The sequence below is a fragment of the Rhipicephalus microplus genome, chromosome 4 (genome assembly GCF_043290135.1).
Source record: "Rhipicephalus microplus isolate Deutch F79 chromosome 4, USDA_Rmic, whole genome shotgun sequence".
In the NCBI taxonomy this organism is placed as follows: domain Eukaryota; kingdom Metazoa; phylum Arthropoda; class Arachnida; order Ixodida; family Ixodidae; genus Rhipicephalus; species Rhipicephalus microplus.
This window is the reverse complement of record NC_134703.1, coordinates 8,358,152-8,646,509: the sequence shown is the minus strand read 5'-3', so window position 1 is coordinate 8,646,509 and position 288,358 is coordinate 8,358,152. Positions and strand designations below refer to the sequence as shown.

General features: G+C 47.0%; 3 protein-coding genes across 6 annotated transcripts in view; 2 read left to right on the top strand and 1 right to left on the bottom strand.

Annotated features, from left to right (window-relative positions):
* LOC119171628 (Hus1-like checkpoint clamp component) overlaps nt 1–92,332 on the top strand; it is a 93,850-nt gene extending 1,518 nt beyond the window's left edge. The window contains exons 5-8 of one of the 3 annotated variants that reach the window (XM_075892137.1): nt 16,153–16,227; nt 41,781–41,880; nt 63,519–63,626; nt 90,989–92,332. In XM_075892137.1, coding sequence (XP_075748252.1) covers nt 16,153–16,227; nt 41,781–41,880; nt 63,519–63,626; nt 90,989–91,014 — 309 coding nt within the window. In that variant the 3' untranslated portion in view covers nt 91,015–92,332. Of the gene's footprint in view, nt 1–16,152; nt 16,228–41,780; nt 41,881–63,518; nt 63,627–65,327; nt 65,953–90,988 lie in introns of those variants that run through there. The other 2 variants (XM_037422412.2, XM_075892138.1) reach the window with 2 other exon arrangements.
* A 341-nt stretch (nt 92,333–92,673) lies between these two features.
* LOC119171629 (SAGA associated factor 11kDa) lies at nt 92,674–106,795 on the bottom strand. 2 transcript variants are annotated; one of them, XM_037422414.2, is made up of 11 exons: nt 106,369–106,795; nt 105,985–106,100; nt 105,840–105,853; nt 105,578–105,746; nt 105,150–105,232; nt 104,252–104,308; nt 103,940–104,014; nt 103,797–103,822; nt 97,708–97,826; nt 95,921–96,078; nt 92,674–94,422 (listed from the first exon to the last, which is right to left on the bottom strand). In XM_037422414.2, the coding sequence occupies exons 1-11, from the start codon at nt 106,435–106,437 to the stop codon at nt 94,283–94,285; spliced, it is 1,026 nt and encodes a 341-aa protein (XP_037278311.2). In that variant the 5' UTR covers nt 106,438–106,795; the 3' UTR covers nt 92,674–94,282. The 2 variants fall into 2 exon arrangements, with proteins under 2 accessions (XP_037278311.2, XP_037278310.2); XM_037422413.2 differs by having other exon boundaries at nt 104,252–104,311; nt 106,369–106,794.
* Nucleotides 106,796–129,927: 23,132 nt separating this feature from the next.
* LOC142814121 (DC-STAMP domain-containing protein 2-like) lies at nt 129,928–280,515 on the top strand. Its single transcript, XM_075892050.1, has 14 exons — nt 129,928–130,211; nt 150,892–151,127; nt 165,748–165,918; nt 181,619–181,720; nt 206,974–207,171; nt 220,367–220,444; nt 221,823–222,036; nt 251,853–251,952; nt 257,917–258,139; nt 263,168–263,344; nt 273,111–273,342; nt 273,750–273,877; nt 276,525–276,624; nt 280,333–280,515. Exons 1-14 carry the CDS (start codon nt 129,928–129,930, stop codon nt 280,490–280,492), a joined length of 2,403 nt encoding a protein of 800 aa, XP_075748165.1. The 3' UTR covers nt 280,493–280,515.
* The last annotated feature ends 7,843 nt before the right edge of the window (nt 280,516–288,358 follow it).

The window sequence follows — 288,358 nt, the reverse complement described above, 5'->3', positions numbered from 1 at the left end:
TTTCAACTGTTGTCATTAAATGCCCAAAATATTGTAAAGAAAACAGAGAAGCTGCATGAAATTTTACTGGTTATAGTAAAAGTTACAGTACAGTCTGTATGTGTGCGTTGCCTGTCAAACTCGGTTGTGTAACAGGGTGCGTGATGATGAAATTGTTTTGCCAAGCTACCAGCTGTTTAGGAAAGATAGGTGCTCCTGAGGTGGTGGTGTTACTGTTGTTGCAAGTGTTGATGTAAGAGAGCTAGATCAGATTGGTAACTATGGAAGTTTGTTTATGAGTGTCATTATATGTAGCCTGTCATTCTATTATGTCTATCAAACACCAAATGCAGATGATCAGTATTTATTTCATCATACTGCAAGCCAAGGTTGCCGGCCCAAAGGAGGAAGGGTATACAGAAGAACAATAACGTGAACAAGTGTATCTAAAATGTACTCATTCATAAATAGGTTTAGTTCACAAACTAACAATTACTTGCATAAGCAGCACAAAAATAATGCTATCACATGTAAGTTATAAGTTGTGCGAAAAGCCAATACTGCAACGAAAACATCAGAAAACAAAACACTGGTATCAGATTCGCCGACAAATATTCTTCCAGACAGTGAGGGAAATCTTGTACCTAAATGACTAACTCTGGGCGCTTTTTCCATTCTGATATTGTTCTTGAAAAAAACTGTTGCTGAAAGCAACTGTACGAGCAAATATAGCCTTCAAAGTATGGGTCAATGTGTGATGCGTTCTTTTTGACGTCAGCTGCGCTAGAAAAAAAGGCCGCTTTATATTTACTCTTTTGTTCACCATGTTATGCAGAAAAGATAGATGGGCTATCTTTCAACGTTTTTTCAAGGGCATAATCTTTTTATTCTGCATTAGCTCTGAGATTGCCTCGTGTCTTCTATACTTTCCATTAATAAAACGAACCGCTTGCCTTTGAATACTCTCAAGCTGGTGCATGTCATTTTTGCATGTTGGTCCCAAAGCACACAAGTGTATTCGAGCTTTGGCCTTATTATTGTAGAATATGCCTAATGTTAATTTTAGAAGCTGTGTCTTTAAATTTACGTCTTAGAACACATCACTTTCGAAATGTTGAAGAACTGATATCGGTTATATGAGCTGTCCATGTTAAATATTTGGTCAGTGTGATGCCTAGATATCGATATTGCATAACCTGTAGAATCATTGGTTGCTATTTTCATGATGCTTGTTTGCTGTTTTCATGATTTCGGAGGAGAGCCGACCTTGAAGCATTTAATTGCATTTTAGAGTCCCGGCACGATTGATCTATTTTCTATAGCCATTTTTGAAGAATGTCATGGTCTGTAGTTGAATTCACTTCTTCGAATATGAAACAATCATCTGTAAATAACCTTATGCTAACTGATTTGGGTAGTATTTCTGTAATGTCATAAAAATAAAGAATAGTGATGGACCAAGTGATACTCCAGACAGAAGTGGATGATAAACAGCATAAACAGCCATTTATGTCTACGAATTGTGATCTGTTTCACAGATGTGCATTAATCCAGTTAATAAGATAGAGGAAGCCCAATAATACTTAGTTTACAAAGCAACTTCTCATGTGACACTTTCTCAAATGCTTTACAGAGTCTAGTAGCAGCACATCTACTTGTCCAGATCTATCTAATAGTCCTGCAAATTGATGGACTGTAGGTACGAGCTGAGTAACAGTGGACATATCTCACCTAAAATCATTTGGATGCTGAGACAGAATATTATTTTCTGGCATAAATGCAAGAATTTCACCAGCTACAATGTGCTCAAGAAACTTGCATGATGTAATAGACACTGGTCGATAGTTTCCTACCATGTATTTGTCACCTTTTTAGTGGATAGACACAACTCTTGCATTGTGCCAATCATCTGGTACATCCCCAGATTTTAATGACTCTTACAATATTCTCCTTATGTATTGGGAAATCTGATCTATATAATGCTTTAAAAATACATGAGAAAGACCAACTTGTCCAGCACTTTTTTAAATGTGGAGATTATGCAACATTTTCAGTACACCTTAGACCAACCCCTCAGGAACTCCTCAAAACAGAAGAATTTGGCACAGAGGCTGCTTGCTGTAGGGCCACTATCATTATTAAATATGCTCTGAAAATATTCATTAAAGCACTTAGATATTGTCGCCTCATCAGCCACTAGTTGTCCGTCAAGTTTAATTTCTTTTATGCAATCATTGCTGTTGGAAATAAAGCGCCAGAACTTCTGTGGATCGCTTAATGTGCTCTGGAAGTGTGGTCCTAAAAGAGTTGCTCTTTACTAGACCAATCTTAGTGGTTAGAAAATGCTTAAGTTTTTAAAAACTTTGATGATGCCGACAGCAAAATCCAGCTGACAGTGTACATATAATTGCTATTGCAGTAAAACAAAAAAAAAAAGACCTACATGATTCAATTGAAATGCGCGCCTGTGAAAAACATCTTCACTGCAACACAGCAATGACCCGCGGGCAGAATGTCGCCTGCCTCTCACTGCGTCTGTTGGAAAGAGATCAAAGACGAAGACGACGAAGTGTTCTGGCTTTTGAGTTCACGCACTGGAGTTGGGCTGCGGTTTATTGTAAATAAACCCCTTCTTCTACGCAATGGGAAGCTAGATTTTTTTCACGTGGTGCTGAAACTCGGGACAGCGAACCACGTCGATGAAGCCAAGGTAATCGGCTTCCCGCTTACAGATTCGACCGACCGACTTACAGCTGCTAAACGCTTCAACACTACATGAAAGCTCTCAAACTGAAGCGCAAATCTGAGAGAGTTCAGTTGACATGCATTATCAACGAGGCAGAGGCAACGCTCACTCAAGAAAACGCCACGGAAGAGGAGCTGTGCATCCTCAACAAACGCGTCAACCAGCTGCACGCCAAGATGAGGGCCACCGACTTCAACATTGTCCCTCTGCTATCAACCACAGAAGCGGAGGCAGAGTTTGACCAGGTTGTGGAATACAGCGATCGAGCCACAACCACGTCAGCGAAGCTGAAGTGCAGGCTAAGCCAACTTCAAGATTCGCGGAACTGTGCACTACCACCCGCAGCACCTACTGAACCCATGTCACGCATGCCCCAGCCCACCATCTAACTTCCAAAAATCGACCTCATGAAGTTCGATGGCCAACCTTCAATGTGGATGCCCTTTCAGGAACAGTTCAGTCAACTGATCCACAACAACGATGGGCTCATCAATGTAGACCAGTTGGCCTTACTACGTTCAGTTCTGACCGGTGACTGCGGTATCGGTTATCGGCGGACTTCGACCAACGGTAAGCTGCTATTCAGAAGCCCTAGAAATTTTGAAACAGCGCTTCGCCAAGACCTACGTCATCATTCGGGCTCACATGCAATGACTCGACACGTGACTGATCTTTGAAGAGTTGATGCCTTTATGGCACGCTCCAAACCCAGACTCGTGCCCTCAAGACTTTTGAAATACCGGAGGATGATTACTTCGCGATGTTCTACCCAATCCTGCTAAAGTCGCTTCCTCACGACTTCGTCCTCGACTTCAACAAGAACATCGCACGCCAGCGTACGGAGCACACGCACTAGCAAGGACAGGACACCCAGAAACAGAAGGTGAGGATTCAGTATTTACTGCTGTATATTCAGTCTTTACTGGAAAAAAGATTGACGAATAGTTCAGGCCTTCAGATCACACGCTGCAGCAGCAACCTACGGAATCAGGCTGCGGTTTATTCCAAATAAACCCATTTTCTGCGCAACGGGAGGCTCAATTTTCTACAGCGTCAGCAGGTCATGATGTGACCATTTGCCCATTATTTCTAGTAAAATGAAGAATTTAATAATGGCCAATGTGACGAAATTTGCGATGTGTTTTTGCTGGAAAACATGATCATTGAAGCTTTCGAACAGAGTTTTTGAAGTAGGTGTTGCAGGCAAGAACTCCGCCAGCAGTGCAAGTGGGAAAATTGCTAGAGCAACCAACACTCGGAGGTTCACATACGTCGCGAATTTCGTCGGACTGTCCTTTACTACTTTGTTTATATTCCCAGAAAGAATGGGTAAATCATGACGCGCTGCCGTATTGAGATGAATGCAATATACTATTCATGCATCCCGGCTGCGTTGCAGTGAAGCACATTTTGTTTTCCATAGGCACACATTTCAGTGGATCACACGATCGTTCTTGTTTTTTTTTTTCACGATTTTATTTTTTTAGCTGGAAGTATCAAGGTTAGCATGCCTCAGCTGCTACTCATTAGTATTGATACAGTACATTGCCTAGTGGCTCTTAAGGGCGGTCGTTTGCGCGGATTTGCGGCGAAATTGGGATCGGGAATTGGCACACTGCACCCAAAGTTTTCGAATTAACTGAACTGGTGCTAACCACTGCTTCAAATTATCCGCTCAACACTTACATTGCAAAATATGGGACCACAGAAATACTTCGAATCAAGGAAGACTTTCATATAACCGAGTTTGAATAATTGAGGTTTTACTGCACATTATTTGGGGAGATATTCTAGGGCATGTTTCATTTTAAAATTTTGTGCCAATAACTCCGCGCGTGACGTCAGACATTTCAAAACGTATTTTTGGTATCACATAGTATCGGCTCGATGAAATTTTGAGAAACTTCGAATGTTATGTCTATGGCACCAATTACTTCATCGATTGGAAGCTATGTAGGACCCAGTAGACGCCTTCAAAATTTGTTATGTCGCTGCTTTTGGTGCGGGAACCTCATGGCTACGTCGCCACCCATATTTTTATTTCTTGCTTACTAAGCATCGTGTCGCAGTAAGAGTGGTGTTTTCGGAATTGTGAAATTGCACTTTACTAACATGCAAAAAACCATTTTACTCCTTAGTGTCCCTATAATTCTAATGTCACCAACAAAAAAGACGAAATATCATATGTCAAACACCCTTTTCCAAGTTCTTTTTTTTTCTTGGGTTGCTTTTTTTTTCTCCCTGTCGTTTCCAATCTGTTCATTGCATGGAGGGGCTTTTAAATTTTGTGACAATGGTTGACTTCAATTATTAAGGAAAAAGCTTTATATGCTCACCATACACTAAATGTGACACTCGACATCAACTAATGATTTCACGGGAGTCTAAAAAATGCTCAAGTCTTCCTCTGGCTCTGTAGCTCTCCTGCATACAACGTTCTTAATTGTATTAGGCAAGGAAATAGTACGAATATCTTTTAGGAATACGAAAAAAATTTCTTGTGCAGCCTTAAGTTGCTAGCACAAGGTTTACAGGTCACCTGGGGGGGGGGGGGGCTGCATGTCAATACCCCTGCGTTATAATGTCTGATTGTCGACCTATTTATATTACAAGTACTGGCAGTAAATTAGTAGAGCACATTGTAACAACTTTTATTCGACAGTATTTGAGTGATTACAATGTGCTATCTTTTTTCAACATGGGTAAAGGAATTATCAACTATAGCTGAACATATGTCAGTTCATAAAATCTCTGAGGTGTTTGACTCGTGTGGACAAGTTGACATGCTAGTTTTTGATTTTAGTAAAGTGTTTGATAAGGTCCCTCACGGAAAATTAGTCTATAAACTCAAGCGCATTGGTTTTCCTTCAAATTATATATAATGGATTGAGGCATATCTTCAGAAAAGGCAGCAGTTTCTGGAAATCAAGAGATGCTCCTCCAGTGTGCGCCATGTAACCTCACAAGTGCTGCAGGCAGTGCATGGGGATCACTGTTATTCGTGATCTATGTAAATGATATACTAGAAAAAAATCTTTGATGATGTGCATGTGAATTTATCTGCAAATGACTTTTTGCAGATAAATAGCCATTTTTGAAGAATGTCATGGTCTGTAGTTGAATTCACTTCTTCGAATATGAAACAATCATCTGTAAATAACCTTATGCTAACTGATTTGGGTAGTATTTCTGTAATGTCATAAAAATAAAGAATAGTGATGGACCAAGTGATACTCCAGACAGAAGTGGATGATAAACAGCATAAACAGCCATTTATGTCTACGAATTGTGATCTGTTTCACAGATGTGCATTAATCCAGTTAATAAGATAGAGGAAGCCCAATAATACTTAGTTTACAAAGCAACTTCTCATGTGACACTTTCTCAAATGCTTTACAGAGTCTAGTAGCAGCACATCTACTTGTCCGGATCTATCTAATAGTCCTGCAAATTGATGGACTGTAGGTACGAGCTGAGTAACAGTGGACATATCTCACCTAAAATCATTTGGATGCTGAGACAGAATATTATTTTCTGGCATAAATGCAAGAATTTCACCAGCTACAATGTGCTCAAGAAACTTGCATGATGTAATAGACACTGGTCGATAGTTTCCTACCATGTATTTGTCACCTTTTTAGTGGATAGACACAACTCTTGCATTGTGCCAATCATCTGGTACATCCCCAGATTTTAATGACTCTTACAATATTCTCCTTATGTATTGGGAAATCTGATCTATATAATGCTTTAAAAATACATGAGAAAGACCAACTTGTCCAGCACTTTTTTAAATGTGGAGATTATGCAACATTTTCAGTACACCTTAGACCAACCCCTCAGGAACTCCTCAAAACAGAAGAATTTGGCACAGAGGCTGCTTGCTGTAGGGCCACTATCATTATTAAATATGCTCTGAAAATATTCATTAAAGCACTTAGATATTGTCGCCTCATCAGCCACTAGTTGTCCGTCAAGTTTAATTTCTTTTATGCAATCATTGCTGTTGGAAATAAAGCGCCAGAACTTCTGTGGATCGCTTAATGTGCTCTGGAAGTGTGGTCCTAAAAGAGTTGCTCTTTACTAGACCAATCTTAGTGGTTAGAAAATGCTTAAGTTTTTAAAAACTTTGATGATGCCGACAGCAAAATCCAGCTGACAGTGTACATATAATTGCTATTGCAGTAAAACAAAAAAAAAAGACCTACATGATTCAATTGAAATGCGCGCCTGTGAAAAACATCTTCACTGCAACACAGCAATGACCCGCGGGCAGAATGTCGCCTGCCTCTCACTGCGTCTGTTGGAAAGAGATCAAAGACGAAGACGACGAAGTGTTCTGGCTTTTGAGTTCACGCACTGGAGTTGGGCTGCGGTTTATTGTAAATAAACCCCTTCTTCTACGCAATGGGAAGCTAGATTTTTTTCACGTGGTGCTGAAACTCGGGACAGCGAACCACGTCGATGAAGCCAAGGTAATCGGCTTCCCGCTTACAGATTCGACCGACCGACTTACAGCTGCTAAACGCTTCAACACTACATGAAAGCTCTCAAACTGAAGCGCAAATCTGAGAGAGTTCAGTTGACATGCATTATCAACGAGGCAGAGGCAACGCTCACTCAAGAAAACGCCACGGAAGAGGAGCTGTGCATCCTCAACAAACGCGTCAACCAGCTGCACGCCAAGATGAGGGCCACCGACTTCAACATTGTCCCTCTGCTATCAACCACAGAAGCGGAGGCAGAGTTTGACCAGGTTGTGGAATACAGCGATCGAGCCACAACCACGTCAGCGAAGCTGAAGTGCAGGCTAAGCCAACTTCAAGATTCGCGAAACTGTGCACTACCACCCGCAGCACCTACTGAACCCATGTCACGCATGCCCCAGCCCACCATCTAACTTCCAAAAATCGACCTCATGAAGTTCGATGGCCAACCTTCAATGTGGATGCCCTTTCAGGAACAGTTCAGTCAACTGATCCACAACAACGATGGGCTCATCAATGTAGACCAGTTGGCCTTACTACGTTCAGTTCTGACCGGTGACTGCGGTATCGGTTATCGGCGGACTTTGACCAACGGTAAGCTGCTATTCAGAAGCCCTAGAAATTTTGAAACAGCGCTTCGCCAAGACCTACGTCATCATTCGGGCTCACATGCAATGACTCGACACGTGACTGATCTTTGAAGAGTTGATGCCTTTATGGCACGCTCCAAACCCAGACTCGTGCCCTCAAGACTTTTGAAATACCGGAGGATGATTACTTCGCGATGTTCTACCCAATCCTGCTAAAGTCGCTTCCTCACGACTTCGTCCTCGACTTCAACAAGAACATCGCACGCCAGCGTACGGAGCACACGCACTAGCAAGGACAGGACACCCAGAAACAGAAGGTGAGGATTCAGTATTTACTGCTGTATATTCAGTCTTTACTGGAAAAAAGATTGACGAATAGTTCAGGCCTTCAGATCACACGCTGCAGCAGCAACCTACGGAATCAGGCTGCGGTTTATTCCAAATAAACCCATTTTCTGCGCAACGGGAGGCTCAATTTTCTACAGCGTCAGCAGGTCATGATGTGACCATTTGCCCATTATTTCTAGTAAAATGAAGAATTTAATAATGGCCAATGTGACGAAATTTGCGATGTGTTTTTGCTGGAAAACATGATCATTGAAGCTTTCGAACAGAGTTTTTGAAGTAGGTGTTGCAGGCAAGAACTCCGCCAGCAGTGCAAGTGGGAAAATTGCTGGAGCAACCAACACTCGGAGGTTCACATACGTCGCGAATTTCGTCGGACTGTCCTTTACTACTTTGTTTATATTCCCAGAAAGAATGGGTAAATCATGACGCGCTGCCGTATTGAGATGAATGCAATATACTATTCATGCATCCCGGCTGCGTTGCAGTGAAGCACATTTTGTTTTCCATAGGCACACATTTCAGTGGATCACACGATCGTTCTTGTTTTTTTTTTCACGATTTTATTTTTTTAGCTGGAAGTATCAAGGTTAGCATGCCTCAGCTGCTACTCATTAGTATTGATACAGTACATTGCCTAGTGGCTCTTAAGGGCGGTCGTTTGCGCGGATTTGCGGCGAAATTGGGATCGGGAATTGGCACACTGCACCCAAAGTTTTCGAATTAACTGAACTGGTGCTAACCACTGCTTCAAATTATCCGCTCAACACTTACATTGCAAAATATGGGACCACAGAAATACTTCGAATCAAGGAAGACTTTCATATAACCGAGTTTGAATAATTGAGGTTTTACTGCACATTATTTGGGGAGATATTCTAGGGCATGTTTCATTTTAAAATTTTGTGCCAATAACTCCGCGCGTGACGTCAGACATTTCAAAACGTATTTTTGGTATCACATAGTATCGGCTCGATGAAATTTTGAGAAACTTCGAATGTTATGTCTATGGCACCAATTACTTCATCGATTGGAAGCTATGTAGGACCCAGTAGACGCCTTCAAAATTTGTTATGTCGCTGCTTTTGGTGCGGGAACCTCATGGCTACGTCGCCACCCATATTTTTATTTCTTGCTTACTAAGCATCGTGTCGCAGTAAGAGTGGTGTTTTCGGAATTGTGAAATTGCACTTTACTAACATGCAAAAAACCATTTTACTCCTTAGTGTCCCTATAATTCTAATGTCACCAACAAAAAAGACGAAATATCATATGTCAAACACCCTTTTCCAAGTTCTTTTTTTTTCTTGGGTTGCTTTTTTTTTCTCCCTGTCGTTTCCAATCTGTTCATTGCATGGAGGGGCTTTTAAATTTTGTGACAATGGTTGACTTCAATTATTAAGGAAAAAGCTTTATATGCTCACCATACACTAAATGTGACACTCGACATCAACTAATGATTTCACGGGAGTCTAAAAAATGCTCAAGTCTTCCTCTGGCTCTGTAGCTCTCCTGCATACAACGTTCTTAATTGTATTAGGCAAGGAAATAGTACGAATATCTTTTAGGAATACGAAAAAAATTTCTTGTGCAGCCTTAAGTTGCTAGCACAAGGTTTACAGGTCACCTGGGGGGGGGGGGGGGCTGCATGTCAATACCCCTGCGTTATAATGTCTGATTGTCGACCTATTTATATTACAAGTACTGGCAGTAAATTAGTAGAGCACATTGTAACAACTTTTATTCGACAGTATTTGAGTGATTACAATGTGCTATCTTTTTTCAACATGGGTAAAGGAATTATCAACTATAGCTGAACATATGTCAGTTCATAAAATCTCTGAGGTGTTTGACTCGTGTGGACAAGTTGACATGCTAGTTTTTGATTTTAGTAAAGTGTTTGATAAGGTCCCTCACGGAAAATTAGTCTATAAACTCAAGCGCATTGGTTTTCCTTCAAATTATATATAATGGATTGAGGCATATCTTCAGAAAAGGCAGCAGTTTCTGGAAATCAAGAGATGCTCCTCCAGTGTGCGCCATGTAACCTCACAAGTGCTGCAGGCAGTGCATGGGGATCACTGTTATTCGTGATCTATGTAAATGATATACTAGAAAAAAATCTTTGATGATGTGCATGTGAATTTATCTGCAAATGACTGTGCCATATTTAAAAGAGTAGCATCACAACATGATGATGAATGCTTGCAGAAATCGCTTAGCGATTTCCGGTTGGTCATTCTTGCTTCGAGTAACACAAAAAAGGAGCTTAGCTTATTCTTTTACGCTCTAAACAAATATTACAGACGTTCACAAATATTTCGGCATCACATTTAGTAATTGATTTACTTGGCCAGACCACACCTCCCTTACATCTTTGGCAGTCTTTCACAGATTATGGCTTTGAAAAAGAAAACCTAGAAAAGCACTATACGAAACTTTCAGCGTACAACATGACGACATTAGAATTCAATCAACCCAAAAACCAAGTAGGATGTCGGACATGCTACTCAACAAGAGACCTTATTCATGCTATCAGGGGTGCAACAGCTGTGCCAATTGTGCAGATTTTATACAATTTCCCACTTTTGTGCCGAGCTGCGCCAAAACCATGAAGTTTGGTGAAATCCCGCCGCGCTGCGCCGAATGCCCGACCTGCCTCAAAATTTTCTCAGTTGCACTAATTTCAGCAAGAAATGTAGGCCACGTTGCCCACCTGCAGTTTGAGTCGCCACTCAATCTAAGCGCGCAGATTCTAACCTTAAACCACGGTAACCTGACCACGCTAACCTTAATCCCATAAGGTCAAGGCGCTTGCGAGATGCGATCGCGAGATGCGATCGACCAGATAAAGTAACAAAGCCGTGTGCCCATCAGTCCGCTGATCGCAACGGACACCTATTGGCAAAACGATGCAACTTCAAGACAAAAATGCGGTGCCGTAGCCACGAACGCTTCGCAGGAATTATGAACTTTCTAGTCTGCAAAAGCGGCTATGGCATGTTAGCAACTAGATCTGGGAGCACATACCGTGTTTTCCACACCCAAAGAGAGTGAACATGCTGAGAACACTGGCATTTTCAACGACCACGTTAGTCGCCATAAAAGTGGCACATAAAACATTTTTCGTCTTGAAGTTGCATTAGTTGTGTTGTCCTGGCGATAGATATCCAGTGCTGTGGCCAGACCGATGAGCGTGAGCTGCTTTTACCTTATCTTGTAAAAGGCACGCGCCTTTCAAGTGAGCCGAAATGTTGTGCCCTTAAACCTAACCCCCATCTTAAAAAGAAGGAGGGGCGGGGGCGTGTAACGGTGTTTGAAAATTCCTTGGCCTTGTTCTAACCCGTGCAGAATGCTGCTTAAACCACCTTCGCCGCAATACACTGGTGCCCGGTGGAAAAGCGTATTAGGATTTGGAAGGGGATATCAGCACGACTCACGGGACAGCTAATTTCATTCAATTAATCATGCGTGCATACTACTGCATAATTGTGAATACTAGTATGATCACTGACTTCTGAAAAAAGTTACTGGCAGCCATTTGGAGCTGTGGATGATGACACTTCTGCCGCCCTAATCTCGTGAACTTCAAGGTCACCAGCTTGGCAGATCTACATTTTAATTCACGATTTTTGTCAAAGATTTGACGAACGCTGCAAGTACTAATGGGTACTTTATCATTGTTTGCACAGTGGGGTAGATCAAAATACTAGTTTTATTGAAACAGCAGCGCTTCTGTTCACTCTGCATGATTTAGGTGATGTTGAATGGCCTGCACATACCTTTTTTTCCCCCTCAATTTCAGCCTTCTTTGCTCCAAATTTGCTCTTTCATGATAAAAAATAGACATTTTATTTCCCGTAATCTGCTCGAAATTTGAATTTTATTGCTCCAAAAGTAAGATTCTTGCCGCCACCCCTGTATTATCAATCAGGTGACAGAGAAATGTGCAGAATACAACCAACCTCTATATACAGCCTTTGTAGATTATGAAAGACATTTGATTCAGTAGAGATATCTGCAGTCGTACAGGCACTGCAGAATCAGGGCATCGAAGAACCATGCATAAACATACCGGAAGAAATTTACAGCGTATCCACAGCCACCGTAATTCTTCATAAATAAAGCGACGGAATACCAATCAAGAAAGGTGTGGTGAGGAAACACTATTTCTCCAATGCTCTTCACCGCACATTTATGGGGTGGTTTTCAAGGCCCTAGACTTGAAAGTTTTAAGTAGAAAAGTCAATGAATAGTATCTTAGTTACCTGCCATTTACTAATGACATTACATTGATGAGTAACTCAAGGGACAAATCACAGCCCATGATTACTAAACTGAACACGGAAAGAGAAGAGTAGGTTCGAAAATTAATATGCATAAAACTAAAGTAATGTGCTTCAGACTCGGCAGAGAACAGCGCTTTGTGATAGGTGGTGAGGCACTGGAAGTTGTATAGGAATATGTCTACTTAGAACAGCTAGTAATCGTGGAGCCGAACCCTGAGAGTGGAATAACTAGAAGAGTAAGGATGGGGTGGGGCACATTCAGCAAACATTCTCGAATCATGCATGGTAATCTACCACTAGCCCTCAAGAAGAAGGTACATAACAGCTGCATCTTGCCAGTGCTTACCTACGAAGCAGAAAACTGGAGGCTTACAAAGAGGTTTCAGCTTAAATTGAGGACGACGCAGTGAGCGATGGAAAGGAAAATGATAGGTGTAACCTGAAAGGGCTTGGAAACAGGCTTCGACTTGTTTTTCTACACCCTGCAAACAAGCTTGCTAACTCGTACAGTAGACTGCGAGGATCACATTTTCCGAATATTAGAGTACTGTGCGGACTCTTCGTTTCTAAAAACAATCCCGCACCTGTTTTCTGTGCCTGACCAATTCTTGTCGTACGCGCATAGTGACTAAAGCTTGCCGATTAACAAGTTTACGTCCCACTGCGCTTGTTGATTGGTCCTTTGCTCTATGAAACTGCGCCTTGGCCTTGCAGTTGTGGCCGCGGAGTGTGCATATGTCTGTGCCGCCCTCCGTCGTTTTGTAGAGCCCTAGAATTTTAGGAGAAGCGGTATTGCCAAAACGAAATCTTCCGTCAGAAGGAGGCGTCTTACTTCTTTACCGCTAGGGGAGGGGTGCTCTTCGAGCTGCATTTTTGTCTCCCTGCACCGCTATGACACTTGTTCATGTCGGCGTTGCTCTGCTTGGTCGTTGGCTGCATGCTGATGACATATTGCTGACATCCTATGACATTGTCATAGTGGGCAAAGTCACCATGACGAGCTACGCCTTCGCCTCCCTATGGCAAAGAAGGGTGGCGAAGCTGTGTGAATATTCGAAACTCGCTGAAACGAATATTATAACTTCTGCAACTTTCTTATTATGTCGTGCACTCTAAAAATTTTTGTGACAGCATGTTCACATAGCAAAACAGTGCATATTTCTCTTCAAAGGATTTTTGGATCTCAGGGTTGTTTGCTGGCCTTTAAGAGGCGGGAAGAGAGCAGAGTTGGTCAAGGAACAAATATAATGTAGTTGAAATCGCGTAGCGCATCGGCGCGATAACCACTGGCTAGATTCTTAGAGAAGGCGAATGCGGGAGACAGAAAATTAGGTGGGCAGACGAGGTTAAGAAGTTTGCAAGTACAGCAGAAAGCACAGGAACGAGTGGCAGAACATGGGAGAGGCCCATGTCCTCAGTGGGCGTAGCCAGGCTGCTGATGCTAATGACTATCATTCGTTTGAAATGGGAATATGTGGCGATTGTCTGGGAACACCGCAATAAGAAGGACATTGTGAATTTAAGAAGTGTGCAATAAAGGTCGTGAGATTTATCTTTTTGAAATATAAGCGAGAATCGCCTGTATTGACTAATGCTTGCTTGAACGTAGACGTGAAATTATTCGACTTCAGTTTCTACATAGCATCATATAACAGAGTTCATGCAGGTTCTTGAAATCCTTGAAAACCCTTGAATTTGAAAAATGCGTTTTCAAGGCCCTTGAAAGTCCTGGAATTTTTTGCCATCCTTGAAAATCCTTGAATTTCCTGAGCAGTGCACTCTTGTATTAACATTGCGGCCTCCTAAGTGTGATACATCGGTGAAAAAAAATAGTTAGTTTGTGGCGAGGGTGGAGCAGTGAATGTGATAGCAAAAAATTAGAACCTCACACGAAGAAGGGCAAGGAACCCCATACATGCAGCACGTCGCTCAAGCAAAAAGGATGCACGTAAAGAAAGCGCACAGGACAAGTGCTGATGAACGACTGTCATAGCTTGACACTGGAAGCGTGCTGCTTAAACAAACCAAAAATGGTGCTAGAAAAAAACACATATGTATCCACAGGATGAGTGTAAATTAATCACTGTCACAATTGTTACTTCTTGGTTGTTGAGCAATGAGCTGCAAGTGTAAGCTTTGCACAAGACGGCACACTTGATGAAGTGGTGCCACCAAATTTCAAGGCTATAGCCAACACCTTGTGGGTTTAAAAATATATTTTAAGTCACTTCCCAGGTGTACCTAAATGCCCATTCTCCTAATCGAGGCCCATCGCGAGCGCGTCCAACGCTGACGTAGCTGTACAGGAAGGGCAACAAGAGTTCTTGTGACGTCACTCCAGTTTTGTATTCAGCTGAGTGACCTTGAATATCCCTTACATATCGGCAAAGCATCGCGGCTGCTGCAGGTAGTGGCGAGATTGTTTTGCAGGTGCTTGTGTGGCACATGTGTGCGAGAACTGACAATACTCAGCATGACGCGTGCAAAGCTTTGTGATCTCGTGACTAAGTCAGATACACTGCTATGTACCTGCACAACTCGGTCCCTATAAACAGGATCTGAAAATTGTCCATACCAAAAAGGCAACAAATTATATAGCGAGAATAAATGAATCTTGATGCGTGTATCGTGCTTATTAGAGCTATAATTAAAGCTTGCAGCAAGAGCACACAAGCCACGAATATTGTGGCACGACCGCTTTAAGGCCTGACTGCACATGCGCGTTGCAGCCCATCAGCGCATAACTTTCCGACATGACATCGTGCCCTCTCTCTATGGAGAGGGTGCGAGAAGTTATTAATACTATGCTTTTTTATTATTATTGTGATATCCATATATTGTAAGTGTAATGAAATTGGTCATTTTTGAAAATTTTTAGAGTGAAGGATTCCAATTTAGCATGCCGCTCTGAGTCCTTGAAAAACTTGCAACAGGTCCTGAAAAGTCCTTGAATATCCTTGAATTTTCGCTTTGGAAACCTGTATGAACCCTGTATAAGCTTTAATTACTGCATTATGTAACTCCTCTGAAAGCACGAACAATTAGACACTGACAGCTTTTTGCTTGCATCAACTTTTGCTAATCTCACATGAACAGTATCTATCCGCGCACCATGATTGAATGGAAGTCCCTGCCCATTCCTGTCAATAATTCTAAAAACTTTAAGAACAAGTTGGAAAACCATTTTCCAACTCCTTTGCAAAATTTAGAATAAATCTTGGGGAGTGCATTTTAATGGGAATGTTACACTTAGTGCCCTATTATTGATTGAAGAGCAGTTTCTTCTTATCAAATCGTTACTTAATGTGTGATTTGTGTTTTTCATTGTGTTTATTGTGCCACTTTTAAGTTCCTTAAGTTTTCTCAACATTTTTACACAAATTCTTTTCACAGAAATGTAATTTATTTTATTGTGCCAAGCAAGCGTTTTGTTTTGTGAAATATGGTTATTGCTTGCATCAATTTTATGTAGTGTGTACATTTATTTATTTTTTCTTGCATTGGCTCTAGTCCTTCATTACTTCGTCACTGTATCACCTCTCTGGCATCGGCGAACTCATTGGCCTGCAGTATGAAGAAGTAAATAAAAGAATAAAATGTGATGGCAGGGTTCAGAGCAAACAGTTGCTGCCTTCAAAAGTTCTGCAGTCGTTTTAAAAAGAAATGGAGACTGACGCAGCAGTCTGGTAATCTTCGTGTATTATCATTTTGTGCAGATTGTTACCCACATGCCATCGTTGAAAGTTATGAAAAATGTTGTGGACAAAATGAAGAACCTAAGTTCATATGCGGTAAGAACACTGACAGTTTCTAATAACTTTCTTTTTATGTCTACAGTATAAAAGATGTGTGTCCACTTTACGGTACACATTACGCATGTTTAAATTTGGTAGCTGTATGCAGCTTTGGTAAATGACAAGCATTATGTCAGGACAATGTCAATTATGATTACGCTATTGGCTAACCACTTTGATAACAATGAAATATGTACATCCTTGCATTTTTTTTTGACAATATCACGCAAGCACAAGATATGGTAGCTCTCATAGAGTAAAGAGATCTGCTGACGACGTGCAGGCGCACAAAACACCCAGAGTCTGATACGCTGTTTCTTTGAACAGATGTTGATCTAACAGCACTGTACGATGGTGCACATTGCAGAAATGCGTGCGCTCATTGTGTACTGCCAAATGCAAGTGTCCTCTACTGTGCTGTTCTGCTAGGCCCATTTATTTCCTGTGCTTCCTTTTCATTTTTAACACGAAAGTGGTTCATACCAGATTCCACCATGAGTATTTCAGTCACCGATATGACATTGTAAAATATAATCAACATTCTTGTAAAGAAAAAAAATAAGAGAAAAGTTGGGCATCAAACTTACCGCTTCTCACTAGTTAACCACGGAGCGTACGTTCTCCACCTTCCTAATGGTGAACATCATAGAGTTTCCTATTTATACTTTGTAACTTATATCATAGAGTTTCCTAAATATACACTAGAGGAAACCCTGGTGCTAGTATCTATGAGAGCTGCAACGCATGGTGCTTTAGCGAACATGTGAATTATGGGTAGTACATGGATTTGCCTAATCTTCTTACTATAAGTCCCGTTTGGTTCCGCATGGCTTGAAGCTGTTTTGTCACGAAACAGCTATCAGCAATAGCTTATCAGTTACATTTCACCACCTTAATCTTTTAAGCTCACCAATTCTTATCTGGTCATGAAGTTCAAAATGGCTTGTTTTTTTTATTCGAAACAAAAATGAAACACTGCAATAAACAAAGCCACAAGTGCGATTTGAGGCCCACATGTACGAAGACTAGGCAAATACATATACTACCCATAATTGCCATGGTCGCTGAACAATCGCAGTGCCAGAGTCCCCTCTAGTTAATTTTAGAAAACTTTATGATTTATATACCCCATGTTCCACTGGTGGTCTTCAGAGCTAAGTGATTTTATTGCGTTTTTGCATCACTAGCGAAATGGCACGAGAGCGAGCTCTGAAGGTCATTTCCCTGCGTGTTGTAAACCGTGCGCACCTTCATAGAGCATGGTCGTTTATGCACGTTGTGGGAATTGAGGCTAGCCCGCTGCCTTTGCGCGGGCTTTGCTGCCTTTTCTGCCGTTCTCATGTCTCGACATGACTCCCCTCCTCCTCCGCTGTCTGCCGCGCTAGGAGAGCAAGGAATGACGTTTAACCTCTGTCACCAGGTAGCGGATGTTGGCTGTGGCACCGCCCGCAAAGTCTCCCGGGAGGTCTCGCGCGTGCGTCGGGGAGTGAGAGAGACCTCTCGGTGGACGACATGGGGGTAAGCACGCTTTTCTTTTTCGTTCGTTGGCTCCCTTTGGGGCTCGTTCGGACTTCGCCAACGGTGCCTTGCTCCCGCGGTGAATGCTTACCTTATGTTGCCCCCCCCTCCCCTTCCGAATTCTGGGCCTAGGAACGAAGCGCTGTCCTAGTGCGTGGCAAGGCTGCGCCGACCCGTATCTCTCTGAAGCCAACGCGAGCGCCTTTGCCCTCGCTCGAGCAACCGGGCATTAGTCCCGGTGTCTCCGTGAATCACTTTTGTCATAGAGACGTGCTCGCGGCACCCCTATGTAGTAATTTTTGCCCGTGGGGGGATAAGCCCATTTGCCTTCCCGCTGCGCTTATGCAACAGGCTGTACTGCGTTTTTGGTGTTGCCGCAGGCAATAAAGTGTTGTGACTTTGAGCAGTATTGTGTTCTCGCCACGGCGATGGTTAACGCGTGCCTTGCGACTTGCTGAGGCCGGCCCCACGTTGGGCGCCACACTGCGCTTGCAAAGGGGCCATGACCTTTCCCCAACGGCAACAGACTCTTGGCGCCGCCTTTGCGGCTGCAACTGGCTGTGCGTGGGAGTTGAGCGATCGCGCTCTTGATCCCTTTACTACAGAACTTTTCTGCAGTAAAGCGTCCCTCCACACAGGGACGCTTTCCGACCCAACGTAATGTGGGAGGTGATGCTCGCAGAAACGTATGCTGCGATGACGTAGCGAGCCGATCACGACAACTAGAGGCTACTCCGTCTGGGAAAATAGACCGTGATGGAGTGCGCTGTTACCGCTGCCATTAACCAAGGCACATAGCAAGGGAGTGCACTGGATCCAGGCCTCCTGTAAGGCAGGGGAACGGGTTTGCGGGTCGTTGAATGCACGAGCGACCGAACCTTTGCTTCTTCTCTCTGCATGCAGGGCAAACACTTTTCTTGCTGATACGCATGCGTTGTTCATTCCAGTCACTATTGAAGGCCGTGAATTTTCGGCGTTGCTGGACATGGGCGCTAGCGCTTCTTTGTTTGGGAAACTAGTGTTGTTCCACTTGCAGCAGCACTCGGTGCACTTGCAGGACAGCCGAACGACATTCACCCTTGCGAAAGGGGTGGCCCATTCGGCAGGCGCTGCAAGGTTGACTGTCAGATGGGGAGGGCGAATGAGACGCTGCTGTCTTGTTCATCTTCCAGGGCTCAATGTTCCAGTGATTCTCGGTCGCGGCTTTGTCCTTAAAACAGGTATCGTTGTGGACATTGCGAATGGCAGCTATCGTGATGGCCCATTTTGCTAACTTAAGCCGTTCGCCCGCCGGCGCTTACCGTTGCCTTTGCCGCAGATGTGTCGGAAACGTGCCCTGTGCAGAGTTCGGGGCCAAGCCCCTGCTCAACGCATTTGCCCTCTCACAGTTCCCTTCGGGAACGAGAGGCGTGTCACGAACCATGTCGCGCGCCAACATCGGGGTCGTACCCTGGTGTTTCGGGCTCGTCGGCACGAAACCCCTATGTGGATTGACCGACACGACACGAAGAAGCATTGCAATCTTTGGTCGCTTGCACGACTCAGTTGGATGATGCACAGAAGGCTCGTCTGTCGAATTTGTGTGTGTGTGACACGTTAGTACGACAAGCTCTTCACCGATCACCCGGGCTGCACTGATTTAGTGAGCCATGTGATCGAAACTGGTACGGGCTTTCTTTAAAGTGTAACCCCAAGCCCGTCAGTCTCGCCAAAAGGCAGATCATTGATGGGTTGCTAGACGACATGCTTGCTGTTGCAGATGATTGCGGTCGCGCGACAACAAGCAGGAGAACCGAGGAGAAAGAAGAATGGCGAGGCTCGAGCTGTTGGAATAAAAGGGCGTTCTTGGTGTAAGGCTCAGGTCTTTAATACACGACCATTGCGGCTTGCAAAACCACATGGCGCGTTTTTGCCAACGTGCACGCAGCATCACTTGTAGTAAGTGCAACTGACGACACCTCACTATTCTCTGTGAATTGTTCACACTGGCAGCCCCAACCCGTACAAACGCGACGACAGTGCACCAGGACGGCCCGCGCATCGCCGGGCGATGCACTAACACGCCTTCAGTAACATCAGCCCCAAGCGTTCTTAGTGGAATCAACGCCGTTCTTCTTCAAACAGGACGAATCTGAGTCGAGTGCGGGTCCCGAAAGCGTCTCTTGCGCATTCTTTTTGACAGCGGCAGCCAGCGCACATTCATACGAGTGGATGTCTCAAAAGATTTCAGATGCCCGGTTATTAGAACAGAAGAACTTTCTTCGGTTACGTTCTGCCGCTTGAAGCCTCGCGAAGTAACAACCCCCTGCAGGGGCGCCTGTGTAAGCAGGCATTTGGTGTGTAGCGACACCACGGACCCGAACTAACGGGGGAGTTTTGACTCCCTTTCACGCTTAGCCGCGCGTGGCTTTGCCGTGTCCGGGGAAAAGGGGATCCTGGGGGTTGAGCCAATGCTGGGTGACTGGACCTTTAAGGCCCCCTAGCGGCCGCAACACACCCCTTTGGCCCCGGCTTCACGTAGACGGCACCCTGGGCTGACCCAACCAGGGGAAACCGGCAGTCGCCTTTTCCTGTCTCTCCCTCTCTTCATCTTTGTCTTTCCCTCTCACTTTCAATCTTTCCGGTTCTCTCCTCTCTTCAATTTACTTCTGTTTTTCCTGGCGGCAAGGGTTAACCTTGTGTGGCTATCCAAACTAGGGTAAACCATATTGGGTTATAGTAACTGCGTACTGCTGGCGTTGCGCAGACATGTCTGTAGCACTACATGTCCATATTATCTGCCATGTCCCCTTGTTGGACTCCGTGGTGGGTGGTAGGCGCCGTTACCGAAAAATCCAAAATTTTCCATGGGATCCTCGACCCCCTCTCTAACTGATCGTGCCTCGAAAAGGGTACGCATCGATGCAACTTCACTACTTTGGCCCAAAAACAGAGAAACTTTCCCAAAATACCATGTCTTCCACTGCGAACAATCATCGACAAAAGCTAGAGCAATCTCACCCTTTTTTGTGGCCAAGTGCTTGAGAGAGACCATTGGAACCGGTTATAAGGCCACGAAGATGGCAAGTGAAGATTTGCTTCTTAAATTAAAAGACAAGGAACAGTACAATAAACTCTCGCATCTTGTAGCCTTTGGTAACATCCCCGTCTCTGTGAGCGCACACCGTACCATGAATACAGTGAAGGGCGTGGTATCAGACAAAGATTTGATGACACTGAGTGAAGAAGAGCTTCTTGATGGATGGAAGGACCAAGGTGTAATACTTGTCCAGCGCATCAAAATCAGACGTAACAACAACGAAATAGCAACAAAGCACTTGATACTCACCTTCAGCTCAACCACTTTACCTGATACTCTCGAAACTGGCTATATAAAACTCCATGTCCGACCCTTCATTTCAAACCCGAGGCGTTGTTTCAAATGCCAGCGATTTGGTCATGCATCCCAGAGCTGCCGAGGGCAGCTGATGTGTGCTAAGTGTGGCACAACCGGCCACAGTGCTGATGAATGTAGTCATGACGAGGTCCTCTGTGCTAACTGCGAAGGTAGTCACCCCGCATACTCCAGAGCGTGCCCAGCCTGGAAAAAAGAAAAAAGAAATAATAACTATAAAAGTTAAGGAAAATATCACATTCAGGGAAGCAAGACAACGGATCTCGTTATCATTATCACTAAAAACGCCTTTCGCCGGAGTGGTGCAACGAGGGGCGGCACCACAAAGGCCCTTGGCAGTTGCCCGGACCGCGCCTAGCGTGCCGAGGTCAACGCCACAAGCCCCTACGGCGGGAGCAGCTAGCACTGCCCTGCTCGCATTCAGCCTGTCCACACAGTGACCTCTACAAGCTCTGGCAGCAGCCAGGGCAATCACGAGGCCAAGGGGGCTTCATCGACCCCCAGCTCGGTGAGGACAAAGACTTCGTCGATCGAGGCGAAGCCTAAGCGACGCACAGATCGCTCTGTAGAGCGGGCGTCCAGTGCCTCGCAAGAGGCTATTATGGACACCACTTCAAGCCAAACGGCGCAGGAAGCGCTGAAGGAGTGGCGAGCTTCTCTCGACCGCCCCAAAAAAGACAAAACGCCAATTACAGGGCCTGACAAAGGCCCTGTAAATTGAGCTAATCTCCGTCTTCTCTGCACACAGCACTTTTTCCTTTTTTTCCACTATGGACAAAATCATACAGTGGAACGTAAGGGGAATACTTAGAAATTTAGATGACGTCCAAGAGCTCCTGAGTAAGTTTAACGCGAAAGTGCTATGTGTGCAAGAAACGCACTTAACTCCTAAGCACAAGGACTTCTTACGGCAATATATTATTTTGCTAAAAGACCGGGAGGATGCTGTCGTACCATCTGGCGGTGTGGCCATAATAGCTTATCGAAGTATAGCATGCCAGCACTTGAAGCTCCAAACGGCCCTTGAGGCAGTGGCCATTCGAGCTGTACTTTTAATAAACTCATTACCATATGTACTGTGTACATACCACCGCATCAACAGCTACACAGATGTGATCTATAATCATTAATAGATAAACTTCCAGAGCTGTTTCTTGTTCTAGGTGATCTTAATGCTCACAATGTCCTGTGGGGCAATGCTCATTGTGATGCGCGAGGACGTCTCATTGAGCAGCTCCTTTTCTCTTCTAGTTTATGTCTTTTAAATATAAAGGAGCCTACGTATTTTAGCCTTGCAAACAACACGTACTCCTCCATAGATCTTAGCATTTCATCACCGTCCCTTTTACCTGTTTTTAAGTTGAACGTTTTTAAAAACCCTTATGGGAGGGACCACTTCCCAATCATCCTGAGTGCGCCGAACAATGATCAACTACCCCCGCAGGTTCCTCGATGGAAGATTGACTCAGCTGATTGGGAATGGTATAGAACTCTTACACACATGACATGGGCTGAGCTGTCTGCCCTGACCATAGATGACGCTGTCACGTATTTTACAGCTTTTATACTTGATGCCACATCTAAATGTATTGTCAAAACAAGCGGCATGTCTTCTAAACGGCGAGTCCCTTGGTGGAACAACGCATGCAGGAAAGCACGGACCACTCAGAACAAAGCATGGGCGTTGCTTCGCGATTCCCCAACAGCAGAAAACCTGGAAAATTTCAAGCGGGTCTAATCGCAGGCAAGGAGAACGCGTCGACAAGCTAGACGAGAGAGCTGGACAAAGTTTATATCGAGTATCAACTCATACACAGATGAGGGAAAAGTGTTGAATAAGGTAAAGAAAATTAAGGGCCAACAAACGTATTCCCTTGCACTAGTAAATAGCCTCGGGGAAAGCTTGGAGGATCAAGCCAACTTTCTTGGCACACATTTCGAACTCCTCACACTACTCCGAATCCTTCCAGAATTACAAAGCACGAATAAAAAAACAAAAGTTAGAAAGAAAATCCGCAAGAAATGAGGCATATAATGAACCATTCTGCTTAGCAGAACTGCGAACAGCACTCAGCTGCTGTAATAAATCTATCCCAGGTTCTGACAACGTAATGTACGCGATGCTGAAGGAACTACCTTCCGTAACTAAAAAAACCCTCCTCTCTCTTTATAATCGCATATGATTTTCAGGTGTGATCTCCTCCTCCTGGAAGGAGGCTGTTATAATTCCAATTTTGAATCGGGGAAAGGATCCCTCTACTGTATCAAGTTACAGACCTATAGCGTTAACAAGCTGCCTCTGCAAACTATTTGAAAAAATGATTAATTCCCGCTTACTCCACTACTTAGAAACAAATAAATTGCTCGACCCATACCAGTGCGGGTTTAGAGAGGGCCGATCTACCACCAACCATCTTATACGTATCGAGGCACACATACGTGAGGCTTGTGTTCATAACGAGATTTTCTATCTGTGTTCCTCGACATGGAGAAGGCCTACGATACTACGTGGAGGTTTGGAATATTGAGAGACCTCTCACACATAGGTATACACGGTAATATGTTCAGTGTCATTGAAAGCTATCTGTCTGATCGTACATTCCGCGTTGGAGTGAGCAATGTTCTGTCCCTAACATTTGTACAGGAAACCGGAGTGCCACAGGGTGGGGTGCTCAGCTGTACGCTCTTTATTATAAAAAGGAATTCTCTCCATCTGTACATCTTACGTAATATCTTTTATTCAACATATGTCGACGATGTGCAGATAGGCTTTCAATAGTGTTCTCTTGGGATCTGTGAGCGACAGGTTTAGCTTGCCCTTAACAAGGTATCCAAATGGGCTGATGAAAACGGGTTCAAACTGAACCATCAGAAAAGTGCCTGTGTCCTTTTTCACGAAAAAGAGGCTTGCACCCTGATCCTGAAGTGGTCATTAAGGGTGAGCGTCTACCCATAAACACAGAACATAAGTTCCTAGGTATAATTTTAGATGCGAAGTTAACCTTTGTATCACACATAAAACATCTTAAAAATAAATGCTTGAAAACAATGAATATCCTAAAGGTGCTGTCACGAACAACGTGGGGCAGCGACAGAAAACGCCTCATGAATCTCTATAGAAGCCTTATACGCTCACACCTTGAGTATGGGGCAATAGGCTATCACTCTGCCACACCAAGCGCTCTGAAAATGTTGGACCCTGTTCATCATCAAGGCATCCGCCTGTCCACAGGCGCCTTTAGAACAAGCCCAGTTGAAAGCCTTTATGTGGAATCGGACGAGTGGTCACTTAATCTGCAGAGAAGATATTCTTCCTTCATATATTTCCTTAAAGTAAATGCGAACAGTGAGCAACCTGCATATTCCACCATCAACGACCTGTCCAGCTCTCAACTTTTTTGCAATCGGCCCGCAATGGCACGCCCTTTCTCGCTGCGTGTTAGAGACCTAGCTGAAGAAACAGATGTCCCACTGCTTGAATACCAGCTCAGCCCGCCGCTCTGCGGCTCCCGCCATGGCAGTGGCAGGTTATAGGCTGTGACAAATCTTTCATAGCTGTCACAAAGCATGCCTCCCTCATACACATTCGGATGTATTTCTTAGAGCTGCAACATAAATATGACTGTCCAGAATATTATACTGATGCATCCAAGTCCCATACTGGTGTGTCCTATGCGGCGGTCGGCCCATCCTTCTCGGATGCCGGCGTTCTGTCCACCAGCACAAGCATTTTTACAGCCGAGGCTTACGCGTTATTCGTAGCCGTTAAACACATCAAAGAATTGAATTCGCCAATTGATTGATTGATATGTGGGGTTTAACGTCCCAAAACCACTATATGATTATGAGAGACACCGTAGTGGAGGGCTCCGGAAATTTCGACCACCTGGGGTTCTTTAACGTGCACCCAAATCTGAGCACACGGGCCTACAACATTTCTGCCTCCATCGGAAATGCAGCCGCCGCAGCCGGGAATCGAACCCGCGACCTGCGGGTCAGCAGCCGAGTGCCTTAGCCACTAGACCACCGCGGCGGGGCTTGAATACGCCAAGGGTAGTTATATACACAGACTCCGTGAGTGTCTTAAAAGCGTTGAAAAATCTTAAAAAACACAGAAACCCTATAATTATATCCCTCTATTCAATACTCTGTGCGGCCTATGCTTGCAAGCAACATATCGTCGTGTGCTGGGTGCCAGGACACCGCGAGATCGAAGGAAATGTGTTGGCTGACCAGCTCGCCACGTCAATCAACGGAAGCACTGCCAACTCTTCAGTTGCTGTCCCTATAATGGACCTAAAACCAAACATACGGAAAAAGCTCAGGGCTTACTGGCAGAAGTTATAGGATCTACAAACTCATAACAAGTTACACTTGATCAAACCATACCTCGGTAACTGGCCACCCACGTCGAAAACGCGCCGTGTAGAGGTCAGTCTCTGTCGGCTTAGAATAGGGTACACACACAGTACGCACACACACCTTTTGTCCGGTGGCGCCCCAATCAGCCGTCACTGATGTGGCCGTCCACTTACCGTACTCCACATACGCCTTGAATGCTCTGAGCTAGAGGCTTACAGGAAAAAACATTTTCCACTAGCGTACAAGAAACACATACCCCTTCACCCAGCTATGTTTATTGGCCGTGAACCTCTTTTTAAATATAATGCATTGAATGCATTCTTAAAGGAAGTAAATACTTTTCATGTTATCTACTCAAGTGATCGGTAGCACGGTCTCTGAAAGGAGGCTGCTGCTACGGATGCTACATCCAAAGAGAGCACCTGTCTCCCGGCCCTTGGAACCAAGGGCGCAGGCGAGGTATCGGTGCTAATATAACACTGCTATCCTATGGTGTCATGATAACTTGAGACTCATTCTCACCAGGCATGCTTCACTTCACTTTCATGATTTTAATAAATATATGTCATGCACCTTTAGAGTGCAGAATCTTAGGCTCTTTTACAGCCATTTAACATAACCATTGCTCCGATCCGATATCATTTCCTGGCGCTCTGTGGCCATCAATGGCCCTTGCGCCATTAAATATTATCATCATCGCGAAGTAACACACAGTCGACGGGTAGCTTTGACTCTACAAGGCCAACGTGGGGACATGGTAATAATCATGGAGGCCTTGGGAGTACCCGAAGTGTGTGTAGTTACAAGTCTACCGCTCAGTACTAATGTTTTGCAGCTTTTGTGCGACAAGAACTATGATGCTGCAGACAACTTTCATCCCAAGACCTGGCACCCGCAGGAAGTAAGCATTTTACTTGGTTCCGACGTCTACTAGAAGGTAACAACTGGAAGGATAAATCGCTTGTCCAGTGATCTTATGGCCATGAAAACCAAGTACGGCTGGACCATTCAGGGCACCATGGAACGCGAGAGAAGTTCAGCATACACAAGCGCTCTATTCCTGTACTGTAGCACGAAGTTTGTTCTTAACAGTCATCTTTCTGCAATGTGGGGTCTCGGCGTCATGAGGATCAAGGCACCTGCTGAGAAAAGGAGCAAGGCTCCATCAGAACTTGAGGCATCTGGACAGGGCATCATCAAGTTTGACGGCTGCTACAAGGTTCCGCTTAAACCACGAGTTTCGCGTAGAAATTCAGGCAGCGATCATCGAAGATCGAGAGAAGGCTATTAAAAAGTGCAATTGAACTGGTTCAAGAAACCTTCTGAACTGTATAGACACCATGGCAAGGCAATCACAGCGGCGTTTAGTGAAATATATAAAAGGCGATTGGAAATTCCACAGCCACAAGACGATGGCTATTATGCACCTCATCATGCAGTCATTCATGAAAATGCTGTCACACCAAGGCTTCGTGCTGTGTCTGACACCTCAACGCACGCGCTAGGTCATGCCTGCCACAACGATACTCTGCTGAAGGGCTCAAAGCTCAACGCTGATGTTATGCAGTTGCTGCTCGTCTTTCAGAGCCAACCAGTCGTCCAGCAGAAGTTTGCGGGAGATCTTTGGTGGGAATACCAGTCATACCGGATCGCCCGCTTGACAGGAGACACATCGAGACGGTAATTTGTGCTACAGCTTGAACGCTGAAGGCCTCGTTTTTCGGAGCGGCGAGGTCTGTTCCTGTGTTGACGGTAGCACACGATCAGTGCTACAATAGCTGAATGGGGTGGTCAGCCCACCCAGGAGAGAATGATATTGCGCACATGCTTTAGGGTGACTAGCTTCTGGAAAGGCAAGGAAAGCCACTGGTTCGCTTAGCATATATTCTGGAGGCAAGTCAGCCAGACAAGAGATCTGGACCAGTGAGACTCACTGGTCCAGATCACTTGTCTGTCGTGATCGTCTTGGCCCCTTGGGAGTATGTTGCGGATGATTGCGGCCGCGCAACAACAAGCAGGAGAAATGAGGAGAAAGAAGAATGCTGAGGCGCGATCTGTCGGAATAAAAGGACGTTCTTGGTGTAGGGCTCGGGTCTTGAATACGCGACACTTGCGGCTGGCATTATTCCCCGCTCATCTAGCTCCTGGGCATCTCCGATTGTGTTGGTGCCTAAGAAAGATGGCAGTCATCGCCTTTGCGTAGACTATCGCCGTCTGAATGGAGTGACTCGTAAGGATGCCTATCCGCTTCCCAGGATAAACTCTATCGTAGGAAACCTGGGTGATGCACGGTGCTTTACCACGCTTGATGCCTCTAAAGGTCCGGATGAGTAACCGTGACCAGTGTAAAACTGCGTTCACGTCCCACAGAGGGTTGTTCCGAGTTTACTCATATGCTCTTTGGTCTTTGCAATGCTCCTGCGACGTTTCAAAGACTCATGGACTGCGTCCTTGGGGAAGAAAAGTGGTCATATTCCATGTGCTACCTCGACGACATCATGATTTATTCACGAACCTTCGAAGAGCACTTGGCCCATGTTGCCGATGTACTCAAGAGGGTGAAGACTGCCGGGATGGCATTAAATTCTGCTAAGGTCCAATTAGCGCATAGCCATATTCAGTTACTCTGGTTTATGCTGGGCGAAGGCTCCGTAGAGCCGGATCGGGAGAAACTTCGAGTCATGCTCGATTTTCCTGCGCCCAAGGACGTACGTGGGGCCTTCATTGCTTTTTAAAAATGGTCAACTTTTACCGTTCCTTCATTCTGTCCTGTGCCAGACTGCAGGCGCCCTTGAGCAAGCTCTTGGGTGAGCCAGCTGAGTGGCAATGGGGACTTGGGCAGCAGGAGGTGTTTCGCCGACTGTCTAATGCCATAGCGGAGACAGCGCAGCTGAAGCTCTCCGGCCTGACCAGATCGTTCGTTGTACAAAATGATGTGAGCGATCTGGTTTTAGGAGCTGTTCTTCTATAGGATTACAATGGCGTATTGCAGCCGTTGGCCTTTGCCAGCCGCTCCTTGGTCCCTGCGGAGAAAAATTATTCCGTGACAGAAAAGGAGTGCTTCGTCATCGTGTTTGCACTGCGGAACGTCTATCTTGATGGGACGAAATTCGTGGCGGATCACAGTGCGCTCAGCTGGCTGATGCGGCTCCGTGAGCATGCCGGCAGGCTGGCGCACAGGCTCTCCTGATACCTTTTCAGTGCAGTATGGAAAGGGGAGCACCAACGTGGTAGCTGAGCCGCTATCTCGTGCCCCATTGTCTGCCGAGGACCTTGATCCCGGTGCAACAGCCGCTAGTGGTACCTTTGCACAAGCAAGCATCAGGGGCGAAACAGCAGCTTCGCCGCCACTCGGCGCAAGGGTGAGTCCCCATGCGGACAAACCTTGGCTGCTTATCCTGGACAAACCAGGTAAGCGGCGCACCGCGAAACAGCCGAGCGGGGGAGCTTTCCGAAGGCTACAATGCCGAGAGCAAACCCATGACGCCGACTCAAGCAGCTGTTGCTGCGGTCCTGATTGGTCGTGATACCAGACTCTCCCATTTTGGGAGAATGGGAATGGCTTTCCGAAGAGAAGAGCTTCTGAAGGCCCAGCAAAGTGATCCGATTTGTCGCGAAATGTGCGACGGTCCCAGAGAGATGGAGTGCCGTGAACGCTGCTTGTCCTGCAACGGGCGCCGATAGCGACTGTCTCGGCGAGACGGAGCGCTGTAACGCTGCTTGCCCTGCAGCGGGTGCGAATAGGGGGCGCGAATCGCGTGTGTCACTGAGTCCCCGGCGGATTCACATTTGGTGGACCATGACTGGCTCCTGCTGAAGTGTATAGCCACTGACGACAAGTCCATCGACCCGTTTAAGGTGGTTATGCCCAAAAGTCTGAGAGCCGCACTGTTGCGATCCTTTCATGACGAACCCATGGCCGCTCACCTGAGTGGCTCGAAAGTTTTTGCAAAACTGAACCGCGTTGTGACCTGGCCTGGCATGAAGCGTGACATCTTTCGCTATTGCCATTCTTGCCGCGTCTGTCAAATGGTAAAATTAAGGGGTGGCGAACCACCCGGTCTGATGAAACCGATTGTGAGTGAGCGTTCGTGGAGCGTACTAGCTGAAAGATTCCATTTTGGGAACAGTCAGCCGTGCCCACATCGCAGACCTGAAGCCCTTTGTCACGGGCTGACGAGCTCGCGCCAGCGCCCTGCGGCACTTCGCGGAAGAAACTGGGCATAGGGCGCCGGACTGCATTCGGACCCCGCATCACCCAGATATTGTATTTTTAACAGAAACGTGGCTACATGACGACGTCCGAGATTTCGAAATATGCCCTCCAGGATATAACGTGATCAGAAATGACCACAGTAGCAGGCGCAGTGGGGGGCATTGCTATCTTTCTGGAATGCAGTCTCAAATATATGGTCCTTTACAAATCGTTTGACATTGAAGCAATATGTTGCAAAATTCTTGGTCGCCCCGACTTGATTGTGGGATGCGTATATCGTGCTCCGGGAAGTACTGCCGCCAGTGTTAATGCCCTGAATAAGAAACTGCATGACTTACGCGTTCAGAACAAAAACGTTATCATAACCGGGGATTTTAGTGTTACATACGATGAATAGGATGAAATGGAAACGGGTACGCGAGACCCTGATGCAGGCGCAGCAATTATAGATATGTGCTTTTCACATGAGCTTACACAAGTAGTACGGGACTTTACTAGGGTCTGCGGTAATGAGCAAATCTCTTCTTGACCTCTTCTTTTTAAGCCATGGCATTGTATCGGGATACGATAGAGCTGATATTCTGCACGGGATCTCGGATCACTCGATTGCGAGATTGTCTTTAAATATAGGTTCCTTTTCAAGGGTCCCTAGACATGTTTCATATTACAGACAGTTCAACGAAGCTGATGATACTTCAATAATAGATAAACTGGCCTTTTGTTTTGAGGAGTTTGAAAAATTTAGTCAAGATGAATATGCGCATATCGATGAGTTGTGGTTAAACTTTAAGAGAACAGTTCACAAATGTATAAGCCGCTATGTTCCTCTCAAAAGTAAGTCAAAACGGGTGCAGAGGCCATGGATTACGAGAGAGATCATACAACTGGAAAGAAAAGTGGCAAGGTGTAGGGCACTTTATAAGCGTACATGCGATTCCGCTGTTTATGATGACATGTCAAGGTTAAGTAAACAGTTAAAATTAATGATGAAGGAATCTAAGGACAAGTATTGTAGTGTCACTATGGATACATTTCTACGCTAATCGCCTCAAAAGTTTTGGAGGCACCTGGCTCCAACTAAAATGGCAGTCACTAAAATATGTGCAGAACAAGAATCTATTGAGGATAAATGTGATAGCCTTCAGTGACTTTTTTGCTAGTGTCTTCACCAATAATGATGGAAAGCAGTCGAAATTTGAGGTACACCAACAGCTCCCAGTTGCAGAAGAATTACTGTTAACATATGAACGAGTATTAAATTTGCTGCTGAACCTAAATACAAAAAAAACGGCAGGTTCTGATGAGATACCAAATTTGTTTTTAAAGAGGTATGCTGAATGGACTGCGAAGTACCTCTTCATTATCTTCACGAAGTCACTACGGTCAGGTACACTTCCTGAAGAATGGAAAATGAGTAAAGTTATACCCGTATTTAAAGACAGTGACACCACGTCTACTGCCAATTATAGGCCCATTGCACTAATGTCAGGCTGCTGTAAGGTGTTAGAACACATTGTTTCCAAGTACACTCGGCTGTTTTTGTCACTAAAGAAAATTCTTAGTAACTATCAACATGGGTTTCGCGAGGGTTTGTCAACCGTTACTTAATTACTGGAAAGTGTTCAGAATTTTAGTAAACTTATTGATGGCAAGGAACTTATAGATCTGATCTTGCTCGACTTCAAGAAGGCCTTCGATAAGATTAATTATAGAAAACTGTTAAATTAAGTCTATTTTAGGAAATACAGATGTAGTCAAATGGGTGGAAGACTTTCTTACTGATCGCCGACAGTTTGTCAGTATTGATGAAAATAAGTCCGGGGTCTGTGATGTGAGATTAGGGGTGCCTCAAGGTTCAGTTCTTGGGCCTGTGTTGTTCCTGGTATACATTAACGACCTGATCGAAGAATCGGCCACAATTACAGCAAGGTTCTTTTCAGATGACTGTGTCATATATACAGAGGTGAAATCTATTAGTGACCAGATACTCTTAAATAACTTCCTAGGAAAAGTTCAACAATGGTGCGACATGTGTCAGATGTCTCTTAGCCTAGCAAAGACAGCATGTATTACCATCACACACAAACATGAACCTCTATCATTCACATACACTCTACAAGGAGAACCACTTCATCGCATAACAGAGTACAAATATCTCGGAATTTTAATAATATCTGACCTTAGTTGGACACCACACATTAAAAAAAGTAGTAGGGAAAGCCAACCAGAGATTAGGTTATATTCGACGTGTCCTTAAACTGGTTTCTTCAGCCATGAAATTGACTGCTTATAAAGTGCTTGTGCGCCCAATATTAGAATATGCATGTGAAGTGTGGGGTTCGTATTTGAAAAATTGAGTCAGAACTAGAGCAAGTTCAAAGACTTGCATTGCGGTTTATTTATTCCCGATACCGTCGTCAAGACACCGTAACACCACTTGGCGCGAGGGCAAACCTGCCCCTAGTTAATGTCAGGAGGAAGGGGAAACGAATTAAATTTTTCTATTTAATCATTAATGAGCTGCCACTTGCTGATAAGTCTCGCTACATGAATGAATCTAAGATCCGCATAGTGCGAAACAAACATGGCACGTTAAGGAAAGTAGATTTCACAAGAATTGCTATAAATGCTCATTCTTCCTTTCCACAGCACGTGACTGGAATTCTCTCCCTGCAAACATTGTAAACACAGGGACTCGTGATCAGTTTTCTGCACTTGTGTCCGAATATTTTCAACAATAGGGTGTATATCACTGTATCGCTGTATTCTATTGTTCCGTTGACTGCTTGCTGTGTGTTGATGTATTGTTACCACTCCTGTCTTGGTCCTGATGAGGACCGACAGTATTTGTAAATAAATGAATAAAATAAATGAAAGCAACGGAGCACACCTGGGACGGTGTACCGCATTCGGACCCTGCACTGGTATTAGCTGAGGAGGCGGTCACATTTGTGATTTCACGCCGCACGGCAGGCTTCTCCGCAACCGAAGGCCCTCAGTTTACTGTCCAGCCTCAGTATAGGTTAGCTTCTTTACGGCCTGTTCTTGTAAAGAAGTTGACCCCGCCCAGTTTGCTGCCAGTGTTTCATTTTAAGTGTTCATGTGTATTTTATGTTTCTTTTGTCTAATATTAAGTGTTCATTTGTATTTTATGTTTTATGTTCTTTTGGCCAGATATTGAGTGTCATTTTTGCTTTGTTTTACTTTTCCTTCCTTGTTTATTTCGTCTACCGGCAAAGGGAGTTGTGACCTTGAATGTTGGTGCTTATGCAAGCAGAAAGGGATGAAGGATGCTTTGCGCCTTTGCTCGCGCAGCCGTCGGCGGTTCCTGTGTGCGTGTGTAAGTGCGTGACGCTTCAGTAGGTGCCCGTAAAAAGTACGGGTTGTGGTTTAGATTCATTGACGTGGACACTAGAGTTGCGGGGGGCACTGACCTACTGACGCTCTGCTCTGCTCTCGGCCATCGCCGAGAAGCCCTGCTGCCTTATCCACCATGGCTCCTGTGTGAGGCCAGCTGACACAGCTATAGGCTGCCGGCCAACGCCAGGGCGCCTCGCAGCCAAGTCTGGTTCGGCCTCCCTGATCCCTGGAGAGGCCCGGCTTCCCGCAACGTCCCAGCTCCGTCATCGAGCCAGAAATGCGGGGCCTCCAAACCACAACCGAAGCGGCGTCCGTCGGACTCGCCGCTAATCATGAGTAGCAACGAGCCATCAGAGAGCCCCTTCGGTGCCTCTGACCTCGCTCTCGGGCATCGCAATCAGCGGACATTGTCACTCTCTTCCGCCCCCCCCCCCCCCGCACGGTGGACGCTATCCCGCTTTAGCACCACGAACACTACTCCTACTTTCCTGTGCTCCTTTTCGCAAACATGTTGTAGTGTCATGTGTTTATTTTGTTATTAATGTTTTTTTCTCCTTTGTCATCATTTTAGCAGCTGTTACAGGGCTGGACTGAGGTTAGGTGTCACTCATAGAAGTGTCATTTTAACTGCATGGGTGACGTTCCGCTGCCTTTTGCAGACTGGCAAAGGGCAAATTTAGGAGAGGGGGATGTGGGAATTGAGGCTAGCCCGCTGCCTTTGCACGGGCTTTGCCGCCTCTCTCTCTCTGTTCTCATGTCCCGACATGACTCCCCTCCTCCACTATTTGCCGCGCTGGGAGAGCGGAGTGGCGTTTAACCCCTCTCACCCGGTAGTGGATGTCGACTGTGGTGCCACGCGCAGAATCTCTTGAGAGGTTTTGCTCTTGCGCGCCGGGAGTGGAGAGACCTTTTCGGAGACAACATGGGAGTAAGCACGCTTTTCTTTTCCGTCTGTCAGCTCCCTTTGGGGCTTGTTCGGACTTCTTTAACAGTGCCTTGTGCCCGCGGCGAACGCTTACCTTGTGTTGCTCCCCCCCCCCCTTCCGAACGCTCGGCCGAAGGGCGGCACAGTGTCCTAGTGCGTGGCCAAGCTACGCCGACCCCTTTCCCTCCGAAGCTAACGCGAGCGCCTTTGCCCTCGCTCGAGCAACCGAGCCTTGCTCCCGGTGTCTCCTAGAATCACCTTTACCATGGATACGTGCTCGTAGCACCCTGTGTAGTTCTTTTTCGCTCGTGGCGTGGATAAGTCTATTTGCCTTCCGGCCGTGCCTTTGCAACGGGCTGTACTGCGTTTTTGGTGTTGCCGCAGGCAATAAAGTGTTGCGACTTTGAGCAGTAGCGTGTTCTCGCCACGGCGATGATTAACGCGTGCCCTGCGGCTCGCTGAGACCGGACCCACGCTAGTGGCCGTACTCCATCTGGATACGTGCTCACTACAACGTGTGCCTATCTCATAATTGCGCTGCTTTGTGCCTCTTTTGTTTCCTCCACAAGCTTTCGTTGAAGTCGATAGTGCACGAAGGTCACTTCGCGCACTGCAGCGGCTGTGTTTACAGATAGTGCTCGCTCCTCACACACGAAGAAGTAAGAATTGTGACTGTTGTTTGCACTCGTCCTGTGTATATTAGTGTGTTTGTTTCGTACGTTTTTTTTGTGTTTGAGCTGCACAGTAAGTGTTGAGCTGTGATGATTGTTAGTTCGCACTTGTTATGTGTATGCTCATTTTGTGCTGCTTTCTGCTTGATGTGTGCGCTGCAAGTTTCGAGCTACTTGCCGTTCTTCACATGACAATACTATTTGTCGCTGTAGCATTTATTTCCTCGTCCTTGCGGCAAAACAATGAAGAATAAATGTTGAACTATTTCTTTGAAGACATGTTTCACTTTCATGCTATGCCAATTCCGGTGACAGAGGGATCAGCCGTGTACCGTTAATGCCATACACAGGCATGTGCAAATCATCAGCTTTCTGATCAAAACACGCCCACATATTCCACTCTTTTTTTTTGAGGCACATTTTTGGGCTAGATAATGGTTTTGAGTGGATAAGAAAGGCACTGCATTGCACCGGCTGAAATTCTATGGAGGCATTGTGACCACAGCATGAGGTTGTAAATAATGTCCCCGTCATGCGAATTAGCAGTAGCCTTTACGTTGGATGCGCCTCCTCGAGTGTTTAAGAAAGAGAGCTGCAAGGGGTGACACGCATTGCAGAAATGTCTGATATAATCCTGCAGGCTGCAAGAAATTGTGGAGAAGACGCTGCCTTGTTTCCTAGTGCGAATCCTTTCACGACAGCTAGTCAGGCCAGAGATGCAGAGGGCCTCGATGTTAGCACAGAACTGGTGTGACAACAGCTTCTTCAAGCAGGTTTGTAGAATCCAAGTGCTACCAAAGCTGCTCCTTTTCAATGAGGCGAAGACGAAAAAACTTGTGTTTCCTCAAGTCCATCTTAAATAGTCTGCCAATAACTGCAAAATGTGTTTTTCATAGACAAGTCTACGTTTTGCACCCAGTGGTGTCAAAAGCAGACGGTCTACCAACCCAACGTCATAAGATGCGCAATACATTCGAATCGGTATGTAAATTTTTCAGTTTTTTTTTATCCCTCTCACTGTGTGTATCTAGTGGTCTGCCTTTTAAATGAGGTGTATAGACACAAGCATCGAAAAATGCTGCCATCCCGTATTGAATTGATTGCTGATATTTTTTAGCTATGGCCCCCTCTATGTTCAATAAGTGAGCATCAATGGACGCGAAAGCCGCAATGTGTTGGGCTAGGTAACAAAAGATGGTCTTGGATCTTTGCGATGGATTGAGGGACAAATGTGCCCTGAAGCATGCATAGAAATAATCAATCAAGTTCTCCGTCACTCTGTGCTGAATTGTCCTTTTTCAGCTAGATAATGCTGGCTTCAACATGTCTTGTCACCCATCCACATGTCGCGTGCCGTGCAAGCACACTTGGAAAAACTTGGCTCCACGAAACTAAATTGGTCATCATTAGGAGGAGGTATAGCACAGGACCGAGTTGACTGGTGGAACATGGGAGGGGCCGTTGTCCTGCAACCGACCGGATCGTAGTCAGGCTCATGATGATGATGATTAATATCATAGACGACATTTGGGGCATCATTAAATCTAATTTGTCATAGACAAATTGGATTGGTTCAACTGACAAATTGGGGTCAGTGGAGCGCCTTTTAGGGCCTAGCCCTGACAGCTGACCCTGACATTGTTCCAGTACTCTACGGCTCCCTGCCGTGCTGAGTTTTGTAGGTTGTCACACCTGACAGAGGTTTTTCATCATATTGAGTGCTCATACAGAGGGAAGCATTCGCTACATTTTTTAAAATAAACAGCGGGGTAAAGTATTATTTGCAGTGTTCTCCTTTATGAGTACTTCTTCGTGGCCTCAGTGACAAAAATAAAACACAAAAACAAAGCATATCTAAGAAATGAATTATAAGTGGGCGAAGCACTGGCATTGTTTTATGTTACTGTAAGTCACCCGTGACATTAATTACTCATGCATGTAAATGATTGCCATGTTTATTGGTCATAACTAGTATGTTGTGATGAGTTGTGAATTTTGTTTTGCCTTCATTATTATTGCGTTGTCGTATCGTATCTAACCTCAAGTTGACGAGGTCTAGGCACGTTTTCTTGGTAGTTGTGAGCTCCAGCTCCAGAGATAGTGGGTTCAAGAAGGAGGTCAAGCAACCCTGGGTGTTACCCTACAGTTTCCGGGGGAAGAGCAAAGAATGTGCGTCTTCTTTCTACCAAAAAAGCTTCTCCTCCCTTTCGGCCTGCCTCGTCCACTCGCATATGGCGCAGTCGACGTCCAAAATCTGCTACGGCCACTTTGCCGCCAAGTAAGTCGCCGTGGCTTGGACCAAACTTTGTTGAACACCAAATGAGCCCTAAGCCTAACCAGCCGGCGTGTCAACAACGATGTCGTTCATCAACTGGCGTGTTGCCACCACCTCGCCACCGTGAGTGTACATTTAATTCGAACAGAATTGCACCGCTACAGCCTCTCCACCACCGGCAAAAAAGAGGAACTCGTCGGCCGACTTTTATTTGATATCGGGAAAGATTCACCGCCAGCTCAGGAACCCGAGGCAAGCGCGCCTAACATTTCAATGCCGCTAGCGTCCACGCCAGCACTAATAGTGTCATTCCCAGCCATGCCCTCCTTCACGTCAGAAACAGCAGAGAACATGCAACGTATGGCGGCCTTTCTTCACGAGAATATGGCCGTGATGATGACAACGATGGCAAGTCATACGAACCAAGTGCATGTGACAACGCCACTGGATATATCAGCTTCGCTGCCTACCTTCAGCGGAAGTGGTACCCCGAGTTTCAAGCACTGGATAGAAGAGCTCGAGCACGTTCAACAGCTTGCACGATGGGAAGATGGGATCCTTCTCGCCACCACGCAAGGGAAGCTTCGTGGAGTCGTAGCAGGCTGGCATGCCTCAATAAGGCGTCGGCTTACCACCTGGACCATCTGGAAAGCAGGACTCTAAGAACGATTTGGCGAGCTACTTTCAGTCATACACTGGCAACAGAAGGTCTCAGCCCTCACATAGAAAGTAGGAGAGCCTGTAGCAGTATGCTTATGCAGAACTCAAAATCGTGTATCGCGGCCCAGTTCCCATTACTGACAAGGAACGTATCAAATACCTCGTTCAAGGCATTCGAGATGACCAGGTAGCCACATTCATCGCTGTTTAACGACCTCGTACTGTGGACAAATTTCTCAATATCGTAACAGAAGTAGATAGAACACTCGACCATGTACGCCTGATCTGATCTCCGCAGTCGACAGAGCAATTCGTAGGAAAGTCGAGACTGCCTTAGTATCGGAGTGCTATTCTTGGAACTGACAGAACTGTAGACACCCCATAGCATGCTCCACCATCTACGTTCCAGTATACCACATGTATGACGCAGCCTCCTTGCATTGCCAGCCTATCATCTGATGACCAAGAGTCAAAGTATGAAGCAATTTCAGCCAAGTATGGTTTCTCAGCATACAGTGGAAGACAAGACTTCAGAGACTCTGTTTGTTACAACTGCCAATAGAAGGGTCACCTTGCGAATAAATGTACTGCACCAAAGCACCCTTCTAACGACAATCTGACAGTCCCCAAAGCACCAACTGCATTTGTGGGCAGCGTCGACGACACTCTGTACGGATTGAAATTCTGATGTGCCATGGTTACTGTTGTAGTCAATGGAGTTGGAGAAATCAGTGCCTGTCCTGACAGTGGCTTTAATATTACAATTGTTGCAGCAAGTCTAGTATCAAACCATAAAATTTAGCCGTGGACCAAACCTCCTTTGCTCGTCGTCAGCGGAAACTCCGTTGTGCCTGAAGGTTCATCCTTTTTAAAAATACCATTGGACCACTATCTGCAATTGTCGAAGCAGCCATATTTAAACAGAACGCCCTTCCCCTTATTCTAGGGGAAAATTGGTTTTACACAGCTCAAGCCGAACTCCACTTCATACCTCCCAAGTTACCAGTCATCTGCCAGCCATCTACCAACGTTGTCGTGCAGTGCAAAGAACTATTGCCAAGGATGTCAAACGCAGTAATTTTGATGTCTGCATTGTCACGTTTTGACCCCTTGCGGTCAACAGCAGAGCCTCTCCAAGTCAAGTATGAGCCTAACGAGAACAAACCCCTCTGGAGCCAGCTCAACAAAACTGCCCTAGTTTATCTCTGAACATCATGTCCCACAAGCCCATTTCAGACAAGCTCTTCCAGCCTTCAGAGGTGCCATGTTCATCACCGCTCCAGAAAGCTGCGATCCCGGGAATACTACGCCTTTGCAAACCTTTGTGCACTAGCGAGCCCTCACAGCACAGCTACAGAAATTTGCTTGGACTGCATTCTAGCGAAGCATACGGCACAAACCTTGCCACTGAGGCCCGTGTGCTCAGACTTGGGTGCACGTTAAAGAACTCCAGGTGGTCTAAATTTCCGGAGCCCTCCACTACGGCGTCTCTCATAATCATATAGTGGTTTTGGGACGTTAAACCCCACATATCAATCAAACCTTGCCACTGACTATTCGCCATCTGAGAATGACGACAAAACGGACACTGTAGCTGCTGACCACTCTATGTACGACACGAAAAATACCCAAGAAAACAAAGCATTCGCACAAGCACTGCCATTAGCTGATCTTCCAACAGTATTTCAGAATGCAGAGGTGACCTGCCATGTGTCCGTCACCATTCCAAAGACGTTGCAGTCCTTAAAGGTCTGCGAAGAGTAGCTCAATGGCATCACTGTTGTGCAGCCTAGCAAATATGCTGCAGTGCAGCCAGACTGTTGCGCGACACCGACAGTGCCACAGCCAACGCGTGCCCCTGTGCACCCATCACTTGCAGTTCCTATCGCAGTTCCTGTCAATAAAACAATCAACTGCATACGTGCCACAGCAAGTTCCTTCCTCAACTTGATTCTTTGCATTTTGCGCACAAATGTCAAAGCCGACCCCTGGAAATGTGCCCCCCTAAGGTACATAAAGACTGCAGGAAGAAGAAGTGGTCTACACCGTCACCAAATGTCTTGCAGTCCACTTCCAAGGCTCACTTTTCGAACGGTGGTGAGACTACCTCGAAGTCCGAAAAGTGTGGCACAACATTGGGCTCTTCCAGCCGTAAGAAACCGTGCAAGAAGCACAAGCACAAAAAGGACTAAAAGATGCACAGTCCCAAGTATAGTTCTTAGAAAGAAAGCACACACACCTAAACTCCTGACAAGAAAGTGACGATTTCGAGCAATATGACAGCCAAGTCATCAGGACAGAGCAGCAAGGAAGACCAGTTCCCAAATGAGAGAAAACCTCCATTCTGTCTTGTCATGACACCTCCCCTAAACTCGGAGGAGTCCCCTTCAAAAGAACATGTCCCAGCTCATGATCCCGCTAATCTTGTTGACGCACATACCTTACGTTCATGCGCACATGAAGCCTCAGCCCAACATCCAAGTTGACAACCCCAGCATCATCGTACGCAACCTCGAAATCTGCAGGACTCTGACCTATCGACAAAAAATTAGTTTTTTCTTTTCTGAATAGACTTGGACTTCTGAAGGGAGGTGGGATGCCAGATAATTTTTTTTTTTTCCAAGTAGACTTGGATTTCTAGGTGGGGTGGGATGTGAGCTCAAGCTCCAGAGATAGTGGGTTCAAGAAGGAGCTCAAGCAACCCTGGGCGTCGCCCTGCAGTTTCCGGCGAAGAGCATCGAACGCGAGTATTCTTTCCACGATTAAAAGCTTTTCCACCCTTTCGGCCTGCCTCATCCGCTCACATTGTTTAGTCTTACAAAATGCATCGTAGAGCATATCGAGACGTCATGTACTGCACAAGCTTGTCATTGTCTGTGATCATCATCATGGCATATAGTAGGTACCTTGCATGTGCTGTGCCGTAATGACGGAAGGAGATTGTGTGATCTGAAACGCGCTTGTTCTTAATCGTCATCGGCTGGCTACGACAAAGGGGGGGTGCGGGGGGGACAAGCCTTTATCATAAGGAGCTTGGCCCCTAAAAGAAAATTGGGTACCTGGGAATGCACTGAATATGTTTTTAATAGCGTTGCCTTTGTATTCTTTGTATCGAGGAAGAAGCTTTTTTATGATGTTTTATCGCAGTATGACGTCACAGAGAGGCAGCAACTCCGAGCGTATTAGCAGCAAATCTTTCATCGGCACGTGATGCATGTAAACAACGATGAGTAAATGGCTGGCCAGTGATTACAACAGTGATAGCGGGTGCATAGGAAGTTCGTAGGCATTTCATGCACATAATTGCTCGTTGTTGAAAGCATGCTACCCATTACACAGACTAGCCATCTGTAAAAACTTCACTGTCACAAGATTACATTACAGTAATTCACAATTTAAACTTTTCGAGTAACATCACATAAAAAAAGTATGCACTACAGGGACAGCATATTGCTATGGCCTTCAACGCTTCAAAGCAAAGCTACCAATTCTTTTTCTGATCTGCTGTGTCATATCGCACTGTTTTCTTAACGATTACTTAATGAAATATCTGTTGAAGGAAACAGCGTATCAGACTGTGCTCACCGTTAAGGATGTTCTGTGCGCTCACACATCATTGGCAGACGTTGTTACTTTACCAGAATATTAAAAGCTACCATATCCTGAGCACTCTGCTCGCTTGGTATTGTAAAAAAAATTGCAAGTGTGTACTGCCATGCATACCAAACTAATATTTTTGTTGGCTGTGTTTCACTCTGTGTACCACAAGTGCATGTTTTTTGCATGTATGCTTTACTTACTTATTTATTCTGGCACTGAAATGTGGTTGCTGCTAAGAAGTCAGCTCACTGCTGAGAACCAAGCTGTTGTGCATTTTAAAGCTAATTCTCATAGACTTGCAAAAGTTCTCTAAATACTTTCCACCATTATGCTTGAATTTTCCTTTCAATCTTTACAGCTAGTGATCTACTGTAGGATAGTTTATGTGCAGAAATGCTTGTTTTATATATACTTGCCCTCGTGTTAGCTAGACATGTTTGTATTTTACTCCCTTGAATGTCTATAACCACAGTTATGGCTAACCTTAAACAAGAAGCACTTAAAATTGGTTGAGTGTCTTGTGCTGCAATAATAACTCAATAATTCAATTTTTTACTTCTTCGTACCAGACGTTAACCATCTCCAGGGATCATGGAATGACTCTGTCAGTGCAGACAGACATGGTCACTGTGACTACACATTTCAGAGGACTGCAGTTCCCTCTCTCTAGTAAGCATCTTGCAGAGCTTGTCTTTTCTGCTGTGTGTGAACAAATAACGAAACATGTATGTACTGCTGTGACGGTGTGATTTTTTGGTTCAGTTTAGCAATATAGTTGCCTCAGATTGCACAAGATATTGATACGAGAAGGAGACCGACTTGGAAGAGCAGACACAGATATATTTTCAGCCGCTTAAGCGAGCAGTGCCAGCGATACAGATCAGTTCGCGCCAGTCCTCCTCAGCTCCATGCCACTGGTACGTAGCATGACCCCCTGTGGTGGGGGCACCGTCCCAAAGCTTTAAAGGTTGTTATTTGACGCTCTCTTGTAGGGCTTGATCCGCGAGACGTGGACAATATCACTGGACTGCACAGCAGATGATGACAGATAGAAGGAGCTGATTTTATAGGTGACAGGTCTGTTTAAAAAGGTTTCCAGGAGACTGCCACAGTGAGTAAAAGTATAAAAAAAGAATGGAAACAAGGAACAGGTAGTACTTGAGAATTTTAGTTGAAAGAAAGCCGAAAGAAAAATTCCTAAGTGCACTACACCGGCGTTAGATGGGGTCCACCTCATTAATGAACTAAGACACAGAACTAAAGAAGCACTGCTGAAATCTGTAGAAAAGTGCTTACAGAAGGAAATACCAGACACTTGGCGCAAAAGCAGGATGAACCTACTCTATAAAGGCAAGGGAGAAAAGGTAAACATTCACTTCTATAGACTGCTAACCATTACATCTGTGCTATATAGGTGGATGATGCAAGCGGTAAAATTAAAAATAGAAATGTGGGCAGAGCAAAATAATATTTTAGGAGCACTTCGGAATGTCCAAATCGACAGGTTAAGGTTAGACGATAACCTGTTTGTTCTTATTTAGTCTATAGAAATATCTAAAATAGAAAAGAGGCCCTTATACATAGTTTATCTGGACATCACTGGGGCATATGACAACGTTAATCAGGAAATTTTGTGGGACATATTGAAGGAAGTGGGCATAGGTGACGACTGTATACAGTTTTGAGAGAAATATACCGAGAAAATACTGTTTGCATAGAAGGGGGTGGAATAAGTAGCAGTGACATCGTTGAAATTAGCAAGGGGCTGAGACAGGGATGTTCCTTGTCCCCGCTGTTACTCATGCTGTACATGGTGAGGATGAAAAAAGCGCTCGAAGGTAGCATCGTTGGGTTTTATCTGTCACATAAACAGGCTGACACAATGGTTGAGCAGAAGCTGCCAGGCCTATTTAAGCAGACGATATAGTTACACGATATAGCAGACGATATAGTGTCATGTCGAGAGGAAATATATCCGAAAGTCACATAGGCCAACGTGGTGACCCAGTCTCGATGATCTTGGGAGACGTACATCGAAAGCATCTCTGTGAGCGTGCGGTTGCGACGTTCAGTTAGGCCATTAATTTGTGGGTTGTAGGCAGTAAATAGCTTGTGGGCTGTGGCACACGATCGAAGGAGGTCGTCGACAACTTTGGACAAGCAAGCGCGGCTGCGGTCCGTAAGCAGCTGTCGGGGTGCACCGTGGTGTAAGATGACGTCCTGAAGAAGAAAATCCGCGACGTCAGTGGCGCAACTGGTTGGCATGGCCTTTGTTATCGCGTAACGGGTCACATATTCTGTGGCAATGGCGATCCATTTATTTCCCAGTGTTGTCGTTGGAAAAGGGCCAAGAATGTCGAGTCCCACGCGATGAAATGGTTCAGAGGGTACTTCAATTGGGTGAAGATATCCAGCTGGCAGCAAAAAAGGTCTTTTCCAGCGCTGGCAGAGGTTGCAAGGGGTGACATATCGACGCACGCTGCAGTACAGTCCTGGCCAGAAGAACCGACATCGCACGCAGTCGTATGTGCGGGATACACCAAGGTGTCCCTCCGTTGGTGTGTCGTGAAGTTGTTCAAGTATGGCAGGTTGTAGATGACAAGGAATGACAAGCAGAAGCTCAAGGCCTCCAGTGCTGACATTGCGGCGGTAGAAGACGCCATAATGCAGCACGAACATACGGGATTCAGCATCACGGCTGTCAGACTGGATAACGTCGATGATAGTGTGCACTGGCTCATCGTGTAGTTCGATGCGCATATCACTGATGTCAGTAAATGCCATTACGCTGCTCTCCAGGTCAGGTGCAACGGGATCAGGAGGATCCACCAGGTGACGAAAAAGAGTCTGCATCCTTCTGCAAACGGTCAGACTTGTAGCTGACGCCAAACGAAAATTCATGGAGTCTCGGAGCCCAGCGACCCAGACGTCCAGTGGGGTCCTTCAGAGAAGTCAGCCAGCAGAGGGCGTGATTGTCCGTTAAGACGGAGAGTATGTCGTACTCCTGGATGCGGAGTGCCCATCGCGCAAGGCGGCCAGAAGGGTCTTTCAGCGTGGAGAGCCAGCAAAGCGCGTGGTGATCAGTTACTAGATCGAACGGGCGGCCGTATAAGTACGGCCGGAACTTTCCAAGCGCCCACACCAGAGCCAAATACTCTTTTTCTGTCACGCTGTAATTAGTTTCGACTTTCGTCGGAGTGCGGCTAGCGTAGGCTACAACGTATTCCGAATAGCCGGGCTTTCGTTGAGCGAGGACAGCGCCTAGCCCGACGCCGCTGGCATCGGTGTGCACTTCGGTAGGAGCCGTCGGGTCAAAGTGGCGAAAAGAGGTGAGCAGACGGCGCAGAGTAGTGAAGGCAATGTCACATGCAGGGGAGCAGGAGGAGAGGTTCACGTGACCGCGAAAAAGCTGGGTTAATGGTGACATGATGGATGCAAAATTGTGAACAAAGCGCTGGAAATATGAGCATAGGCCTACAAAACTGCGAAGTTGCTTCATGGTCGTCGGCTTGGGAAATTCTGCGACTGCTCGAAGTTTTGCTGGGTCAGGTAATACGCCGTGCTTCGACACGATGTGGCCTAGGATGACGAGCTCGCAGGCAGCGAAGCGGCATTTTTTCAGGTTAAGCTGCAGGCCAGCGTTGGTCAGACAAGTCAAAACGTGCCTGAGGCGAAGGAGGTGCGTAGGAAAGTCATGCGAGAAAAGCATGACATCGTCGAGGTAGCAGAGACTTGAGGCCACATAGCGTATTATCCATAAGTCGTTCAAACGTGGTGGGCACGTTACAAAGCCCAAAGGGCGTGACGTTAAACTCGTATAGTCCGTCAGATGTAATAAATGCAGTTTTTTGGCGATCGGCTTCAGCCATTGGAACTTGCCAGTAGCCAGACCGCAAATCTAGCGACGAGAAGAATTCCGCTCCGTGAAGGGTGTCAATGGCGTCATCAATGCGCGGCAAAGGATAGACGTCCTTGCGGGTTATCTTATTCAAACGACGATAGTCCACGCAAAATCGGATAGATCCGTCTTTCTTACGCACCAGGACGACAGGAGACGCCCAGGGACTGTGAGATGGTCGAATGACGTCTCTACGAAGCATGTCTTCGACTTGATCGTTGATGACGCGGCACTCTTCAGCGGAGACATGGTATGGTCTTTGACGCAGTGGTTGGTGTAGGCCGGTGTCAACATGATGCTTGACTTGCGACGTGTGGCCTAGTTGAGGTTGCGACACATCGAAAGAATTCGGAAACTCATGCAGAAGATCAAGCAGGTCGGCATGTTCGGTGGGAGTAAGAGTGTCGGCGATGGCGCTGGAAAATGTATCCTTGGATGACTCCTCGAGGACCGACAGTGATTTTGGGTGGTCGCAGTAGTCATCCGGGACATCAACCAAAGACGAAGGGTCGAGATCCTGCACGCGGCCGAGACATTCCCCCGCAAGCAAAGTGACAGGTTTGGAAAGCGGGTTGAGTATGAACATATTGCTTCTTCCGGCGGCAAGGTCAATCGTTGCAAAAGGCAGCGGCAGAGCTCGTCGACTCATGAAGATATCGAAAGGCATAAAAAAGACTGTAGCGTCAGTGTAGGTGTTGCATGAAACTGGAACAAGTGCGAAATTTTCAGGTGGAATATCGGTATAATCATGCATGAACAACTTCGGCAGCTGATGAAGAGCGTCAAGTAATGGGACATCACAAAACGGTGAAAACTCAACTTCAGCGCGTGCGCAGTCGATGATGGCATTATTGCGGGATAGGAAGTCCCATCCGAGGATGACGTCATGCGAACAGACAGCGAGGACAATAAACTCCACAATGTAAACAATGCCTTCGATGGACACTCTTTCAGTGCAGGCTGTGAGAGGCGTTACTTGCTGTGCACTTGCAATGCGGAGTGACGGTCCCGAAAGCGGCGTCGTGACTTTACGTAATACACGGCAGACATTAGCAGCAATAACAGAAACAGCGGGGCCGGTGTCTACAAGGGTGAAAGTACAATAACCTTCAACAGTTACTGCGACCACGTTAGCAGGAGAGAGGCGAGGGATTAGACAGTTCAAAAATGGCGCAGTTCTTGCCTCTTGAACTGCAGTGCTTAGTTTTCCTGGTCAGAAGGTCTGGGCCGGCGACGCATGGGGGAGGGCGATCGCCGACGAGGAGAGGGTGCGTGCGGCGTCACGAAGTCGGGGTCGTTGGGAGGGGCATAGCGAGGTGACGAGACCGGCCCGTATTGTGCGAAGGGTTGGCTGCTGGGTTGCGACGATCGGACGTAGTCGCCGAACGTCTGAGGTCGACGGCGGCAGTAGCGGGCAACGTGTCCGGAAGGGAAGCAGGCGTAGCATATCGGTCGGTTATCGGGCGTCCTCCAAGGATTGGCGACTGGTGGTGCCGCCCAAGGTGCAGTATAAGCAGCCGGGTGTGCGGGCTGTGAGCGCGAGGTGTAGGGTGGTTGCGGAAGCCTACGCACAGCGTTTGCATATGTGAACGGCGCTGCTACAGGCTGCATCACTTGCGAACAGGCGACAGGAGCAGCCACAGGCTGCGCTGCATATGTTAGGGGTGCGGCCACAGGCTGCACAGATGGCGGATAGGCGACAGGAGGGTCTACTGGCTGCGCGACACGGTGGAAGTGAACACGGCTGGATAGAGGTGGCTCGTGGTGCGCAAGAGGAACAGCTTGGGCAACCTCTTCCGAAATAGCAGTGCGAAGTGGGGCAGGTAGACGGGTGATGGTCTCGTGAGTGAAGGGCACTAGGGAAAGTTGGCGGGCGACTTCCTCACGGACGAAGGCTCGAACTTGCTGAAGCAACGGTGAATTGTCAGGCAGGGTGTCGAAACTGGACAGTGACTCACCACCATGCTGAGGCTGCCGAGTCAGAGTGCGTTGCTTTTTCAACTCGTGGTAGCTCTGACACAAGCTGCGGACTTCGGAAACTGTGCTCGGATTTCTTGCTAAGAGCATTTGAAATGCGCCGTCGACGATGCCCTTCAGGATGTGTTTGACCTTGTCAGATTCGGGCATGGCGTCATTCGCACGTCGACAAAGGTCGACGACGTCCTCAATATAGCTGGTAAAGGTCTCGCCAGTCTGCTGAGAGCGGACGCGCAACCGCTGTTCTGCCCGCTGCTTGCGGACAGCCGGCCGACCGAACATTTCAGCACATGACGTCTTGAAGACGCTCCATGTGGGGATGTTGTGTTTGTGGTTGTTAAACCACAATTCGGCGATGCCAGTGAAATAAAATATGACGTGGCCCAGCTTGTCGGCTTCATCCCACTTATTGTTGGCGCTCACCAGTTCGTAGAGCTCGAGCCAGTCTTCGACGTCGGTCCCATCCGCACTGCTGAAGACCTTCGGGTCCCGTAGCCTAGGATGGCCAGGGCAGTTGAACTGGGGCGAAGTCGTCGATGTTGTGGCGTTGTCAGTCATAAAAGGCGGTTTACGTGCGGCTTCGCAGCTCCAGGGTGCAGCAACGGGAATTAACAGCACCTCCACCAAATGTGAGGAGGTTTATTAGCCGTTAAAGACAGCGACGAGACAGCGTGAAGAACCGTCCAGCGATCGGCGTAGCAACGAACCAAAGCACGAGCCGAGAGAGCCGGGCGTTGGGGATGCTGCTTGCTGCAGGCACATCTTCTTCTTCACAGAAGGATTAAAGTGGGCGAATATGGGGGGCGTAGTTAAGTAGCCGATGAGAGCCGTGAACGCTTGAGCCTGCTCAGGAACCCATGAGAACGGGGTATTCTTCAGCAAATCTGTGAGTGGCCTGGCTACGTCGGCGAAGTTTTTCACAAAATGATGAAAGTACGAAGATAAGCCGATGAAGCTCCAGACGACAGATGTAAAATGGGGCACCGGAAAGCTGCAAATGGCGCGGATCTCTTCGGGATCTGGTTGGACACCATCGGCGTTTACAAGATGGCCCAGAAGGGCAATCTGACGGCGGCCAAATTGACATTTCTTGGAATTAAGTTGTAGCCCAGCTGTTCTGAAGACTGCAAGAATTGCAGTGAGAGAGGTCAGGTGGCTCTCGAAAGTAGATGAAAAGACTATCACATTATCTAGGTAACAGAGACAAGTAGACCACTTATAGCTGCGCAGGAAAGAGTCCATCATTCGTTCGAATCTTGCAGGGTCGTTACATAGTCCAAAAGGCATGACCTTAAACTGGGGTAAACCATCCGGTGTAATGAAGGCTGTCTTCTCGCGGTCGATTTCGACAGAAATCTGCCAGTAGCTGAACCGAAGATCAATAGACGAGATGTATGTAGCGCCGTACAGGCAGTCTAACGCGTCATCAATGTGTGGTAATGGGTATACGTCTTTTGTAATGGGTATATGTGTTGAGGTGGCAATAGTCAACACAGAAGCGCCAGGTACCGTCCTTTTTCTTCACAAGGACAACAGGGGAGGCCCAAAGACTATTTGATGGTTCTGCGATATCTTTGTTGAGCATTTTGTCAACTTCAGTTTGGATAACTCTGCGCTCAGTGTGGGAGACACAATAGGGGTGTCGGCGAATAGGACTGGCGTCACCAGTGTTTATACGGTGCTGAACGGCGGATATTTGCTTTAGAGGTCTATCGTCGAAATAAAAAATGTCGGTATACGACTCGAGAAGGCGATGGACGTCGTTGGATTGCGCAGGGTTGAGGTCGTGTGCAATCATCTTTGAGAAACGGTCCGGCGGAGAACAAGTGCTGTTAGCTACAGGAGACTGAAGTAAATCAATCTCGGTGGTGAGAGCCACTATTTCAAATTCGTGAGCATTAGAGATATTGGCCAAGAACATGCCACGAGGAAGCACTTGAGAGCACAAGCTGAAATAGAGAAGTGGGAGCGAGGTACAGTTGTCAGTGACAGTCACAAGCGTGTGGGGAATGGCGATGTTACGGCTCAAAAGGACGTCGGCGAGAGGAAGGAGGACATATTGACCATCAGGAACCTGTGACTGTGCGGTCAAAACGGCGTAGGTGGCTTTCTGAGGTGACAGTCACACATCCTAAAGAGAGCACATGTACGGCGGAGCAGTGTGGGTTTCAGTAACTATCTGAGGCAGCACTAGCTGAAGGACGCCGGTAGCACAATCGATAAGAGCAGAATGATTCGACAAGAAGTCCAGGCCTAGGATAACGTCATAAAGGCAGTGGTCAATCATGGCTAATATGACAGAAGTAGTGTGGTCGTTTATACTTAAGCGGACAGAGCACAGACCGAGAACCATCGGCGTGCCGCCATCGGCCACACGGAGAGTTTGTGCAGCTGCTGGTGTCATAACTTTCTTTAAACGTGTGCGTAGGCTTGAACTCATGACCGAAATGTTTGCTCCGGTGTCAACACCGGCTTGTACTGGTACGCCGTCTTCTTCAATGTCTATTACACTTGGTCTGATGGGAACGGTGAAAGGACTTGCTGCGGAAGTCGTCAATGCAGCACCACTTCTGGGGGCTGCATTTCGCAGTTTTCCGAGTCGGTGCGGTCGGAAGTTACGGGGGACGAAAAGCGCCGTGGCTGCGGTGAATGGGATGATGGGCAACGTGTTTGTGGCGAACGAGACTGGTGCCCACGTGGTGAAGGCGAGCGGCTGTACAAAGTGTTCCGAGAATGGTGAACAGCATTGGACTCATGGGCAGATGAAAAGGTGCGGGCGGTACCATCAAAACTGGCCATATTGGTTGTTGCACAAGGTGCCGAGGACCATGTGTTGTGGCAGTAACCTGTCCAATGCGGTGGCAGTTGAAATATATAGGGCGTTCACCTGCACATCTCCACTCGGGTTGCAAGTACGTCGAGAAAACCGTCGGTTGGAGGAGGGCATCGCGAAAGGGCATTCGCTGACTCTGGGCGTGGTAACATGGCACACAGAATGCACTCCGATGTTTTCAAGCTCTTGGCGCATGATGGCTTAAACAAGAGGAACAGTAACAGGAGTGGCATCGACGCTGCACGAATAGAACGCTGAGGGCGTCATTGCTTCCAGTTCGCGATGAACAATGCATGTCAGGTCTCCCGGTGGCGATAGACATTGTGGTGCAAATTGGTAATCGCAGGTCGATGTTGTAGCAGTTTTTGGAAGTCGGGCGAATGTTTGCGGAATGCGGTCACTTTTCACTTGCTTGAACTGATGACACTCTTTGATGATCGCGTTCACGGTGGAACAGCCCTCGCACATCAGGAGATTGAACGCACCATTGACGATCCCTTTCAGGACATGCCCGACCTTGTCACCTTCTGTCATGTCGCTTTTGATCTTTTGGCAGAGGGCCAGCACGTCTGGAATGCATGCAAGGTATGATTCCGGGGGGGGGGGGGGGGGGGGAATTGGGCACGGCAGGTCAATTCCTTTTTAGCGGCGATCTTACAACTGGCGGTTTTGCCAAACATCGCTCGCATCTTTTCTTTGCATTGGTCCCAGCTTATGTGTTCTTCTTGGTTGTTTTCATACCACATCTTGGCCATGCCTCTCAAGTAAAAGAGCACATTAGCCAACTGAAGTGTGGGATCCCATCTGTGCGGCACACGCACTCGTTTGAGTATGGCCAACCAATCGTCTCTGTCCACGCCATCGGTCCTGCAGAATGTACCAGTATCCTTAAAGGGGTTGTGACTCCAAATTTCGAGGCTATCCCAAGCCTGTTGTGGTTTTTCTGTGTATGCAAGGATTCTCCACACGAAGAGTTAGACACAACAAACGCGTAGAATATATCTTAATTCGTTTCTAAAAGGGTAGTTGAATGCTCACTTATGCGATCTGGGCAAATCGCTTGCGCAGCAACACTAACATTTCAGAATAGGAGAAGCAACGGCAGTTGTCGTGACGTCGCATCAAATTTGTTGTGACGTGGGTGACCTCCACCATCTCTGAAACACATTTTGTGGACAACGAGAGAACTAGCATGCCTACTGTTATGAGTGCATTGCCGTTCCTTGCAGAGGCACTGTGTATGTCTGTCAAGGACTCTGAGTGCTTTCAAAAAGACACTTGACTCGTCGTTCAGAGACGCTGCACGCGTCCAACAGCGGCGCTGTTCATCCTTCATCAGCATCTCAACGCCTATAAAAGGCCAGCACATCAAGCGTCGGGCGGCTTCCTCGTCCATGTTCTGTACATACGTTGTAAATATAAACGCTTTGTTTCCTTCCTGCTGCCTTTTGCCTTGCCACTGCCTCGATGCTACTTCAGCTGGCCATGGCAACTGTCAGTGCGTTTGTTTTGCTGGCGCTTGGTGTGGCACGTGTGTTTGAGAGTAGATGAAACTCAACACGATGTGCATCACAGCCTTGTGTGCTCACGTGACCAAGCCACCTATGCATCAACGTCACTGCCCTATTTGGCACTGCGATACCGAAACCGAGAATGGGCCACATAAGTAGAGCGATAATAAATTATTTAGCGAAAATACACGAATCTTGGTGTGGCTATCATGCTTCCTAGAGCTGAAGGAAACGCTTACAGCAAAGAACACGCATGCCACAAATTTGGTGGCACCATCCCAAAACGTATGGTTGCGACGCCGTGTTCGTCGGAGATGCCGACGTTGACACGGAGGGCTCAGCATTCGCCATGGCTGGAAAAGTGATGCGACGTCTGCTGCAGAGCTCCGTAGCCTGATGGTTACCCAGCATGTCTCACCAATATGTTACGGGGTCGGTGACTACTGTACAAGATGTGTTTACAGAGGAAAACCACAGGCAAGAGTCACAATGGTGAATTGGCACACTCTCGCGATTGTCAGCTGCTTCTGCCCTTCAACTTCTTCTACTTCATCTCTGTAACAATACTGTCTTATCTGCGGACAGTCAAGACGATATACAGTGGCGAGCAAATATATGCGGTAGGGAAGGCGAGGCTCTAGGACTAAGATTTAGTTCAAAATGTGGATTGATGGTATTCAATAATCACAAAGACCAGGCGGTCTCAACACAGGGCTAAGAAAGACTGAGGGTAAGCGAGTACAAGTACCTCGGAGTATGGATTATATGAGGGAGATAGTTATATGGAGGTACAGGAAAAAAAAATCAGCATCAGAGGGAAAGAGGATTGTTGCAATAACGAAGCACAGAGTGTATGAGGATACAATAGGTACAAAGTGCTTCGAGGTCTGTGGCAAAGCGTAATGATTACAGGGCTTACATTTGGAATCTCAGTGGTGTGCATTAAGTGCAATTAGGAATGAATGTAAATCAAAGGGCTGTGGGACGCCTCGCTTTGGGCGCTCATGGGAATACGACGAATGAGGCTGTAAAGGGGGAAATGGGATGAACAGGCTTTGAAGTAAGAGAAGTTCAGAGCAAAATGAGATTCGAAGACAGGCTTAGGGAAATGAAGGAAAGTAGATGGGCCGGAGAGTGTTCAGGTATTTGTGTAGGAAAAGCGTGGACAGAAAGTGGAGAAAAAGAACTAAGAGGCTCACCAGTAAGTATGCGGCTGGCAATGTGGGCGATACGGCAAGAAGGAGCATTAAGCGAAAAGTCAGAGAGGCGGAGAGGATGTATTGGATGACAGCGGTGGAAAATAAGCCGGCTCACAGTAAGGGCAAGAGCGAAATAAGTCAGGAGAGGTTATATTATTCAAGGGGAAGCGCTTTACTGTTCGAAGCGAGGTCAGGTTGCCTGAGAACGCTTAGTCATAAAGCGAGATTCAATAAAGAAGAACAATGTACATGCTGTGGGGGAGTTAAAGAAAGGAAGGAACATGTTCTGATTGAATGCGGCGATGTCCACTCAGGTATACGTGTGGGTACAAGTCTACATGAGACTTTGGGTTTTAGAGACAAACATGAAAAGCTGAACTTGTCCATGATAGAAGCAAGTAAGGGACGGTTAGAATATTGGTAAAAGAAAATTAGAGATAAAGGACAGAGATAGTGGCAAAACGAAGTCATTTTTCCTGAAAAGGCAGAGAGATTGAATATAAATTTACATTTTTTTTTTAATGATAGACATTTAATCGAAGTAGATAAGGCATTAGGCCAACAAAAAAAAAGTTTTATTGTCTTTTTTTTTTTTCTTGCGAGCTTGGTGGCTCACACGCCACCATCCTGTTTTGAAGGGGACGCTCATGACATTCATCCATCCAGGCACAGGTGTTACTTGACGTAATACATGGTAATATCCCTTGTAATTAGACAAAAGTTTTCTAATATCCAGGCACAGGTGTTACTTGATGTAATACTTGGTAATATCCCTTGTATTTAGACAAAAGTTTTCTAATAGGCCCACCCGACGATGAAGAGACCAGAGTAAAACGAGGGTAATGGAAGCGAAATGTACATCTTGATGTTCCACATCGTACAGACGCCATGGCGAGCATGGGTGAGCTGACGGGCATGATCGGCTCAAGCGATCAAGCCGCGAGCATACTTTCTGGGGGTCGAGGTCCGAGCTGAGATGACTGCGTCCAGTGGTAAAGTCAGTTCTCTTTCGTACAATAGGTAGAACGGGGAAAAGCCCGCTGTGTCGTGACCGGATGAATTATACCCGAAAGTTGCATAGGGTAAGGCAAGATCCCCATTTCGGTGTTCACGCGACACGTACATAGCGAGCATATATGTGAGAGTACAGTTACAGCGTTCCGCGAAGTTGTTGATTTGAGGGTGGTAAGTGGTGGTCAGTGTGTATTGCATGGAATAATATTGCAGAATGTAGGTGATGACTTGAGATAGAAATGTACAGCCACGGTCTGGGAGGAGTGGAGTCAGGGCACAGTGAACTAATATAACGTCCCCTAACAAGAAGTAAGTGACGTCGGTTCCACAGCTTGTCGGTAAAGCTCGTGTAATAGCGTAGCGTGTAGCGTAATCTGTAATCACGGCTATCTATTTGTTTTCCAATATTGATGTAGAAAAAGGACCAAGCAGGTCCAACACAACACGGTAAAATCGTTCTGCGAGTATGTCAATTGGTTGAGAATGGCCAGTGGGTAGCAGCGACGGTGTTTTACGATGTTGCCATAACTCGCACATGGGGATGTATTGGCATACCGAGCGAGCAAGGCCTGGCCAGAAGAAACGACGCCGTGCTCGCTTGTATGTGCGAGAAACTCTAAGTGGTCCAGCTGTGGGAAAGTCGTGAAGGTCGGTGAGGACACTGTGTCACAAATGCTTATACACAACAATGAAAAGGTCAGGCCCGTCAGGTCGGGAATTGCGGCGGTATAGGACATCTTTTTGAAGGGCAAAGTGGCAGACAGAAGCGTCAATTGGGGAAGATTTCGTACACCTGATGATGTCAAGCAGCAGTGCATTCCATTTTTATTCTTCACCAATATTAAGGAAATTGGACACTTACAAGATGGAGTTCTCTGAGGGGGGGGGGGGGGGGGGGTCGTGTTTTCGGGATCGTTGACAGGGTACCGGGAAAGGCAATCGGCATCATGGTGCAGGTGGCAGATATGTAGACGACCAAATTGGAAAACTTTTGCAGGCTCAAAGCCCCGCGACCAAGTGCCCTGAGGGATCTTTCAGAGAGTTCAGCCAGCAGAGCGCGTGGTGGTCGCTAACTACCGAAAATGGGCTTGCGTATAGGTAAGGTCAAAATTTCACCACCGCCTAAACTGGAGCCAACCACTGACGCTCTGTGATGGAATAATTACGGGCGGGTAGGAGGCGGCTGGCAATAAGGCAATCATGGCCACGTTGTTGTTGACTGCTTCAATGCAACTTGCATCCGTCTGAAGGTACCAGAATCGGAGGAGTGTTGGGAAGAGAGTCGAGAATGCAGAAGCCTTTTTGGAGGGACGTCTTGTTTGTGGAGCTGCGTAAGAGGCCTGGCTATGTGCGCTAAATTTTTCACCAAGTGTCGGAAGGAGGAACATAGCATGATAAAGCTGCGTACATCCTTTGCAGATTGTGGGACAGGAAAGTTTTTGACGACGCAGATTTTTGCAGGGTCTGGTTGTACACCGTTTGCGTCTACTAAATGGCCCAGTGCTGTGATTTGGTGGTGTCCAAAGTGACATTTGGACGAGTTCAGCTGTAGGCCAGCACAATGGAACATGCCTAAGACGGCTGAGAGGTGCTCTATATGAGTTTCAAACTGCATGAGAATTGGAACTTGAGAACGTGTTCATCTTAATTTTAGCAGTGCACTGGGGGACGAGGACTAAGAAAAAAGAAGAATGTGCACAACACCGACGCTGACTCGCAACTGAATTTTATTAAGAAAAAACATGGAAATACAAAGGCAAAGCTGAACAGAAAACTGATAGTTTTTGTGATCAACATGGGCAGGTGGCGCTTAGGTACTCTATCACGCTAAGGGATGCGGACTTGGTAATTTCTCCTGGTAATTTTGTTTCGGTGTCAGTAATGGACACAGAAACGCCATGTGCTGTCTTTCTTATGGACGAGCATGACAGAAGAAGTCCAAGGACTGCAGGATATCTCAGTGACGGGCTTAACAAGCATTTTGTCGACCTCACTTTGAATAATGTGACGCTCGACCGCCGACACCTGATATGGATGCCTATGAATGGGATGCTCATTACCAGTGTTTATGCGGTGCTTCACACCAGTAGCTTTCCTCATTGGACGGCTGCTAAAGTTGAAAACGTTGATGCAGGACAGCAGAACCCGCTTGAGCTCGTTAAGGGGGGAGGCTACACTTGATGGGCAACTTTATTTATGTATAGACCTGAATGAAATTTTCACAGTTTGTGTATTTAGATGTGCAAATACTAAAAATGTAATTACTTCTTTGATAGGTCAAGTAGTTTCTAGGATACTCCACAATCAATGTATAACCTGAGTCTTTTGTTTGGAGCCTAATTAGCATCTAATCAAGAAGCACAAAAATATTGACGACAGTGTAGAAACAAGGTAGGATGTTTCAGGAGTGCAATATGCTATAAATAATTTGCTGGGCCAATTTCAACAAGAGCTAGAGCACATCAGTGTTCACAAAAAAAAAAAAAGCCACCTTCACCTGTCACGCATGTGACCCTATTAAAAACATTTTTGATCTGCATATTGCCTTCAAAATAGCCATATTGCATACTGTATGCATTTATCTTTCTGGCAAAAAAGAAATTATGATGATATAAAAATGAGGAAAAACGTGTAAAAACACCTTTATTGAAAAAATACTAATAAAATCTTATGAAAATGTACCAGGGGCATAATTTGGATGCATCCCATCCTTATGCTTCTTCTTGACCAACTTTCTGGGACTTTAGGTCGCTTCTCTCTATTTATTTAAGGTTGCACTTTGATGACAGTTCTCCCTAGCCACCAGGGATGTGCTGCTAAATATTGTGATGTCCAGCTGCTCTAGAATCGGAGCAAATGCATTGACTTTGCCCATGTTGAAGCACAGCACATCTTCTGTAACAGCAGCTTGCATAGCAAAAAGAGAAGCGTGCTGCTCCTTTGATACCGAACTCGAAATCACGGATTGAAGGCTTTAGTGTGAATTCTGAGTTTGCTTTGCTGGCATTTTGCCTCGCTATCTAACCACTTGACTCCGAAAAGCGCTCAATTTTTCGCGCTGTTGCCGACACTGACGAAGCATAGTGGTTGTCTCGCAGGTGCGCGCGTCGAGAACTTCACTGGCACCGATCACATCAGCCTCTACCCGCACACGGCTGGAGTCGACATCACGCACGCTGTCGGGGAGGCCCGTGTCTACGCGCACTTCACCCTTGCCGGTAGCATCGGCGCGATCATAATCCACAGAGCGTCTGCTATCCGGGGAAGTTATCTTGCACAATATCTTCAGTACACGGGCAGTCAGCGTTCATACCACGCAGGCACGAGGAACAGTCTTCGGATACAACGGCACCATCAAACAATGTCGGCACTTGCTCCCGCGACACAGTAGCAGCACCATTGGGCTTTCTCCCGCTGCCTTTCTTCCGTGAACGACCAAAATGATGCTGCAATCAGAAGTTTTTCACACCGCCGGGCATAGCGAGATGCACAAGCACGTTAGAGATACGAGTCATGACACCTTCGCAAGGGCGATATCTTTTCAAAATGGCGGCAGATACTGCCAGCGAGTTTTCCGGGCCAATCAGGTAGCGCCATTTTGATCATGTGCATCAAGCATGCAATGGAATCACGCACTGCGCGTGATTTCGACTTCGCTTTTTTTGCTTTTGCGAAAAGCACATAGTTGTCTACTGGAAAATAAAATTTAAAAAAATCTAGAAACGTGACCTTTCCAACAAGACCAAAATGGCCCTGGTGGAACACGTAGTTCATGTGCCGTCGGTGATTGAAATATGGCTAGTTTACACTTCAATTTAAAGGTCCGCTTGCACGAAGTTGCTCTCTTTATGGGTTATAGCTTGAGAAATAAGTGGAATTTCGAAGCCAGACTTTGCTGATAGGTGCGGAAAGGCATCGGGAACATGGAAATGATGAAAGAGAAAATGCGATTTTTGGGCCAATTTTTTACTTCCAAGTGCCACATCCCCCCTTAAGTTGGAAACAGTCATCGACTTAATAGCGCTGCCAGAGCAAGTGTCCAATTGATGTTGAGCATGGGTGCCAGAAAGAGCGGCCGTCGTGAGAACGTCCATGGCATTGTTTTCTAGCGTGCAAATCAAAGCGAAGGAGATCCCTTGAGGTGTCAAACTAAAGTTGACAACTGGGAGGCACATGGAGTTCCCTGCGATGGACAGAATGGTGTGCGGTAATGTGATGCCGCGGTTGATGAGGATATTGGTGATAAAGGTCAGAACATAGTCACCGTTGGGAACTGGTGGTAATGAGACGAGCTCTACGTAGCTTAGTGCTTGTGAAGCAAGGCACGCATGTCCTATTGTGTAGAGGCGACTTGACCGTTGTGCAAGAGGTTCTGTTGCGTGCAAGTGTAGACGGAGTGTACTGGGCGAACGGTCTATGAAAGTAGAATGTGCAGACAGGAAGTCGAGGCTTAGGATTACGTCGTGGGAACAGTTGTGTGTCGATCTGCGATCTTGCACAAACGGAGCTGCTGATGATAGATGCTATTCTATTATCAGCAACATGGTCTGAGTAATCGCAGGTGGGAGGACCTTCTTGAGCTTGCAGCGAAAATAATTTGTCCTAACGAAAAGTTGAGCGCTAGTGTCGACAGGAGCAGTCATATGCACGCCGTCTACTTGAACGTCGATAAGGTTCAGTTTCGTCTGTATGGTAAAGAGAGGATTTTTGTCAGTCCAAGCAATGCAGCGTCACTGCTGGGAGCTGCAACACTTATTTTGCCATTGGAAAACCTCGTGGAAAGGCGGCGGAATATTGTCGGCGGGGCAGTGGAGAATGAGACAGGTGAAGTGGGGGAGGGGGGGGGGAAGTAGCGGGTTTCAGGAGCAGGTTCCTGGCCACAGGGTCGGGGCTGGAGCCATGATGATAAGAGGAAGGAGCATGGAAGGTACAAGGCGAAGCATGCGCAGAAGGACCGCAGCAACTTCTGCAATGGCGAGAAATGGGCCCAATGCAGTGACACGAGAAGCAGCTGGGCTTGCAATCGTGTGTTCGTCATGCGGACGAATTATGAAGTGTTGAGGGAGAACCGGTCGGGAATGGACAGGCAGGCGTGTGCTGGGGCTGGAAGTCTGTACGGGGAAGTGGTGAAATAGAGCAAATTTCCAAGCTGGCAATTTCCTGCCAGATGACTGCTTGAATGAGGGACAGCTTAATTGAAGGAGAGGGGTCGGGGACGTTGGTGCCCTCGTAGCTGGAGAAGCCGCTTCAAGTTGCCACCTGACGAGTCGCGTCAAGTTGTCACAGGTGTCTGGTGGACGATATGCGTCGAGACACGAGGACGTCACGGCGGTATTCGGAAGGCACTGGAACTGATGTGAGATGCGCCTGCTTTTAGCTTGTTGGAGCTGGCGGCATTCTCGAATAAATAACATCAACAGATGACCCGTTGTATAATACCAGCAAGTTAAACGCATCGTCCGTGATAGCTTTGAGTATATGCGCAACATTTTCAGGCTCGGACATGTTCTCGTCGGGCTTGCGGCATAGTGTGAGGACATCCTGAATGTTGCTTATGTAGGGCTCGATGGAAGTTTGTACGCAAGTTGAGAACTCGTTCTTCGCAGCTTCTTCATGACCATACGGGTTTCCAAAGAGCTCACGGATCTGTTCTTTGAAGCTGTCCCAGCTGGTAATGTTATGCTCATGGGTGTCAAATCAGACACGAGGGATTTCGTCAAGGTAAAAGGTGACGTTTGCGAGCAAGAGCGTGGTGTCCCATCTATAAGTAGCGCTGACTCATTGGTAGAGGCGTGGCCTTTTGTTGACGTCGGAACCCTCGTGGCCCGAGAACACACCAGGGTCTTTGAGTGCAGGAAGCGTCACGAAAGTTGTTGCGGCCGCTGGGTTGGCCACCAGAGAGGATGTAGTCGAGTCTTGAGTGGTAATGTTGAAAACCGCGAGTGAGCGCCCGCTTCAGAGTTCTTTAAAGAGGAGGGGGATCACACCGCATGTTACGAAAAGGAAACTGACTCGCAAGAGCAGACACAGATATATTTTCAGCTGGTTAAGCGAGCAGCGTCCGTCTTTGTCCTCTTCATCTCCATGCCACTGGTATGTAGCAATATGGTTGGCATATGTACAGTGAAATCCCGAGCAAACGCATCCCCTATGGTGAAGGATATTTCAACAAGATTTGGAGGGGGGCCCTTGCTTGCTGTTAGATCAAAATTCTAGATGGTGGGGGAAGATCCTCTAAGAATGAGAAATGCACACTTGTGCTTCTATTTAAATGCTTTATTGAATACATATGCATTAACTGTTTTCATTCACCCTGACGAGGTGAATAATACAGGTGAAAATGGTGGGAGAAGATATTTTAAATCTCCTGAAGAAGGGAAGGGGGCACTTAAAAGGATTAGACGGTAGACTTTTTAATGTACATGCAGCATTTTTGCCAGCGTTTGCCGAGTGTTTTGTTCCCCAGCATCACTTGTCAACGTTGTTAATAAAACAACGAGCCGCCATCCCCATGGCGAAGCCCCCCCGATTACCTCTTTATTAGATGTTGATAGTGCCGGCACTTCTTGACTTCTACACAGTGTTCAAAATCCTCCAAGCTCCCACAAAGACGCTGCACGATGGAGAGGACTAACCCGCATGGGTTCTAAGTACACACATTTTTTAATGAATGTTTGCATCGTGTTGAAGTCAATTCAGGTGGGGCCATCCAGTTTTCGCCCGGTGTTCCAGCGATGGTTTCGACACTTATTCCACAGCCGTCTTTTTCAACGTGTTGACCTGTTTTCCTTGGCTCGGACATCTATCATGCACTCTCCTTCATGAGGCTCTTAATTTTCTAGTCTTGGATGCGTTCAGCCGGAAGCATGCTCCATCAATTGCCTTTTCATTAATCGCTGTGACACTGTCTCGGCGTTTGCGAGCTGCATCTGTTCGAAGAAGAACATGAGTGGCGGTTTGTAAATCCAAATCCTCAAAGAGGAATGGGTTGTGCATAGACTTATGCGGCGGCTCATGTTTTTTTTCGAGCAGATGCAGTTTGCTAATCGCTTCAACTAGTGTTCACTTGGACCACATTTGAGGATCAAGGAACAAGACAAGCATTTCACAATTTGTGTGGGCGTAAAAAGTGTCAATTGACAGGCTCAAGCCTGCCTATGTACTGTGAATGATACCATCTTTCCTGTTTCTGCTCTTCACCTTTCACGAAGCCATCTACAACAAAGAAAAAGCATGTGCACTGGTCTGACCAAGATTTCATCTATATGGCGGAGGGGGGAGGGGGGGCTGTCACGTGCTGACGTGCCTGGGCAGCGACGACAGTATTGGGCAGGTAGAAACCAATCTTCATTTCCATGAGCCATATGGCTGGGCTCCTTAGCCAAAATTCGGGCGATTCCAGCGGCAACAGGATGCAGAGCACCATGGTTTCATTTGGTAGTCGGGCCATAGTGATGGGCAGGTCAGAGGTTGGTTGGCTCAGAGAAATCTTTTGGAATGTTTATGTTATTCCATGGTCTGGAGTCACGACTGCAGCGGAGATGCAGGAATTGCTGCATTGGAACACGAAAATCAACTGATTTATTTCTAAGTTCAAGCGCTCACTTCTCTGTTGACCTCATCATTGTCGCTGCCCCGGCACGACAGCACACGACAAGTTCATCAGTAGTCTTAGCAAGAGACTGGAAATATTGACTGTATGCATAACCACAAGGATGTGTGACAAGTGCTACTGTGAGGATGTGTGCAAGTGAAATGGAATCGGAAGAAGATGGCATGCAACACCTACTGTAGAGATGAGATGCTGAAGCAATGGGCATGATGGCAAAAAAAAAAGGAGATTCCAAAGAATAGCGGAGTAGCAGAGCAGATGCGGCCAGACGAAAACGGTGTCCAGGATGCAGGAGTTGCGACCAGACATGTACCGGTCTGAAGGTCCACGTCAACCTTCCTTCTGGTGTGTGGCGCTTGTAGATCATTAGGAGGATCCAAGCCCACTTGCATCTCCACAACATAGACCAAACCTTGACTGGCAAATGCCGAAAGGGTGTCCAGCCATTGCTGTCAGCCAGGTCCAGCATCTACCGACACGTCTTCTGCAGTGCCACACTACAAGTGCCATCGCCGCTCACACTTGTGTCCTCAACCGAGTCCGTGCCTGTTTACCCTAATGGTTAAACTCTTTCTTGAAGCACTTTCTTCTGTTTACAACGCCTTTATATTTTGTTTTCCTTGCTCTTGTGCTCTGTAAAAATAGTGTGTTCATAAACAAAAGGCCTCATGTTTTTCTTACATCATCGCTTTGCTGCATTAAAACGAAGCGTCGTAGCTTCGTGACAGCTACTTCAAGCTCAGAGGGCCATGCATTACAAGTTAATCTCAAGAGCTGGTGCCACAAGTAAGAAAGAAGCCTTTTGGCAGCTCGGTCTCATTTTTGAGCCTGCGAAACTGCAAATGAGAGATAAAACCAAAATTCAGGGATATTTTGTGCAAGTCTGTTGACAGAAACTGCATTGTGAGGTTTCATGTTCATTTCCTCAGTGCCCCTCATGTGGTTGGCCACCCTATTCGGCGGCAGAAAGCAGAAAACACCAGCTAAAACACTGCATGTGGTGGAGAAATGGGATAGCTTGGTGCCTTGTTTAGTACACTTGCTCTGACTGTTGTTACAATTTATCCTTCGCCCCGCCGCGGTGGTCTAGTGGCTAAGGTACTCGGCTGCTGACCCGCAGGTCGCGGGTTCAATTCCCGGCTGCGGCGGCTGCATTTCCGATGGAGGCGGAAATGTTGTAGGCCCGTGTACTCAGATTTGGGTGCACGTTAAAGAACCCCAGGTGGTCAAAATTTCCGGAGCCCTCCACTACGGCGTCTCTCATAATCAAATGGTGGTTTTGGGACGTTAAACCCCACAAATCAATCAATCAACAATTTATCCTTCAAGTTTGATCAGTTCAGTCATAATAAATGCAATTGCACATTCTCTAGAACCATGGTTAATTGCTTATTATAGTTTTACTTACACCAGTATTAATTTGTTTTGGGGAGTTATTTTAATTTGGCCACTAAAACTGGCTTCTGATAGGCACTGTTTACATTACAGACCCTAGTTAAGCGTGGCCTAGCTTGATTGATTGGCCCTTCAATTGATGAGTATCTGCAGCAGAACATAGGAAGAAAACATGTAGTTTATACATTTCATTGTGTGAGGTTAATGTAGATTGTGACATTTTGTCAGGTATAATTGCACAGGAATCGGTGCTATGGCGGCTGCACTTTTGCACTGCTAAGCACAAGGGTTCGATTCTTGGCAGTCCCATTTTGATGTTGGTGTACTGCCAAATTGCCTGAGAACTTACCGAGAAAGTTCTCCCCTTTGGTAAAAAATGATCCAACAAGATTGGGAGAGGGGCTTGATCAAAATTCAATATGGTGCCAGAAGAGCAATAAAGAATGTTCTCATTTGCCTGCATGGGTGAAGCAGTGGCGGATGTATTTCAAATCTTCTGGAAGCTTGCTTGTATGGTTCATTTAGGTGAAAGAACCGTCAGGTGATTTAAGGCTTACCGCATAATCATATGATGGCGTTTGGTCTTGACTCGTGAAGCTGCAGAATTTTATAAATTGTATCACATTGCTCCCCAACTCAAGCAATTTACTAGCAAAATTGACAGCTCACCTGCCATTCAAGTTCCCCTCAGTTGCCAGATGAGAGAAGAATGGGGTAGGTGTCATTTGAGCCATGGGCGTCCTGGTATACAGCTGGTTTCTGATGTCTACTTCAAAGTGTGACCACATTATGGATATACTTGAAGGTTCTGCTCAAATTTCAACTGCTTGCACAGAACCAACATCACTAATTAATCTGTGTTTTGCAGGTGATGGAACCATTACTCATGATGGTTCTTATGAAGCTCGCATTGACCTGCGAAAATTGGTACCGGTACTTTTGGCACAGCAGTTGAATCCGAGACAGGTTACGTGCAGTAAGTTGGCTCCTATTAATTTATGTTGGTATATCTGTGGTTATATACTGTAGGACCCAAGTCCACCAGTCCTGTTATATGTATCAGGGTAGTGTAATGAAAGGAACAGCATTGTCATTCAAGTCACTTGGCTAGAGGAACAACTGAGCTTGGTTCACGTACAGTGCACTATGAAGCTGTAAAACCAGCTAAAAGATCAAATGGCACAGTAGTGTGAGAGTTTATCCCAATTCATTGAACGAAGAAGGCCTGACTAGAGTTTTGTCTTCAGTTATATCTATCCAAGCTTGTATTCTCGTCATTGTGTGAACTAAAAATACTACTGAATAACGGCTGCTGTCTTAAAATCTCGCTAGAAAGTTTGTTTGTTTTGTGCAGATGCTGTGTGCATTCTCACACTTTTGGAATTCCTAGAGTCAAATGTTAATCACTTGCTTTTTTTTTTTTTCAATTGAGAGACTGCCCTTTGGCATAGCTTGCTTTTTGATGGGCAATGCTTGCAGGCTAGGCAGCTCAACACTTATGGTTCACTTTATTGAGACATGTGTGCCATACGTTGCACAACAATACTCAGCAGACGTGTTAACATAGTTATGCTTGCAGCTAAACCGAAATGCTGTGACCAAGCTAAAGCTAGTTGATTCAACATAACGCTAAGACATTCTACTTCAAAGTGTCTTAAACAACACGCAGGCAATGTTAATTTGTGGTTTTAATCTTACTGAAGTCTCTGCATATAAGACATTTGGCAACTAAAAATGGAACAGTTGCCGGTTTGTGCATCACATAATCAATGTCATCTTGTTATTAAAGAGGGACTGTCACAAACATTTTTGCCTCTAGTTTTTATGTTACAATGTGTTGTCTGTTCGCCATAATGTGGCACATTGTTTGTCACAGTGGGCAATAGAAAATTAATGATAGGTTCCTTATTACCGGCCAATATCAGTTTCTGTTTTAAGAGAGCCCTGAAAACGCCAAACCGCCGGGTGCAACTCTCTCTCAGTAGTGTGTGAAACGCTCGCCCCCATCAAACAGGAAACGGGGAAGCAGTGCCGCCAGATACAAAACTTTCAACATGTGTGCTGTGCTTGTGAGCTGTTGCTGAGTAGTAGTCTGCTAGTGCAAACACATGGTAGAAGAGACTTTGATGTCAGCATAATTTGTATTTGGCTGCAGCGTGTCAACGTGGGGGGGAAGTGGAGTCATTGCTGAGTCACTTTTGAGGGTTTTAAGGCTGTGAGGTGCGACGTATGGTGCTTGGTCGCTCACGCAGACTTCAAGATTGGTATTCTAGGCCAAAATTTTGCAGATGATATATGCATGTTCACTTAAATCGATCCCACAGGCTATCTGGCCCACGAGATTTTGTCAGTACCCTTTTAACCAGTCTTTTTACAGGCAGCGCATCTCTCGCTCCGAGCATGCTGAGTATATGTGGGTTCTTTTGTTTCTTATAGCCAAGCTGACTGTGCAGCACTTATGTCCTCATTTATGAAAAGTGCACCTTGAATGTGCTTCTTTGCGGAATGATTGCAGAGCTAGAGCAGTGAATGCAATCTACCATAATGGTCCTTGTAAAGTCAGGTGGCTGTGAAGTATAAGTGTAGAAAGAAGTAAAAGCTTAGTACAACCTAAAGCAACTCCACATTTTGTGCCACATCTAGTGCATCCTCTCATGTGCTCTTTTTTTGCTTTCAGAAATAGCTCACAAGAAGCTGTGCCACATTACTTTCAACCACGACCACGGCTCATTGCAGTATTTACTACCGTGTGTTTATGGTTAGGCAAAGTGGGAACATGCAGCTTTTCTCTGGCTTTTTGCCACAGTTGTGGACGGTTGTGGACACTCCGCAATGTGGTGATGCCCTGTGTGATGGCTCTATTATATAATAAGCACAGTTATACTGAGCCCTGGCTAAAAAATACTACAATTATTACGTTGCATACAAAGTCATTCCTATTTATTATCATGCATTAAAGCTGAAGTTGATGATGAGTGCAGTTGGGTTTTCAAGTAACTGAATATAAATGTGGGTGTGTTGAAGCTGGGTTCATAAGATTATTGCTTGCATGATTGTTGACAAAAGATACATGCAACTTTTAAGAGAAAATGGGAAGTGCATCTCTGCTGTGTTTGTCTTTGGGTTTTAGAAGACGGTTGATGCAAAGGCAGTTCTTGTCTCTTACACGAGGCATCTCTTGTATGCAGTCTACCACGTTCTCATTCTCTTATATTCAAGTGCATGCACACTTGTCTCTTGCATGAATGTTTGTTATAAAGGGGCTCAACTGCTGTTGCCATTAAATACATGTTCTTGCTAAATCTGTGCCACTAAGTACTGAAGGAAGTCTGCACTGGTAATGTCACCACAGTAGTGCCTCAGAAATTCATTTTCTAGCCAATACTGCTGCACTTGTAGGTTCTTTTCAAATATTTAGTGAATTATCAATTTTTAGTGTTTTCCAAGAATCTACAGTGCTTCCCACGGAATCCACAATTCTTTTAATAGCAATCCAACGCTGTAGCTTTGCTTAGCTATTCATCATCATCATCATCAGCCTGACTACGTCCACTGCAGGACAAAGGCCTCTCCCATGTTCCGCCAGTTAACCCGGTCCTGTGCTTGCTGCCGCCAATTTATACCCGCAAACTTCTTAATCTCATCTGCCCACCTAATCTTCTGTCTCCCCCTAACCCGCTTCCCTTCTCTGGGAATCCAGTCAGTTACCCTTAATGACCAGCGGTTATCTTGTCTACGCACTACATGCCCTGCCCATGTCCATTTCTTCTTCTTGATTTCAGCTATGATATCCTTAACCACCGTTTGTTCCCTAATCCATTCTGCTCTCTTCTTGTCTCTTAAGGTTACACCTACCATTTTTCTTTCCATTGCTCGCTGCGTCGTCCTCAATTTAAGCTGAACCCTCTTTGGCGGTGCGGCGATGGCGTAGTGGTTAGAGCATCCGCCTCGCATGCAAGAGGTCCGTGGTTCAAATCCCGGTACCGCGCAGTTTCCAACCGGATAAAAAAAAAAAAAAAAAAATCCGCGTGTTGATGGAACTGCATTAAGAGGCCTGGGGTGCGGCCTCACCGGCAAACACCGCCGAGAACGCACTCCCTCACCAGAGAAGGATTGGCCACCCTGGTGCAGTATCTGGCCACTACCTCCCACATGCTTACGTCAAATAACTCACGGCCCTCAGTCCCCAGCAGCTGCGAAGCAACTGACCACGGCGGCGGTCAGATCTGCAACGCAGCAGAGGGTGCTAAGAATCTCTGGATTCGGACAGGCCGCCATTGGAACCTGAACTTGGAAACGTTTAACGCTAGAACCTTATTTAGTGAGGGAAGTCTAGCTGTACTATTCGAGGAGCTAGAGAGTGTTAAATGGGATATAATAGGGCTCAGTGAGGTTAGGAGGACAGATGAGGCCTATACGGTGCTACAGAATGGGCACGTCCTTTGCTACAGGGGCTTGGCAGACAGAAGAGAACTGGGAGTGGGGTTCCTAATTCACAGAAACATAGCTGGCAACATAGAGGAATACTATAGCATTAATGAAAGGGTGGTAGGTATCGTAATTAAACTGAATAAAAGATACAAGATGAAGGTAGTACAGGCTTACGCGCCTACATCAAGCCATGATGACGCTTCAGTTGAAAGCTTCTATGAAGACATGGAATCGGCAATGAGTAAGGTAAAAACACAGTATACTATAGTGATGGGCGACTTTAATGCAAAGGTAGGGAAGAAGCAGGCTGGAGACCAGGCAGTAGGAGATTATGGCATCGGTACTAGAAACGCCAGAGGAGAGCTACTAGTAGAATTCGCAGAACGCAATAATTTACGGATTTTGAATACCTTCTACCGAAAACGAGAAAACCGCAAGTGGACATGGAGGAGCCCTAATGGCGAAAATAAGAACGAAATAGACTTTATAATGAGTGGACACCCTGGAATCGTGCAGGATGTGGAAGTGATTGGCAAGATACGATGCAGTGACCATAGAATGGTACGGTCTTGAATTCGCCTAGACTTGAAGAAGGAACGACAGAAACTGATACGCAAGAAGCCAATCAATCAGCTAGCACTGAGAGGGAAAGTACAGGAATTCAGAGTGTCGCTTCAGAACAGGTACTCGGCTCTTAGTGAGGAAACCAACCTTAGCGTAGATACAATGAATGATAATCTGACGAGTATCATTACGGAGTGTGCAGTGGAAGTTGGAGGCAGGGTAGTAAGACAGGACACTGGCAAGCTTTCCCAGGAAACGAAGAACCTAATTAAGAAGCGTCAAATCATGAAAGTGTCAAGTACAACAGACAAAATAGAACTGGCAGAGCTTTCGAAGTTGATTAATAGACGTAAGGTATGCGATGTAAGAAGGTATAACATGGAGAGAATTGAACACGCTCTGAAAAACGGAGGAAGTGTCAAAGCATTGAAGAGGAAACTTGGGATAGGCAAAAGTCGGATGTATGCACTAAGGGACAAAGAAGGCGAAATAACTACCAATATGGATAGGATAGTTAAAATAGCGGAGGAGTTTTACAGAGATCTATACAGTAGCCGAGACAACCACGACCTTAATACTATAAGAACTAGCAGTAACCCAGATTACACCCCACCAGTAATGATAGAAGAAGTCAGAAAAGCTTTAGAGAGCATGCAAAGAGGCAAAGCTGCTGGTGAGGATCAGGTAACATCAGATCTGCTGAAAGATGGAGGACAGATTGTGTTAGAAAAACTATCCACCCTGTTTACGAGGTGTCTCCTGACGGGAAGAGTACCAGAGTCTTGGAAGAACGCTAACATCATCTTAATACATAAGAAAGGAGATGACAAGGACTTGAAGAATTACAGGCCGATCAGCTTGCTCTCTGTAGTATACAAGCTATTTACAAAGGTAATTGCTAACAGAGTAAAGGAAACATTAGAATTCAATCAACCAAAGGAACAAGCAGGATTTCGAACAGGCTACTCAACAATTGACCACATTCATACTATCAATCAGGTAATAGAGAAATGCTCAGAGTATAACCAACCACTATACATAGCCTTCATAGATTACGAGAAGGCGTTTGATTCAGTAGAAATATCAGCCGTCATGCAAACACTGCGGAATCAGGGCGTAGATGAAGTATATATAAACATTCTGGAAGAAATCTACAGGGGATCAACTGATACCATAGTGCTTCATAAAGAAAGCAACAGAATACCAATCAAGAAGGGTATAAGGCAGGGGGACACGATCTCCCCAATGCTATTTACCGCGTGCTTACAGGAGGTTTTCAGAAGCCTAGAATGGGAACAGTTAGGGATAAGAGTCAATGGAGAATACCTTAGTAACCTGCGCTTCGCCGATGACATTGCATTGCTGAGTAACTCGGGGGACGAATTGCAACTCATGATTACGGAGTTGGACAAGGAGAGCAGAAAGGTGGGTCTTAAAAATAATTTGCAGAAAACGAAAGTAATGTGCAACAACATCGGAACAGAGCAGCGCTTCGAGATAGGCAATAGTGCACTTGAAATTGTAAAAGACTGTCTATTTAGGACAGGTAATAACTGCGGAGCTGAACCACGAGATCGAACTAACTAGAAGAATAAGAATGGGGTGGAGCACATTTGGCAAGCACTCTCAAACCATGACATGTAGATTGCCACCATCCCTCAAGAAGAAGGTATATAACACCTGTATTTTGCCGGTATTTAGCTATGGAGCAGAAACCTGGAAACTTACTAAGAAGGTTCAGCTTAAATTCAGGTGCAGCGAGCAATGGAAAGAAAAATGGTAGGTGTAACCTTAAGAGACAAGAAGAGAGTAGAGTAAATTAGGAAACAAATGGGGGTTAAGGATATCATAGTTAAGGATATCATAGTTGAAATTAAGAAGAGGAAATGGATATGGGCCAGGCATGTAGCACGTAGACAGGATAACCGCTGGTAATTAAGGGTAATTAACTGGATTCCCAGAGAAGGCAAGTGGGTTAGGGGGAGATAAAAGGTTAGGTGGGCAGATTTAGCACACACAAGTAATAATGAAACTATAGTCATGCAACAGCCACAAATCCACTACATGCCTGTGCCATTACTCCCCCTCTCCAAAAGCATTGACTCGGTGCTTTCAGATGTATGAAGACAAGAGCAATTCTTCAGTATGAGTGATACTGCTTCATTGTGGCCACATGGACGATGTCCAGCTGTGCATCTCGACAGAAGGACCGCATACTGGGCTCTGCGGTAACTTCGTAGTTGACATCGCTGAGGGACTCTAGAGCCATACTTTTTCTCTGGGTGGGGTAGGTGACTTCTTTGTGGGGAAGGTTGTATCTGTGAGCATCGTATTGGTGCTGAGAGCGAATGCGCAAATGAGCTACTTGTTGAGCTTTTTCGGCGCGCTGCGCGTACAAAAAAAAAAAAAGTTTTCAGTGGTGGTCGTAAAGGTGTCAGGTAAAAGCATAGCATTGAACATCGTAGAAACTTCATGGCTGTGAAGCAGGTGGAAAGATGTAAATCCTGTAGTTTCTTGCATAGGGTTATTTTATGTGAAGGTTATGAAAGGGAGGACACTGTCCCAGTTTCTATGGTCCACGTCGACATACATGGAAATGATGTCTGTGATGGTCATTTTCAGTCGTTCTGTTAAGCTGTTAGCTTGCGGATGGTAAGCTGTCGTCCAGCGATGTACGGTGCCACTGAGTGTCATCACTTCTTCCAGCAGTTGGGCGGTGAAGGCCGTGCCTCTGTCGGTTAGAACCTCCCCTGGTGCACCATGGTGGAGGACAACAGCATGAATGAAGAAGTCCACGACATTGCTTGCCGTACCGCGTTAGAGTGCTCGTGTTTCACATTAACGGGTTAACTAGTCCGTTGCAATCATTATCCAGCGATTACCCGCTGAAGATTTCGGAAATGGACCTAGCAGGTTGTGGGGAAGCACGCGTGCCCAGCCTTCCTTTCCCCTTTTTACGGCAGCGCGAAAGCCGTTTTGGTGGTGGTAGTGGTTAGGAGAGGAGAAAGGTACCTAATTTTTATAGCCTAGTTGGGAGCACGGGGCAGTGCCTGTTGCGCGAATACCCGCACGGCCGGCGCTCGCGATTCCCCCCTTTCCCGGCGCGTGGAACGGGTTTCCCTCCCCTCAGCGAGAAAAGGTACTATTCTCATCAGGGAGAGGAAAACCGGGGGAGTGACAAAACTGGCATGCGGACGGCCGCACAGTCTCTCTGACACCGGCCTTGGAAGAAGGAGGTCGAACCCGCAACCCTCTTTGAGCCTAGGACGTGAATGACCAAGTAGTAGGCTAACGCCTAGCAATGTCTATTGCTAACGTCTAGCAATAAAGAGTCATTATGTTGACCTAGCCTGTTGCCTTATTCGCCCGAACCCGTGTAGCTGCAGTGAGACGAGCTACGGATAGGGGACGTTAATCGTGCACGGTAAGACTGTGTACGGCTGGGGCTTTAGATAGGCTTCTGCGTCAGCCAAACGTAGGACGGACCCCCTACAAGGTCCATGCCAACTTGCTGAAACAATTGTCTGAGTTGATCCACAGGGGGTAAAAGACCCGCACGTTTCATAGGCATAGTCTTGCGACGCTGGCAGTCTCGGCAGGCTTTGACGTAGTGCTTGACTGTACGGTACAGCTTGGGCCAGTAGTACTTGTGCCGGATACGAGCCAGAGTGCGCGTGAACCCTAAATGCGCAAAAGAGGGTTCGTCATGGCACGCCTTGAGGATGTCATCTTGCATAGTAGATGTACGACCAGTAGAGCGGTTCTAGCGTTGGGATCAAAGCTCCGCTTGTACAGGATGCTGTTACGGAGATAAAATGATGAAATCGTGCGCCTGAATGTTCGTGGTGGCTGTTCAAGCTTGTCCTCAAGATAGGCGATGATTGGGCGAAGTTCTGTGTCATCACGTTGTTTCTGAGCCAAGTCAGAGGCTGTGGCGGCCATGAGGAAACTTTCGTCGTCAAATTGGTCGGGAGGAATCGACTTGACTGGGGCACGTGATAGGCAGTCAGCATTGGTGTGCTCGCGTCCCGACTTGTAAACCACCGTAATGTCAAATTCTTGTAGGCGGAGACTACATCGAGCAACGCGGCCTGAGGGGTCTTTGAGGCCTGCAAGCCAGCACAAAGAATGGTGGTCAATGACTACTTTGAATGGTCGCCTATACAAATATGGTCGGAACTTGGCTATGGCCCACACGATAGCTAGGCATTCCTTTTCTGTGGTGGAATAGTTCACTTCAGCTGATAATAACGTACGACTAGTGTAGGCGATCACTCGCTCGATGCCTTCCTGCCATTGCACAGGGACAGCTCCGAGGCCGACATTACTTGCATCAGTGTGCACTTTAGTGTCAGCATTTTCATCGAAATGACTTAAGATTAGAGAAGTTTCGAGGCGTCATCGTAGCTCGCAAGAAGCTTTGTGTTGTTCTGAGGCCGACAAAAAAGCAACGTTGTCTCTCGTGAGTTGGTGTAAGGGTTCTGCTATTTTCGAAAAGTTCGGAATGAAGCATCGATAGTACGCACAAATGCACAGAAAACGGCGTACGTCGTGTTTGTTTCTTGTTGTTGGAAAGGCAGCGACACCCAGTGTTTTCTCGGGGTTTGGGCGAATTGACAACATGGCCGAGAAACTTCTGCACCTCGTAGCCGAAGTGGCATTTTTCGGGCTTGAGTGACAGGCCAGCTGTTCGGAGCGCCTCAAGTACTGCACAGAGATGCTGAAGGTGCTGCTCGAAAGTCGCTAAAAAAAACGATGACGTCATCCAAATAGACACAACGCGATTGCCACTTGAGACCAGACAAAACTGTGTCCATCATTTGTTGAAATGTCATGGGAGCAGACAGAGCACAGTCCAAAAGGAAGCACCTTGAATTCGGAGAGCCCATCATGAGTAAGGAAAACGATCTTTTCACGGTCACGCTCATTGACCTCAATTGGCCAATAACCACTGCATAGATCCATGGACGAAAAATATCGGGTGTTTCGAAGGTGGTCAAGTGAGTCGTCGATGCGAGGAAGTGGATATACGCCTTTCTTTGTCACAATGTTCAGTTTGCGATAATCAACACAGAAACGCAATGTGCCGTCTTTCTTTTTCACCAACACAACCGGTGATGCCCATGGGGTTATAGATGGCTGAATGTCGTCGCCAGCAAGCATTTGTTCCAACACTTGGTCGTGAGTGGGGTCTTGTTCTCTGCTGGAAACATGATAAGCATGTTGTTGAATAGGCCTTTCGTTGGTCTCTGTTATGATTCTATGCTTCCTGACGGGCATCTGTTTGATTTTGGCCGTCGTTGCAAAGCAATCACTGAAGGAAAGCATGAAGAAGCAAAGACTCTTGCTTTGAAGTCGATAGTGCGCAGTTCACATCAAGCTTAACCGGAGACTGTTTGTCGTCGTGAGGACTGGAAGAGAGTTGCGCGAGTGATAAGCTGGCTCTCGTGTCTCTGATTTCTTCGAAGTAAGCAATGACACACTGCCTTATGAAGTGCTGGTATTCATGACTGAAATTTGTTAGTAGAATTTTCGCAGGCTTTTGTGTCAGTTCTATGAGGCTGCGGGCGACGCAAACTTGACGAGACAAGAGCACGGACATATTGTTTTCCACAACTCCGAGAGCCGTTTGGTTGATGTCGCTCAGCACGTTAACTAGAACACTTGAACGGGGCGGTACTCTCACTGAATCGTCGGATACATGCAATGCCATCATACGCGATTCGCAATTCTGATAATGCGTGTTACGTGAAAACGTCACCAGCAATTCCCGGAGATTTACAATAACCCCATATTCTTGAAGGAAGTTTAATCCCAAAATTACCTGCCTGGAGCATTCCCGCAGTAAGACGAAAGTCCCAAAGAAGGTTGAAGCGTCAATATGTACTCCAGCAGTGCACCTCCCAACCGGCGTCACGAGATGATTACCCGCAGTACCAAGCTGCGGGCCGTTTCATGCCGTCATCACTCTTTGGAAAGCAGCCGCGAAGTCGTCATTCATTACGGAGTAATCGGCGCCAGTATCCACGAGTGCGGTGGCCGAGTGATTGTCAACGGTTATAGAAATATCTGCGGAAACTGCTGCGTCGCGTTCAGAAAATTTCGTGACAGGGAAATCGGCATCGTCAACATGTCGTGGTGGAGGATGTTTGTCAGTTCGGTCAACAGCAGCCCCACCCCTGGAGGCCGCTGGCCTCAGTTTTCCCGATGTGGGCCAGGACTTGGGGACCTGTTTAAAACACCAGAAAACGTGGCGTAACGACTAGGCGAGCCGAGGCGCCGAGGAGAAGGTGAGCATGGCCAGTGGCTTTGTGCAGGAGGGAATGGCTGCTGGGCTGCTAGGTATTGCTCAATCTCACAAGGACGCTCTCCGTTGCTGGGTCGACGTGCGTTGTGGTGAAACCCCTGAAGGCCCATCCTGCGATACGCACACTGGTGGTACAGATGGCCCGCTTCGCCGCAGTGCTAGCAAAAGGGACTGTTGTCAAAGGTGCGTCATACGTCAGATTTACGGGTGACTCTGCGCAGAACATTATGCTGGAAAGTGGTCTCGTAGGTATTTTCAGAAGCAAATTGATGAAGCGATGGTGAAAAAATAGAGGGTGGCCGGCCTCCGATAAAAGGTTGAGGACTCCTTAACGCTTCGGCGTAAGTCAGAGCAGGAGCTTCTGCATGCATTGGGAGCGATGGTTGGGTCACATTCCTGAGTTCATCGTGAATGATGTCACCCAGAATCGTCGCACTCGGCTGAGTAGAAGTGAGGCAAACTATGGTAGTAGCTTCAGCTATAAACTCATCGACAGTAGTTGGGGGCTTACTCATGGGTCCAGCAAAAAGTTGCTCCTTGACACTCCGCAGGAGCAGTCCAACTTTTTTTGTCTCGGCCATCTCTGGGTCAGCGTGTTTGAACAAGCGTGACATGTCTTCGACAAACATAGTCACATTGTCATTTGGTTTCTGAACGCGGCTTTGCAGAGCCTGCTCTGCTTTCTCTTTCCTTTTGGGATTTCTGAATGCCTGGCATAGCTATCGCTGAAATTCTTGCCAGCTGGTGATAGATGGCTCATGATTCTCAACCAGGTGCGAGCATAGTCTTCAAGTGCGAAATAGACGTAGTGAAGTTTCTTGGTTTCATTCCATTCGTTGGTGGCTGCGACCCGGTCGAAGTGGTCTAGCCAGCCATCCACGTCCTCGAACACATCATCGTGAAATGGCTTCGAAATGCAGGCTGTGTAGCTGGTGCTTTGGGTGGATGTGAGATAGTCCATGTTTCTCTCTTGCGTCCGACTTGCCGTTGTGGTGATCATTCTTGCCAATCTCAAGGGACCGAATTCACGAGGTAGTCCTAGCAAGCAGCGGCTGAGGCGAAGTGCTAGGTTTTCCTCTGGAATCGTTGATATCGTGGCAGAAGCTTAAAGCGGCTTGAGTTCAAACTAGCGACTTGGGATTGTACTCCGCACCTCCACCAGTTTGTCACGGTAATAAATTGAGTACAGGTAATGACAGTGCGGCAAACAGCGGAACAGTTCTGACCGAGCAGCACGAGTTCGTGTCTTTCTCCAGCCCAAATCATTCGGCATGCACAAGTAATGATGAAATTATAGCCATGCAACATCTGCAATTCCATTACATGCCCGTGCCAATATATCTAGCGTCATTTCATGACGTGACGCTCAATAAAAAAAATTGCAACACGGTCACCTTCCCTCTGCATGCTTCGCATAAAGTTGATTCCTAGGTACGTGAGATCTGCCGAATTTTTTTTTCATATTTATGCTTAGGCATGGAGTCTGAATTTAAAACTGAATAACTACCAGGTGTCTTCTGAGGCTCTTGCAGAGCATGTCGCAGGGTTGGAATGCAGCAATATCTGCTTTTCGAACCTGCATACGGTGCCAAGAGGCTAGTATGTTGCACTACTGCTTTGCAGTTGGCTCTTCGTAGAACTAACAATAAGAATTTGGTTTGTGCGGGCGGGACCCTAATTTAAATTGTGCTTTATTCGGCAGTGTGAAAGCGCATATAGATTTGTGCAAATTGAAAAAAAAAATTTCGTTTATGACTCGAGGCAGCATTGCTTCTAACTTGATACCTGCATATTATTCAACTGTAATTTCAGGGTTGGATATTTGTAAAAAATTATAGTTAAGGGCAGGGCCGTACCCAGGAATTTTTTTTCGGGGGGGGGGGGGGGGGGGGGGGAGTTTGAGTGTAGAACGGCTGCCATTTTTTAAGATTTATACTGGCTTATTTTCGTGAATGAAACAAGTACATCGCTTACTTGTAATAATTCGATGGTGCTTTTCAATTATTTGTACCCAAATAAAGAAATTGGTATGTCAACCTCAAATTCTGGTTAAAGCAAGAAATAAGTTTGGACAATAGCACCACCAAAGCCGGGAACACCGCGACCAACGGCTCCTGATGAAGTAACACAATGTAACCGCCGTACAAAAACGGTATGTATGTGTTACAAGCTGCCACTCTAGCGTCGCCAGCGCGAAGTCGGCGACGGGAATGGCAGCAGGTTAGGTCGTTCCGTACGTATGCAGAGACAGTGAAGAGATCAGAGACGTATGTGGGGAAAAACAAAACTCTAGTGATATTGCAGCACTGCAGAGGAATCTAGGAATATTGCAGAGGAATCTAGTACAACACTTAATACCAACTAACAAAATACATATAAAATCAATAAATCAGCTTACAAGAGAGAAGTATTACAAACTACACAAAACTAACCAACAATAAAACTACAGATGAGAAAGTCCGAAGGTATAAACAGGTGAAGGGATATCTGTGATGACCGGCAGCGTTGAGTCCACGACGATCGGATGCGAGAAGTCAGAGAGAGTTCTGGCACAACTGCGATGTCGGCGGTGTTGCAGCGCTGGTGTTTCCGGGAGGCTAGTGCTTGAAGCCGATCTCGGGCAGGTTGAGCTTACTCGAGATTCAAGTACCGATGCCTACGTTACAGACGTTAATTTCGCGTCACAACTAGACGAATGGCTAAGTTTAGGTGGCCAGCCGACACGGAGCCACAACCACTTAAGGGATACTTCTTGATCTCCTTCTACACCATGTTGGTCAGCAACTAGACTGCTTAGCAAGGCGAAATCCTGCTCTTAAATCGACCTCAGTGTCCCCTGATTCTCGTCCTGGGGGAAAAGAGACCTCTACATGGGTCCAATCATGCACGTTTCATTGTTAGAAACTCCACCCTAAAAATATATTGACCACGTCCCTTTTTAATTAGGAGAGGGTCCTCAACTGAGCGAGAGTGACAACCTGTTGGGGTTCTCTCATACGGCTTGTCCACAAGCAGTTTTGCCCGTGGGAATGGTCAGTTTCCTTGGTTTCAGCCGGTGTGTCTTGCAGTCTACAGCTAGTTCGGGGTGCATCGCGGCCTTTGACGACCCTGCCGACGCCGCCGTAGGTACAAAGGATCAAACATCGGCGACTAACGTTTGAAGAAGAACACCCCATTCAGTACTTCCCTGCACTAAAGGCCAGTCTTTTCATGAGTGAACGGTTCCACTGGTCAGCGGGGGAGTGCGGCGCCCGTTAATTTGCCGTTACGCCGGGTCGCAAAAATGGCAGTCCGTGACAGCATGTATGCAAGCAAACAAACAAGTCGCCCGACATTCCGATCTTCTTGTTACCGTTCGCACATTCTGCTTGCTGGATAGTTTCCTCGTAATTGCGAAAGGATAGAAGGGTTGAAGCTTGGGCTAGCTGGGTTTAGCTTTTAATCGACTCTTGAAACATATAGGGAAGTTTAAACGAGGAAGTTTTTCCTTCTCGGCAACTTGCAAAATTCTGTGAGGACTTGTTCTGGGGTCACTTGAAGTTCTCGATGGATCCTGAGCAGTGCTAGTCCGGTCAATCTGTCGTTGTTCATATGATTTCGAAGGTAGCTCTTCAGCCTTCTCAGTGTGGAAAAAGTCCGTTCCGGGGTCGACGTCGACACGGGTAAAGTCACCAGGATAGAAAGTAGGCTGTGGATGTTTGGAAAAAAGTAGCGGTTGCACATCTCTAAGGCCTGTAAAGCACAAGCTGGGCGATTCTTTTCTTCGATCTGACAGCATTTGTTCACCCACAGTGTGAACTCTGCTTCGATGACATTAGCCGAAGGAATGTTGCTAAGGTAAAACTGCACTGCATCATCAACATCAGAAAGGCTAGCCGATGCGCAGAATTTCGGCAGCAGCATGTTAAGGCCAACCACGACCTTCTTATGGGCATCGAACCGGTCTCTTAATTGATTTTCGAAGTCAGCCAGCAAAGGAAAATACACATTCTTCCGGTAGTACTCTTCGGGAGTAGCAGAAGGTACGTTGCTTCTTTGCATCTGCCTTCCAGTGATGCGTGGTAGGGCCATCTCAACATTTGTGATCTTCAGCAAAGAGAGCGACTTCAGAAAAATCTTATTAGATTCCGTTTCCGCACAAGCCCTTTTTGTGGAAAGAACGTCTATAACATTCTTTACGTGATCGCACGCTTGAGCCAAGTCACAGTCAATTTTTTGAAGAAACTTGCAAAGTGGCAGTGTCAAAGAGAAGAGGTCGCTACAGATCTGAAGCGAAACGACAAACTCGGGCTTCGTAATGACATTGAGCAGTTGAGAAGCTTTTGATGAAGTATCAGATGACGCGGCCTCTTCTTCCAAATATTCGAGGAATTGTACAATAGGCACGTACAGTTCAAGGAAACGCTGAAGTGCATCGTGGCTCTCTACCCACCTTAATTGTTTGGCAAAAGGAGAGAACTGATTTTCTTTTTTCTTGTGTTAAATCTTCTACTTTGTCTCGCAGTTGGTTCGTCCTCTGTGGCGAAGCTCTCACAAACGTACAGGTTGAAAATACAGTTCCCAAACAGTTGCAGATGCTGGGGAGTTTGCATGTGTGAAGCAGAGCAAGGTTCAACGAGTGGGCGCTACAATGCACGTACAACGCTTTGGGCGCTGTTTGACGAATGAAGGCTTGAACACCGTTAAGGTGGCCGCTCATTGATGCCGCGCCGTCATATCCTTGCCCGCAAAGTAGGTTCAGGTCAAAGCCATGACCTCTAAGGCTGTTCAGGATTGTGCTCGCCAGCGCCTTGCCAGTGATATCGTACACGGGAACGAAATGTACAAAATCTTCTTTAAGAATGGGTACTCCCAACGTGTCGTGTCCAACGTACCTTACACATAGGGAAATGTGGGCGGTGCGAGATATATCAGTGGCCTCGTCAGCTAGAACTGAAAAACACGAACCTGAGTTGACGTTTTCCACTATCTTTCTTTGTATGATTTTACCACAGAGGGGGATCAACTCATTTTGAATTTTTGGGCTCGTGTACAGCGCATTCGCTGGAGATGTTTCCATGTGAGCTCTCAAGGCGGCATCTCCACATTTTGCTCTCATCCTAAGCAGTGCGCGGAAATTTCCATCATTTTTGAATGGCAGCACTTCAGACATATTTATCGGACCAGAGTCGTCTGTGCCGCGAAGCGGTACTTCTTGCCTGCCACAGAAAAGAATTGTTTCTATTATTGGCAGCAAGTTCTTGCGGTTTTCTTCCGCCTGCTTTTTAAGGCCGTGGTCAAGTTGTGTTAAGATGTCATGCTGTGAGCGGGACCGGACTGCTAAAAAGTTCTCCGATAGCGTTGTTGACATGGCGTGATAACTGCTGGATGCGTGGCTCTTAAAGGCGTCCATGGCTTTCTTGTAATTGGTGAACTCCTTAGTTACAAAACAGCCCAAGCGCTGGTGCTCCCCTTTTCCTGCACACTCGCTTGCGAAGACTACGCAATATTTGCATAATGCTCCTTGAAGCTTCTCTGAATAAACAAGCCATCTACCCAGTGAGGTTGGAACTTCAGATTCCTTTTCCCTATGGCTGGATAATTATAGTTAGCTGGAGGGGTCCACGGATTGAGCAGCAGCTTCTCCATCATCTCTGGATCATTTACATTATTGCTTTTCGAGACAAACAGTCCCAAGTCGAAAATATTCGCACTCGTCGCGCAGAGGGGAGGCGAACCAGAATGTGTAGGTGCCATGCCACTCACCTTCCTTGGGCATTGCCCAGTGGTAAAGGCGTCACTTTGCCCAGCGTTGACTGTAGAACAAAGATCACTTGGAGTTGCACTGCGGCCACCATCATTTCCCGGCGGCGCATGGGTGTCCTGCTTGTGTTCGTTCTCAGGTGATTCATATAAACCGGTGCATTCTCCTGAGTCGCTACAGAAGTTCAGACGCGCTTGGCTTTCCACTAGTGCTGAGGAGGGCGAAGTTTTATTCTTCGAAGGAGGCGGTTCTTCTCCGTCCGCTTCATCGGTTCGAACTTTCTTGAAGTAAGACGCAAGACTCCTTTGCTTCGTTGTTGCAGAGTGTCTTTTCATTTTGCTGCCGCAATCCTGTGCACGCTCACAGAAGTGGCCAGTGACTCCAAAAAGACGTTTGCGACTGCTTCGACTGCCTGGCGTGAACGGCGGGCGATGTTTTCTTCCTCTCTTATCCACTTTACAGTGGCTAGAATGTAGAAGTGTGATGAACGCGCCGGCTCCGGCGTGGCGCATGTGTTTTCTGAACGCCGCTACAGCTGGTGTGCATGCAGGCCCATTATTGTACTGCAGCTGCAGCAAACTGGATTAACGCTACTTAAAGACATTTTCACAGAAGACTCCATGGGCACTCCATACTCCCCTTAATATACGTGAACCCTGATGAATGCACTGCCGAGACATTTGCACTCCCGTGGTACAGTCCAGAAAGGAGGTGTTGTTCCGTTCCTGTGAAAAAGTCACCTTTTCACAGACGGCTCCCTGGGCGCCTGCATAAATCTCTCTGGGCTACGCTAATTAAATAGCCGTGACCCCCAAAAAATGCACTTTCTAGGCTGTGACGTCAGCCTCTGTACTCCCGCGCGCAGCCCAGCTTGGCGGCGTTTTTTTTCTCCTGTGAAAGTTGACCGCTGGTGCCGGATTGTGTGCCGGCTGTATCCTCGCTTTGTGCGCTTTGTAGGGAGGCGCATATACCTTCTGTGTACAGAAGAGGTAGATTTTTTTGCGTGTAGTTAAGGTTGTTCGAAGTTGCTCGGATATGCCAGTCTTTCAGTAGATGTCATCTTCGATGATTCGTTTCGGTGGCGAGGACTACAGTTTCAGAAAAGTTTGCCCTGCAGCCTGCGTCCTCGGAATGCGCCGCTGAGTTTTTACACTTAGGGGTTTCGTTCCCTGGCAAATTTGCGCACGTCGTGTTGGTGTTGCCGTTGCTGTCGAACTGTTTACCTTCACAGAAGTAGACGCGCTTTTCGTAGGAACCCAAAGCCGACACGTGCGGTCCGCACAGACGGATAACTTCTCCAGCGGCAATGCACAAGGAAAGCATCTGGAATCAATAAAGGAGCTGCTACGGTGTGAAAGACGAAAAAAAAAGACTCGAAGGAACGCGAGGGCGAAGTGCAAAGCTGTACAAATAGGGCAGGTGCGCGTGCTGGGGAGGGAGCGCTGAGGTGTTCTGGTAAAAGGGTAAATAAGAAGAGGGAAGCAATGCCAGGAAAGTTGCAGTGTAACTTTGGCAGCTGGCGGTCGCTGTGAATGCGTGTAAATATTTTAGTATCACCCGAAAAGTTGAAGCATCAAAAAAATTTTGGGGGGGGGGGGGGGTTAGAACCCCCTCAACCCCCTCAACCCCCCCCCCCCCTAGTTACGGGCCTGGTTAAGGGTGAATGCCATAAACAAAGTGATTTCAAAACTGCCACAAATGTGGTGAAGTGATATGCAGTGTAAGTAGTGAACGAGCAAAGCATTTACCACTACACTTTGAACAGTTAGGCTGCTGTATTGCTGTTTGTCATGTTTTTCAGCAACACTTGTGTGTGGCGCAAATTATGCACTGCCACCTTTCTTTCTCGTGGTTCACTTGACAGGCCTATAGAATTTTTCTATGTTTTATGTAGCCCTTCAAGCGTAGAGCTTATTATTTTCTAGCTTCTACCCAGTCATGGGCACATTACCAGTGAAAGGTAACAGTGTTACTTTTTACTGGTACTTTTTATTTATTTATTTATTTATTTATTTACAGATACTGCAATCACCTTTGGTGATTTTAGCAGGGTGGTACATGAAGTTAGTCATGAACAAATGGCAAGTACAATGTCATATAATATATACAGGTTATACAATGTCTATAGGGCAAATACAAACTTCAACTGGCAATATCATACAATAAAAAATAGAAGACTACAATTATACAAGCATGTACAGTGGTATGTAATACGATTCAACAATTCAACTGGTTAGTGCACTTTTACTGGTCAAACCTAAGCCAAAAAAGTAACCCTGTTTCAGTTACAGTTGCCTTGGCATAATTGTCTGTTAAGTCGCATTGATATTGTGTCTAACAAAGAAAACAAGCCTCTAAGTGTACACTTCATTCCTTAAAGTTTTCAAAAGTAACTTTGTTACAATTGCTCTGAATAAGTAAGGTCGTCACTTATACATTACCATATAAAGTAAGTAATTGATTACTTACCATGATCAATTTATGTATTAAGAATGTAATAAGAGGTGCAGGAAGTCTCTAAGGAGTGAAGACGACATCTATTAAGCATTACCATCTATTCTCTATGTTCTTCGAAGTGTATCAGACCCTGTACACTGATCTTTGCATCCGTTGGCCGTACAAAGCATTGGGACATGTGTTCGCGAAACCCAAAGACTGCACACCTGCAGAAGATTAGTGTTAAATCATTCATGTGTATGATGCAGGGATTGTAAAGTGGCATAATTACATCGACGAAATGGGCAGTAAAGGACCAGGAAAGGAAAACTTGCTAATGTCAATGCCGCTTGTTCAACACTGCTTGACAAGGCACTGCTTTGCCCTAAAAATGCTATGATGGTGGCTCACGAATGACAGCAAGAATGGGGGACTTCTGGAAACGGGGTTCATTTCCCACGACACACATGCTTGCAAAAGCAACAGCGGCTCTCCACATAACGTTTGCGAAGACATATGTGTCTGATGGATGTCAACTGACTTTTCCTCTTTTTTTTCTTTTCTGTGACCAGTGTATACAGAGTTTGTATAGGAGGCAAAACGTCTGTTCTGCTAATAATGGTTGTGTGAAGTCTGACAATCAAAAGTTTTCTAAAATTGTTGCACTAGTTGACGGCCTTCTGGCTTTTTCAGCCGCTTCACACGGCTGTTGACAAGCACTATAAGCTCAGAGCCTCGGAATGCTCCACCGAGAACAGAGATAGCACCTCAATGTAACAAAGAACAGTGCAAAAAACAGAGGGGCACGAGTGCTGACTGGTGTTTCTAAACCAACAAGCATTTACAATTTAAAACCTCAAGTGACAAAAAGCATGTGACCCCCTCACACAGTGGATGTGAAGCTGTTCTGTTCACTTGCAACATCATATGTATCTTATAAATATTAACTCTGAACCAATGTTCCGCAGTTGCCACTCCAGAAATGGAATGACTTCAAATCATTCCATATTTTCACGACCTCGGAATGGAATGGGAGTGGAATAATGTCTTTGGAAAAATATAGAACACGTTTTCGTCTGCTTACTGTTTTTCAAACTTTAAACATTAATCAGAGCCTTGATTTAACAATGAAGCAGTGTATTTAAAATGGATTAGCTGATTACAAGCATGGTACATTTATAAGCAGTACGCCTACTACAATTTTGCCCGTATATAAACAGTGTTGCTCCGAAGCACCTCTTTCGAGCAGCTCTTGTTAGCGAAGCGGAACACATAAGGTAGACTGCAATAACTTTATCTCCTTTTTTTTTCTTTTTTTCTTTGGAACCAACTCTGAAGCAGCCGTCCATTCACACTTTGGGTTTTTAAAACTAAACGACGAAGTGCCTATCTAACTCATTACATTTCTATGAATGAGACCAAAATAAAGCTTCATTTGCACCTTCCATTGCTTGCGATCTATATTGCTGCATTCAAATATCGCAAGGGCACCTAAGCACTGTTTATTGCCAAATAACGAGTGGCCAATTGTCAGACATGTTGTTGTTCTATCAACACTTGTTTGAGCCGATAAAAATAAAATAAAGGTGGGTAATCTCTTCCATGTTCCGAAAGCTCCTAGCGACCTCTGCTGCTCTAGCTCGAGAGATTTATTTATGTATTTATAGAAAATAGCTCAAGGACCTTGTACACATCACAGGGTTTTGCATGAGGAGTAGGAAAAACAAAGAGGTTAGTTAATATTTACGAAGTGTGACTCGACGTAGTTCTTGAAATTAGCATGGCTGGTGTGAAAGACGATTTCTGGGGGAAGATTGTTCCAGTAGATGGCAGTCTTGACAAAGTATGATTGCAGATGCGTGGCAGTGCAGGCACGGGGACGGCTTTATCATGGCTGATGCGTTGAGAGATGCGATGAGCTGGATTGATGGGAGAACACTTGCGTAGGACTTGGAAAAAACTTGTCAAAGCCTTGCGATTTTGCGCGGAGTCTGAAGAGTAGTTAGACCTGCCTTTTTCTTTAAGTTAGTTACACTAGTCGTGTAAGAATAATCAGAATAAATAAATGTCACCACTTGGTTTTGTACTGATTCTATTAGATAGGTTAAAACGCAATCGGGGGTATCTCAGACGGAACACGCATAGTCTAATTTAGGTCGAATTTGTTTTTATAAGCTAGCAATTTCACTGGAGGAGATGCATGTGTTAGATTTTGCTTAAGATAGCCTAAAGTATGATTAGCGGCGTTCGTAATATTGGTAATGTGAGTAGCCCAAGCGAGGTGGTTATGAAGAGTAATACCCAATTACTTAGCCCTAGGTTCTGAGGAGATGAAACTGCCGTTAAGAGAATATTTGAATACCGGGTAGGCATGCCATCTATTAAATGAAACCAGGGATGTTTCGTTAGTGTTCACCACCATTAACCAATCTCTACACCATTTATCGTTTTTGTTAGTGTTCACCTTAATTAACCGATCATTACACCATTTATCGAATTTTAGTAAGTCGTTTTGGAGCGCTACGTTATCGGTGACGTTGATGATCGGGTGATAAATGACGCAGTCATCGGCGAATAGGCGTTATGTTTGAAGAAGTGTTGCTGGGGAGATGGTTCATGTAAATGAGGAAAAGGAGTGGACCCAATACAATGCCTTGTGTTACTCCGGATAAGACAGGGGATGAAGTTGATGATGAATTATTGGCATGCACAAATTACTGTTGGTTAGTGAGGAACTCCTTAATCCAACGAAAAACAAAAGTCGCGAAAGTTTCAATAGCAAGCCTTTATGTGGTACCTTATCGAAAGCTTTTTCGAAATCGGTGAAAAGTGCGTCTACAGGTATGTTCCGATCCAGGCCAACATAGATATCGCGGAGAAAAAGTGCAAGTTGGGTTTTGCAGGAAAAAAGCTTTTGAAACCCATGCTGACCTTGATTACAGAAGTTCGCAGAATTTAGAAAATTGACAGTATGGGTTGTTGCGGCTCCCAGCACTGAGGACCCGTTGTTGCGGATCTCGGCGCTGTTCACCAGTTGTTGCAGATCGGGGGCTGCCCGGTCTTCTGTGGTAGCGTGGTGTAGCTTCGGGTTGAGGAAACGAGCGCTTACAAGATGGGGATACAAAAAAACAAACAGGTTTATGGCACTATTTACAAATTTTTACAGCATAGAAAGGTTGAGAGTTTTCACAAACCACGAGCGTGGTGGTTGAACCGTTACACAGTTCAGAGCGACGTCCCGCACTCTGCGGCGTCCTTATAAGCCCTGTCGGGCTCCTCCTTCTTGAGTGGAACACCAATCACACACACACAACAGGCGAGGGGTACGAGCATGCACGGCCCACGTGAGCATCCAATATTGAGTCGTGATCACTGCACTGCAAAGTGGCGCCAGAGGGGCTCTTCCTCGTCGTGTGTGTGTCGCTGGTCGAAGGGTCCCAAGCTCCGGACAGCAGACATCAAACGGTCCGCCAATCTGTCCGCTCAATTAGCAGGGCACTTTGTGGCGGAGGCCGCCGTTTCTTCCAAGGAAGACGCTTTCTTTGTTGTCCTCTCTGGAACGGCTCACGGCGTCGTGGCGACACGACGTCTCATCCTCCGGCTAGCAGGGACAATACCTGGTGGGCATAGGCAGCCGGCCAGTCGGCTACTTGTTTGAGGATTAAAAGAGTGCCGCTCCCCCGTCATCTCTGGACGCTGGTTCCTAGAAAACTGGGTTACAGGCGTGGGAACGCTGCCCGGCTACGCTTCCCAGCGACAGCATGGCGCCTACTGACGACGGTCATAACAGCTTCCCCCTCGCCAGACGAGTCACGGAGGGCAGGAGTCAACACTACTGCTCGCAGGGACGACGAAAGGGTCAGTAGTTGAATGCCAGGAACTGGCCTTCGCTTGTGGCAAGGTCTGGGTAATTGCCGAATCTTCGACACCGTTTCTGAAACTCGACCACATGCACAAGCAAGCACTCGGCCCCCTTCGAAAAAACCAAGCCAAAAGAGGGATGGCAAACCAATTTTCTTCACTAGCTTTAACAAAATGCTCACACTCAAAACTATCAGGACTCACTTGTGCTGAGAAACCAAACGTGCTACCTTAAACATTCCCATAATAAGATGCACGAAAAAAAACTAAAATATCAATTTTGATACATCAAGAGCACCCCAGAATGGCTTAGAAAGAGCGGCTGAGCGCGTCAACGTTTCCATTCAATTTGCCCTTTACCTAATGCCAAAATTATATTTTCGAAGAATCAAGCTCTGCCTCACAAGGCGACTGTTCTTTGATGTCACGGTATGCAGCCAAGTAAGGGGAAAATGGTCTGTCCCTACTTTATTTAGCACCTCTGAGATAACACTGCAACTGCTGAAAGCCTACACAAGGCAAGCGCATTCATTTCCTGAAGCGCAGTACGTTATCTCACGAGAGCCCAAATTCTGGCTCAAGTAAAGCGCAGCTTTGCTTGTTACCACTGTCGTCCTGACATAGAACGGCTCCTAGACCTCGATCGCTAGCATCACACTGGACCGTGAATTCGCGGTCGTAATCGGGAGCTTTCAAGACCGGACGGCTGATCAATGCTGCCTTTAGTTTTAAGAAGGTAGTTTCTTTCTTTTCATCCCAGGCCATTTTTGTAGGCTTTGTCCCGCGGAGAGCCTCGGTCAAGTACGCGAACGCTGAATAAACTCGAATTCAGCAAGCGCTACAATTGTCCTAACGTCCGTCTTTGTCTACGGCCGCCAACAACCATCTACTACTTAAGACATTAAACTCACCAGCCTCCCGAAAGCTTAACCTAAGCTGTGACCTAACGGTCTACCTCAACGGTAAGAGAAAGCTTGATGATCTGCTCATATGATCAATCGATCAATCATTCTTCAAAGAAGACAACGACGAAAAATGTAACAAACACTGCCTTCTGGCAGGTCTGTTCAGTTAGTTACCTGCCTTTGCTAACGCCTTTGATTGAAAAAACACTGAGTTCTTCTGAGCGTTTTTCAATTATTCTCATTTCTACAGCATTGCAAAATACACGGCACTACTAACCAAAAGCTTAATCCTTCACAATTTGTCCAATTGCTCATCTTTACGTTATGTTGTAATTCTCTGTGTTCAACACAAAAATAATCCTAGGTGCAATAGTCATTAAAACACCTCACAACACTTGCACTGGTTTATGCTAAAACCGTGCACCAATGGCTTTCAATTTTCTTAGCGCGCAACGACAACTCCACTGTGTTGTGCCAAACTTAATCATTTTACGAAATTATTTGGTTTATGTTAACATCTCTTCCTTAAGTGCCAATTCATGCCATATCCACATGACAGCGAAGGCATACGACATTACACTAAACCTTAAAAACACTTGAAAATAACACTTTTCTGTTTCTAACTTCTCGATATTTTCGTACTAGTGATTAAAGCACTTCTAGTTCAGCGGTTCTTTTTCTGCAAATTTTCCACCGCATCACGTAACTTACCAAATTTAAACTGGTTGAAATCTGCATCTCCAATGTAATACTGAGTAGTCATAATTAACCCGCCTGAGCAAAAGTTACTCATATTGACCGCCCCCTTTTCTCATGGTTCCTTTGATCGTACACGATGGGGTCGCAGTCCCGGCGGTTTTCGAGCACGCCAGAGACTACAAAATGCACATACTCTAAGCAGTGCGCTGCCGTCACACCTCATTTTCCACTTCGTCCTGTTCCCCTCAGGAATTTGAAAAGGACGCCAGAAACAGGGTTGAGACAGGGGACATTGTCTCTTTGTGCTCGCCCCGACGCGGTTTTTAGCCACTCTGCGCTTTCGACTTTGATCCTTCGGGCAAGGCCGCTTTCCCGAAGTCGTCGAACGCCACCGCACTTTTTGTTGGGGTAACGCACCTCGTTTCCCCTCTCTACACCTGGCTCGCCGCTTGTACCTCTCGGAACGCCACCATTGACGTTTCCTGGAACGGATTAACGGCCTACCCTCTCGTCTTTCTTGTGACTGAGTGGGGCCTGTCCTAGGCTTGCGCAGTGACGAATGCCTCCGCTTCTTCCTTTTTCTGCGATGTTTGCAAACCAGCTCGGTATTATCGCTGCACTGCTGAAGCATGGCGTTCTTGCTCTCATCAGCCACTGCGCTAACCATGCCTACATTTGACGATGTCGAAACGTCCTCTTGAGGCACAAAGGAGGTTTCCAGCATCTTACTGGGCCCATTAGGGCTGCTGGTACCTTCCTCATGCACGCAAGGAGCGTCTTTCGACATCGTCCCTACCTCCAGACCAGCCAAGGCCTCGTTCTCTACATGCTCTACATTGATGCATTCGAGAATACACGGGCCCTTTTCTGGCGCAATCTGTTCCTGTCGCGCTTTATGAGGCGCCTCAACTTCCGGCGCTTTGCGACGCGCCTCGCTTTCAGACTCCGGTGCGAGTCTTTCTTTCTTTTTGCTAACAGAAGTTCCGAATCTTCTGATCAGCTCTGCTTTGATAACTTCATAGTTGTTCGCGTGCTGCTCACTGAGTCGCGCAACAACATCCGCTGCCTCGCAGGGCAGAACCGTGAGTAGCTTCTGAGACCACGTGTCTCGCTCACACGACAGTTGCCTACACTTTCGTTCAAACAGCCTAAGATACAGGCCCATATCCCATGATACCTCATATGGCTGCATGTACCTAGACATCTCGAACTCTGCCTCATTTTTGAGAAGTACTCCTTGCTGGGGTTCCAACCTCATACTCAACTCATAGTCTTGTTTGAAAAACTTTCTCTTTAGGCCTTCTCTTTCGTCTCCACTCTTTCCTTCCATCTTAGCTGCTCTTAACTTTCTTTCAATGATGAGGTCCCATTCTTCACTTAGTTCCTCATCATCAGCCCCCAAATCATTAATCGCTTGAATGATCATGGGTTTTCGTGCCAAACCCTTTGTATCGATCCCCAATTCCTCACACAACAGCAACAAGTCTGACTTCTGCAGCTCCCGTAAGTCAATAATTGTACTGAGTGCTCGCTACTTCCACAAACAACTTCCCGAAACGGCGAAACTGAGTCTTTCGGCAAAGTTAACTACCAGTTCTAAAATTTAACCCTCTTTTAGAACCTGGTTTACTCAAAGGAAAAGCCAAGCACTCACCCATACGTGATCCATGTCTCGAGCCAACTGCTTCCCTTGGGCCGACTGTTGTTGTCACTTGTAGCTTCGTATCCCACCGCTGCAAACCAGTTGTTGCGGTGGGAAGGAACGTCGCACGAGGATACGAAAACAAAACAAGGTTTATGGCACTATTTACAAATATTTACAGCATAGAAAGGTTGAGAGTTTTCACAAACCACGAGCGTGGTGGTTGAACCGTTACACAGTTCAGAGCGACGTCCCGCACTCTGCGGCGTCCTTATAAGCCCTGTCGGGCTCCTCCTTCTTGAGTGGAACACCAATCACACACACACAACAGGCGAGGGGTACGAGCATGCACGGCCCACGTGAGCATCCAATATTGAGTCGTGATCACTGCACTGCAAAGTGGCGCCAGAGGGGCTCTTCCTCGTCGTGTGTGTGTCGCTGGTCGAAGGGTCCCAAGCTCCGGACAGCAGACATCAAACGGTCCGCCAATCTGTCCGCTCAATTAGCAGGGCACTTTGTGGCGGAGGCCGCCGTTTCTTCCAAGGAAGACGCTTTCTTTGTTGTCCTCTCTGGAACGGCTCACGGCGTCGTGGCGACACGACGTCTCATCCTCCGGCTAGCAGGGACAATACCTGGTGGGCATAGGCAGCCGGCCAGTCGGCTACTTGTTTGAGGATTAAAAGAGTGCCGCTCCCCCGTCATCTCTGGACGCTGGTTCCTAGAAAACTGGGTTCCAGGCGTGGGAACGCTGCCCGGCTACGCTTCCCAGCGACAGCATGGCGCCTACTGACGACGATCATAACAGGGTATATATGACATGTTCCATGATTTTCGAGTAGACACTGGTTAGAGAGATCGGGCGGTAGCTTCAGGGCCCTTTCTTAGGGACTGGAACAATCTTACCCTACTTCCAATCTTGTGGCAGGGTGCTTCATGACAATGACTGTTGCAACATATGAGACAAAATAATGCACTTGGTTTTTTTGTGAACACTTTGGAGTTAATACCATCGGGTCCGGCAGATGAAGTTACCTTTTGAAAGTCAATTATTTTGACAATACCTTTTGGTGAAACTGTAATTTCAGGCATATTGGGGTGATTTAAGAACGAAAATCGAGGAAGGCAATTATGAATTTCTTTAGTGAAAACAGAGCAGAACATGGAATTTAGGGTGTTTGCCACTGCGGCATTGGGAATGACATTACCAGTGTTTTCTTCGGCATATACGGAGGATTTATGCTGTTTCGGATTGATAATCATACAAAATTGTTTGGGGTTATTAAGTGAAAATTGAGGCAGAGTGAAATTAAAAAAAGAACGCTTGGTCTGGTCTAGGGTAGCGTTAGCTGTAGCTGTAGTGCAATATTTTACCCATGCGCATCAGTTGTTGGAAGTTCTTGATTGCTTGAAATGTTTTTTTTTATTATTCAGCCTTTTTAGCTTACAGTTAAATTAGGGCGACATTGTACGGTCTTTAACGGAAACTGTGGGAATATACTTTTTGATAAGCTTATGCATTTCTGTTTTAAAAAGGAACCTACCGTATTTGTTTCAACAGACCGTGACAAGAAGTCAAGTGATAAGGAATGCCAGAATTCATTAAGCTCCCTGTTCATGCTTTGATAATCTTCTTTTTCATAAAGTGTTAGCATTTTTTCAGCTTTTGGGAGACGTCGTTTTTGTCATTCTTCTGAGAAGCGTGGTATCCGCTAAACACTCAAAAGGAATTTTGTGCCATTTGTTCATGCAGTGGCTGACGACGATGAGGAATTATGACTGAAGTGGTATGCGCCACAGTTGATAGGGGAACAAGAACAAGCTTTTGTGATACTTTGGAGCATTGGACGGCCCACTCGTGCTATTCGCATTGTGCGACGACTCGTCTTTTTGTTGTTGTAAAACGCTTTATACATCGTGTTAACGCGATTGCTTTCCCGACATGAAGCCTGTCTAAGGCAAGTTTGACAACAAGTCACAAGCACCCGTGTAGCTCAGTGGTAGAATACTGCTCTGGCACCCAGCGGACCCGGGTTTGAGCCCCACTATGCCATTGGTGCTAGTTCATGCCTGCCCAAAGCAAGTTTGCCAACTAGTTGCAAGCACCGGCACAATTTAGTGGTAGAATATCGAGCTGGCACCCAGCGGACTCGTGTTCAAGCCCCACTTTCCCATTGGTGCAAGGTTTTTTTTTCTAATTTCGCGCGATGTGGTTACGGACACCGGTGGCGGCGGACAACAACTGCGCGTGACCCGAAAAGTGATCTCATAACAGCTTTCGCTGTTAAAGACAAAACAGCCACAAAGTGAAGTTATCCGCCGGCATAAGCGTCTACCGACCTTCACCAGAGCAAGAAATCCACACTTCTTCAAGCTCCCGGTGTGGTTGCTTCTTTAATAGTTTTACTGCATTTGTAAGTTAATGAACCAGCCACAATAACTACAATTCAGTCAGCAAACAACACAGCGCCGATGTGAGGGCTGAATGCCCTTCCCATTGGCCTCCTAGTGCTGAAGGAAACTTTTGAAACAGAGTGTAGAAATTAGAGTAAATTGCCAGTTATGAGCAATTGCTGTTACATTGGCAAGATTCGTGCAGTTGCAACATAATTTAAGGGTAGCTTGAAATATGCACTGTTCCGTTTATTTTATATGACAACAAAAGTGACTCTACAGCCAATGTATTTCTTTGTGAAATTCAGGAATTGTCTGTGAGCTTTCGTGTCCTAAAGTTTCATTACTACACCTTGTGAATTAGTTGGCCACAGTTTGTAAGGTGCAATATTTTCGATAGCTTTAAACATAATTGGTAAAAATGCTTGTCTGATATGTTTCTTATGCACGTAATGCCTGCCCATTTGGTACTCTCGGACTCAACATTGTGCGGTTGTGTTGTAGTAGAAATGTATGCCCATATATGCAAAAAGTCATTTGAATTTTGTTTCTGTTGACTTGTCTGACCACCTAACTTCACTGCACTTTTCAAGTTGTTGCTATGTTTTAGTCAATTCTTCTTCAGTGAGCATGTTTTATCTTGTGATGGCTGCATTTCATAAACATGACTGCATTTGATTAAAGTTGACATATGAAAGCACAACTCCTAACAGCATTTTCAGCTGCATAAGTTGGCTAGTTTTAGACGGCATTATAGTGGCTTCACAGGAAAATTTAATCTGAAATACAAGCCAGTGTGTCATGAAAACCTCATATTTGTTAATGTAATGTGATGGTATTGAAAGGTTGCATTACCACTGCATTCCAGAAGTAATGCACAACTGTGAACACACGACTCCCAGGCATGGCATCCAAAATCAGCATGCTAAAGAATCGCTGAGGGCATTAATCTCTGTTGGCCTCCTAGCTTGACCCTGTAGCAACCACGAGATAAGTTGCATTAGTTACTGCTACAGGAAAGCACGTCTGGATGGCCAAACATGGTGGCAGTACAAAATGAGGCAACTTTATTCACACTTTATGCCTTTCCAAGCATACATGATCCCACGTCAACACATTCCTGTGCATATCACAGTTGGAAAGAAATAATGAACGATCACACTGTGTCGGCTTCATTCAAGTATTTGGTTATGTTGTTACATGCACTGAAAAAAAAAAAAAAAATCCAAGGCTTTTCTCACACAGTTTTGTCCTTTTAGAGGCCAGTACGATACTGCTGCCACATAAAATGCTTTCCTGTTAAAAAAGAAATTGTTGGTTATACTGAGCAATGTGTAACACAATCCACATCACACATCGTATTGAAGAACAAGTACAATGCGCCACTCTTGTTTTTACATTGTGTCCCCCAAGTTGTGAAGCCTAATCTTACGTGGCAGCAATGCCTTTTCAGATTGCTGGTCATTGAACACCTTTGTGTTAAGACTACCCTCCACAATTTACCAGCTTATTCCTAGTGACACCAAGGAATATCACTTAAACGAAAGAGGACAGGTTCAGTACTCATAGACAAAAACACAACTTAATAAACGTAAGACAACCAACAAAACAATGAAACAGAGGCTACTGAAATTGATGACAGTGCCACCCTTACAACAACAAGAGATTCCCGACAGCACACATGCCTCTACACACACACACACTTTCGTGACCTTGTTGTTATGAGAAGTAAGAGAGAACAAGCTGGTTGCCTCTGCGAATATCACAGACAAAACAAATGTGAGAAGACAAAACCAGTGTCCTCTTGTTCCCTCTTCCCATGGAGGGAGGAAAAAAAATAAAAAGCTGTTACACCTGAGCTGTAAGTCTTGCCCTGCGCACATTTACAAGGTGCAACAATTTCCATCCCCTCTTGCCTTTGTATTGAGAACAAAGGAAAAAAATGCAGAAATAGTTGGCCCTGACATTAACTAATGGAAGAGCCTAGCAGAGTGACAGTGCTTTCTCCGATCAGGGGTAATCTAGTGTTATTGGATGCAATTAACAATATACATAAGAAAAAAATGAAGGATGCAAATGCCAATGAATACAGGCTGTTGAATTTCAAGAACCTTTGCCAATGAACACTGGCTGTTGAATTCCAAGAACCTTTGCAACAAAGACGAGGGAATGACCAAAAGATGTCGCTCTCAAGTTTTCCGAAATATAGCAGAACACTGTGCCGTCCCGTTGAAAATGAAAGAACGCATGTTGCGTTTCTTTGCTCTTAACAAAAGACAAAGCCACCAAATCTTTCGCCATTTTCTACCCATGACAATGCCCCGTAACCGCAGTGAGAGGAGATAGCTAGAGGTGCAAGACAACTCGCACTAACAAAGGGAGAGTTTTGAACAGGGCGGCATGGAACTACCACAGCCATAAATACACATTGTGTTGCTGCGACGTGGTCGTCAGCCGCAAACACCACAGAAGAGCGCAAGGGGGCTGATGCTTTTTCCCAGCGTGACGACTGGTTGACTAACGAGGAAGGCAGCTGCTGAGAATCCTCCTTGTGGAAAACCAAGGCATTGCAGCAACGAGATGCGAAGTGAAAAGCATTCCTCACACCGCACGGGCGAGACGTTTGGCACTGAGGCACGATCACCCCTCCCAGTCAAAGCAGATCGGAGCTCACTGGTTCGGCGGCTGCGCTTGAAGGGCCACCACTGCTGCTGCTGGGCCGAGACTTGTTGGGTTTCTTCACTGAGCTGCTGAAGGGCTGTAGACGTTTGTCCTTCTTTTTTCCCACGGCACCTGCATCAAAGAAGCAACTCAATTTAATTTCATTCACTTTGGCTCAAGAACATTTATGTTGAAACTTGTGAGGAATTACTCTCCTTTCAACTTCTATTAACACAATAGAACAACCAGAGATGGTTATTTCACTGCATTTCCAGCAACCCTTAACACATCTTCCTGTCATCTCAAATTATGTTGGAAAGACAGTTGAGCTAGTGATTGTAGCAAATAAACTCAGTGCAAAAAATTAACACACACACACACAAGAACACATGTTTGTCCTTATCTATGCTCTTTCAAGCACGGGTGCGTGCATTTTAAAATTGATCAGCGAACTGGGAGTGCGAGAGGAACATGCTCGCGAAAAAAAGAAGACATACATAGAACGAGCGCTCAAATTATGAAATACCAACTAGCGTACCTTTCTATCCTGTTGCATTTTTTATTTATTTGTTACATTGAAGGCAAACCACGAACTTGCAGGAGTTAATTTCCCCACAGTATCTGTATTGTTGTTTCATTACTGCATGCTTTCCTTGCCAAAGTTGCTTCCAGATTACACTTCTAGCTTAATTTTGTGCAATCTGCACTTTTATGCTGCAGAAAAAAAAATACTTCCTTTGAAAATTTAATCGATTAACATGACCAGTTGGTGCCTAAGGTTTATGAGAATTATTTTTCAACTTAAGTTAACAAAATAAAACTGGCAGGCCTAGCTTTCGCTGCATTTCCTGCAACCCTTGCCACATCAGCAGTGAAAAGCGCTTTTCAAAATGTTATTAGTCCTTGTTTCATTCAGAAAATAAAAATGCACTCCATGTGTGTAGTGGAATGGAGGACGGTGTTTAACTGCACAACCATACAAGACTAGTCGACTCAATGCTTGCTTTTTAGGTTTATTCAGTTTGGCAGTGCCAGTTCATTTAGTTGGCTAATATCTAAAGGAACGAGTGGAAAGAATCGCAGACACCAATGTTTCCATGTCTGTGAATCTAGCTTAATTTGCGACATGACTATTCTACACTAGTTCTTGCTAAATGTACTGTTTGAACATGTAGGTACATTACTGAAAAAGAAGTAATTGCAAAAATACAATAGCACACAGTTTGTAATGTAGAATAGGCATGTGAAACGCGTACAAAACTTGCGATGACAAATGACCACAGAGAATTTTTGTTACATGCATTGCTGCTCAAGGTGGCTATCGCAAAGAAAAAAAAAAAAAAAAATAAGGCGAACCTTGACATAACAGATGTGAATATAACCAAATAACAAATTATTAAAGCAAATATAGAACATTTCTCACTGAATTTGTAACTCTTCACACAAATACCCGACTAAGCAAGGCATGAATGGTAACAGGTAGTGGCACACTAACGAGGACTTTTCCAGCATATGGTAACTTACTAGGTCACCAGATAAAAGCCACGTTAATAAGAACTTTGGTTGTTTGTGATGTTTGAAAGCTTCTCTATTTTTGACTATTAGCCATAGTGAAACAGTGCATACTTACCATTGTTTCCCTGAAAGCTGCCATCTGCAGGGGAGGAATTGGTGGAACTGACGGTTTCCCACATCTGCCCGATCGTGTCGTGCAGTGCATGGTTGTCGGTCTCGTCAAATGTGTCGACGTCAATGTGCACTTCATCACCAGTGTCTGTAGAGTGTGTGCTGCAAAGCATGAAAGCTCTTTTATGCACTGTTCTTAGTAGGCTTGTGCGAATATTCGAATGAATATTACTGTATTTAAATTTGCTTCCAAATTAAATTATTGGAAATTTCCAAGTATTCGAAATAAACAAGTAAAAACACATTAGTCTGCATGTAACCTTCTGTAAAGGTCATTTCACTGCAGTGAAGAGATGCTAAGCCGTGAAAGCACTTACCCAGGAAAATTACACACTGCCACGAAGCTTGACTTCCAAGGTGAAGAACCGTTGCATCAATTAATTATTTAAGTTTCAAATGTTGTTATATCATCTGATGTGCTGCTCTAAGTATAGTAAATTTTAAAACGTACAGTATTTTGCAGGTTACCCCAGCATTCTAATGATAGTCAAATTCTGCAACTATTCAACTAGAAAGAATAGCAATTGTTTCGTTTCATGTTTTAAAAAAAGTGCAGTCTAGCTTAGCAGGGTCATGGAAATTATGTTCATATTTCTTTGTGGTATGTACTATTCAATTGAAAATTACTAGACAAAAATCACTGTTCGCACAAGCCAATTATTATGATAAAATGTAGGTGAATATTTGCTGTTTGACTTGACAACTTTCCACTGAATGTTTGCTGTATTCGTTTACAATTGGGATGCAGGTGACAAGAGGCACCAGTTGCTGAATGAACACGTGCATACATGAGTAGCTAATTTATGCCTTGTAATATGCAGCCCTTCAATAAGCATGCTTTGGCAGTATAGAAATTTATGAAAAGCACTGTGTGTTCGATCTTACCACGAAGTCCTGCATATGAGATGCTGATGCATGAGAGACACCAGTGTGGCTACAATAAAATATAAGAAAATGCACATGTGGCACCCTGCTTATAAGAGTCTTATACAGGGGTTCAACTGTATTTGCATCCTACATACATTGTTTCTGTGGTGATGTGCTTCTCCTGTGTTATAATTAGTGTGCCAGACATGAACTATCAGTTACATCCATCTAAAAGCTCATCAACTGCATACAGGTTCTATTGTGACCAGTGTACGCAATCACGTTGTACAACTTTGATAATTTGCATTGTTTAAAGATAAACTGTTTACGGTCGATCAACAAGATGAATCAGTGCACGTACAAAAGCAGAAAGAAACATCAACTGCCGAAAATTGACAATGCAGGCAGTGTATCTTAATGACTTCACACACATATGAATAAGCATTGCCGGTTGGAAGATCTTGGGGTTCATGCAAACCAGCATTCCATGCAACCCAGCTTTCTAGTAATTCATGTGCCATTGCGGATTTCATAAAATAAATAAACAATAATGCACAGCAAAAGTAAGGTTGGGAAATGCGCATTGCTAGTTAATAATTCATAGGCAGTCAGCAGAGAGTTCAAGATCGCACACTAAAGTACAATGACAAATGCGTGTAGCTCAGCTTTGTAGGCAAATACATTTGCATGTGGTAACGAACGCATAGTCATATTTATCATGGTTGACAGGTTTGTCTACTCCTGGAAAAAATAATGGGTGGCTAGTTTTCGCATTCGGTACACAACTCCAGACTTCATGTTCCAAACGATTCAGTTGCACAGTAATGGCAGTGTTTGCAACAATCAACAAACAAACACTCGTACCCAGTGGCTTGATTCAAAAGGAACTGCCTGACTGCCTTCCGTTGCTCGTCCGTGTGCTGTGGACAACGCTGGGAACGGGTGCACATTTTTTTCGTGTGCTCTGAGATCACTCCGCACATCTAGAAGCAAAGGGCACAATGAAGAATATGATTTTACTACCACAAGGCATGCTGTAAAAAGATATTCATGGCCCTGACAAAGCATACTTAAGAATAAAACCACATTTGCTAAGAAAGCTTGAATACAAGACCGTCTCATGCAATCAATAACCTTCTTTACTGTAGCAAAAAGTTCAGTAAGTAAATCAACCAATTACAGGAACGCTGAAGATTACAGTCACGTATGCAGTGATTACAAAGTGCACCGCTATAAGCAAAACAAGTTAGAGAAAGGAAAAAAATTCACAGACAATTAGAGTACTGCCTAATGCTAATTCTGAGTGCAGCTGTCTAGGTGTTTCGATTTTGCATTCAGATGAGGAAAATGCTTCCATTTCAGCGGTGTGCACCACTGGATATTGGCACTGGTGGTAATAATGCGAAATTATGAGCCTTTGCTCATTATTTCGCAGCAGCTGCAGACTTTCACCTATTGCATCGCTCGCTGTTCAGAAAAAACTGGCTCAAAGAATTTTGTGTATCAGTACACGGTTTACATTGAGAGAATCCTGCGAGTAGCTTGGCGGACAATGCCATGAAGCGTATTTCACATCAACCCCCGCAGACAAAACAACGTGCAAGTGGGAGACCATGTAAACACATTCTACAACAGCTGACGCACGATGGCATGTGCCACCATGGATGATCGCCTGTCGTCTTGCTATTACCATCTTTCATGGTTTTCAAGAAAAAAGCACACTTTTGCAGCTACAAATATTTTAAATATTACTCTTGCATGACTGTCTTTTGCATACAAGGTCTGTAGCAAGTTAATGAATGAAAGAAGTGCGAATTTCGGGCTTATTATTTGTTTTTTATGCTCAATGAGAACTAACAGTTAGTGATGCCAAGGAAAGCATAAGGGGGATGTGAACAGAAATTATTGTAATGCAAAAGCGGATGAAAAAACAACTTGGGGCTGGTGGGGACCAAACCTACCACCGCAGGTTTCGTCCTCGCAAGTTATCTTTTCGTCTACTTTTCTTTCTTCGCATTTACATTAAAATTATTCCGAACAACATCCCCTATGCCTTCCCTGGCATCATTGTCGGTTATTTCTCATTAATATTGTAACAATTTAATGTAGTATAAAGATATGGCTGGAAACTAGCCACAATAAAATTTCACAAAGTAGAGACAAACAGCAACTTGAACAGAAAAGTTCTTGACAAGAATTAAACTACTGCTACTAGCAAAGAACAATGAGAGATAATGTGGCTCCTCAACATGAACTTACAGGTCAAGCCATAGGCTTAATGCAGTTAAAACATAGTTGAAATAAAGTGCTGAAGTTTACGCTGCTTCTACAAACCACAAAAGGTCCCTGTAACACTTTTCCAAGTAATTGCATTCATCATCAGCCTAACTACGCCCACTGCAAGGCAAAGGCCTCTCCAATGTTCTGCCAATCAACTCGGTCCTGTGCTTTCTGCTGCCACATTATATCTCGAAACTTCTTAATCTCAACAGCCCACCTGACTTTCTGTCTCCCTCTGGCGCGTTTGCCTTCTCTAGGAATGCAATCAGTTACCCTTAATGATCAGCGGATATCTTGCTTACACGCTACGCGTCTAATCCTTGTCCAATTCTTCTTAATTTCAACTATGATACCTTCAAGCCACGTTTGTTCGCTGACCTACTCTGTTCTCTTCCCGCCTCTTAAGTTAAAGTTACACCTATCATTTTTGTTTTCATCGCTCACTGCATCATCCTCAATTTAAGTTTAACCTTCTTTGTAAACCTCCAGGTTTCTGCTCCACAGGAAAGTACAAGTAAGATGTAGCTGTTATATATTGTTCTTTAGAGAGACAGTGGTAAACTACCATTCATGATATTAGAATGTTTGCCAAATGTGCTCCACCACATTCTTATTCTTCTAGTTACTTCAGTCTCGCGTTTGCTGCCGGTCCTAAGTAGACATATTCTTTTACAACGTCAAGTGCACTGCTACTTATCTCGGAAGTGCTGTAAGCGCTGTTCTCTTCCGAGGTTATTGTACATTACTTTCATTTTCTGCAGATTAATTTGAAGACTTGACTTTCTGCTCTCCTTCTCTAATTCCGTAATCATGAACTGCAATTCGTCCCCCGAGTTACTCAGCAATGGAATGTCATTGGCAAAGCACAGGTTACTGAGGTACTATCCATTAACTTGTATCTTCAACTCTTCCTATTCTAGGCCCCAGAAAACCTCCTGTAAGCACACAGTGAATAGCGTTGGGGAGATCGTATCCCCCTGCCTTACACCCTTTTGATTTCTTGATTGGTATTCCGTCGCTGTCTTTATGGAGCACTATATTGGCAGTTGATCCACTGTCCTTGTCCTTGTCTCCTTTCTTATTAATTAGGATGATGTTACCATTTTTCCAAGATTCTGGTACCCTCCCCGTCAAGAGACACTTTGTAAACAGGGTGGCTAGTTTTTCTAACACAATCTGTCCTCCGTCTTTTAGCAGAACTCATGTTACTTGATCCTCACCACCAGCTTCGCCTCTTAGCATACTCTCCAAGGCTTTCCTGAATTCTGTCATTACTGGTGGAATGTCCATCTGGGGTACTGCCAATGCTTACATTATGGCCGCGGTAATCCTGGCTACAGTGCAGATCTCATTAAAATTTCTCTACTTTAACTATCCTATCCATATTGGTAGTTACCCCACTTTCCTTGTCCCCTCAGTGCATACATCTGGTTTCAGCCTATCCCAAGTTTCTTCTTCACAACTTTGGCACTTCCTCCATTCTTTAAAACATGTCTGATTCTCTGCATGTTATACCTTCTTACATGTAAGTAGACATGTTCCTTTACAACTCCCAGTGTCTTGCCATCTATTACAAAGCACTGTTCTCTGCCAAGACTGTAGCACATTAGTTTTATGCATATTACTTTTCAGACCTAGTTTTCTACTTTTCATGTCCAGTTCGGTAATCATGAGCTGTAATTCATCCGCAGAGTTACTCATCAATGCAATGTCTTCAACGAATCGCACGTTACAGAGAAATTCTCAATTGACTCTTATCCCTAACTTTTTTTAATGCAGGGCGCTGAAAACACCGCGTAAAAACACGGTGAATAGCATTGGAAAGATAGCGTATCCCTGCCTTATACCTTTTTTTATTGGGATTCAGTCACTATCTTTATGGAGGACTATAGTGGCTGTGAATGCACTCTAAATTTCTTCCAGTGTGTTTATATAGGCTTCATTGATGCCCTCATTTCGCAGTGCCTGCATGACTGCTGGTATCTTGACCGAATCAAATGCCATCTCGTAATCTATGAAGGGTGTGTATTGAAGTTGGTTGTATGTATTCTGTATGTTTGTGAGTCACCTGATTGACAGTAATCTAGTATATTGCTGAGTAGCCTGTATGAAATCCTGCTTGGTCCTTTGGTTGGATGAACTCTAATGTTGTCTTATTCCATTAAAATTATTTTTGTAAATAGCTTGTAGACAACGAACAGTAAGCATGCAATCGTCTTATTGCCTCGCGAACTGGCAGCTGTGAAATTTTATAGAATCTATCAAGTATGAGGAGTTTCCACATGCGTTCAGCACTTTGTCTCTCTTAACACAGCAGCAAGCTGAGCTACGCAGGGCGGGGAACGACGAGGGGGCCAGAAAACGTCTCTTTATCAGCATGCATCGTGACCTTGAGCACTTTTTAAAAAATTTTTCCTTCGAACGCGTGGCTTGCTTTCAGTGTGATAGTGAGCAAACGCGTGGGCGGCCACGGTAATGTTGCTCGCAGTGCTCAGATAGGCGAATGGCCCTGGACTTATAGAAAAAAGAACGAGCGATTTTTGGTCGACATTAAGAATCAAACAAGTTCCAGGCTGCGTGCTGGGCTATAATTTTTGGCTTGTGTGTTCCCAGGAGCCTTGACTTCTGATAAGCATTTTTTGATCATGCTAAAGAAATGTTGTAGGGCCCCCTTCAAGTGCTACGTAAAGGGACACCAAAGGCAAATATTTAGTCGGTGATTGCTGAAATAGCAGTCCAGAAACCTGGTAATGCTACTTTTGCGCCAGGGAAGTGCTTATTTTGAAATAAAATAATGTTTTAGCGGTCTGTATTGCGTTAGCACACTTCAAATCCCTCGTACGAAAGTGGCCGTTTCACATCATTGTTGCGGAGCACAACGTTGCCTGGCTTTACTGCACGGCCGCTGACACTAGTAGCAGTAGAACGAATGTAGCATGAGCCACAGCAGCAACAACCACCATTGCACAATTTTTAGCCATGGCCTCCCAGATGCGTGCTCTGTTCAACTGGGCCCTGCTAGATGGCACAACCTGTCCAGTTTAACCAGGTGAAAATCGAACCTTTGAACCACTTGTGCCATTCCCTAAGTAACGTCTGACGATTCTTTTTTTCCATGAATCAAACAGAAACGAACAAGCAGCATTTTATTACGTCTCTTGATGCACAGACGGCTCTTAATTCATTGAAGCTAGCTCAATTTACAGAGATTATTTGTAGTTGATAAGTCTGACGTCATAGGGATCATTTTGTGAATGACCTACACAAGGCGCATGTGTTCTCGTGCGTTTACATTAATTTCTCGGCACTGGTGTTGGTGATATTGCCGTTTTAGACATTGTTATACATTGAGCTTTCACTCTGGCATAGATTGTTATTTGACTTTACTGTCCATTTAGAGGCTATTCACATGGAAATTTGACAACTGATATGCATGCATGTTTTACAAGAGTGCTTCAATTGCATTTGTTACTTAATAATCACCAGTTGATCAATAACAAGATTACAAAGCTGTTGGGTGTCAGCTCAAAACATCAAAGAAATGTAAGGCAGTGATCAATTGCTACTCAGTTTTCTGATACAGTGATATGACAAAAAATGACACGAAGCCATAAATTAGGAACCATGATAGATTGAAGCACAAAAATTAATGACCCTTTGTGGCACTTATACTTGAATCAATGTCACAAAGCTCCAAGGTTAGCCACAACTGAAAACAAGCTGCAGTGGGGGGAAAAAAGAGAGAAGGAGAGGGCAGGGAAGGGACCCTTAAGCTTTGCTTTTAAGAGTTGAACGTGATAGCGAAATCCTGTTCCTAGTGAATACTTCAACCTCTTAGTGCATACTTTTTAATTTTATGGTTTTACTCGAGAAGTTTAAATTGTGGATTAGTAGAATGTAATCAATAAAGCTGAAAGTGGCTTGTGTCAGTGCCGCTTTCGCATGTGGCTGCATTCTGTGTAATGGATAGTATACTTTCAACCACGAGCAATTATGCGCATTAAATCTTTTCAAACTTGCTATCCAGCCACTATGTAGTCGTATGGGAATACACGCAGTAACATGCGTGCTTTTTGTAATGGTTGAGTAACATTGTGGTTTAAAGAAATCGTAAAGTCGTTATAATAATTACATGCTCCAAGGTCTAATGGCAACGTGCACTTGTAAGATGCAATATTACTGCGATACTTGATGTTGTATTGTGAAGCCTGTATACCAGACACGTGTTTGTAAAGCATCAACATTATTTTCACTGCATTTCCAAGCAGAGAAAGTTATTTAAACCTGATTTCTAATGCAGACACATGGCTGTGCGATAGAACACCGGCTTCGCACGCAAGCGGTTTGATACTCACTTAGACATGGTAATTTTATTATATATTTCATTTGCATCTTAATCAGTTTTTCTGTAATGCACAAGACTTTTTGTTTACAACCAATGATGCTTATGCAGACGCCGAAAGCTTTTCAAAATGAGCTCTTTAATGCTATCGCATTTAAAATCTGGTGTTTGAAATGTATGCAGTTGTTTAAAAGAAGGTTTACAGTATGCCCGAAAGAGCTGTAGCTCATCAAAATGTGGAGTCATCATACAGTCGCATTGTTTTCTTTGGCAAGCCTTTTGAATCTTGGTTAAGGCAAACAGCAGCTAAGGAATCAGCAAAACAACTTACCTGTGTCAACAAGGCCTTTCTTTCCTCTGTAACGAAAAATGAAATTGCATTGCATTCATGAACCAGTGTTGTCGGTGTCACACATATACATATGAAATAACCCCAAAAGAGAAAAAAAGACAAAAATATGTGCCGTTCAATACCCATAGAAAGGCTTTCGTAAGTTGATATGCTATTTGAGGTCTCTCCTGATGTGCTGCTAGTGCTTGCTTGTTCACCTGAAAAGAGAAAAGTTCAGTGCTGCATTTGAAAGAACAGAGTGGAAACATGCCAAGCATTCTTACTTGAAACGATAGAAGAATAAAGGGCGAAATTGTGTGACTGACTCTGTGATTTTGCCACGATGGTTCATGATAGAGAGATTGCAACAGCAAGTACATCGCTCAATCATGCCTATTAGTACACTGATGCATAAACTCAACAACATTAAAATAATAATTATAAAGAAACCTTACCATTTTTAGGTTTTCCTTTAATTCTTCGTGGGCAGTTTTTATCTTTCCTTTTCTTGGCTGCTGAAGGTAAAAAGAAGGTGAAGTGCCTTTGCTTCAAAACGGAAATGCAAAAGGGCTTGTGGGGTAGTCTCACACATATGTTTAAAGAACTTGTGATATTTTGAAACTGTATGCAGTCTTTCAAGTTAACCACCAAATCATAAACAATTTGTATTTATGCCACAGCTATCATGTTGTGTTAATACCAGTTGTTTTTCTATTTGAAGCAGATCTAGTAAAAAGATTTGACACAAGCTATTTGTGTCCCGCGGAAATGATTAAAATGCAATCAACCTGTATAATACCTGCATGACAAGCTGCACTGTGAAATCATTGAAACGTTGCTTTACAAGAAACAACTGTCTATGTAGCAGAGATCTTAAGGTTCGTTCAAGAATGTGTGCCACTAAAAGTGTAACAATAAAACATCTTATGCAGCCAGAAGCATCAAATATTAGGAAAATCCTGCTTAATGATTACAGCAAAGACACCTGAGGCAAATACACTGATTGAATTATTTTATTGTTTGGTTATCGGCAAAGGGGAAGAGGCAGGTCTAAATAATGCCGTGAACATTGGCTAGATTTTCAATTTAAATGGATAGTAATGCTATGCCTTATATATAATTAGTAGCACTCTTTTTCATAAATAAATTTGGTTTAGCTGGGCATATCACTTAATTCAAGTGAAGTTGCACAACTGCACCATGAGCCAAAATAAATTTTCACGTGGCGTGAATAAATAGCTGCTGCTGATGTGAAAAGAAGATTATGAAGAAAGCTACTGTTGATGAAACTTTCAAGTGCACAACAGGCTCTGATTTTCTAAGATTAGATAAAGGTAGAATTTCGCTACTCACGTTTTCGATCAGACAGGTAGTTCCAGTCACTGTCATTGTCATAATCGTCTACGTCACTTCCTGCTCTACCAGTGTTTGCGATCCTGTAGAGGAACCAAGTGTCAGAGCAGCCATATACACACACGTCTCATAAGTTAATTAAATGCCTTGTTGGGTGAGTTAGTGCATGTATAAATATAAAAGTCGAGTGAAAAACATTAAAGAAAAAAGAAATAGACTAGGCAGAGGAAAAAGAGTAGACAGCATGCAACGCTCTAGACAGGATAGAACCATGTTCTACCCTGCTGTTTTCCTGTGCCTCGTCTTTTTCTTTTTTTTTTGTGCTCGACTTTTATGTTAAGTCTCATAATGTTTGGTCTCTAGCGAAAGTTCTTCAGTTGTTTAGTCATGCCCGGGAAATCCATTCTCACACAGGGGCATATTCTCACCTCTTGCTCGCGATCCTTGAGCTGTTTCTTCCCATACCCATACATTTTTCTAGATGTGGCGCAAAGCGCGACGCAGCTAAATTTCTTTGACAGTTTGGACACACGCATTCGAACTGCTTCTTCAGAGGAACTTGACCAAAAACATCCAAGCCTACTTCATCCACTATTTCTGCAAAGAAAAAAAAAACGCGCAATGGCTCATGCGTCTCATTGACTGCAATCACAGCTGTGGACAGCGGTGTTGACCGCACAGAGTACGTACCGTATTTCTTTTCGCTGCAAAAAGAAAAAGAAAGGGGGGGGGGGGGGATCGAGTATGAGATTGGTGCAGCTGATAACACACACGTCATCGTTGCGAGAGACTGATAGCAACGGTTTGTAACGATCAACAATGAACACTGACTCACTCATCTGTGGCTTCGTCCAAAAATAAGATGCCCAAGTTGACAGAACGGTGAAGCTCGAAGCAGGCTCCCAGTATGACGTCGTCCACAAGCTCTTCGAATATGCTCGCACTCTGCTCCTGCAACGATTCAGGCAGACGGTTGCATGGGCGCAGTGCGCAAGCTGACAAACTGTGTGACGGACACGTCGGTACGCTTCCAGTGTCAGCCTTGCTAGCTGTCAAAACTGCGTTTGTCCGCGTCTCGTCCTGCTACGCTAATCTCGGTGCGTAAAAGTGCCGCTCGCAGGTTACTTAAGTGCACGTACGTGCACACATGCACACGCGAAAATAAACGACCGAACATGAGAAGCGCGTCGGCTGAACAAAAGAAAGCGGTAGCACTCACGTCCAACACCTTGTTGGAGGTAGTGGCATTCGCTGTCGTGCTCGCATTTTCAAGGTGCGGCTGCTGCATCCTTCACATCGAAAAAGCCCAGAAAAGTTCGGGTAGTACGAGCTACCGTAGGAACTCCGCGTCGATCCTCCTAACGCATCATATCTGGAATGCATACACTTCCCTTACCGCACCACTTTCACAATACGGTTCCATTTAGAACGTCCCTCGGGAAGAGAGGAGAGCTCGCCAACTGCATCCCTTCCCTACGATAGATCACCGATCGAGCTAACCCACTTTAATAAAAAGACCGGTGCAACTGGAACAGTAGTTCATTAGGGCTCGGCCGAAAAGGTGTACTATTACGCTATTCTAAAAAAAAACACAACCCGGCATCTCCAATCGAGCGCATTACAAAGAAGTTCGCGAACGATGAACCGACGCGAGCGACGCCTTGCGAACTGATGGTAACGAAACCGAAACTGGGCAGTTTGTTTTATTCTAAATTTAGCCTTGAAGGGGCTGTTGTCGTGATAGAACATTTTTGTGGCGGGCGTTGGTATTTCTAGGCAAACGCTATGTAACATTTTTAGCATATTTAAGGTGTATTTTGCTTCAGTTGCACACGCATGTGGGCAATCTCGACAAGGGCACGCCTTTCTGTTCTGTTCTCGCGCTACAACTGTCGTCATGTCATACCAACTAGCCCAAGCTGCCACACTTCTTTGTAACATAGAGTTTCACACAATAATACCTAAAGGATGTCTGCCTTTAAGTATTTAGGTATTATTTACACCTCCTAGATTTCCTGTGCCTGCCGGATTATCGGCGGTCACTTGGGAAGCGGCGGTCGTCGGAACTACGGTGGCGGCGCTACTCAAGTAGGGGTGTCGGTGCAGCGGACGTGGCCGTCTTCAAACAAGTTTTTACGTTTTTGAACCTTATATGCAACAAAAATAACGTAAAAACTTTTAGAAAGGCGTAAACGTAATTATAATTAACCCTGCGTAAGTGACGCAATCATTATGCAAGCAACTTTTAAATACAAAACATCCTCTAAAATTAGTAGCAAACGCTGAAATTGCCGGTCTCTAAGGTTAAGTACAAAAACCCTTATTCCTACGTAGGCAGCGCCGTCATAAATCAGTGGCGTTTCGCGCTCATCCGGTAGGCACGGGAAATCGAGGAGGCATTGGTCTGGCGCTACGCGGCCCGCGGCCCTATCAGCGGTGCTTGTACAGGCTTCAAATCCGCTTCGAATGGATTACGTTTTTGATATTCGCGATGCTTCTTCTCCGACTGTAGAACACAGTGATATGAATTTAGATTTAATTGCAACTTACACCAATTATTCGTACGCAAACTTTATTGCAAAAAGTGTTCGTTAACAGGCGGCAAAAATGAAACCTGGGGAAATTCAACCATTTAGGCACAACCTACTCTACTCCTGATCTGCTCAGATAGCAAGGTTCGCTCTCGTTCAACCGCTCACCATTGGTGGCGCTATCTATAACCTGTTCGTCTGCTACTTTACGGTTGTTTCGACGGCACTGGAATAAGAATACCTGCATTCTGTGGCAAACTGTCTGCCGATATGTGACTATTTCTTCCCTTAGATTGCTGGCCACGTAAGCTGTTGAGTGCGCTTAAGTATTTATAGCACACTGGTTGACAAACGTGGGAACGCGTAGATTTACATGGTGTAGGACAGCCTATGCGTTGTCACGCCATTTGATTGCAAAAAAATAAATAATGACTTTTAGTATGTTGTTTTTGAATAATTTTAAATTGTGCATAATAAATACGCACTATGAGTGCATTGTTGGTCAAAATTTGACCACAAGTAGTGAAGCTGACGCCAGGGAGCTGACTGACGCCACGCCACTCGTAGGTTACGGCCCTAGCGGCAGAGTGTATGAACTAGAACATGGGCGCTGGAGAGGGGCTCTTTGAGCAGGCCAGGAGCAAGGAGGATTTTAAAAAAATTCTTTTTTATCATCCTTGGTGAGGCATAGAGCTGGTCATGCATCAGGGTATGCATCGCTTTGTCATTGCATTCCTGATTCGGCATTAAGATTTAATGAATAATGTTTTACAACACTTGAAAACATACATGCTTGTTTTTTTTTCTCGAAAGTATGCATTGTCTACTTATGGAAATAACAGTTCAGTATTAAGTGAGAAACACTTATCGTTTTGTCTTCTGCAACGCTAGGTGCGTCTGTCCCAGTTGTCTGCCCCCAACGCTCCTCTGGTTTTGTTGTGAAGTCGAGTCAGCGGAGCGTCACGGTGCGTCTACTTAGCTTCGTCATTGCTTTGCAGTCGACTTAAGACGAGTTTAGGCAAGACGCGCTCATGAAAAACATGAATTCGAGGCAGTATCCTACACTGGCATGAGACGCTACATCTAGGCGCAACGGTGAGTGGACGACGCTTTGTTTAAGCTGTCAAATACGACTCGTAAAGCTCCAATGTCGCAGCAAATCAGGAGATCTAGTGGTCGTCAGCATTTTTCACCACACCCGACTACCCACGCTGCGCGAAGAACGAAACTGAAACTGTATAGAAAAGTCTGTAGACAGTTCGCTGGCTAACCCTATCCAATTAGAAACCCTTACTTCCCTTTATTACCATGCAGGTACACGATCGCAGTGCCATATTCCTCTCTAGGTATTATTCTAATAAACTCTATGACTAAAGGGGAGGCCACGCCATCTGCCCTACCACCCGGTGGCCATGCCTATGGGTGTGTTCCAATATTCTCCATTGACAGCTAAATAGACAGCTAAATGGACGGCGGCCATCTTAAGTCCCATTCCAATTCTCACGTAGCCGGCAAAATGGACAGCTCCAAAAAGACCGCATCGTAGACAAATAAGATGCAGGTACGGAGGAAGGAAAGGTAGGAGAGGGCAGGCCCAGCCGGCGCAGGACATAAAAAATGTGGCGGAAATTACGTCACAGCGGCCATATTCACTGGGCACAATGGCGGCGTTTTATTATTATTGATGTAATGTGGTGCGGCACCGTTCAGGTGGTTGAGCGGTGGTGTGCGCGTTTTCATGGGCCTCGCACCTAACCGTGGCGTACTGCATGTGTTCGACAGCATCCATTCTTTGTGCCGCATTGTTAACTACGCGATTTTCCTCCGGTGGTGGTTGTAATCAGGTGTCTGAACTAGAAACCACGGAACGAGCGCACGTATACGTGCTCCGAATTTGCAGCGTCCGTCAAAATTATGCTGAAAAGCCATCATAGAAGATAACGACTGTGCTCAAGAATTCGTTCAATGAATGCCTTGCAGGTTAGTGACAGTTATGCGGTGTTGCTTCTTATGACAACGGACGATGCATTTGCGGTCCACAGGCCCTTATTAAGACTGTATTCTAATTTTGCTTTTCATGTTCTTGTACAGTTACCACGTGCTTCGGCGCATTAAAGTTCCTATTCTGCTTCGCTTAAGATGCTCGCTTTTTATCGTTGTGTCGAGCCCACAGCCTGACCGAAAATTTCATAAAGCCTAAAAAGAAGCGCAAAAGGGAGAAAAAGTGATCTGAAAAAAGCTGTACAAACTACGGTGCCTGGTTCATCACGCGGCAATGTCCGAAATATCGTCTTTATTTTCACAAAGAACTCATCAAATAAAAAAAGATTGCCCGCAGCTTCCCTCGGGGGAACACTGAGGAGGATGCGGAGCATATAATTGGTTAATGGGGTGTTAAAGTGCGACTTACTTGGGTCGATGGCTAAATTGGTTAACGTGGTTGTGAAATGGGGTGTTAAATTGCGACTTACTTGGGTCGATGGCTAAATTGGTTAACGTGGTTGTAGGAGGGGGTGTTAAATGAGTGAACACGTACACACGTATGCGAAAGGGCGGCGCTGGTCGAAGGGACGTCGATCATTGTGTTAGTGGATTCGTTGGAATTCATTTCACCGCGACCTTGGACGTCGACGCGCCGTACAAACCAACCGACGAGCGGCAACTGAGCGAGCGAGCGCCGACCTTGAGTATATATACAGCGCGACGGCGCATGCACTGTCAGCTGTCGAATGTTCGAGAAGGGGGAGAAGCGCAACGGCGCATGCGCGCGCGTCAGCTGCCGATGTTCTCGAAGCGCGACGGCGCATGCGCGCGCGTCAGCTGCCGATGTTCTCGAAGCGTGACGGCGCATGCGCGCTACATTATACAGCTAGCGAATGTTCGTGAAGAGGAGAAGCGCACGCGGTGTGTAGAGGAGGAAGGGTGCACAGATGGTGGAGGAGTGAAGCGCGCGCGGTGTGTAGAGGAGGAAGGGATGCACAGATGGTGGAAGAAGGAGGAGGAAGCTTGCGGACGGCGCCGCACTACAAGCCTCGAGTATTAGATGCTCCGCATCTAAAAAGCTTAACGTGCAACTTGCCATGTTTATCGTAAACGCCGGCAGTGCAAGAGTACAACAGCCATACGCAGAGATTTCGTCAACCGTATCGCGACAGGACAGCGTGTTGAATTCCGTTCCATTGGTTTCGGATAGCACCGGCACACGCGGCGCGCAGGCCACGTGCTTTTTGAGACAGAGCGGGAGTCGCACCTTCCGCTTCGAATTCACATGTAAACAAGAGAGGAGAATTTGCCCAGTCTATATGGCCGACTTTCGGCTTCATCGCGGCTTCACAACGAGTGATGTCAGGGCCTCTCCTATCTTTCCTTCCTCCGTGGATGCAGGCTACTTTGCTGTCTAAACAAGATGGCGGCTCAGCGAATCGTGCAGATAGATCTTATCTCGCCGGAATGGTCGTATGGACACAAGCAGACGCTCCCCCACATGCTCACTGCGAGTAACGTTTATTAGTTTATGATTTCAACACGAAAGAAGCCAGAAACTACAACTGCTACGTTTGTTTATTTTAGCTTTTTCTTCTCGACGTGAGGTGGTGCGTCGTCGCGTAAAAGCCGTCCAGACGTGTTCCAATTCTCGGACAGCTTGGGCGTGCTGTCTTGTGAGCAGTCTGCGTAGACTGTCTACGTGCTGTCTAAAAATTGCAACACAGCCTATGTTTTGTCGTATGTGATAGAATTAAAATGACTAAATGAATTGAAGTCATAACGAAAATCTCATGACTCACGTGACGCGGTATGACCGCGGTCTAAGAATGCTGAACTATTTCGAGTGTGTGTGCTCATAAAATATTAACGTCGTCCTCCTCTTCCTTCATCTTCTTCCCTTTTCCCCCCATTTTTTTGGTCGTTCAGAACGCTGCTGTTTATTGCGGTGACGGACTGCTTTCTACTTAGGTGAGTTATTACTTGAATCTCAAGTCCAACGCCTAATTATATCTCTGCAGGTTTGGATAAGTTTGCTGGAGCTTGCTTGATTGAAATTCGAATCATGTGCTGCTTCCCTGCTGCCTGTGTTTCACCGTGAAACGCTACACGTGAAATAAGTGAGAGGTTCACTCGCCGCCATTATGAATGTTTTTATGGCGTGCAAGCTTTGCAGCTCGTCCATTTTGTCGGCGTGCACATGACGGGTAGTACACGGGAAACGCTGAAACACATTTTTTCTGACATATGGTACTGAAATCTCGTGAAGAAAGCTAGTAAACATCACGATACGTTTGTAATAATACTAACAAAGTAACAATTATAATATGTTAGCAGATACGACATTGTTGGCACACGTAAAGCAATGCACCAGATCAGTGAGTGATTACAAGATCCAACATGTATGTGGTCCGGCCTAGGCCGTATACAGGCAGGTGCCAGAGACCTTGTCTCTTTATAGCCTCCCTGGACTGTTGGACAGCTCATTGCATTAATTTTATCCTGACCAAGCTTAATGCACGCTTCAAAGCAAAACCATTTCGCTGTCAGTGCAAGCACGCGAGCACATCTTATATATTGCGCCGCGCTTCCTATTACGATATTTCAGTAATATGGTAAATTATTATGGCTATTATGAGAAATCTTCATTCAAATCATGAGAATAAAAAAGCTGCCATCACTCTGAAACATTTTTATTATCGAACATAACTGCGTTTAGAATAAGTTGTGGGCGTTTTAGAACTATGAACTCTACTATGGGACATCCATAAGCGGTCTCAGTTAAAACCTCCATGCGAAAACTTTGTTTTGGTGTGTGTTAACGTGAAAGGCTGTTGGGAAAAAATGTCGCATAACTGGAAACTTTTTTAGAACAGCGTGGTGGTTCAGGCGGATGCACTGATGACGCAGTCGTTTATTTCGTATGCGGGTTGGTTCGATGAAAGTGGGCCATTTCTCTTGGGAGCAAAAGTGCGTACATCATTTCTTTCGTGGACAGCGCATATTAAAGGGGCGGGCCTCAGTATATGTGAAGGTTGGGAGATAAATACTGTGACCAATTGGGCTGCATAGTGTGCATGTAATTGATTATTCTACGTTACTCATTTCTCCACCTTTAATTTGTGCGGTTTAACATCCCAAAATCGCCATATGATTATGAGAGACGCCGTAGTGGAGGGCTCCGGAAATTTCCACCACCTGGTGTTCTTTAGCTTTTTCCCCCTTTACAACATCGAAAAAAAGAGGTATTATTTATAACTGGACATTTAAGAGGCCCGGTATGCTTTAAATTTAATGTTGCTTTGAGTTTAACACCACATAGCAACGTACAGTGGCGATCAAAGTTTTCACGGAATCGCGTGTCAAACTAAGGTCCCTAGATAAAACAAGTTTTATCTAGAGACCATATGTCAAACTGTCAAATTCCATGTTAAACTAGAGTGCCTCGATACCTTTATCAAACTAGGGAACCTTCATGTGTGCGCGTACCCGTGTTTTAGGGTGGTGAAGACTTTGATCATGGTTGCTTACAACCGACTAAAACGGTCGTCATACTTGACGGGCCGCTATGTTGGTTCTCGGTGGTCGCTCATTTACATCGAAGACAGCGTGGGTTTCAACGAGAAGGGGGTGGTTTTATATATATATATATATATATATATATATATATATATATATATATATATATATATATATATATATATAGTTGTTTTCTAAGTTAGCCGCCGTTTTGTAGAACAGAAAAAAAAACATGTTCGTGACTGGAGTTTGTATAAAATACCCTTAAAACAGTTTGTTTCTCTGACCCACCACATTGGCGCAATGTGGATATTTGGGGAGCCTATATTTGCGAGGGGGAGAACCTCGATGTTACTGTGAGCGTATTGAATGTCTGCGCGGCATTCCTGAAGCAAATTCAACTTCTCACTGCAGACACCTCAAAGGCTTTCTAGTGCAAGGCTCGAGAAAGTACTGTTTTAAGTGTGAATACACTTTATAAGCGACCCCAAACCATCCACCGCCGTCGGCGACGTCCGCAGTCTTCTCTCTATCTTTAAAAGAAAGAGGACTTGGCGGGCCGCAGCGCGACGCTCTACCGAATATGCTATGGACGCGACGCTGATATCGGTGTCAGTAACGCGCCTTATACCCCCTCCCCCTTCGCTCGCTCCTCCGCTCTCCTCGCTGGCTGCAGCTGCGCGCGCACCCCTCTCTCTCGCGTGCCCGCCTTCTCTCTCAGTCTCCTGTCGAGAGCGGGTCGTGCGATGGATGTCCCGGAGGCAACGTTACCATCAACAACGAATGCAGTATACAACCGAATGCCAGCACTACACCCGTCGTTGGAGTTGACGGTACCGCGGTGGTTTCGCCGACGTTGGAAGACAAGGCGGCGCTGCGAAGGGCTCGTGAGACCAAACGTAAGCGGGCGAAGCGTGCAGCGGATGCCGAACTTCGCGCTCGCGAGGCCGAGGACAAGCGGGCGAAGCGTGCAGAGGATGCCGAACTTCGCGCTCGCGAGGCCGAGTGCAAGCGGGCGAAGCGTGCAGCGGATGCCGAACTGCGCGCTCGCGAGGCCGAGGACAAGCGGGCAAAGCGTGCAGAGGATGCCGAACTTCGCGCTCGCGAGGCCGAGGACAAGCGGGCGAAGCGTGCAGCGGATGGTGAACTGCGCGCTCGCGAGGCCGAGGACAAGCGGGCGAAGCGTGGAGCGGATGCCGAACTGCGCGCCCGCGAGGCCGAGGACAAGCGGGCGAAGCGTGCAGAGGATGTCGAACTTCGCGCTCGCGAGGCCGAGGACAAGCGGGCGAAGCGTGCAGCGGATGGTGAACTGCGCGCTCGCGAGGCCGAGATGAGGAGTCAGCATCGAGCCGCGAACGCGGCCCAAGAAGCGGAACGACAACGCAAGCGTCAGGCGGAGAAGGGCGATGAAGGCCGGCGTCAAGACGCCGCTCGCAATCGTCAACGGCGAGTGGACGTTCCCGAAGCCGTTCGAGCCAGTGAACGTGCCGCGCGGGAGAGGGTGCGAGCCCTGGACTTTGCTCGTCCGGACGCGTCGTGAAGTGTAAATAAATAATACTTCGTATATAATGTATCTGTGCCCAAATGCTTCATGACAAACAACACTTAAACTCAATTATTACACTTAATTCATCATCATCAGTAATAAAACTCCCAAGCATTTCCCCGAGGGTGAACATGGTTAAGTGCAAATGCACGGGGTGATGCTATGAGGGGGAGTAAAGTTAAAATTCGTTGGCATTCGTGAGTCAGTTAACGTAAACTCGCCCGTGTGATCAAATTGCGATTCCCAGGAACCATTACACCATAAAGGCACCATAGTGTGATTAATAAATATAATAGTGCGAATTAATAAATACCCCTCATAGCATCACCCCGTGCATTCGCACTTAACCATGTTCACCCTCGGGGAAATGCTTGGGAATGTTTTATATGGCGGTACCCATAATGACATGCGATGGCAGATCAAACAACTGGGTAGCCCGCGATGTTGTCTGTAAACCGCATAATTCCACTAGCATGTTTCTGATGTCCTAAATGTTGCTTTTTTCCGTAATCTAATTTCCTGCAGCAAGTTTAGTTCCTGCGAACGAATCTGTACAATGGACTGCTTACAAACCTTACAAGCTGTAAGCATTGCCAGAAAATAGCAGGGCACTCGATCATATCAACCAGCCTTCCCCCTCCCCCGACAAGCTTATATATTATGCTTCGTAGAAAAGCAGGGGAGCAACAAGGGACACACCAAGTTTATCAAGGCCAGATTTTATTGCGAACAGCATCCAAACAGAATCTGGATGGATGGATGGATGGATGGATGGATGGATGGATGGATGGATGGATGGATGGATGGATGGATGGATGGATGGGTGGGTGGGTCATGTCATGGGTACCCATGTCATGGGCGTACTGGACAGCCAGGACTTGGGGGATATGGTTGTGAGATTTCATCATCCCTGTAAACCGTTTCCGGGAAACACCACGGCCAAGCGACCCACACTCCCAGAGCATATGCTCAAGCGTGCATACTGTGCGGAGTGCAACATGCTGCATTTCGCACCCATGACGTTACCCAGCTCTACCCAGACAGCACAGCACCTGCCTCTTTTCATTATGGAGGGACGCTGGGCGCGCTCAAAAGCGCATGCGTCAAAGCAACGCAAAGTGGCGCGCACCTGCAAGTATATTGCAGGCAGATGGGCGCCTGGCGTGGCATCGCCGGCGTGACGCGACGAAACGAACGTCGGCAAGCACGCATGCCGGGTCAGGTCGAAGTGTATTGGCGCATTGAGTGTGTCATGTAGTCATGTTGTTACATGACCCGCATCTCATGATTATGATGTTTGCACCAGTCACATAGCTTCGTCTTCCATTCACGTGACGTAATACCGAATTTTGCACTAAATTTTGCATATGTGAAGCTAGCGAAACGGCTGCAGCGCATCATGAGTGTGTCATGTCGTCATGTTGTTACATGACACGCATGTGATGATTATCATGTTTGGATGTGTCCTTTACCCATGTCGTCTGTTTGCGTCACGTAATACCAAATTTGGTACATGTGAAGCTTTCGAAACGGCCACGAACGCATCATGAGCGAAGCATGTAGTCATGTTGTTACATGACATGAATCTCATGATTATCATGTATGCGCCAGTCTCATACATTCTCCATTCATTCACGTTCAGTATTCTCAAACTTGGTATATGTGACGCTAGCGAAACGGCCGCGAGCGCATCATGAGCGTGGCATGTAGTCATGTTGTTACATAATACGCACCTGCACTGATGATTTGCATGCTTGCACCAGTCACATACCTTCGTCATCTATTGACGTCCCGTAATACCAAATTTGGTAGTAGCGAAGCCAGCGAAACGGCCGCGAGCGCACCATGAGCGTGGAGTGTAGTCATGACTTGTCATAACATGAAAAACATGACACGCATGTCATAATTTCCACGTTAGGGTCTGTCACTTATGTTCGTTATGCAGTCATGTCATACCTTGCCAGTTTGCAACATATTATGTGAACGAATTCAACCACCGCAAGAGCATCAAAGCCATGACTTGTACATCATGACATACATGTCATGATTTTCGTGTTATAACTAGGCAGTTATGTTCGTCATGAAGTCATGTTATGGCATACCAAGTTTGGTATGAGAGGGAGAAACGACTGTATTGATGGCATAGCAATGTCGGTAAACTTAATTTGCCGGTGGTTCGAAGGGTGGTGGCCAAAAGCTTGCCAAGACCGTTTCGGCCCAGTTAACCACTTCTGCCTGAAGACGGTAGTCAGCTGACGACAGGAGCGACTCCCACGCCTCGAGGGGGGAAGCTGGCAGTATTGTTCTTGGTGTGCGGTTACCCTCGCATTTGGGTAGCTTTTACGCAGCTGCAATGTCGGCAGTTTGGTTTAATCTCTTCTGGATAAATTTTAGACAGCCGATGAAGGCTGGGCAAAAAAAATCTGTTTGGATTTTTCTCCAGACCGTGGCCTTCCTTTGACATACCCCTTGACATATCTGCTTGAGGGGCCGCGTATGTCTTGCGGTTCTCTGGTAATTCGTTGTAATTTCGTTATACGTGGTGATCCCTTCCTGCGGGAAGTCCAGGGTGCAGGAGTCCAAGTCCCGGTTGATTAAACCTTGGGCTACGTGGTGGACCGCCTCATTCCCTGGATTCCCCGCGTGAATGGGCACCCATATAAGTTGTATTTTATTGTCTCGTGTCTTATTTTTGATAATGTTGGCCGCGATCGGCCCAACACAGCCCACCGTAAAATTCATGAGCGCTCTTTTCGAATCACTCAGGATGGAATTGGTAGCCGGAATTGAGGTGACCAGCGCGATGGCGGCTTCTTCTACCTCTAAAGCTGAGGCCGTTTTTACGGGGGCTGCAGCAATAAGTTCCCCATTGCCGGTCACCACGCATGTGGTGTAACGGTCCCTCGCTTGTCGAGCGGTGTCAACATACAGAACGTTTGGGCGATCCTGAAATTGTTTTGCGAGGTTTTCTGCTCTTGCCTTTCGTCTCTCGTCATGTATTCCTGCCAGCATATTTTTGGGCAGGGGTTTGATTATATTGTCTGCACGAGTTGCCGCTGGCAGGAAAACGTTGTTGTTGAGCGTGCAACTAGTGCGTCGTCCGAGATGGTTGAGTATGTGCAGGCCTGCTTTGTTTCGTGAGAGCCTTTCTCCTTGAGCAGACGCGCTTGGACGCTGGAGCGAGCGGACGCGCGTCGCATGCGCTCCGCCGAGCGTGTGCTCTCGTTGACCGGATTACTTCGATATCGTCGCCGGCACTGTGTCGGATCATCAAGTTTTAACTGTCCGGGGAACCGCACACCCTTCCCGAGGCTGTAGAGCATCTTCATTTTTTTTCTCTATCGCCTTCAGAAGAACCCATGCGAGCGCTGGGCCGCTAGGCCTAAGCGCCGACCCAGCTCGCCTGTGCGAGTACGGGTGACTAGGCCTAACGGCGGGACCCCTTTCACAACAATATGGACGCTAGCACTACGCCAACCGCTGACGTGACTACTACCGGATGCGTTCAACCTGCATTCAGCCCCAATGACACCCATGTTAACACGGACTCTCTCGACCTCGACGAGCTCACCTCGGCAAGCGAAGATGAAGTTGCCGTGCCCCATCCTACATCGTCTGCATCGCTGGGACCGGCGAGCGACACCGACGCCAACTGGAAACTGGCGATTTCCCGTCGCCAGCGTCAACGCCAGAAAAAATTCGACAAAGCTCGAGCGGAATTGATTTAGCTGGCCGGTCCTGCAAGCACTCCGCCCAGCCACGTCAACGCCGGGGCAGCTGCGGGTGCGAGCGCTCCTGCTGCGCAGGCAGACGCGGCCGGCGTCGCACCGGCGCGAACACCACCACCCGTAACGAAGCCGCGCCAGCTACGACGGAAGCTGCCACCGCTTCCACGCACGGACATAAAGATCATCATGCGCCCGAAAAAGGGCCTGGCCATTCGGAACTTCACTACGCATCAAATCTCCCGAGCCGTAGCACTGGCGGGCAATTCACGACAACATTGTACTGGTGATCATTTCATTATACGTACTCGCCCCGGGTCGAACATCATCATTGCCAGCACGCCACATGTTGAGACGGCCGAAATTCTTCGTCGAATCACCACCCTCACGCTTGAGAGGAAGACCTACGAATTCAATACCTATGTGGCGGCCCCTGAGGGCACCTTGCGGGGAGTTATTCATGGGATAGACCCTGGCACAACTCCGGAAGAACTCACCGCCAACCTCCGCGTGCGCACGCAGGGAGTGACAGTGCACAGTGCACGAATGCTTGGTGCTACCAAATCTGCCGTGATCACTTTTGAAGGCCCCCTTCTGCCCCGATATGTACTGTATTACGGTGGGGAGGTGGCCTGCCATCCGTACAAGCCGACGCGACAAGCCTGCCAAGTCTGCTTACAACCGGGGCACCGCTCAGACGTATGCCCCACGCCAAACACTCCCGTGTGTCGGCAGTGTGGTATCCTCAACCCCGTTGATGGTCACCCCTGTGCTCCCAAATGTCACTTGTGTGGAGATGCCCACTTAACGGGCGCGAAAGAGTGCTCTCAGAGACTGAAGGCCCCACGCCCACGGCCACCTCCTCAACCAGCAGCACCAGCCAGGGGCCGCAACCCCCATCGTAACCCACCCACTCCCAAACGTAGGTGGTTCAGCAAGGAAAACGAGACCTCATGCAGCCACTCCCGCTCACGCTCGAGGTCACAGTCCTTCCCGCTCCTCCCTTCTGTGGAACCTGACCAACAGCAGCAGCCACAGCAGCGACAGCATCCGAAGAACCAGTTGACCAAGGGGCAGCAGCAGCAGCAGCAACCCACCTGTCAACAGTCCCAGCACGCTTCCAGCAAGCATAATGAGAAGCCCAATCCCACTCCATCAGCCGGTGCCGACAATAAGGTGAGCTGGTCAGCAAATGTAGATCCTCCCATCGCTCCACTCAATACCCTGTCCACCGCATACGAACACCTTCTCGCGGAAAACATAAAACCCAAACAGGAGCTGGCGGCCGTCAGGGCACGTCAAGCAAAGGACAGTTCTCAACTTCATGCCCTAATGGCGCGTCTTGGATCGCCGCCGACTCCCCCGAAAAAAAAAAAAAAACCCCAACCTCCCCCAAGAGACAGAAGACCCCTAAAACGGCGCTATCAATTCCTGCTGCGTCGCGCACCACAGTCACACGCGAAGAGTTACGCGAAATGTTCTCAACGCTCACGCAGCAGCTATCTCAACAATTCAGTGCCGTATTCACGCAGTTCGGAGAACGCCTCGACTCTCTCGAGACACGCTTCGAGGCGCAAATTGCTGAAACAGGCGAAAACATACGCAGGAAGAGGGCCACTCGTAGCTCACACGCCACGACAGATCAAGGTTACCATAGACTAGGATTGGAATCACATGCATCCGAAATCCTCGCTACCCCCGCATTGACACCCAGCGCCCTCACCCTCACTCCTACATCGGCGTCGCAAGCCGAGATTCCGATACCTACGCCTTTCCACTCAACGAATTAACCATGGGCAGCACAGCCCCACTCATTGGCGAACATTTAGAAGTCTGGCAATGGAACTGCCGCGGCTTCCGCAGAAAGCGGAGCCTCCTCCAACAGTACATTAACACACACCTTGCTCGGCCAGATGTCATAGCGCTTCAGGAGCCCGGAACGCCACCCATATTTTCAGGTTATGAGTCTTATAATAGTCAAACAAAGGGCAAAGCGGCCATCCTAATTGACAAAGCGCTAACCGCAGTTGGCTTAGACAATATCCCAGACACCAACATAGAACATGTGATTGTGGAGCTAGTTCTCAGGCGAAAAAAGAAAGGAGAAAAGCGAAGTATCATCATTGTCAACGTATATAGCGCCCCAAAGCAAAAAACCACTGATTTCCATGCCCTCGTCCAAGGTGCCTGCCGATTGGCCCAGGGAAAAGAACTCTTACTGCTCGGCGACTTCAACGCTCTCGACGAACGCTGGGGTTACAACCGTTCAGATGTCAAAGGCAAACAGCTTGCGGCTGCCACTGAAAAATTTCAGCTTGAACTGCTTACGGATCCCGCGTTCCCTACCCGGATCGGCAACAGTGTGTGCAGGGACACTTGCCCCGATCTCACCTTCGCCCGTGGCCGTGCAAACTATAACTGGGACAACCTGCAGGAATCCTTGGGCAGCAACCACTTCATTCTCCGCACAAAAGTTACAGAGAGCGCAGCGCGTCGGTCTATTGGAGAAGCACGCATCACACACTGGGACGCCTTTCGTCGTGAGAGCGAATATTCACTCGACAGCCTCACAAGCCTCACCGACTGGTGCACCCAACTTAAAGAAATTCGAGAGCGTTGGACCACCACCATTAACAGAACACCTGCACTGCCGGAAGTGGACGGCCATCTGCTACATCTGTGGGAAGCCCGAAGGAGCCTCATCCGCAGATGGAGGACGCAAAAACATAACCGACGCCTCAAGCTAAGGATCGCCACACTCACCACTCAGGCAGAGCAGTACGCTACAGAACTGGCGCGACTCAATTGGGCCCAGTTTAGCGACTCTCTTCGAGGCTCATTGGGCACGGCCCGCACGTGGCACATTTTGCGCGCTTTGATGGACCCCACTCGCACAAAAAATGAGACGAATAAGTCAGTCATGCGCCTCATACACGCCTTTGAGGGTACTGACGATGAGCTGCTGGATCAAGTCCGGCGAAAATGCTTTGGCGATTTCTACCCACCCGCATCTCAAGCTGTGTATCGTGGACGTGCCAATGACACTCTCGACCGACCAATAACGGTGGACGAAGTTTACGCAGCCATTCGCAGCAGCAATCGCAACACAGCTGCTGGGGCAGACGGAATCACGTACTCCCTTATCAGGAACCTCAACGACAGCACCGTACAAGAAATCACGGCGTTTTTCAATGATCATTGGCAACGTGGCACGCTTCCTCCTGAATGGAAGCACGCGGAGGTCATAATAATACCGAAGCCGGGCAAAAAACTTCAGATCGAAAACCTCCGACCAATATCCCTCACTTCCTGCCTTGGTAAACTCTTCGAGCGCGTCATCACCAATCGCGTGCAAGATTACCTCGAAGACAATGACCTTTTCCCGCACTCAATGTACGGGTTCCGGGCACATCTTTCAACGCAAGATGTACTGCTACAATTAAAAGAAGTCATTGATAACGCCCCCCCAGCAAGGAGAAAACATTATCTTGACTTTAGACATTAAGGGCGCATTTGATAACGTTAGCCACCAGGCCATACTTGAGGGCCTCGAGGCCCTTCATTGTGGGCAGCGCGTCTACAGTTATGTTCACGCCTTCTTGTCGGACCGCACTGCCACAGTCGGTCTCGCCTCCATCCGATCAGATGTTATCAAGGTTCCGAACAAGGGCACCCCGCAGGGCTCAGTGATTTCCTCGCTACTCTTTAATGTACCTATGGTTGGCCTGGCACATGAACTCCACCGCATCGATGGCATCCATCACGCAATGTATGCGGACGATATCACCGTCTGGGCCACGCGGGGGTCCCTTGGAGAAAAAGAATATAACCTGCAGCAGGCAGCCACATGCGTCGAACAATACGCGCAGGCACGAGGCCTGGCCTGTGCAACAGAAAAATCTGAGCTTCTACGAATTTATCGACGCAAGCTCCCACCATCGACGCAGAACAACCAAGGCTCCCGCCTCCAGCTTGTCCTTGCTGGCAAACAAATCCCAGAGAAATCCACCATTCGAATATTAGGCATGTGGGTACAGTCGAACCGCCATGTGAATCACACACTTTCCCTTCTCCGCACCACTACACTGCAAGTGGCCCGAATGATATCTCGGGTAGCCACTCGTCACCATGGCATGCGCGAGGAGGACACCCTGAAACTCATACGTAGCCTCGTGGTCAGTAGGGTGACATACAGTTTGCCCTACCAACGCCTCACCAAGAGCGAACAGGGCCAAGTAGACGCAATGCTCCGCAAGGCCTACAAAGCGGCACTCAAGCTACCACCGGGTACTCCTTCTAGCAAGCTCCTCGCATTGGGCCTACACAACACCTTTGAAGAACTTTGTGAAGCGCAACTTGCCACACAACTGCAACGGCTCAAGCAAACACCTACAGGCCGTGACCTGCTCCTACGCCTCGGCTACATCAGCCAGTTTCACGACGCAGCTCGTCACAAGCCCATTCCGGACCAACTTCGTGCCACTTATAAGGTCGCTCCCATCCCCCGCAATATGGATCCCCGACTACATCAGGGCCGGAGGGAAGCCAGAGTGGAAGCCCTCGAGCGAACTTATGCACACAAAAACACTACGTACTATGTTGACGCCGCCAACTACGACCATGCAAACAATAAGGCTGTAGCCACAATCGTGGACCACACACTCACAGAACGTACCAGCGCTTCCGTGCGGTGCCGCAACATCACCGATGCTGAAGAAACTGCCATCGCGCTCGCTCTCGCCCTCGGCTACAGACAACGAAGGTCGCTGGCAGTTCTCACGGACTCTCAAGCAGCTTGCCGCAACTACCTACAGGGGCGCATCAGCCAACCCGCTCTCAGCGTCATCATGAGCGTTACAGACACTGGCGAGCATTCCATTACACATCCACTCAGAATTTGGCATCGGATTATATGGACTCCGGGCCACATGGGACTGGAGGGGAATCAGGCAGCGGATAGGGTAGCTCGAGGGTATGCGAGCCGAGCACCTTCCAACTCCGCCCCTGAGGAACTCGTTCCGGTCCCTTGCGACTATTCGGCCATCCTAAACCATTACAGAAGACTTAGAAAAGCTTATTCGCTACCACACCGAACACTAAATAAAGAGGAATCGGTCAGCTGGAGGCAAATTCAAACCGGCACGTTTCCAAATTTGCACATCCTGAGTAAAATGCACCCCTCGGCATACTCTCCTCTCTGCCCATGGTGTTCAGCTAAAGCCACTCTGTACCACGTCACGTGGGAGTGTCAGGCCATTACAGCCTTACAACCAGTACAAAATCCAACAGCGGAGCGATGGGAGGAGCTGCTGGCCAGCGAGAACCTGGAAGATCAGTTGAGTCTGATCAACCGGGCCCGCAGAGCGGCTGCTGCAAGCGGAGCCCTGGACTAAGGGCCCCCCCACCGCAAGCCAAGCATGTCCGACTACTCGGAGCTTCTCCGCAGAAAATTTCATGTAAATAAATAAATAAATATGTTATCACCACCACCACCACCACCTTTCTCCTTGGGTCGTTAAATGCCCTTCCGTTAGTTTCTCCACTGTGTTGTGGATACCAAGGCACAGTAGTTTTTCTGTGACTACCCGTTCCCTTACTACTAATTTAGAAAGAAGAATGAAGAAATAGACAACTTATAAACGTGCCCAATTTCGGTATCAATATCATTATCGAAACGGCCTGGAGAGCTAAAAGTCGTAAGTGGCAAGATAGATAGATAAACAGACAGACAGATAGATAGATCGATAGATAGATAGATAGATAGATAGACAGACAGACAAGACGTGCATCGTGGACGCGCCGTTTATCCCGGTATTCAGAAACACTGCTTGACTTGCTACTGACTCAAACGCAGCACAAACGCGTTTCGAACGCTCTGTCCTCGGGCCGTGCCAAGGCAGCACAAACGCACAGACGAGTTTCAAACGCGCTGCAGTAAGGGTGGTTTCAAGTCAAGTTCAAGACACGTAGCATTTCTGAATATGGGGGCTTTTTAGGGGCGAAGCTCCTTATAGCGGCACCCGTTCGTCCCGAGTTCCGTCGTAGTATGTAACCATTCTTACACTTTGACCTGCAAAAATGTTGACCTCCAAGGTGGTGCCGGTGAGAGATTCCTACTGTGCTTTGTTGAACAACAAAAAATAGTGGTCAATGTACATGCCTATAGCTGATAATGGGGATGAGAGGCAGGAGCATTCGGCTTTTAGTTAACGTGCACGCTGCGATCCCCATTAGCAGCCATTGCATCTACAATGAGCACTATCTGAAGGGAAAGGGTTGCTACGTTATACCCGCTGGGTGTAACCACCTTTGTTTTAGTAGAGTGTACTAGAACTTTTGAGTGGCGCAACCGAAACGCTTTCCCCTTGCTTTCTCCATCCCCAACTTGTGGCGAAAGTAGCGGCGGCGCTGCCATCGCCCAATCTTCCCACTTGGTTTACTCGGCTGGCTCGGCGGCATCTCGGTTTTAGTCGCGAAATGACGAAGTAGCGTCTAAACGATTGTTACGCGCCAGGTTGCACAACTGGATATCCGCGTGTGCAAAAAAGTCGGAAGTTATCACTTTTAAGGCCCCGAAAGACGAAGAACGACGACTTCTTTGGGAGCGGAACCTCCATCGGCTTGACAAGCCGCTTGACGCCGATTGTGCTGTGTGCGAGTTACATTTCAAACCGCATTTCATTGTGAGAGACTACGTACATGTTATCAATGGTGTTCAAGTCCGAATTCCTAGGGGAGCGCCGACACTCGCCCCTGATGCAGTCCCGACGATCTTGCCCAACCTGCCTGCATATTTGACGCTCAAAACTCCGGCTCCGCGGACCCAAACAAAGCGGCGTCATCAGTGTGTGCCGCCTGAGAATGACAACAGAAAACAGCGACGCATTAGCACTCCTGCACAGCTTTTTGTGGATACCAACGGTGCAACTTCTGCAGATGGCGACGAAGCTGACGAGGCAAGCTCAAGTCCCTCGTCTGACGCGGTTGTCACTCTCGGCGACCTTCGTGGTCTTGTCCTACCATCAAAGTCATGGGCGCTGCACGAGTTTCCTGGATTTGCTGGCGTGTCGTACGAAGCGTGCTCACTGAATCCTAGCACTCGTGAACTTTGCATTCAACGAGCCGTATACTTCACCTGTGCAGACAATGGAATCATGCAATGTGAAGCGTTCGTGCAAGAGAAACTAATCAGCAAGTCCAGTTTAGTAACTGTTCGAGAAGCCTCAGATGCTCTGCAGCTTGTTGCAAGAGTTCCACTCTGTTGTAGAGCAGCAGAAACTTCATTTTTGCCACCATCGGACCTTACCCACGGTCTACACGCGCAAATGAAGTCAAGATGAGAAATCTTCTACAGTGTCAAAAGCGCACAGAGGCACCTAAAATTGAGTAGGCTATAAATTGCTACAGTGGCGTAAAAAGGATGTCATTTTTCGTGCATATTTTCTTACACTCTTAATTTTTTGACGGTACACCAAGAAGAAAAACAATTTTTCCTAGAAGAGGCTTGTAAGCGAGAGAACGTGCAAATAATGACGCGAAATCTCAAAATAAATCTTTGATCTTGAATCTTTTTGTATTAAACCTGTGATGGTAAATTTAGCAGCATTAGGTGTCTCGGTGCATAATTCATCGATCTAAGCCAATTCATTGTTGCACTTCAGTGTCCCTTCAAACGATCTTTCGACCATAACATCTTTTTTTTAAAATGCATTTTGGAAAGACAACCTTAACTCTGTCATTCTGTTTGCTTTGCTTTATGTTATCTTTTGTATCATGGCTCTATATATTACGTTTTTTACAATTTACCTAATTGCAAATGTATTGCTTTATAAATATGTAAACCTTGCATTTTAAGTTATCAATTATGATTAACATTAGTTACGACTTTGCTTTGCAGTGTTGTTGTGTTTTTTAAACTCTCAAAATCTTCCACTACTATGTTTCACCTAAGACATTCTTTTGCAGTATTACGTATTTGCATTTCTGTGGGTACTACAACAATGAATCTATTCCCATAATTTAAAACCAAAGGGATGTTTGGAAAAACTCTGCTGTTCTTCAAATATTATCAATAAAGCCTACTTTTTTGTCGTGTGTGCACGCAGACACAAGCAATGAGCCTTTTATTTGAGTTCAGCTTTAGTGTTTTACGTGGAATGGACCAAGAGTTCTTCGTTTTGTGTGCACCATATTCCTTTTTTTTGGGGGGAGGGGGGGCGCTTCCGGTGTGTACCGGCCAGCTGGTTTCTCGTCTAAAATGTGTACACTTTAAAAATTAAAAAAAAAACGCGCTCGTTATATTGTACAATGTGCTATGCTGCTTCGGGCTGCAGTGCGGGCCTCAGCAACTTCAATAACAATAATGTCAAACAACCTTTATTTGCGCGAAAAAGGGGAGGTATGTGAATAAGAAAAAAATTACGGCATATTCACGGGGTGAATGATGATGAATGGGCGAAGCTTCGGAGGGATTCATCGGTAAACTGTGAATCTTCCGTGTAATTCGCCCAGTCGATCATCATTTAAAGACGTGAGAAACGCTGTGTGTATATACACAAATCAACTTTTATTTGTTCTTAGACGATGGATGGCTTGCGATGTCCCTTGCCTCGCGCGCTCGCACATCGGGATTCTGTCTGCGAGCGCGCGCTGCTGCCGCCTTGCGCTCTCTCCGCTGTGCAGCCTTATCCATCCGGCGACTCCGAGCGCGCGCCAACAGCGAACGGAGTTTATTACAACGCTCCCCCTAGCGTACGTCGCCGCACTAAATCGAACGATTGCCTTCAACCAATGAAACGCGCCATATGTGACATCATTCCTATTTTATAAGATCTCGCGTCTTTCATCAACTACAAGTACCGCTTTCTAGTTTATAACATCTTGCATCTTTTCATCATCAGCTACAAGTACCACCATCTAGTAAACACTACAAGAACTAAACGAGAGGTGGCTACATACGGGAGACGGTACCGCCATCTAGTGAACACTGCAAGAACTAAACTAGAGGTGGCTACATACAGGCTACAGGGGACGCACAGCCCACGCCCTAAGGAGCTTCGCCCCTACAAAAAGAGGGAGATCATCTTCACACTAGGCGCGACAGAGAGGTACCAACACGTACGCGGAACGCCTGCCAGCCATCCGCCCGGGTAGATTGGTCGACGCCAGCGCCACCGCATCATTCCACGCCGAAACGGCTGCTCTCAGGGCTCGCGCCACTCAAAAGCTTCTAGTACACTCTAGTTTTAGAAATGTTTAGCGAGCGTTGAGCCGCAGTGCCATGAATACAATGATGAACTAGTATATACCATGAATGAACTCGAGGTAGTTAAAGGTGGGAGGTAGGTACGAAGTGCAAGCCGTAAGAGAGTAAAAGCCGAATTCTCCTGTCTCTCATTTCCCATGCAGCCATTGGCATGTACATTGAGCTCTATCTGCCAGGAAAAGGTTGCTACGTTATACTTGCTGGGCGTAACCTCCTTGGTTTTAGAAAGGTTTAGCGAGTGTTGGGCCGCAGTGCCACGAATACAGTGAACTAGTATATACTATGAACTCGAGGTGGTTAAAGGTGGGAAGTAGACCCGAAGCGCAAGCTGTTAGAAAGTGTGCGTGTGCCACCTCTCGTTCAGTCCTTGGAATGTCCGCTGGATGGCGGTGTTTCTATATGGGGAATACATGATGAAAAGATGCGAGATGGTGGTACTTGGAGTGTTGAATAGATGGACGAACGGACACACAGACAGATGCATGAATGGACGCATGAACGGACGCAGGGGCGAATGCATGGATGAACGCAGGAACGGACGCACGCACGGACGGGCGGATGGACGCATGGACGGTCGCACAGACGGGGAGAAAGCAAGAACGAATGGACGGACGAATGCTTCGACCCACTCTCCATCATTCACTCCGTGGATATGCTGCCAATTTTTTTGTGGTAACTTAAGAAAGCTGCGTGAACATGCCTCTTATCGAAAGCTGGTCCGGGCTTCCCACTGGTTGGTTTGCAGAGTCTGACCCCCGCATTCAGAAACGTTGCTTGACTTGAACTTGACTTGCCATCGACTTCAATGCTGCACGAACGCGTTTTGAACGCGCTGTCTTTAGGCGGTGCATAGGCAGCGCAAACGGACAGACGCGTTTCAAACGCGCTGCATTGAAAGTGGTTTCAACGCAGGAAAGAGCGAGTCAGCGGCAGGGAGAATTGTTTACAAGAAGCGACGCGGCGATGTTCTGTAGTGCTATGATATTGCTTTAGCGCAGCTCAGTTTGAGCGTGAAGAGGCTCTGAGCGTTGTAATGCATTTTAAGACGGGTTGATGCACTCCAATTTTTACAAGTGTGTCATCTTGGGCAACAGTCGTAACCAGTTTACAAGGGAAATTATTGAGGCGAACGCTATTGCAAAATGTGCGAAGCTGTTTGTAAATATGCCGGCTGTGGCCTTATCTCAAGAAGAGCTTGATTTTCTGGAGTGTGTGCTGTGAAGCATTAGTATAGAATTGATAATTTGTAATCAGATCACAACTAGGTTTCCTTGATAATGTGCTATGCCGCACGTGTGCGGTTTTGTCATGTGTGTGGCGTCACGTGAAATTAGCTATATAATATGTTGTAAGGGCACGCAATAAACAAAAGTTAAGAGTTAGCGCTCCCACTGTCGTCTGTTTCTTCCCCTTCTTGACTGCATAGTATCTTTCCTTCACGCTCAAACTGAGCTGCGCTAAAGCAATATCATTTAATCATGTACCACCTCGCCCAGTCAGCAGTACTTGTAGATTTCAGTTCTGTTGTAATCGTCATATCCGGTTCTCTTCGATTTGCTTGGGCACACCACTAGAGGTCCATGTCATATGATTGCTGGCAATTAGAGCACCAATTGTAAATTAAATACGTGACGGTGAAATTTTTCACTGTCGTTGTCGTAACTTACCGTATTATACTACGTATATATGGCCGCTTCAGCCCAAGTAAAGTTTCGTTCCAGTTGGTGTTTAGGGATAACTAGCTGGATTACCAGAGAAGGCAAAGGCACGAGGGGGAGACAGAAAGTGAAGTGGGCCGATGAGATTAAAAGGTTCGTAGGTATAACGTGGCAGCAGAAAGCACAAGACTGGGTTGATTGGCGTATCACGGGAGGGATTTTCGCCCTGCAGTAGGCGTAGTCCGGCTGATGGTAAAGATGCACTTCCCCACCCCTCCCGACACACACACACACACACACACACACACACACACACACACACACACACACACACACACACACACACACACACACACACACACACACACACACACACACACACACACACACACACGCACACACACACGCACACGCACACACACACACACACACACACACGTGCACGTGCACGCGCACGCGCACGTGCCCACGCACTAAGCATATTTTAACCATTACGCAGGGAGAGCCGACGGTTGCCTTTCGTATACGCAAAGGACGCAGTGATCAGACGCATGGCCACAACGCTGTGCTCGGTACTGTTGCGCAAGCTCTTCACGGGCCGAGTGATGTTCTGGGTGCAGCAGCAACGCTACATGTACAGCGTGCGACGTGCTCTGGAGCGCTACAAGATGGAGCGGGCGAACTCGTGGAGGCGCCGGTGCGGCCTGCAGCCCGTGCACCCACCGCTCTACCGGCTGCAGCGTTTCATAAGTCGAGTGCTGTGCGCTTCTTTCTGCGCCTGCTGCCACAGGGGACGCCTGGACAGAGTCGACTTTCAGGGTGGAGGATGGTTACTGTGAGTGCGCGGAGTCAGTCGGCCTTGATGCTTCCACTTTTAGGAGCGACGCTCCTTATGGTCTAGGTGGTTCTTTCCGGCGGTGTAGCTAGCCCAACATATCACCAGACAGACAGAGGGCCGCTTCGCCCCACTCATTTACTCCGTAGATATGCTGTAACGACGCACGAAGAAGTCGACGAGCATTCCGGATTGAATACGATTGCAGTTATTATTCGCGTGCTGTAGCTTTGTCTAATGTTGACTAAATGATGGCTGAAAGTGGCTAACGCTCTAATGTAGGCGACTATTTGCATGAAGCAGCAGTTATAAACGGGAAATTCTCATTACCACTGGCGTAAATCATGGCGTAGTCGAGGGGTTACTGACCCACCCGCTTCCCTTGTGATTAGCTTAGGATACCGAGGGAAACTTCTAGACGCCTAAACCACCACAGGAAGAGAGATACACAGAGAAATAGCGAGGATGACTCTCTTTCTATGCGTCTTTTTCCTGTGGTGGTTTAGGCGTCTAGAAGTTTCCCTCAGTATGACGAACCAACTAGCCCAGCAACAAGTACTTCCAAGCTTAGGGTATGTGTGTGCCGCCGCTGCCGCTTGTTTTTGCTCGCGCCATGTCCCGTGAGTCATAGAGTTTCCTAAATATACACTAGAGGAAACTGTGGCGCTAGTGTCTATGGGAGCTGCAACGCATGGCGTTTCAGCAAGCATGTGAATTATGGGTGGTACATGAATCTACCTAGTCTTCGTACTTCTCGTTCCGTTCAGCTTCGCGTGGCTTGAAGATGCTTTGCCACGAAACAACGATCGGCTAGTGTTCGACAGTCAGAGCCATTCTACGCGCTACCCGCACAGCCACAACGCACGTGCCGAGATCCCTGCCGCAACAAAGCGGATGGTGAAAGAGCGTCGCCAATTCGTTCATTTGTCCTCCGCTTGGGTGTAGCAAGTGTCCCAGCATGTGCGTTGTGGCAGGGCGGGAAGAACATGGAACTGCCCTTGCGCTTCACCACCTTCACCTTTTAGGATCAACATTTCAAATCAGCCAAAGAAGTTCAAAACAATTTGTTCTTTCGTTCGAAACAAAACCAAAACGCAGCAATAAACGAAGCCACAAGTGCGATTCACCGCCTGCAAGCACGAAGGCTAGGCGAATCTATGTCATACCTACAATTCCCATGGTCGCTGAACGATCGCAGTGCCAGAGTCCCCTCTAGTCCATGCCGTGATTGACCACGCTGCCGCCGCGCAATAATTATGGTGTGCCACCATTACACTTGAATGTGAAGCAGCTCAATGCTGTCGTCGTTGTGGTTGAGCTCAATGCGGCATGACCGCCCTTACCGTATATGCGCGTCCCCTCCCCTCTTTCTCTCCTACGCTCTTCCTTTCTTGCCTCGCAACCCCGACGCAGGCAGCATCTGCTAGCGTACGTTCGCTCCTTCTCTCTTTCCTGTGGTAGTGGTGGTGGTAGTGGTTAGAAGAAGGCACCTAATTTCTTCAGTCAAGTTGGGAGCACGGCGCAGCGCCTGACTCCTGTGGGGATTCTTCCCAGTGGTGTTTACACCAGCGTTGCGAATGCGCAACGCTGGTGTTAGAAAAGCTAGCCACCCTGTTTACGAGGTGTCTCCTGACGGGAAGAGTACCAGAGTCTTGGAAGAATGCTAACATCATCTTAATACATAAGAAAGGAGGTGGCAAGGACTTGAAGAATTACAGGCCGATCAGCTTTCGCTTTGTAGTATACCAGCTATTTACAAAGGTGATTGCTAACAGAGTAAAGGAAACATTAGATTTCAATCAACCAAAGGAACAAGCAGGATTGCGAACAGGCTACTCAACAATCGACCACATTAATACTATCAATCAGGTAATAGAAAATGCTCAGAATATAACCAACCACTGTACATAGCCTTCATGGATTACGAGAAGGCGTTTGATTCAGTAGAAATATCAGCCGTCATGCAGACACTGCGGAAATAGGGCGTCGATGAAGTATATATAAAGATCATTGAAGAAATCTACAGGGGATCAACGGCTACCATAGTGCTTCATAAAGAAAGCAGCAGAATACCAATCAAGAGGGGTGTAAGGCAGGGGGACACAATCTCCCCAATGCTATTTACCGCATGCTTGCAGGAGGTTTTCAGAAGCCTAGAACGGGAACAGTTAGGGATAAGAGTTAATGGAGAGTACCTTAGTAACCTGCGCTTCGCCGATGGCATAGCATTGCTGAGTAACTCAGGGGAAGAATTGCAACACATGATTACGAAGTTAGACAAGGAGAGCAGAAAGGTGGGTCTTAAAATTATTCGGCAGAAAACGAAAGTAATGTACAACAACCTCGGAAAAGAGCAGCGCTTCGAGATAGGTAATAGTGCACTTCAAGTTGTAAAAGACTATGTCTACTTAGGGCAGGTAATAACCGCGGAGCCGAACCACGAGATAGGAATAAGGATGGGGTGGAGCACATTTGGCAAGCACTCTCAAATTATGACAGGTAGATTGCCACTATCCCTCAAGAGGAAGGCATATAACAGCTGTATCTTGCCGGTACTTAGCTACGGAGCAGAAACCTGGAGACTTACAAAGAGGGTTCAGGTTAAGTTGAGGACGACGCAGCGAGCAATGGAAAGACAAATGGTAGGTGTAACCTTAAGAGACAAGAAGAGAGCAGAGTGGATCAGGAAGCAAAAGTGGGTTAAGGATATCATAGTTGAAATCAAGAAGAGGAAACGGACATGGGCCGGGCATCTAGCGCGTAGACAGGATAACCGCTGGTCATTAAGGGTAACTAACTGGATTCCCACAGAAGGCAAGCGGGTTAGGGGGAGACAGAAGATTAGGTGGGCAGATTAGATTAAGAAGTTTGCGGGTACAAATTGGCAGCAGCAAGCACAGGACTGGGTTAACTGGTGGAACATGGGAGAGGCCTTTGTCCTGCAGTGGACCTAGTCAGGCTGATGATGATGATGATGATGATGATGATGCGGGTGCGCGCGCCTCTCTCGCTTCACTACGCCGACGCAGGCAGTGTCTGCAAGTCTATGCTCACCCCCCTCTCTTCTCGGGACATTCATTCTTTCTTGCGACGTTTGCACCTCCATTGCGCATGCTCGCTTGTCCTCTCTTTTCCTACACTCCCCTCTCTTTCAAATTACGACTCCAACGCAGGCAGTGTCCGCAAGCGAGTTTCGTCATTGAAAAAAACAAACTGCTCTCGCTGCACAACCACTCACTGCCCGTGCACCCCGCATATTGTGAGTACCTACAATATATAGACGCTGGATCTTGACCTCCGAAGTAGTGCCGGTGGGAGATTTTTCCTCTGCGTTGTTGGAAAATAAAAAATTCACAACATACTCATGGAGTCAATGATGAGTGGGGCGAAGCGTCCGTCGGTTCGTCCATCCGTCCGTCCGTCTGTCTGTCTGTGTTTGTGGCTACCTGTCACTTCATCCGCCTGTCTGTCTGTTTGTTTCTGCGTCCGTCTGTCTCTCCGTCCACTCCTATAACACTGGAGCACGCATCGAACGGACGGACAGACGGCCCCACTCATCAACATGCACTCCTTGGATATGCTGTGAATTTCTTATCATACAAAAAACACTGATGCCATTCAGTGATATTTACAAGGACATATGCATGCAACGCCATCTAGTGAGCAATTCTTCAAACTAACTAGAAGTCGCTACAACGACATGCAACTACGAGGGAATGACCCGCACCATGATGAGCTTCGGCCCTCAAGTTCGCAGCGTGCGCTTTAACTAAAAGCGGACTGCGGGTCTCCATGTCCAATCATAGTCTTCTGTATCTCATTGCTCCATAAAAGTGATTGGAATGCTCCAGTAGCAAGCACTGGTTCATCACTGCGTGCTTTGCGCCTTCACAGGTTTCTCTGCTGCGCAACGCCGCGATGAGTGCCAGCGTAAACGTCGCCGCCAGTCTAAGCGTTAGCACACGCTGCTTTGCATCTATACATGATTCCATTTAGTGGGATATGGTGTATTTATTTTTTTTTGAAGACAACAGTGTGTTATAGCGGGGTTCACCACGGCTCTGCTTACGCACTTCCGTCACGGATATGGATGGATAGACGAATGAACATTTTAGATTCTTTGGAACACGCTTTAGCACGTTGCAGGCCACTCCCACGTCGCCACAGAAAGACCAAGTGTCTCTGCTGTGTCACGGGTCCATAAGACAGCCCATAGCGTTCAGAGCAAGAGATAGCACCCTCCCATTTGGATGTCGTGGTAACTTCACCACAGCGTAACGCGAGGCACTGCCAGAGCGTGTGTTCAAAATTAGCTTTATCATTGCAGAAGGAACGTGTATTAGTGGGCTGTATTTCGGGATAAATCTTGTGTAGTAGCTCGGACTTAGGGCGCACGCCAACTTGAAGAATCCTCAGTGTCAGAGTTTGAGATATGCTTAGTTTTCTGTGTGGTGGTGAGTGTTGTCTCCACGCCACGTGAAAATGTTTTGACGGTTCGTTGTACGAGATGAGAGGATCGATTGATTAAAACTTTATTTTGGTCCTGAGAAGACGCAAGGGAGACCCCGCGCCACCAGGATAATCGCACGTAGGGACCGTCAAGCCGAGCCTGGCGGCCCGTTCACCAGCACAATGGACGGCCAGGGTTTGATCGTTAAGTTCGCGGCTTTGTTCGCGTTGTACTATCACAATATATTAGTAAAGATAAAATAAATATTATAAACAAAAAAATAATCGCCATTGCAAAATGTTTGTCCCCTCGTGCGATTCTTTTGGATTTACACCACTGGAATTTATCAAATTGGTTACCCTATTGCTTCCGCATGTGCTTTTGTTTGAAGCAGCGGCAGTGCATAGTGTTCCCCTCCCTAGACTTCACGCCACCCTCTTAGAGGCGGCTAAGTTCACGAATATTCGAACTATTTTGAACGTATCGAAGACAGATAGGACAGAGCGAACATTTAAAACCATTTTGAAAGTTGTATTCACGGCAAAAAACAAGCTGGGCTTTCTATGCAAAATGGTCAACTAGGAAGAATATGCACCTGTCGGGGGCAATAAGAAGCACACAAAAATGTTTGTAGAGTGTATCATACGCGTCGTCTAATTTATTTATCATGTGGTCGATACTACATCGGTCAGACGGAGCGCTGCTTGAACGTTCGCCTTTGAGAGCACACAAATTTCATGCGCGGATCAGTGGGAAGCCACCTGGCAAGTCATTAGGACAATTGTGGGTGAACTTTGAAGTTTGATGAATACCAAGTAATGGCAAGATATAATGATAAGAGGGCACCTGAAATACATAAAACGTTTTTGATTCGCAAATCAGGAATACAGTGTGTAAATTATCCTTCCGTTGGTATGTTGGACAACGAATACAAATATCTTTTTCATTTCAAGATTTGATTAAGATGTTATGGCGCATGTGCCGTCATTTGTTCCTTTTTACGTGTGTCATACCTCGCCTTCCTGACTGTATATTGCGACGTAGTCCTTTAACGCCTTTGTTAGGCCTGGAAGACGTGGCCAAAAACAGTTACCTCCGAGGCACAGAACCGACTCAAGAGTCATCCCCATTAACAATGAAGATGAACACTAGGTGATGATGGTTTTGTACATATGATGAAGAAGCATGCTTTAAATGCCCACACTAATTCCCCGCGCATGGGAGCGGCCATCCTGACCGCAACTTATAGACGCGGAGAACGCCTTGCGAAATCTGCATCTGTCTCGGTACCGCGACAGCACCGGTCACTTGGAGCAATCACACGTTAAACGCAATAGTTAATCGGCGAGTTCTGCTCTACGACGGTGTATGGGCCGAGGAACTGAAACTGAAATTTGTCGCACAAGCCAGGAGTGCGAACTGGTGTCCGGAGTAGCACCTCGTCGCCGGGGTGGACGGTCACAGTGATGTGGGATGCGTCATGCAGATGTTTACTGGCTTTTTGTCTCTCCTAAGTGTTGAGAGTCTGGCGAGCTGGCGACAGTGATGGAGGCGGGACAGATATTGTTCACAGGAGGATGTATATGGTGTAACCGGGGCTGTCAAGAACGATACGTCAGTAAGAAAGATGGCAATCGGCCATAGACAAGGTAGAACGGCGAGTAGCCAGTTGTGCGTTGTACGGCGGTATTATAAGCGAATGTTACGAATGGCAAAATCGCATCCTAGTTGGTGTGGTGTGGCTCAATGTACATGGCTATCATGTCGGACAGAGTGCGATGAAAGCGCTCAATGAGTCCGTTGGTTGGGGGGTGATAGCTGGAGGTTGTCATGTGACTGGTGCCGGAGGCTTTTAGCAATTCCTTCACAATTTGCGAAAGGAAAGCTTTTGCATGGCCACTTAGGATGACACGGGGAGCACCATGACGCAAGATCAAGGCTTCAAGCATAAATGTAGCTACGTCGAAAGCGGAGGCCGAATTCACGCAGAAAGTTTCAGCGTAACGTATCAAGTGGTCGACAGCTGTCACTATCCACCGATGGCTACTGGGAGTCGTGGGAAGGGGATCATATAGATCGATGCCTACGACTTCAAATGATGCCGATGGACATGGAAGTGGTTGCAGCTCTCCGGATTGAGGTGATGTCGGAAGCTTTCGGCGCTGACAAAGGTTGTAGGAGGCGACGTACTTTGCTACGCTGGTGGACATCCCTGGCCAATAGAAATGACCTTTAATGCGATCGTACGTTTTCTGGAAACCAAAGTGACCAGCAGTCAGGTCGTCGTGGTAGGCGTGAAGAATGTCGGCTCGACAAGTGTCACACAGGTCCCGTTAATTAGGGAGGCGATCGCCGGACTGATTCCAAGGGCCGAGGTATCGGCCCCCCGAACCGCACCACGAAAGCGTGGACAATTTAGAAGTGGCCCTATTTGGCGCGCCAGCGGACGCCGGCTGTGGCCCAAAGAACAAGTCAGAGCCGAGAGTTGATAAACAAACGAAATTATATTCTCAATAATGGCAGATCAAAACAACACACAAGTATGCACACTCCACAATAGTTGAGTGCAATATGTCACCAAACAAACAACTTACTACACAGTACAATCAGCCACACTCGAAACAACGGACACAGACAACAATACGCACTACAATGCAGTCGCATGCATTGAACAACCAAAACACTTAAAGACTAAAGAGATAGGAAACCTATTCAGTCTAAAGTTCTTGGAACAAAAGTCTGGATGATACTCTTCCGAGAATCACTCACTCAAAGTCCAGCGCTGTTGTCATTCCGCTGCCCTCGAAGTTTCTCTTCCAGGAAACCTCGCCGAAGTTTCTCTTCCAGGAAACGTCGCGTCTTCACTTGGCCACTCTCCAAGCTTCAAACTTCTTCGCCGGAAACACGTCGGCTTCATACCAGCAGCTGTTGCCACGCGTCTTCGCTCGATAGCGGTAAACACACACTCTTGCCTGTAGCTCGAGTCGTCACCCCTCAGGTGGAAATCATCTTCTTCTCCTGCTTTGTCTCTACGGACAAAACCTTCGCCGACCACACGGCGGTATACCCTACGCGCTCTGGCGCTAACTTCCGTCTTCTCCTGATCTTTCGTCTCGGCTGCTCAATTAAATACCTTCCGCGTGAGATTCCAGAAAGTTCTCATCATTTCGTCGGCGCAATGCGCAGCGAAGGCTGGGAGAAAGGTCGAGACGATACGAGGGCCGTCCGCGACGGATGACTCAACCCGGCATCACCACACCCCTTTCCATCTAGAAATTTTGAGTGCTTGCTCGGCCGACGATGAGTGGAGATTCGCCTGCGAACCCACGCTTCCGAGGGGAGGAAGACGCGTGCCCGGGGAGTCCTTGGATGCTTGTTTTCTCTTTTTTTTTCCGTTGACCTCGCGGCGTCTCTCCCGCGCGTTATCGCAAGAATTTGGCGGCGCGCCCGTTTTTGAGCGCTCATTTTGTGACACTGCCCCCCACTTTAAGAACATTATCTCATAATATTCAAAACCACACAAACGAGCGCGAACAGTCACCACACATTCTCACAGACTCTAACACAATCCGTCGCTCATGACACTTCACATTCACAATAGATCACTCAATACAATTGTACATTGTAATTCAATTCCACAACACATGAAATATAGCCACAGGTACATGAATGTAACACTCCATCCCATATTCCAAACAATACAAATGTACAAAGTTCTCTCATTACCACAATTGTACAATACTATACATCACATCACCACAACAAACATTTTGATTCGCTCGACATACAGTTGTGACACAGGATAACAAGAACACTAACACAACATATGGCACTCAGCCCTGCCAAACACATTCCGATTTGACCTCAGCACCTATCCTGTGCATTTAGAGCGGCGCTTGAGCCCTTTCTTGCGGTGCTCTCTCGATCTCTTCTTATTGTTTTTGCTCGTTTTGTTCCGGCGAGCCCCTTCCAACGACGGTATCTGAGGCGGCGTCTCAGCCATCGTTGTCACTTCCGACACTGCTAACTGGTCATGACGCTCAACCGATTCTTCCCGGTTATTCACCCGCTTGTTAACGTGCCGACATTTGGCCTGGCTGGCCGACTCCGTCACCTTTACACTGTCGCTCGGTTGAGGTCGTGCCGACGTAAGTCCAGCTGCCCAGTATATGAACTCATTCAACACGATCATATTCTCATTCACTGTTTCTTGCACCGCGGCTTCACCGTGGGCTCTAGTGAGGTCCGTCACGGGCTCCTCCTCCACTGTATTTCGCGGTCGCTGGGTTGACGAGGGCTCTATCTTAGGGTCTTTTCCCAAACATTCCGGATTATTCGGTCCTCGCGCCCCGTGGATGTTCCCGATGACGAGGTCGTACAGGGGAGTCGTCATGCATAAAGCAGTAACCTTTTCGCTGAAGTACGGGGTTTCAACCTCAATTTCTGCTTCGGGAAGCATCCGAACCGTATGGTCAATTAGGCAAACCGGTTTCGTTTGGCCTGTTAACTCACTTTCCCGTACCAAATTTCTCCGCACGATAACAGTGGAGCTGCCGGTATCTCTTAAAACCGTAATCTTTTTGTCCGCAACTTTTCCAGGCAGCGTTGGCATTCCCTTCGAAACACCGGTTGGCTGTTTTGTCACAACAGCACCCACAATAGGGATTTTCTCCCCATTTTAAACTCTACAAATCCGTCGGTGACGGCATGATCATCGGATTTCGGTGCTGCTAGCACACGGGATACCTGGTGAGTTTGACTCGCTCCGTTTCGACATGCGTCTGCTTTGTGCCCAGTCTGACCACACTTGAAACATTTTACAACCGTGGGGCTCGTGAAGTTAGTTCGGCAGTTCTTAGCACGGTGGCCCACTCTGTTACACAGGAAACATCGCGGAATGCTCTCCGGTGCATGCTTCTTTTCTTCCGGAGCCGATTTCTTCGAATCTTCAGGACACTCCTTCTTCACCCTGGACAAATTAGTTCCACCTTGCGCTTCCAAGAATTGATCAGCCAATTCGAGCATGCCTTCAAGTGACTCAGCCTTCCTCTCTTTCAAGTACAGCGACAGGCTTGGGTGGCAACTAGTAAGAAATTGTTCTCTAATTAGGAGCTCTCTAAGCTCATCGTACTCCTGCGCTTTCCCTGAAAGTTCAATTCATCTGTCGAAATAATGGCAAAGTCGGGCGGCATACTGCTTAGTTGTCTCAACATCAGCTGGCTTTTCTGTCCGAAATCTGTCCCGGAATCTTTCCACAGTAAATCTGAATCGCTTCAGTAATGCAGTTTTCACCTTTGCATAGTTGGTTGCATCGGTCGGCGTCAGCCTACCATACACACTGAGCGCTTCGCCACTCAAGCAAGTACTCAAAGCAGTTGCCCATTGATGTTCCGGCCAATTCTGGCTCCTCGCAATCGTCTCAAATCTGTGAAGGTACGCGTCAAGGTCGTCCTTCCTTTCATCAAACGCTACGATCGGCTTGCTTGGGTTCAAGCGGAAGCTGTGGTCCTCCCGTTCGCTGCTTTCAACTCTAGCTTGGACGGGAGTTTCACTTCGCTGTTGCAACGGGAGCCGCTCGAGTTCCATTTCGTGCTGCCGCTACCGTTTCCTTTCAGCCATCTCCGCTGCTCTTTCTTCTCTCGCCCTTTCGGCTGCCAGTCTTTCTCTCTCCATCTCCAACTTCAATTGTTGCTCTCTTTCTTCATTCAGCTGTCGTTCCTTTGCCTCTCTTTCTTCTCTCGCCCTTTCGGCTGCCAACTTTTCTCTCTCCAGCTCCAACTTCAATTGCTGCTCTCTTTCTTCCTTCAGCTGTCGCTCCTTTGCCTCTCTTTCTTCTTTCGCTCTCTTCGCTGCCAACCTCTCTCTCTCCAACGCAGCTGCTTTTTCTTCCTTGGCCCTCTCAGCTGCCAACCTCTCTCGTTCTAACTCAGCTGCTTTTTCTTCCCTGGTCCTTTCAGCTGCCAACTTCTCTCGTTCTAACTCAGCTACTTTTTCTTCCTTGGCTCTCTCCGCTGCCTCTTTCTCCTTCTGGCTTACCCATTTCCGTAGTTCGGCGCCAGAAAGACCCATCTTCTCACCAAAAGCAACTAACTTTTCGAGATCCATGGTGTCTCGCAGATAAGGTCTGTCTGTGTGCAAAAAGTATCTGCCTAAATCAGCCTATCGGAACATTCTCCTGCACTCGTTAACGAGAACACTGAACAACACACAAAATTGTTCCGATAGCAGTATCAACAACTCGAGGCTCTTTCTCACTACTTTGGACACACTGTGCACCAAAAGGTCCTGTCGCGGACGCCAGATTAATTGTCACACAGGTCCCGTTGATTAGGGAGGCGATCGCCGGGCTAATTCCAAGGGCCGAAGTATCGGTCCCTCGAACCGCACCACGAAAGCGTGGGTAATTTAGAAGTGGTCTTTTTTGGTGCGCCAGCGGACGCCGGCTGTGGCCCAAAGAACAAGTTGGAGCCGAGAGTTGATAAACAAGACAGAACTATATTCTCAATAATGGCAGATCAAAACAACACACAAGTATGCACACTCCACAATAGTTGAGTACAATATGTCACCAAACAAACAACGTACTACACAGTACAATCAGCCACACTCGAAACAACGGACACAGACAACAATACGCACTACAATGCAGTCGCATGCATCGAACAACCAAGACACTTAAAGACTAAAGAGATAGAAAACCTATTCAGTCCAAAGTTCTTGGAACAAAAGTCTGGATGATACTCTTCCGAGAATCATTCACTCAAAGTCCAGCGTTGTTGTCGTTCCGCTGCCCCCGAAGTTTCTCTTCCAGGAAACCTCGCGTCTTCAATTGGCCACTCTCCAAGCTTCAAACTTCTTCGCCGGAAGCACGTCGGCTTCACACACGCAGCTGTTGCCACGTGTCTTCGCTCGATAGCGGTAGACACACGCTCTTGCCTGTAGCTCGAGCCTTCACCCCTCAGGTGGAAATCCTCTTCTTCTCCTGCTTTGTCCCTACGGACAAAACCTTCGCCGACTACACGGCGGAATTCCTCCGCGCTCTGGAGCTAACTTCAGTCTTCTCCTGATCTCTCGTCTCGGCTGCTCGATTAAATACCTTCCGCGCGAGATTCCAGAAAGTTCTCATCATTTCGTCGGCGCGATGCGCAGCGAAGGCTGCGGGGAAAGAGCGAGACGGTGCGAAGGCCGTCCGCGACGGATGACGCAACCCAGCATCACCACGCCCCTTTCCATCGAGAAAATTGCCGTCTTTTCTTTATCGTCCTCTTGCATCGGTATCTGCAAGTATCTCGAACGTAGATCGAAACTCGAGAAGCATTGAGCTCCTTGTAGCGAATCCAAGGCGTCACATATACGTGGCATAGCGTATACATTCTTAAGCGTGATCTTATTTAGCACCCGGTAATCTACGCAGAAGCGCAAAGAACTGTTTTTTTTTCAACTAAGACGACAGGTGATGACCAAGGGCTAGCAGAGGGCGTATTATGTTCCGTCTCAACATGTCGTCAACGTTTTCTTCAAGAACCTTCCGCTCAGCTACTGATACGCGATATGGCCAACGATGAATGATTGACGTACCCTCAGTCTCGATGCGATGCATGGTGACGCACGTCTGTGCCAATATGGGTGAATGGACGTCAAACAAAGCTTCGTGCTTAGTCAGCAAGGAAACAGTTGTTGGGTTTGCGAAGAGGTCAGGTAAGAGCTGATGGTATTTTGAGGGTGGAGGTGGATGGGGAAAGTGCAACAGGGAGATCTTCAGGAGGAGCATCTTGAAAAGTTACCACAGAGAAAGGCTCCAGTGTAGCGATGCAAGCACGTTAAGCCCTTCGGAACCAGAATTTTTTCGGGCGTAGGGTTTGTTGCGCAAACGAGTGCAAAGCTATCGTCGGAACGTATCAGACCTGATGCGAAGGATATTCCTCTGGTGACACAGCGTACGGAGGGTTGTACGAGAACATCACCGTAGTCAATGACATCAGACAGAAGTGTAACAATTCGCTGACTGTGCGGAGGTAGCTCAGTGTCTTCTGCAGCATAAAAACGAAGTGGTGCATTATCTTGGTGAAGCGAATAGGCCGTATTGTTCATGTGTAGGACACGTTGCTGGCAGCAGATGAACGCGGACGCCGTTGAAAAAAAGTCCCATCCTAATATTAGCTGTTGAGTACACGAACTAAGCACTGTAATTTGCACATAATGGAGAATTCCATCAATGTAGACACTAACAGTGCACATGACGGAAGGTAGGATGACGTCTCCTTGAGCAGTGAACAACGTAGGTCCATCGTACGGCGTTGTAACTTTGCGGAGACGCGCACACAAATCTCTGTGAAGGACTGACAAACTAGCACAAGTGTCTATTAATGCGTCCACTTCTATGCCTTCTACCAAAACAGATATCATATACGAGGATGTTTTGGAGGATTTTTTTACTTCCATAACGTAGCTTTTCCCCCAGAAGCTGGGTAATTTAGTTTTCCGGGCGACCGTTGGCGAACTGTGAGGCTGGTCGAAGGGGCGACGTAGAGCAACGGAGAGGGGACGGCAAGCCATGCCTGGCACCACGGTATCGAGAAGCCCTTTCAGGAGTTATTGATGGCGAGAAAGAGCGACCGTGAAGTGTAGTGTAAGGACGGTGCTGCAAAGTGGTCGCTGTGGCATGTCATCCCGTTCGTAAGTGTGAAACCCATGACGCTCGTCTTGCTGACGCTTGCGACAGACACGTGCGATGCCTCCACGATATCTGCGTTAGTAGCATGTAGGTCTCGTCGGGCGGCATGATTGATAGTAGGGTAGGGTGTTTACGCTGGGGACCATGGAAGGCAGGTCTGCTGACCCTGGTCGTGCATAGTAAGGCTGGTTTTGCGTGCTGGGCGCCAGGGACGCCAGATGGGCTGGCGTCGTCGTCAGTGGTATCGGTGGAACGAAGGCTGGAGTAACTGCGGCGACTTGCACGAAAGTCAGTGGGGCTTTAGAGACGTGAGGGTCTGTGTACGCATTACCAGTCATAGCCACCAACTCCTCCTTGATGAAGTCCCGTAAATATTGTCACGCAGCAAAGGACGACGCAGTTGTCTATGAGGAAAACAAGTTTATTGGAGCGAACCTGTGCTCCCCTAACAACTGAAAAAATACACAGGCGGCGAAGCAGCGGCCAGCAAAACGACGGGCACGCTAGTGAGCGTCGGCGATCGAATGACGCGGCATCGGCTGTGCGGGAATTTATATCCCTCAGCGCGAGGGTTTCTCGAATAGTCGAATTGTATCGAGAACGCCGTGATAGCGTTTGTTAGAAACGCTGTTCGTTCGAACAGCGTTTCTAACAAACAACGCTTGAAGCGTTGTTTCTATCGAACAACGCCTGAAGCGTTGTTCGATAGCGTTTGTTCGAAACGCTGTGGTAGCGTTTGTTCGAAACGCTGTGAAAACGGCGATAGCACAGGCCGGCGCAGCCAGGCCGAAAAAACAAAACACAAATAAACAAACCCAATGCATGGTTCGCGGAATTACCCCCCCCCCCTCCCAATCGCGGATAGACAGCATATCCGCGATTGTCTTATTGAGCCGTTCCGTTAGTCCGTTCGTTTGGGGGTGGTACGCCGTCGTTCTTCGGTGATCTGTGTTGCTGTAGCGTAAGATTCCTTGCATGAGCTCCGCAGTGAAGGCCGTTCAGCGGTCCGTGATTAGGACCTCAGGGGCTCCATGTCGCAGCACAACTTGGTTAATAAAGAACTTTGCAACTTCTTGTGCAGTTCCCCTGGGAAGAGCGGTGGTCTCTGCGTAGCGCACCATGTAGTCTGTCGCTATGACAATCCATTTGTTCGCTGATCGGGATGTAGGGAACGGGCCCAGAAGGTCCATTCTGATCTGTTGGAAGGGCCCCGTTGGGATGGCGATCGGCTGCAGAAGTCCGGTTGGTCTCGTCGGTGGTGTTTTTCGTCGCTGGCAGTCACGGCAGCTCCGGACGTAGTGGGTGACATCGGATGTAAGGCGGGGCCAGAAGTATTTCGCCTTGAGCTGTTCCGAGATGTCCGGAAGACGGGTCGTCGTGGCACGCTTCCAAAATTTCGTCACGAAGGTCTGCGGGGATGACAAGTAGATAATTCGTTGTCGTTCCGGGGTTGAACTTCTTCTTCACTAGGATGGAGTTTTTGAGGCTGAATGCTGGTAAGTTGCGCTTGAATGCCCTAGGCACGGCGACGTTGCGTCCTTCGAGGTAGTCGATCATGGCGCGGAGGTCAGGGTGGGCACGCTGCTGGGCGGCTAGGTCGCTCTCTGTCACGACTCCGAAGAACGCGCTGTCTTCATCGGAGTCCTGTGGTGGTGGGTCGACGGGGGCGCGGGACAAGCAGTCGGCGTCGGAGTGTTTCCTGCCGGATTTGTAGAATATTGTAACGTCAAACTCTTGCAGGCGCAAGCTCCACCGCCCAAGCCGGCCAGAGGGGTCCTTCAAATTGGCGAGCCAACACAGCGCATGATGGTCTGTCACAACCTTAAACGGTCTACCATAGACGTATGGGCGAAATTTTGAAATGGCCCATATGATAGCCAGGCACTCTTTCTCGGAGGCAGAGTAGTTTCTCTCCTCCTTCGACAGACCACGGCTTGCATAGGCGATTACCTTTTCGTAACCGCTTTGCTTTTGGACGAGGACGGCACCAAAATCGATATCACTGGCGTCCGTGTGCATTTCCGTTTCGGCGTTTTCGTCGAAATGAGCGAGCACGGGCGGGTTTCGCAGGCGTTGTTGCAGCTCGCAGAATGCCTTTTCTTGGTCGTTTTCCCAGCTAAAAGGGGTGCTTTCTTTCGTCAGGCGCGTGAGTGGCTCTGCAATGCGTGCGAAGTTTGCGACGAAGCGCCGGTAATATGCGCACAGTCCGAGAAACCTTCGCACACCTTTCTTATCTTTCGGCCTTGGGAAGTTCGCAATGGCTGATGTTTTTGCCGGGTCAGGTAGGACTCCCGCGGCGTTCACGACGTGACCCAAGAACTTGAGTTCCTCGTACGCGAAACGGCACTTCTCAGGCTTGAGCGTTAACCCCGACGTACGAATGGCCTCGAGTACAGATTCCAACCTTCTGAGGTGTTCGTGGAAAGTTCGGGCGAATACGACAACGTCGTCGAGGTATACGAGGCAAGTGTGCCACTTCAGGAGGGTTGAAGATTGGGCGAGTTGGTTCGTCGTACTTGAACTGGTATAGCGCATTACAGGGAAGAAGAAACGGCCGAGCAGACCGACACAAGAGGACAGCATCTGTCCTCTTGTGTCGGTCTGCTCGGCCGTTTCTTCTTTCCGGTAATGCGCTATACCAGTTCAAGTGCCACTTCAGGCCTGCCATCACAGTGTCCATGACTCTCTGAAACGTTGCGGGCGCCGTGCACAGCCCAAACGGCATCATCTTGAACTCGTATAGACCGTCCGGGGTTATAAATGCAGTCTTCTCTCGGTCTCTCTCGTCCACTTCAATTTGCCAGTAGCTGGTCTTCAGATCCATGAATGAGAAGTACTTGGCGTGGCAGAGGTGGTCGAGGGCGTCGTCGATTCGTGGCAGGGGGTACACGTTTTTTTTGGTGATTTTGTTTAGTCTCCGGTAGTCAACTCAGAATCTTAAAGTGCCATCTTTTTTTCTTCACGAGTACAACCGGCGCAGCCCACGGACTTTTTGATGGCTGTATTATGTCGTCGCTGAGCATGTCATCAACTTGAGTCCGGATGGCTTCGCGCTCGTGTGAAGAAACGCGGTACGGTGACTGTCTGGTAGGTCGAGCTCCATCTTCGGTTATTATCCGGTGCTTCGCTAAAGGTGTCTGACGTAACTTCGAGTTCGAAAAAAAACACTCGCTGTAGCGACGGAGCAACTCCAGTAATCTGTCCCGATTTTCTTGCGACAGCGCCGGGTTCACGTCGAAAGGATCTGACAGCCTGGAAGCATCTGCGCGTGCGCGTTCAAAGGTGGCGACCGCGATCACTTGACTCGCTTCTTGCGTTTCTTCGAGGAACGCAATTGCAGCGCCCTTGTTTAGATGCTGGTACTCCTCGGTGAAATTGGTGACCAAAACGTGGGATCTGCGTTGCTTAAACCGCGCAATGCCTCTTGCGACAGACACACCGTGGTCTAGAAGCAACCTTTGGTCAGTCTCCACGATAGCGTCGACGTCAGGAGCAGCACCTTTACAATAGACGGCGATCATGAAGCTTGCGCGGGGTGGCAGGGTGACGTGATCGTCGGCGATCCTTACAGCAGCACGGTGTCCGAGGTTCGGCTGCGGCGTCGTGGAGTGATCGGAAGAAAACGTTATCGACCTGGTCTGCAGATCAATTATTGCGCCATTGTCCGTCAAAAAGTCCATTCCGAGAATTACGTCGCGGGAGCAGTTAGGCAAAATGACGAACTCCGAAGGGTACGTAGTGCCCTCTATGGTGACGCGCGATGTGCACATTCCACTGGGGGTCACGAGGTGGCCTCCTGCTGTGCGTATGTGCGGACCGTCCCATCTGGTCGTAACTTTCTTTAGCTTGGACGCGAATGACCCGCTCATGACCGAGCAGTCGGCTCCCGTGTCGATGAGGGCGACTACGTCAAGGCCGTCGATGGACAACTGGACGTCGGATGCCGCTTTTCCCGAGTTTCGGATGCGTCGGGGCGTCGTATCGTGGCTTGCACGTGTTGATGGTCGGGCACTATGCGTCGTCATCGTCGTCTTCTCAGCGGCAGGCTTCGTCATTTCGGGTACGCGTCGCGCAGCGTAGCTGTCGTCTTTTTTGGGGGTCTCGTCAGGTTGTCGTTGGGTCGTCGGGATGAGGGCATGTCGTGAGTCACGGTCTTGCGTCGTTGGAGGGTTTTCATTTTCTGGCCGTCGTGCAACTTCACCTCCAGAAGTTGCTGCTTTTAGTTTCCCCCTCGTGGGCTGGGGGACCTTCCACGGGCGAAGTCAGCATGGCTGCGACGGTTGGGGGATCGGTAAGGGTAGGGCGACGGCGAACGGTTGAAACGGGATGATCCACGGCTAGTGTTCGACAGGTATTCTTCGATCTCAAATGGGCGCTGGCCGGCTCGCGGCCGGGGTGCGTCGACGGAGAACCCACGCAAACCCAGCCTCTTGTACGGGCAGCGGCGGTAGACGTGGTCGGCCTCTCCGCAGTGGTAGCACAGCGGACGATTATCTGGCGTTCGCCACACCTCGGTCTTCCTGGGCGCCTGGATTCGGGTTACAGGGGGTCGGGCGGGCGACATTGGGCGGCGGCACGGCGGGGCCTCTTGATAACGGGTTGGGACGGGTCGGGGTCGACGAGCAGCAGCGGAGTAGGTCATCACTTGTGGTTCGCAAGATGCTTCCGACGGCGTGGAATTTCCCTGTGCTTTTTGAACCTCCTCGCGGACGACGTCAGTGAGGGAGGCGACTTGGGGCTGCGGCGTTGCTGGGAACAGTTTCCTCAGTTCTTCGCGAACGACGGCGCGGATGGTCTCCCGCAAATCTTCCGTCGCCAGTCCAGGGGCGTTTACCGGGTTCACCGAAAGGGTGTTGAGTGGTCTATCGTATTGCCGCGAACGCATATCCAAGGTCCTCTCGATCATCGAAGCCTCGGTGACGAACTCAGCGACGGTCTTAGGGGGGTTGGGGAGGAGTCGAGCGAAGAGCTCTTGTTTAACTCCCCGCATCAGAAAGCGCACCTTCTTCTCTTCTGCCATTTCGGGGTCAGCTCTCCGGAACAGCATCTTCATCTCCTCAGCGAACAGTACAACACCTTCGTTAGGGTGTTGCATTCGCGTCTCCAACAAAAGGGCGGCTCGTTCTTTCCGCACAACCGTAGCGAATGTTTTGAGGAATTCGCTCTTAAAGACAGTCCAGAGGGTTAGGGAGCCTTCATGGTTCTCAAACCACGTTCGAGCTGCATCCTACAAATAGAAGAAGACATGACGAAACGTTTCTTCGTCATCCCACCTGTTAAAGATGCGGATGCGCTCCACCTTCTCCAGCCACTTTTCCGGGTCTTCACCAGGAGATCCTCGGAATGATGGGGGCTCACGAGGTTGTTGCAGAACGACGGGAGGGTTGGTAGCGCTGGTCATGGTGCCTGCGTTGATCATCGTGGTTTTTACGTCTTCTTTCCTTTTTTTATCCGGGAGCAGTCCAAACTCTGGCTGAAGGCCTTGCTGTCGGCGGCTGACACGAGTTGGGCGTGCTTGTCGTCTTGGCAATGGCTTAGGGTTCATGTACCCAGCACCTCCACCAGATGTCACGCAGCAAAGGACGACGCAGTTGTCTATGAGGAAAATAAGTTTATTGGAGCGAACCTGTGCTCCCCTAACAACTGAAAAAATACACAGGCGGCGAAGCAGCGGCCAGCAAAACGACGGGCACGCTAGTGAGCGTCGGCGATCGAATGACGCGGCATCGGCTGTGCGGGACTTTATATCCCTCGGCGCGAGGGTTTCTCGAATAGTCGAATGGTATCGAGAACGCCGTGATAGCGTTTGTTAGATACGCTGTTCGTTCGAACAGCGTTTGTAACAAACAACGCTTGAAGCGTTGTTTTTATCGAACAACGCCTGAAGCGTTGTTCGATAGCGTTTGTTCGAAACGCTGTGGTAGCGTTTGTTCGAAACGCTTTGAAAACGGTGATAGCACAGGCCAGCGCAGCCATGCCGAAAAAGCAAAACACAAATACGAAAAACAAAACACAAATTACAAAAAACAAAACACAAATAAACAAACCCAATGCATGGTTCGCGGTAATATGTATTGGGAATGTCAGAAGGAAATTGCCGCGCTGGAAACCCGAGCGACTGCAGTTATACTCTCGTATCATGGCGTGGATCATGGCTCGTAACGAGGGGTCGGCATTAGGGCTGTCATAGATGGCTGCAGGAGACTTGTCTAGCTGCAGCCGTGCGAATTCAAGCTCGTCCAGGCCCTGGCACATAGCTACAATGTCAGCAACGGTACCAGGGTCCTTTACGACGAAAGCATTGAAGGCGACAGGCCCTATGCCTTTGAGCAGATGACACACACTGTCCCGGTCATGGAGGCGTTGACGCGTCGACAGAGAGTGAGAACACCCTCGATATACGAGGCAACTAGGCGAGTCTCGATGTACGTGACTCGTCTAGTTGCTCTTTGTGACCATCAAGTGTTCTCTTCGCCAGACTGGCTTGAACTGCCGGAGTAGCGAATACTAGTCGCAGATGTTCTTTAAAGACGTTCCAATCGGGAAAGTGGATCTGGTGGTCAAAAAACAAAGTCTTCACCACGCCAGTAAGATAGAAGGAGACGTGACGGAGCTTGTGTGGATCATCTCAACGGTTCGCTGCGCTCATTTTGTCACATTGGTGTAGCCAGTCGTCCACGTCTTCATTTCGAAGTCCAGCAAATAGAGGGGGCTCGTGAGGGGGTCCACTGACGATCCAAGAGTGAGTATGGCTGCGGCAGTCGTAGCCGGAGGGGTAAAGGAAGAAGTGCCTGAGGGTTCGTCCTGCGGCATGCTGGTGGACACGTAGGCCAAATGGTGACCTGAGCGAAGCTCTAGGAGGTAAAGCGGGCGAGCAAGAACGGGGAATCGAGGAGCAACCTCCACCACTTGCGACATAGTCCTTTACACGTCTTTATTAGGCCTGTAAGACGTGGCCCAAAACAGTTACCTGCGAGGCACAGAACCGACTCAAGGGTCATCCCCACTAACGATGAAGATGAAGAACATTAGGTGATGATGGTTTTGTACAGGTGATAAAGAAGCGTGCTTTAAATGCCCACATTATATATTTCCGCCATCTGTACAATAAAATGGTTGTAAGTGCGAGCTCTGTCCTATCTGTTTTCTTTCTGATACGTTTCCTGCGCGCTAAGAAAGTATATTTCTATCATTTCTTTCAAAAATGCAATTTAATGCAAAAAAGAGGCCCAAGCAGCCACTTTTTTGCATTAAATTTTGAAGTGAACGTTCTCTTCGTGTCATATTTGAAGTATAAATCATGAATTTCTGCAGCAAACGCGTGTAATAATCTGAAAAATACGCGAAGTTGTGAAACTCTACTGTAGATGTTGGAACAGAACCGGGCGCTCCTCCCGATGCGGGATGCGGAGTGAGAGGCTATATTATATATACAGAGGAAAAAAAACTCATAGCACAGAGAGATAAATTATTAAACTTTTCCGGAGAATGTAGGCTGTCTGTGAAATTGCGTATGTACACTCGTCGGATTGGTGACGAGGGGAATTCACACGCAGCAAGTCCTTGCAACCGAGCACGTTTGAGAACCGAGTGCTCAAGAGTTTCCTGGGATTCAGTGCCGGTGCGCTGCTGACTGTGCTCGTCAACGTGGTCCTTGTGCGAATATACCAAGCGACCAGTTTCCTTCTCTTCCTGGTCGTGTTCGCCTGCGGAACGTTTCTGATGCTCGGTGCCGCCTTCTCGGACACCGTCCGATGCCTCATGCTTCTCACTTTGCCTCAGCTGTTCTCCAGTGAGTGTAAAGCTCGACTTTCTGCGCTGCATGCTGGGCGTGTTTCAAGGGCCTCACAGGATACTTGCAACATACAATTTTGCAGCGAACAACGTTGTAAGGAAGGTCGAGATTATTCCATAGGGGGAGCAGAAATGTTTTCATTATGTTTGCTCTCAAGGCTAGCTGTTTCTTACATGAAATTATTTTTCTCTGCATGCAGCCTCGGTGTGCAAAAAAAAAAAAACTTCTACTTCTTGAGAGTTCGAGTAAAGTGTTTGACGAAAAAATTCGGCACATCCCACGTACCTTTCGAGTCGATTGATTCACATGTGGGGTTTAACGTCCCAAAACTACCATAATAATATGAGAGACGCTGTAGTGGAGGGCTCCGGAAACTTCGACCACCTGTACCTCGCGAATCGGGGTCATGCGAAGCGTGCGGTAGGAAAATGACTGCGGTATATTTTTTGTTGAGTGATACGTTACAAGATGACGCTAAATATTTGTACGATTAATATACGCACAGATATGTATGTTGAACAGTCGCATATGTTTTATATAACCAGTTGTTTACAGTTGCGTAACGATGCTAGGAGCAACGTGGGTGTTACTAACACCAGGTGGAGCTAGTGCTTGCGAGGATAGTGGCCCTGGGTACTTGGGTTTGATTCTTGGTTCGGTCATCACATTTATTCCTTGCTGTCATCGGGTCAACGCGGCCGATATCGGGCTTTTTTAACACCTGCGGATTTAGATTACCAGTGTCTGTTCTTGCCGTGTGTAACACTTGGGGCACACACCAGCCTACCATGGCATACGGGTATGTGCCGCACGTGTCGGGATGAACGGTCTCGACGTTGCATTTTCTTATTATTCATGTCATTACCAGACAGTCGGAATTATCAAACCATCTTACCCTCCCATACCAATTTTAATTTTGGTCTGCCCCAACATAAGTAAGTGATCACGAGAACTCCTAGACGTAGGCGGCTGGCGAGACAGACAGACAGACAGACAGACAGACAGACAGACAGACAGACAGACGGACGGACGGACGGACGGACGGACGGACGGAGAGATAGATAGATAGATAGATAGATAGATAGATAAATAGATAGATAGATAGATTTCTCAGGTTGGCGAGAAAGTCCAGCTGTTCGAATCTTCTGAAGAACTGTCTGTAAGCGCTGGACGTGCTGCTCAAACGTGTCTGAGAAGACGACCACATTGTCGAGGTAGACAAGACACGATTGCCATTTTAGCCTAGAAAGAACCGTGCCCATCATTCTTTGAAAATTATCTGGCGCAGAGCATAAGCCGAAGGGAAGGACCTTAAACCGCAAACACCACGCTCATTTCATGGAGACATTTATGAAGATGTTGACGACTGGCTTGACCACTTCGATCGAGTTGCCAACATCAACGAATGGGATGAAGCTCGCAAGCTGCGGAGAGTTTACTTTGCGTTAGAAGACTCTGCCAAAACGTGGTACGAGAATCACGAGGGTTCCTTTGCGACGTGGCATGAGTTCAGCCGACAGTTTTGGGATGCGTACCGCAGCACTGAAAGAAAAGAGAGAGCAGAGCAGGCTATCCAGTCTCGGAACCAACAACCCAACGAGAGAGTTTCGACGTTTGTCGAGGACATGCTTCGACTCTTCAAGCGTGCTGACCCTGCAATGTCCGAGGAAAAGAAGGTGCGGCATTTAATGCGTGGGGTAAAAAAGCAGTTCTTCGCCGGACTCGTGCGCAATCCACCGACGACTGTGGCAGAGTTCACAAATGAGGCAACCACAATGGAGCATACTCTCCAGTATCGCTCGTCACAGTATGAACGCCACGACGTGACCCCTGCTGCATGCTCTATCGGGGCTGACAGCGAGAGGCATATCCTCGCAGAGTTCATAAGAAGCGTCGTGCGGGACGAGCTGCGCCAACTCCAAGCAGCGGGACCCCAACCACCCGTAAGTGCTCTCGCAGACTTAATCCGAAATGAGACCTGACAGGTGGTCACTTCACTCGCGCCAACAAGGCCTGACGCCCCTGTGCTGACTTATGCGGCGGCGCTGCGATCTCCTGCACCACATGGCCCTGAACCCACCATGGGCACAATGGATCGGGCTAGCCATCGGTTCCAGGGCACCTCTTCGACTCCACCACCCGCCTCAAGGTTTCCGAGTGCACCAACTTATCGTCCGTCTGGATCGCGGCAGAACGCCACAAAGGCCAGCGTGTGGCGTACGTCAGATAACCGTCCACTCTGCTACCACTGTGGCGAAGCGGGTCACGTCTACCGTAATTGCCAGTACCGCCAACTTGGTCTCCGTGGCTTTCACCCTGATGCTCGGTGCCCGCGTTACGGTGAGCGTCCCCGTGACATCGAAGCGTACCTTACGGGCCAGCAAGCTCCTCGCCTTGGTCAACGCCCCCCATCACGATCACCATCACCACGCCACCCCACGTCACCTAGCATTCCCTCGTCATCTTATGCTCCTTTCAGAGGCCGGTCACCGAGTCCCCACAGGGGAAACTAGAAACCGCGGCTCCTGGGGGTGAAGCCGCGTCCCAACGAACTGTCAAAGAGCCTCCTTCGACGCAAAGACCCGACGAAGATTGTTCTGACTTTCCAGTCGTTTCCAAAAGTCATAAGACTGTTTCCGCCGACATCACCGTTCACGTCGATAATCACGTCGTCACTGCCCTCCTCGACACCGGCGCCGATTATTCGGTTATGAGCAGCGCCCTAGCATCCCAACTGAGGAAGGTAACTACCCCTTGGCAAGGACCGCTGTTGCGCACGGCAGGGGGCCACCTCGTGACGCCGACTGGAATGTGCACAGCCCGTGTTCGAGTCCGTGCTTCGACGTTCACAGGGTCTTTCCTCGTATTACCTGTGTGCTCCCGTCCACTCATTCTGGGGCGGGACTTTCTTCGCGAACACGGCGCAATTATTGACCTACGAGACTTGCAGGTTTCGTTCGAGGACCCGTTTCATCCTGAACCAGAAAACGCCCACTCATCGAAGGATGCCCTACGTGTATCCTCCGAATATGTTACTCTGCCTCTCCGCAGCAGCCTTTTTATCAACGTTGAATGCGACCAAGACGTCCCCGATGCTGTAATTGCAAAAGCAAATTTGTCCCTACTTTTTTGCACTACAAATCTGCGTTGCCCGAGGTATCGTTCAGCCCAGTAGAACGCAGGCTTGCTTATTAGTCATGAATTTCAGCGAGGAGTATCGCCATCTTTCCAAACACACTGCGATCGCATACCTTGAGGATATTGCCGACGTCCCTGGTCCCTCAACATTATCTGCTCTTTCGTCGTGCGACGATTCCGCCATGACATTTGCAAGCACTCTCAACGTAAACCAGGGTCTACCGCCTGCACAACGGGAACGTCTTTTGAAGCTACTCGGCTCATTTCGGGACTGCTTCGCTACGACTTCGAAAGTTAACCAAAGACCGCTTTCCAAGCATCATATCATCACCGAGCCTACCGAGAGACCCATTCGACAGCATGCTTACAGAGTCTCGCAAAAAAGAACAAGACGTTATACGCCAACAGGTCCAGCAGATGCTCAAGGACGATGTCATACAGCCATCGACCAGTCCCTGGGCGTCCCCTGTTGTGTAAGTAAAGAAAAAAGATGGTACTCTGCGATTTTGCGTCGACTACCGAAAGTTGAATAAGATCACGAAGAAAGACGTGTATCCTTTACCACGAAAGATGACTCGCTGGACCGCATTCGCAATGCTCGTTACTTTTCTTCCATGGATCTACGCAGCGGCTATTGGCAAATATCTGTTGATGAGCGCGACCGCGAAAAGACCGCCTTCATTACTCCTGACGGACTCTACGAGTTCAAGGTCCTTCCCTTCGGCATATGCTCGGCGCCAGCTACTTTTCAAAGAATGATGGACACGGTTGTTTCTGGGCTAAAATGGCAATCGTGTCTTGTCTACCTTGACGATAAGGTCGTCTTCTCGGACACGTTTGAGCAGCACGTCCAGCGCTTACAGGCAGTTCTTCAGGCGATTCGAACAGCTGGACGTTCTCTCAAACCTTAGAAATGCCACTTTGCATTCGAGGAACTGAAATTTCTTGGTCACGTTGTCAGCCACGCCGGTATACACCCAGACCCTGAGAAAACGAAAGCTGTTGCCGCATTTCCTGTCCCAACGAACAAGGGTGACCTCCACCGATTTCTGGGACTGCGCATATTACAGATGCTTCGTCAAAGGCTTTTCTAAAATCACTGAACCGCTAAATGAACTTACGAAAGATGGCGTACCGTTTGTTTGGGGTCATGATCAGCATCACACCTTTGACACGCTACGATACCATCTCCAAGCTCCACCTGTGCTCGGTAACTTTGACGATAACGCTGCCACAGAGCTACACACGGATGCCAGCAACGTCGGGCTTGGAGCTGTACTGGTTCAATGGCAAAATGGCGTAGAGCGCGTGATTGCCTATGCAAGTCGAACACTATCATCTGCAGAGAAAAACTACTCTGCAACAGAAAAAGAATGCTTAGCCGTTGTTCGGGCTATAACAAAGTTTCGCCCTTATTTATGCGGTCGACCATTCAGGGTAGTTAGCGACCACCATTCTTTATGCTGGCTCGCGAACCTCAAAGACCCTTCTGGTCGTCTAGCATGCTGGAGCCATCAGCTGCAAGAATTTGACGTTACAGTAATTCACAAGTCAGGACGCAAACACACTGATGCTGACTGTCTCTCACATGCACCAATTGGAAGTACGAACGCGGACGTTGAAGAGGGCGATTCATTCCTTTCCTCTGTATCAGCAACCGACTTGGCTTAACAACAACGCGACGACATGGAGCTAAGCCCGCTGATTGACTACCTCGAAGGCCGAAAACGCAGCCTTCCTCGAAACTTCGCATGTTCGCTGGCCTCGTTCTGCATCAGGGATGGAGTCCTCTATAAGAAAAATTTCGACCATACCCAGGCTACTTACCTACTGGTTGCGCCGACCTCGCTTCGGGACGATATTTTACATGCTTGTCACGACGAACCATCATCCGGACACCTTGGCTACACGCGCACATTTTAAAGAATTTGCCGCTCATACTACTGGCCCCGCCTCGCGAAGACAGTCAAGCAGTATGTCCGCACATGCCGCGACTGCCAACACCGTAAGACTCCACCTGTCCGACCAGCAGGACTACTACAGCATGTCGCCATGCCGAAGACACCATTACATCAAATTGGCATTGACTTGCTCGGCTCATTTCCCGCCTCTTCGTCTGGAAACCGGTGGATTGTGGTTGCCACCGATTATTTAACGCGTTACAGCGAAACAAAGGCCCTGCCCAAAGCTACCGCAGCCAAAATCGCACAGTTTTTTGTCACCAGCATCGTACTTCGTCGCGGAGCGCCAGCTGTGATAACTACTGATCGTGGTACACCTTTCACCGCAGAGATGCTTCAAACAGTGCTGAGACTAAGTGGTACAGAACATCAGAAAACCACGGATTATCACCCCCAAACAAATGGACTCACTGAACGGTTGAACAAGACCATTGCAGATATGCTGTCAATGTATGTGGCCGTTGATCACAAGAACTGGGACGATATACTCCCTTACGTAACTTTTGCTTGCAATACAGCAGTCCAAGAGAGTACAGGTTTCACTCCATTTCGCTTAGTTCATGGTCGAGAGGTCACTACAATGCTCGACGCAATGCTCCTTCCCAACTACTTGAGCATGTTCAACGCGGACGCTGCATTGTTCGCTCAACGCGCCGAGGAGGCCCGTCAACTCGCCCGATGCCGTATTCAGGCTCGCCAAACTGCCGACGCACACCGCTACAACCTTACACACCGAGAGGTTACCTTCTAACCAGGCGATGAAGTTTGGGTGTGGACTCCCATCCGACAGCGTGGTCACTCTGAGAAGTTGCTTCAGCGCTACTTCGGCCCTTACAAAGTTCTGCGCCGACTCAGTGACGTTACGTATGAAGTTCTCCCTGAGGGCACCTCAAGACGTTCCCGTCGGTTTCCACAAAGTGATGTGGTGCACGTGTCAAGACTCAAGCCATATTTCTCGCGTCATCCATCGAACGTGGACTAACTTACCATGCAATGACTATTTTTTTGTCACTTTGGTTTCTTTTTGATTGTCTTGTGTCCTAACACCTTTCTTTATTGAGTACTATTGAGTACTATTGGGTTCCATGGTACCATCTTTTCTTTCTCATTTTTTCTCAACGCTGATTACCAGCATCGAGCCGATGCTTTTCGAGGAGAGGGAGTAATGTCACAGGTAATGGGTAGGAGCCATCAACTGTAGGGGGAATCCCTTGGAAGTGAAGAAAGAAGAGGGATTTTGCGTCCTGGTCTGAGGGCAAGCAAGACGTCGATTCGTCGCTGTCTGTTATTACGTTCGCGGCAATATGTAATGTTTATAAAATTGGATAGTCAGCGCTGCAACCACAATTGACGTTTCCCGAACGGTAGGGTTTATTTGAGAAGTACTTCAGAAAGCTGGCGTGGCTCCGTGGTAGAATACTTTATTGCCACCTGCAACGCTGGCATACGATTCTTGCTGGGTCCCTGACATTTATTCTTTGCATTCATCGGGTACACAGTATGTTAAAATTGTCAATGTCTTTACTTGCCGTTCCTGGGCAGATATAAACTGTCGATTACCTGTAGTACGGGTATGTGCCACACGCCTGGCGGGAAGGATTTGAGGATGTACGTGACGGGATCGTGCCGATATTACAGCGAACGCTATCATGAGATCACAATGATGGTCGCGTGCGCCGTAGTTGCCTGCTGCCGGTGTCGGTAACCACTATCGTACGTAATAAAAAAAACTATAAATATAAACATCGAGGACGCAGCGAGATTCAAGTCCGGGTCCCCTGCGTGTCAGCCCAGTATTCTACCGCAAAGCCACGCTGTTTTTTTAGCTTTGTTGCCTGCTCCCAGACACTATATACATGAACAATGACGAGAAATTCAGTTGAAGGCGAGTAGGTCGCAGGGTAATCGTCTATCAATGTTTCCGAGAGCTACGGTTAGCAAACTGTTATTTGTCTTGAAACTGTGGTACATGATGCAGGTGTTGCCATGTTCACGGGCTAATATACCGAAATTTCATTGTGTCTTCGCGGTGTTTGCGTGGGCCTCAAGTTTAGAAGGATGCAGTCAAACTAGTTTATTTAGGCGAGTGAAAAAAGGTGGTTTGGGACTACCACATTCATTCACAAGGCAAATCAATAACGTGTTCTTCTTTTTTTCGTAACGTGAGTGATCCTTTCTTGCGTACGGTGTGCCAACTGAGGCCGATGACAGCTTTACTTGGGTATGTAGTTGGCACAAGACCACATGACTGGCGTTGTCCGCGGATATATCAGGGAGTGTTCTTAAAGGTACACTAAAGGCAACTATTAGGTCGACGTTTATTGCAGAAAAAGTGGTCCAGAAACCTCGCAGTGTTAGTTTTGTGCCAAAGAAGGGCGAAATAAAATCATGTTTTAGTGGATCGCGTCGGGTTAGCACACTTCAATTTACCCATGTCAAGAAGCGGACTGACTCACGTCACTATTGCCGTGCACAAAGTTGCCCGAATTTACTGCGTGGTCATTGACACTAGTAGAGAGATAGAAAGCAGCGGGAGCCACAGCAGCAACAACGGCTATTGATCAATTTCCTGCCATTGGCTGCGAGATGACAGACGTGTTTTGGTTCAACTACGCCCAGCTGGATGACACGACCTGTCCAGTTTAACCACGCGAAAATTGAATTTTTCGAACCACTCGCGCCACTCCCCATAGTAATGTCTGGTGGTACTTTTTTCCATAAATGCAACAGATGCGAACAAGCAACATCTTGTTGCGTGCTTTGATGCACGGAAGGTTTTTTATTCAGTGCAGCTAGATAGATTACTAGTGAATAATTGCAGGCGGTTCATCTGATGCCATCGATATCATTTTGAGGATGCCCGACTGTGGCACATGCATTGTTGTGCATATACCTTAATTTCTTGGTATTTAGGGCAATGCTGTTGATAATGTTTTCCTTTTAGATGTTGTCATACATTGAGCTTTCACTCTGACGTAAATTGTTATTCGACTTTATTGTCCCTTCAAGTATCCGCTTTTTGTTTGTCAGATTTTTTAATGAGTACCTGTTTTCAGTGACTCGCAGGAAGCTGCAGAGATGTCTTCGATGTCATTTTTTCGTTTCCAATGTGCAGGGCCATACACAGTGAAGGTCAAGGTCAGGGCGTACTAAAAAGGGTTAAAAGAATGCACGTGGCTCCCGCCACAAACACCCTCTTTTTTAGGCTTCAAACTTGCACTTTGCACGTGAAGGTATTTCTAAATGAGCGGAGTGTATTTTGACCTTGGGGGTCAAATTGTCTCATTTGTAATAATCCAGAAACTATTGACCGCGGTTTTTTTTTTCATCGCTGGGAGGGAGTGTGTTTTTGGATGTATTGCAGAGAACAATCAAAAAGGAATTCACGCAGGACGCATACAATATCAAATTTCTTCCGATAGATAATGAGGATGGTTTTCATAGGACTTAATAACGTTAGGGCGTCCACTGTTTATGGCAGGCCGGTGTGACAGGATTTCACTGTGATTCCGATGCGCGACCCGCAAGAATGTATAGCCGTGGCCACGCCTGTGTAGAGTGCTCGAGGAGCCGGTTTTCACTATGCGGGGCGGAACCTCGAGGCAGGTTCGGGTTCTGATGTGGTCAGCCTGACAGCTAGGCCGCACATGCTTCTGATACAGCTCTTCAGAGCCCGAAACTGCCTTGAGGTTTCGCCCCGCAGAGCGAAAACCAGCTCCTCGCGTGCTTTGCACATACGTGGCCATGGCTCTACTTCCGACAGTGCATGTCGAAATTTGTGGAACTTCAGAAAACACAGGAGTTTGTTGAGTAGTGGTTGTCGAGGGTGAAACCATTGACAGCTCTCAAGGAATTTTAAAATTGGTGTATATTCGGTAGGACTACCACTACTTGTTGTTGCAGAGCCACGATGATGCTTGAACTCCGTTGCAAACTTGCCTTAGGCTGGCTTGATGTCGGGAAAGGAGTCGCATTAGTAAGAGTAATAAGCTGTTTTAGAACCGCAAAGAAACAAACAGGTTTCGCAGAATGCGAATAGTGCTTGCTACGAGTGGGTCGTGCAATGCTCCAACTCATTACAAAAGTTGTTCTTCACCTATTCACTGTGGCGCATACCCACATTGGTCATAATTCTTCAGTGTCGCCAGCCTCGGCATAAAAAAATGCACAAAATTTCTTGCAATTGTGCAGCAGATGCCACGATTTTCTGAAGAATTTCGAATGAAGGACAGCATAATGAATTCCGGCCTACTACACAAAAATTATAATTATTTAACGCGTTGAGGGTACCCTGCAAGAGGGCTTGTAGCAGTTACCCAAAGAGTGTTTAGAAAAGGCTCTAAAATGCCGCTTTTCCCCCATTCACTATGACTATGCGGCGCTTTCCATGCAGTCCTGGCAGGTTTTTCATAGCATGACGAGCGAGTCATATTTGTCAACCCATCTTTCACTCCCATAATGATTTCAGTTTACCTGCGAGCTGAGAGGGGGATCATGAGAATGAGAGAACCCGGACGTAGGGAGCGGGGTATACGGATAGAAAGAGATAGATACATAAATACGCTGATAGGCGCTCAAAGTTGTTGCAGTACGCAAAGAAATGCATTAAAAAAAAGCAGCGATGACGCGTTTGTGATGATCGCCTGCATTTGGTCCACCGCTTTTCGGCAGCGAACATGAGAAGTAAACAGTCCTTGGAATTCGTCAGAGAAGTCTTCCGGCACCGTTCTCATCAAAGACCTGCATGGCCATGTCTATTAAAAGAGTACTTACATGAGTTTTGAATATCGTCTTATTGTTGCTCTAAAACCAGAAAGAAGAAAAAAAACAACTGGCCCCGTATCTGCATGTTTTACTGCTTATGTCGCCGAAAGACGATAGGCTTGCGTGTGGAGATAGTGAACAAAACGTTTATTTGATGTCCTGCGCGAGAAAACTGGTGAATTGTATTCTGGAAGTGCTGCGTTGGAGAGTCTCGATCCGTGCAGCGAAGACGAACGAGCGCATTGAGGATGGATGGATGGATGGATGGATGTGGCTGTACCCTTTAGATCGGGCGGCGGCTCACGCCACCTAGCCATAATACTTAGTGAACTAACCATTACATTCATCTTTTTTTTTCCTTTAAATAATGAAGTTGAGGATTCGTACTTCGCAGTGAAGGGTTTAATTTTCACTCGTGCCTTGACTTTAGCCACCAATCAAATAACCTCCTTCTAGTTAAGTCTACCCGCTTAAAGTCTATTTTGCCCTCGCTGTCCCTAAATCCCAGTGCTTTGAAAAACTCTGCGCCATCATCCTGAACTATAGGGTGAAGCCCTTAACAGAACATTATCAAGTGTTCGGCAGTTTCTTCTTCCTCTCCACACGCACTGCATACTGTGTCGACCCCTTCGTATTTGGCCCGATATGTCTTGGTTCGCAGTACTCCCGTCCTGGCCTCAAACAGTAGAGAACTACCCCGAGTATTATCATAGATCCTTTCCTTGGCAATTTCCTGCTTAAAAGTTCGATAGATCTCTAGTGCGGACTTCTTAATCATGCCCATTCTCCACATGTCAGTCTCCGTTTCCTTCACTTTTTTCTTAACCGATAGTTCTTTTTGGTTTGGCCACCTGCTGTTTTCTAAGTATTTACCAGTCAACTTCCTGGTTCGCTTCCTCCATTTTGTATCGACATTCTTCGTGTACAAGTAGCTGAAAACCTTCCTAGCCCAACGCTCTTCCCCCATTTCTCTCAATCGCTTCTCAAATTTTATCTTGCTGCTAGCTTCCCTGCCCTCAAATGATGTCCATCCCATATCACCTTGTACTCCCTGATTTGGTGTATTCCCGTGAGCTCCTAAAGCAAGCCTACCTATTCCACGTTGCTTAATTTCTAATCTTGCTTGAACTTCTGATCTCATGCACAAGACCGCATTGCTGAACGTCAGCCCAGGAACCATGACCCCTTTCCATATTCCTCTCACAACATCATACCTATTGTAATTCCACAGTGCCCTATTTTTCATGACTGCTGCATTCCTGTTACCTTTAGTCGTCACGTATATTTCGTGTTCCCTCAGATACTCGGTCCCCTTGCTTATCCATACGCCCAGATATTTGTATTTATCTGTTATCTCTAGCGTCACCTCCTGTATTCTAAGCTCACTACCTTCGTTGTCATTGAAAATCATGACTGCTGATTTTTCTCTACTGAATCTAAAATCTAACCTATCTCCCTCATTACCGCAGATGTCCATCAATCTCTGCAAATCTTCCTTGTTGTTGGCCATTAGCACTATATCATCTGCGTACATTAATGCTGGTAGTGACTGATCAATAAGTTTTCCTTGTTTGACTAAAGAGAGGTTGAAGTCCAGTCCACTTCCCTCTAATTTTGCCTCTAATCCTTGTAGGTACATCATGAATAATAAGAGTGACAGAGGGCACCCCTGCCTAAGCCCCCGTTTTACCTCTGCCGGCTTGGATACCTGTTTTTCCCACTTTATAACTACCTTGTTACCTTTATAGACACCCTTTAAAAGATTAGTGACTACATGTTCCACGCCTAGTGTGTCCAGTATTCACCACAATTCCTCTTGAACCACGCTATCGTACGCTCCCTTGATATCCAAAAATGCTAGCCACAGGGGCCTGTGTTCTTTTTGTGCTATTTCGATGCACTGCGTCAGTGAGAACAGATTGTCTTCCAACCTCCTGTGTTTCCGAAACCCATTCAAGGTTTTCGAAACCCATTCGAGGCAAGTTAGACAGGAGCGCCATCTGGCAGCTATCTTCGAAAACGAAGGAAACCGTGTGCGCCCGTGGAGAAAGATGCGCGCCTGTCTCAGAGGCGATAAGGTGTCGAACGCAAAGCGACAGGCAGGTGCCACCACGACTAGGTAGGAACACTCGCCTTTTTGAGCATCGCGTTGCGCAGTCAGTACAGCGTGATAAACGCTGTGGTCCTTAGAATTACTTATGTGCGCCTTTTCTAGTATAAAGTCACACATAGCAAATTCGACTTGTTGTTATGGTGTCTCAGATATGCGCAATAATTGGTTTTGTATTGACAATTGCACAAGTATAAACGCAAAAACTTGAGAAATGTTGGTGGGCGCTGCGGATGGGGTTGGCCGTGTAACGTATCGTTAGGTCTGTTTAAAATACCGTTACCGCGGACAAACAGACAAATGTACAGACAGACAGACAGGCAGACCAAATTTTTTGCGTCGAAGGTCCCCAAGAAAGACTATCGTGTTCAAAAAACACTGGCGTAGAGAACCCTAAAAAATGGCAGCATATCCACGGAGTGAATGATGGAGAGTGGGGCGAAGCATCCGTCCGTTCATTTGTTCTTGCTTCCGTCTGTCCATGCGTCCGTCTGTGTGACCGTCCATGCATCCATTCGCCCGTTCGTGTGTGCGTCTGTTCGTGCGCCCGTACCTGCGTTCGTCCATGCATCTGTCCCTGCGTCCTTCCATGCGTCCATCCGTCGGTGCAGCCATCCGTGAGTCCGTCCATGCATCTGTCTGTGTGTTCGTTCGTCCATCTATTAAACACTCCAAGTACCACGATCTCGCATCTTTTCATCATATATTCCCGATATAGAAGCACCGCCATCCAGCGGACATTCCGAGGACTAAACAAGAGGTGGCACACGCGCACTTTCTTACGGCTTGCGCTTCGTGTCTACTTCGCACCTTTAACCACCTCGACTTCATGGTATATACTAGTTCGCTGTATTCATGGCACTGCGACTCAACGCTCGCTAAACGTTTATAAAACGAAAGAGGTTATGCCCGGCGAGTATAACGTAGCAACCCTTTCTTGTCAGATGTTTCTCAATGTACATGTTAATAGCTGCTAATGGTGAATGAGAGACAGGAGAATTCGGCTTTTACTTTCTTACGGCTTGCGCTTCGTACTTACTTCCCACCTTTAATCACCTTGAGTTCATGGCTTATACTACTTCACTGTATTCATGACCCTGCGGCTCAACGCTCGCTAAACCTTTCTAAAACCAAGGAGGTTACACCCAGCGAGTTTATACTCGCTGGGTGTAACCCTTCTTGGGAGATAACCCTTTCTTGGGAGATAGTGCTCAACGTACATGCCAATGGTTGCTAATGGGGAATGAGAGACAGGAAAATTCGGCTTTTAGTTAACGCGAACGCTAGGAATTTTTATTGTTCAGCAACGTACAGGAGAAACCTCCCACCAGCACCACCTTGCAGGTCAAAACGTAAGACTGGTTACACACTACGACTACGACTACGACTATGACTACGAGGGACGAACGGGTGCCGCTATAAGGAGTTTCGCTCCTAAAACGTCTCTGCATATATACGAGGAGAACGATGTTGAGTTGAGAGTTGTTGAAGCTCTGGAGGTAATCTGGTAAACCAGGAATCCTCCGTACATTTTGCCCATCATGTGAAGACATGACAAACACAGGGTGGTACAGTATACCACTGTTTTATTCCTTGCCGTATATGGTATCTAGATGCGGCTTTCGTTGACCCTTCATTATGAAAGCTTTGCGGTCAGTGAATTGAAGCGACAATGGTTCTTGAATAGGATAGAATTGAAGTATCGGCAAAGACTAGATCGATGTAGGCTCCCCTGGTCATCGTTGCATGTGGAATGATCTGCATCGCACAGTATATCTGGATGTCATATATGGAATGAGCAAGTTATATTCCACAATATCTACGTTAAAATCTTCTGCCGGTATGAAGGGTGCGATCTTATATTTGGATTCATGCTGACGCAGTGTAATGCCGATGCACTTCATGACGTTTCCCTTAGAGAGGCAGGTACAAAGTCTTGAAGACAATTCTACAAGAGAGTTTCCCTGGTGGTTGTCGATTCTTTCCGGTAAGAAGAAATGCATATTGAGATGACTGCACAAGCTTGCCGTTGTTTGTGATCATCGTCATGGCACATATTGGGTACCTTGCAACGTTTTATTGCAGTGTGACGTCATGGAGAGGCAGCAACTCCCAGCGTATTAGCGGTAAATCTGTCATCGGCTCGCAGGCAATGGTGAGTGAATTGCTGGCCAGTGATATTAGCTGAATGAAGGACGCAAAGTTCGCAAACTCACCGGAACTGCGCCGGGATAACGTCCATAGCGGTGGGGCTGGCTTGCAAATGCTCAGCGATGAAAAAAAAATTGTGGATAACTGACACCGGTGTATGAAACGTGTTCACACTGCATAACAATGAAACAAACGAAAATGTCTTTTTTGCGAAGCCTTTAATACGTGTCAGAACTATGATGGTCTAGATATTAATGGTATAGGGCAGACATGGTGGTCCCCCTAGGCGACTAGGACATGAGTTGCCCTCGTGTGCCCGCCTGTGGCGAGACGGCTTATCTAAACATCCTGTAGTCAAGATGGTGGTCAAATGGAACGCCTGACTGTTTTGTGATGATGTACCACGCGACTGAACACGACACGAAACCTGAGCAGCTTATAGCCACCTTTAATAACGATGCGAGTCTTGTAGCACATTACTATCGTTTTACAGGGGAAGGCCGGTTGGCGCTGATGGCGTACATCTACTTTCTGGTGTTGACGGGCCCCGCGGAGAACTTCGCGGCCAACGTGGAGGTCCTGTCACGGGGTCTCAGCTGTGGCCAAGAGAAAGTGGCCAACGAGACGCGACGAATGCTCGAGGTGGCCACCTCGCCTTTCAAGGGTGAGAGACCGAAGCAGGGCTCTGCTTCACTAAACACAAGGTCTTGTGCTTGGTACATGGCACCTTGCAAAGCATACAGATTAAAGCAAAAATGTGCTTGACCTAAACATGGATGCTGCCTAAGTAACCTCGTGTAAGCGAAGCTAATCCAAAGCTTTACACTGCGATTCGGCTTTTAGGGGCAAAGCTCCTTATAGAGGCACCCGTTCGTCCCTCGTAGTCGTAGTCATAGTCGTAGTGTGTAACCAGTCTTACGTTTTGACCTGCAGGGTGGTGCCGGGGGGAGATTTCTCCTGTGCGTTGTTGAACAATAAAAAATTCATAGCGTGCGCGTTAACTAAAAGCCGAATTCCCATGTCTCTCATTCCCCATTAGCAGCCATTGGCATGTACATTGAGCACTATCTGCCAAGAAAGGGTTGCTACGTTATACCCGCTGGGTGTAACCTACTTGGTTTTAGAAAGGTTTAGCGAGCGTTGAGCCGCTGTGCCATGAATACAGTGAAGTAGTATATACCATGAAGTCGAGGTGGTTAAAGGTGGGAAGTAAGTACGAAGCGCAAGCCGTAAGATAGTAACAGCCGAATTCTCCTGTCTCTCATTTCCCATTAGCAGCCATTGGCACGTACATTGAGCACAATCTGACAGGAAAAGGTTGCTATATTATACTCGCTGGGCGTAACCTCCTTGGTCTTAGAAAGGTTTAGCGATCGTTGGGCCGCAGTGCCATGAATACAGCGAACTAGTATATACCATGAAGTCGAGGTGGTTAAAGGTGGGAAGTAGACACGAAGCGCAAGCCGTAAGAGAGTGTGCGTGTGCCACCTCTCGTTTAGTTTTTGGAATGTCCGCTGGATGGCGGTGCTTCTATATGGGGAATATATGATGAAAAGATGCGAGGTGGTGGTACTTGGAGTGTTGAATAGATTGACGAATGGACACACAGACAGATATATGGACGGACTCACGGATGGCTGCACCGACGGATGGACGCATGGACGGACGATGGGGCGGTTGCATGGACGAACGTAGGGACGGATGCACGGATGGACGTGCGGACGCACGAACAGACGTACGCACGGATGGGCGAATGGACGCACGGACGGTTACACCGACGGACGCATGGACGGACGGAAGCAAGAACGAATGGACAGATGGATGCTTCGCCCCACTCTCCATCATTTACTCCGTGGATATATATGCTGCCATTTTTTAAATATTGCTCTGGGTTTCATGAATTCATCAGCAACAGCAACATGTTTTGCTTTGTCATTCGATGTAATGAAGGGGAGAGGCAGTGGCAAATTTTGCCACCATCGTTTATGTGTCGGTCAATTATCTTATGCTGTCATCGCTTGGCGTTACGCATGCGAAGCCAGCTATGCAAAAACGGGAAGCCAGCCACAAATAGAAAAGAAGGGAGAAAAGAGGAAGAAAAATATCAATAAACAGTGAAATAAAAAGACACCAGAAACGAAAAAAAAACAAGTGAAAAAATTGGTCCGAATCTACATGTTACACTGTAAATGTCGTCGAAAGACGATAGTCTTGCGTCTGGAGAGAGTGAACAAAACGTTTATTTGTTGTTGTGCACAAGAATATCGGTGAATGGTATTCCGAAGGCGCTGCGTTAGAGTGCCTCGAGCGTGTAGCAGAGGCGAACAAGCGCATCTAGGCACGTTAGACACAAGCGCTATCTGGCAGTTATCTTCGAAAACGAAGGCACGCGCGACCGCGCAGAAAGATGCGCGCCAGTCTCGGAGGTGATAAGGTGTAGAATGCAAAGTGACGGGCAGGTGCCACCACCGTGTCTTCGTAGCAAAGCGTTGGAAACACCTCCTTGAGCATCGCGTAGCACAGTCAGCACAGCGCGATAAACGCTACAGTCCCTGGAGTTACTTGTGTGTGCCTCTTCTAGTATTAAGGCAGATATACAAAACATAAACGTGTTGTTATGGCGCCTCAGATATGCGGAATATTTGATTTTTTTAATTGACAATTGCCCAACTATGAACGCTAAACCTTGAGCAATATTGGTGGGCGCTGCGGATGGGGTAGGCCGTTTGGTGCCGTTCGAGGTATCATTGGGGCGGACAAACAGACAAATGTACAGACAGACAAAGAGGCAGACCAAAATTTTTCTGTCGAGGGTCCCTAAGAAAGACTACCGTCGTCGGAAAGAAAGAACGAGAGGAAGAAAGAAACCGCCTGGCCTGCGAGAAGGAAAAGTTTCGCAGCTGCTGGGCCTCCGCAACGCGCGACGCTAACCACTAAGCCATGAAGCGACTTTTTTTTTTCATGATACTTGAAAAAAAGTATTCGAATGCGTAATAATGATTCAAACAAAGCAAACAATAGTACAATCCCATGGCGACGATAAGCGCTCAGGAGTTATTAAGACATACTCAATGGCTAACAGAGCGTGTAGTAGAACAGGGAAAGTTCGCATCCTGTTATACAATAAAGGGGGTGAGCCAAACACTTCACCTAGATGGAGTACCAGTCCGGTCTCAATTATAGGTCGTCCTAAATGTCCTCGAGGTGAACCACCATTTGAATGAGGTATGTGCTTGGAGAGGTGGTGGGTTTTGCATACGTGTCTCCCATTAGCTGTGCACACCCACGAGGAAAAGCATGGCAAGCGAGGCTGGTAGAGGGTATCGCATGGCGATAGTATGAATGATGTCCTTCAGCGAGCCCTGCGAAATAAATCACAAAGCGACCCTTCTCCAACATGTTAACGGTGAGCCATTTATATGCACTATGTAAAGCCGTCAGTACCTTTAACTTTAACGCTTCGACGCGTGGCCTCGGCTCACTTGGTCTGAGGTCAGCGCCACCAAGCGCTGAAAATGATATGCTTGCTGCAGTTAAGGATAAATGTAGCGCACGTCAGTTTGACTAGTAAATTTTTGTTTCCAGTCTGCCTCACCGGCAGGTCCAATGCACTCACTTCGAATCCCGTTTTCGCCGCGTTTCCCCGGTGGCTACGTTATCGCGCGCACCCATGGCGTTCGTTCTCTTATACTTATCTCTACAATGAACCAGTGCGTGTGACAGCTTACGCGCCTTTGTATTTCAGTTTGCAGACGCTGCTCAGAAGGAATCATGTATAAAAAGCAGAGCAAGCACACGTTCGAGGCGTTTGTAAAAGCTGCACAATAAATATGAAATTCAGTGGTGTCCATGTGGGATTCAATAATTTAAATTTAGACAGCGTGAATCGAACTGTTCTCGCAATTAAGAGTGTGCCTTCCTGCTCGGTTCACGCTGCACGTAAGATATGGTCTTGGAGCACAACCTTTGTTCGGGTAACAATATCGAGAGTTTAGCGGCCCTAAACCACGATTTTATTATAAGATGGTAGTCTAGGCTTTTATGCGATAACTACGTACGAAAATAGATTTTTTTGCATTGTATTGCATCTTCCTTACTGAGAACAAGGACTAACATTGCGCTCCATACGACATCTTCCGTGCAGTGTGAACCGAACAGAAAGGCACACTCCAAATTGCGAGAACAGTTCGATTGACACTGTATGAAAATTAGTGAATCAAAACATGAACAATTCCACCGCATTTGAGAAATATTTATTCTGGAAATTTTAGAAACGCCATGAACACACGTTTGCTCTGCTATTTATACATCTGATTCTCTCCCGTCAATTCAAATTCGTAAGGTGTGCAAGCTGTCACACGCAATGGTTCATTGTCGAGGTGAGCATACCAGAAAGAACTCAATGGGCGTGCGCGATAACGTAGTCACCAGCGAAACATGGCGCGAACCGGATGCGAAGTGAGCGCAATCGACCCATAGGTTGGGCTGGCTGGAAAAAGAAACTTACTAGTGAAACTGACGCGCGCTACACCTATTGGTAACTGCAGCAAGGATATAATGTTAAACGCTCGGTGCCGCTGACCTCAGTTTAAGCGAGCTGAGGCCACGCGTCGGAGCGTTTGAGTAATAGGTGCTGATGGCTGTACAGCTGGCGAACCTCAGACTCGTTAACTTCAGCGCGTTTCCACCATCGGCAGCGAAGACGGGCACGTGTTAAAGTTCCTTGATCCTGGAATCAAGGGGCTTTAGCTGTAAAATAAGCGGCGCCTAGAGGAGAAATCGCCGAAGGCGAGAGTAAAATCGGCGAGGTGCTGTGCCAGGGGAATTCTAGTAAAACAGCTAAGATAGTTGTACACCACAAAAAAAAGACACAAAGTGAAGGTGTCCCGATGTGGAATCTTGCCCGTGGACAAGAACACCAGACAAGAACCCGCTGGACAAGAACACCAGCGTCGGGCGAGTAGAGTGTTCGAAAGTAGCCAAAGGTAGAATAGTTGTGGACAGCTCCCAGGTAGGTGAGCCTGGTACACGTGAGAGTATCGCAATGATGGGTCCTACATGCGGTGTTCAAGAGGATTCCGACCCGCTTGGCAGGGACACCGGGTTGAATTCAGAGGATGAAGTTTATTATATAATAGAGATGGGTAAGGACAATGCAGCTGTGGGCAGCTCCTTGGAATGTGAGCTATGTTCTTCTGAAGAAAACAGCTGAAGTGGTCCGAGACGCGTTTAAGCTCTCCGGCCGTCTGGAGACTGAGATGATTTGTGCGCAAATAATTTAGACGGCGCGGGCAAGACAGATAACGAAACCAGCGAGAGTGCTTGAGATCGAGAGGCGTGAGTGGCAGGCTCAGAAGAAGCGTCGACGGAAGCGGCGTCGTAAAGCAAAGAGTGCAACAACGAGCACAGCCCACTTGAAGAAAGTTAGTAAACGTTCGAGGGCAGTTAACAAAATTAGGCGTTTGTCGTCGGCGCTGGACTTGCTTCACCTGTGTCCGAGCCGCCGGACGAAAAGGAAAGGCGTGTTGGGCGATCATGCAAACAGAAGGAAGGGGCATAGTAAGCAGAATGAGATCTTTGTCGTCCGCACCGAAGTTGGCTTGAATGCGTCCGAGCTGCCGGACGAAGAGAAAAAGAAAAGTGCGTTGGCCAAAATGCTGACATAAGGAAGGGGGCAGTTCACCTTCCGTAGTTCTATCCACGGCACGTTTGATGGAACACGGGAGTGCAAGGTTGCTGGCTCCCAAGAAGTAGCCGAGCGAGGGGAACAATGCAGGTCGCTAGCGAGGAGCTTAGCGGGGCTCGGAGGAAAAGCGAATGGGATTTGCAATTGTTATCTCCCCCGTTCCCCAAGAAAAGCCCACAGGGTCGACCACCACGCGTTGGTTTCGAAACTGAGCGACAGCGGTGAACGTTTAGAAAGGCTCGTTAGCACATTTGTTGGTTTTTATGCTCTGAATTTTTGTTGTGAGTGTTTTGTTAGTTTTGGTTTTGTAACAGTTCAAATATCTCGGCTACTAAGCAGCGTTTAGGTAAATGATTTTACGTTTTGTTTATTTATGAAGCTTTGTAGGTTTCCGTTTTAAAGGTTAGGTGCTGCACGGTTGCATAACGACACGCCAAGGAGCGTTTGTTGAGTAAAAGTGACGTTAGAACGGAATTTTGAGTGAGCGAGGAGACGCAAGAATATTACTTGTGAGGTTTAAATGCACTTCGGCGACTTTGAGCGTATCTATCTATCTATCTATCTATCTATCTATCTATCTATCTATCTATCTATCTATCTATCTATCTATCTATCTATCTATCTATCTATCTATCTATCTATCTATCTATCTATCTATCTATCTATCTATCTATCTATCTATCTATCTATCTATCTATCTATCTATCTATCTATCTATCTATCTATCTATCTATCTATCTATCTATCTATCTATCTATCTATCTATCTATCTATCTATCTATCTATCTATCTATCTATCTGTCTATCTATCTATCTATCTATCTATCTATCTATCTATCTATCTATCTATCTATCTATCTATCTATCTCTCTATCTGTCTATCTATCTATCTATCTATCTATCTATCTATCTATCTATCTATCTATCTATCTATCTATCTATCTATCTATCTATCTATCTGTCTGTCTGTCTGTCTGTCTGTCTGTCTGTCTGTCTGTCTATCTATCTATCTATCTATCTATCTATCTATCTATCTATCTATCTATCTATCTATCTATCTATCTATCTATCTATCTATCTATCTATCTATCTATCTATCTATCTATCTATCTATCTATCTATCTATCTATCTATCTATCTATCTATCTATCTATCTATCTATCTGTCTGTCTGTCTGTCTGTCTGTCTGTCTGTCTGTCTGTCTATCTATCTATCTATCTATCTATCTATCTATCTATCTATCTATCTATCTATCTATCTATCTATCTATCTATCTATCTATCTATCTACATTTGGGTGCTCTCGGGGTCACCCCGTTTACTTGGCATGAACCAAAATGAGCATGAGAGGGTAAGATGATTTGGCGAATACGACGCAGTTGCCGAGACATGAATAATGTCACAATACCGTCGCGCACGTCGTCCAACACTTGCCGTCAGTCAGTGGCACATACCCACGGGCGGATATATGTGCTGCTGGTATGCGGGTATGTGCCACATGGGATTGACACTTGGTATTTGCTCAGGAACGACGAGTACACACATGGGTAATTTTAACGCGCGAATGTCAAGAAATACTCTACGTCGGTAGCGTCGGCCCGATGAGTCCCTGCTGAAATTGAACCCAAACTCTGGGTGCCGATGAAGCATTTTACTACAGAACCACGCCAGGTCTCGGAACTATTTTTCAAATAGACGCTAATCTTCATGAAGCGCTAGTAGTAGTTTCAGTACTGCCTACCCAATTTTAAAAACATCACATATGTACTATTTTGATACAGCCGTCACGTCGTGTTAACGTTAGATGTAGTTAGTTGTGATGCGCTGAAGTTGATTTATGTAGCAGTGTCCAGGGCAAGCATTTTCGCGAGCATCAGCGCTTCATATCAGCTTCAGGTGCTGCTAATACGCATGTTCCAGTTACCATCGTTGGGCAAGTGCCAAGAATTGGTTATATAAACATCTGCGACTCTTCAACATATGTATGTGTGTGCGACATTTGTGCATTAGTTTTGCGTCATTTTATGACGTGTCGCTCAATAAAAAAATTGCAACACGGTCACCTTTCTTCCGCATGCTTCGCATAACGTGGATTCCCCGCTACGTGTGATCTGCCATTTTTTTTCAGGATTCATGCGAAAGCTTCTTGTTTTTAGTTTGTTCGCATGTGCCCGGTGTGGATGTAAAGAAAGTGAGTTCGTTGGTTCGGGAGCTAATGTGTAGCTTTTATGAAGATGGTAACCGCAAGGCAGAATTAGCAGTTAATCCACGCAGGAGCACTATAACGTGCGTTTGCGGACGTGTAATGTGGATGTTCCTGATGCAGGTGCAGCGCGACAGTTATTTTTTCGCCTGCTCAAAGGAAATAGACGACTAGCTTTGGTGGTACAAAATTTTTGAGACTATAACGTGAAGCAAAATGTTTTCTTTTATGAGTAGGAGGCCAGGTGGGTTACAGCGGATTACTAACGCTGGTACTTGAATACGTCACGGAGAGCGCATCAATCGGGAGTTCATTTTCTTGAGAGCAGTTTAATAGGACGATCATTTTCAAATAGAGATTGGGAGCTTCGGCGAAAGCTCAGAAAAACGCTTTGATTGCTGCTTTGTGCTTTAATGTTATTGTTTAAGAAATGTTCTTTTGACATTATTTTTCGGATTCGATGTGTCTCAGTGCGGGCAGGGTGCTCTCCCGTGTCTGTGGTCGTGTGTATGTCTGTGTAATCCCAGGGAGGAAAAGCCCACAGATGATTAAAGATTGCCGTATTGCGTCATCAGCAGTGGCCTTGATGACGCCACCAAACAACGACGCTTCGGGCAACCAGTACGGCTGGTCACCCTTAGGTCGATTTTCCCGCCGGTGGACGAGCTGTTGAGTTTGGCGGGCCACCCTTTTGCAGCGGCCGCCAGAACGAAAGAAAGGCAGCCGCCCCATTTTGGGGAGATAAGGAGCAACGCCAAGACGCCCTGCTGTTTCCATATACTGGGCGCTGCGTGGCTGAAATCACTCTATGAAGCACCGCTGTCTTTCGGGTCCGCACGGAGATGCGACACGTGGCGTCTTCGTGCCCCGGTAAAAGCCACATTGCCGAGATTCCGCCGATTACGGACGTCGGAGCACCACGCTGTGCGTCTGTGACTAATGAGCCGCGGACGCTCAAATCAGTACCAGATGTCCAGGTATGGCTCCTCGGAGGTGCCTAGACCGTGACTGCTGTTCGACAAAGCATGGGTGGTCAGCCCGAGAGGTGAGATGACAGACTCCTTTCACCCGCTCAAGCAAGATTCGCCGGAGGAGGCAGCATCGCCGGGAGCATACATGAGTTCGGTTTGCGCGTTTGTGGGAGCGTATGTTGGGTTCAATGCCAGCATAATGACACTTGTGTGTGCTGCGGGACACGTTATTCGACAGTGCCATACGGACCTATTCCCTGATCTAGGGACCTGGGGAGATGAGACTGCATTTATTCAGCCCTCGCGGGCTGCTTAGCGTGGTTCACGGAGCTTGTTCAACAGACAGCCTTTTTCAATGTAGAGCTTTCAATGTAGAGTTTCGGGCCCGAGAGCCCATGTCATGTAAATAATGTTAATAAACCCTCTCTACCAAGGTAAACATCCTCCTGCCTTGACATCTTGATCCCGGATTTCCGGTGCCGCAAACTCCGCTCAAAACACAATTGATGTGACCGAAGAGCGAGCACAGGCTTTCACCCAGGCGCCGGGGAAGGAAGAACTTTTGCGAGGCTTCTTGCTCACTCAAACGCCATACAATTTATTTTCATATTGTTACTGCATATGTGATTTGGGTATAAGCCTCTGGGTAGGGAGGAACAGGCAGATTAGAGAAGAGAACGTTTGGCTAGTGAGACGGGCCTTTGGTGCACGACACCTTCAAGTCTACCGGTACGCCACAGCGGAATAAACACATTTCTAAACGAAACAGAGTGGTGCAGGTGCGGGGTACAGCACGTTGACGAACCACGGAGCCACAGCTGTTTGAACTTTGCCGAAGCCGCCGTCTTGTCGGTCTGCCACCGACAACAACCGTCATGGCCGAGAGCGAAGGTCACGGCTTCTCAAACACGCAAAGGTCAGTGCCGGCTGCACCTCGGTATCGCTATATGGAACCCCGACCGTTCGCGGGAAGAGCAGGAGAAGATGTGGATGCGTGGCTAACACATTACGAAAGGGTTTACCGGTACAACTACTGCGATCCCAACGACCAACTGGAGAGTGTCGCGCTGTTTCTCACGGAAACCGCCCTGATGTGGAACGAAAACCACAAAGAATTCTTAATAATGCGGGATCGTTTTGCTAAAGAACTCAAGAAATACTTCGGCGACTCTGATTCGAAAAAGAAAAGCGCGGAGTGCACGTTGGCTAAAAAAATTGCCCGCAGCTTCCCTCGGGGGAACACTGAGGAGGATGCGGACCATATAATTGGTTAACGGGGTGTTAAAGTGCGACTTACTTGGGTCGATGGCTAAATTGGTTAACGTGGTTGTGAAATGGGGTGTTAAATTGCGACTTACTTGGGTCGATGGCTAAATTGGTTAACGTGGTTGTAGGAGGGGGTGTTAAATGAGTGAACACGTACACACGTATGCGAAAGGGCGGCGCTGGTCGAAGGGACGTCGATCATTGTGTTTGTGGATTCGTTGGAATTCATTTCACCGCGACCTTGGACGTCGACGCGCCGTACAAACCAACCGACGAGCGGCAACTGAGCGAGCGAGCGCCGACCTTGAGTATATATACAGCACGACGGCGCATGCACTGTCAGCTGTTGAATGTTCTTGAAGCGCGACACCACATGCGCGTCCACTGGAGAATCAGGAGAATTGTAGATGTCGAACGCGGTGTGTAGAGGAGGAAGGGTGCACAGATGGTGGAGGAGTGAAGCGCGCGCGGTGTGTAGAGGAGGAAGGGATGCACAGATGGTGGAAGAGTGGGCGACGGCGCGACGGCGCATGCGCGCGCGTCAGCTGTCGAATGTTCGAGAAGCGGTGTGGATGGCGCGGACGGCGCACTACAAGGCGCGAGTATAAGATGCTCCGCATCTAAAAAACTCAGACTCTTGGAGAAACGTGTACCACCTACATAGAGGAGGTTCTCATGCTCCGCAAGACCATAGACCCGCATATGTCTGAAGAGGACATGATCGGACACCTTCTGAAGGGTATAGCAGAGGACGTATACAATTTTTTGATAGGAAGGGAAGACCTCACTTCTGTCTCCGTCATCCAACGTCACTTCTGTGCTTTCGAGAAGCTGAAGACCCGTCGTATTGCCCCGAAATTTGGTAGGCTGACAAATGTAACAACGGTCGCCAGCGTCGACATGAGGCCACCTGCCAACCTTGCCACTACTATCAGGACAATAGTGTGCGAAGAGCTACAGCGACAACACATAGTGGTCTACGACACCATCCATCATCCGCCTACCTTTTCATCCCACTACACGGCGCCGTTCGCTCCTCTGCCACCATCGGTATGTGCGACGGATGTTAGCGAAGCTGGTACTTCGTGGCCACACCGAGACTCATTCGCGCCTGACCAGCGGTATGACCAACGCCTTCGTCCGGCCCCGCTCCACAGAGGCGGGCAGTTACCGTTCAGCAAGCTGCTCCACTCCGTTCAGTTAGGTGACCTTACATAGCGGAGTGCTCTCTCTCAGCAGTGGTTCGGCGAGCGACCCCTACCCGTGTCCTACAACTGTGGCGTCAAAGGCCACATTGCCAGGTACTGCTACTACCGGCAGCCGCTGAGGTACGACCGCTCACCGAGATCCCACCTGTCCGGTTTTACACGAGCACCAATGTTCCCTGGAAGCGCATCTCACGAGATACCAAGGCCGCTGCGAAACCATTCTCTAGCCTCTGACCGCAGTCTGACACCACCGCCAGCCCCTCGCTTCAATCAGTCACCATCTCCTAGGCGCCGCTACCCTTCGCCGCTTCCGGAAAACTAGTCGGCGTGATCGTTGGAGGTGAGGCCACTGGACAGTCTTCGATTTCCGCAGAAATTCTTCCTTTAATTTGCATGTTTAGAAATAAGGTTCGTGTGCTAATCGATGGTGTCTTAACAACGACCTGAGTACACTCAAGTGCAACCATATCAGGGATGAGTCTAGCATTCAAATTCCTTCTTGGACGAAAGGTTATGTTTCGTTGGGACCATGCTGATTCGTTTTGTGGAGGGAGCGGAGATGTCTTAGAACCTGTTGGTATATGCGCAGTGACTCTTAGTTTGGGGGGCCAGAATTTTATTTCTGATTTTGCTGTTCTCTTTTTTTTCAACACATGATGTAATTCTAGGGCTCGATTTCCTGAATATTTGGGGTGCCACTGTCGATTGCTGCACAGGAGAGATTACAGTAGATTAAAATGTTCCAGTAACGTTTATCGAAAACACCCTTTGCGTGTCCATGGACCCAACTGTACTGCCCTTGTCTGCCAAGTGTGTTCCTGACGTCAGTTCCCCCGCAACTGAGACGACATTTAATGCCACCATAGAGCCCAATAACCTCAGCTGCATAAAGAAAAACGTCCCAATATCCTATTGTACGTTGTTGGTTGTGCAAGGACATACTGGTTTGTGGGGGATCAATGGTTCCAATCAACCTTCGGTACTGCTAGAGGGTCTACAACTTGCTAATATCCGTCAACATCAAGTGTTCTCTCTTGCCATCCTTGAAGAGAGCAGCGATTTTCCGGATAAGCCCGATTCCGATCATCTGCACGCCAGGGACACCTCCATAATGGCAATGATTGACAAGTCTCTTAGCACCAACGAACGTAATGACCTGGCGAGTGTTCTGTGCAAACATGCTGGTCTTTTCGATTTCACACAGCTACAGGCTCCACTGTCATTCTCTGCTTCTCGTGTAAAGCACCACATAGATACGGCATACCATACGCCTCTCCGACAAAAGCCACACCGGGTATCGCCATCGGAACGCGCAGTGATAAATGAACAGGCTGGCAAGATGCTAAAGAAGAATGTGATTCAGGAGTCACGCAGTCCGTGGGCCGCTCCCGTAATATTGGTAAAGAAGAAAAAATGAAACATGGTCATTTTGCGGTGACTACCGCCGTTTCAACGCCATCACAAAGAAGGATGTATACCCACTACCACGTGTTGATGGTGCTATAGACTGTCCTTCATCAGACTCCTACTTTTCGTCTGTATATTTGAGGTCAGTGTATTGGCAAATTCAAATGCACAAAGAAAACAAAGAGAAAACGGCATTTGTTACACCAGATGGACTTTTTTACTTCAATGTGATGTCATTTGTACTACGCAATGCGCCTGCAACTTCTGAGCGCTTCATGGACAGTATTGTGCGTGGTTTGAAGTGGCAAGTATGCATGTGTTAACTGGACGATGTTGTGATTTTCGGGCGCACTTTCTGTGTGCACAACACACGCCTCGACCTTGTGCTGAACTGCCTAAGCAAAGCACGCTTGATGCTCAACTCAAAGAAATGTCGTTTAGGAAAGCGCCAAACACTCGTTTTTGAACACTTGTTGAACAAAGAAGGCATACGACCGGATCCCACAAAGACGGCTGCAGTGGAGGTGTTAAAGCGACCTCACTCAGCGAAAGAACTACGCAGCTTTTTGGGCCTCTGCTCATACTTCCGTCGATTTATTCCTGGATTTGCCAATATCGCGCACCCACTCACGTGCCTGCTTCAGAAAGGTGTGCCGTTTGACTGGACTCCAGAATGTGCGTCCGCTTTTTCTGAGTTGAAGTTACTTTTGACATCCCATCCAATTCTTCAACACGTCGATCCTCTGACTCCCACTGAACTTGACGCAGACGCTAGCGGTGTTGGTGTGGGCGCCGTGTTGGTTCATGGCTTGGATACCAAAGAACGTGTCGTTGCGTATGCAAGTCGCTCGCTAAACAAATCCGACCGTAAGTACACCGTCACAGAGCAAGAATGCTTCCCAGTAGTCTTCGCAGTGCAGCACTTCTGGTCCTACCTGTACGGACACCCCTTTACCATAATGACAAATCATCACTCGCTATGCTGGTTGGTCAATCTCCTATAAAAGTGGTCGTCATTACGCTGATGCAGATTATCTTTCGCGAATGCCACTTCTATCGACGGACTGTGACGCGGGCAACTTCGACACCTACATCGCGCCATCAGGCCTGCCATTTCCTGATACCAATACCTTTAAGATTGAACAGCAAAGGGACCGCATCATACAGGAGCTCCTTTCTACCAAGTCAAGATCATCGGCGACTCGCTTCTGTATGCGCGATGGGCTTGTGTAGAAAAAGAACTATGCTACAACCGGCTCACGATATCTTCTCGTGGTTCCGAAGAGTCTTCGCGTTTCCGTCTTGCAGGCTATGCATGATGACCCAACGTCCGGCTATATCATCATCATCATCATCATCATCATCATCATCATCATCATCATCATCATCATCATCATCATCATCATGACTACGTCCACTGCGGGACAAAGGCCTCTCCCATGTTCCGCCAGTTAACCTGGTCCTTGCTGCCAATTTATACCCGCAAACTTCTTAATCTCATCTGCCCACCTAGCATTCTGTCTCCCTCTAACCCGCTTGCCTTCTCTGGGAATCCAGTCAGTTACCCTTAACGACCAGCGGTTATCCTGTCTACGCGCTACATGCCTGGCCCATGTCCATTTCCTCTTCTTGATTTCAGCTATGATATCCCTAAACCCCATTTGTTGTGTAATCCACTCTGCTCTCTTCTTGTCTCTTAAGGTTACACCTACCAGTTTTCTTTCCATTGCTCGCTGCATCGTCCTCAACTTAAGCTGAATCCTCTTTGTAAGTCTCCAGGTTTCTGCTCCATAGCTAAGTACCGGCAAGATACAGCTGTTATATACCTTCCTCTTGAGGGATTGTGGAAATCTACCTGTCATAATTTGAGAGTGCTTGCCAAATGTGCTCCACCCCATTCTTGTTCTTCTATTTACTTCAATCTCGTGGTTTGTCTCCGCGGTTATTACCTGCCCTATGTAGACATAGTCTTTTACAAGTTGAAGTGCATTATTATCTATCTCGAAGCGCTGCTTTTTTTTTTCGAGGTTGTTGTACATTACTTTCGTTTTCTGCTATATAGGCACAACGAAAACTCTTTGCCGGCTTCAAGAAAGATTTTACTGGCCGAAAATGCGCCAGAAAACGGAACAGTACGTCTCTAGTTGCAACGAGTGCCAACGCCGCAAGCGCCCTACCAGTGCTCCTCCAGGGCGACTACATCCTATTCCACCCCTTAGAACTCCATTCGAGCTAGTTGGGATTGACTTTCTAGGGCCCTTTCTGAGGTCTTCTATTGGCAATCGCTGGATGGTCGTATGTACCGGTCACTTAACACGGTACTGCGAGACGGCTGCTATACCATCGGCAACTGCAGCTGACGTGTGTTTATGCTGCGTTTTGTGGTTCTACGACATGGACCCCCTAAAATTGTTATCAGTGATCATGAGCGACAATTCACTGCAGACGTGGTGGAAGAGATGCTTCGTCTCTGCGCTTCAAGTTTTCGGCACTCTACGCCATATCATCCCCAAACAAACGGCTTGATGGAACGAACTAACAGGACTCTCACGAACATGCTATTTATGTATGTCGCAACAGATCACAAGAACTGGGACGGCGTGCCACCTTTCATAACTTACGCATTTAACACCGCACAGCATGAAATTGCCAGCTACAGTCTGTTCTTTCTTCTGTATGCTCGGCCGCCTCCCTGGATACCGGCTTCCCGTTTTTGGACCACCATGATTCCGGTATATCCGAGATCGTCTGACGTGCAGAAGAAGCCCGACGTCTTGCTTACCTGCGCACCCCCGCTTCGCCAGATCGCTCGAAGACACGTTTGGACCGTCAACGTCGACACGTGACGTATAATCGCGGAGACCTCGTGTTGCGGTGGGCGCCAAATAGGAAACGTGGGTTGTGTGAAAAATTGCTGGCGCACTATGCGGGGCCTTATGCTGTTCTAGACCGTATAAACGATTTAAATTATCGTGTAGCACGTCTTCATTCTAATGGCCGACGGTCTGAAAAGACTGAACTTGTTTATATAGCACGTTTAAAAGTGCTATATTCCCAGAGAGACTCTTTAACTCGCCCGGTGGGCATCGTCTGCGCGGAGAGAAATGTTGCTGCATATGTGATTTCGATATGAGCCTCGAGGTAGGGGGAACAGGCAGATAAGAGAAGACGACGTTCGGCTAGCGAGATAAGCCTCTGGTGCACGACACCTTCAAGTCTACCGGTACGCCACAGTGGAACGAACACATTGCTAAACGTAACAATATTTACACAGGCGAAGCACACCAGGCGTCGAGACGCGCCTTTACACGGGCACGACCGGCCGTAATGAAGGCCATGGAGAGGGAGTTCCAGTGCACTTTCGATGCGCTCCAATAGTATTCAAGGCATTGCAGCTGCTGATTTTTACTATGCAATTCTGGAAGTTATTGTTGTATTTATCAGAATCTGGATTAGTCGTCATATAATGGGTGCGTGTTCAATAGGATGAATGTTATAGCTTTTAACGGCTCGAATGTGTTCTTCTTAGACGTCGTTGACCATGTGTAACGCATTTGTATAAGAGCAGTAGCAAATGCTTGAAGGAAATTGGTTATCACGTTTTTGTTTGTCTCGTTTTCGCAGCTGTGTATGACCGCGTGAAGAAAGTCATAAGGCTTCTTCTGGACTTTGGAGCTCTCATGAAAAAGGCGTTCCTGTCAATCAAGAACCTTTTCACCGAAATATGTACGTATCTCATACACACTGACATTAAGGTCCTGATAATGCATGCAATCACTTTGTGTATTTGCATATCTCAGCAGCCGCGTGAGCGTCTGCGCCAATTCATCGATTCTCAATAGACTCGAGTCATTTCCGATGGAGGCGGAAATGTTGTAGGCCCGTGTGCTCAGATTTGGGTGCACGTTAAAGAACCCCAGGTGGTCTAAATTTCCGGAGCCCTCCACTACGGCGTCTCTCATAATCATATGGTGGTTTTAGGACGTTAAACCCTACATATCAATCAAAAGACTCGAGTTCTGTGGTCGCTAATATCATGCAGCATGACTTAAAAAAAACACACTGTGCGTATTATTCTCAGCGTACTAAAGTAGCCACTACTAAATGTTTCGTTAATGAGATTTAGATAAACAGTCTTAATTATTTTTCCAACTTAACAAGTCCTCACCTGATTATTAACATGTCAATTAGGAATTTTCACACACACACTGCGCTTGTGTGTGTGCCTTCTCTGTTTCTTGTCGATTTTTCGCGCAGTTTTGTAGTGAATTTTCAGTATGTTCCAAAAACATCCAACTGTTATTTTCAGTGACGTACTAATTACGTGCTCATTTAGTTTCCGCCTGAGGAAGAAAGCACGAGAAATATGAAAAATAACACTGGCCAATGCTCTCACCCACAATAGGTCTGGAGTTGCTACCTGACTGTCATCCCCTTCGACTGCAGTCATGTCGCGTGACATTTTTCAGATTTCGCGTGCGTTCTTTATTATCCAAAAAAAAAGTCAGTACCCCTTGAGAATAACGCAGTTAGATGTTATTTAATTACGCTTTCATATGGCCCAAAGACGGTTTAATGATTAATGAGCATTTGACGATTGAGAAACGCAATATGGTCTAAGTACTAGCCAAACAGTTAGTGTCTACTACAGGGAACAGTATACACCAAGTGTGCTCCGCGTAACGATGCTCTTATTTTTTAAAAGTCGTGCTACGTGATTTTGGGACACCCTGCAAATGAAATCATGAGTCTCAAAAGACGGGTGCTTTGACCAATGGTACAAAAAAAAGTTTAAGTAGTTTATTCTGAGAAACCTTCGCAAGTGACAGGCGCACGATTGATTGATGGTGTGTCCACGAACTTGCCTGTACACTTCGTCCTAATGTTTTGGGACAGCTTTCCGGCCCTTTAAACGCATCGTTTCATAGATCTAGAGCAAAATAATATCACGTCGTAACGATGGCGAAGAATCAAATAACTTCGAACAATGAATCGTGATTAAACTTTTTATGGGGCGAACCTGTACCCTGAAAAAAAGCAATAAACAATATAGCACTTAAATCACAAGAATACCGGCAGTCGTTGGTCCGTCTGGACTCAACAGGGAGCATGCAATGCGATTGTAGGGTAGTGCGATGAATCGCTGTGTACAACAGAAATAAATTGGGTTATTTTGTTCCATCAGGAACTTTTGTTTAAATGTTTTGTTTAAATGTTTTGATGAAAACAGCTGCTTACCTTTAATGATAGTAGCGCAATTGCGTTAAAGAGCTCTTTCGCAGAAATTCCGGCATCAGCGTCGTTGGTTGTAAACAAAAAATCACCTTGTCCACGACCGAAAAATTGCGAAAGATTCCAACAAAATAACGAACTTTGCGGGTTTGAGTGAAGATCGAACCGAGGCCATGTGCGGGACAAGCTGCCACACAGTCACGCGTCTCCTCTTTTTTCTCTTACATGATATTTACAACGAATGGGCTTTACGAATATACATAACACCTGAGGCCGCTTCGACAAATAGGTATTACATAACAAACCCTATACAACACTGTGTATAAAAGGGCAGTGCTCTTCATGAACTCTGGATACCAGTGCGGCTGAAACAGAAGTTGTTCTTCAAAGTCTTTTAGCTGCACAGTCACTTGTATAAAGAGGGTTTGCGAAGACGTCATTTATTTATTTATTTATTTATTTATTTATTTACCCTCAGAATTTTCACTTTACAAAGGGTAGGGGCACGTTACATGTCAAAAATAGGAAACAACACTTGATAAATATATACCAGAACAAAACTTCAAGTTTGACAGAATTACTCAGAAATAGATGGCATAGAAACTACGTCAACAAAAACACCGTCGCAGTAGCGATAATGCAGGTAGTACATGTTCAAGAGCTAAGCGAAGAACAGGACATACCCGAAGAGAAAAACAAAGAAGACATGACATATATACCACGAAGGAAAAATCAAGCAGCACCAAACATGCTTTGTAAAAGAACCTTAAAAGGTGATGTGTCGGTGATAGTGGTAGCTGAAAGTGGGAGTAGATTCTATTGAGATGTAGTTCTTGGTATGAAAACGCGCAAATAGGTAATGGTTCTGCTTTGAAAAGTACGAACATTTTGTAGATGGTCGATTATGGGTGATATAAATAAGGGGCGTTTAACAAGATGTTCGCAAATATTATTGTTATAATCATAACGCTAATGGAAGAGACTGAGCCGGGCTATTTTACGCCGAATGGCGAGTTCAGAAAGGTTGAGCTGAGACTTCATTAGTGTAACACTGGCCACGCGGTTATGATTGGACAAGATAGTGCAAACTGAACAATTCTGAACTGCTTCCAGTTCATGTGTTAGTTTAATGCCACCAGGATCCCAGATGGATCATGCGGATTCAAGTGATCGACGAATGTAGATACTGTAAAGAAGCTTCTTAAGGGATGAAGGTGCCATGTAGAAGTTTCTGCAAAAAAAAAAAAAGCCGAATAGACGCTTAGCCTTGGCGATTATGTACTTCAGATGATGGTTCCATGTCAGGTTATTGGAAATACGAACACCTAGATATTTGTAAGATGCAACAGCCTCGAGGTAGGTATTCTTAAGATACTACTGTGGCCAAACAAGTGAAGTGTGGCACACGCGCATTGCTTTGCATTTTGAAATGTTAAGTTCCAAGTTCTATAATTGGCACCAGATAAATATGGCATTTAGGTCCATCGGAAGTGAGGCAACGTCGTCTTGGTTATTTATTGTCCGAGAAATCACGCAGTCATCAGTGAATAGGCATACCTTTGGAGTAAACATTGTTAGCAGAAAAAAAACTGTGTTCGGGTATAAAGAAAGGCTCTAATCCACTTAAGCACGTTATGATCTAGATTTAAATGTTTCAGCGTAAGAAGTTGCACCTGATGACTAAACTTGTCAAACGCTTTCGAATAATCTAAAAACGTGCAGTCAATGGTAAATCCAAAATCGAGTAAGATATGCAGGTCGTTAGTAAAGACTAAGAGCTTACGAGAAAGTTTTACGGAAGCCATACTGGGAGGGACTGAAAAAGCAGTTACACTCGAGAAAGTTAACAAGGGGAGCGAAAATGATACGCTCAAGTATTTTGCATAGGACAGATTAAAGTGATATCGGGCGGATACTTAAGGAATTGTGTGTTACCCCCCCCCCCCCCCCCCCCCCCTTCTTGTGTATTGGTACTTTCTTACCAACCAGCCGGACACCAGGTGGCGTAGAGCGGAGCAGTCGGGGGTCTTTGCGCTCCCGCTTTAGCAAACGATTTATGCGGTTTTTGTGTGCTATGCCTCAGGATCTTGCTACGAGTCGACGCATAAGCTGGCAAGGTTCACGTCGGTAGCAGACTTTCAGCGATAAGTCCATTTTTGAGCATTTCTTGGACTTTTACACCACCGACTACGCCTCGCGTGCTTGGCCGATCAACCACAACGTTGAGTTGGCGTCTGAAGGGCAGGATGCGCCCTTCCTTGGGCACACCCTTCCTTCCACCTGCTGAGACAATATGCTGGACGGCGCCGCTGTTATTATGAACGACGATGACCTCCCTCTGGAAGAGTTTGGAGAAAAACACGGCTGGCGCTCCACCACGATGAAGAAAAGCTCGAGGCACACGAATGCCAGTGCTACAGAGCGTGCCACTGCGTGCGGCAAGAACGCCAGGGGCCATTTCAGTGCTACAAGAAAAGATCTAAACTTGAAGAATGAAGTTATCAAATCATCGAGAATGCCTTAATTGCCGAGAGAGCACTGGAAGATTGTCGTTCATCCAAGGTGTGGCTTGGACGGTGAGAAGCCGGCTCAGCTATACTTGGCCGGGCAATCGCAGAGGCAGCTGGAATTGCACCCACGCTACTCGGTTAGGATGTCGTCTGCCCGAATGCAACGCAAAATAATATAGTTATTAGCATGGAGTCCCGGGCGAACGCTGACTCCTACCTCAGGATGAGCTGACTTACATTGGGAATGAAGAAGTATGACATCAACACTTACGAGGCTTTCCCGCGTGAGACGTGCAAGGGGGTCATCCGTAAGACAGACGCATTGGAAAGTTCCACGGAGCTGGAGAGGAGCATGCTCAGTGAAAGAAACCCCTCAGCTCTGGGAGTGAGACGTATTAAGAACACTGAAGCGGTGGTTATTGTCCCCGATGGCTACAAAGTTCCCAACTTCATTTATTTCGGCACGGCGCTGGTCAGATGCTCGTTTTACCATCAGCAGCATGACTGCTGCTACGCCTGTGGCAGACAGGGGCACACGGCGGACGTCTGTCCGACTCTGGGCGAAGCTGTGTGCAAGAGGTGCGGAATCAACAACCCTGATGAGAACCATCAATGTTCGCCGCCTGTGGATTCTGTGGTGGTCCACATGCCACGACTGATAAAAGTTGCCAGCTAAGCTTTCAGCTTCCTTTTATTGTGTGAGGGTGGCGGAGAGAGCCACACGCAGAATCTGAGCGTCGTAGTCAGCATACGGTACCTGTGAACGCCGACGAGGGTGTGAGCCAGCCTGCGCACCGCAACTACCGTTGAAACAGTCGTTCTTCTGCAACTGAGGTGGACAGCCATGACTCATTGCAACGGGCAAGCAGCCGGTCCAGATCCAGATCTTGGTCCAGAAGTCGCTCTTGAGGCCACTGAAATGGAACGTCGTCTAAAGGCCGAGCCAAGTCACGGTCCAGAGATCGTCGTCGGTCCCAATCTAGAGGCCCGTCACACTCGAGGAACTGGTCTTGGGACCCGCATGGCACAGTCCATTTCCAAGGCCCACCCCAACCCGAGATGCATGGTGGCACCTGGGCTGACCGGATGCGCAGCGAAGGAGGTGGAAAGGTAATGGGGGTATCTGCGCCAGAGCATGCATGGTCTAGTGGAGCTAAAACAGCTTAGGAAGGAGAATGCCGAAACGCGCAGCATTATTGAGTCGCCGAGAGCCTAAATGGCTGAGCTTAGACATCTCAAGCTACTCAGGCATCTGCTTCTCAGTCGGTAGGTTCTCCCTCTCCTCAACCAACGGATGTTCCCATTGTCGTGGAAGCGGGCCCCTCGGGCAATCCAGCCAAGCGTAAGGCTGTGACTTAGGCCGAGAATGTGCAGGCTAAAGCTAAATCTGATATCAAGGAGACTCTAAATTCGATTTGACTTGAGATTCAAAGACTTAATGAGCGTTTCTTGGCGGGAGATCGACGTCTCACAGTTATGGGTCAGAAAATAGATATTAAGCATGCCAGAATTCAATGTGTGGAAACTAGATTACGGAACGCCGGCCTTATGGTGCAGAACCCCAATATCAGGGGAGCAACTAGGATTCACCTGGATTTCTTTCCAGAGGGAACGCCTTTATCGGCGCCCATTCCCATGAGTATCCCCAGTACGAATAGTACAGCTGCTTCTGTACAGAACCTGACAGTAGGGTCAGGGAGCACCTCCAACAATCAAGATCACCTTGCATGCTGAGTTTCGTATGTGGCAATAGAACTGCCGGCGGATCCTTAGCAAAAGAGGCACCTTGCAGCAGTTTGTACGCTCTCACAGTGAGAAGCCTCAAGTGATTCTACTGCAGGCGACGCTATCTGATAGTGTGACCCTCCCGGTGTACAAGGCACATACAGATTAAGGGGAAGGCAGAGGGATTTCCATGCTAGTCAGCAACAAGTTCACCTTTGTGACACATGATCTAGGGGTAAGGCCTAAAAAATCAGAGCTCTCCATGGTTGAGGTCATTCCGAGTGCTTCCAACCTTCTCGGTATTTTTATACTGAATATACATAGTAGTCCTAGTGATCATAGACAGCGTTAAAAACAATCATAGCTAAGGCAACCAGATTGGTTGGGATCTCCCCTTTGGTTATGGCGGGGGATTTTAACGCGCCTTTCCAGGCATGGAACTACCCGTATGATCCTGTTAAAGGTAGGAGCTTTTGGCAGGAGACGGGAGATGCGGATCTCTCGTTAATAATGGACCCGGCGTTTCCTACTAGACGCGGCACATCCACCACCAGGGACTCCATCCCGGACCTAGTTTTCGCGAAAAATGCTGGCTTGGTAGGTTGGAAAATCTTCTGACGAATTTAGGAAGTGATCATTATATTACACTTGCTAAATTGCAGATGGACGCAAAATCTAAAAGAAAGTTTACTTACGTGGATTGAGATAAGTTTCGGGAGTCACGCAGGGCTCGAGCGGAACAGGGGCAAATCCCGGAAAATCTGGAGCAATGAACGTAGATGCTGCTGCAGGATGTTAGAGCAGTTACCAGGACCGCTGAGACAGAGGTATAGACAGAAAAAAATGGACAGTCGGCTTGCGCATTTACAGGAGGCAAAGCAGTCGATATCGGTCAGATGGAATAGTCAGAGGCTTAATCGTAAGCTTCGGAAAAAAGATTGCGACGGTCAATACACTAATTGAAGAACATGGCCTAAACTTGTCGAGGCAGCAGTGGGATGAACTTTGTTACTCAGTCACTGGACAAATGTTAACCAGAGGTAAATGGAATTTTTTCAAACACCTGCTTGACGAGTCAAGCACTAAATATAATCAGAGGAGGGTTCTTGCTAGAATACTCCATCTTGCTCAAAAATCCTCCTCGGGTGCGGAGCTGTTGGGGCAGCTTGCTAAGATGTATCTACCCCAAGCAGTCGATTCCAACATGCAAGCTTATCCGGAGTATGTGGGAACACCTTGTGCCCATTTGGATGAAACCTTCGCCATCAGCGATGTGTGACGTGCCCTGCACGAACTCAATGGCCAATCAGCACTGAGTCCGGATAGGGTCACCAGCAAAGCGCTTCAGAACTTGGCAGAAGACTGTTGAATTTCTTACTGATTAAATTAATAGGATTTGAAAGGGAGGTGACTTCCCGGAGCAAGGAAAGTTGTCCAAGGTGATACTCGTTCCTAAGCCCGCTAAAACACCAAGTTTGAATAATCTGTGCCCCATCTCTCTCGCGTCATGCGTGTGGAAGGTGGTGGAACACGTTATCCAGAACCGAATGGCGGATTAGATAGTGCACAATGATCTCTTTCCTCATTACATAATGGGCTTTAGGCCAGGCCTATCTATGCAGGATGCTATGGAAATCATTAAGACTCAAATTTTAGATAATCATACCAGAAACACCAGGGCGATCCTACGCTTGGATATAAAAAAAGCGTTTGATAATGTTCATCGTGATTCTATTTTGGATGCGATTTCTAGTCTCAACCTAGGTTCCTCATTTCATGCGTTTGTCAGACCCTTCCTGAGTGGTCTAAAAGCTATAATTCAAGTTGGAGATACAGAATCGGATGTGCAAGTGTTTGGAAATAAGGGCACCCCACCGGTATTTGTTCTATCACCTTTACTTTTTAACATCGCCATGACTGGTCTCTGGAAGCAGCTTTCTGGAATTTTAGATATTGGTCACACAATTTATGCCGACGATGTAAATTATGCCGTTTGGTGTAAAGGAGGGAGTGATTTATTTATTTATGTATTTATTTATTTACTTACAGAATACTGCAGGCTTAAATCAGAGCCTTTGAAGGAGTGGGAACAAGCACCTGTACAAAAAATCACAATCAATCAGTAGTCAACGCGCACATTGTACACTCGTAATTATTAATACTCTCATACAAACAAGTACACATAGCAATTCATACAGTCCAAGTACGCATAGCAAGTACGCATGGCAATTTATACAGTCAGCGCGATGAGTTGTCGCACTTTTAGCGCTGCCCTCCTGAATGCCAAACAAAACCAGTTTTGAACGCCTCCTTCTATCTTCAAGGTCAGTTACCTTCACTTGAAGCAATTTGATCGCCTATTCTAGGCCAACTACTCCATTGATTGATTGATTGATATGTGGGGTTTAACGTCCCAAAACCACTTTATGATTATGAGAGACGCCGTAGTGGAGGGCTCCGGAAATTTAGACCACCTGGGGTTCTTTAACGTGCACCCAAATCTGAGCACACGGGCCTAAAACATTTCCGCCTCCATAGGAAATGCAGCCGCCGCAGCCAGGATTCGAACCGGCGACCTTCGGGTCAGTAGCCGAGTACCTTAGCCACTAGACCACCGCGGCGGGGCCTGCGCAAATTTTATCCTTCTTGGTCAGGATGCTATGGACGTTGGTCGAAAGCATGATCGATTTTCTGTGGTCATCGCAAGTGCCGCTTCCCCTTGCTTTTTCCTAGCTCCCCGAGGAAGCAATTATTTGGCGACCAGAACGAAGTTGCCGCGAAGAGAAGTTTGCGACACTAGCGGTACTAGTTACGCGTCTGGATGGCCCGATTTCATGCACACCATCAGTAGCGGCCGTAGCACTTCTCCTTAGCAAAAAGTGTGTTGTAACGCAAGTTAAAAGGGCAGTCAAGCTCTCTGGCAAAGTTGGTCATTAACACTCTAGCACGGCGATTGTTGAAAGAGAAATCTCGCATAACCACTTTGCTTCCTTTGAGTATATGACGTTTTGAAGAAAAAATATTTCTTTCACTTTGTAGGTAGAAAATTTTTACTATAATCAGACGAACTTTATGTGCGCGCGTAGTGTTATCAGCAGATAAGGTGAGGTCCAGGGACTGGTGAAATAAGCTCAAAACAGTTTTCTCAGACTGCTGTATAATTTCAGAGACGTTGTCTGCGATACCAAAAAAAAAAATCCTTGGCCTCAACGACACGCGCACGTAGCCACTTGTTTTTAAGTTGATTCGTTGTTTTAGTTTGCGCTGAACGTTATTTATACTAGATGTCTGCCTTTCAACTATTTACAGACGTGTCAATATATTGGAAATGTCTTTAGTAAGCGAAAACTGTTCTTGCTTGAGCTCCTGAATGTCACCTGACATAACCATTTGCATGGTTTTATTGATTGATATCTGGGGTTTAACGTCCCAAAACTACCGTGTGATTATGAGAGACGTCGTACTGGAGGGCTCCGGAAATTTTGACCACCTGGGGTTCTTTAACGTGCACTGAAATTTGAGCACATGGGCCTACAACATTTCCGCCTTCATCGAAAATGCAGCCGCTGCAGTCGGGACTCGAACCCGTGACCTGCGGTTCAGCAGACGAGTACATTAGCCACTAGACCACCGTGGCAGAGCGTTTGCATGATTTCAATGCGAATCGAGCACTACTACATATCTTTCATCAGTTTATGTATTTCAGTAAGTTGATCATCTTTAGGTCCCGGGTTCTGTTTGATATCCTACAAATTAACAACAGCAGTTAACAAAAAGGCACTAAAATTACTTCTGGGCATGGAAGTACTACAATACAAACATTGTCAGATCGAAAGCTCCTGCATAGTAGTCTATTAAAATAACTCACCCTCTAAACATAGGGAAGTATAATTGAGTACATACCTCTGGCGATGCCTCTAAGCCCACTGCCGGAGGTATGCATGCTACACAGCTTTAAAGGAGCCCAGTGGGGTCACTGTTGTCATGGTCGATGTCGGTTTTGCTTCGGCACGTGCAACCCCCCCCCCCCCCCTTTTTTTTTTTCGGATGGCCAGCTCAAACAAGAAAAACTGAAGAGTATCGTGCGCTGGCTTATATCCAGGTAGGTGCTGTTGGCAGCCACAGTGGAAGTCACGATGGACTGTACGTTGAGGGGAAGCAATGCTCCGGTCGTGGCTGTACTCAGGTACTCAACGAGAAACTGCAAAACATAGGAAAGCATGAATGAGTACATGCCTCTGCCGATGCTTCTATACCCACTCTTGATTCCGCATGCCTGTATAACATGCGATTTTCCTATAAACTATGCATCCCCATTAACGGAAGCATGTCAACTAGCTCTTAGAACTGAGACGTGGCTTACGAGCGACGTTAGAGGTGACGAGGTGTCACCCCCTAATTATGCGATGATTTCTAAATATGGGCGATCTCGTGGGAAAGGCGCAGCCATTCTTTTCAACAAGAAAGTTCACGTTCTATTTTTTTCGCTCCCTGATATCGTAGGTACAGAGACAACCTGTTGCAAGCTCCTTTTGAGTGCATGCACTGTCATTGTAGGTTGCGTCTATCTGAGCCCTAAAGGAGATAATAACGTCATTAAATCACTTCACAATATTTTGTTGCTTCATGCGTCCAAGAGCAGGCTAATTTTGTAGGGCAATTTTAACATGCGTTATATAAACTGGCAAACGCTACACTTTTCCTCAGCTTCCTAACTAATCCTTGATACTATGTTTAATGTCAAGTTGACCCAAAGATTAACTCAACCTAAGCGTGAATTTGTGTCTTCATCTAATATTCTAGATTTATTATTTCTCATTGATCCCCTTCCATGTAATAGAGTGAGAACTGACGTCATGAATGGTATAGCAGGCCATAAATCTAAAATTTGTAGTATACCTATTCGCGGCATCATATCATACCTAAATACCTCAACTACATATCAGGACTTCTGTAATGCTGATGACACCAGCATCTTTGATCACCTCATCGTGGAATTTCCTGTCTTTATAGAGCTATCCAATTATGCAACGTCTGACATTGAACAACTGTGGCATCGATTCAAAGAGATTGTATTTCACTGATTAGATAACTTTGTACTTATGAAAACGAAAAAGACATTATTCACTGAATCATTCATGCTAAACGCAAGGTAAAGCGCTTAAGGAAAACATAAATGTATTCCCAACAGCACATCTTGTTGAGTTCTTTCCACTGCAATTCGTAACACAAAAAGTCCAATAAAGGCGTCTAAAACAAACTACTTTACCAACACTATTTCTAACTTCCTAAAAACATCGCCTCAGAAGTTGTGGAATGATTTTAAACCTAAAAAACCAAGTGGGCACCCGGATCCCTCCAAAGAGAACTTCTATAGAGAGAATAATTTTAAGGAATATGTTCAATCAGTATTTATTGTGGACGATGGAAACATCCCACCCATGCAACCGAACACGATAAGAAGCACCTGTTGTAATTGAACCTGGTCTGTCTCGACTTTTGCTCAACATAGACACTAAAAAGAGACTAGCACCAGACAATATACGTAATATATCCCCCTCTCCCCCCCACAAAAAAAAAAGATCTGCCGAATGGTTAGCCAGATACTTGCGCTAAATTATTAATTATACATTGTCATCATTTACATTATCACAATATTGGAAAGTCGCAACAATTATTCCAGCATATGAGTCCAGTGACAAAGCTGACGTCTGTAATTATAGACCTATCTCCATGATCAGCTCAGTCAGTAAATTTCTTGAACACACAGTGCTCAAAAGCATAACCACATACCTTGAAGAAGAAGTCATACTTTCAGCTTATCAAGGTGGCTTTTGCCGTCCACAGTCACCCAGTTTGTTGATCTAATCCATGGCATATCACTCAGCATCTATAACAAAAACAAACGGACCTTCTTTGACTAGATTTGTCAAAACTTTTCGACTGGGTCTCGAATAATAAGCTCACGACTAAAATTGAATAAACTCTGGAAAACGAACCCATCATCTCTTGCATTCAAGCTTACTTCACCAATCGTGCCATGAGTCACCCACTCAATCACGTGTAACATCTGGAGTGTACCAGGGGTGCGTACTCGCTCCAGTTGTTTTCTTAATTTTTAACAATTATCTACCATTTAACATAGGCGTTAAAGTTAGATTGTTCGCTGACGATTGTATACTTTATCATAAAATTCACTCTCCTTAGGATCACATAACTCTAAACGTAGCCCGACACTCTGTTTCTAAATAATGCACTGACTGGCATAAGACCCTACACAATAATGAATCGACCTCCCTTACAGTTACTAAAGAAACACACATGTCTGAGTTCGCATATACCGCAAATAACATACAGCTAGCTCGAGTTCAAGAACAACAATACATCGGTTTATTGCTTACACACGATCTTAGATGGGATTCCCAAATCAGCACCATCACATCAACTGCTTTAAAAAGCTCTTCTTCCTCAGAAGACGCCTCCGTATTACGCCGCCTGACATGAAACATTTAGCATAAAAAACTTTTATCCGAAGAGTTATCGAATATGCTAACATTGCATGGCTCCCATGCACTAAACATAATACTAATAAACTCGAAAGGATCCCGAGAAAGGCCATCAGGTTTGTATTTAATAAATATGAAACTTCAGACTCACAGACTGAATTACTAAAAAAAGGCTTGCTTTCTTAGCTCTGAAAATAGATCCAAACTAGCTAGATTAAAGGTCGTGCATCAGCTACTACACAGACAAGTATACATCGGCACCACTACATATATTTTGGTATCTTCATGTAGAGCTACACGTAACGCACACTCTATGCCACTAGCTTAGTATTCACACCATTCTGACTGCTTTAAATATTTCTACTTTCAGGAGCCATAACAGACTAGAACGAACTAGGTCCATCAACTGCTAACATTCACTCGCTATATAGATTCATCACGATAATTGAGGAAGGAAGGCCGCCGGACGAGTCAGTCGAGTTGTCGTGGCGTGTACAGTTTCAGGTAGGCAACACGAACCACTTGAGTTTCGGCAGCTCGTCGACCTCTCGCCGTGAGACGAGCTATTACATAGTTGACCTCTGTAAATCTGTCGACAATGACAAAAGGTCCATCGTAAGTGGCCAAAAACTTTTGGCATAACCCGCGCTTGCGCATCGGAGTCCTCAACCACACAAGATCACCACGGCGATAAATCACTGATCGATGGTGAATGTCATAGCGTGCCTTCGCTTTGTCTTGCGATGCCAATGTGCGTAGTCGAGCTATGCGACGCGCCTCTTCGGCGAGGCAGAGAGTCTCGGCGACAGTGACGTTGTCGTGATCACAGAAAGGTAATTCTGTGTCGATTGTGTGCCGGGGCGAACGTGCATAAAGCAAAAAGAAAGGGCTATAGCCTGTAATCTCATGCTTCGCGGTGTTGAACATGTAAGTAATGAACAGGAGTACGTCATCCCAGTTCTTGTGGTCGCATGAGACATACATAGACACCATGTTGATAATGGTGCGGTTGGTACGCTCCGTCAGCCTATTAGTTTTGTGGTGGTATGGTGTCGAGTGACGCAGGCGGGATTCATATAAACGGAGTAGCTTCTCCACGACATCCGCTGTGAATCGTCAGCCACGATCACTGATAATTAGGCGAGGTGGCCCGTGTCGGAGGATGACGTACTGTAACAAAAACGACGAGACTTCACTGGCAGTTGCGGAGGCGACGGCCGCCGTTTCGCAGTAGCGTGTGTGGTAGTCGACGCAAACAATTATCCATCAGTTGCCCTTAGCCGATTTTGGAAAGGGGCCCAGAAAGTCAATCCCCACTTGTTCGAAAGGTGCCCTTGGAGTAGGCATCGGATGTAGAAGACCAGCTGAATCAGTTGATGGACGTTTGTGACGCTGACATTGCATACAGCTTGCCACATAACTCTCAATGGACTTCTGCATACCAGGCCAATAAAAGCGCTCTTTAGTCCGGTGAAGCGTCCGCGCCAAACCTAAATGTCCAGATGTAGGGTCGTCGTGCATGACACTCATAATAACTGTTCGCAGGCTCTCCGGGACCACTAGAAGAAAATGCGCGCCACTGCTGGAAAGGTTCCTTTTGAACAACAGTCCATCACGAGTACAGAAACGGCGTGCAATAGTGGAAGCGGATGAAGCGAAGAATAGTGGTGCTAGTTTAGCGTCCTTCCGCTGTTCTGCTCTGAAACTGGGGTAGTCCGGGAACGTAGGCGACACAGACGCTGCAAGCTGGTCAAAGTCATTGGATTCACAGTCCGTTGTGGTAAGTGGCATACGTGAAAGACAGTCCGCGTCAGCATGTCGACGACCACTCTGGTAAGCGACGGTAAAACTGTATTCTTGTAGCCGGAGTGCCCAGCGCGCAAGGCGGCCACAAGGGTCACGAAGGTTGACAAGCCAACACAATGAGTGGTGGTCGGTTACGACTGTGAATGGGCGTCCGTGCAGGTAAGACCTAAACCGCTGAATTGCAAATAATACTGCCAGGCATTCTTATTCTGTAATAATGTAGTTTTGTTCCGGCCTGCTTAGGGAGCGACTTGCGTATGCGATGACGTATTCGCGGTCGCCGTAACGCTGTACTAGGACGGCTCCAATACCTATGCCGCTAGCATCCGTATGAAGCTCTGTCGGAGCAGAAGGACTAAAGTGCTGAAGGACGGTTCGTGACGCCAGCAAAAACTTCAATTGACGGAATGAAAATTCGCACTCCGGAGTTCACTGAAAGGAATTGTCCTTTCATAAGAGGCATGTGAGAGGAAACGCAATGTCGGCAAACTTCGGAATAAAGCGGCGGAAGTACGAACAAAGTCCCAGGAAACTACGAAGCTCCTTGACGGAACGTGGCGCATTGAACGTCTCAACTGCTGCTGTCTTCTGGGGTCGGGGCGGATGCCATCCTTGTCAACGAGATGCCCGAGCACAAGCGTCTGGTGGTCGCTGAAGTGGCATTTCTTCGAGTTTAGAATTGGGCCAGCGTTTTGGATGCAGTTCAAAACATTATCCAGACGAGAGTTGTGTTCACAGAACGTGCGACCAAAGATGACGACGTCGTCGAGGTAGCACATGGAGATGTTGCACTTCAAGCCACGCAGAATGGTGTTCATAAACCTATCGAGCGTTGCCGGTACATTGCGCAGTCCAAATGGCATCACGTTGAATTCAAAGAGCCCATAAGGGGTTACAAAGGCAGTCTTTTCCTTGTCCTCTGGGCGCATCGGAACTTGCCAATAACCGGATCGTAAGTCTACGGAGGAAAAATAAAAGGCTGAATGTAATCAGTCTATTGCATCCTGTATACGGGGCAGCGGGTATACGCCCTTTTTAGTCACGGCATTCAGTCGGCGATAGTCGACGCAAAATCTCCAAGATCCATCGTTCTTCTTAACAAGGATTACCGGTGCTGCCCACGGACTGGCTGACTCTTGTACCACTCCCTTTTGCATCATTTCCTGCACTTGGTCGTTGATAATTTGTCTTTCTGACGAAGAAACACGATATGGTTTTTGGCGAATCAGACTTGCCGCGCCAGTGTTCATGGTATGGCGCGTTCGAGACAGGGGGATAGGGATTACTTTGCCCTTCTGCGCAAAGTCAAATACCGAAACGTGCTTCAACAGCACATTCAGTAAAGTTCAGCGCTCGCTTGAGCTAAGTGACTTATTTATCGTTGCCATAAGTGCCCCGTCCAAATTGTGACAACCAGTTCCGTCACGTTCTTCCGGCACGTCTGTGAGCTCGACGACTGATAAGGTCGCGTGTTCTTTGCTGACCGAAGCTAATTTCAAACCATTGGGTAGTGTCATGGGCTCAGAGGAATAGTTTATAGTCCATAGGCCAATTCGTCCGCCATCGATCGACACCACACAATGGGGAACCAACACATTCTTCCTCACGCAGTTTATGTGCATTGGTTCTACGCTCGCATCGAAGCTGTCAGAATCCGCGCCGCGACAAGCAACAGGAACACGTATGGTAGACAACGCAGGTATGAACGTATCGCCACAGACACACAGCGTAGTTTGGTCATTCGCTGGAGCTCCCAGAAGTTCTGACGGAATCTGGCCACTCACAAAGACTTTCCCCGTGCGACAGTCTACAGCGGCACCACATTCTCGCAAGAAGTCCATGCCGAGAATGACGTCATGTGTCGACCGAGGAATAATCGCAAACTCTGTCGTTTTCATAATGCATCCCAAAAATACTTCAGCACTACACACACCAATAGGGCGACACGGCTCTCCATTCACTCCACAGAACGTCGAAGTTTCACCACAGGTAAAAACAACTTTCTGCCTTAACACGTCTTTGAAGGAAGCACTCATCACGGAAATCGTTGCACCTGTGTCCACCAAGGCCATCACAGGCACATGATCCACCAAAACACGCACTTTGTTTTTAAACATACACACAGGAGGTATTTCTCTCAGTAGCACGTTTCCAGCGACCTCACCCCCATTGGCCGCGCTGGCTAGTTTCCGGTGGCGAACAGGGCGCTTTGCGACGCAGCGGTGAAGGAGAACGATGAGCACGAGGTCGCGGTGGGGGCGTTAAACTCCTCTCAGATGCCGGGGAGTGGTTGCGGAAGTTGCTGGGACAATAGTTGTCATCAGGAGGTGTGTGGGCCGGCCGCCGGACACCATAAGGCTGTTCGAAGGGTCGTGACAAGTCGGATGGTTGGTTATACCGAGAAGTCACCGGACGGCTGCAAAATCGCGATATGTGGCCCGACACCCCGCAGGAATAGCACACCGGCCGGGGTCGAAACGTCGGTCGCTCGTCGATGAATAGAGCGCCATCATTTGCTCTTGTGTGACGGATGTACTGGTTGGGTACGTCGTACCGAGATTTCGGGTGTCGAGGAGGCATGCGCTGAGAGCGTCGGTCATACCGCGACGCGGGAAGTCTGGTTGTCATCCTTGACTGTGGGGCTGGACTGTCCTCCACAGTGTCCGCGCTCATCGTTGGTTGCCATGGGGTCAAAGGAGGCACATTCATAGCCTCACGTGGCAGACACAACTGGCGATGGTCAGCTGTCGAACACGACATTTCTCGGTGGGACAGTTCCTCACGAAAGATCTGTAGAATGGTAGAAAAGAGGTCGAGGCCAGGATTCGTGTCCACACTGGTAACAGTTGTAACGTTAGCCAGCCGACCAAACTTGGGCGCAATTCGACGCATCTTGAGCTTTTCAAACGTTCGGCAATGCTGAATGACGTTGGACACAGAACTGAGGCTTTCTTTTCCAATTAGAAAATTATACACGTCCTCAGCAGTCCCCTTGAGCAGATGCCCAACTTTGTCCTCTTCCTACATGGTAGCACAGACCACCTTGCACAGCCTCAACACTTCTTCTATGTAAGTGGTGCATATCTCACCTGGTACCTGTGCCCGTTGCGACAGTGTTTGCTCAGCCCGCTTCTTTCTAGCAACCGAGTCGTCAAAACACGCCCTGAGCTCTTCAACAAAAAGATCCCACGTCGTGAGTGCGTCCTCGTGGTTCTCATACCATACCAGTGCGGTTTCGGTCAGGGAGAACACTACGTTGGCTAGCATAGCGCCTGCATCCCAACCGTTGGACTTCCCACACGTTTGTACTTGGTGAGCCAGGCGTCGACATCTTCTTCGGCTTTTCCTCCGAAGGGCGGTGGAACTCGATAGTACGGAAGCGGACCAGACGGTGCCGTCCTGGAAATGCCTGCTTCTTCGGGCATGTCGAAGTCACTCACGGCAGACCGTGCACCGGCAAGTCGACGGCTTCGTCGAAGCTGTGTCAGTGATCGTTCCGTAATTGAAGCGCTTACCCAGCACCTCCACCACTCTGTTACGTTTGAAAGAAACTGGTAGAGGTTGAAAGGAGCCGTTTATTAGGTCGTGAGGGGCAGCTCAGAAGCGCCCAACTGGTTGTGTGCAACAATATATATATATATATATATATATATATATATATATATATATATATATATATATATATATATATATATATATATATATATATATATATATATATATATAATTGCATTTTGCATTTGGGTGGTACAGGATAATGTATGCTATGAGAAATTAAGTTCAGCCGTCAACTTCTGCTAAACTAAAAATGGCACTGCACTGACCATAGTACACAAACACAAATACATAGGCTTAACAATACCGTCCGACTTAGGATGGGACGAGCACATAAGTCAAATTATTTCATCTGAAACCTTTTAGACAAAGCTCCTAGCATGCACAACATTCGTCAGGCCGATCCTTGAATGCAGAAGTACACTGTAATCACCTCCCACCTGCACAAACATAAAAGAAACAGAGGCAGTACAGAGAAAGGCCAGAAGGTTCATCCAGAACAAAGTTAAGCATGACCCCACTAATCTTCTAACTATATTGGACTTTCAACGCTCGAAGTACGAGCGAAATAGGCACATTTAAGAAATATTTGTAAGCTCCTGCAGAGCCATTTTAAAATATGCATTTAAAGTTACGGGTCTTATTCTCAAGCACGAGTCACCAGAACTCAGAATACAAACACATTATGACAATACAAATGCAACACTGATGTGTTCAAACATTCTTTTTTCCCGGTCGCCATCCATGAGGGGAATAGGTTGGCACCTCACATCACTAACACTCAATTATTCTCAAAATACACAGCACATTTACATAGCCAGTAACATTAGTAATCAAACGAGTACGTACTTGTATGCTCTGCAGGTAGTCACATAAGCATACGTTATTGTTTTGATTGATATGTGGGGTTTAACGTCCCAAAACCACCATATGATTATGAGAGACGCTGTAGTGGAGGGCTTCGCAAATTTCCACCACCTGGGATTCTTTAATGTGCACCCAAATCTTAGCATACAGGCCTACAACATTTCCGCCTCCATCGGAAATGCAGCCGCCGCAGCCGGGAGTCGATCCCACGATCTGCGGTTCAGCAGCCCAGTGCCTTAGCCACTAGGCCACTACGGCGGGGCGCATCTTTCATTGTTAAACTTACCATTTTGTTCTGTATTTAGCTTTGTAATCACTCTTTTTTTGTTCAATTTACCATTGTGTATGCACTTGTATTTTTTTGTATATTATGTTGCGTAAATGTTGCTCATGTATTGATTGATATGTGGGGTTTAACGTCCCAAAACCACCATATGATTATGAGAGACGCCGTAGTGGAGGGCTGCGGAAATTTCGACCACCTGGGGTTTTTTAACGTGCACCCAAATCTTAGCACACGGGCCTACAACATTTCCGCCTTTGTCGGAAATGCAGCTGCGCAGCCGGGATTTGAACCCGCGACCTGCGGGTCAGCAGCCGAGTACCTTAGCCACTAGACCACCGCGGCGGGGCATGTTGCTCATGTACAAATGCTAAGTTGACGTTATTCTTGTTTCTGACGAGCAATCGTAAATTTGGAAAGTATGCCCACCTGCTATGGTCTCAGTAACGACTGGCAGTATTGTAATAAATAAATAAATAAATAAATAAATAAATAAATAAATAAATAAATAAATAAATAAATAAATAAATAAAAGCCTTAGGAAGGACGTCCTAGAGGAGAGTGGCGCACTACAAACTAACAAAACAATATTATTTTGTTTATGGAAGTTCACAGAGGCGGCCAATCATTAAGAATATAACAATACATTTTCTATTTAACCAGGTTTTTACAGGCATTGTTTCTGTATGACCTGACAAATAATACAGAGGGAGCAGTACAGTAGGTCAGGAAGTACCGTATAAAATACATCATAATATGGATATTTTCTTGAGCGATAGAAGAAATATTGATTGGAGAATCTGGCTGCCAGAAATCGCACTGATTCGTATAATCTGCGCATGAACCCTTGTTGATAGGAAGACGATGCAAAATTAGTAGGTACCAGTAAATTTGAGAAAAAAAACCTTGCCGGAATTCACTTGCAAGAATGTTCGAAGCAGTTGATGAGCACAGGCACGAAAATAGGAAAAAAATGCCTCACCAGTCGTCTGATGAAGAGGTGTACCAACTCAAGACTGCCTGCACAAACTGGTTTAAAAACAGTGGCTCACCTCATTGGTTCATATGTTGATGACCAATGATGGTAGCAAATATGCGGGGAAACTTCTGTATGTAAACCCTCGAACAACAAATTATTAGCAGTGTGCAGAACATTTTTGTTGCCAGAAATAGGTTGCAAGCTTAAGCTCTGCAAAAGATATAGAGGTTATGGGGATAAACGTCTGGGCAAAGGGCTTTAGGGTGGGTACACGTTCTTTTTAAAAATGTACGCTTGATCTATATGCGCCTAATGAAACGCTTATTTTGGTGGCACACAAGGCATTAAATGCCCTGGAAATGGGTTGGTTTATAAGTACATTGGCCAAACTACAGTCCGAAGCTTTTATAGCAAAGTTCAAGCGCGCCCAAGCGTCTACTTGGAAAAACAGTTAAAATAACTTCCTCTACTTGTAAATGCATTGAAAATAACGTTTATGCTTCGCAAACACACGCGTTCTTTATACAAGATTCAGGGTACAACGTGTGTTTTCGACACCCCACCGTGGTGGTATAGTGGCCAACGTACTGGGCTGCTGACCCGAAGGTCGCGGGATCGAATGCCGGTTGCGGCGGCTGCATTTCCGATGGAGGCGGAAATGTTGTAGGCCCGTGTGCTCAGATTTTGGCGCACGTTAAAAAACCCAAGGTGGTCGAAATTTTCGGAGCCCTCCACTACGGCGTCTCTCATAATCATATGGTGGTTTTGCGACGTTAAACCCCACATGTAAATCAATCAACATGTGTTCTAGTGGTGATATAGCGTGGTAAAAGCGTGCATTCCCATCGGGCGTTAGAGCAATTGATAACGACTTCGTGGTTTAAAGCCGTCCACCCTTTACTGCGCTTGCTCCCACAAGACCACGTGTAGTGGGTGCCTAGCAAGTTCGAAAACATTTCACACGCACAATCGCTCGTTGTTGAAAGCATAATGCAGCCCATTACACATAATGCAGCCACATGCTTTAATGACACAAGCCACTTCCAACTTTATCGGTTACATTGTAGTGATCTGCAATTTAAACTTATCGAGTAACATCACACATTAAGAAGCATGCGCCAAGTGGTTGGGGACAGGATATCGCTATCGCACTAAACTCCTAAGGGCGATTTGAAGGTCCCCCAGTTCTTCGCTTTGACTGTCGAGTTACTTGGGAAGAAAAAATGTCTTTATATGATCAAGCTACGGGTGACTTAAAGTCATGCTAGGGTATACGCACAGTATGATGCAGCGTCACGAAAAAGGAATACGAAAAGGCAGAGTTACGTATACAGATTCCGTTAATAGACAGATTTATTTGTGCGTCCACAGCAGCCGTACGGCCTGTCAATTGAAAATGGCTAGCAGGCTGTGTTGCGTTCTTACGGCTGCTACGGACGCGCAACTAAATCTGTCTAGTGTTTGATGCTTCCGACCGCGTCTGCAGTCTCGCTTCCGTGGTGCATAATTTAACAGTCGTCGATGCAATGACTTGCTTCACTGCACTTGTATTCCCAATCATTGCAGTATTCCACAAAGGAGCGCTCAAAAGCGGTGAAGCTGGGGCATTACACGTATCGCCGTGTTCTTGGTGCTCGCATGGCTTACAACGCGAGCCAGTAAATAAGCCTGCATAGTTCGACCTTTAGTAATGTCTATAGTACGCTGTTCCCAGCCTTGCTTTAGGCGCTTCAGCGGTGATCACGTCTGGGCTGAAGGAGGGGCCTATCATGGGAACTTTCTGACTACCTCTCGTTTTGGTGATTACTACCCGAGACTATACACGTTATAGTTGCATCCCTGCCGATGTGATTCCGATGCAAGACAAAGTTTACCCAGCTCTGGGTCGTGCCGTAAATATTGAATGCTCGTTCGCATAAGGTGACGAGTCGGCTTCGAGTTGCCTCGCCTATCCGCGGCCCTAGCAGGTTCTGCTATCGGCCAGCATCGTGAAAAATTCACTTGTCATGGGCTCTACACTCCCGCCAAAAGCCAAACTCCGTGAAATATTCACGCCCCGCAGTTTAAACAGTCTTGCTTTCAAACCAGACAGTGTGCGCTCGTAAGGCTGATTGCTGGCGTAATGTTTACACGTGTGAGTAACTGATTCTTGTATTTATTTACACATTATTTTATTTATTCTGTAAGTTCCAACCTGTAATTTGAGGTTGCTATGAGCACATACAGGGATGGAGAGGGGGGCGCTTGCTACTAAATTTTTGAAGGCTATATAGCCTAATAAACACAAGTAGCAAGCATCTTCGCTAATGAAGTTTTCGACGTGCTGCTGATTTTCACGTACAAAGCTTTCTTAAATCGACTGTGCGCCACGGCAGAAAGAATCACTAATCGTTCGGTGGAGCGTAACGCTGCATACCGGGCGACGAAGTGTAGAGTCGGTACGCGGCGGCGAAAACAGCATGCATATGTAATGACGTAGCATGAGTGTCTCGGGAGCAAACTTTTTGATCACGTTACTCTCTCTGATCACAAGCATGCACGAGCAACGAAGTGTGCTAAAATCGATGTTTGTACTATTCCTGCTGTCTTTAAACCACACGCACACGCATGGTAATAAAATGCCCTTCACTTTGATCACTATACGCAGGTGGAACAATAACTTAGGTGAAACTGCTGAAGGAATAAAAAAACAACAACTACTGAGACAGCATTTGCCCCATTATGCCCTTTTGTGTTAATGTTCAGAATAAAGGGCACAAGCTTTTGCAACCAAATCGTTTGCCCTTTGATTTGTACGCTGTAATTGTTTCTTTAAAAGGAGAAAAGGTAGAGCGAGGACAATGTTTCAGATAAAGAGGTTGTGCTATTACACTGTTCAGCATATTGCCAAGGCATAAGCGCAGATGCTCGAACTGTTTGTCGACCAGGTGTTGTTAGTATACACAAGCCAGTTATTGTGGTGTGCATTAGGCAATATATCTAACTTCTCAAGTTATATATATATATATATATATATATATATATATATATATATATATATATATATATATATATATATATATATATATATATATATATATATATATATGAACTTCCAAACTTCGTTGCAACGAAGTTTGGAAGTTCATGTTAGTATAACTCATCCCCTGATGAAGGGAGGACCCCTCCCGAAACTGTTGGGAAATAAATATATTTATCCTTCTTGACAACGCTCCCGCTGTGCCATATCTTATTGCTTCACGAAGACTAACTGGCCCATTGAATTATTACTCACACTATATATATATATATATATATATATATATATATATATATATATATATATATATATATATATATATATATATATATATATGAACTTCCAAACTTCGTTGCAACGAAGTTTGGAAGTTCATGTTAGTATAACTCATCCCCTGATGAAGGGAGGACCCCTCCCGAAACTGTTGGGAAATAAATATATTTATCCTTCTTGACAACGCTCCCGCTGTGCCATATCTTATTGCTTCACGAAGACTAACTGGCCCATTGAATTATTACTCACACTATATATATATATATATATATATATATATATATATATATATATATATATATATATATATATATATATATATATATATATATATATATATATATATATATATATATATATATATATATATATATATATATATATATATATATATATATATATATAACGCAAGACAGTAGCAGCGTTGTGCAACGGCGTTTATTAAGCTGAATCGCCTGATGAACGCTACGAACGAAGACGACGTTTTTCGTCATGATGTTTATACACAGACAAAGAAGATGGTCAAACGCTGTGAATATTGTGCTTACTCTAATTTCCGCCTCACGCGGAAACGGCCAACGTGGCCGCTGTTTATGATGGTGGTGTACGTCGCACGATCGGTTTTAAGCGCGACGCGTGAACAACCTCTGTACCATGAAAACGGCTGTCGGAAGGCATGACAACACGGGTTACTCGGTAGTTAATTGGAGACGTGTGCTCGAGTATGGCGCAGGGGCCGATGAAACCTGAGTGACTTATCACACAGGCCGGGAACCAGCGTTAGGGTCCACAGCAGTGCTCCAGTATGAAGTGAACTACGCGGTGGAGGCCATCGTAGCGAGTCTTCCGCTCTTATTGGATTGCCTCTATAATGAGCTGGGCGCGTCGGTGACAATCGGCCAGGCGAGAGATTACGTACTCGCTCGATGTCTATGACGAGTTCACAGGGACGTCAAAAAAGGAGATGTCGAGCAGAGATGTCGGTTGACAGCTATAGACGAGAAAGAATGGGGAATAGCCCGTGGTGCGTTGCGTAGCGGTATACAAGAATACAAGAATACAAGGTTTTCTTTTCTTCACCGCCTCCTGCTCCCCAGTTTTCACAAATTTCCCGAATCTCAAGGTCGCCAGCTTGCCCGATCCACATCTGAATTCTCAGAGTCCTTCAAAGCATTCAACAGGCGTGGCAAGTGCTAATGTGGACTTCATCATTGTTTGGTGGGAGGGGTGGTTCAAACTACTTCTTTTATTGAAATGGCAATGCTCGTATTCCCTTTGCACTATTTAAGGAATGTTGAATGGTTTTTACATAATTTGTTTCTAATTATAGGTCGTTTTCATACTGCATCAAATTCATTCTTTTGTTACAAAAATGCATGGTTTTTTTCCGTAACCTGCTCAAATTTTGGTTTACTTAAGGTTAAAGTGCGGCCCCGCCGCAGTGGTCTAGTGGCTAAGGTACTCGGCTGCTGACCCGCAGGTCGCAGGTTCGTATCCCGGCTGCGGCGGCTGCATTTCCGATGGAGGCGGAAATGTTGTAGGCCCGTGTGCTCAGATTTGGGTGCACGTTAAAGAACCCGAGGTGGTCGAAATTCCGGAGCCCTCCACTACGGCGTCTCTCATAATCATATGATGGTTCCGGGACGTTAAACCCAACATATCAATCAAGGTTAACAGTGCGAAATTAACACACGGTGGACAACAAAAAGACAGAACAAGTGCTGACTTCCAATTGAGATTTTATTGACAAGAAGGCTGTTTTATATACGCGAGTGAACAGAACAAATAGTGGCAAAAAAGGTGAAACATGCAAAGATACGAAATAACAATCACTGAGCCTGCTATCTTCGCATCGCAAAAATGGAGCTCTATTTCTAACAGAGCAACTGTTGAAAGCTTTAAAAGACTCGTATTTTCATTATTTAGTTCCGGTAAACCAGCCCCTTCCACGCAAATTTCGGGTGGGCTTTGGGTCTGGTCCATGGGTTACTAGAGGATGCGCAACAGGGCGAGAAAGTAGTTCTAGACAAGATTAGTAAAATCGGCTAAAAAAAGAAAAAAAAATGATGGCTTTCATGCACTTCGGAAATGTAGAGCGTAGCAGACTGGATATTTTGCCGTAGATCGTGTCTATAAAAGATTCTAGCATGCTGCTAATGCACTGACCAGCAACACACATTCTACTTCACTTGTGTGAGGTTGTTGTTTGCGCATCTGATCGCAGTCGCTGCGATTCGCCGAGCCATCCAGTGGCTGCGCAACCTGGTGAACGTGTGCAACCGTCGCATGGGCGAGCCTTACGAGAAATGCCGCAAGCCGCTGGTGGAAGCGTACGCTGACTGCCTGGAAATGATGCCAGACCTTCTGGAGTGGATCTGCTCGCCCGTCAAAGTGATCGAGCATGTCTGCTACGTAGCGAAAGGTGAGCACGCCTTACATTGGAACTCTGCCAACGCTTGCCTTGCAACATGACTCTTGTTGTGGTGTTCCACAAATTCTCCTAATTGATTCCGGCAGCGACACAATAAACGGCAGTAACGTATCTTCAAGCTCTTTGAGCTCACAATTGCGGCCTGACGAATAAGGTCTTCGCTCACGAGTCACTTCATTTTCGTCACCAAGTTTTTAGCTATATTCTTTCTCATCATACGCCAAGTTCACATAAAATATCGCGGCCTCTTCGAATGAATATGTATTTTGGCGTGTGTCGCTATGATATGTTTGTTGCAAGAAGGTATATAGCGCATACAACTTATGAGGCCATAGGATAGCAAGATTAGAGCCGACAGATGGAAACAACGTAGTGGAATAATCAGGGTGAACAGTGGAAGTGCCTCAGACAGGCTGTCCGACGTTTCGATAGGATGACCTAACTTTCTTTCTAGCTTTTTTTTTTAATTTTCAGACGCCGATCATCAACAGGGACACGCGCCACCACCAGGGGATTGTGTCACTACTAACCCCTTTAAAACTAACACGCCAAGGATGACACGACGCCTTTGAGAAAGATAGGTCCTCCTATCAGAACGTCGGCCAGCCTGTCTGAGGTACTTCCACTGTTCACCCTGATTATCCCACTATATAGAATATCGGGGAATACATAGACTGTAGAAGGGCTGATAGGCAGGCTCCCAATATTTCATTATGAATGGACTGTACCCCTGACTACATCATAAAATTTAGCATGGATCATAGTACGGATTATGTACTCTAGCATAAACATAGACATGAGCTATAGACAACTTTTGGAGATACAGTATGTGGGACGAATCTACTATAAGGAAGTCGTCAAATTGACCTTTTAAACTGATTGGGTCCACTGAATAACAGTGACACTTTCGAGCAGATACTGGGCATTAGGATTTTTTTACGATGGAAATGAATCAACATAAACAATTTTTAAAATGGGTCTTTTGCTTGCTTAACAAATTTTCGGAAATCCGAGTGGACGGACACCAAGAGCAGGAAGAGAGCGCTCACCAGCGGGCTTTTTCATTAGCCTCAAAGGGAGGCTCGAAATTAACGAGCAAGATACACTAATGATTTTGAGTGAGTTTATCAGCTACCACTGTAAGTGAAAGGCTTCAGCCGAGCTTTATTTTGCTCTATATTTGTGTTATTGCGACAGTAACTTCGCTTACGTTCATTTATCTGCGCGGACATCGTATGGGTGGATACGCGCAGGATAGTGCGCATTTATGCCAACGAATGCAGTCGAAAAGCTTATTATGCGCCCGAGCAGTTTCGAAAATGGATCAATTGTGAGCTTCGACGACGACGAGGGGGGGGGGGGGGCTGCAAAGGTTTATTGCAGCGAAAATCTTTGCACGTTCGTTTATTATCAGATATGAGAAGCACCAAAGTTCGGGAGTGGGGAGTATAGAACAGCGCGAGTGAATTGTCTTTGGCCGGGGAAGTTGATATCTTGCTGTGTACGGTGCCTTTTTGACATTCCGTTTATACATTTAATGTACGCGGAAGAACTGCTTTGTCTTCGGCGATACTCTGTGCAGCGCTCGCGGACTTACGTCACGTGCAAGACAACTAAGTGAGTATTTCTTTGTACAATACATGATTTATAATGTTTAGCCTTGGCGAACAAGTCACTAAAAAAGTAAGGTTCATATCAAACTAGAAAATAAAAATGCCAGGCGTGCGCGAAACGCGCTGCACAGCCACAGCGAAAACTAGAAGAGAGGCCTTTTCAAAGTCTTTTATAGACACACTTTGGGTAACTGCTACAAGCACACTTGTTGGGTACCCACTTCGCCATAAATAAACAAGATTGTTGTGCAGTCTATAGGTTAGTATTCACTATGCTATCCTTCGTCATTCTTCTGAGAAACGTGGTATCCGTTACACACTTGCTAGAAATTTTGTGCATTTTTTATGCAGTGGCTAACGATGATGAAGAATTACGGAGGAAGTAGGTATAAGTCACAGTATTTAGGTGATCAAAAACAGGTCTTTGAATAGGTTGGATGACCCACTCCTTACGCAATTCGCATTCTGTTACGCCTGGCTGTTCCTTTGATGTTCTTAAACGCTTTATTACTCATACTGCCACGCACGTTTCTTATTTACACTTATGTTTCATCCGGCTTTCGCCCATGAAGTCTGTCTGGAATGCTCAGGGCAAACTGCGCCTCGATATTCTAGAAGCTTCACAATTATTGAAGATCATGTTGCTAAGATTACGGTCACGTCGTGAACACCCCAGATTATTCTGGAGGCTGTGTCGCTGCTAGAGATAACGCAGGATATTCAGTGGCAAGTGAATAAATACCGACACGTTTCACCGCTTGTCAGTGGATCAATGGCCGACGCTCTGTTCGCCACTATCATTGCGAGTGTCTTTGTAGTCGGGGAGAAGGAACTCGGATGGCGGGCTCGGGGCCACTCGTGGCCGTTTTGCTAGCTCCACATACACCAAATGTGGTGTTACGTGACGTCATTGGAGGACAAAATATATGACTGGTGCAAATATGATAATCCTGACACGCGTGTCAAGTAAGAACATGACAACATTCTATGCTCATAGCACGTTTGCCACCGTTTCGCTAGCTCCACATATACCAAATTTGGTAGCATGTGACACGATGAAGGTAAAAAAAGTGGCAGATTCCACGTACGGGGGGAATCGATGATATGTGAAGCACAAATGACGAAGGGTGATAGGTCACTTTATAATCAGCACAACGTTAAGAGGCGGAGGTGAATTATTCCGTACATTTCTTCCATGTCATGACATCATGTTTACGTGCCATTTACACTCATTGTCCATTCACGTCAAGTAATACCAAACTTGGTATATGTGGAACTAGTGAAACGGCCGCGAGAACGCTATGAGCGTAGCATGTGGTCATGTTTTACATGAAACGGATGTTTTGATTATCAGGTTTGGACGTGTCATTTACCTTCGTCATCTATTCACTTCCCGTGATACCAAACTTGGTACATGTGGAGCTAACGCAACGGCGGCGAGTGCGTCATGAAGGGCCCAATATATTCCGACGCAACGTGGACCCACGCGCAGGCAAAACGTGGGCACTCGATAGTATGACGCCAGGCGCGACCGGCGCGACAAGCGTCCGTCAGCGCGGCCCGGTAGCAAACGTCGCGAAACGCGACATGCTGCATTTCGCGCCGACGACGTTACTTAGACAGCACCGCGTCTGCCTATCTCCGTGACAGAGGGAAGCATCGTGCGCTCAAACGCGCATGCGTCAAAGCAACGCAGCGCGCGCGCACCTGCGAGTATATGGCATGCAGATCCACAATGAAGGTCAGTGGGCAGATCCACTGATCTCTACTAGGGGGATATCATGTTTGCAGCATGTTTGCACCAGTCAGATACCTTCGTCATCCATTCACGTCCCGCAATACCGAATTTCGTTCATGAGAAGCTAGCGAAACGGCCGTGAGCGCATCATGAGCATGGCATGTAGTCATGTTGTTACATGACACGCATATCATGATTATCATGTTTGCACCAGTCATACACCTATGTCACCCATTCACGTCCCGTAATAGCAATCTCGGTATATGCAAAGCTAGCGAAACGGCTGTGAGCACATCGTGAGTGTGGCATGTAGTCATGTTGTTACATGACACGCATTTCATGATTTCGATGTTAGTGTCTGTCTCTTGTGTGCGCCATGCAGTCATGTCCTACCATAGCAGTTTTGCAACATACCGTGTGAATGAAACCACCGCAAGACCAGCAGGACCATGACATGTCAATCATGACATTTCAGACATACGTGTCATAATTTTCATGTCTTGACTAGTCAGCCATGTTTGTCACTCAGTCATGTTATATCATACCAAGTTTGGTATTGATACCATCATCAAAACAGCCAGGAAAGCTAAAAGTTGTGGATGGCTAGATAGACAGATACGCTCAAAGTCGCCGAAGTTCGCCAAGAAATGCTTCGCATTTAATAACGCGTGAAAACATAATATTCATGACATGGAAGTCATGTACAGCATGATTCACGTCTGTCTCGTGACGTTGTGCTGATTTTATTTGACATTCCTCATTCGTGCTTCGTATATTTCGCAGACTCTTTTTGTATCCCACCAGATATAAAATCGGTTCATTCATTCATTCATTCATTCATTCATTCATTCATTCATTCATTCATTCATTCATTCATTCATATCGTTTTCCATTCTACGTGGGATCTGCCATTTTTCAGAGAGAAGGGGCAATGCCACGTGCATTTCTTATATACACTTATGTTTCGATTGGTTTTCGCCCACAAAGCCAGTCTAGAATGCGCAGCGCAAACTGCGCCTCACAGGTTCACGATTATTGTAGATATGCGCCCACTTCGTAAACATCTCGGATTAGTCTGGAACCTACTTCGCTGCTAGTGATAACACTAGAATATTTTATGGCAAGTGTATAAATACCGCATGCTTCGCCGCTTTTCCATTGATCGACGACGGACACTATGTTCACCGCTATCAGTGTCAGTGTCATGCAGTAATCTGACTATTTAGGGGTGAAGCTCTTTATAGCGTCACCCGTTCGTTTCCCGTAGTATGTAACAAGTATAATATTTTGAGCTCCAATGTGGTGCCGGTGAGAGACTTCTTCTGTGCGTTGTTGAACAATAAAAAATAGTGCTCAATGTACATGTCAATGGCTGCTAATGGGAAATGAGAGACAGGATCATTCGGCTTTTAGTTAACGCGCAAGCTGCGATCACCATTAGCAGCCATTGGCATGTACATTGAGCACTATCTGGCAAGAAAGGGTTGCTACGTTATACTCGCTGGGTGTAACCTCCTTGGTTTTAGAAAGGTTTAGCGAGCGTTGGGCCGCAGTGCCATGAATACAATGAACTTGTATATACCATGAATGAACTCGAGGTGGTTAAAAATGGGAAGTAGATACGAAGCGCAAGCCGTAAGAAAGTAAAAGCCGAATTCTCCGCCTCTCATTTCCCCTTAGCAGCCATTGGCATGTACATTGAGCACTATCTGACTGAAAAAGTTTGCTACGTCATACTCGCTGGGCGTAACCTCCTTGGTTTTCGAAAGGTTTAGCGAGCGTTCGGCCGCAGTGCGATGAATACAGTGAACTAGTATATACCATAAACTCGAGGTGGTTAAAGGTAGGAAGTGGACACGAAGCGCAAGTCGTAAGAAAGTGTGCGTGTGCCACCTCTCGTTTAGTCCTTGGAATGTCCGCTGGGTGGCGGTGCTTCTATATGGGGAATATATGATGAAAAGATGCGAGATGGTGGTACTTGGAGTGTTGAATAGATGGACGAACGGACACATAGACAGATGCATGGATGGACGCATGAACGGACGCAGGGGCGGCTGCATGGACGAACGCAGGGACGAACGCAGGGACGGACGCACGAACAGACGCACGCGCGGACGGGCTGATGGACGCATGGACGGTCACACTGATGGACGCATGAACGGACGGAAGCAAGAACTAATGGACAGACGAATTCTTCGCCCCACTCTCGATCATTCACTCCGTGGATATGGTGGAATTTTTTTTGTGGGGCCACAAGTTCGGCCCAAATATATCGTTTCATCTTCGACCTGAAGTCTGCTCCCTTCGTTCGCGTCATGACCTAGTGAAAAGTTAGCGCGATGTTGATTTCCCGACATCAAGACCTGCCTAAGGCCCGTTTAGAAATGGTTTCCAAGCACCGGCGTGACTCAGTGGTCGAATACTGGGATGGCATGCTGCTTCGAATCCGATTGTGTCCATGCTGTTTTTTATATACTAAGTTTTTTTTATTTCTTGTGATATTGATTACAAAGACCGGCTGCAGCGGCAGCGTTGGCGGTGGACAACCACGGCGCCACGCGTGACCCGTGTTCCGATCACATAGCAGCTTTCGCTGTAAAACGCTTATTAACTAGTGTCAGTGCTCAAACCTTGCAAAGCCTGGAGAAAAGAAACAGAATATACGTGAAAGCTTAGCTGTTTGTCGCCTCAGGGAGACCATTCGTATACATAATCAATGACGTCGAGGCTTGCGTGGTGACTGGCCGTAGAATCTGCCTGCGGAGAATGAGTTCATAATGCCGGAGAATGCTGGAGAATGAGTTCATAATGAGGTGTTTTGCGTGGCCCATCCTGTGGCGTGTCCGCCACGCTGGACCAGTGGGTACAGAGCTGCTGACCCGTGGGTAGCGGGTTCGATGCTGGCCACGGTGGTCACATTTCAATGAAGGTGATGTCAGCGCATGTTAAAGAACCCCAGATGATCGAAATTTCTGGCAGCATCCTTCACAATCATCTCGTTCTGTCACGTGGGGCCGTCGCGAATGCATTCTGCGTATTTAATCTACATATCTCAACATCGCTATCCGCTTCAGACGTCACGTCTATGCGGGCTTATTGTGGCATGAGAGATTTTGAAGCTTTGCTCTCCAGAAGAAATGAATACGCAAAAAATGTGCGAATGATATTTTTTTTAAATATTTCGTCGCGAGCGTGACAAGCAGTAGTTCGGCATTTACGTGTTGAGTTGCGTTTGTGTCCAATACAGCAATGTTGCAGTGGTTTATTTCTTTATTTTACTTTTAACTCACATAATTTGGCGAAGTGGACGTGCTGATAAAACGTGATATTATTAGCGCTACATGATCACAAGTGTGCAGTTATAATGATAATGGTTACGGTTCTGTGTCTGTCATAAATAAAGGAGAGGCGCGTGCCGAACGTGGAAGTGCTGCGACGGTGCGGGAGAAGAAATAACCCGAGAGCACCAGCCGCGTAGAGGCCAGAGATTGGCCGCGTAAATACTCGTGGCACGCGACCCGGGCCAGGAGGAAAACCCCGGTGGATGAGCTGGCACTGTGTTGCTTGCACGCCGAGCAGCGAGGATGTGAAGAACGAGCGTTGCTGCCACGACGGGAGCAGCATGATCCCTCGGTTCCCAGGATGTCGGTGCGAGAGGCCTGGGGACCTCTGAGGTTGCGAGTGAGGCTACCCGGACTTGCCGCACCCTTCTCCAACAGTTCATGCATGGTTGACTTGTAGCTCACCCCCTTCACGGAAGCACGGCGACTGTCCACACCAGTCAGCAGAGCGAACTTGTAATCTGGAGAGCCCATGACGAGGCTAAGCCTACGCTAGCGAGGCTGAAAAAGACGAGTTAGTTCGGACGTCGGTGACGATAACGAGCGGCTCGTTCGGCGGGACCGACCGACGGTGGCAGCGAAGAAGTTGAGGAGGCAGTCAACAACGCACGTGACGAACGTCGACACGGCATCGGATAGAAGCCAACGTGAACCGTAATGCCATTCGATTGTGCTAACGCCATATGGAATAAGGAGCAGTGGCTAGTGCTAAGAACAGATTTAGAGTGGTTTGTGGACTATTTTGCTTGTATTGCTATAGGGGTAGTTTTTTGTGGCATGGAATGTTGGTTTGCTGTCGATTTTCTGCCTTTTATCTTTTGGACTATACAGTGTTTGTTCGTTGTGCAACGCCTGTCTCCCGACTTTCTCAATTCCATCCGAGGCAAGCGCTCCCGAGATAAGTTTGTGACAGTGTCACAAAAACCACGGTATGATTGTCGGAGACGTGTAGGGCACCGGCGATTCTGGCTACCTCCGGTTCCTAAACTTTCTCATAAATGTGCGCACACGGGCCTCATGCATTTTCGCCTCCATTGAAAATGCGGCCGCCGCGGCTGAGAACAATTAGTGTATTGTTTGAAGCGGGAGCTCAGTTATGAGGCTTTGACCGATCTCGTGTTCTTCCATTTCACGCGGAATAATATCTAGCCTTCTAAATAAAAATATAAGATCTCGCGTCTTTCATCAACTACAAGTACCGCTTTCTAGTTTATAACATCTTGCATCTTTTCATCATCAGCTACAAGTACCACCATCTAGTAAACACTACAAGAACTAAACGAGAGGTGGCTACATACAGGAGACGGTACAGCCATCTAGTGAACACTGCAAGAACTAAACTAGAGGTGGCTACATACAGGGGACAGTACCGCCATCTAGTGAACACTGCAAGAACTAAACTAGAGGTGGCTACATACAGGCTACAGGGGACGCACAGCCCACGCCCTAAGGAGCTTCGCCCCTAAAAAATGCCGCGTCTTTACGAACGTGAAAGCCAAAACATGTACCCGCATATTGCATGAGGGGCGCCATTCTTGGCGGAATTTCCAAACCTAAGTTAAAAATGAATTCAATAAACTGAATTTTATTGACATAAAAACAGCGTACAGAATACAACAGTCTAAAAATACAGCTGAATGATTATCCAAAGGTTACTTGGGATTCATTTGAGAAGTAATATTGAAAAACGCACGTCATTTGCCCACGAAAAATAGAGTACAAACTCAAATATTTTACTAAATTTATAACACATGACAAACTGAATACAACATGATGCATGTACAGAGTTTAAGGAATGCTGATAGATACTGGCAGAGAAAAAAGAAGCAAAAGGGTGTAAGACATTGTTTGAGAAGAGCATATCAATTTTTAAAGTAATAAATGAACATATAAAAAAATATAACCTCAATATCAAACTACTGGAATTCAAATTTCGCGTCCGTGTATACGTTTTAAGGAAAGTCGAGCTGTTGCAGCAATGAAGTTTGCGAGCGCTCGTGGCACCGTGTGCTCTAAGGTGCTCTGTGCCTTGGGAACTCTTGATGATCGGTAATGCGATTTTTTCCTCGCATAGTGGCACCGTGTGGAGGCAGCGTTCGGAGACAGGTTCGGCGCGGGCACACGATATATGCGTGGAACATGGAGTGGCTGTGAGTGTTATCGTGTCGAATTCTATTTGATCCGGGTTCCCACGCCAAGCTAGCTGTACTGGTCGTCGCAGTTATACATTGGGGTTGCATTCAACGTACGCTCCTATATTACGGCATTAGTCCTATACATGCACGCTCTCTTTGTATATCTCCCATAAGCGCAGCTCATTCTACACATATGAAGCCAAGAACGAGCAAAGAGGGTTTCGCTTGGATCGCCTGTTCTCGTTGTTGTGGAGGATAGCCTGGTTCTTTTCCATTATATAGAATAGACCGGAACAGATGGAAGGGTATACAGCTATACCGAGACACAATAAAAGCTAGACGTGCATTTCTGCGATTAACGGAAGCAGCACACACACACACACACACACACACACACACACACACACACACACACACACACACACACACACACACACACACACACACACACACGCACACGCACACGCACACGCACATACACACTTGATATATGGGGTTTAACGTCCCAAAACCACCATATGATTATGAGAGACGCCGTAGTGAAGGGCTCCGAAATTTTCGACCACCTGGGGTTCTTTAACGTGCACCCAAATCTGAGCACACGGGCCTACAACATTTCCGCCTCCATCGGAAATACAGCCGCCGCAGCCGGGATTTGATCCCGCGACCTGCGGGTCAGCAGCCGAGTACCTTAGCCACTAGACCACCACGGCGGGGCAAACACGCACCCACACGCACGCACGCACGCACACACACGCGCGCACACACGCACACACACACGCACACACACGCGTATGTATTCAACACATACACACACACGCATGTACTCACACACACACACATACGCACGCGCACGCGCGCGCGCGCGCACACACACACACACGCGCGCGCGCGCGCACACGCACACGCACGCGCGCGCACGCACACACACACACACACGCACATGCACACGCACACACACACGCACGTGCACGCTCACACATATGAGAAAGTCGTGGTAGATGCGTGCGCCTAGCTGTTCTGGATGCGGTCGTGCCGCTTAACCTTAGTTTGATTCCCGCTTTATTTTTTTAATTTGTTTAGCGATGCGTCAATATTGACGATACTGCTTTCAAGGTATCGTAATTTTGGTTGTTTATAGGAAAATCACGTCGCTGTTTGTGAAGGTTGTTATCCCTACCGCGTTGATTTTTCGAGGCGCAGTGGGCACGGTCTTGGTGTGCAACATGATGCGTTGTTGCTATTCGTGTGACTTCAGCTCGAGTCGCGCTGACCTACTGAGCTTTTCTTTCTTTTATGCTTTCAATATTGTTTCGAGTAATGTTGCCAATTCGAAAGACACCTCGCTACAGTAAAGGAGGAGCCACTGGCCAGCGAGAATTCGGACAATCAGCTGAGTCAAGGTTCTCGCTGACTATGGTATTCTTGAGCCCTGAGATGCAGGAAAACCAAGTCACGAACAAGAAATACATTTATTGACCTGACACACACAATTACACACACATTGTCTGACTGAACAATCCAAATATCTCTTAAGTCCTAATCTGGAGTCTTTAACCCACACGCGATAGGAACGGCACGTCCTGACGTATAGGTCCGTCAAGCGTCATTCACGGTACCGCACAGACGTAGCGACGGTGAAGCGGACAGTTGCGGTGATGAAGTCGTGCGCAGGTGCAGGAGTAGACGAAGACCTGCTCGTCGTGGAACGTACAGGCCCATGCTGGCGACGGCCCACTCGAACGTGTCACCACGGCCACGGTCTTAGCTCGGGTTGTGCTGGAACGCCTGGGACGTGGCACCGAGGCCACGATCTTGGCTCCTGGCCCGCACGCTCGAGCCCCACAGGAACAGCTGCTAAGCCCGGCCCGTAACGCTAGCTCGTTCCCGGAACACACCAAGCTCGTCCCGGCTGGTCTGGTCGCGCCAGCTCTGCCCGTGTGGTCTCTCGGACCGAACGTCCGGCGCTCTGGCTGGCTGGCCACGATCTTTCAGCCCGGCGACATTCACCTGCTCACGGGCTTCGTGAGCGTCTCTTTCGCGCACGCCGTCATATTCTTCCGATCGGCTCTTTCGGTTGTGGGAAAGTAGTAGTAGTAGTAGTAGTAGTAGTAGTAGCAGCAGTAGTAGTAGTAGTAGTAGACTTTTATTCAGCCACAATTTACAGGCCGAGCATTTCGACCGCCTGTGCTACCAGTCGACGCTGTTCTTCTTCCCCTTCGGCGCCGATCCAGTGAAGCCAGGTGGTGATGGAAATGGATGGGGAGGGTAATAGCTGGATTGCTGAGCAGTTGGGCAGTAAAACAGGCAGTGTGACAGGTCGGCGTATGGGAAGAGGCAATTAGGACAGCAGGGGTTAGACCTATATTTATAAAGAAAAAGGTGAGAGGGGGTTATCAGGCAGTTCATTTGGATGTGCCGTAGTGTTCGAGCCTCGAGCGCAGTGAGTGATAGATGAGGGGGAGGGTAAAGACGCTTGTCGAGCCGGAGCTGGAGATATACCTCCTTGATATTGCGACGCAAGGAGATCTGCCCATCGTTATTCGCGGATCTCTCACTGTCTTCCGAAGGTGTGGGCGAAGGAATGAACGGTGCCCGGTGCAATATATCGCGGGCAAGCTGATGAACTAGCTCATTGCCGTTAATACCTGAATGCCTAGAAGCCCAGCGAAGGAAGACAGTGGAGGGTTGAAGAGCAGAGGCCGCTCGCTCGACCTCCTGTTGAAGAGCAGAGGGCAACGTGTTGTTCTGTATCTGACGGATGGCGGCGTGAGAGTCGGAGTAAATCGTGTACTGGGGAAGAGAAGGGAGGGAGGAAAATGACTGCATGGCGTGGACCATGGAAAGGACCTCGAGCGAAGGTACATTTGGCGGGTGCAAGTATGGCCCACTGGTGTGCGTGTGAGGTGCCGAAAGGTGTGGATGGTAGATAACGGAGCCTCACGAGCCCCGAGGAGCCATGCATGAGGCATCCGTGTAGGCAACTCCTTGTGTAGAGAGAGGAGAAGAATGATGCTGTGCTGCCGCATGACGCGGCAGCACAGCATAGATAGCTGCTTGTGCCCGAAGCGCGCGCCAAGACAGAACGACTTCACGCACCGCTGCTCTGCCTCGGCCCTGAAGAATAAATGTGGCGAGATTCACCCCCCTTACTCGCTACACTATCTTAGGACATTGAGGCTAATCGTGTACAGCTAGCAAAGATAGTAGCAATATTGGAGAAATTTGAATCGCACCGCCAACAGCTTTGAAGCTTCAGTTTTGGAATGTTCTATTTCTTTCCCACTTAAGCTATCGCTGTTTAGTCAAGGGCACAGCATTAACGAACCTCAGCCACTTGATTATATTACAAAAGAAAGCACTGCGTAAAATTGCGTGTGTTCCAAAAACTTCCAACGCAAGACCCCTGTACATCCAATAAAATATCACGTCAGTTCACAACATGTGCCCATTAAAACTGGCCAGAAAGTGTCAGCATGATACAGACGGGCTACTTCGTACATTATTCAAGCTGACACCGCTTATAAGGCCTTATAATGCAAGCAATGATGATATCTAGAAAACACTAATTTCACACACTACACCAACAAAGCACATTCTTCATCACACGCTTCCAAAACTGTTGAGTGAACTCCATCAATATGGTATCGATGTAGAAACAACTGGAAACTTTCCAATCAAAGTGTTTTTTTTTTGTCGTGGCGCATTGATGCATTTTTTTCTTGCAAAGGCTGCACATTAAGTTCAACTCATTCCCAAGTTTTATTGTTTTATATCTATTTTTCTTCACTCCGACATTGTATGAAGGAACGGTCATTTAACTGTCATGATTAGGGAATGAGTTAATGTAACACAGTGTATAAATATTAAGTTGTATAGTATTTATTGTAACAGTTGTATTGTGTTATTCCATTATTATATTTATTGCATTCTATAACTACTCTATAAGTACTTGCACGCTCTCGCTCTGTGGCATGTAAAGTGGTGCTTCGACGCTTCACTTTTTTTTCGAGCCTTCGTGTTCCACAACACGCAATCTTGTGGACAAAATATGGTGTTCTTTAATACCAGATGGTCTAAGCGACATCACACAGGACACGCGCCATAGTCAAGAGACTTGTGTCACAGAAGAAAGCAACGCAAGAAAACAGTTTCAATGAGATTTTTAGGTGGGTTTGCTGTCAAGGCGATTGTTTACCGATTCTCTCTTTTCGTTCTTCAACACTCGCACGACCGTTATCTCTCCAATCAGTCACTTGACATTCCGATTGACCAACGAAGCATAGAATTTAAATACAGGACTCTTTGCAGAATGGTTCATCTGATTCGCTTTCAATTTTTCACTTCTATTTGCTGTAGTGATCACCGTCCTCTGTGCGATACCAGCTATCATTATCGACTTCGTCAAGGTGCAAGTAATCGACAGGATTGAGGAAGGTGAGTAGTTGCTCAGGTTTGAATCTCTAAACAACAACAACAACAACAACAACAACAACAACAACAACAACAACAACAACAACAACAACAACAACAACAACAACAACAACAGCAACAACAACAACAACAACAACAACAACAACAACAACAACAACAACATTACCCCAAAAGTAATGAAATTTTATCTTTACCTTCCTTGACTTTGCTAAAACGTCATTACATTGCATTACGACCTACAACTGGCTGTAGAAAATGGCATAATGTATTTGTTACTTTTGAAGGGCAATGAAATCACGTTGTAATCAATTTAACTAAGGTTAGAATTGGGAATTCTAAGGACTTATTGTTTTTCTTTGTTAGGCTAAATATTAATGATACCTAACAGACAACAGTGCCAAGCAACGAATAGGCGATGTGATAAGTAGCAGATGTAGTGAAAATGCGAAGAAAGAAAAGTAGACGGAAATATAATTGGCCGCGGGCAGGGACCGAACCTGCGACCTCCGAATGACGTATCCGAAGCGCTATGCCAATTGAGCTATCTTGGCGGTCATCCGCCTGTTCACTTTATTGGTCATACACGCGCACGTAAATGAGCGTCACTCGGAACCGCCAGCCATGACGCGAGTGTGGAACATTTTTTTTGCATGTTTGCAAACAAAAAAAAAAACCAACAACAAATTGTGTTCCACTGTGGCCGTCATGGCGGCGCTGACTGACGTGCTCCCGCGTTTAAGTGCACATGTATACCCCATAAAGTGGCAGTGTGTTAGCTCCGTTGGTATAGGGCTTCGGATGCGTTATTTGGAGGTCACAGGTTCGGTCCCTGCCGGTCAAGTTATCTTACCTTCCACTTTTTCGCTTCACATTTGAATTACATCGAATACTAATAACATCCTCTATACTTCTCTTGGCAATGCTGTCTGCTAGCTACTATTAACAAAGGCTAATCATTCATGACAGAGTTACCTCACGTGCACCCTATTTACAGAGCACGGACGTTGCAATCTCTGGTGCACCGCAGAAGCAGCTGCCTCGTTCTTATGCTCAAAATGTGGCCCCACATGAACTTTTCCTTATTTGTCACCTTTCATTAGTTGGCTAATTTTATATGCCATTAGGGATGACATGGTACAATTTAGAAAAAAAAAGTTACTTAGCAAATAATTTGCAGTTTCTTGTGAATTGGTTCCTCGAGGTAATTCACTGCGTCCATAAACTAGCAGCCTACATAAGAAGCTAACTGTATCGCCCAAGTAGTTTAATTACTGTCAAGTATGGACAACAACAACCGTGACCCCTCGGTATAAGCTCAATTTTCTTTTTTATGTGGAACTATGGCAAGGGCGCAACAAAAAACCGTTGATTTCTCTTTCAGCGACGCGCAGCTTTCTCGAGCGGGTGTACACAGCCTTCTACGTGAACGTGACGGTGACGCATCAGTACAACTACAGCCTCGAGTTCAGCCGCACGTCCGCAGAGGTGCGAAGTCACGTGGCTGGAGAACTGAACTCGCGCGTCGCCCTCTTCGCGGCTCTCTTCAGGTTGCTAAGCAACGGGGTCCTATTCGGATTCATATACGTCGCTTACGGGTAAGCAGCTGACCAGCGCTTTCCAATTATTGCGCGTGATAAGCAGGAAATGCACCACTTCGTATGCGAGCGAAAATACAAGCAATAGCATTTTTTAAGGGAAACGAATGGGCGCTCAATCTTAGACATGACTGCCTTACTACGTATGGTATTCCGCTGCATGATTAAATACGTATGTTATAGACACGTGGACCTGTTTATTTTTCGGTTAATGTTATTATTGTTACCGAAGCGTTTTTTGCTGCTGGTGGTATTATTGTATTCACCGTGTCAACTCATTGACCACCCGGCATTGCAAGCAGCACCCGCGTGCTCGGTCTGTTTGGTGAACAAGCTAATCTTTTTGTTTAATTTTTTTGTTCCTCTTCAGCAAAAGTGAAAAATCTCAGCAGTGCCAGCTCAGCGTAGCGACGTGAGGCTGACTTTGAGAAAACGGGCCTTAGTGTGATGCTACTCGAGTCTTCTTAAGTCGTTCAAAAAGCTGAATCAAGTTTACCCGTATTGCCACAATATATTCACATTACAGAAAAATTGGGAGTAGGCTGTTATCATTTTCGCACGTTTATTGTGCTTTTATAGACCGCGAAGGGAAAAAAGACACCCATATAGTTTCTTATTTCTTGTTTGATTTGTTTATTTTATGTTTATACGATACTGATGATCCAAGCAGGGTAGTAAATAGATTACTCAATGAAAACCCGTGCTTTCGACATAATAGACGCTAACCTTCGTGAAATGTCAATACTGTAACAGTAGTGCCTACCAAACTTTATAAACATTACATACCTACTGCTTTGGTACAGCTGTCACGTCGGCTTACTTTCAATTGTGGTCAGTTGCCATGCGCTGAAGTTGATTTATATAGCAGTGTCCAGGGCCGGCATCCTCGCGAGCATCAGCCCTTCATATCAACTTCTGGTGTTGCTAATACGCATGTTCATGTTGACATCATTACGCAAATGCAAACAACTGGTTATGCAAACATCTCCAACTCTTCAACTTATGTCTGTGCATGCAACATTTGTACATATATTTAGCGTTATTTTATGACGTGTCGCTCAATAAGAAAATAGCAACACGGTCACCTTCCCTCCGCGTGCTTGGCATAACGTCGGTTCCCAGGTACGTGGGTTCTGCCGAATTTTTTCAGACACCCTTTCGTTTGGGCTATTTGGTGCATTCTTGAACTCATCACTGGGCTTAGCAAAAATACACGGACGAATGACAATACGCAAAATGGAAGGCCAACGCAGCTGAATATTGACACGTTGTGGTGACGTTCATGGATGCAGCAGACTGTACATTCAAGATGTAACTGTTTATTTGGCCGAAGTTGTGGCCAGGAAACTGAAGGTCTGATTACTGCAACACATGGGTACTGATAGCAGCGATTAGATCGTCGGCTGTCAATCAACTGACAAGCGTTGACGCGCGTCGGCATTTGTACATGTGCCGTCGAATATTCCAGCGTTATCACTAGCGGCCACGTAATAGTCGAGAAGAATCTGTAATGTTCGCATTGCGGGCGCAATCACATCGGAACGCTTGTCTCGAAGATTCTTGAGCCGATTGGCGTGGTTTCGCAAAGCAGCACTTACAGTGCAATGACGCGATTACACAACTTTAGAAAAGAGCTTGGCATCGCCCCCTTTGACAAAGACATTGCCCCGAAGCTTTACCTGTAGATAAGAGTGGAATAAAATACAAGTAATAAATTACAATGCAGCAGCAGTAACAACAGCTGACTACTGCACTATTTCGGTTCATTAACGTGCATAAAACTGCTTGAGGTGTGTGATATGGACGACTTTAGGTCACGATCAGCGCCGTTGAGAGTTAGTGATGCCATCGTGGACAACCTCGCAGTAGAGCGCACCGTGACGTCGGGCTACCTTGTACGGTTCGAAGTACAGACACAGAAGTTTTTCACTCAGTGCACGTCGGCGTATAGTCGTTCATACCGAAACGCGGTAGCCGGGCTGGTACTCTAAGAAACTTCACCATAGTTTGTAATGGCGGCTTGCAGTCATCTGTTGATTCCTGATGTGCTGGCGGACGAGTTCACGAGATTCTTCAGCGCGCTATAGATAGAGGATGACGTCGATATTTTCTTCGTCAGCGAAGTTTGCAAGCATGGCGTCGAGTGTCGTTGCCGGGTTCCTTCCGTACACCAACTTGAATGGTGACATGCGAGTCGTGTCTTGCACTGTCGTTTTGTATGCGAAGGTCACATACGAAAGGATGGCGTCCCACATCTTGTGTTGGAGGTCGACGTACATGAGCAGCATGTACCTCGGTCTTATTTACCTGTTCAGTGAGGTCATTGGTCTGTGAGTGGTATGCTGTCTGGCTTGTCTGGCTGTATGCTAAGATCACCTAAGCTGGTTTGCCGTACCTCTGTCGGTGATGAGAACCTCTGGGATGCAGGACGATGTTTTTCGCAAATAATTTAGCTACCTTGGTGGCACTACCTTACGGAAAGGCCATTGTATCGGCATAGCAAGTGAAGTAGTTGGCGGAAACGATGCTTTGTTCGTTTTGGAACTCGAGGTTGGAAACGGCCTCAACAGGCCCATGCCAATTTGCTAAAATGTCTGGCGAAGTGGCTAGATGGGCTGTGAAAGTCCACCTGGCCTAGTTGGCGGTGTTTTCTGTCTGTAAATCTCGGCAGGTGCAGCCGTAACAAGTGATGTCGGTGACAAGTAGTAGGCAGTAGTACCTTTCATGTATTCTTGCGAGCTTACGGGAAACACCGAGGTGTCCAGCCACGAAGCTCCACCAGAAGTCCTCCAGGACTTACACGATGGCTGTCGGGCTGTCGTGTAGAGCCCGGGAGACTCCTGGTCTCGCTTCTGAGGGAATCACAAAAAGGTATTTGGCTCAAAAGGGGAGAAGTTCTTTAGGAGAACTCTATCTCGCAGGAAGAACGATGCCAGTCGTCTCTATAATACCTTCGGAACAGTGGCGTGGTCATCCTCGAGGTATTCCACAAAACTCCTGAGTTCCGGGTCAGCTCGTTGTTACTTGGCGAAGTCGTCGGAAATTATGGTTCCCAAGCAGCAGTCATCATCAAGGTTGTCCTGAGGGGGTGGTTCGACGGGGGCACGAGGCAGGCAGTTGGCGTCGGAGTGTTTTCTTCCAGACTTGTAAATGACGGTAATGTCGAATTATTCAAGCCTCAGGCTCCACCACGCGAGGTGACCCGCGTGCCTTCTCTTGTCCGTGTCCTTTGTCTGCGCTACCATTCATTATTATGCTACTATACCAACAAGCCCAAATCTCACCCTCATTGACCCGACGGGTCTTTCAAGTTAGCCAGCCAACACAAGGCGGGTTGGTCGCTTACAACTTTGAAGGGCCTGCCATAAAAGTGGGGGTGAAATTTTGATGTAGTCCAGATGGTGGCAAGGTACTCCTTTTCCGTTGTAAAATAGTTGGCCTCTGCCTTCGATAGTGACCACCTAGCATAACTGATGACTCTTTCCAGTCCATCAATTCCTGCACATCAACAGCTCCGAGCCCTATGCAGCTTGCGTCAGTGTGAATTTCCGTGTTGGCGTATTCGTCGATGTGTGCAAGTATCGCCGGCGTCTGTAGATGTCGGTTTAGTTCTTGAAATGCATCCTCCTGCGGGGTTTCCCGCATAAACTCAACGTCGGTCCTTGTAAGGTAAAAAAGTGGCTCGGTGATGTGGGCAAAGTTTTCGACGAACTGCCTGTAATAGACGCAAAGGCTAAGAAATTGACGCACATTTTCTTGGTGGGCGGCGGGAAGCCGGCGATGGAAGCTGTTTTCCGCGGGTTGGGGAAACTCCGGACCTGCTGTTGACGTGGTCCAGGAACAAGAGCTCCTCGTATGCGAAGGGGCACTTTTCTGGCTTCAGGGTGAGTCTAGATATCTTTATTGCTTGTAATACAGCCTCAAAACACCAGAGATGTTCGCCGAAGTTTGAGGAGAGCACAACATCGTCCAGGTGCACAAAACAAGTCTGCCACTTTAAGCCAGCCAGTATAGTATTCATAACGCGTTGGAAGGTAGCGGGGGCCGATTAAACACCGAAAGGCACGGCCTAGAACTCGAACAAGCCGTCTGGTGCCATAGAGGCAGTCTTTTCTTGGTCTCTCTTGTCAACCTCGATTCGCCAGTAGCCTTTCTTGAGGTCCATCGGTGAAAAGTACTAAGCGTTGTGGAGTCGATCCAAGCCGTCGTCTATCTGTGGGAGAGGATACACGTCCATATTCGTGACTTTGTTTAGGCAACAATAGTTGACACGGACACGTAGGGTTCCATTTTTTTTATGAACAGTACGGGAGATCTGGATTATGTCATTGCGTAGCATTTGGTTAAGTTGTTTCTTCAGGGCTTCGTGTTTTCCCGTCGAAACACGACACGGGCTCTGACAGATTATTCGGGCAGTTTCTTCGGTTATCATACGATGTTTCGCGACTGCCGAATTCTTGTAGACAATGAGAAGCAGTCCTTGAACTGCAGAAACAGAACTTCGAGCTGGTCTTGCTTGTGCTTCGAAAGGTTTAGGTTAATTTCAAAATCGGGTTGGGAATGTCTTTTCGTGGAAGCAGTGTCGGAAGTATCGGACTCGGAGAGGGCAAAAGATATGCTGGTGCCAACACATTTTTCCACGCAGGCAATCGTCGTACCAATGTGGAGTTGCCTGTATCCATTGCTGAAGTTAGTCAACATTACCTTCGCTTTCCCATGACTCAGCTCGGCTATGCCTTTTGCAACGCAAACCTGATGGCTGAGAAACGAGTGGTTACTGTCCTAAACGACGGCTTCCATTTTTGCGGGTGTTTTGGTGCTAACGGGAACGATAAGGCTTGATCGAGGCGGCATGGCGACTTTGTCCAACGCATCCAATGCCCGATTTTTTGGTGTCTTAGGCGTCAGCAGCGTGTTTTCCGAGGTTAGTGTTATTGATTCAGACCTCAGGTTAATGACAGCACCGTGTTGACTTAGGAAGTCCATCCCAAGTATCACATCCCTGGAACAATTTTGCGAGACTACAGAGCTCGCCGGATAAATATACTTATTGATAGTGACTCTTGCAGTGCAGGCTCCAGCCGACGTTATTAGATGACCTCCAGAGGTTCGAATTTTGGGACCTTGACATCGATAAAGGCCCACTTTGTCGCGAGAGGCCCAATGACGACGGAATACTCGGCTCCAGTGCCGACGAGAGCAGTGACGTAGTGGCCGTTGAATATTACGTCCAGGTCATTTGTTCGTCGTCTTGCGTTGCGGTTGGGTCGTGGCGTCGGGTCACGGCTACGTCGGTTTATTCCGCTGCTTCCACGTTGCGTTGTGAGGTCTTCTTCGGGCTTTGAAGTTTGGATATCAAGGGGGCATTTGTCTCGCGGCGAGTGCTTTCGACTTCGTTGTAGCGTCGGCGTCGTCGGCGGCGGAGGATCTTCGGTAGATTGTCGTACAGCAACCGCATGCACCTCCATCAATTGCTGCCCTTAATTTTCCTAGTATGAGCTCAGGGAACGGCCCGGAGTAGGGCCGGTGTACTGCCGGTGTTGTGGTGACATGTAGCGGCCTGGCGACGGTGAAAGGTAAGGTCGTAGGGGTGTCTACTGCACTGCTTCGAGGTAGTCGGCGATGTCTTTAGTTCGTTAACCTCGCCGTGGACATGGCGTGTTCACGTCGACACCGCGTAGCCCCATTTTTTTTTGGTGCTGGCAGCGGCGGTAGTTACGGCCAGTTTCCTCGCAGCGGTGGGGCCGTTCCACGCGTTTCCTGCACAGCCACAACGCACGTGCCAGGACCCCTTCTGCACGCAAGCCGGGGACAAATAAGCCAATTCGCGACGCTCTTTCACCCTCCGCTTGGGCACGGCAAGTATGCCGGCACGTGCATTGCGGCTGTGCGGGAAGCGCGTGGTACAACACGTGCCATAGGGTGTGGTGTTCGGGAGCACGCCAAACGTCAGTCCTCCTCGGCGTTGCTGCGTGCCGCTTTCAGTGACAGGTTCAGGACGGGCGCGCTGGCGCCACAACTAAGCCCCGCGGAATGTGGCGGCTGTTACTGGAAGCTGACCTTGGTGTCGCAAGAGACCTCACGGAGGGCTAGTGGACGAGTAGATTTAACCAGACTAAGAAAGCGTGCCCTTTGAGCTGAGGGGGAGTAGAGCTCCGTGTTGACAATTCACACCCCTTGATCCCCCTCTTACTGCGAGACGTCCCTGCCTTTCGTGACATGGATGGAGGTGCCAATGGAGAAGGAAAAAGGCGGGAAACGACCGGAAAAAAGGAAGACGAAGAAGAACGAGACACGAGGGGGGCCCGAAAAAGACGAGATTGCGGGCGCCGGAACAATGAAGACGAGTAAACAATTTCTCTACATGTGAATAAATCACTTTTTCCAAGTTTCCTCACTGGAAGCCATGCTTTCGTTACCGGCCTGATCTAGGTCATCCCACCTAATCTACCCCACAACGCTACAGCGTGTATCGCCTGCCGGCTGGCGGGCAGTATGACGATAATGGGACTGGTGATGTGGTTGGCGGTGAAACTGCGACGATGTGGCGTCTTGGCATGGGCGTGAAAGAGGGTTATTATGGCTGTCGGCTGCTTCATAGTTCATAGATTGCACTTGCTGCTGTGGAAGCTGAGGAACTCCCAGCGATTGCTAGATTTCCTGGCACATGACGTCCGCGATGGAGTACACTTGACGGTGCGCTGAAGTAGCAATTGTCGCTGCTCCTCTTGCACGATCACTCGGATTGTCTCACGCATGTTGGTGGTTTGTAGCGCTTGGATTTCGGCGTAGGCTGTGGCCGAGAAGCTGCGGTTGTGTTGCCGTGTTCGCATTTCGAGTGTTTCCTCAACTTCATATGCTTCTGAAGCGAATTCTGTGACCATTTTCGGCGTGTTCCTGATCAATTCGCCGAAGATTTCCTGCTGGACGCCCCTCATAAGGATGCTCACTTTCTTCACTTCAGTCATGCTGCGATCGGCGTGACGAAACAGCGGGTCATCTCTTTGAATATGTTCGCGTTTTCATTCGGAAGATGCACATATGTCTCCATCGCAGTAGCGGCACATTCCTTGTGGGCGACGCCTTAGATGGTGCTCATAAACGTTCAAAGAAAGAGATCCCAGGTTCATACCATAGATTCCTGGTCCTCGAACCACGTCTTTGCGGTGTCTTCTAGGTAAAAGTAGACGTGGGGCAGTTTTTCGTCTGGGTCCCAGCCAGATATTCAAGGTGGTGATTCGGTCTTAGGTCTCCAACAAGTTTTTGGGTCTTCAAAGTATGATCTCTGGAAAGTGGGAGGCTCCTTAGGCTGCCGGAGAAGAATTAATGCTGGCTGCGTAATGTCAGTCATTGTCAGTGCAGTCGATGTCGTTAATTGTTGGTGCTTGGCCTTTTCGGGAAGCTGCCTGTACTCTTAACGCTGACGCAGCTAAGACTACCAAGATTTCATACGTGGTGGAGGTGGATATTCGGTCCTCTGACCTCCAGCAGCCCGCACTACCCTCTGGAGCTTCGTTCAGGCCGCCGCTTGCACCCACAGTCAGGCAGCATGTCCCAGACCGAGCCTGCCGGCGCTGATGTCATCAACCACGCACCGCCGCAAGCTGCCCTTCCTACTTGCATACACGGACATCAGCGGGAACCCCCGCTCTTCGCTGGTCTTCGGGGAGAAGGCGTAGAAGACTGGCTCGATGAAATCTTGGTAGTCTTGGCTGCGTCAGCGTTTATTTGAGGAAAGACCTCGCAAAACGAACGGGCAGAACCAGTACACAGACGATGACGATGATGATGACCCCGAGTGGCAATGAGGACAAAGAGACAAGCGGATGATGGTAATTGTGATCATGCAGGGATGAGGACGATGTAAGTAACAAATGCCCACAGTAGTAGTCGTCGTCGTCGTCGTCGTCGTCGTAGTGGTGGGTAGCCACCTACACCGCCGGACTAAAGGAGCGGCACGTGCGCACCCTTTTTTTTAATTGAAGAGGAAACCCGCGCACATTGATCATAAATAAAAAAGATAGTTGTTTCTGATGAAATAACCTACACAGACGAGTATAGATCACCTAATCTCCAATAAAGTTAGCTTTGATTTAGATGCCTATAAAAAAAAACTAGTAACCGAGGATGCACTTCGAGCACTATCTGACCAGAAAAGGTTTCCACGTTAAACTCGCTGGGCGTAACCTCCGTGGTTTTAGCAAAGTTTAGCGAGGGTTCGGCAGAAGTGCCATGAACTATATATAAGTGGTGAAAGGCGGGAACTAGACACGAAACGCAAGCTGGGAGAGAGTGTGCGTGCGCCGCTCCTCTAGTCCGACGGTGCCACCTCTCGTTTAGTCTTTGGAATGTCCGCTAGATGGCGGTACTTGAAGTGCTCGCTAGATGAATGCACGGATGGAGAGACTCATTGATATACATACAGACAGATGCATGGACAGATGGACGGATGCACAGATAGATGCACGGATGAATGGATGGACGCATAGATGGATGGACGCATGGACGGACGGACAGATACATTGACGAATGCATGGACGCACGCACGCAGGGACGGACCCACGCACGGACGCACGGATGGACGCATAAATGAATGCACGGATGGACGCGTAAATAGACGGATGGACGCACAAACGGACGGATGGACGCACAGACGGAAGGATGGACGCATGAACGGTCGTACAGGTGGATGCATGGACGGACGGAAACGTGGACGGACTGACGGATGCTTCGCCCCACTCATCATCATGCACTCCGTGGATATGCTGTGATTTTTATTTACTGACAGCCCACCATCGCTAATGCTATATACCACTCCGAGATAGTGGTCTTTTTCTCCGTCCGAGCCACCTAAATGTTGAATGGCGCGTCGACAAGCGTCGACCTATGCGTCAGAGAGAAGCCGAAGTATGCGTCAGAGAGAAGACATCTTGGTTCATCGAGTCGCTAAGCTGTCAGCCCGAGTGCCGAATATGTAACGCCTCTATTTCTATGCTGTACATAAACCTTGCCTTAACATACCGTTGTCTTGACCGCTAGTCTATCAGCTCTGCGCAGCTCTGCGCAGAGCTGATAGTCTATCAGCTCTGCGCTAAGAAACACACGCTACCAAACGGCTGGTGACCTTGGCAGTGGTGAGTTTCGGAGCAGTGGCGCCTTCGGGACCTTGTTGGCGTCGCGCCTCGTAACAGTGGATAGATAGATAGATAGATAGACAGACAGACAGACAGACAGACAGACAGACAGACAGACAGACAGACAGACAGACAGACAGATAGATAGATAGATAGATAGATAGATAGATAGATAGATAGATAGATAGATAGATAGATAGATAGATACGCTCAAAGTCACGGAAGTTTGCTAAGAAATGCTTAGCATTTAAATCTCCGTCCATAAGCTGGCTGTGCCGTGAATGCTGTGCCTCTGTTCGTTATTACGCTAGAAGGCGCACCGTGATGCAACACGATCTGGCGCATGAAAAATTTCGCTACCTCAGAGACTGTGGCTCGTGGGACCACCTGTGTCTCAGCGTAACGTGTTAAATAGTCGGTCACTACGATCACCCATTTGTTGTCATCAGCAGAATGGGGAAATAATTCGAGAATGTCCATGCCGGCTTGGCCGAATGGTGTGGAGAATGCTTCAATTGATTTAAGTAGGCCAGCCGGCTTAACAGATGATTACTTTCGGCGCTGGCATTTCCGAGAACCTTTGACGTACTGTTTGACACTTGCCGAACGTCCGGGCCAATAGTACTTTTCGCTTACTTTTGTAAGTGCTCGTGAGTAGCCTAGGTGACAAGACGTGGGTTCGTCATGGCAAGCGAAATAGATGTCGCCTCGCAAGTCTCGAGGAACCACCTGGAGGTAAGCATGGTCGTTTGAACGGGGGTTTTTCTTGTATAGCACGCTGTCTCACAAGCAAAACGACGTGAAAAAGCGGGAGAAATGACGTGGTATGGTTGTATCGTGGCTCTCTATATAATCAATGATTGGCCGAAATTCTTCGTCATTGCGCTGCCGTCTGCCTGAGTCTGACGAGCTAAAGGCTCCCAAGAGCTTTTATCGTCCTTTGCTCCCTTACTCACAAGACGAAGGAGTGCGCGTCACAGTGTGTCTGTGTGTGTCTGTGTCCTCATGCTTACGGCCGTAATTATAAATGATGGTGTCATCAAATTTCTGCAGCCACAAGCTCCACCGTGGTAAATGTTTCGAAGGGTCGCGCTTGTTTGCCAACCAACAGAGGGGATGGTCACTATTTTGAAAGGATGACCTTGAAAGTACGACGAAACTTCATGATTGCCCACACTACTGCGAGGCACTCTTTCTCCTTAAGTGGAATAATTCGCCTCGGCACGGGATAGGAAGCGGCTGGCATAGGCTATGGCTCTATCGACGCCATCTTGACGCTGAATGAGCACTCCATCGAGACCAATGTTAAATTCCGTTTCTGGTTGCCCGTCTATAACTACCTTTTCTGACAAAGCCATTGCTACCATGTAGGCGGCTGCAGGGATGCTACGGTGCTCGATTATCCACCTGTTTCCGGTAATAGACATTGGAAAGGGACCTAGAAAGACCATACCAATTTGTGTAAATGCGGTTGTCGGCACTTTAACAGGCTGCAAATGGCTGGCTGGCTTAGCTGGTGGTCATTTGCGGCGCTCACAGTCGAAACCCGTCTGCACGCAAGTTTTCACGACCGTAGCAAGTTTCGGTGAGTAGTAAATCTGCGCAATCCTTGCCAATGTGCTGGTGTAGCCCAAGTGACCGGCGATCGGCTCCTTGTGGCGGTCGTAGAGTATTTCATGTTGAAGCGATGACAGAACGATGAGCAAGTAGCTGCTGTCGCTAAGTGAGAAGTTCTTGTAAAGTACGTCATTGCGCAAACAATAGGATTCTAGCCTTCTTGGAAGTAATTTTGGCACGCTATTGGTCTGTCCATCGAGGTAACGAATCAGTGGCAGCAGTTCAACGTCGTCCCGCTGCTGGCGTGAAAAGTCGGCAGTGTCCACAGCGCCCAAAAAGGCCCTCTCGTCGTCGTCTTGCTCCGCTGCTTTAACGGGAGACCAAGAAAAACAGTCGGCATCAGTGTGTTTACCCAATTTGTAGGCAACAGTGAAGTAGAACTCCTGGAGCTGAAGACTCCAGTATGCGAGACGGCCGGATGAATCTTTCAAGTTCATTAACCAGCAGAGTGATCGCTGAAAACTGTGAACGAGCGACCGTACAAGTATGGATGAAATTTGATGACTGCCCATACTTTTGCGAGACTTTCTTAGTCGCCGTGTAGTCGGCTTTTGTTCGGGATAGCGTCCTGCTGACACAAGCAATCACCCTTTTCACGGTTATCCTATCATTGTACGAGCACTGTTCCAAGACCGACATTACTAGCGTCTGCGTGCAATATAGTCGGCGTGTCTTCATCAAAGTGGGCGTGAACAGGAGGAGTTTGCATGCGCGGACGTAGCTCGTGAAATGCCAGCTGTTGATCTTCATCGATGAGAAGGAGATATCGTCTCTAGTGAGCCGGGTCAATGGCCATGCAATGCGTGAAATATTGGCAATAAATCGCTCGTAATAGGCACATAGCATGAAAAAACGCTGAGCTGATTTTTATCTGACGGGTTTGGGAAGTTCACCAGGGCAGTAAGTTTATCTGGTTCAGGTCGGATACCTTGGCTACTGACGACGTGACCGAGAAATGGAAGTTTGTGGAAGCCAAAGTGACATTTCTCGTGCTTCAGTGTAAGGCCGGTCAAATGTATCGCGTTGAAAACCGCTTCTAGCATTTTGAGTGCTCATAGAATGTCACAGAAAAGACAATCACGTCATCAAGGTACACCAGGCAGGTCTGTCACTTAAGTCCCGATAAAATGTGTTCATCACACGCTAAAACGTGGCTGGCGCCGAACACAAACCGAAGGGAAGCACCTGAAATTCGTAAAGTCCGTCTGGTGCGAGAAAGCCCGGAATCGCCACTACGCGTCGAAAGATCGGTGCACCGTTTCAGTCGACTTCTTTTAAGCCCGCCGCCCTAGCTTAATCTCCGGCCGGAATGTTCCAGCAATTGTCCTCCAATGACCGTGGCCACTGCAGCTCTATCGCACCACCTGACACTGCAGAGTCTTATGATTCCCGATTGCTTCCATGGTGAAGCCTATGAGCATGCTTAAGGGCTGTTAGATGGCCTAATAACACCGTCTTCAAGCATCGTTTTCACTTGTTTTTGAATTGCCTCGCACTCCATTGGAGCAACGTTGTAAAGATCTTGTCGAATGGGTCTGGCGTTAGAATAATTGATGATGCGGTGTTTTGTGGGTGGTGTCTGATCAACTCTGGAAGTGGAAGATAAGCAGCCGTCCATCAGCTCAAAAAGTCGGCCTCATTCGGCGTTTGATAACGTCGGGCAAACGTCAACAGGTACCGTTGTTAGGATAGCAGGTGGTGCCGCTTCCTCCTCGCGATGGCAATATTTTTACGCGCGAGTTCGTTGAAATTGCATTGGCAGTGCCCCCAACAATGTTTCGGCGTTCTTTGCTAAAATTTGTCAACAATACTTCAACTCATCTATCGATAATATTGACGGAACTACTGGCGATGAAAATGCCACAAGTGAATGCTAGCTGGCTGAGGTCTTCAGCGGCGCCAGTTCCACTTTGTAGGCTGTCGAAATGCACAGGTACAAAAGAGAAACTTCGTGACAGAAGTATGACGTCATTGCCAACGATACATAAACGAAGTCGCTGATTTTCTTCAGGGTTAGGTGTGTCCCAGTTGGTAGCAAACATTACGCTTCTTGCACGAACGTTAATCACTGCTCCGTATTCTCGCAAGGAATTTATTCCGAGAATGTCTTCTTTACAGCATTCACGAAAAATCATGAATGGGGCGATGAAGCGTGAACCAGCGATTACGAGTGAAGTCCTTCACCCAAATTATCCAAATTATTCCACGTTACAGCAGGACCTCTCTTTCTGTATATTCGTGCACAAAAAGTATACAGCCAACCAAGTGAATTTGGAACTTAATACTGAATATTCCTATGCGATGGTCACTCTGCGTCCGCTCGAAAAACGAGATGCACCATTCACATACTCAACATCTACTGTTCTCCAAAATTTAAAAATATTTCTTTCGCAACACCCTTCAGTCGCGCCCTGAAGGCGTTGAGCAGGGATTCCCTTGTGATCGTGGGCATTTTCAACGCTCACAGCACACTCTGCGGGTACATGCGTAATGAGAAGCGTGGGCGCAAGCTAGCGGAACTTGCGTCCACGCTGCGCCTCGCTCTTCACACTGACCCTGCATATTCAACGCGAGTGGGTAACTCCGTGACTCGGGACACGTGTCCGGACCTTACCCTCACCAAACACATTAGACACGCTTACTGGGCCAACACCAAGAAAACCCTTGGCAGTGACCACTGCATACTAAGCACAACCGTCACAACTACACCACTGGCAAGACCCCACGCCCAAGCCCGCCTACCCGACTGGACAAAGTTCTGGAAAAATTACATCAATGTGGCCCCGATTCCCGATAGAGGTTACCACGCGTGGTCACAAGAATTGGTTACCTACCTTCGTTCGACGGAAACTCAAGTTCGACTCTCAGAGGCTACGCCAGGGGTGGACAACCACCTCCTTCACCTCTGGGAGGCGTGGCACAGCCTCGTCCGCAGATGGCGCCGCAAAAACACAATCGGAAGCTCAAAATTCGCGTTGCAGAGCTCCCCCCAACGAGCGGCTGAGTACGCGGCCCAGCTCGCCGACACGAATTGTGTGGAACGATGCAACACGGCTGCTAGACAAATGTCCAGCCGGAACACATGCGATCTCTTTCACCACTTGATTGATCCGACTCAAACCAGAGCCGAGACACAAAAATATCTCCAACGGGCTATCCATGCCTTCAATGGAGACACTTTAGAATTATCATGCAAGCTATGCGATCAATACCTCTGTGTGCGACGTGACTTACAAGGGCCAGCGTACTTGTATGCAGGTTCCGAGAACGCGGAGCTGGATCAGCCGTTCCGGCTCCATGACCTGAAGGCGACCCTGGCTAAAATGAAGCGAGGAACGGCACTGGAGAGGGACAAATTAACAGTGAAATTACGCGCCAATCTTCCCGACCAGGCGTATGACGCACGTTTTGCGTACATAAACACTATCTGGCTTGGTGGGACACCCCTCCCAATCGAATGGGAGAAAGCTCTGGTCACTTTCATTCCAAAAGACGGGAAAGCCATAAACACGGATAGCCTTTGCCCCATCTCTCTCACGTCTTGTGCGGGAAAGCTGACAGAGAGTATGGTTTGAGATCGGCTATCCGAGTTTTTGGAGAACCAACACGTTTTTGCTGACACCATGTTCAGATTCCGCCAGCACCGGTCCGCAGAGGATGCCTTGCTTCAGTTAGACAGCGGAATTTAAATCCCGTCGATTACCCCCTTAATGACAAGGCAGTACTCGCCCTCGACTTGATAGGAGCTTTCGGAAACGTCACACATGACATCATTCGGACGCATCTTTCCCAAACCAACTGTCGACACAACACGTTTCGATACATTAGACAATTCCTCTCTGACCGACAGTCATACACCCGAATACAAGATGAAGAACACAGCCCCTACCAATTAGGTATGAGAGGCACCCCATAGGGCGCATTCCTCTCACCCCTACTGTTTAATCTGGCTGTGATGAGCCTACCGGCTCAGCTGGAGAGTGTTGAAGGCATACAACACGCACTTTAAGCCGACGATATTACCATATGAGCTAAACACGGATCGGTAGGAGACATAGAAGCCAACCTGCAGCAAGTGGCGGAGATTGTGGATACCTACGCCCGCCACTGTGGCCTTGAAGGCTGCCCGACTAAATCGAAATTCGTGCACATTCGTTCCTCGCCAAAGTGCGCTTCCAAAATTTAACTGTCCTTGCAAAGCAGACCCATCCCAGAACACGATGAGGTCAGAGTACTGGGTCTGTTCATTCACAAAGATCGCCGAGTCGATAGAACAATGACAAAACTGCGTAAGGTGGGGGACCAGGTGGGCCGTATGGTCCGCTGGGTTTCCAGCAAGCGCGGGGGGTTACGTTGCAGAGACGCCTTGCGGCTGCCGCATGCATTCGTAATCAGTCGAGTCCTCTACTCGGCTCCTTACCTCTACCTGCGCAAGGTCGACGAGAACGCCCTTGAGGCGATTCTCGATTTCCCTATAACCATATCCAACCAGCGTCTTATGGGCCTAGGGATGGTAAACACTTTTGCAGAGCTCCAGAAGGCACACTTGACCAATCAGTACACGAGGCTTTCAAAAACTTTGTCGGGTCGCTGTCTATTAGCCCGACTACACATCCACTATCCAACAGGGACGGAGGAGCGCGTAGGCATTCCAGAAGTCTGGAGGTACGCACTGCATGTGCACTTTCTTCCGGCCTACATGACACGTGACGACCACAATGACAGGTTCCTTGCGCAGGTGGAGGCACTAGCTCGCCACTATATGGGAACAAACATGGCATATCTTAAGTGGACGCTTCCGACCCTCACCAAGGGGGGTGGTACACGGCTGCAGTCGTCCACCGAAATTTCGCGGTGAATGGCCTCACATTCAAAGCACAAGACATAACATAGGCGGAGAAAGTCGCAATCGCACTAGCTGCCGCACACCTGGACTCGCGCGTCATCATTACAGACTCGAGAGGGCATGCCGAAATATTCAACGTGGGTATGTCCTACACCTGGCGTACCGCATCTTACAAAACAGCAATTACATCGGTGCCCTCGCGCTCCGAAGGATCATAAGGGCTCCAGCTCACATGGGCCTCGAATGCAATGAAACGGCTGACGCAGCCGCCCGCGCGCTCACTCTCCGGGCAACGCCTTCAGACCCTTCCGAAATGGATCTCGCACCCAATCCGGCCTTAACATTTCGAGAAATTATTGAATTGTACCGATTAGGCTAATCTATTTATCCTAAACCCTGTAAGGGTCTTACAAAGGCGGAGGAGCGTTTACTCCTCTGCCTTTACACCAAAACACTGCTGTTCCCGGCAGTTTTAAGGGCGAAGCTCCATATAGCGGCACCCATTCGTCCCTCGTAGTCGTAGTCGTAGTGTGTAACCAGTTTTACGTTTTGACCTGCAAGGTGGTGCCGGTGGGAGATTTCTCCTGGGCGTTGTTGAACAATAAAAAAATTCGTAGCGTGCGCGTTAACTAAAAACCAAATTCTCCTGTCTCTCATTCCCCATTAGCAGCCATTGGCATGTACATTGAGAAACATCTGACAAAAAAGGGTTGCTACGTTATACTCACTGGGCGTAACCTCCTTGGTTTTAGAAAGGTTTAGCGACCGTTGGGCCGCAGTTCCATGAATACAGTGAACTAGTATATACCATGAACTCGAGGTGGTTAAAGGTGGGAAGTAGACAGGAAGCGCAAGCCGTAAGAAAATGTGCATGTGCGCCACCTCTCCTTTAGTCCTTGGGATGTCCGCTGGATGGCGGTGCTTCTTTATCGGGAATATATGATGAAAAGGTGCGAGATGGTGGTACTTGGAGAGTTGAATAGATGGACGAACGGACACACAGACAGATGCATGGACGGACTCACGGATGGCTGCACCGACGGATGGACGCATGGAAGGACGCAGGGAGAGATGCATGGACGAACGCAGGGACGGACGGAAGCAAGAACAAATGGACGAACGGATGCTTCGCCCCACTCTCCATCATTCACTCCGTGGATATGCTGCCATTTTTTTTTATTATATCGATCCTGCCTGTACAGGAAAATGCTTGCACTGTGCGGAAAAGTCTTCGGACATCTTTCACATAGTGTGGGCATGCCAGTCAACCCCTCGCCTCACACGAAAACCGAACCCCACCCGGGAGAACTGGGAGGCGGCCCTGCTCGGTTGCTCCGACCTAACGAGCCAGAAAGCCCTGGTCAACCGAGTCCGAGTCGCTTTGGACGCCAATGCGCTTCTGTAATGAGGAGCCGACCTAGTGTTTGTGAGGGGTGGCTCGCACCGGGCCACCTCCCACATACTCTCTGTATATAAATATAATAAAGTTTTTTGCTCTCTCTCTGCATTATTTCGAAATTACAACGAGATGACAGTACATTCGCGCACTTGTTGAATAGGCCCCTGCCACATACTTATCACCACATTCATACCTTTTTCTTTTAGTGTTGAAACGTCTTGCCTGGGGAGCCTCATTTTTCACCTGCTATGCAGCCGTGTCCGCACATTAGTGTCGACGCAGTTAGAGAGTGCGTAGGCCCTGCACTGTGCAGGTCCCTATTAAAATTGCAAAATAGTTCAGCACATTCCCACGGGTTTTGCTGCCATTGTTAAAAGTGAACACAGCATCAGGAGTGCATAATTACAGTGTTAGGAGTTCGAGGAAAACATTTTTTTTCTGGAACGCACCCGCGTACGACAATCCAATGGCTCGTTGTGGTTTTGAGTTTTTCCACGGGGGCTTTTAGAAAGTCATTCTGGATGAACTAGTTCCAAATAATTTGGCTTAACAGCCTCTGAAAGGTGTTCTTTATGAACGAATGGTTCACCATTCAGTTGGGCTTTGTTGAATTGACACAGTCTCGGAGTCCTTCGAGCAAAGGGCGTGGGATTGATTGGTATCCTTTGATTCCATGGGAAAATATGTGGACCGGGTAGCTTTTCGCATGTCCTGAAAACTGTCTATATTTCTTTCATTGGCCCAATCGTTTTGGTGCCTGTCAATGATGACAAGACTAAGACTTCACTGACCAGATATAGATTTCCCGACAGAAGGCTTGATGCCTCTGCTTTCTTTAGTTTTCGCAACTCTGGGCCCATTCTTTTCTTGATGTGCCACATGCACTCCAGTTTGCAAACTGTAACTTCTTCATATGGTTATGATGCTTGAACTGACTCCCTTGCTACGTAAGTATGGGCCTTTGCAGTCCGCCTCACATGTCTTAAATTATGTAATTTTTAGAGGATAAAACTGTACTAAGACAAACAAACGACTGATTATAATTTTGAAAAGGCTGCAGATTTAAAATGCAGCAGAAATAAAATAACGAGTTTTGAAAGTTTTTTGCCCACCCTGTTCTATTAAAAACGCGATGCTGTCGTACCAATCGCGCTATTGTGTAGCAAAGCGTATATATGTAATCTATCGCGTTTTCGGCTCAATATGCACATACTACATTTCTTAGATACGAAAGAAAATTTTGCTGTTAAATGATTGATCTCACTGAACAGCTTTTCCATATGCTTCTGCGAGCCCACCCGAACTTCAACAGAAGATTTGTTACATATATGAAAAATAGACATACCTTCTTTTCATCGCTCTTGGTACCTCCACCTTGATTGCAAAAAGGAAGACAGCAGTGTTGCGCTATCTTGATCACGATAAAATAAATGGAAAATGACAGGTGTTGTGCAGTCGCATTCCCGACAGAGTACGCGAAAACATGTGCTCCGCGCGCCCGCGCACGGTGTCGTCTGCTCCACCTGACCAACACCTCCTCTATTTTATCAATGTCGGCCAGATGCACCTGACCCAGCCGTTCACCACCCTCTCTCTAGCCCTTTCCGCCAATGACCTAGCCTTCATGCGTGCTTTGGGATCGTGGGGGAGAGAACCCATCATGTGGTGCCTCACGACATAAATCATATGGGGTAATTTTTTCGTTCAATTGTGTGCATATTCGTGGGGAAGCTTGTTTTACATTCCTCGTTTAAGGAGCCTTAATTGGCGCGCCGACTCAAACGTAGGCGGCGCGCACGTGAAGGCTCCGTGTCCTTATTCACAATGTTGGCGGTCACGCTAGCTCCGGAAGAGATACGGTGTTGTGAAATAGCGTCTTGCCTTTCGTACCGCTATGCGGGCCACCAGTGAGGAAGCGAGACGACAACGCTACTGAATGCGCTGCGCTGCGATGCGCCCGTGGCAATGCTCCGAGCCACAAAGACGCAGTACGAAAGAACAAATCTGACAGACGTGTGGTATTGGAGTGGGAAACACGCCTATCGCATCTCCGGCAGAAAGCTCTCGGAAGCACGTGTGACGCAAGCAGCGCTACCCTTCATGTAGCGTCGCATCACAACCGCGCCCCGAACTAAGGCGGACCGACTTGTCCGTTGAGGAGCGCGCGTCATCACTTTATTTTGTAGAAATAGGGAGGCGTTGACCTGATACAACCATGATATCGCCGGAGAATACTGCGGCGTTAACTAGACGGCGCTGCTAATTTCATTAGAGGTCGTTTACTCGCCAACTGATTCGCATCACACCAGTTCCCACAAGGCGTGAAATGTGCAGATTATTATTATTATTATTATTATTATTATTATTATTATTATTATTAGGTCACGCCCTGCTAGTCTAACACTCTCCCTGGTGGAACGACGGCCCTTTAGAGGCGTAGGTATTCGTTGCGATAGCTGCGCGTTCTTCTTCAACTTCGACGCTGAGTTGTTTGCCTCTCCGACTTTCCTTCTGCCTTGAAGCATGACTCACACGCGAGATGGTGGTTCCGCCTTTTGCACTCCTACACAAGTTCACCGGGGGCAACACAATTGATGGAAAAGAATGTACTGTCATATATGCCAAGTCACAACTACATTCTCTGTGTCTTTATTTGGCACCTTCGGCTGCAACTCGGTCTACCTTGGCGCGGCGTGACTTTGCTGCGTCGAGTGAGGTTGGATGACACCTTATTAGTGGGACGGAGAATGCGCTTCTCGCCGCATTTTCATTGTGACGAGACCCGCAAACAAGTTTTTACACACTGACTATTGAACAAAAATAAAATACAGGCGAATACAGACTTGACGATAACGCTTTCCCCTAAAAGAATGGGCATTTCGCTCGTTCTGCGGGAATCGATGATATACGAAACACGATAAAGAAAGGTTGATGTGTCACTCTAAAATCAGCCCAATGTTACGAGGTGGAGGTTAATCATGCCGTACATGACTGTTGTGTCGTGATTATCTTGTTTGAAGTGTCGTTTACCTTCGTCATCTATTCACGTCACGTGATACCAAATTTAGTATATGTAAAGCTCGTGAAACGGCTGCGAGCACGCTATGAGCATGGTGTGTTGTCATTTTCCTAAATGACACACTTGTCAGCATTATGATGTTTGCACCAGTCATATACTTTCGTCATCCATTGACGTTGCGTAACACCAAATTTGGTATGTGTGGAGTTAGCAAAACGGCCGCGAGCGCATCATGAAGGGCCCAATGTACTCCAATGTAGCGTTGACGCGCGCGCACGCTGGGCACAACGAGGCTACGCTAGAATAACGCGAGCACTCTATAGTCTGACGCGATGCGCAACGAACGTCCGTCAGCGCGGCCCAACGGCTACTGGCGTGAAATACGACCTGCTGCATTTCGCGCCCGATGTGTTACCCAGACAACACTGCGTCTCCCTCGTTTCGTGACGGAGGGACGCTGGACGAGCTGAAACGTGCATGCGTCAAAGCAACACAGCGCGGCATGCGCCTGTGAGTATATGACAGGACCGGTGCCTGGCGTGGCGACGCTGGCGTGACGCGACGAAATGAACGCCAACGAGCACGTGCACCGCGTCACGTCGAAATGTATTGGCGCATTTACTTTGGTATGTAGTCATGTTCTCACATGACACACATCTCATGATTATCATGTTTGCACCAGTCACATACCTTCGTCATTCATTGACGTCACGTAATACCAAATTCGACATGTGTGAAGCTAGCATAACGGCAGCGAGTGCATCATGAGTGTGGCATGTAGGCATGCCATGTTGTTACATGACACGCATGTCATGATTATCATCTTTGGATGTGTCATTTACCCATGTCCTCCATTCGCGTCGCGTAATACCGAGTTTGGTACGTGTGAAGGTAGCGAAACGGCCGCCAGCGCATCATGAGCGTAGCATGTAGTTATGTTGTTGCATGACACACATCTCGTGTTTATTCTGGTTGAACCAGTATCATACCTTCGTCCTCCATTCACGTACCGTAGTACCAAATTTGGTACATGTGACGCTAGCGAAATGGCCGAGATTGTATCAAGAACGTGGCATGTAGTGATGTTGTTACTTGACACCCATGTCATGATTTTCATGTAAGGGTTGGGCACTTGTGTTTGGCATGCAATCATGTCATACCATACCTGTTTGCAACATGCCATGTGAACAAAACCACCGCAAGAGCTGCAGGATCATGAAATGTAAATCATGACATTCATGACATACATGTAAACATTTTCATGTTATGAGTAGTCAAATATGTTCTTCATACCTTCATGCTATGTCATACCGAGTTTGGTATCGATATCATTATAGGAACTGCCAGGAGAGCTAAAAGTCTTATGCGGCTAGATAGATAGATAGATGGATACGCTTAAAGTCACCAAAAATCGCTAAGAAATGCTTCGCATTTAAAAAGGAACGCTAGAATCAAGGTCCGGATCATCATCTGCGTTGCTGGCGAAGATCAGTGGTGCACTTACTTCTTCATAAGATCACTTCTGCATAAGCACAACTGAGCCCACAGGCCGTATGCGATTGCACAATTAATATCACAATGTGTGCGCACCACTTGTTCTTCATCTATCCATTCGCTTTATTTGTGTCCGCTTTTTCGTTTCCTTGGGTAGGGAACAACGTAATTAACCTTTCAGACCTCTATTTTCTGCCTCTCTTGGTTCTCAAGTGCGCATGCGTGGCCAGATTCCCAGCATTTTTCCGGCAGATATTGCACGCCTGATAACTTCCCGATAAAACATTACACCACTTCGCCGGACTTTCACACGCCGCATCAAGTGCGGACTCGCTCCTGATGTCTGGTATTAGTTTGGGTTCTTCTTCCGCTTGGAGTGCATACTTTTTAAAGCTGACCAGCTTTATTCGTACGTACACCAGGGGAAGGGCGGGCCGCTTGTGTTTTTCTTTGTTTTCATTCGCGGCACTCTTTTCGTAATGGCTGGGTAAACCACTGGTCCCCCATTATAATGAACGCGGCGCGATTAGCACGCACGATCCGGAAGCGTCCCGCTGACCCCCGCCTGCACTTTGCATGGGCCTCCGCGAAACCTGAAAGAACTCTCGCTGCTTCCGCGCTAACAGGAACCGACAGTGAGATGCCCCTCACACACCCGCTCTCGAGTCTTCCAGCCTCATCGCGCCACAGCACGCTTGAGAATCAAATTTGACGGCGATACTTGAAATCCGATCACTTGCCGGAGGGGCGCACATGCTCGCCCTATTCTGCGCCACGTACTCGTGTGTGATTGTTTTTGAATCGCATGTGCCTACGCCCAGTTCGAACAAGTTGACAGCGTTCTTATTAGCTGTCTTTATTTTCTTTATTTATAATTTTGTTGCTGGAAAAATAGTTTGTTTGAGGCTTTGGGCTTGTCATGTGGCCAATTCAGAAGTATATCGCTTTTCTGCTCCCGTGTGCTGCCCCTTTTTTTCAATAAACAGTTGCTATGTCTGGAATGGCAGTACCACTTGCCGAAACCAGACTGTGCGATCATTCGGTGTCCGAGACGATATTGCGACTCTGTAGCTTCCACATTCTTCTATATTAGCTTACGGGTTCCATCGGTCTGTCACATTGAAAAAGAAAAATTGCGCGAAGAAACAAAGTTAACGCACAATATGTCGCCCGAGCCCAGACGAGGCTGTTGCTTTTCGCGTCGGCATTTCCAGCGAGAGGCTCTTATTGTGCCAATCGCTTCGATTGGCCCACGCACTCTGTCAAGAGCAGGCACAACAACCACGTCAACTGATACCGAAAGCACGCGTATACCTTGGGAGAAGTTAGACTACAGGGTGTGAATTTTGTTAACGCGATAGCGGTAAAGAGCTCGTATCGCAGAAATTCTGGCGTCGACATCATTGGTAGTGAGCGAAAAATCATCATCTTATGCGTGACCGAGAAATTGAGAATGATGCAAATAAAGAAATCCTGGGTCAGAGTGGGGGTCGAACCCAGGTCGTTTGCGTGGCAAGTGAATGTTCCACACAGCTATACATCTGCTTGGGAACACAGTGAAAATAACTTCCTCTTCTTGGAAATGCAAATAAAGTAACTTTCAAGTATTACAAGCACATGCGTCCTGTATAGATGCTTCCCAATACAACATAAAATATTGCAGTAATAATGCGTGGCACAAGCGCCCATCGCTGTCGGGTGTCAGAACATGTGATTATCATAATTTCTGCGTGGTTTAAAACCGGTCACCCACTACAATATGCACACACGCAATTGCACCTACTCCCGCAAAGGCAAGTTCGAGAAGGTTTCATAATGCCACTATGTGTTGGAAGTACGCAATAAGACAAGAATATTGCTATCCCGTTCAACTCTTAAAGGCGGAGCTTTAGCAACACCTAACTTTTTTTTTCTTTCTCAACCCTAAACGCACCCGAAGGAAGTTGACCCGAAGTTCAGTGGACCTCTATGATCAGCGGGACTTGTTCTTAACGCCCAATGTTATGGCTATTACGATTGTCGAGTGTTCCTGATGCAATCTTAGAGCTTCACACGTTTAACCCCGAGGCGTCGCTTCATTTTAATTTTGGCATCCGTTGCGGATTCTCTTGGAGTCATCCAACCTTGGAGGAGGAGTAGTGGCGCTGCAGTCGGTGAGACTCGACTCCGCCCAACCCATGCGTTCTCGGGCCACCGAGTTTTTTCTAAAAGCTACAAGGGGCTGGTGATAGTGGCTGTAGGAGTGGCTAAGTCGACCTATGAACGATGATTAATGTATGTACTCGCCTGGACTTCGTCACTCTAACTTTAAACTATATGACATACTCAAAACACATAGCCTCTATGAAACCGTGACTGTCTTATGAGTCACACAGGATATGGTTAGTATGAATATCTCATGGTGTCATTGCCTCCAGCATAAAAGGATATATGATTGATGCGGAGTTTAGATGAATGTAGACAGACTAAGCGCGTAAGCAAAACCACGAAAACATTGCACCTCCGCTGCTTTGGTGTAGCGGTTACGGGGCTGATTGGCAGCTGACCCCGCCATATAAACGGTACGCTGCTAAAAGTGGGGAGGTGATTTCTAATCCAGACATCGAACATCTCTTATGAGGTGCCACGTGATTATGTCTTTGAAAAGTGGGTATCGCCGTCATTTCGACGAATCCTCTTCAAGCTGTTTGCCGAATTCAAGGAGGTAACATCACTTCTCGAGACGTTGGCGGCAGCTGTTACCTGTGTCTCTTAAATCATCCATGTTTTCCCCAACTTCTGCCTCGTTTGCATAGTCACTTCGTGGTTCGTGATCGAAATTGTCAATACCATAATTAAATTAGCAACCAGACACTGTTGTAATTGGACGTGCAAAAAACGCGGCGACTTAATTTTCCGGGTTTTGGAGCGGCTCGCGTCATAGCAGGAACAACCAAATGGCTACACTGCCTTCATCAGCGTCGTCTTCGCTTCTCCCGCTGATCTCGTGAGCCCATGGCGATGGGCCTGCCCACATTGTTGCGTCATACCAACCGCACTGGTTAACACCCAGCGTGCACAATAGTGCTTACCCAGGAAGTCATCAAACAGTCGCTGTCTTGCGATGCTTCTTTCTCTTCAATGCTAAGCCTTTCTTTTCGTATCTGCAGACACTTTCATATCTATCTATCTATCTATCTATCTATCTATCTATCTATCTATCTATCTATCTATCTATCTATCTATCTATCTATCTATCTATCTATCTATCTATCTATCTATCTATCTATCTATCTATCTATCTATCTATCTATCTATCTATCTATCTATCTATCTATCTATCTATCTATCTATCTATCTATCTATCTATCTATCTATCTATCTATCTATCTATCTATCTATCTATCTATCTATCTATCTATCTATCTATCTGTCTGTCTGTCTGTCTGTCTGTCTGTCTGTCTGTCTGTCTGTCTGTCTGTCTGTCTGTCTGTCTGTCTGTCTGTCTGTCTGTCTGTCTGTCTATCTATCTATCTATCTATCTATCTATCTATCTATCTATCTATCTATCTATCTATCTATCTATCTATCTATCTATCTATCTATCTATCTATCTATCTATCTATCTATCTATCTATCTATCTATCTATCTATCTATCTATCTATCTATCTATCTATCTATCTATCTATCTATCTATCTATCTATCTATCTATCTATCTATCTATCTATCTATCTATCTATCTATCTATCTATCTATCTATCTATCTATCTATCTATCTATCTATCTATCTATCTATCTATCTGTCTGTCTGTCTGTCTGTCTGTCTGTCTGTCTGTCTGTCTGTCTGTCTGTCTGTCTGTCTGTCTGTCTGTCTGTCTGTCTGTCTGTCTGTCTGTCTGTCGCCTCATTCCTTCCTTAAGCCAGTTACACAACTTGAAATTCCGGGCGTAAACCACGCCTGCAGTGTTCAAGAAGCTTCAGGACTATAGTACATCGCTTTGTTAAAACTACGCCTACTTCGCGAGCATTACAGATCATTCTGTAATGTTCGACCAAACAAACAGTTTCATCCGACCAAATAAAGGCTGGCCAAATAAACAAAGCAGGTCCGGCCAAATAAACAGTTTCATCTGATTATCCAGTCTGCTCCCTTTGTCTGCGTCACAACTCCGTGACATCTGGTAGAGGTGCTTTCCCATCCATGTGCCAACACCCACCTCCAGCTGCGGGCCGAGCCTACACCGTCAAGGGGACATCGACACCAACGCTGAGCAGTGAGGCAGCCTCAGGCAGTAAGGGCTTCCGCCAGAGTTTTGGCCTCTACCTGACCCAACCCGGAATCCTAAAAACCTGACCTTGCCCACTGTGACGGTGACAGCCCCTGTTGCACCCATCCTGCTCCAGCAGCCAATGAGCCTCTCATTTTTCGTTGATCACCCAAGACCCAAAAGCAGGCTGGTGACCCACGACTGAGTCGCTGCCTTGGACAGTTGGGACCTCGAACAAAAACTGCACCGCGTCCACCTTTATCTAGAAGACGCCGCGAAGACGTGGTTCGATACTCGGGAATCCACACTACGAACCTGGGATCTCTTTCGGACGACGTTCTTGAGCTCCTTAGAGAGCGTTATTCGTAAGGAACGTGCCACTACTGCCTTCGAGACACGTGTGCAACTTCCCAATGAAAACGTGAACATCTTCGTCGAAGAGATGACCCGGCTGTTTCGTCACGTCGATCGCAACATGACCGAGGAGAAGAAAGTGAGCTTCCTTGTGAGGGGTGTCAAGCAAGAAGTCTTCGCCGAATTGATCAGGAACCCACCCGTGATGATTGCCGAATTCACTTCGGAAGCATCGACAATTGAGAAGACGCTCGAGAGGCAGACATAGCAATACAACCGCAGCTTCTCAGCTACAAGCTGCGTCGACTCAAAGCGCTAGGAACCACCGAACTGCGTGAGACGATCAGAGTAACCGGCAACAGGAGCTGCGGAAATTGCCACCTTCAGCACAACCTCAAGTTAACTCCACCACGGAAGTCGTACGCCCGGAGATCCAGCCATGGCAGGGCGTCCCGAAGCTTCCACAGCCGCGGGTTCAAGTCATGAGCTATGCAGCAGCCACCCGCCGTCAGACCCCTTCTCGTCGCCGACGCCAGGACGCTGCATCGCCGTGGTTTCGCCGCCAGACAACACTGCCATCCCCACCATCCTCATATCTCCCGTCAGCCGGCTAGCGAAACACACTGAAGCAGACCGACGTTTGGTGCGCTCCCGACCACTGCCCACTACGGGGAAGCTGGCCGCCGCTGCCAGTACCAACAAATGGAGCTTCAGGATTTCGAAGTCCACGCGCCGTGTCCGAGCTCAAGTGAACAACCTCAAGATATCACCGACTACCTCGCAGGAGCAGAATGGAAGCCCCGACGACCGTACCGTTCGCCGTGGCCAAGCCGCTACATGTTACCCCAACACGGCCAGTACACCGGCCCTACTCCAGGCCCTTTCCCGAGCCCATACTCGGAAAACTAAGGTACGGAACTAAAGGCAGCAACCAATAAAGGTGTGGTTGCTGTAGGACGAACTGCCGAAAATCCTCCACCACCAACGACGATGCCACGACGAAACTTCAAGAAGCCGCCACCACCTCAGCGTAGCCCCGACGTCGCAACTATATGCCTCAAGAAGACCTGATGACGCAACAACGAAACAGTGGTACAATCCGTCGTAGCAGGGATCCGACGCCACGACCCAATCGCAACGTCAGACGACGAACTAGTAACCTCAACATTCTCATCGATGGTCACAACTTCACCGCTCTCGTCGACTCTGGCGTCGGCTATTCCGTTATCAGTGGGCCGTTCATCTTCGAGCTGAAGAAACAAAGGACTGCTTGGAATGGAGCCGAAATCCGGACTGTTGGAGGCCACCTGATAACGCCGGTAGGAGTTTGCACAGCCAGAGTCCCAACGAACAACCGGACTTATCCTGCGAGCTTTGTTATCTTACAAAAGTGTTCCAGTAACGCATACTTGGAATGAACTTCATAAGGCACCATGGCGCCGTCATTGCTCTGAGGTCTGAATCAATAACACTAACCTCAGAAAAAGATCTGCCACCCTACACGACGCCGGAAAATCACACACTGAATGTGATAGAAGAGCAGGTCACCTAGGGGCCTTTCTTCAGCGTGATCATTTCCGTCGGCACCAAAAAAGCCGACAACCTTGAAGGCATTATCGATGGTGATCAGCACCTGCTCTTTAACCGTCAGATTTGTATCCCAAGAGGCCTAGCTGAGCTGCGTGACGGCCACACAAAGGTAGTGCTGACAAACTTCGGCCACGAATAAAGGCACTTCAACGTTCGTATGACGGTCGCCTACTTCGACAAATTCGCGAACGCCAGCGATTCTCTCACTGTCTTCGGTGCTGCCGAAGCTTGACGAATCTGGGCTCCCAACCAGATTTCTACGTCAACCCGAGCCATCCGAAGCGCGAGCAAGACCAGCTAAAGACCCTGCTTTTCCTTGCCTTCATCAAGATTTTGAAAAACCACAGTCATGAAATCACATCACTACAGAAGAAAGTGCCCGAAGACTTCGACAGAGGCCGTATCGAGTTTTGACACGTGAACGCGAGGCCATGAGGAAACATGTTTAGTCGACGAAATGCTAGGTGACGACAACATTCAGCCATCCAACAGTCCGTGGCGTCACCAGTAGTGTTAGTGAAGAGAGAGGACGGAACCCTACGTTTTTGCGTCGATTAACGCCGCCTGGACAAAACCACTAAAGAGGATGCGTACCCTCTCCCACGTATTGACGACGCCCGGGATCCACTCCACTACGTGAAGTATCTTTTGTCGATGAACCTCAAGACCAGCTATTGAGAAATTGAAGTCGACGAAACAGATCAGGAGAAGATTGTGTTTATTACACCAGACGGCCTCTTCGAGTTTAAGGTCATGGCATTTAGTCTTTGCTTGACGCCCGCGACATTCCGGCGTGTTATGGACACCGTGCTGGCTGGATTAAATTCGCAGGCTTATTTCGCCAAACTAGTGAATGAAGCTGTAGAAAATCAGCGGGCTATTTATTTCCTAAAGCTTTTGTTGTCTACCAATGCTATCAAGGCACATCGGTGTACAAAACCGGATGTCTTCAAGGGCCTGTGTTTGTAAACATTGAAATTGCACATCAGCGTCCCACTACTCGTAGAAGCAATGCTTCTTCATCAGTCAATAAATAGGAATAACGAAGATGAAATAACAATGAAGCATTCCCAAGCCATACCCAATCACGCAACATTCACGCGTTACCCCCACCACTCTGCGACGTATTTACTCGAGTTTCCCCTGTGGCGGAAGTGGGCGGCATTTTTTCTACAATGGCCAGTAAGTTCTTCATGTGTACCGCAATTCCAGCCTCTACTGTCGGGCTCGAGCAGACGCACGTTCAGGCAAGTCTAGTCAACAACTTCCAGGAAGCCTTCGTCTAATCTATAGGTAACGCCTTCTATTTACGTAGTATGCACAAGAGGTGTTGTTTACGAAATTTCACTGTGACGTGAAAAAAAAAAAGATGACGTAGGCAAGACTGACAGATGCCTGATCGACAAGAACACTAAAGTGTCAATGCTGCCGTAGTGGACCACTTGCTGCAAATGTGACCCGCATGTCGCGGGATCAAATCGCGGCTGCGTGGTTGCATCTTTGATGGAGGCGAAAGTGCTGTAGGCCCGTGTTCTCAAATTTGGGTGCACGTTAAAGAACCCCATGAGGTTGAAATTCCGGAGCCCTTTGCTACGGTGTCTCTCATAATCATATGGTGGTTTCGGGACGTTAAACCACACTTATCTAACTTGTTGCCCATTGTGGGAAATGTGGCGCTAAGCTCTCTTTTAGCGTTTGCCTATTTTAAATCAGACATTTTCCGCTGCACCGCCCCTTCAACTAGATTACGAGCGGAATCGCAGAGGCGTCTAAGATATCAAGGACATGTAAGGAATGCGTCAGCATGCTGTCTTTTTTTTTTAACGTAAGAAAGAGCTTCGTCGTTTGGCTTAGACGACATGGGTTGATTCACCTTCTTGCTTTCTGTCAGTTGTTTTCCTGTTGCAGTTTCGAATGCGTCTTTATATATGCACAGGATCAGCAAAGTGATTGTTCTGGATTCATCCCGTGTTGTGTTCGTGAAGTGCGCTATGGTTTCTGATGTACGATGAAGTTGCAGCACACTGAAACGTGCTCCTGTCAGAATTCTGCAGCTGTAAGCTCCGAGTTATGTCTCACAACGAGCACCATCTTTTTGTTTTTAAATCCTTCAGGGCAATGCAGTACCGTTACCGATACATGCGGGAGGACGACTTCGACAATTACTACATCACCTGGATGGTAGAAGCCATCGACAAGCGCCGTGCACTCAAGGTTTGTTCTACGTGATGTACAGCACCAGGTTTTCACATATGATCGTCACCTCTGACATGAAGGTACCAAAATGAAAAAAAAAAGGAAACAAAAACGCACTTTCGCGCTTGTGACGCAATATGAACAAGTTACCACTCGAGCATTTGATCTGTGTAGCTGACTAATATAACTGCTTTCGCAATTTTTCCCCTCGCATGCTTCCACAACGTAGCGAAAGCTCAACGTAAACTTTGACAGCTGAGTGCAGCTGTTTGGTTCAATACGTGTGACTTCATGAAAAAAATAATCAAAACATGGGGGATTAAACTGTGCCCCGGCATTTATTGGGTTATCCTTGAGTTCTGTAGCTTATTAAACAATGGAGCTGTTTTTAACTGTGAGCTGTATTAACCAGAAATTATCGGAACATAAGCTATCGCTGATAGGAGCCTCACCTTCTAATCTTTCTTTACATTGTCGATAGTGTAAGCACACTTCATAATTTGAACAATGCGCAGTTTTTTTACCGACGTAGAAATGATGATTGATGGAAACGGCGTATGATGATTGAGGTTGACATATCGATGGCCAACCGTCGGTGACCCTGCATAAAGAGGAAACCAAATGCATCTACAATTGTCCCTTGCGTAGAACAACGCCATATTGGACGGTTCGCATATTGCAGATAACTTTTGGTGCCTTCTTTTTTGTTGTATGCTCCTTCAGTTGTTTGCCGTGTTCCGTTTGCACGCCCTGCCTTCTTTACTCAGCTCTGTGTGTGATTAAACGCCTACAGCTAGGCTAGCAATGCTCGAGACCAGGTTAACAGAAACAAACAGGGTGTGAAGCAACATAATAAACCACAGTAACGGAGCAGTATTTAACTTTAAGAACACTTCGGCCACATGCCGCTGACAGCCATGCCGCACAGAAAAAAAATGACAGATCCCACATACAGTGGGAATCGATTGACATATAAAGTGACATATCAACCTTCTTCATTCGCGCTGAATAAAGAAGGTTGGTATGTCACTTTAAAACCATCACAACTGCGCGAGGCGGTGGACGTGGTACCATGGCCGCTGGATAAAAAAAAAAGAAAAAAAAAACAAGATACGGCGTGCTGTGTGCCGCCGAAGCGGCGGGTCGCGCCTAGTCCATCTCGTCGACCCGCAGGTCGCGGGTTCGAATCCCGGCTGCGGCGGCTGCATTTCCAATGGAGGCGGAAATTTCGTAGGCCCTTGTGCTCAGATTTGGGTGCACGTTAAAGAACCCCAGGTGGTCGAAGTTTCCGGAGCCCTCCACTACGGCGTCTCTCATAATCATATGGTGGTTTTGGGACATTATACCCCACACATCAATCAAATCAAGCGCCTAGTTCACCTCGCTCCCACTTTGGCGCCACCACTTCTCCCACAAGAGGCGCTTTCACACGCACCGGCACAGTGGGCCGCAAATAATGCGTTACGTAGCTGCACATCACAGGTTCGATTCGGAATTGTTATTAGGAGTACCTATTGCACCAAATATGTGAACAGTTTGCCCTAGGAAGGCCAATAATTCGTAGAGTATAGGTCTCGATACTCTCCATGAAAACTGCCGGTTTGACTCACCTGAAATGATAAGGGTCACTGATTACGTTCTTGGGCAGGCAGTCACCAGGCAGATTCCAACGGCTGGCGTATCGGCCCACCTAAAATCACCACGAAACCAGGCATAATTTAAATGTTGGTTTTTTAGTGCATTAACAACGCCAGGGGCGTTCCAAAGACCGAGTTAAGCAAAAGCTTACGACAAAAACAAAATTCTCAGCAAAAGCATCACACAATTTTGCACAGTCAGAAGCTACCAAGTAAAGCTCACGAAACCACTTAGAAGGTATTTCAATCAACGGGAACAAACTTGCCGCACTACAAACGCAATCTTACGCGTCATAAACTGCGCAGGAACACTTAGCGGCCTTAAATATTTTCCATACGCGTATAGTCTACTATTGTTTGATCGTACCTCGAAAATGTCTCTTCAAGGAAACGCTGAAGCAAACTCAAACGCTGGTCTTCGTCCCGGCGACAATCCTAGTTAATTTCTTTCTCCTCGACTATCTTCTACCCCAGCTTAGGAGGAAAAGTATTTGAGGTTCGGAATTGGTGCCCCTCGATGACGCGAGTGCTCGATGGCAGCGCGAAGGAAGAGCTGTAGTCCGGTAAAGAGACGCCTTATTGCAGTCTCAGGCGTCTGCCCGAGTCCAAGCCCGAACCTCCGCTTCATGTAACATTCAAACACACTCTTTTCAATCCTCGGTTGAACAAAGGGTCTCCACACAAGCCAATCACGCCTGTGGGCTCCCATTGCCACAATCATTTGCAAAAACAATTTTATAACAGGCATTGAATTGGTAAAAAATGGCAGCATATCCACGGAGTGAATGATGGAGAGTGGGGCGAAGCATTCTTCCGTCCTTTCGTTCTTGCTTCCATCCGTCCATGCGTCCGTCTGTGTGACCGTCCACGCGTCGATCCGCCCGTCCGTGCGTGCGTCTGTTCGTGCGTCCATCCCTGCGTTCGTCCATGCATCCGTTCATGCATCCATCCACGCATCTGTCTCTGTGTCCGTTCGTCCATCCATTCAACACTCCAAGTACCACCATCTCGCATCTTTTCATCATATATTCCCCATATAGAAGCACCGCCATCCAGCGGACATTCCAAGGACTAAACGAGCGGTGGCACTCGCACACTTTCTTACGTTAATTGATATGTGGGTCCCAAAACCACCATATGATCATGAGAGACGCCAAGCCAGCGTCAACGTAGCGCTAGTATCTGGCTCCAACCTATGCTCATGGACCGCATGTGTGTCAATTACCAGTCCTGCCAGGCACTCAAAACACACGTGGTGCAAAAGTAGCAGCCAGAACAAGATTTTAAATTGCAGCGGTGATGCAGGCCGAAAGCACATGTAGATTCTCCTAGGGACAGTCAAGGCATGTCGCAGTTCGACCGAGTCGAAAGCCATGATTTCCGCGCCGTTCACGCCTCTTTGCATCGCGATAGTAGGCCGTTGCAGTTGTACTAAACATGCGCTGTGCGTGCATCCACGCGTGAGTCGTAATACGTATATGCTAGTATTGGTTGATTTGTGGGGTTTAACGTCCCAAAACTACGATATGATTATGAGAGACGCCGTAGTGGAGGGCTCCGGAAATTGCGACCCCCTGGGGTTCTTTAACGTGCACCCAAATCTGAGCACACGGGCCTACAACATTTCCGCCTCCATTGGAAATGCAGCCGCCGCAGCCGGGATTCGAACTCACGACCTGCGGGTCAGCAACCGAGTACCTTAGCCACTAGACCACCACGGCGGTGCTATATGCTAGTATTGACATGCAGCCTGCGAAAGTGTGCAGCAATAGTTTTGTGCCGCATACTACAGGCATACTGCACGTAAATTGCAGCTGTAAAGTGGAACAGCTGGAGTCGCGCTTGAATAAACGCAATTTGTATACTTACTTGTACACTTTACTGGACTCTTAGTTTTTCCTGTCGATTGCGATTATATACTGAGGTGGCAGAGCTCAGTGTTTTTTGTTGTGGACGGAAATCTGTGCCATCGCAAAACACCGCCCTGGCATGATTGTCGCGATGCACTGTGAACTTCACGGGCAGTGCGCTCTGCAATCTTTTCTTTTGGCACTGGTTTTTGTCACATCAGATGACATTTTATAAGCAAGTGTAGCGTGAACAGAGGCTTTTTCGCACGTAAACTCCCAGAGCCGCTGCATGCCTTGCTAGCGAGGCGCGTCTTGGCAGTTCTAAACAAATTATGGTGTCTCTGGGAGCGAGGGTACACCGCCAAAGGCGCCTGGGTGCGAGATAGGCCTGCTCTCGCCTATAGATCCTCTTATACAAACGATCAGGACAGATGAAAGATAGATATATAAATAAATAGATAGATAGATAGATAGATAGATAGATAGATAGATAGATAGATAGATAGATAGATAGATAGATAGATAGATAGATAGATAGATAGATAGATAGATAGATAGATAGATAGATTAGTCCAAAGTCGCCAAAGTTCACTAAAAATGCTTCGCATTTAAACTCCATCCCAACTAGAGAGGCTTGGGAGGAGTACCTGCTCGGCTGCTCCACCTTGGATGCTCGATGCTCCTTGGTGAGGCGCCTCGGGCAGCGGCCAACTTCATTGGCGTCCCGGAATAGGGTCTTGCTACGAAAGCATGCAATATGCCGCAACTCTCTGGTACATTTTCAGTAATAAAATGTTTTCTGCCACCACCACCAAGGCAAGTCATTTGCAAACACGTCTTGGAAATGATGTTTAACGACGTTTTTTTAAATACTCTCAATGAAGAAAAAAAATACCGGCACTAAGAAATCTGAATGTAGCCCAGTTCTCAATTCATTGTTTCACAAAACCTCGTGGATGATGTTAAAAGTCATGAGACGCCTCAGAAGTTATGCATAAAAGCAAAAAAGGTGAAGAAGGTCCCTTAGCACACATCTAGCCTCCAATAGTGTAATAAATTAAGCGTTCAACAAAAGACAACATTAGCGCAAAGAAAGACTGACGGTGATTGATCTGCAAGGAGCAACACAACACCGTGTTCTGTCTAGATTCAATGCTCGGAGGACACACCGAGTAAATTTCTACTGCTGTATTTCTACCGAAAGAAACTGAATGAATGAACTTTTTCCACGATGTCTCTTTTTGCCCTACGCAGCGTCTCGTTTTGCCCCGCAGGTTGAGGCGAAATGAGGCATCTGGGGCAATTTTTATACCTACTTTTAGAATAATATTTTGAACGGTAGCAACGTAGAAATACTCGTGTAGCACATACCTTACAACCAATGGAAAGCTTCTGTATTGATATTTATTTGTAAGTAGTGAAATAAAAATAAACATTTAAAAATTTTACCGCATCTTATCCCACCCTGCCGCGGCCAGCTTAACATGCGCAGCAAAATGTAGCGCTCATGGAGCACACCGATTTAGCGAGTCTCACTACTGTACTCGTGGTGGGCCAATCCCACATGCTTACCCTATGATAGATTGACAGCGGAACCACAGACAAACATAGGAAAGAAGGCACAGAAAGCACAGCGCTGTTCAAACACTGACGTCATCAGCAGCTCGGTTAAATGGAGCAGTGGGAACTCAACGAAACGGAATGGCCATGCATTCATTCCTTGGGTGTCACCACGTAAGGTTTCTTTCAATTACCTAACTTGGCTTCGCAAAACTTCCGAAACAGTTGTATGTTACTTGAAAATTTAGAGGAGAAGCTTCCGGCAAGATATAACTGTGGTAATCACAGCATCATTTTGATGTTTTGGTGAGAAACAAAATGACTTTATTAGTGCCTGCTGAATATTTACATATGAGTTTTCAAAGTGCAGCTGTTTTAACTGCTTTCATTTCAATAATTAACTTGGGATTGAATGAAAACGATATTGCAGACATAACAACGGATATCTAACTCTACTCGACAGCAACTAGGAGTTAGCCAAAACAAACCAGTACCAGCCAGTAGACAAACAGTATGCGAGAAAATATGGTTGTTGACAGAAATAGGCATGCTTTTTAGAGAATATAATTGTAAAGTCTCATTCAGCCCTGTGACTAGCAGTGCTTGCGCAACCTCTTGCAAATGATGATTAAAAAAAACGACTTTACGCAGTCAATATTCACACCTGTATTTGACCTATACCCATCGTCACACATGATTCACGTCTTCTTGCACTTCAATTGCTCCGTGAAAAGGTCTGACTACCTGTTCATGTTTATGTGATTTGTTCAGAAATATAGACCTGTCGCCTTGCGACCAGCTTTGTTGCGCGACCCAGGCATTGTGTACAAGTCAAGGCGCCACTGTCTTCAATACTCAGAATGGTATAGCTACATTACAGAGTGTCAAGGAACAATGACTTTCTTGTCGATTTCCGCATCAAATGGCATTCGCAGGGTCTCGAGACCATCTTGCCGCTGAAGACGTACGAGAGGCGCAGCTTTGTGACTCCTTTCTCGGCTCGCATGACTCGCCACGAGTCGCAGGGTTTGTGGGAGCACCTCTGGACGTTCGCCATCAGTGCCGCGCACACGATCGTCGCTTTGCTTCTGGACTACACCCTCTATCGGCTCGTCGCGTTTGTCAGAGCCCTCGGCAAGATCAACGTGAGCGCTGGACGTAAGTGTACACACATTTACCCAAGGTTTCCAGGCTTGAAGAAGGGCATAATTAGCAGTCATTGACTCAGGGCGCTTGGAAAAGCTCGTCCACACAAAAGACGTTAGCACAAACACAAATAATGAGGGCATAAATTATCACTTGTGTATAGCCGACCTATTATGTTTTTGTGACTATCACTTGATGGCATTAGGGATTTTCGTATAGTTGATGGTTAAAGAGGTTATGTTAAAGATGAAAAAGTAAAGAGGACAGATGGAAGGACAGACAGGCAGACGGATGGACAGACAGACAGACAGACAGACAGACAGACAGACAGACAGACAGACAGACAGACAGACAGACAGACAGACAGACAGACAGACAGACAGCGGCGTACCAACTCTTTCGCGAATAGGCAGGAGGGGGGTAAACCGACCTCACTCGACAGCCGGTATTTATATATATTGCCACGTTCCTTTCCTCAAGTTTTGTTATCGCACCGTTACACTATGTACTACGCTGTTAGAGAAGCTTTGAGGCTGTTTTGTTAAGGTTACGCCCACTTCGTGAGTCTTTCAGAGTAATCCGGAACCTACGGCGCCACTGGCGATAACGCTGGAATGTTCGATGGCAAGTGTATAAATGCCGATACGCTTCGCCGCTATCAGTACTACTGTGTTACTTTCTTTTTGCGTGGCCGCATGTTTGGCCCGAATAACAGTTTTTTCTTCGACGTGGAGTATGCTCTATCGTTCACGTCACGACCCCAGGACAATATATATATATATATACTGAAGAAGTTTTTACAATGGGCAAATATACTTGAGATGAGAAGAAATACAGCTTACAGACTCGAACTGCTATACCATATAAAAACGCGGTTTATATATTGTAGTGAAACTTCGGGGTTGTTTAAGCTAGACGCATCTGGAGACCGTCGAGGCGAAGAAGCGTGGGAGCGATTCCGCACAGGCAAGCGATGACAAGTCGATACGATGACTTCGGGGAGCACTCATTGGGGGTTTATTTAGCTAATACAACTTGAGTTTACATAATGCACTAGGTCACAAATACAAAACATGGAAAATGGTGGCATACCCCTCAGCTTGCATGACTGGTCTCCGGTGGAGAGATGCGCTGCTGAACCCGACTCCGCTCACCCCAAAAAGGGCCCGAGTCGCTGCTTAAATAGGGCTATCCAGCATCCACGGGTGCGCGGACCAACCAGGCAAGCCGAGGATAACCAATCCAGCATGAGTTTTTGTGGTCGCGTGAAGCCTGCCTCGCGACAAAACTGTGGCAGCTTCTGGAAACGGGCGCATACTCCGAAACGGCCTTGACGCGCTAACAATTGCTCAAATTTTGGTCCCCTTTTTACCCGGAGGACCGAAGCGGCGGCTCGTTCGTTTGAAACGTGGGGACTCAGTGGTTAGAAGGAGAAAGGCACCTAATTTCTGCAGTCCGGTCACAATCACGGCGCGGTGCCTGCTTTGGCGGGAAGTGCACAGTGACCGACCGGTTGCAGCCCTTTCGGTTCAGACTATCATTCTTCCTCGAGGCACCCTCCCCGAGATAAGTCGGTAAATGGCGCCGCTAACAAGAAATCTGGCAAAGTACGAACTCTAGCTGTAGCTGGAAAAGAAGAAGCCTTTCCGCGAGACATTGCTTTCGCGACAATGTGTCGCACTTTACTCCGACAGTGCTCTTGGTCATTGCGGTAGTCGCCTTCTTGCAGCGGCCTCCTCGATTAGCTCCTGCAAAGCGTATACTCAGTGGGCGAGTTTTCTATACCAGTGCAATTTTGTAAACACTTTAACGCACTTCGAGGTAGTAGTCTTAGCCCGAACATCGTCAAGCCGATAGATTTTGAAGCTCCGGTCTCGCTATTGGCATCCATGGAAATAGCCCTGTGACACATGCGTGGATGTGAGAGCGCGTTTGTCGCTCACGCGTGCCCCGAGTATTAGGGGCGACATGACGCGCTTTCTTAGGTACAACAAATTCAACAAGCCGAGAGATTGTGCCCTTAGCCCAATTTCTCCTGCCATTGTAATAATAATAATAATAATAATAATAATAATAATAATAATAATAATAATAATAATAATAATAATAATAATAATAATAATAATAATAATATAATATATAGAAGGTTTAACGTCCCAAAACTATCGTATGATTATGATAGACGCCGTAATAGAGCGCTTCGGAAATTGGAAATTTTGACCACGTGGGGTTTTTTAATATGCACCCAAATCTGAGCCCACGGGCCTTCAGCATTTCCACCCCATCAAAAACGCAGCCGCCACAGCCGGGAATCGATCCCGCGGCCTTCCGCTTGGCAGTCGAGTGCCATAATCACTAGATGCGATGCTCATCTTGCTATCACACCTCTTCCTCCGAGTATGCTTTTGTGGTTATCATCCAGAAGTCCCACAATGGCTTGTTGATTAAACTCGTCATAGATGTTAGTCGTCGGGATGAAGACGTAGTACCAAGCGTCAACAAGAGTACATCCACGTTGAATGGTGCTATGGCTGTGAAACACTAAAACATATTCATTCGACAAATCCTCCTTTATCAAGGTACAGTAAACATTCAACCACCTCAGTGAAGGTGCGTTTGACTTTCGTGCTATACAGATGCTTATGACGGAGGGATAAATCATACCTTTTCAATGGATGATTGCTGTGATAATTTTTCATAATAGGTATTAAACTGACTTGTTCATATTCAGGCTTGTGTGTATTATATTTTACCTTATTTGTTTGCTAATAGTCCAAAAAGAGTATTTGGTACGTGTAATTATAACAAAATTACTATTATTATATTACTCTTAATATCCACCTCTCAACCTTTTTCTTTGAAAATGTATAATTAGTGGTGTTAGGGGCGTAGAACATAGTTTACAACCGTCGTATTTGTATTAACAAAATTGCCTAAAGGGCCTCCAGGCATTTGCATAAATACGCCGACAAAAATGGTGTAAACAAAATTTTCCTTTGAAAGAAAAAATTGTGCCCAATTATAATGTTAAACTATATCCCTCGTTGCTGGCTATCGAAATGGTCGTTAGCTGTATATGATTGGACTAAACACTCCGTGTACGCAACCAGATCGTTACGCGAGGCAACAAATCGCGAGAAAATAATCCATCGTGTTATTACCACTTATGCACGACCACGAAAAAAAAATTGAATGAACTTTTTTTTCACAGTGGCATATTTCTTGCCACTTTGTTCTTCGGCATTTAAAATTTTCTGTGCCATAAAATCACCCGCTTGTTACATGACGCCCCAAATTTGTGAAATGTCGTGATGTTTGAAATGCCCTGATCGCGTGGCCGACGGCATGGATGCGCCATCTGGCGACAAGGCGCCTGCTGCGGTGCGCGGGCGCGTCCTGTCGTATCAGTTGACCTCTCATGTCGCTCTCTCCGACTAGCAAGTAGCACAAACGACACCTTGGTGTCACTGTCTTGGCTCCATCGAATTTGTGCCATTTTAGGGGCGAAGCTCCTTAGGGCGTGGGCTGTGCGTCCCCTGTAGCCTGTATGTAGCCACCTCTAGTTTAGTTCTTGCAGTGTTCACTAGATGGCGGTACCGTCCCCTGTATGTAGCCACCTCTAGTTTAGTTCTTGTAGTGTTTACTAGATGGTGGTACTTGTAGCTGATGATGAAAAGATGCAAGATGTTATAAACTAGAAAGCGGTACTTGTAGTTGATGAAAGACGCGAGATCTTATAAAATAGGAATGATGTCACATATGGCGCGTGTCATTGGTTGAAGGCAATCGTTCGATTTAGTGCGGCGACGTACGCTAGGGGGAGCGATGTAATAAAATCGAGTGGGCAAAATGTACGGAGGATTCATGGTTTACCAGGTTTACCTCCGGAGCTTCGCCCACTCATCATCATTCACTTCGTGGATATGGCGGAATTTTTTTTTTAATGTAGAGGCTATGACGGTGTCGTTTCCAGCGCCGGAATAGCATTGTTATTTATGCTGGTTGATTCATAACTAAGCGTACCAGCTTTGCAAAACCTCGTGAAGCCAAGCACACAAATTAAATTTTCTCAGCTCAGCTTGCCTTTGTCGCGTTAGGCCAAGTTGAACCTAAATGAACCTAGTTAAGTGCATGTAAGTGTAGCCGATTTTAATTCAACCTAGTTGAGCGTGGTATAAGCTGATAAAACGCGTACAAGTTATGGTTGAATAATTAGTTTGATATCCAATCACACACGAAACATGCTGGAGTTGCACGTGGTATATAATTAGGGTAAATATGCAAGAATAAGCTAATGAGGCATTGCTAAGATAACTGTAGAAAAATCTGAATAAGTGTGGTTGATCTTGACATTATCAAACTATTCTGATAATCAAGTTTAAATAAAAAATCCCAATAAAACACAATAAAGTAAATAAAGTTGAATTTTTAGGATCTGAAAGAGTCCAAGCTGAGGAAGATACTAATTACTAATGCCAAGTCTAGTCTCATTAGAATAGACGATTCTAATTAGCCTTAAAGCTAATCTTAATTATGTCTTAGTACCTATAGCGCTAGTTTCATCATAACAGGCTCATTTAAGTTCAACTTGACCTAACGCAACAAAGGCAAGCTGAGCTGAGAAAACTTAATTTTGTGTGCATCATCAGGTTTGGGAGGCTGGCTACACTTTGTTATGCTAATAAACCTGTAAAAATCACAACGCGAGCCCAGCGCTGGAACCGGCGCCGTTGCAGCCGCTACGTAAAAAGAAGAAAATAAAAACAACGGCACAAACTTGTTAGAGCAAGGACACCGACACCAATTTGTCATCTTGGCTACGAGTGCGTCGGAGAGAGCTGCATGAGAGGCCAACTGATACGACGGGACGCGCAGGCGCACCGCAGCATGCGTCCCGTCGCCAGATAGCGCATCCATGCCATCGGCCACCCGATTCCGTGGTCTGCACACATGTGCTCACGCCTGTACATGACTACGGTTCAGTTGACTATACTTTTAGTCGACCGACACTGTCTGTGACAAAACCGCATTGGATTGCAGTGCCTACGCAGATGAAGCTGCATGTTCAAGGCAGGGGTCCCTTGGCTGACATGTACCGGCAAGTCGCTGACTCCTTGAGCCCGTCGAGCCTGCTTGAGTCTACGCTGCCAGCCACGAACGTACAGAACTGTTTGCTGAGGCCATATCCTCCGGACGTTGACATGTATCAGTGGATAGGTTTGTCGTCGACTGTTATTCACTTATCAGATGCGAGGCAGCTCACTGACTTGTCTGCGTAACGATGTCCGTCCGTGTCTCCGTGCCAACGCTCCGCAACACGTTTCTCCGCACCGTAATTGCTGGAACGATGCCAAGTAGGTCGAGTCGCAGCTGCGCGTTGACGTCAGTGATGTTCCGTACTCCGCCGAAGAATTCCCATTTAGAGACATGAAAATTCCCTATTGCGGAATGTTTTTCTGCGAACGTTCATAAAATTCTGCACTTAATTCTCTGCACAACAGTACTACTTTCTGCCCCTATCCACGCACGCACATACTATAACTACATGCGTCTCACGTACAGTGAGACGGCGCATGACATCGACTTCGACGCCAGTGGCAAAATACAGCCGAGAGTGTCCATATAATTGCTATTGCAATAAAACATTGTATTTAGCGTAAATCTGTAACTATTCGGATGAACTGTGCAGCACGTGCTTTCTAGTGTTTCAGACCAGGCTAGTAATGTGGCTTTCAGGCTATACAGCTGGAATAGCCAGCTTTTTCTGGTGTCCTGTGGTCTTTCAAAGTTTCACGTCGACTGTACAAGAATAATACGAGGTATCTTATTCTGATCTTAGAGTATATGAAACTTACAAAGCGACGTGGTTTGATGGAAATTCTAGAATTTCAGACATACTTTCTTTTGGTACTACGCTGTAATTGGGCTTCACTTCAACGTGTATAGTGAGAAGGGCCTATGAAACACTTACGCACCACCTGCGTTGGGTACCGCTTGCACAAAGGGCTTTTTACTCATTTCACGAGTGTAGAAATGCGCACGTGGACGAAGATGCCCAACATATTTCATCAGAATTTTCTTGATATCCGGAAGAACATCAACAGCTAATAAGATATTGAATGGCCCTTCAGAATCAGTCCTAAGCCAATGGCTGGTCTGTGACATTGGTATATGGCCAACGTGTGCCTTACAAGAGCGCGCACTATTAGCCGTCTAGAAATCCATGAAAGAGAGCGGTGTACTTGAAAATGGCTGAGAAAACTTGTTCATACAGATTTTAAGCATATTATCGAGCGTGACCACGTAACGCTGCCACTTGATGTGAGAACTCATTCTGCGTCCCTCTGACTGAGCTTCCGCAATTTGAGTGTAGCTATGTGAAAGAACATTGTGTAGTGTTATTTTACAGCATGCATGGCGTTCGTGAAACTGAATTCTGTGATAACTATGGTGCTATGTGACAGGACTCTGTATTGTTTCTTATTCGTGGTATTACGTGGAAATACTTGGTATGAACTATGCCTAGCTGTTATATTATTTATGACTTTTTTGTTGCTGTGTTTTTCACATCAATGTAAGGGAGTACCGGGTGCTTTACAAAATCTTCAAATATGACATGACAAAAAAAAACACCGCTTATTGACAGTTTGAAATTGCAGATCACACGATAGCATCATGTTTTAGCACTTATCTTATACAACAATTAAGTAGTTGAAAGATGTTGTGGAGGAGCGTTGCAGCGCATTTACGAGGCGTCGTTCTCTCGTTCGGAATGTTAGATAAATAGTTACTACTTTGTTCTTATATCGTGGTTCAGTGAATAACCAATACATGTGCTGGCCAGCCGTGGCACGTCAGCAAAAAAAAAAGTATTGCTAAAGCCTCTAGCATACCTAGTCTTGACAATTTATGTTCCTAATATCCGTCCTACGTGAAATCGGGGTGTCTAGTGTTCCCTCATCTCTGTTACAAAATTGTGCGTGTTTATGTACTGATAAACATCAAGGGTCTGACATCCCCCGAAAGCTCCAAGCAAAGGGTTTAGGAATAATAATTGAATATGACTTGCGTCCGGATAGTCGACGCCAATGAATGAGTGAATGAATTATTGAAGCTGCTCTTGGACATCATGAGGTTCTTTACACCTTTAGCAAGAAAGTCTTTTACTTCTCAACCGACTCCCTTTATGGCAGCCAAAATTATTTTTTCTTGTGCCTCCGGGATCGGCTCACCAAACGGCAATGTCACTTGATTATATCACAACTTTCACGGCCAGTGATGTCGTTATAAAGTGGGGTAATCACTTGAACTGTTCCAGCGCATTACGACGGGACAGAAGAAACGGCCGAGCCGGCCAACAATAAAGGCGCGTTCACACTTGGCCTGGAAGAGAGCGAAACTGGCAAAACTCTCCGGAAACTGGCTTGTTTCGCCGCCCAAGCGGTCGGAAAACCACAACGCGTGGCCGGCGCGCAAGAATCGCTCCCAGACCGATTTTCCCGCCACGCAAAACCGGGTCCATTTTCCGCTTCACAGCCTTGGCTGCGCTAAATCAAACCAAGTGACCTTGTAGCGCCTCAATGCGCCGCTCGTCAAGGAAGAAGTTGGCATTTGGGCCGCGCGGCGGGTGGAGCGCGATAATAAAAAAAAAATGAGTTCGAAAACTGAACGCTGTCAGGGCTGGATCTTTCCCGTGTAAGCTTCGACAGTTAATGGTGACCCGATAAAGAACACACAGCCCCGATCATCCCGCATGGATCCCGCCGGCTCTGCCACCAATCCTACCAGTCCTGACGCCCAAGAAGACGCCAGACCTAGCGGGGCTGCAGTCGCTGCGATTCAACATGTCAACCTGCCACCATTTTGGCCCAACAGCCCCAGCACATGGTTTCTTCAGGTTGAGGCGCACTTCCGTCTACGGCAAATAACCAGCCAACAGACCAGGCACTGGCATCTGGTATCCTGCTTACCTCCGGACGTAGCCGACGACTTAGCTGATATTTTAGCGTCGCCGCACCCGAGCCATCCCTACGACACGTTGAAGGCAGCTATCATTTCCCGCAAGTCTGAGTCCGAACACAGCAGACTCCAACAGCTCATCACGGCTACAGAGCTCGGTGACCGTCGCCCATCACAGCTCCTGCGACGCATGCGCCAGCTCCTTGGCGGCCCCTCCGCCCCTCAAGAGGAGAAGCTGTTACGTGAGTTGTTCCTCCAGCGCTTACCGCATGGTAAGCATGGTCCCGGTCCTCGTAGCTGCAGGAGATGTGCCAGTAGACACACTCGCTGAAATGGCTGACCGAGTGGCGGACTACTCGCGGGCACATAGCCTCAACGCCGTTACCACACCGCCACCGGCCACCGCTGCAGACCCGGCGCTCGCGAGCATCGAGAACCGTTTGGACGCCCTTGTCAGGCGCCTCGATCACTTTGTACCTGCGCATCGTCGACCGTCATCCAGGTTCCAGATACACAGTCGCTCCTCGACGCCCCCACGTTCTCCGGAACTTCGGCCACCCGACGCGCCGCGGGACGTTTCATCCTCAACCGTGTGCTGGTACCACCACCGATTCGGTGCCTCTGCTCGCAAGTGCACTCGCACGTGCACTAGCACGTGCTCCTGGTCGGGAAATGCGACGACCGGCCACTGACGGTGGCAAGTGGTACTGGTCGAAAGTCATGCCGCCTTTTCTATGTCTCTGATAAGATCACTGGCGCTTGCTTCCTAGTCGACACAGGAGCCCAGGTTAGCGTCATCCCGGCCTCGTGTGCAGATCGCCATCGCAACGAACAGATCTGCCCACTTCAAGCGATCAACAATTCCGCCATTCGCACATACGGCCAACGCTCTCTTACACTTGACCTTGGACTACGCCGTACGTTCCACTGGATTTTCATCCTCGCTGACGTCTCGCAAGCTGTTCTTGGAGCTGACTTCCTCAGTTTTTTCAACCTTGCTGTGGACATGCATGCTCATCGCCTCATTGATCTCAACACCCGCCTCTCCATCAACGGTGTACTCTGTACTTCCTCGCCAACGAGACTGCGAGCTCTCACACCTTCTTCGCCGTAGCAAAAATACTCGACGACTTTCCCAGCATCACGAAGCCGAACGCCAGAGAGTCACCGGTGAAGCATTCCATCACTCACCACATTGTAACCACTGGACCTCCCGTTTTTACACGACCCCGTCGACTATCTGGAGAACGCCTCGCCATCGCCCGCCGTGAGTTTGAGCACATGCTTGAACTCGGCATTGTGCGGCCTTCCTCCAGCAACTGGGCGTCGCCACTCCACATGGTACCGAAGAAAGATCCTGGCGACTGGAGACCATGTGGGGATTACCACGTTCTCAATGCCCATACCTTACCAGACTGCTATCCACTTCCTCACATACAGGATTTCACATCAAATTTGGCTGGGTGCACAATCTTCTCTAAGATCGACTCAGTGAAGGCTTACCATCAGATTCCTGTAGAACCCGCCGACATTCCGAAGACGGCCATCACCACCCCATTCGGTCTGTTTGAATATGTGAGGATGCCTCTTGGATTGCGAAACTCTGCACAGACCTTTCAGCGCACTATCAACAAGGTCACGCGAGGTCTCGATTTCGTATTTGCCTACCTTGATGACCTCCTTGTAGCAAGCTCATCCGGCCCTGAGCATGAAGCCCACCTGCGCACCCTGTTCCACCGCCTGGATGATTACGGCCTCGTAATTAATCCCAATAAGTGCATCTTCGGCGTCGCTACAATAGAGTTCCTAGGCCACCTTGTCACTCCAAAGGGTATCCAACCACTCGCCAGCAAAGTGAAGGCTATTCAAGACTTTCCACCACCGACTTCACTGAAGAGACTCCGAGAATTTCTGGGCCTACTAAACTTCCATCGCCGTTTTCTTCCAAAGGGCGCCACATTCCTAAAGCCCTTGACCGACCTATTGGCTAAAAAAAAAAAGACCCGGCTGCGCCACTGGAGTGGCCCAAGGACGCTGCATCTGCCTTCTGCACTGCCAAGAAGGCTCTGGCAGACGCTACCATGCTCATACATCCCGTCCCTGATGCCCCAATTCGTCTCATCACCGATGCATCAAGCGTGGCAGTTGGCGCCGTTCTCGAGCAGCACGTATCCGGTTGGCAGCCCCTTGGGTTTTTCTCGCAAAAACTGAAGCCACCAGAGGAAAAATACAGTACATTTGCCCGAGAACTCCTCGCGGTATACCTCGCCGTCAAACATTTTTGTCATTTATTGGAGGGCCGGGACTTTTACGTCGTTACAGACCACAAGCCCCTGACGTTTGCCTTCCATCGCAATCACAGCGATTATACTGCACGGGAGATCCGTCAACTATGCTTTATTGCCGAGTTCACTGTGGATCTCAGACACGTACATGGGCCGGAAAATGCTGCTGCTGATGCACTATCCCGCATCGATGCCTTGTCGACCCAGCCACCACTAGACATGGAAGAGCTAGCAGCTGCCCAAAGCAACGATCCTGAGCTGCATCGCCTTCGCTCTTCATCCACGTCTCTATCGTTCACGGAGTGCCCGCTTCCATTTTCAACCTCATTAATAACGTGCGAAACGTCTACTGATGTCCCTCGGCCCTTTGTGCCTTCAGCTTTTCGTCGGGCAATTTTTGATCACGTGCACAACATGAGCCATCCTGGTATTCGTGCGACCCAGAAGCTAGTCACATGTCGTATCCTTTGGCCAAGCATCAATGCTGATGTCCGACGCTGGGCGCGAACCTGCCTTGAGTACCAGCGCGTTAAAGTTCACCGTCACACTGTCACGGCAACATCCCCGTTTCGGCCTCCAGACGCAAGGTTTTCTCACGTCCATCTCGACATCGTCGGTCTTCTTCCGTTATCGCAAGGAGCCTGTTACCTGCTGACATGGGTGGATCGCTTCACCAGATGGCCGTAAGCGTTTCCCATTTCCGACATTACAGCACCAACAGTTGCCAAGGCTTTCACAAAGGGCTGGGTGTCGCGCTTTGGATGCCCTTCTGTCGTCACCACTGATCGCGGTCGTCAGTCTCAGTTGGCCCTTTTCACCGCACTTGCCAATATCCTGGGCATTCGACACATCCACACAACTGCCTACCATCCTTCCGCCAATGGCATGGTCGAACGGCTTCATCGACAACTGAAAGCTGCCCTCACTGCTCACCAGCCAAGGGAACGTTGGCTCGACCACCTCCCCTTCGTACTTCTGGGCATCCGATCAGCATTGAAAGTGGATCTCGGCGGCTCATCAGCCGAACTAGTCTATGGCGTTTCCCTGCGTCTTCCAGGAGAATTCTTTGAGCCATCATCGCCACCTTCCACTCACGATGCCTCCACGTACATTCGAGAGCTGCGCACCACGTTTCGGGACCTTGCTCCTGTGATTCCTGCCGACCGACAGCCCCAGTCTGCCTTCGTCAGTCAAGAGCTGCATGACTGCAGTCACGTCTTCGTTCGGCGTGACTAAATACGGCCACCACTAACACCAGCCTATGATGGCCCATTCTGCGTACTCCATCGTACACCTAAGACGTTCACGCTGGACATCAATGGCCGTGAAGACGTCGTGGCTGATGATCGACTGAAACCTTCGTATATCGCCGCTCTCGCGGCTGCGGGGTTTCCATCTCCAGTCTGGATGCCCACATCCAAGCATGTCCACTGGGCAATTGCTCTGGTGACTCCTACGGCTGTAGATTTATGGGGGGGGGGGAGCCCTGTAGCGCCTCATTGCGCCGCTCGTCAAGGAAGAAGTTGGCATTTGGGCCGCGCGGTGGGTGGAGCGCGATAATAAAAAAAGTGAGTTAGAAAACTGAACGCTGTCAGGGCTGGATCTTTCCCGTGTTAGCTCCGACAACCTAATCAGCCGGCTTCAGATTTAACATGGCGGCATACGCGTCGGCAGTGCCTCGCATCGGCTCAAATCGCAAACTACCCGTGCAGCACGACGAAGCTTGATGGCACCAACCAGGACGCGTTCATTGAGAGCCTTACTTGAATTACGGTCGCCGAGAACTCTGGAAGTAGACGATGCAGCGGCAGCGAGTCGGCATGCCCCAACATGTCTCACTTTTGTGTACAGCCGGTTGAAACCACGTCGCCACTGCCGGTGTGTTCGCTTGTGTCGTTTCTGCTGGCCTACCTCCCGAAACAACGTTTGAAATGATGCGAGCTGTTTTTTCACTACTTTGCGTGAATAGCAATAAATCTGTATATAATTTAGTGCTCACGAAAAAAAAAAACAAATAATTCTCAAAGTAGCCATTGTGGTGGTGGTGGTATCATTTCCGAGGGCAGCGCGCGGTCGTGGTTTTCCGGCCGCTGTGGCATTTTCTTTTTCGCTTCACTTCTAATGTGTGACTGTGGCCCTAGGGACAGAGCGGTCTGTCCGGTTGTGTTGGCCGACTCGCCCGTTTATTCACTCCCGTTATGCGCTAGACCTGTTCAAGTACAACAAAATCTCACGCACGTTCGCTCAACCTCTCTCTCTCTCTTTTTCCCTGTCGCACTCACTGACTCTATCTCTCTTTCGCACACACACACACGCACACACACACACACACACACACACACACACACACACACACACACACACACACACACACACACACACACACACACACACACACACACACACACACACACACACACACACACACACACACACACACACACACACACACACACACACACACACACACACACACACACACACACACACACACACACACACACACACACACACACACACACACACACACACACACACACACACACACACACACACACACACACACACACACACACAGAGATGTAGAGATGTTTTAAGGGGCACTCAACAGACCTCGTACCAAACTTTATTAGGCCATGGAAATAGTTTGGTGTCTGATAAGGAACAATTTGCCACAAAAAATTTTTTTATTCGGTTCAATACGAGCTGAGAAACTTGTTTTTTTTTTTTTTGCAGCGTCGCGAAACGAGGATGAGAGGCGGCAAGCTCGACACCCTTGCCGCTCCTCCGCGTAGCCTTCGCGAGCCAAAGCTCTTCCCACCCTCTCCAGTATCCGACCAAGAGGTCACGTGTGCATGGCATGCCCGAACAAGACCAACCTCCGTGCACGCGAGCGGTTTTTTTTTTTTTTTTGTTGACCAGAGTGAGTGTAACGCGATAGCGTTAGCTCGTGTCGCCGAAATCCCGCCGTCAGTGTCGGGCCGGTTGGTTGTGAGCGAAAAATCGTCTGTGCGTCTGTGAACGAAAAATCAAGTTACCAAAATCGCCGCAGGAGGCCGCTACTTGTCCACGCGTGCGCGCGCGATCACACTGAAATACCCGCACATTCGAAGAAAAAAAGAAGTGCTCAAGGTCACGAGGCGTGGTAGTTTCTTTGCCCATGCCACCCCTCCCTGCTTAGCTTCGAGCGCTTTCGTCGGAACGAGAGAAGAGATAATGCAATTGCAGCATGCTACAAACCTTTGCAACTCCACTCACTCTGAACTGATTCTTAAAGCTTTTTCAGTGTTGAATTCGTGAGGCAATAAGCTCTTCTAGTGAATACATTCTATGGTTATTTGAAAAAGTGTTTCAGGGCCCCTTTAACGCGTTTCGTTCGACAGGTGTCACGACGAAAACGAGCCCATTTGGCGATATGTAGGCACATTTGGAAAGCCTCAAATTACGTCGAAAAATGCCGGGATAGTGCTGCCGCCACCGCTAAAAACACACAGGAACTTTCGAACTGCTATAAAAACGAACTATGTTCATCTAGCTGAAAATATATTATGCCTTTCCAGAGGCGTTGATAAAGGAAAGAGCAAGTGCTGGATAATGTGCTGCTATCTGTGAGGCATTGTGAGACTCTTCATGGCCTCCGAGGTGGCGAGCGCGTGGCGTGTATTTTAGAGGCCATGCGACTCTTGCTTTAGATCAAAAACCTGTATGTACCATTTGCATGCACGCCTTTTATGATCTACTGTGTGCGAGTGTTTGTATGTACATAACATAATAAAATTATCAAGTACACACTTAGTGCTTGAAGGGCGCACTATAAATATACGGACCGGATTTCGCTATCGCGTTCAACTCTTAAAGGCGAAGCTTAAGGTCCCTCATTTCTTGAGGTCTACTGCCAATTTCTGCGGGATGTTTCGGAATAGCTGGCTTAGACGTGGTAAAACAGATGAGCACAATGAGTGCGCGAACGCGTAGGAGTGTTCCACGGTGGTCGTCTGTCTGCTCGATGCGCTGACCGCGGGTACTCGAACGTATGCGAAACGCCGGCACATTAGCCCCGCATCTCGTTGCAATTCACAGGGTGAAAAAAAAAGAACACTTGCACCTCGTTATTGCGTCGTAATATTTTTCTATATATTTATTATTCTCTTCAAACAACATTTACATAAACTACGCATGTCATGGTAAATATTTTTCGCCATATGACGTGCCACGATTGGCAACGTCTGAGCAGAGTCGTCGACGTAGAGGACCAACGTCACAGCATGCCGTGTACATAGGGCTGTTCATACGCGCACGTCATGCCCTCATTCTCTGGGCCCCCCCCCCCCCCCCAAAAAAAAAAAAGGAGGAGGAGCAGCGTTCATCTTAATATTCGACCCATTTCGGTGGTGCGTAGCGTTGCAAATTTTGGCAAACGTGATCGCGAACGCCTCATCTACGAATAGCACTTGTCAGCTAAAAATTGTCAAACCTGGCGAGTGGCCCTTTAGCGATATATTTGAAACAGAACAATATAGAACAGCTACAAGCACAAACCCTTTATACTATAGTCGGCGAAATTGACGTTACGGGCCTAGCTTTCCGTCGACCAAATTTACATTCCATGGCGACACGATTCGCAAAGCTTCACTCGCTCGTCATGATTCACTTCGTGGAGATGCGGGGCTTTTTCGCGTCACTCGTGTCGACGCCGACGACACTTTCGGCCTTTCACGAGACATCTCCGCACAACGCAGGTGTGGTGTACTTGCTGGGAGTAGTCTTGATTGTGGGCCAGACGTACGGGCTTCGACTGCGTCACGTGGTGGCGTCCGCCTTCTACCCAGACCGGGAGCGCGCCCGGGCTGCCTGGCTGCACGCGCACCTGCTCTCGCTGCGCACGGGCTGGCTGACCGGGGCGCGCAGGGCGCTCCGCTTGCGCTGGGAGGGCGGCAGGGCGCCCGGCCTGGTTGACTTGTTTCTCGCGCGGTGCGTCTGCTTCGTTGGTTGACTTTTGAATCATGGCTTGCATAGACTGACCGCTTGTGGCTCATTCGGTTCGCATTAATGTGTCGTCTTCATTCTTACTTTGGCGGTAGTGGGAATTTGGTGATTTTTGGCGAATTTCTACTGAAGATAGAATCAGAAGTTTCTTGAAAACAAAAGTAATCGCGTTTGAGCAGGCGGCTTCCGGCACAACACGAGCTCCACTATTTTTTTTTTCTTAATTTTAAGTGAACCTCACTTCTTGCTTCATATGTTTTGCGCAATTCAGAAGCTGTTGAATGTGAAGAGGACATTCAGAGACGACTGATGCTAGCTCAGGGAACTGCTCTCCAAGCGGTTCCAGAGTGGGGAATTACTTTGTAGCAGTTTTTTGTTCCCAAACCGTGCAGATTTCCTGTAGTCCGCAGAGCGTTGAACCTCGTGGGCATACGGAGAAAGAACTGCCTCTCTTGTGGAACTTCGGGCGCCATGGACGATGCGCAGGGATTCCGCCAGTGTGCGACACCGACCTGCAAGGGTGAGAGCTTCGCATGCCTCCTCGTCAGGAGTCAGAAAACTGGCTTCCTTCGGCGTGATCACGAGTGATGCGAAAACTCATTCGCGAGTTTTCGAATTGCGTACGCTAAGTTAGCGGGTGCTGTGGGCGTAACGTTTGCGTACGGGTGACATATGAGTTTTCCAATAGCGTTCATTCCTAGCAAACTCTGACGCACATTCGAGTCGCCGCAAAGAAACTTTGCAGGCCTTGAGGGCTGCAAGCTATTTCGGATTTGTACGGGCAAAACGCAAACGCTGATAGCGGCTAGCGTTATAACGCATACGCAGTGACAGCGACCGCAAAAGATAACGGTTGCGCAAGCTATTCGATACCTTCCTATCGTCAAGAGATGACGTTAACACAAAACTTTACTTCACAGCATACGATTCCTTACAATCTCTGGCGCTGAGATCGTTCAGCGAGTATGAGAAAGAGGCGTAGTGCACAGATTCGCCTAGTCTTCGTGCTTACGGGCTTGGAACGCACTTGTAGCTTTGTTTGTTGCAGTGTTTTGGTTTTGATTCGAATAAAAGAACGCGTGGTTGTGAACTTCGTGAGTTGATTTCAATTGGCGAAAATTCAAGAGAACCAAGTTGGGCTGACGTCCATTACTTGATGGCTTAACTGCGCTAAAAGAAACAAGGACACAAAAAATGTGCAAGTCTGGAGTCCAAGAAGTCAAGATAGTCAGAAGCGTGAACGACGTCTGGCGGCAAAGCCGACTGAGGCCACGCGGAGCCAAAGCGAGTTGAAAGGTTGGACAAATTCGTGTATTAGTAATCCCCGTGCTGGCCGAAGCGCCGTGAGTTGCAGCTAATATAAAAACAAGCATGACGAAACTGGCGAAATCACCGCAGCATCACCGGGTCGTCCCAAGATAATTTGGTAAAAAGCGTGGTGATTTAGGAAGGAAGTTCATTGACCAGGAGGCGCTGCTCTTTCGATCAGCCATTGCGCGCATTACTAAAGGTGGGCACTGCGAAACGTCGGCAGGGTGGCTGCTGCCTGTAACTTAATATGTGACTTTCATTTAACAAGTGTAGGCCATGTTGAGCCATCCGTATTGTTGAGCGCATTCATTTCACATGCCTTCATTTTCACCTCTATTTAGTTCTTTTTCTGCCATTCTTCCCTACGCAGCACATGATATATTTTTCCTCATTCGCGTGATGACGTTGAAACACAGAAATAAACAAACATAATTGACCACACAGCAATGAATGGGAAAAAAAAAGATAAAGCAAGCAAACGAAGGAGCGAAAATGGCCGAACAACGCAGAAAGTCACCACAGCCTGCTAGGAGGAATACAAACAAACATGCTTTAATGGGTTTGCATTCCCTTCAGTATCCCTCGCTTGCTGTTCTCGCGGCTACTGTAAGTCGGCACCTGCACTGCTGCTTGTCACTTTTTTTTCAGAAACTGTGAACAAACGACTTATTGATGTGGGGACGAGCCCAGCTGTTTTCACTGTTTGGAATAAAGAGATTGCTTTTGTGGCCACCGTGAGAGTACACCTGAGGAATAGGGCAGAAGCGTTTGGGCCCTAAGGAGCGCCTGTAGAGCAGTGCGACTTTAATTAGCGAAGGGCGGCCTGCCGTGAGGGCTGTTCTTCACAGGCGTGACCCCCAGAAATTCAGGGGTGAAGCTGTGACGTCAGCTTTTGTACTCGCGTGCATCAGCCCAGAAAGGAGGGGATCATCCTCTCCGTCAAAAAAGTTCACACAGCCGATGCGAAGTGAGCATCGCAAGTTAACATGGGGAAACCCAAGTGAGATTTTTTATTTTAAGTAATGTATATAAACTCGTATTCATTAAAATGGGTCAAAGAAGGTATTTTTCATCCAGATATGCCAAGAATAGTATAGTTGCGTCATATCAAACACTAAGGTTGACAGCGTAAATTCGCGAGCAAGCGGGTCTAGCCAGTCTGGCAACATTCGTAAGGAGGCTCGTGCTCGATCGCAGCATCGCCTATGCATGGCTACATGCTTGTTTATTGCATTTTAGGAAATGTCAGACGCACAGTGTCAGACGCAAAATGGCAAAAATGTGGCCATGGGCCGTAAGCCACACAGGCCGCTCGCTCTTTAGGCAGCCCTTGCGGCATTGAATTTTTTGTGTCGTCAGTAACTTCTTCTTTAAGGGAGCTTTACGCAAAGGCAGGTTTTTAAAAGTAAGCCTATTTTCTTGCGCTTTGTCATCTTTAAAATTGTTGCCAGATGAACAGCTATTTTGAGATGCCTATCGCGAACGATATAAGCGTCTTCTTGCCAATGTTGACTATAAATTCAAATTCTTGCCACTTGCTTCGGATGTACGCAAGGGTGCACAATACTGGTGCCGGATTAACAGATCTCACTGCACGCTAATACCTGTGAACGTCTTTCTGGAGTGCAATAATTCAGATATATGGGCCGCAGTGGCACGGTAGTACGCGTGATTTGATGAAACAATTATGGTTGCCCTCCTCTGTCATTATTTGTTGTGACTGCAGCTTTTTCTGTACGCACTTATGTATAGTTGCACGTTAAATCTGATACGACCTTTTTTACTGAGGTAATGGGCCATTCCTTCAAATAACTGCTTCATTCATTGACACGGGTTTGTTAACCACTGTCGCGCAGCTGTCTACTGCGTGGAATGCTTCGACGAACTCGAGAACGTCTGCACGGTGTGCTTGAACCCGGCCGAATACGGGGACCTGTTCGACGTCAGCGAAGAAATGTGAGCGCCCTCTCACTGTCTCCACTCCGCTGTGTTCTATTTCGAACACGTACCTCACCTTAGCGTAGTTGCAAATGTGGCTAGAAATAACAAAAAATTCACCAGAATACAGTTTGCAATGTCTCCCATGGTACTGCAATTTGCATTGAACGAGTGTATACGGCGAAACATATAGTAGGCGCACACGCAATGCGTCACTCATGAAGAGTTCACGGCTGGCTCACTCCTTTTGCGCTTCGCTATATAGATGATTTTAAGTTGTGCACATGGCCGCGGCCATTTCGGGTGGCTAAACGTATGTTCTCTTATTTTTGTTCGTCGTAGCTTGAAATTAAGAAACTCACGAAACTTCGAAAGCACCCGCCCAATCGTGTACATGCGTATACGTCTACAGTATATCTGTCCGTTCAATTGTAAATGAAAAAAAGAAAAACTCAAAGATAACAGTTCAGTAATTGACACCGAAAGCCGTTCTTAAAATAGTCTAGAGACACACTGTTGAGAAACTGCGTCGAAGCACGCGCGTGGGGGAGTTTTTTTGCACAGGAAAGCAAGATTGTCAGAACTTGCATGACGTGGATTGAATTTTCGCTTCGCATAGAAATAATTTTCGAATACTGGTTCCCTTTGTTAAAGGAGCGGAGAAGGAAGTACTTTAATGTGGCAGATGCCCAGTCATTCAGCCCGGAGGGGGAGGGGGGCTGTCTACAGGGTTGTTGTGAAAAAGGTCACGTACGGAAAAACTGGCAGATTAACTTATTGTTAGCTTGATGATGGTCGATCGCTCTCACGTTCCTCTAATCACGTTAATGTTCTACGAGGAGTTGCCGAAATGAAACGAGATACGGATATTTAACTGTACGTTGAAAATTTTCCCCCTCTCGGCCCTATGTCTCTGTTTCAGTGATTAGAGGACAACGTTTGTTTTTAGGAAAGTAGTAAGCTATCCGAGTAGTTTATTATCTAAGGTTTAATTCGCGTGAGCTCTTCGCGTCGTATCGCGCGAAGAGTCCTCTGTGTCATTCGGTAAGCATCCTTTCGGCTGTCTTCCAGAGTGTGCCCATTGGCAACGAGCACAGGCGCTGTCCTATACAGCTAATGGATGTGGCAGGTTGTTTGTAAGTACGTGTTTTAGGAAGTTTCGCCCTAGTACAGTGCCTCGAAGGGTTGCTCCTGTGACACATTCTTTACGATTTCCGTCAGAGTGAACTCGCTTAGTTCTCGATATGTAAGTACGCCATCGGAAAGCTAGCAGTTTTTAAAGAGACAGGGTGCTTATCCAGTCGAACCATCTTGAGGCATTATTCCGAAGCTTAATCGGCACGAAGCGTCCTCAGATGTGCTTTGGTGTGTTTAAGCGTTGCTCCCTTGAGAGTACCCAGCATTCTCCTCCACATTTCGCTTGACAATAGATTATCTATTTAGTCATTCAATAGTTCACGACAAGGGCAGTGGTTTTCACTTTAAGGCTGCATGGCTTGCAATTCCTGCTAAGAATGTCGTTTGACTTGAACATCAAAAGCGCTCTTGCGTTAAGTGCAGAAACTTTCAAAGCTCGTGTGAGCAGAGATAGAACGTTTGAACTATGAATAATTATGTAGCCTGTAATAGATGAGTATAAATGCTCCTGAAGTGTTGTTAGATAAAGTTTTTATAAATTGAAGTTCTTATCTTTCGAGGACCTTTTTGGCTTTTCTGACTTAGGCTTACGTTATTTTTGGAGCTGCAGTGATGTTATGATGGCAACGCGAGAGATTCGAGGCAGTACCTTCCCAAGAAGTTCCTCTCTTTCTTCACTTTTTCTTCTGCGTGTGGTATTGCACTGAGCAAAAGGAAAACAGGAGAGAAGATTTCAGTATCTCGTCGTGATGCGGATTTCAAGACGTGTATTTCAGCATCTTACGAAACTCAATGAAAAAACAAACTCATTGAACTCGCCTTCTGAAGTACGTTTTCAAGTGGGCGTACGAAACAAAAGCACTTGATGTAATGGGCACTGTCTTGCATTAGTGTGCTGCTTTCACTCAAATATCGAATATCTGGCTACGCACTACGCTCGGTAGAAAACAAACACTGTGAATATAGTAAGCAGGTGATGATCTTCGGCAGAAGTGAGGTCGTCGTCGTGCCAGAGAAGAAGGCTTGTGATGCGTCGAAAACGTGGTTCCGCATATACTCACGTGTACCACCTGCCTGTCATCGCCGACCTATCCCTGACGGTTAGATGAGGTGGCTCGGACGTTACCACGAATTAAGTCGCTGTTACAAATAAAGACTTGCAAACGAAGTCGCTTGCTTAGGTCGCACATTGACGAATGAAGTGGCAAGGCATACTGGTAATATTTTCTCTTTACGTACCCTACACTACTCGTTGATGACGGTGGTTTGATTGTAGCCTGCATTATTGTTGAAATCAAGACGGTATGGTTTGGCATTTCAGGAAGCATTGCGTCATTTACATACGCAGAAATTCGACACGGAAAAGCTAAAGCTCAGGTATTTGTTGGTTACAAAGGAAGGGATTTATCGATATTCGTAGGAACGAACATGCTTGTTAAATGGGGTACAGTTTAAGTGTTGTACGTGATGGGAGAGCTGCCGCCATTGACTCGCCGATTTTTTCGCCAGTTGTTCCTCGGTTGCTAGAAACGCAGGTTCCCCTTATATTCGAGAAAGTACAGCAATCCAGAGGCCATCACGCCAACGCTTTTCTCCGGAAAGTTGAGAGACCGTGGGTGATGAACTGGGCCCCATTTTAGAACTGTCATTATGCAAATGTGACGAGCGAATCATAGAGCAGCCACTGTAAAAGAAGGGATGCCCCATCGCTCGATGCCACTTAAAGGTGTTGTTATTTTACATCACCTCCTTCGAGGTTAAATAAACCACGACATAACGGCTTTCGCGGGACGCAGTAATTGTTGAGCGAGTCAGTCCATTCTTACGGAAGCTTTTTATGTGGAATAAAGACAAGATACGGGCAAACGCAGTACTTAGTTGTGCCCTACGTGTCATCGAACATTTTAGAATGAAATTCAGGCTTGCTGCGTAAGCGGAAAGAGAGAGCAGGAAAAGAGAAAAAAGGACGACACATTGAAGCCTTGTTGCAACAAATTCCTGAATGGCATGTTCGAAAGAATAATCAGAAGAAACAATGTTTTTTTTTTCTCGTATTCGTAAAAAAACTGTTCCAGAATACAAAAATCACCGCTCTCGCCGCGTCAAGACGCTTGGCAATAGAGAAAACGCGCGAAAGTAAAATGCTGGTGGTGACGCCACCTCGATGTTCTTGCACCATCTGCCATGACGCCCTATATTTTCACGGAGTTCCCTATGACCTGGAAAGTTCCTAATCGGTGAAAATTGCCCTCTGATTAGGCACAGCACTACGTTCAGCATACCACAATTCAGAAAATTTGGTTTGGCGAATATTGCCAAAGTATAAAAAAAGCATGTGAAATCCACGATGTTAGACGCGAAATTTTCGGCGTGAAATTTCGAAGTGCGGTTATCATCTTAGTTTTTTTCCTACATCACTGAAACATGACGGTGAAGTTAACGACATTAGTTTTCAGAGTAAAATTCATAAATCTCAGCTAATTCATTGTTTCACTTAAGTGTCCATTTGAAAGTTCTCTATATTCCTGAGATGTTTTTATGATTTTCTGATTCCGCCCCCGCCACATGTTAGCATCCTCAACTTTTCAGGGACTCGAGTGAAGAGGAGGGCGACGAAGGTGACTCGAGTGAGTCAGGCGACTTCGAGACGATTCGGGACTTTCTTCGACGGCGGCTTTCCGCTGCTCACGCAGACGAAAACGCTTCGAACGCGAGAACAGCGAGGCCGTTGCAATTCTCGAACGTGTGATGATAGGTACTGGAGAATGTATATACGGGAATAAACCAAGAAGAAGTGCCGAGTGCTTTCGAAGGCTGTTGTCGTTGCTTGTCGTAACAGAGGTCTTCTTCTTCTTCGAGCGTATCGATGACCACATGAAGTGCGCACATTATGGTTAGGGAAAAACGACAACAAGAAACACATATAGGAATTCAAACATCAAGCAAGTGAAGATTAGAAAAAGAAAGGAAAAAAGATAAAAATAAATAGAAGACTGAAGAACATAAACTTCATTTGCCGAATCAAAACGATTGATTCGAGTCCGTCGTTTCTTTTTTTTTTTTTTGGTGGGCCTGTTCACCCACCGCGGATGCGGTTCCGAAACCTTGTCTCTAAGCGGCTTCTTAAACACGCTGGACGACCGAGAGTTGTGTCTTCAGGTTCGAGCTGAGCAGTGCGTCCTTCCAGCGCGAGCGGAGGTTGGCGGGGGAAGAGAGATATGAATCGGCACTGTTAAAATTGAGTATTAGGCCCTGACACTCCCACAGCATGTGACTAAGGGTGGCAAACTCGCCACATGATGTTGATTTGTAGTGTAAATAATGTCTGGATACATGGCGTGTATGAGTCTGGGGTTTCTGTGTGAATCTGTTTGTAATTGTATGAAGTGTACCGCTTGCATTCTTTTTGGCCTTTCGGGGGGGGGGGGGGGATGGGTATATGCGCCTGTGTAACTGGTAGTGTGCGGTGACGTCGTGAAACCAAGTCATACGATATTCCCACACGCAGATGTTTGCAGTTTCTCGCGGGGGCTCATCGTCCTCCGGCGATGCTCGGTGAGTGAGGCCTCGAGCATCGCGGCGAGCCGCTTCGATGGGGATGCTCAGTCCGGTGTGTGCCGAGATCTGTCGCAGGTGTCTTTCGTTATTGAAGTCGACCTCTCCTGGATGTATGGGATGTCGCTGGAGCATGTGAATTGCCTCTTTCGAGGTGCGCCCGTTGGCAAAATTGCGAATTGCTGTTTGCGAATCGCTAATCACGTACGTGGTCTTGGTCTGTGTGAGGGTCCGTGCTATAGCCGCATCCTCTGCCACTTCGGCATGTGCTGTGTTCACAGTGAGGCTCGCAATGTATTTGCCACGATGGCTGGTAACTACCACCACGAAACTTTTTTTGTTGGTATAACGTGCAGCATCAGTGCAAACCACTTCCTTATAGTTGGAGTAGCTTTGCGTAATGCGCTGTGCCCTGGCTTTGCGCCTTCCTGTATGGTGTTGGGGGTGCATGTTGCGAGGCAATGGAGGCCCGTATACTTGCTCGCGTACCAGTCTTGGAAATTCGACATTGATGCCGTGCTGCGTATGGTGTGTGATGCCTATTTTTTCAAGCAGGTGTCGGCCCGGGCGTGTGTTGGATAGTCGCTCGAGCTGCAAAACTTGTTGCGCCTCCGAGAATTCCTCGAGGGTGTTATGCAACCCTAGCTCTAGGAGTTTGCTGGTACTAACACAGGGCGCAAGTCCCAACGTGAACTTGTGCGTCTTGCGTATCAGGGCGTTAAGCTTGTCTTTTTCCGCAACTGTCTCTTTGTGAAACGCTGCCCTGTACGTTACTCATGAAATGACAAAGACTGGCATGAGTCGTATGACGCTGCCTTCGGGCATGCCCGCATGTTTGTTCATGAAGCGTCGGATGAGTTGCATTGTACTGGCGGCCTTTGCCATTATCTTGCGCACTGCTTCATCATTGCCACCGTTCTGCTCAATAATCAACGCCAGTACCCGGATCTTTTTTATCATCGGGATCGGTGGAGCCGTTTGGTGCTGTTACTTTGATTTCTTGTTTTTCTGAAAGGACCTAGTCTTTAGGCGGGCATCTCTTTTTGACCGGTCTATATAGCAGTAGCAGGTGAGTCCTGTGCCTACGAGGTAGTGTTCCACTTATTCTATGGCCACCTGAAAGCGATCCTCTATCTCTCCGTTACTGCCAGTTGTCGTCCAAATCGTAATACCATCCGCGTATAGCGTGTGGTGCAGTCCATCGCTTTGATGTAATCGTTCGGGTAACCCCAGCAGGTCGAGTTTGAAGTGCATCGACGAGAGCACCGAGCCCTGTGGTGTGCCCGAGCTTCGAATATTGATTCGATTTGATTCTAATTGTTCCACTAGCATGCGTGCGGTTGTTCTCGTGAGGAAGTTTTGGACGCAGTTGTACACTCGCATTCCGAGACAACGTTATCGAAGGCCTCCTTCAGGTCCTGGAGGAGGATGGCTCTCGTGGAGCACCCAGGATATATGATTTGATGTTTCAGTTGCAGAAGGGCGTCCTGTGTGGAGAGATGACTTCAGAACCCATTCATGTGGGGGGTAATAAGTTGTTGTCCTCGAGGTAATCTGTTAGTCTATTACGAAACGCATGCTCCATCAGTTTACCTACACACGGTGTGAGGGAAATAGGGTGCAGGTTCTCCAGCTGCAATTTCTTGCCGGGTTTTGATATAAGTAGGATATGTTATTCTTTCCATGGCTGGGGTAACTTTCCATGAACCCAACAGTCGTTAATAGTTTGAAGTTTTACTAACATGAATTATAATCTGTGAGTTTCTCTAGCGATCTGTAATCGAGATTACGCAGTGCCCTGTTCGATATTCGATCTAGGCCTGGGGCTGACTTGGTATCTAGTTTGACGAGGGCCGCCTCGATTTCGGCAATCGATAATTCTGCGTCCAGGTTGACGTTGCCTTCTTCCTTGTAGTCCGGATGTACTTGCAGTGGCGTTTGGAATATGTCACGGAGTTCCGCTTCCCGTAGAAAATATTGCTCCATTCCCCCGTACGTGTGTATCATTTTGCATATGCCTTGCCTCTGTGAGGTCTTGGTGTTCGCGGGATCTATGAGCTACCGCAGTATCTGCCACTAGTGTCTCGTATAGTGAGTTGATCGTCCATTTCCACGCATTTCGCTTTTCATTGCTGTTGTTGCAGGTTAAGTGCGTGCTTTTCTATTTCTTTGTTGAGCTTTGCTATCCATTTTCGCAGCCTCTTATTGTGTCTCTGTTGTTTCGAGCAACGCTGCAGTTGGGTCTTTGCTTGCCACATGCGCAGTAACCGGATGTGTATTTTATCAAACCTGCTGTTGACGGCATCGTTTTCCTCACTCGCTCGATGTCCCGCCGAAGTTGGTCGGTCCATTTTTCTGTCTTTGATTTCCTCAACCTGTTGCTTGTCTCGATTTCTTCGTGGTAGTTCCGAATTGGTGATCTCAATTTGGCGACCGGCATTGTGCTCTTGTGGGCCGCCTTCTGCTTCTATAGAGATAATGTAATGGTCACTACCCAAGTCTTGCATGGTGTTTTGCCAACTCGCCTTTCGTGTATTGCACGTAAAAGCAAGGTCTGGCATGGTGTCAGTGCTGACGCTGTTGCCCTGCCGAGTTGTTGCCGCTGGGTCAGTGACCAGCTCGAGGCCGGCGAGTTGCGCCGTTTCCCACAAATGCCTGCCTTTCGGCTGATCGTGTTTGTAACTCCATGCCGTATGCACCGCGTTGAAGTCGCCACCGATGAAAAGTTGTTGTCCCTGGGCGATATCGTGTGCTCGTTTGAAGAAGACGTGGAAGTGGCGTTTGCGCAATCTGAGACTGCTATATGTGTTGAGTACAAAGATGCTGTCGGGCGTCTTGCGCAGTGGAATTAGCTCCACGAGGATGTTTTCAATATCTTTGACTTGGGTGTCGTGTTCGATGACCGTGAGCTCTCGCTTGACCATGTGGTGACGTTTGGATTCTCCGCCTTGCTTCTTAAGAGTGGTACCCTAGAAGTTTGGCGGGGCTGTTTGTTTCTTGCAGTATGATGACGTCTGGGGGTTCGGGGATCGTTTTCAGGTAGTGTTGTAAGTGAGCACGTTTGTTTTTGCAACTTCTGAAGTTGCACTGCCTTATTGTGTGTTTTTGTTTCGATGAGTGTCTGGCCATGGTTATGTGGTGCTACATGTGGGGCGCTGCTTCGCTGTGCGACGTCACCAGCGCGCTGTTGGCGGCTTCTAATATGAACAACGCGAGTTAAATGTTCTCCAAGCTCTGCTGAATTGTACGCGGGATGGTCACGGTGATAGTTTCCTCGAGACAGCTCAGGCGAGCATCGAACGCTCTCACTTGTAGTTTCCAGGCCCAAATTGTAGTTTTGTGGGCCAAACACAGTCAACCTCATCAGCTTCGATCGTCCACAATATGCCTAAGTCGCAATTGAGAATTGCTCGAAAGAAAAAAAAAAATGTTTGGCTTAACAGTGTCCTACACTGACACTTAGCTAAACGTGTGTCTACATGTAGTATTCCTCTTCAGATAGGTTGCTCGTGATGCTATTTTTAGCTCAGCTTAATATCGAAGAAATATTTTCGTTTTCACTGGTCCGGTGATTTGATCAGCATTTGGAGGGCGCTTGCTTTGGCCAGAGTGGTTTGGCTTTGTGCTCGAATCCGTCGTTCCAGTGAACCTCTGCAGGGCTGTGAAAGTCTCGACGGGCAGAGAGAGCGGAACGGCTACAGTTCTCAATGGTCAACCAGCACCTCTCCTTCCGAGCCGCGCTAGACAGCTCGAATTTCTGATGCATTGTCTGGTGGTGGGGATGCTGTTATGTACGAGGCATGGCCCTCGTTCGGGAGCGCTCCTTCCCACGAGAACGAGCGCAGTGCGAGCAAACCCTCTCTCTCGCCCCACCCCCCTCCTCCCAGTGCCGCCTTCCACGCAGGCGGTGCTGAGCCACGTAAAGTTCCGGCAAAAACTTCGCATCCTCCGCCGAGCCACCGTGCAGTTTCGGGGAAAGCAGCGCCTCCTCCGCCGAGCCCCGGGAAATGGCATCAGAGGAGAGACCAAAACGTTATTTAAGGTCGTGCTGGCCCGACGTTTGAGGAGATTGCCCCAGCCGATGTCGTCATACTGGCTGGCTCTGTACAAACTATAATCTGCTATAAACGTTGCTACCTGTTCTGTTTTTCGAAACAATTGCCTCCCTACTTCGCCCGTTGGCAAAGGCTCACCGCTCTCGGCTACCGCTACCACCGTGACACAGCGAACTCCGAACAGCGTGGCTTTACCGACCACGCTGCCCTCGGATCAGGTGACTTTCCTCCCAGACACAGGGACTTCCCATCTTTCACCACCTCTAGTTCATGGCTGTATACTAGTTCACTATAATCATAGCTCTGCGGCCACACCCTCGCTAAACCTTGCTAAAACCAAGAGGTTACGCCCAGTCAGTTTAACGTGGCAACCTTTTCTGGTCACATAGTGCTCAAAGCGCGTCTTTCTATTACTAGGTTTTGTTTATTATAAGCATCAAACTTAATGGCACATTTTATTAAAGATTGTGTCACCAATACTAGTCTCTGTAAGTTATTTCATCAGAAATAACTATGTTTATTTAGGATTAACGTAAAAATTTATGACTACTACTACTACTACTACTACTACTACTACTACTACTACTACATACATCGTGGATGCACGACCCACAGCTTAGGGAGCTTCGCCCCCAAAATGTTTCGTCACCAGGTGTCGAACCTAAGACCACTCACTCTGCAGCGCGTCGCGAAAAACCACGTGCCAGTCCACAGAGCATAAGTTAACGGTGAGCTTTTTATATGTATCATATACCGTTCATGATCCCCAGAGCTTGGCAACGGCAGGGCGTCTTCGTCATCGGTAGCAAGATGGGGCAAAGAACGTCCGTTCGTCGCACTCCAAAGATCGCCGCAACATGCGAGGCGCACGCGCATTCTCAGGGCATGGTCGCTCGTGCGGGCGTGCTTATTTCACTTCGTACGTCTTGTGCTTCCACAACGAGATTTATTTGAAGTTGTAGTGGTTAATGAGTGCACGAAGGTCACTTCGCTCACTGCAGCGGCCGCGTATACGTGGATCAGCTGCGACTGATCCACAGAGCTGAACGGATGGCTCGCGCCAGTGGGGCCCTGAAATAGGGGCACCACCCTGCCGGACAGACTTCGCTCTTCACCCTGTATATTCCTCAGGGCACTGGAGTTCTAGGCTGTCTAGATTATGTACATAATAAAGTTTTCTGCTACTGCTACTTCTACTACGAAAGGAGCTCACACTCTATGAAGTAAGAATTATAAGAGTTCACGCTCGCCCTCTGTATACTTGTACGTTCGTTTCGTGCGTCCTTCTTTGTGTTTGAGCAGCGTGCTTTAAGTGTCGAGCTGTGACAGTTGTTAAGCCGTGCTCGCCCCGTGTATGCTCATGGGTGCTTTCTGCTGGAGGTGCGCGGTGCAAACTTCGAGCTGTTTGCTGTTCGTCACGTGGCATAAAATTTGTTGCGGTATATAGCATTCATTCCTTCGTCCTTTTGGCAAAAGAGTGCAGAATAAATGCTCAACTGTGCACCTTTGTGAAGGAGCGTTGCTCTTTCGTGCTATACCGATTCCTAGACAGAGGTATCAGCCATGCTTTTTTTCCAACGTACCAATCAAATTCATCTTTTTCATCTTTCACGCATTTCACTCAACACTATTTTTTTGCGCCGTTGATCCTCGATTTAAAAAAGTCACTGGAACCCATGAATTAGTTGGCTGATTCGGGAACCTCGTGAAATTGGGAACAGAATATTGTGATTTTTCAAAATTGAGAACTGCAACGCAGAGACTCCCAAAAGGTACCATGCCATTGTCACTCATTACCTCTCACCTACGCAGCTGAGAGTTATTACGTGGTCTCGCCATCTACTGGAACAAAACCTCCACAGAAAGGTGCAATTTGTCGTTTCGTGCACCTTCGGTTTTCCCTTTCGCAAAAACAAAAATGAGAATGACTTCGCTGCGTAGACCATACGACTTCGATGCTGGCAGCGCACTGCCGTCATACATTGTATGCATGCCATAAATTTGACAAAAACCTTGTTTTATATGTACCTGTTTTGTGGAAATGGTTCTTTAAATTCGGTTTGGTCGCGAACTTTGTATGGCTATTTCGAGTTTGTAAAATCATTAGGTCTATGGGACACTGCGGGAAATCTGTTTTTAGTTGAATAAAAAAAATTGGCAGATCCCACGTACAGTAGGAATCTATGATATGCGAAGCACGAATGAGAAATGTTGATGTCACTTTAATTTCAGCACAATGTTATGAGGTGGAGGTAAATTATGCCGTACATGACATCCGTGTCATGATTATCATACATGAATGTGTCGTTTACCTTCATCATGCATTCACGCCACGTGATACCACAATTATGGAGCTAGCGAAATGACCGCGAGCACGCTATGAGCGTGTTATGTTGTCATGTTCTTACACGACACGCGAGTCAGGATTATCATGTTTGCACAGTCATATATTTCGTCATCCATTTACGTCCCGTAACACCAAATTGGGTATATGTGGAGCTAGCAAAACGGCCGCAAGCGCACCATGAAGAGCCCAATATACTCCAATGTAGCATTGACGCGTGCGCATGCTGGGCACAGTGATGCTACATTAGCAAAACACGAGTACTCTATATTCTGACGCTAGGCGCACGTCCGTCGGTGCGGCCCGACGACAACCGGTGCGAAGTGCGACGTGCTGCATTTCGCGCCGATGCGAACAATACTGCGTCTTCCTTTTTTCGTTACGGAGGGACGCTGGACGCGCTGAAACGCGCGTGCCTAAAAGCAACGCAGCGCGGCGCGCGGCTGCGAGTATATGGCAGGATCAGCACCTGGCGTGACAACGCCGGAGTGACGCAACCGAAATGAACGCCGGTGAGCACGCGCACCGCGTCACGTCGAAATGTATTGGTGCCTTGCCTGTGGTATGTAGTCATGTAATCACATGACACGCATATCATGATTATCATGTTTGCACCAGTCACATACCTTCGTCATCCATTGACGTCACGTAATAGCACATT

Excerpts from the sequence above, each read along its gene's own strand:
- LOC119171629 (XM_037422413.2), bottom strand. The coding sequence starts at position 106,437 with ATGCAGCAGCCGCACCTTGAAAATGCGAGCACGACAGCGAATGCCACT. Across the intron at positions 106,101-106,368 it reads CCTCCAACAAGGTGTTGGAC|GAGCAGAGTGCGAGCATATT; the intron begins GTGAGTGCTACC and ends GAATCGTTGCAG. Across the intron at positions 104,015-104,251 it reads TAAAGGAAAACCTAAAAATG|GTGAACAAGCAAGCACTAGC; the intron begins GTAAGGTTTCTT and ends TTCTCTTTTCAG.
- LOC142814121 (XM_075892050.1), top strand. The coding sequence starts at position 129,928 with ATGGCCACAACGCTGTGCTCGGTACTGTTGCGCAAGCTCTTCACGGGC. Across the intron at positions 151,128-165,747 it reads TTTGCCTCAGCTGTTCTCCA|GGGAAGGCCGGTTGGCGCTG; the intron begins GTGAGTGTAAAG and ends ATCGTTTTACAG. Across the intron at positions 263,345-273,110 it reads TGACATGTATCAGTGGATAG|GTGTGGTGTACTTGCTGGGA; the intron begins GTTTGTCGTCGA and ends CGCACAACGCAG.